The sequence below is a fragment of the Passer domesticus genome, chromosome 3 (assembly GCF_036417665.1).
Source record: "Passer domesticus isolate bPasDom1 chromosome 3, bPasDom1.hap1, whole genome shotgun sequence".
NCBI classification, from domain to species: Eukaryota; Metazoa; Chordata; class Aves; order Passeriformes; family Passeridae; genus Passer; species Passer domesticus.
This window is the reverse complement of record NC_087476.1, coordinates 55,045,008-55,333,365: the sequence shown is the minus strand read 5'-3', so window position 1 is coordinate 55,333,365 and position 288,358 is coordinate 55,045,008. Positions and strand designations below refer to the sequence as shown.

The following is a 288,358-nucleotide window of genomic DNA, read 5'->3' as shown; positions in this document are numbered from 1 at the left end:
ATGTCTGTGAAACAGTTTTTGCTCAGCCAGAGGCCCTGAAATCTGCAGCACACACATTTCTGCTATAGATAAGGCCAGGGACTTCTGTGGGAGACCACTAGCTTAATTCATTTGCACAGCTCAAAACCAGCAGTGGGGAAATGGTGAAAAAGACACTCCTCATTCCCATCCATTTCCCTCCTCCTCAGTTGTTGACTACTTTCTTTTCCCAGTGCCAAAAGGCCAAAACCTAGAGGCAGATCCAAGAACAGCACCAGATATATCTATCTACATGGCACACAATGTGATGGTTCTTCAAGCAAGGGCACCAGTCTTCCCCACTCTGCAGCCTATATTCCCGGCCCAAACAAACTGTGTTTTCATCCCTTGGCATCAGCTGAAATATCTCCTGTCCCTGTTTCTGACTGCAGCCACCATGAGCCTTCTCACATTCTACAGAACCTTTTCTGACTCTTGGATTGTATTTTTCTAGGTAAAAAAGAATTTCCTGGCATCATCTTGTTCAAGTACATTTAGGATTTTTGGGCTACTCTCATTGTAGCCAGGATGTCACTCACAGACATCTTACAGGCAAGGAGAGGGATGTGTGGAGTCACGTTAGCATGAGCTGCACTTTTGAGCTCCAATCAACTGAGGGTTCATTGGGTTATTTTTTGTCCTGCTCAGGAGATAAGACCCCAGGTATGACACAAGTAAATCTGTGTTGCTGGTTGTGTGAACAATGACCCCATAATCAGATCTTATGTATTGCTGGATAACCAAACAAATGCAGTGGTAAGAGAGAGAGGAGTCAAGACCAGAGGGATTTAACTGAAGTACAAGTTAATGTCTAAGCGTCTAATGAATTTTATTATCCTACAGTCCTCAAGATTTCCAGCATTTTCAGGTCTGATGCTCTTTGGTTGAGAATGCATTCAATTAGATGACAGTTCAAAATGGTGTGTTCTGGAGGCAGACATTTCCTTCCCCCAACAACGACACTATTTCATGTGGGCTGTGTTGCCCCGCTGCAGCACACAGCGTGGAGATCTGAGCTTCTTCTCCAGAGCTGTGTTTCCAAAAATAGTGGTGCTCACACAGAATGGAAGAAAGGAAACATGTATTTCTCAGCAGAAATCTAGGTGGTGAAGAGTAGGGTTGAAAATCTCTTACAACAGACTGCATGAGCCAAAGGAACATGTTCTGCATTAGTCTGTGCAGCTGTGAAAAAAACAAGCAGCCTGACCCTTCCCAGAAGCCCACAGAGACACCTGCAGGGACAGCTCAGATCCAGCCAGGCTGATGCTTGGACAAAAACCCAGCGACTGAAAATAATCTGATTGGGCAGGTGCACCAAAAGGAACTGAAAAGGGCCTCAGAGGTCAGAGGCAATAAGTGGAAATCTTATACGTTAATTCAAGTATGTTGACTTCTGCCACATTATTTCCAGATAAGTAGAAACCTGACTCATTTCCAAGATGTAAAATTCATTTGATAGAATAGCAAAGGGAGTTTTCAAAAAGCAGCTTGACTCTAAGTGCTCTGAGGACATTATTTAAAATGTAGTTAGCTGACGGTCTGAATGAACTCCTCTGTATATACAATGACATTTTTCTTCATTCAAATGTTACCTTTGGTAACCAGGATTTTTGCCTAGCCCTTTCAGATGGCATTTGTTCAAAACCATGAAATGAAACAATGATCACAGGGATTTCAGTTTAAATAATTTCACTGTGCAGGGAATAGTAGTAAAGCTGTAATTATTCACTGGGTGATGCTCAGCTTCTGAAATGAAGGGAAACCTCCAACTGAGAGTACAGACACTGCAGCAGAATTAGCAATGATGCATTGTGACCTCCATTTTCTGTAACTGTCACAGCTGCTATCACAATTAGGATCATTATTCCATCAGGAGGTAATGCTCCCAATATAGAAGGAAAGGAAATGTTTGTTTAATCATTCGGTGATGACTTGTTCAGAGGTCACAAGTTCTGTTGCAGCTTTGATGCTTCTGCTGCTGGGTGAAGATTGCTATTCAATCACCCCTGTCTGTTAATGGTTTGTGTGAAAGATCTGCATTCAAAATCTGTTCTACAATGGATTTTTGGATCCATATTTTGGGATTAAACACCTTACTTAGAAGGTTTGGCAGAAAGGAAAGCGAAGACCTGCTGAGGGGCATACTATGGAAGGTGCAAAAGACTTCCACCCATGTCAATAGACATTTAAAGGAGAAAATCCTTCCATTTTGTTAAGACTTTTGTTCTAAAAAACCAGCTTGAGTTTTACACTCGATGAAACACAAGAAGAAATCTGTACTTTAGATCAAGTATTCTACACTGAATAGTAACATCCAGCTCACCCATTATAAATTGTTTCATGAACAATAAAAGATAGATCCCAATGCTTCACTAGAAAACAGATTAATGTCAAGTCCCTGGGTAACTAAACTACCAGCTTCAGTTGTATACAATCTCATTTTGAAATGCATATTTCTATATATTTTTAAAAAAATTTTATTTTAAACTGGCCATGTCACAAGGGGAGGAGGCTGAAGCAAAGTATTTATTGTAGCTATCAATTGCAATCCTCTTAGTGGTAATAGAGGGTTATAGATGCTCTTACTATGTCTTTTCTCACCTAGCATACACTTTGGCCCACATGGATTTCTGTCTCTTCCTCAGAGGTATAATAGTGAAGGCGTTCCCTCATTTTCCAGACTTTGGCTCCAAAGGTGTAAATTTTCTTTACTCAGTAACCAATTTATTCACTTCACTGACTTGATTTTGGCAATCCCCTTTAAGAAGAGTGGCAACATTAGCAGTTAGGTGCCATATGTGTCTGTGTCTGCTTGGTCTTTGGATGCACATTTAACAAAATCTGCACTGGCAGTGCACAGTAAGAAGAACATCTTCTGTAAGGTTTTTTTCTGCTGTGATGAAGTTTCACTCTGTAACATAGTGAAGGGCAGCACTAACTCTTCAGAAATAGATGACCATTTCCTTTAGCTTCATGATCAATCTTTCAGTGCACCTGCTAGTGGAATGGATGGGAAGTAATATTGCAGAAGAAATTTCAACAGAGGCCTTCTGTGCCTGTAAATGAGGGCACACAGTATAGATACGAGTGAGAAATATTAACATATCAATTTCAGAGCTTTGCCATTCTCCTTTGATGTTTTGATGTTGATCTTTTGTCTCCTTGAGACAGTTTACTACTTGTCTTCTCTGCAGTGAGTGTAGTGAGCAAATTACTGCGTTTCTCTGAGCATGACTTGTGTCAGATCATTTCTGCTTCTTTTACTATCTAGGACAAACAACTTGCATGGCTTCCAACTTTCTTTGTAGCTTGTGCTTTCTAGACTGTTGGTAATTCCTGAATGTTGCTCTTTGGCTGCCATTCTTCCATTGATCAGTTGCTTCCCTGAAGTATCAAAACCTGGATTGGTTCTACAGTCAGGTCTCACCAGTACTGAGTAAAACAAAGGAATTATGTATTACTATAGGTAACAGATACTCCCTTTTCTACATTCTGGAATGAGATTCCTCTTTTTTTTTCCTTAGGATGATGATTATTTTTCAATTTGCTCTCAGGCTGTGATCAACTGTTTTCTACAGGCCACCTGCTAAACATTGTCCCCTACTCTGTACTTGGGCAATTGCTTTCTCGTGTACAATTTTTCATTTATTAAATTGCAGTTTGCTTTGTTTTTCTAGAAATGATTTTAAATTTGTAGAGTTCTTTTCTATTCTCCTTTTGTAGACCAGGGTGTTTCAGTTCTCCCTGTGCTGGGGTTGCTACCTCTATCCAATCACAGAGTCAGGATTTCACCCCAAGTTTCCTGTGAGGATGGAGAGCACATGAGCACCTTGCAGGTATCTGGAAGATACCTGCAGCTGAGTTTTTTGGGAAGAGGTCTGCTTAGCTTTCCAGAAGTGAAGAAAATTGGTGCAGATACCTACACAGAAAGCTCAGCTTTAACAGGACAAAGTTTATCACCCTCCTTTCCAATGCTGGGGAAACCAGAATACCACAAGTGTTTGTCCCTGTCCTCTGAGTGAAACCATCAAGGCCATGAGCCATTACGTTCTCTGAGGTGGAACTGAGCTACTTGCCAAGTACCAAATTGCAAGCTGGGTGTAATTTCTAGCCATAAATATCACCAGTAACAGCAGCAAGAGTTCAGTGTGGTTAAGGAAATGGTTAAATGCACAGGAAGAATGCAATACTCTTCCCGCATCACAGGTTACAAAGCATAGGTTACACATTCTTCTGCCTCCACATTTTATTACTGAAAACCACCAAACTGCCACATTAGATACTTGGAGAACTGCTGGTCTTAATGCAATTAATCGATTTTACAGAAGGTGTTAGAAGAGGTTTCTACATCTGTATCATGGCCTTCTGCAGACCATAGTCCATAAGAATACCTCAATTTCCTTCCAAGGAGTTCAGAAGCCTGACCTGATACTTCAGTCTTTCAAAAATAAAATTATATGTGCTAAGCTGGGGGCCAGCAACACCAGATGGTACAAGTGCCCAAAAGCACCTACAGCTGCAGGGGTTTGCCGTGTCCAGAGATCCTGCAGAGTGCCATGCTGCAGAGATTATGTCAGTCCAATACAGAGAAAAATGTAACACTGGAGCCATTGGCAGCAGTTTGTAGGTAAGGATTTTGTGTATCACTGCACTGAGTCCACACAAAGACTTTCCCTAACAGTCAGTGCATTGACAGTAGATTTGCTGTGTGTGAGAAACACAGGACATGAGCAGGGAGATCAGAGCCAATACTAATCACATGCCTCTGAATAAGGTTGCTGCTCTGTGAGAAGTCAATAATTTCTTGGAAGTATCTTCACTGTCACAGTCATATTTTCTGGAAAAATCCCTTCGCCTAGGATTCTTCTCCTGGGAAGATGAGAAGCCTCAGAGAAAAAGGAAAACAATGTTATCTGATTTGCTTCTTCTGTGTCTTGCTGCTTTGGAATGTGTTTGGACGTTGTTTACCAACAGTTGATTGTTTCATTGGTTTCATGTGAAGTGTTTTGACTCAATGGCCAATCAGGGTCAAGCTGAGTCAAGGTTCTGGAAAGAGTCATGAGTTTTGTTATTATATCCTCGCATTCTGTAAGTATCCTTTCTGTATTCTTTAGTATAGTTTAGTCTGGTATTCTTTAATATAATATAGTATCATAAAATAATAAATTCACCTTCTAAGAACATGGAGTCAGATTCATCATTCCTTCCTTTGTCTGGGAACCCCGCAAATACAATATTGCACTGCATTGAGTTCAACAGAAAGAATAGAAATGGTTCTCCATATTTTTCCCCCCTTTCAAAATGAGGTTTTCATATAATTTTGGTACCATTTTTAAAATATTGTGTAATTGCTAGACAAATTAAAATTTGAATACTTCATTGAAAACAAAACATAATCACTGATAACCTTATGGGATTTTTTAAATTAATGTTTTTTCTAAATTTGGATGGTTTGAAGTTTCTTTTGACATCTGGTCAGATTTGTGTTCTGATTTTGTGGCAATCTTTTTGAAATGGGAAATTAATTTACAATACATCATTGAACTGACCAGCTGATCAGGCTTTGTTCTTGATTTACCTATAAAGCTTAAACTGAGAGCTTCTGTACTTCTTACAAAATTGCATGAATTATATTTCTGAAAGGTAGAACGCTGATACAATCCTACTGTTCATTCCTGGTGTGTCTTTTATTTGCAAATCTAAGAAAAACATCTCTTTGGCAAGTCTTTAGTGTAGTTTAAAAATTGCTTCCAAGTGAAAGAAGAAAAATTATATTACCATGTCATGTATTGATTTCATTTGGATCATGGTGTGAGTGAATCAGGTGTCACAATGTAATTTTGCTAAAATGTTTAGTGAAGTACCAGAAGCTGAGGAAGTGTGCAGATGGGGCTTTTTATGTGATTATACTGTCTTTAGCAATAGTTGTGTTGTGGAGATTGGTACTTTCCACTGTGAAAGTAATACATACAGACCAGATTTTTTAAATACAATGGCTGCATCTCTGGTTTGAGACCTGTTATTCCTTTTTCCACAGTGGTAATACCGTGCTTCTTGAACTGAACAAAGTTTAGAAGTTAATCTTTAATAAGGTTATATCTTTCAAAAATTGAATCAAAATGATGAGATTATCCTGAATTTCCTCGAAAAGAAACAATTTTTTCAAAAGACATGGTGATGTGAACATGCAGTTTGTGCTGTGTACAGAACAGAACACTCAGAGTGTCTTCCCCTTTTTCTTTGTAGCTCTTCTTTTCCTCTTGAATCTATTTTAGGTTCTTCAGTGCACAGTTCCCACCCCGTGACAGCAAAGGAGTCTTTATGTGGTGTAGGCTAGAACAGACTGCAGTGTGGGAGGATGGTGGATTACTGTAGCTTCATATTACAAGCAAATTTAGCAAGTGCTTTAAAAAGCCAAACTATGAAATAACTTAAACTCATGACCAAAAAAAAGTCTAGAAATATAAATCAGAGGCTTATTTTATTCTAAGGGCATATTTAAGTAGAGAGCAAAGAAGTGATGATAGGTGGAAGAGCACACTACTACTAGGAAAGGTCAACCCAAATGAGTGATTTCTTGGCTGACTCACAATCCATTACATTAATAGTATTATTGATTAATCTTTAACTAAATCACCTTTTGGCCTTTTCTTATTTTAAAATATTTTAAAAGTTTAATGAGTTAGCTTAGCTAGAGATTAGCTCAGTTGGTTAGAGCATGGTGCTAATAACACCTAATAACACCTGGTTGTATCCCTGTATGGGCCGTTCACTTAAGAGTTGGACTTGATAATTCTTTTGGGTCCCTTCCAACACAGAATATTCTGTGATTTTGGTAAAAGACAGCAGAGGGAAGATAGGATTCAGACACTATGGCTACTGTAAATGTCAGAGTTTTAGGAATATCTTAAAGATTTGAGACAGATGTAATCCTTTATTCTCCCTGATCTAATCCAGCCAATTGTTAATACAGATTAAGTAACTTCCCCATACAGTCTCCAGCACCTGCTGGCTTGTCTGTGAATGAGCAACCTCTACTGAAAGTGTCCAGTTTTGTGACCCTCAATACAAGACAGGTGCTGGAGCAAGTCCAGAGAAGGGCAATGGGGCTGGTAAAAAGTCTTGAGGACAAGTCTGATGAGGAGTCTGAGAGGGAACTGGGGTTATTTAGCTTGGAGAAAAGGAGCCTCAGAGGAGATCTTATCATTCTGTACAGGCCTGAAAGAAGGTTGTAATCTGGTCGGTCTCCTCTCCCAGATGACAAGTGACAGGACAAGAGGAAAGGGTGTCAAATTGCACCAGGGGAGGCTTTGATTTGATATAAGGAAAGATGTCTTAATTGAAAGGATTGTCAGGCATTGGAAAAGGCTGCCCAGGAAGGTTGAGTCACCATCCCTGGTGGTATTTAAAAGAAGAATGGATGTAGTATTTGGAGACATGGTTTAGTGGTGGGCTTGGCAGTGCTGAGTTAATGGTTGACCTCAGTGGTCTTAGTGGTCTTTTCAAAGGATCCCATGAAAGAGTTAGAAAAGCAATAACTGCCTTTGTCATTCAGTAGATGGTGCTCTTCCCTTCTCCTGGAGTTATGGCTCACATTGCTGACGAATTAGGTGTCTCACTTCAGAAGTGATTTAGGTCTACAGTTCTTCTACCTTTTATGCCACTGCTGCTTGCTGTATGTTTGCCAATACTGTGCATGGGCCAAGTCAGATTTTATTCTGTTTACTTCATTTATTTTCTCACCTGACAAAGACAATTTGACAATATATGAGTCTGTGTCTACCAACATTTTGCTGTCAGTCCCCAGGAAAGAAACAATGTGTGCCTGGTGAATGGACTTGGTATCTCTCCAGAAGTGGACCTACTGGCTTTCCATTTGGATGAAGAATTGTTCTGAAATATCTCTCCTACTCAGGCACCAACACAGACTTTTCTCAGCTCTCTGGCTTTTCAGGACCTACATCTATGCTGGTGGACTCCAAAGAGTCCAAAGGGTGAGTGCACATGTACTGAGGCACCCAACATGATCAGCCTTATTTCTTACCTGTGTTGGAGAAAGAACTGGGCATGATCCAGTCTGTACCTGCCATGCTGCACTTTGGTTCATACCAGAAGAAAAAATAACAAGAGGTGTTCCTGCCACATCCTTGATTTGGATTTGGTAGAAATGCTGAAGGCATACAGAAGCATGCATCTTCTGCTTAAGCTGCAGGTAATCTGAGTGATGAGGTTTAAAAAGCTTGAGAGAAAATAAACATATACTGGAAACAGTTGGCACCATGAGGACAATCATGCAGGGGTGCAGGTTGCTCAGAGAGCATGGGCCAAAGACCTCCTGTGGTCCCCTTGCAGCCCAATTGTCCTGTGATACCACACTTCCCTGTTACATTACAGTTTGCTTTAAAAGCAGAAGCAATCCTAAAAGATTTAAAGTTGCTGTGGTTATTATTGACCTAAGGCAGGATTTTATTTCAGTCTGCTTTGAAGAGTCAGGAGATGCTCAGAGAAAAGTGTACATGGGTGATATGTTCATTTGCTTTCCTCTGGAGCAGGAAGAGCTTGGAGACTTGCATTTTGGCTGGGGATGAGCCCTACATGGGGAAGAGTGAACCTGGGTTACTTCCCTTGTTTGCAGGTTGGGCCTGGCTTCATTTACTTGGTTGTCCTACTCATAGATGTAAGGATCCACCAGTGAATTACATGAAGTTGTAACAGTCCTTTTGATGCACATCAAAAGGAGAAAGATTAGTCTGGGCTGATGCCCAATAACTAACTTCAGTAGTAGACCTTGGTTTTTCCTTCAAGAAGACATTGTATATTATGTAGCTGGAAGATCCTGTAATAGAAATTGAAAATAGCTGTAAATATATAAAATGCTAATGAGACACTTTAGCTGTGAGCAAATACATGCTGTTCATTAAAAAAAAAATGGCCTCAACATGTTATAAGGAAGGCATTCCTCATGATCAAATGACAAGTAAAGTTTATAAAGTATGAAGAATCAAGTCTGATTTTAAAAACCCCAAATATTTTCCCAAATATCTTCCTGCCAGTATAATATAGATTAATATAAACTCTGTTTTGGCAGAGTAAGGGGTACTGCTCCATGACATATGGTGATGTACCACCATAAAGAGAGACAGATGGTTTAATAAGTACTAACTATGTGTTTTAATGGTGTTGCAAGCAAATTACACTGGTGCTCATACTCATAAAAGTTAAATATATATAAAGTCAACTTTATTTAAAGTTACTAAGAAAGAATTTTTTTTTCCTTCCCACTGCATTTCCCATCTTGCTGCTGATTTCTGCCACAGAGTTTCTGCTAGCGGCACCTACTCCCAGCTGGACCTGCAGAAGTGTTCCTGACACACACCTGACTTCTGTTACAATCTCTTTGTGGTTTGCAGAACAGCCCAAAGCAGACCCCTCCAGTCTGCACATAAGGAAACAAGCCAGAAAAATCTATGACAATAATTCAGGAGTGATTGCATTGAAAAAGTAATGGTGGGATGAGATATTTGAACTCTTCTGTCTTTGAGGCACTGTACAACACTGCAATAGAGAAAAATAATGCTGAAGGAGGGATGCCTCCCTCACTACTACTGTTGAAACAGAAATTGTCCCATCTCAGTCTCTAAAAGCATATTTACAACACTTATCACTCCCTGAAGATGACAGACAGTGGATCTGCCTTTCTTGTAGCATAGCACACTCCTAGTGGAAAGGCCACCATTCAAGAAGAAGTGTAGAGCTAGTTTATATGAGGACTAAACCAGAAGATCCCATGGATGCTGAAGTTCAGACTCTCAGGCTAGATGCTGTCATCCTCTAAATGAGTAGGGATTCAGAGAATGCTTGGAGCAGCAAATACATTTTTTTCCAAGCTGGTTTGCTCATCCCTAGGAACATTTAATATAGTTCCTAGTCTAGCAAAAATAGTAAAAGTAGTCATCAAAATCAATATTCATTATATACTATTTCATACTGAGAACAAAATGCAGAATTGATTTTCAAGTGATTATTTAAAAGAATCAGCTTTTATTTTGATTTTCTCTTCGCCTCCTATTTGACATGTGGTCTACCATTCTTTGCTAGTTAGATTTAACTGAACATGATTTTTATAAGCTCTGACTAATCTCTGTAATATGGGAAAAAATTCCACTGTGAACAAGAGGAAAGCAGGCAGCACTAATTATCTCTAGCATAGAAGAACTCTATGTCAAAAAAATCCAACCCTTGAAATATATTTTCCTGTCAAAGCCTGGTTTATAATTATGCTCATCAGTCATGTAAATATTCCAAGTATGTGTCATATAATATGACACATATGAATGTATTGGTGTCATGTGGATGAAACATACAATCCCTTTTATTTTTTTTTAAATTAAGAGCCTTTCCAGAAGTGTATTTATGCTGTTGTGTTCTTGTTCCCTCTCCTGCCAAGCCAGCAGGTGGGGGAGGGCTGCCTGTGCACTGCAAGGTTCTGGTCCTTCTAGCAGGAAAACTCAAGCAACCAATAATTTTCCTGATCCTGAGCTTAACACACAGCAAGGCCTCGTGTCATCTGTGTTATCAAAAAGCCTTGACATTGAAATATTTTCCCTTGTTTTCTTTCCCTTCCCTTGTCTTCTCATGTAAATGTTCAAAAATCAGACACCATAAACCATCTCAGAAGACCGGTCATTTGAAATAACAATTTTCTCAATGTGTATATTCTGCCAGCTGGGTGCCCCCTCAGGCAGAGCCTTTGCTGAGGGCTGCACCAGGACCACCTCCATGGTCCCTGAAGGTCATTCAGCCACAGGCCTCTGGTTTCCATCTCCTATTTCCCTCTCTGCCCCAGACAGGGAGGGCTGATGTAGCTGAGGGATGTGAGAGTGGCTAGCAAGCTGTGCCATCACCAGGTGGGCAGGCGTGCACGTGTCCCGTGCACACTGAAGGGACTGATCACCTCAAGGCCTTGGCAACAGGAAGGCTCTTGGATATCTGGAAGTGCTCCCCCTTAGTTCTGCTCTGCTACCAGCACCTCCTCAGGCCCACCCTGGACAGCGCATACATAGGAAGCCTTCCCCTCTCCATGTAGAGAAGATCAACCAGCCAAGCTTCCACCACCATCGGAAAACACTTGGGCAGGTGAAGGGCACTGGTTCCTCTTTGAGAGATGAAGGAAAAGAGCAGGAGATGCTGCTTGGTGGCTTTTTAAAGGACACTTTGTTTTATGTTCTTTCTTTGCCAGCTCCCATACACAATGGCTGTCTAAATGCTCAGTGTTACAGCATCTGGTCAGTTTGAATAAAAGGGAGGGAGGGCTGATGCCACCACTTGCCTGATGCCACCAAGATTCTCCCAGCTGGTCTTGCAGCAGTAAGTCAGTGAGTGCATTTGGCAAAGGTGCCAAACAGGGAATACAGGTATGTGTAGCCCAAGTCATGTCTGTGCCAGAGGAAAGAGGGCAGAAGCAGCAGCATATTTTTGTCCTGAAACCTCCTGCTCCCAGAGCACTTCTTCCTGCATTGCGAGTGAACGTATTTTGCAGAAGAATAAAAAAGGGCAAATCTGGTTTTCCCACACATGCTTTCATGACATCGTTGAAAACTATCTGACAAACTTAGGGCAAGATTGCTTGAAATTACATGAGCTTCTGCAGATACTTCAGATTTCGCATAGATTTAGTAATAAGGTGATTAAAATTGTGCTCATATAAACAGACATAGTTTAGTCCTGGCTTTTCTGGTTTCTTACAATGAAGGAGCAGTCAATATGGAAGACACTGTGGGGACTTCCTTTTTAACAAAGGTGCATCAAGCTAGACTACCTTATTTCAATATTACTTGCTCTGTCCAGATTCATAAAATTTTATTACTGGGAAGGAATTTGTATCTCTGATGAAAGAAGAAGGCTTGGTATTATAGGCCTATATTTTTGTAAATCTATGAATTGCATCTTCTAACTTGCAGCTCCTTGCTTTTTGACTCCATAACCAGCTAAAGTGGTCCTGGTTAAAAAAAAAAACTGGAGATATCCATCTGCATTGCTCTCTGTTCAAGGCCTCAAACCCAAAGCAGGCTAATTTGTTGCCCTGACAATTTATTTCTGGCTTATGGCTTTTTTTGTCCTTCTTGCTAGGATAGTTACTCACCAGTATATATCTGTACTTCTTGCTCTACCTGCTGTCTGAAAAGGTATAATTTTCTGTCAAGGGCACCTTCTACACTGAGAGTAGAAGGGCTTAATATTTTTAATTTTAAACACTATTTAAAAATATGTTTTCAGCCCAAAGGCAGATGTCATAATACCAAGAGACTATTTGTTGATAATGGTCATCCACATGGACCATGTGACTGATGTCCTTCCTAATGTTTTAAGTGGCTAACACTAGAAGCTAAAACAACTTACTTAAAATGCATACAATTTCATTTCTCTAATTTAAGCAAACTCTAATCCAGTAATACATAGGGCTTCATGTATAGAACTCTTCTTCTATCACTCCTGGTTCTGAATATGCTATTTCCAGACTACTTGAAGTTGAAATCTTCTCCTGATAGTCAGGCTTTCAAGACAAAACAACATCATCATTAATGCTATTTTTAGCTGGATAAATTATTTACAAGGGACATACTCATAGATGCACTTCCTCTTCCCACCTAAATTCCTGACTTGTCAGTATTACATGAATCTGGCTGAACATTTTGTTTGAATTAAGAGATTGACATACCCATGCTGTGTATTTTTTCACACTTGTCTTTCACACAGTCTTTAAAGGGGCCTTCAATAATCCAGCCCTACTTTCTCTGAATTCCCTGGATATGTACAGAAGGAAACCCATTCTCTCATACTTAGACTAAACACTGTCAGTGTGGGTCAGGATCCTGGATTACTTCTTTTATTTATGTCAAACTTTCACTGAACTGAGACCAGTAGCTTGACTGGGAGGCAAAAGTGGGGAATATTCTGCTAGCAACACTCAAATCTCAGCCACTGACAAATCTGAATCCTGGAGTGAGTTGCCCAAAACATCCCAGTGCCCCAGAGAGGACACAGATGTGACCCTGCTGCTCCCTCAGCCACCCTCTGTGCAGGACCAGCATCCCTCACCAGGCTAAGTCCTTGATGCACCACAGTGAGTCAGGAGATGCTGTCAGGTGCTGCTTTGCCATCCTTGCCACACGTGGCACACTGATTTTACCATCACTCAGGCTACTCCAACCTTTAATTACTCCCAGAAATAGGAAGTGGAGGATATTTAGCATATTGGAATAGAGTTCTCTGAGTCTGGAGTGTGGAACACCTATAAAGAGCAGTGTCCCTTAGGAGCAATGAAGTGCCTTAGGTCTCTAGAAATGAAAGGAATTTATGTCTTTATTGATTATTGTCTTAAATTTTGTAATCAATAAACTGAGCAGAGACAGTTTGATCTTCCAGGCTTTTATTTCTAATTAGAACTAATGAATAGTCAAGAGAACAAGACAGAGGAGTTATTGACTGAGTCATATAACAGATCTCTAAATAAATAGGTTATTTGTTTCCCTCTGGGAAAGAAGTCAGTCATGGATGGTGTTACACTGACAGGTACAGGGATTGTTTTCTTATGTAATATTTAATCCTAAAAATGTTTCTTCAGGCACTGTCAGAGCAGAAGCTGAAATCTGTGTAATGTTGTATTCCCTTTGAATTCAGAGTTAGAAAACTTTGCAGCTGTCTGAGTTTACATTTGAAGCCTAGGAATGATAGGCTTTGGTCAAGAAGGATATATAACTTTTCCACAGAAAGGTACACTGTTTCAGAACATCCCAGAGAAGCTTTGTACTTGTGACTGGTTTGGATGATACAGAGACTGCTTTTGAATTCAGGTTCTTTCATTTGTGGTTAGGGTTTGAGTTGGTTTCTTTTTGATACCCTTTGGCTTATGCTCATCTTGCAGAATCCAGTCCCATATGTCCTACTGAGTTAAACTGCTGATCCCTCAGAAAGAGAAAATGGTATAAATAGCTGTCAAGAAGGCAGGATAGATAAGTGTACTGTCTGGAATCCCACAGATCCAGATGTCAGACCAATCCTGTGGCACTGATTCAAGGGAAAAAAATTCCCATTTATGTCAAAATGATTTTTTACTGTCAGGTCCAGTCTGAATGCATTTTCAAATCTATGACACATGCATAATGGTCAAAAAGGCACAAAATAAGCAAAACAATAGAGCCTACCCATCTTCAAAGACTGTGAAGTGATAATCAATGTTACACTTCTCACTCAGAGTAAATCCATGCAGGTTTTCATGCAAAGATGACTTTAACTCTGATCTCTCATGACAAATGCCTAAACCAGAAGGCATTTGTCATGAGAGCAGGAGTAACAGAGCAGGAGTAACAGAGAGACACAAGTGATGGAGTTCAAAGCCAAAGGAGTCCCCTGCTCATCATCTGTAGTTAGATTGCCGAACCCCCGGTACCCCCCAGGTGATGCAATGTATGTCATGATACAATCTTAAATTTCTGCCTCATTGCAGCAAAGATGATGGGCTGTGAGGCAAGAGAACCTCTTTAGTACGTGTTGGAGTGAGTTACATTTCACATTCTCAACCAGTGTTTGATTTGATCCTCAGTGTGCAATTCTGCATCAGAAAAGAAGGGAGTTCACTATGAATTGTTGATTATAGCAGCATGGGGGTTTAGGCACAAGTTCTGCTTGCATTTTCTAATGAGTACAACTACTAGTTAATGCCATAATTTAAGCGAAATACTGGAAACCTCAATGGATCACACAGCTTTTGCATAGCTAATCTAGAGTCCTTATTTCCTTGGCACAGACATATTACTCTTTTTTTTTTATGTGTGTGTTTTTTGGGGTTTTTTTAATGTGTGTTTGGTTCTTTTGGGTTTTTTGTTTGTTTTTGTTGTTGTTTTTGTTTGATTTTTTTTGTTTTGTTGTTGCTGTTGCTTTTGGGGGTTTTCTGTGAAAGTTTAATAGGTTTCTGTATGTTAATGATCTATGAAAAGATCTTTTTGATTTAGCTTCCTGCTACATTCATTCTCCATCTGCCTTCTTCTCTGCATCTGCTGCTTGTTAATCTTTAGCTTTGCTGTTGCTCTTGGTTCTGGTAAGGAGATTTTGGAAGGGCATCTCCTTATTGTTTCTACCACAGGTACACAAGGATAGAGGAAATACAAAGAAGCGGGGGAAAAAGGGGAAATAGTGAAATCCTCAGGCTGGAAGAGGAAACAGAAATAAAGTAAGAAGAGAAAAATGCTCATTGTCAGGTGGAGGAATCAATACAGTAGAGTATAACAGTGTAAGATACCATATGGTATTTTAAGATACTTGTGTCTATTTTAAGACATCTCACCCCCAAAGCATTGACAGAGCAGTCATTCCTTAGTACCTAAATGTCCCTCCTACTATTCAGCTACAGGCATTTAAAGCTGACAGTACATTTTCACTGCTTGTTATCATTAACCAAGACCTGAGTGCATTCATTACTCGTGGCTATGAGATACCAACATGATACAGCCATGAAAGGGGTTACTAAAGGTGGAGGGTGGTGTTGTCATGAGAATATACAGCTAGGAACCAGCCATCTATAACCACTACCTTGAATCTAGGTCAAAGCATCTGAGCATCCAAGCTGAGAAGTGCTGCTCTGAATTCCTGCACAGTAGTAAGGGATAAAACTCAAATTGCTGTTAAAGATGGTACTTGAATACTTTGAGATGGGCATTGCACAGTAGCAGCAGAACCTACACCCCAAGGCCCAGGAAGATCCTTGTGCAATTATACACCTTGGAGAAGGGCAAGAATATGCCAGGGTTGAGGGAAGTTAGGAAATGGACAGCAAATAGAGAGGTAAAGAACAGACTTAATGGGCTGTATCTCAGTACAATTGCTTTTTGGTGTTTCAGTCTAAAAATTTTGATTTTTTTTTTCAAAATATAATAAAGAAACTTCGGGACCAGTTATCTTTTTCTTTGTCTCCCCCCAAAAAATCTCCACTGAGAGAAAGAAAGAAAGAAAGAAAGAAAGAAAGAAAGAAAGAAAGAAAGAAAGAAAGAAAGAAAGCCCTGAGTTTACATTGCTGAAGCCATCCTTCTCCTCCAAAAAAGGAAAGCCTTTTTTGTCCTGCAAACACTTGCTATAAATTATTTGTGAAGAATGGTCACAGAAGTGTCTTCAGGACTAATCTCTCCCAACTTTGGCTGTAAATGTAGTCCCTCAGTGTAGCTACCTTTCTGTTCTGAAGCCTGCTGTCCTCACCTGAGGGACTGCAGAGCAACTGGAAGCAGTGGTGACAACGGCAGTGCCCATTTCGCAGACGTCACCCATAATTCCTTAAACAAAAATTTTGCTATGAGAAAGTCAATGCAACTTCCTCCTATCACACTTGTTAAAAACCCAGGACTTGCCCTTGCAGACCAGCAGTGGGTCACCTTTATGGATTCCGTGGTGCAGCGGGTACGGATGCCTGGCACAGGGAGTGCCCGGAGAGCGCCGCCCATGGCGTTCACCCACACGGCTGCACCGGCGCTGGGCTCGCTCTGTCCTTCCTTTCCTGGGTGGCACGGAGCCATGCCCTACCACAAAGCCTGCATTGTCGAAACATAAAGAACAAAACATGCATGCATTTACTCTGATCAGTGCTGGAACAAATGGCTTGTACTTATCAGATTGCAAGGTCCTTTCTGGGAACAGAAATTTGGAGTTTGCAGAAAGAAGAAGGAAAACCCCTCAAAGTAAAAGCAAGTCAGGCAACCCAAAATGCAGTGAGATATGTCCACCTCTGAGCCATGGTGTTTCATCAGTCGCTCATTTGTGTAACTAAGTATTACTGAGCTATTGTGAGACACATCCAGAAATCTGGACCAGAGGAAAGCAACTTTCTTATCATTAAATATTTACCTGAGATACTAATCTTTACTGTTTAAAAATATATTTCTCTCTGTTAGAAAAGCAGTTGTGAACTAAAAAAAATTGATACAAGACTAGTTCAATGTCCTCTACTGCACTACATATCCCTGAGAAATTGCCAAGGGACTGTTTGTGGGTAATTACTCCCCAGGAAGTTTCTTTCCCTCACAGCATTTCAGCATGTGTCATCAGCACATCATAATGTTGATGACACATACTTCAAAATGCATGTCAAATACATGTCAAACTGTGACAGAGATAAAAATTAAATATATGTAATCTGTGTAAATGGTTGTTCCTTATTTAAATGGCCTGATAGGGAATGACCAACACATGTATTAGTCCTGAACCTAACCAGACTTGAAACAAAGCATTAGGAAAAGGATCACCTGATGCAATTGCTGGTTCAGTGACCTTGCCAGTTTCCTTCAGTCTTGTATTATTTCCAAGTCTCTTCAAACAGCCTTTTGATTGTTACTAACCATCTTCTGCATCTCTAAATACAGCTATTATAAGGTATTTCCCTCCAAGTTTTAATAACACTGAGTTTGGTGCCAAAGGGCCCTCACAGAGAGAGATCAGTCAAATATGTTCCTTGTTGAGCTTCAGAAATAATCTGTTTATACCAGACCCTGTCCAAATAACATTTTGTTCTTCTGGGTGTATAGGTTATTTAGTGTAACAAGTTCCTTAAAGTAAGTACAGTCAAGGTTTCACAGCCTTCCTCTGTCTTTATGTTTAGTGTCCTTAAGGCTTGTCTCCTCGGGACTTCCTCCCTTCCTTCCTTCCTTCCTTCCTCCCTCCAGAAATGGCATTTTCTGAGTAATTCACCCAGCCCTAACCTTGACTTTTCTCTTTTCAGGTGCATCAAAAGATCTGAAATGCCTGCCTCTGGTTTAGCTGGGAGTGACAGGACATTTACTTTTCCTATTTCACCCTAAATAACACTCATATTTCTTAATACAAACAGGTCACTGCATTAGGAGTGCATATTTTGGCATTATTTTCAATGTTCAGAAAATAATCCTTTCAGAAAATACCTCTGGTTTTGCTCACCGTATGACAGAAGAAAGAAGTAAAATAAACTACCAGTTATTGTCTGTTCTTATTTCTATTCTATTTCTTATTAGTAGTTTTCTTTTTAAAAATTTTTTCTAGTGTAATTCACAACCTCCTTTCAGCACAGGAAAAATGCTGTGTTTGGATATTTAGGGCATAATCATGCTTTCCACTGAAATGTGTATGAAGAGTGTGAATTTTAATGACTGGGTTAGCTCCCAGAGGCAGCAATTCCTCTGGCTGTCGTGTCTGAAAGACACCTTAAATTTTTTGCCATCCTGGAAAAAAAAATAAATTTCTTTACTGGTTGTCCCACTATGCTGGTTTCATCCTCTTAGCTCCACAAATACAGTAAAGGAAAGTATTTAAACCTGACAGAAACTGGGTTTTTTATGATCTTCTCACTCCCAGCAGCTGGACAACTGGAAAATGAGATTTGTGAGCAGATAGCAATCCTGTCTAGCACAGTCTGAAAGCTTTACTATTGATTTTTTTAGGATTCTGGAAAATTAGTGTCTCAATCAGATAGCATAAGGTACAGAACTAAAAGCTGCTTTGTATGTATTTGCAGATATGTCTAAAAATAACAAAAAGTACAGATCTGATCAAATGCATTTCCATTATTCCCTTCTTTCTGCTCCATCTTTTTTCCTTAAGGTTCTTCTGTGTGTCACGCTGGTGAAGCAGCATCAGTGATTCAATAGTTTTTTATCATTTTGTGGAACACACAAAAGAAATGTCATTTTGCGTCCACAGCTTAATTCTTAATTGTTTTCCTCTAACTTGTGAAAGATATATTTCACATACTTATCAATCCTTCACAATAAAAAGGTGTAACTGGATAAAATAGGTGTTCCTATCTGAGCCTTTGCTTTCCTAATTTCCAGAGCAGGGCCAGGGCTGGAGGAAACATTTAAGGAGGACTCATAGCCCATGCATGCCACTTGTTTGATGACAGAGCCCCATGCAGTACTTGTGCTCCTCTTCTGCTTTTACCAGGACATGTACATGCCTGGAATATAGGAGAAATAGGAAAAAACTTATGACAACAGTGTGACCAAATACTGCCCAGTCCACAGGCTCCATATTGCAACAGATCCCAGCATACTGCAGCCTTTGCCAGAACCCCACTTTCCAGAAAAAAAGGAGGATGGAAATGAGATGGGAAGTCAATCAGGGAAGCCAGGGTGCTAGGAAGCTGCTAAAGAGCTGTGTCTTGGGTAGCTCCTCATATCTCCACACCCTTTCCATGGTCCCTTGACTGCATCCGTGTGGGACATGAGGGCTGTGGGACCCGGCCTGCGAACATTAAGATGAGATATCTGAGATATTTATCAATCAAAACATTGGGGGTGAATTGTGGAATGATTACCACTGGGACTGGTTGCATTCAATGTCTGAAATTTGGGAAGGAAATAGACATGTTTGAGCAGTTTGATGGGAGAGCCTGGAATGACAACAAGAGTTGCTACAGTCAGAATTAGTGAAAGAAATGTGACCCTAGTAGCACTGTCTTCCTTTGAGAATTAAGAAAATTAGGAAGGAAAATCTGGCCAATTAAAAGGACAGAGTAAGCATGGTGAAGAAAGGAAGAAAAAAATCATGAAAGACTCAATCGTAATAAAATTATTGAGAAAAACACTGAAAACCTTGGGCACAGTCTGTACAAGTTCTACAGAGCAATGATAAAGGGTAAAAAATAGGCTGTCAGTGCTGGTCAAGACAACATCAAGCCTGGTAATTTTGTCAACAGTGAAGATTCACAGCTCCAGAAAAAATTATATTTTCAGCTTTTGTTAACTGATACCCATTTATGTGTATTAAGGTCTCCCTTGACAAAAGCAGTTATTTCACTGTCTGTGAGCCAGCTGAGGTTAATGATCCCTTTACAGCTGGAGGTAGGAGAGAAAGTGCTGGAAGAAACTGAGGACACAGGAGGGCATGGTCCAAGCTGAGGCATGGGTTAAAGGGCAGATGTTGAATGAAAGGAGATTCAGCAGGTCTCGTATTCTAGACACTTTTCCCATTTTTCCCTGTGCTTTTCTGCTCATCGTGCCACTATTGCCCATGGCAACGTGGGTGTCTGGGGTGAGGAGTGTGTCTGGCTTCTTCAGCTGCAGTGACAAATTCTGCTGCCTACTAACCTGATTCATGTTTGAACCAGTAACCCAGAGCTGGGAGGCTGCCTAGCTCATTAAAAATTCCCTGAGCGAGTTTTCTGACCCAGTTCCAAAACAACAGAGAAAGCTTTTTAAGTTGGTTTTTGGAATTCATGTCATAAAAGATTCAGGCAACATATGGATTATTTATTCACGTAGGGGATTTTAAATTGCTGCTTTATTTAGAAAAAAATGCATCTTATTTTCAGCCCTGTCTTTGTTGTACAACTATTCAGGCAGCTTGTAAGGAGCAGGTAGAAGGGGAAAGGAAGAAACTGGGACAAGGTCTTAGGCATGACTACAAGGACCCAACAAATCCAATTCTACTGCCAAATCGTTTTAATGAAAGAGCTGAGTTTACTTTCTACATGCCTGTGAAGGGCTAAAGGGGACATTTGTTATCTCAGCTACTTTATTTGATTCTATCTATATAAAGGACCAACCCAATTCTCCATTTATTTTGGATTCATCAGAAAAAATAACCACACCCCTATCTATTTGTATAGCATGTCCTTCATTTCAGTGTCAGAGCCGCAGGAGACATTGCCAGGGACTGGTCCATTGAAGACACACATACCAGCTTCAGCTCTACTCCACACTCTGTTAAATGAAAATGGATACAGGCTCCCAGCTTCACCAAAACTATTGTGCTTGGCTTCAGGCTCTAGCTAGGAGCCCCCTCCCTTCTGCAATTGTGTTGTATTTCAAATCCTTTTTGAGGAAAACAAAGGTAAAAATAGAAGAGCAACTTTGTTGTTTTTGCAGACAGCTCTCAGGCAGGCAACAGCCTCTATCCATGACCTTCAGGTAGAGAAAGTTTGTTTTTTCAGGAAATCTCAGCACAACTTGAACTCTTCAGTAGAGTTAAGGTCATTTTTCTAGAATCAGATTAAGAAACAGAAGGACAATAAGCTGTAGTTTCTATCCCTTCCAGCGCTGGTTAATGAGGAACTAAAGTGGGACAAAAAGGAACAGAGTGTAGAGATACACACAGGATTTTTATACCCCCACAAAAATGCTGTGTTGGAAGCACAGAGAACAGGAGCTCAGGGAAGTAACAGTGATGGGCATGATGGATTGAATTTGGGTCCTGCACAGAGACCCCAGAAGTGATGCTGCCAGTGTGGGGCCCCCAGACATTCTCTCTGCAGCATCACAACCTCCCTGAATACTCTTCTCCTGCTTTCCTGATATCAGGCCTGAAGTTTGCTCCATTCCTTTCCCTCTGTATAGATCTTGTCTGACCTCAGAGATCAAAAAGTTTGGTTTCTAAAGTTTTCAGCCCAGGAAAAGCAAAGGACCTGTGCAGTGGACCCAAACAGCAGCTTCCCAGATGACAAAAAAGGCAGATGTCTCCACACACCACTCCAGTGAAGGTCACATTTTACCTTGGATAAACATCTATGGCTGCACTTGTGGAAAAAAATCCAAGGTAATCAGCTATATTATATATAAATAGATATAGATTAGATATAGCTATACATATACATATACATATACATATACATACACATATACATATATTGGCTATATCTTATATATATTGGCTATGTCTTGCCAATCTTCCCTGGAAAGACGAACAAAAGAGTCCATCAATTATAAGTTCAATAGCCTGAAATGAATCCAGGTAAAATGCTTTATAACTGATTCAAGAGTCAACTAATAAATTTTTTTTTAAAAAGTGGTATATTTAATGCTGAACAAAGTGCAATTATGAAAAAGTAGCTTGTTATCTGTTGATAATATTGCGAGATTGATTGCAAAATCCAACTGCGGTTGTTGTAACAGAGCCTGCAGGGTGTATGATGTGCCACAGCATGGCATTTTGATTAAGAGGCAGAGTGGATTAAAAATTTGCTTGTAGATCTCAAAATGTAATGGAGACTTTTGTTTTCATGGTTTCATATCTAGTGTTTCCCACAGAGATAAATATTGAACATTATGCCATTTAAAACTCTTCAGAAACAACCTGGAGAAATGCAGTCATCTGCAAATGTTAAAAGAAAATGTTAAAAGAAACAAAAGGAACGCTAATAAATTTTGAAGGAAAAGGTCTCTAACTTGTATGAACCTGTCAGTAAATAAGATACAAGTATATAATACACATTTGAGTGATTTGGCATATGAAAATATGTCTCTACAAAGACTGCAAGCTGAGCTCTGGGGAGGGCTGTAGTGGAGGCTGGAGGTCCTGGCACATCACCTGCTGAACATGAGCTTCAGAATGATGATGGAAAAGCCACTTGCTCTTGTCTTTCCTATATCCTGATTATAGCAGTACAAAGCAAAAGGAACGGAGAGGTTTGTGTTGTACCCACAGGAAGGCTGCTGAAATTTTTTTCTCATCTAATGCCTACCAATTCAAGGAAGATGTTGATGAAACTGGAGAAGATTCAGGAAGGGACTACAGAAATTACTGAGGGACTGAAAACATGTCTCTTGAGAAGGAAAACAAGGGATCTAACTTATTTAGTTTACTCAGATGTATGTTGGCCAGGGAGCAGTTTGCTTTTGAAATGCAGGGAAGAGAGATATGATCATTAGTCTTCACACTGAAAAACAAATACAAAAGAAGGAAAATCAAGCTAGCCAAATACAGAGTATTTTTCACATGCTTTCCTAGGGATGGCAAAGTCTATGCATCTTTCAGTTCCACTCAGGCATGTTTAAAATATCTTTAATGTGTTTGTCCAGTTATGACCAGCGTTACTGGGGTGAGGCAGTGGGAAAGTAGAAATCTCAAAGACATGACAAGCCCATAAGTGTCCTGACACCCAGCAATGGGGCAGAGCACTGTGCTGAATCGTGTCCTTACTCAGAGGAGGGCAGCTGTGATTTTGTGTCATGGTGTCTGGCACAGACACCAGCTGATCAGTGCTCACACACACACACACTGTTCTATTTGCCAGTTTGTGATGCATTTGGTTCATAATAGATTTTTCTAAAAGCTTGAGTGTAGCAAGGACAGAATCAGAGCAATCCTGTGGTCTGTCTATTATAGAAGATCAAAGTAGATATCTGTGGTAGCCTTTCTGGCTTCACTGTCTCTGAATCTCTGACCATTTGACTCATAAAAACTAACACAGTGCCAGCACTAGAGACTAGGTGATACAAGGGAAAGAGCAAAATGTTGAAGATCCAGGACGTAAAGAGGTTTGAAACCCTTGTACTGCAGCACTGTCAGCCAAATCTGCAAGCAAATGTGATTCTCAGCCCCCAGGCAGTGAGCCCAGGTGAACAGGTGCTTTAGTGACACCAGTCTTTGAGCTGCCTTATTTTGCACTAACTTAGGTGTAACTGCAGGACCTGCAGTCACACCTTTCAGTGTCAAAGGGGCATGTCCTACCAGAGTCTCATGCAGTAAGCAGGTGATTCTCTCTAATGCACTTCATTTATCCTGAATATTTCTCCTGGAAAGCAGCCTGCCCAGGAGGAAGGAAGCACCCTGGGTGCTGGGGCTGTGGGGTGAGTTGGTGAGGAACTGAGCCTCTGGGTACTCCACAGTCAGACTCCTTCAACAGAGGCTAAGTGTCAGTTTGCACAACCTCCTTCACCAGGAAACAGCATCCAGCACTCAGAACACAGTGAGATGTAATCTAAGACTGTCAGTGACAGATTTATTCCATTTCCTTTTCAGACAAGCACTCAGCAAATAGAATTGAGGGTGCTGGGACTGCTGTAGGTGCCGTGACAGACTGGCTTTACTTGAGTACACAGGTGTGACTTTGGTGCTCAGGCTGATTCTAGCCATCCAAAGCCTGGCTTTGGAGCAATATGTTACCTCATGTATTTTCCGTATATGAAATGAGGAAATTGTAGTTTTGAGTGGGCCTGCTGTACCTGATCTCCCAGCTTGAGCCATTCAAGGGAATTCAAAACTGTCATCTGGAGCCATAGACAATGATGGAAAAAAACTGGACAGTGCAGGTATTGCTACTTCTGAATTTGTGGTGGCACCTACACTTCTGCATTTTGCAACCCATTCTTGCAGGGCTCCATGAAGAAAAGCCATGTACACCCCAGCTGCCCAGTCGCAGCTCTGAAAATTCAGTCCTGGAGAGGCTGGTTCAGGATGAGCCAGTGCAGAAAGGTGTCAACTCAGGCTTAGGCTAAGACATGAAATGTCCATTTTTGCACAGCGTAGCTGATAAAGTAGCTCTTATTGCCAAGTCCTGAGCAAAAAACAGCTGAGCCCTGAAGAGTGGCAGGGTACTTTTGTATGACCTATTTTCCTGAATATATTTTTTCCTATAATGTACACAAATGAATAGGAATTAGGAACATTGCAACAAGTTGTCTCTTGCACTTGAAACACAGGAAGTTCACAGGGCCCTGGTGGCTAGGACAGTTTCTCCAAGTCTCTGGAGAAACCAACTCAGCCCCACTAGCACAGGCATCTGCAGGCTGCTGGGACCTTTGGGATGAACTTGGGGTGCAGCCCAAATTCTCCCTCTTGGTGCAAAGCCTTTGCTGTTCTGTTGTTTGTGGACACCCCAGAGCCACAGTACAACCAAGCCTTGTTTCAAAAACTCATCAGCCTGCAAAGTGGGACCCAGCAGATAGCTTACAGAAGATTTGTGGGTACTTCTGCAGCAGTTTCTTCTCTCAGGCTAGCCCTCTGCAGACACAAAACTGAAGGTGTTGCTCACTCTTCCTGAAAAAACTGCAGCTCAAGAGGTTTCATACCAGCCTAGTAAGCATAAGATAAAAAAGAGTTCAGTTTTTGTGCATGGAGAAGAGGATGCTCACAATGCTTGTTGAGGGAAGAAAGAAAAAAGCTCTGCAGGAGACACCTCTAAACACTAGAAATCTTTTAATAGCAGTATGTCTTCCTGAATTAACCCAGTCAATCAATAGTGTTACAGAGTTAAACATCACACTAACTTCCTTCATATCTCCCTTCTTATGGTCCTAACCTTTATTCTTCCATCTATACTTCCTGCCTCCTGTGTTTCTTTCTGAGCCTGTTCTGCCTTCCCTGACCAATGCCAACATGTTCTCCATCAGTAAATACCAGCTGCTCTTTAGCAGTCAGTGACGAATTGAAGGGGGCGTGGGGGTGGGGAGTGGAACCTGAAGCTAGATTTTCTGAGCTGGTTAAAAGACACTAAATCTGACCCTAGGCTGACACTCCAGGGCTCCCTGATCAAGGCTGTTGGCCAAGGAAAATTCCTGTGTGGAAGGGGAAAAGCGATGGCTTTGCCAGTTGCTCACAGCTGGGCTGGCATCAGGCTCTCTGTGAATTGCACAGAGCAGAGAAGGGAAGATTTGCTTAGAAAGCAGTCATGCTTCCCCATGGACTGCCCAAAGGACACATCTCTTTCAGCTCTGAGAAGTGTGTTAGTGAGGGATAGGACCAGACCTCTCTGACCTCCACCCAAATTTGCATCTTATTAACAATGTGGACTTATTACATTTCATTAGCTTGAGCTTGAGAAATAGCTGTAATTGGCCTCAGAAAGGCTTTGGAGAAGAGGCTTTGATTGGATTTGAGCTGTACAGCATAAAGGAGTTGCTTTTCACTTTGGCAGCATGGACAACACTGGTAGGTATTCCACTCAACAAGTTCTGCCAGCATTTAAGGATTCAGATACTCAATGGGGATTTATTATTTAGTCAAAAGCAGAGACAAAATTAGCAGGGATAAAACAGAATTTACAACAGCTATGTGCAAAGCTCTATCAAACAGGCTTTTTGCTCAGAGCTTAACCTACAAATATGCCATGTAGTCCTGCTTTTCATTGCAGAACAAGTGTGTGATGTCTTTATAGTGGCAAGATCTAGCATAAGAATAAAGTCTTTTTTGCATTTTTTTCAGTCATACTGATACAAACATACAGAGATGTCTGTAACTGTGCTTAAAGTGAAGAGCTACAAAAAGTGCCATGTATATATTTTTTCGAGTCTCCCAGAAGCTGAGAGTCAGTCACCACTGATTACGCATAGAAAGTCCCAGATAACCTTGTCAAAATTTAATTTCACTGTGTGAAAATTGTGCAGAAGTTCAGGTAGTATTCAGAAATACAATATTTGACATGTTTAAAAATTGCTGGTAAATGCAAAGGGGTTTCCCAGCCAGCATTCATTAGTATAAAATATGGTTATGTTTTCTCCTGCTATTACAGTAACGTTTTGCTTTTCTATTTTCATTTCTTCTAGTTGAGCAGAACACCAGTGTCAGCAAAACCAGTCTTCTCTTCCTATCCCAAGAGCTTACAATGAGCGTGGCCCCTGAGACCTGGAATATGGGTACACGAGAGTGACAGTCCCCACGGGCTCCCCTGTCCCTGTGGGTGCTGCTCACCCCAACTCCCAGGGCCACAGCAACTCCCAGGCTGCCCTGGCACCTCCCATAGTAAAGAGAGATGTGCAAAATCATGTCATGACAAAAATGGGATGGCACTCACTTAGAGGATGTCTTCATCCACACGATGGAAAGCTGTGCAAGGAAAAAGACTGGCTCTGCCAGCTTCCCGAATGAGGCAGGCCGGGAGGCAGCCCCCAGCTCGGCTGCTCTGGAGCTGGTTTAGGAGGCTGTGTGGTGGTTACCCTGGGCTGTAGCCAAAGGCACTCAGAAGCAGTCAACCTTGCAAGCTGCTTGGATCATTTTCTCCTTTTTTGCTTTTCCTTGGTGCTAAGTACCATCCCTAAATAGCTTAATGAGGCTGAGTCCGAAAACTCTGCTGTGCATTTAGTTGAAAATGTGCCAGCTTGATAAACCAATGGTATTTTAATTGAATAAGTTATTTGGACATCAAGGCATGTGGATAAATAAATTCACTACCAAGCAAGAATTTAGAAAATATGCATAAAATAATTTATGCTCAGAGTGTTCATGTGTATTTCTCCTACCTTCTGCATAGAGATATGCATATATTGCAGTTAATTTCTTATATATTTTGATATTTGTTCACATGCATATACATTTGGGATAAAACAGAAGAGTGCAAATCGTTTTTGAGTATGCATTTACTGTAGGTATTCTACAACACTTTTTCCATCAAAAATATGGTTATATCACATGCTCACTACAGGAAAAGCATGAGCATTTGCCTGCATTTCTCTGTGCTTGGATAACCTTACCAGTGGTATCATTCTTGAAGGTATGTATACAATTTCTTAAGATTGTGTTTTATCATGGAAAAATAGAAACGGAACATTTCTTGTATTTATTCTTTTGAACAATGATAGTAAAATTCAGAAACTGGTAAAGATGCTATTTAATTACTTATTGATAACTGAGATGTTAAAAATACAGCATCATCACAGTAAAAGAAATAGTAGTGGTAAAAAATAATGATAACAACAGCAAAAATAATAATTTTAACAAATAATGCAGGGAGTCTTGGGGATCCCCTGCAGTGTGATGGAGGGTGCTGTATCTCACTGCCAGGGACAACATACCCTGTCATATGGCTGCTCTGCAAAGAGAAGGGAGACAGTGACAGTCTGGTTTGCCAGAACTTCCTCCTGTGACTTCAGAGGAAAAAATAAATTCATCTTCTACATTTTCTGGTTAATCTCAGTGAGTTTTGGAAAAGCCACGAGTTTCATACTCTACATAGTCCATGTTCATACCATTACTTCAGGAGTGTAAACGTGACTCTGCCTTGGCACCTCCTTTGGCTGTAAGAGATCCAGGATTTTACTCCTTATTTTTAATTTTCCTCATCTTGAGACTTTGAATCAAAGAATAGAATGGCACTTATTTTTTACAATTTCAATGTTTCATTAATGGTGGTTTCTTCTCTTACTACATTCAGGACAACTGGCTGCCTGTGATAGCTCAGACACCTTTCACAACATGCGATAGAAAACAACCCAGAACAAGCTGTGCTTTGACAGGGGAGCAGGGGACTGCACTCCCATTGCTCGGCCCAAGGCTCTGCTCTGCCATCCCTGAAAGCCGATTTAAGAGTGGGCTAGTGTGGTTTCATCTTTCCTCAGTCACCTTTCAGCCTGCCACTGGCCCCAGGCTGTTGTGGTGTCCCTCCAACTGGTACCAGTGTTCACAGGGCCGTGCAATGAGCTGGATCCCACGGTTTATCAGCCTCAAAGCTGAGCTTGACTTTTGTAACTGCCAGTGACAGGTTAATTTCCAGCAGCTGACTGCACAAAGGAAGGGCTGGGTCAAGGGAGGAATTAAAGAGAGTAGGGAGAAGCTAGTGAGGTCTACAGGACAGCCAGTTTAGTCAAAAATAGCGTATGTGTCGATTTTAAGAGACCAAGAGAAAATAACACCCTTTCAGAGCATGGCTTGCAATTGGTAGTATTGTTAAAGGGCATTTCCCCCTCTCTGTTAAGTTTGCACTTCCAAAATATGCTATTAAATAAACAACTAAATGTACCATAAAATCATTGACTCAGTTTTTCTGCACTTTACTGTTCTTTGATTCTCAAATAAAGCACAAAAGAGAAGACAGGGAGGGAATTAAGGACAAGAAAGAGAAGATAAGGGAATTTAAAAATGGATCTTTGACCTGAAAAGCAGTGACGAGAACAGAATTTTCTCTTTAGTTTATGGAAATTACAGTCTGCTGCCTAGATAGAGATAACTCTGCAATGCAACTTCATTCTTGCTGAGCTTTTTTTTCCTTTAATCCTGCTGACTAGAAACAGTCTATTTCTGTACTGTAAGCATCTTCAACTGAAAAGCTTTAATTTAATTTTTCTAGACAGGAATCATCTTGAGATTCATATGTGTGACTACTGCTTTCTGGCTCCATAGAGAGAGTAAAATTTATAAATCAGGTACTGCAGTTTGTCTGCATTTCATCTGCTGGGAAAGGGAGAATGAGAAAGATTCCTTGTGGAGATTCATCTAATAACAAAATTATAAATGAGATGCTTGCATGGCAGCAGCAGTTGTCAGATGAAAAATGCAATGTGGAGTACAAAAATGCATAGCTAGCTCATGAACTAGTCATAGCTGGCTTAATTTCACTGAAGTTGCTGGAATTGTGCTTGTATTTTCTTCCTGCTGAAGAGCAGAAAAGTAAAGAGTGTGCATCAAAAACAGAGTAAGATGTATTTTGCAGACTTAGATATTGTGCTGACGTGCCTGGAAGAGAAAAAAGAGAAGGCTGTAGACAGTTTTTCTTAATTGTAGGGAACTACTGACACAGACTGACACAGCACAGACAAATGATTTAATCCCTGCAACATCTCTATAGGAAAAGACACAGAAATTGCTAACAATGGTGAAAGGGCTGGCAAGACAAAATGCTGCAACCTGCAAGAAGCACTTCATTATGCAGCCCTATGGCCATGGTTATCTGCACAATAAAAAGCCAAGCTGGTTGTTTTTGCACTGTCTCTGTGCATTTGCAAGGGCTCTGACCATGGCTCATGGGTCCCAGCAGGGCTTTCCCTGCTGCAACTCCAGTGGCTGCAGTCAGTGTAAATCCATCCACCACAAAAAAGCCTTTCTTCCCCCTATGATACATTTGTCAATTTTTAATCTCCAGTGTTAGCTATAATTTTTCTCAAATGTCTTTTTACTTTTCACATGTGTTTTTTGTTGTTGTCTTCCTGCTGTTTCTGTCATAAAGGCAGAAAGTCCCTTGGCTCTCTGCAGCTCTTGGTGCAGAGCTTTCAGAAGGTGTAAATCATGGAACCAGTAGCCCAGTGCAATGCCAGTTATGGGTATCATGGATTTGTCAGCAGCAGGTCACATACCTATTCCTCTAATGTTTGTTGTAAAATAATAGATGCTGGCCATGCCATCACATTTTATGTTTAGGTGTCAGAGCTGTTTATATGACAGAGTAGAGCAGCCAGCCAGTAGCTCCCACCTGTGGCTGTATCAAAAAGTAGGGAAGCAACACGGGGAAGCCAAAGGGGACAGAAAATTATGTCCTCTCTTTAAGTCTTTTGTAAATTTCCACATGAAATAGAACGGAGGCCGTTTGACAAGAAGCAGAGTGGTATCTGTAGCCAGACCAGCAAGCTGGGACCCAGATAAAAACATGGGTTTCTGTCTCAAGTAAGCTGTGCATGGCTGAAGTTAAGTAAGAAGCAGGATTTTAGGCCCTCTCTCCCCTAGCATTTGTTCATGGGAAATTAGACCAGTGATGCCAAAACAATTTTGCTTGGGCAGTAAAAGAATATTTACCCAATATCCCCCCAATATTTATTTATTTATGTATAAATAAATGTAGGACTGTACTAATGTCACAACATAAGAAATAAAATTAGGATGAGGTAAAGGTAAATTTTAAAATTTATTTTAAAATTTAATTAATTAATGCACAAAAATTATTTTCTTTCTGCCCCCTCATGGCTTGTATTGTGCAGACTTGATGTGTGTACACCCTGCTTTGGAGAGCACCAGTTTAGACGGCCCCCACACTCCTTGTGCCATGAAACTCTCCTGGAAAGCAATGGATGAACAGGAGGCCATGGGTGTTTGCCCTGCTTTTGGCCACCTTCTCCTTCTTTCCCACTTGCGTGAGAGCAGAGCTGTCATCACCTTTAGAAATTCTATGCCTTGGGCACCTCTGTTAACTGCTCTAATGTTGCTCATATCAGATTGATACAATCACTTGAGCAGCAGGTGCAGAGCTGTAATTACACCCATGTCATGTTCAGCCTGCACAGCACACAGATGTGTTGTTTTTCTGCTCAATACACACATCTGTCCAAATTATTCTAAAGCACTGGAGTCAGTGCAAAGTATCAAAGTATACTTTTTTGAATTTTTGTACAACTAGTGTTCAGGCACTAAACTCTGCCAGACCTCTTCATCATTCACTTTATCCTGTAGAAGAAGCAGACCCCACCTCTCTTCTGGAAATATTTTTCACATTCTACTCTAAGCCTAATGCCACCACTGGTCACAGCTCCACCACAATGTGCAGACACCTTCCACAAAAACAAGCAACAAAAAAGCCTGGGCTAACACATTCATGCACCTGCCCCAGCCTCCTCAGACCTGAGGAAAATTGGTCTGAGCATCTTCCTAAGTTCAGGAAGCAAGTCCTGTCCTTCACAAGGGACAAGGCTTTTGACTGTCATCAACGCTGGCTTTCTTCTTACATCACTTTGCAGCCTTCTGCTGTTCTCCTGTCTGCCAACCCTAACCAAACAGAACCTCAGTGACAGCCTGGGCAGAACTTGCATCAGCATTCTCCCTTTTCTTTGATTTTAGTGCTATTGTTTTGTATAGGTTCCATGGGAAATCAAATTATGGATATTCCCTCTGCAAATGCTAAAGGTTCTTGGCTGTGCTCTGTGCCAGGGCTGTCCCTCACCCACTCAGCTCTGCAGGAGGCAGCCCTCACCATGGTTTCAGGATCCAGTGGGTGAGAAGCGTCTGGTTATCTTCAGGAGCAAGGGCTTTTAATTTCTTTCTCAGGAGATTTTGAGCCAAATTGTGGTTTCTGTGAGGGTTATAAAAAATTCTTGCAAAGCCCAGATGTTTTTCATGCATTTAGTAGGGTTTGACCATCACCAGGACTGTGGCTAATGGTGATAACTGAGGGGTTTTGTTGCCTGCATCATTGACTTGGCTCGTGAGCTGTCATTCAGATGAGGGCTAGGGGTTTATTTGAAGTTTGAATCAAGCAAACTAAACCTTTCAAACGCCCCAGTGGAGATACCACTGTGCAGGAGGCCAAGCTAGGAAGAGGGCTGGGATGACTTGTGCCAAAAGCCTTTTCTCACCCTTTTGCAGTCTGAGTGCTGTGATGGACCTCAGGGATGCTTCTGTAACGTGATCACAAATTTAGGGTTGAACCCCATGAGGAAAGAAGACTAAAGGCCTCACCAAATATCCACACCTGCAATCCTCATAGCTGCTGATATCCTCTAAAATTCAATAACAAACTGAGGCTGTTTGCTCTGGTCTGTAGCAGCTGAGAGGTTATGAAAGTGGCTGCCTTCAATTACAGCCCATCTTTTCTCTCTTTTCTCATGTGTAATTCTCTGCCTGGATGGATTTAAGGGCAGGGTGCTGGGAAATCAATAGCCTCAGGAATGAAAGTCATTGTTGGCATTTATATAAACTGCAGCCTAGAGAAGGAAAGGAGCTGGAAGCATTAGTCAAGGCTTTGTTCTTTTCCTTTCTTGCACTTCCTCAGTGTGTTACTCAGGCCAGGTTAGGATTTCTTCTAACTGGAAGTTCAGAAGCCTGCATGCATGTCAAGGCAGATTAGTCCTGGGTGGGGCTGGCCAGGGGAAGATTCCCCATTCTACTTGTGGGAGTCAGAATCCTTTGTCGGCTGGAGCAAGAACTAGTTCCCTCCTTATTTATTCCAGGCTAGTGTTGGAATTATTTACAATTTTCCCTGGAGTCAGGCAAACCTGGAAACATTGCAAAACAACTAAGTTCTCTCTACGACCTCTTTAAAGCAACTTTTGGACTGAGGCAAAGCTAATGGCTGTGTTGCTCAGCCTATTAGAAATTAACAAGGCAAAGCAACACTGCTGCTGTTGATGCTAAGGTTCAGAAAATATGCCTTGAAACGATTTTCCAGGAAAGGTTTAATTTTTCCTTCTTGAGAAGTATTTATGACAGGAGTTAAATTTGTAAAAAGAAAATGTTTGTATTTGGCAGAGCTATATTCATTCAGCATCTTAGAAAAGTAGTTTCAGTAGAAGATACTCAGGTAACACTCCAGTTTGTCTGACTACTTTCCTAAGCAGTCAGCTTAATTTCTTGGTCATAATGGTAAAATGATAAACATTGTCATTATTACATAAAGAACAGGCAAGATTCAGTCTCTTTGGATTTTAAAGTAGCCATAAGAGAGTAACATCCCTTATGTTTAACAGCTTTTATGGATACCTCTGTTTTAATGGCTGTATCATTAAAGAGGACATGTTTTAGGTGAAAATATCAAAGTCTGAAATTCTAAGAGAATGTCCTGTTTATCCTCTGTTTATAACATTTTTCTGGCATATGTTAATAATTCAAGGTGAAAAAATAATTATGGTTAAAATTCTACTACTTCCTGCATAAAAGCAGTTTATTGACCTTTCTAAAGCCTTTATTTCCATGTTTTTATTAGCTTACCCATGTGTTCTGTTGGAAGTTAAGGTTCAGAAATTCCTGATGCAAAGCATAACTTCTTGTTTGTATGACCTGAATTGCCCTGAGTCCACTGAAAACTCAAGAGGGAGGAAACAGAAATAACAAACTAATGGTGTAACATTTCTCAGGTGCACAGAATACACCTGGACCGGCAGGCAGTACAGGTAGTACACAGTAGAGTCTGTTTTGCTATCAATTATGTTTTGGAACTATTTCCACTAGGCAGAGGCCTGTCATCAGAAAACAAGGATGAACACTGACTGTGAATACTGTCAAGAGACGTGTTCTCAATGGTACTTTACATCCAGAAATGCACAAATAATTCATGTGCTTCAGTTCTTACCGTGCTACCTGCACATAAAAGTGGGGAAATGGAGGAATCAGAGGCATTGCCTCAAGTCCCCTGCTCTGAATTCCAGTTTCTGCTCACCCCTCCAGGAGTCAAAAAGGCAAATGGAGAAGACAGCCTGTAGGCACACAAACATTGCCCTGGTTTTGACAGCTGCCACGTGCTGCCAGACACTCAGCCTGATGCGTTTTCAACCATCTGACATGCGTGACACAATGCCAGTGCTGCAGTCCTGCTCCTCTAGTTACAGCACTAGTCCCTAGAGCTTTTAAAGTAATGGGGTTTTGGTTTATTTTTGTGACAACACATGCAGACAGAAGTACCAGAAATGTCAGTGGTTTTTCTGGTTACTTTTAGGGGTTTCCTTTCTCTTCTTCGCTCTTGCTTATGCCTTAAAAACAGAACAGTTTAAGGGCTAGCTGTATGGAATTGGAGCCTAAGTAAAATATATTGGGTTTTTTTCTAGAAAACTTCTACTTCCAAATTATCATGCAGCTTTGTATTTGAATCTAGCTGCAGTAAACAAGAACTTACTGTAAAGCAATCAATATTCTACACAAACGGGGCCTGGAGGAAGAAAAGGGCCTGATGAGTCATTAACATCCACGGTGCCAGCAGAATTTATACTGTCTGATGATCCATCTTCTGCAGTCTGCTCTCAGTTGTTGTATTTCTCATCCTGCCTTCCATTTCCCATGTTATTGAAGCCTTTCTTGGAAGAGGTCCAGCTCTCCTCCAGGAACTCAGCTTTGTGGTAGCAGATACACCAACACAGTCTTCAGGGTGTTGTGGACTCATTCTGAATGTAATGAAACTTCTTCCGCTGTTGCATTTATAACAAATACTGAGGGATTTTGGTTAACAAGGACCCTGCTGGCCACAAGCTTGTCACACCTGGAGAATAAATAAAAGCATTGTGGTCCCCTCAGCCTATAGGTACAGCTAGTTGCTGTCATCAATTCAACATGTCCCATTACAAAAACAAAAAATCACACACAGTGCCCCAGAGAATTCAGTTTCATTTGTAAACCTGGGGATTAGCCCACTGTAAATGCAGCAGACACAGCAGTCAAGCTAAATGTTGCAAGACAATTCTGTACCATTACTGCATTAATTCACCCAGCTCATCAGTATTTTAATAATCAGATCCAGGTGGCTTTTCAGAGCCATGGGATTGTTAAAGCTCAGTGGGATTCCTTATATCTATTGCCACTCTATTCATGAAGCAAATATTTTGCAGCAACAATAGATTTATTTCCTACAGCTGTCAAATGTTGAGAGCAATATATATTAATGATTCTGAGGAGGATCTATTGCTCCTATCTGGAGTGCAAAGGGTATCTCAGGACTGCAGCCAGCAGTTCAGCAGGGCTGAGAAGCAGATTCTGACACTAAGAAATTAAAAACTAACTCATGTTTCCCATGGCCTGGATAAAAGCAGCCATAGCTCACTGTGGGACTCGCTTCACGTTGCATGTGCCTGCTGAAGTGGCTCAGGCTAGCCCAGGGACACGAGGAGGAAAGGCACAGGGACAGGTCTGTGTGCTCAGCTGCTCCTGGGTGCTGCCCAGCGCCTCAGCTCTGCTGAGTCTGATGGTGTGTAGGTGCCATCAGGCTGAGGAGGAGGACAGAGAACATGGAACATGCTCTGGATGCCAGCATCATACAGCAGCTTGTCCAAGCCCTGCAGTACAGGACCACAGGGGAAAGGTAAGACACACTAATTTAATGCTGCACATGGAAATAGGCAGGGGGCAGCTGTGGGCAAATGATGATTGACAACACAAAATTTTGCCTAGTCCTCTTTAGATTCAAATCATCAATTAACCTACTGATGAGAAGCGCTGTGGAGTCCTCATCCTTGAAGATATTCACAAATAGACTACAGAAGGCTCTGGACAATATGATCTAAGTCACGCTGCCCCAGGGACTCCTTCCATCTTAAATTATTTTATAACCCAATAGCTCAGGAAAATAGTAGCTAGCAGGAAAAGCTACTCAAAACATTCGTAAGGAGACATTGTTATGGTCTCTATGGTAATAAATACTGATGTGAACCCTGAAAGGTGACAGTGCTCCTACTTCCAGAAAGGAGATTTCAATTACCAGCACCATAAAAACAACAGCTTCTCAGTGCAGCATTTTAATAAGATATATGCCATACAGTATCTTTGACTGAGAGAATAAGCTTTTCTTCACATTGATCTGTGTAGATGTTTCATGGCTCTTCACTGATATGCAGTACTGGGAACTACTACAATAGATTAAGTAAATGTAAATTAGTATTTTAGCAAGACAATAGCAAATGAGTGGTCCTAGCATTTGAATTTGCTGGAAAACTCTTTTCTTAGAGAGAAAGCAAAAGCTGTATGGAGTCTAATTAATCAATAGGTGTGAGCTGACTAAGCTTTTTCACTTGTTTTGACAAAAAAGTCATGTTTTCCTGCTGTGCTGCTAGGGACAGTTCACAGCTTGGCTACAGTCTAGTAGCATCAAACTCCAGGGGATTTCTGAAGTGCTTTTTTGTTAAGTGTCAAAGGTTGTATTATAAACCTTAAATCTTCCATTTGCTCCCACCTCTCCTCTTTTAGTATATGCTTGTACCTTTAGCCTTGGGGTCCTTATAGAGCTGAAATTTTTTTATTGGCTTGGCACAGAGGAAAATCAATGTGAGTCGATCACCTGGTCATGGGCTAAGCTGGCAAGCTGCACTGTTGGACACAATGAATTTGGGCACTGACATGTAGGGACAGGCCCTGGGTAGCAAAGACCTAGAACAGGGCCTATTGCTGCTTCTGAAACTCAGATAAGCTATTATCAAGTATCTTTGTATATAAGAGAAATATTTTTTCCACCGAGGACATTTGCACATCTCCTTTGGCAGTACGTCTCTTTGGTGATTTCTCATGTCAAGAAGAGAAATTCATTCCATCTCTCTGTTGTTTTAAAACAACAAGAAAACCCCCCACACTTCTTCTCCTGGTTTGGTTCCTGGTATTAAAGTATTCCGTTTGAAAAAAGTTTAATATCCAGAAATCTCATATCTTTCTTTATTGATTTTTTTTTCTTCTGCCCTGGAATACATCAAATGATTGGAGTTTCTTTAGAAGTGGAGAAGCTGAAAATGTTTTATTTTATTTCAGCCTTCTGGCATAAAGGATGCCTCCTACCCTCCAAAATTCTAGCCTCAAAATTGCTATCATAGTAATTTGTCTTAGGCTTTAAAATGCAAAGCAAAATCAGTTAGAGCTGTACTCAAAATCTTCCTCTGATCCTCAGCATCACAGAGCTTCCAAGCAGAGAGGGCTGTAGTGTGAGAGGACACAGGGGAACAGTGACACTGTGGCCCTTGCATGTAAAGGGAGTGAGAAGCCAAAAGGCAGCAGTGACAGCTCAGTTTCCAGAAACACTGATGGGAAGCCGTGGCAGCCAGGAAGCATCCTGGCTCAAGCATCCAAGCACTGTAGGAGTGCATTATAGTTATAGTATAGAACTATTCATACTGTTCCAGCTGTAGCTTTGAATGCCATGCTTGTTTCTTCCTGCTTTCGTATGCCATGTGGAAGGGCCTCAGACTAATTTTTCATTGAAAGATCTGTGGCAGCAGCAGCTTCTCAAACTCCCAAAAACCAAGGCAGAGAAAGGCAGAGGGGAAATGGAGGAATAAGTGGTGCATTATCATCACAGTAAAAATAGCTAAAAAAACCAAACAAACGAACAAAAAAAAAAAAACAACAGCAAAATCAAAAGTTGCTTTAAAAAATATTTGGTCAGATTTAAAAAACCAAATTAATGGGAGCTGAAATCGTGCTTGTAATTTTGCCTCTCTCTAGGCCCTCCAAGCATCAGAGAAACCGCCACAGTGCTTGTGCCAGTGTTGCAAATCCCTGTTTCTAGAGCAAGGCAGGATAGAGCACTGTGTCTATGCTCTGACACATTCCTGCACTCTCACTTTATGTCACTTTATACCACTTTAGAAAATCCGTCGTTGGAAATTAACTTCTGTCTGTTTCACACCTAGGCACAACGTGCCACAAAAACACAGTTTAGAAATATCTGAGACCAGCTCTAAGTCACGTCCTCGTATGGAATGGGTTTAAATGAAAAAGAAATACTTCTCTCTTCCTTTTCCACTGCTCTTTTTGGTGGTATGAGAAGACGAATTAAAATATCAAGCTTATTTTAGATTTGTATTTATGTTATAAAATCTTGCCAGTTTCTTAACAATGAAAGGTTTGCTGTTTTCAGTCAAAATGCTGATATAAAAAAGGAGGAAGTAGGAATATACAGAGGCAAAACTTCACTCCACAGAAAACTGGAGACTTTCAATCAGGAACATTTCAAAGAGTGATATGACTGATATGACTCTTAGGCATGTTGATAAGACAAGGTTTGTAGGCAGACTTGACCTTTTTACTGAATGAAGTAGGTTAGCTGGAAAAGAAACGAGGTTTTGGACACATAGACCATCTTCTCTGAAGAACATGGAGATTTGAGGATTATTTAATTTGTTGATATCTATTATTTTAGGAGACTTCTGTTGGACAAGACTTCAAACAGCCTTGTCTACTTAAGACACCTCAGCTTGAACATTCAGAAACTCAGTTGAAAAACTGGGTTGTGGAAGATGTAAAATAGCCACAGTCAAATGGATTAGCGATCTAAATAGTTAAGCTAAATTGCATCTTCTTTGATTTCACGGTCCTTATGAATTTCTGATGGAGCTTGGCAAATATATCCGAGGGCACGGTTTGGGTTTTGAAGTGTAAATTGGCCCCTCCCTATCCTAGTTTAAAGCTCTAGTGTATCAATTTGCAAAACCTAAGAGTGATTTTTTTACAACTGCCGTTGTAATATTTCCACAAATTGAATCCACAGTGGCTGTGTCACTGCCACTACTACTAGCCAGTTAAACACTCAGCCTCTCCAGCACCGGCCTGGAGAATTCATCCCTGCCTGGAGAATTCATCCCCGCCAGTGTCCCGCTGGAGGTAACTCTGACTCCTTTGAAGTTCGGCAAAAAACTTTTCAGAAATTCACCCTGGATTTCAGTGGAATCTGTGAAAGGTGAGATCAAAAACGTCTAGAGAGATCCCTTGTGCCAAAGGGACTAATACAGAGTGTTGCTTTTGTAATTGTCACTTAATTAGACATGTAATGATTTCATGCCTGGAGAATTTGAAGGAATTTGAACATAGCAAATACACATGCAAGCACACACCTTCTTTGCTCTCTTCTGCTAAACTGCTTGTTCTGACAGTATTTTTGAACAGCTGAAGGATTAATAATCATTGATCTAGATTATTGGAAGATAGGCACATATCTTTCAATATGATAATATAGGCACACATCTAGCAAAGCACATATTCAGCAGCCAGTTCTGCATCTCCTTGGAGCAGCAGGACTTGTAATGCAGGGGGACAAAAGGCATTTGGGAGACTGAAGGGAATTCAGAGTATCATATGGAGCATAGGAGCTCTTTGATGTCCTTGGATAAAAGCATGAAATACTTTCTGACACATACAGCATAGGTCAAGGTGGGGTTACTCTTGTTTCTCAAAAAGATGTCTTGTTACATTTTGATCTTGTAAAAACAACCTTTTAAATTCACAGGTTTTTCAGAATACAAACTGTCACTCGTGCTTTCCTTATTGTGTTCTTCAGACTGAAACAGTCTTGTCTTGCTTTTTCCTTCCTGAATGAAACCCACAATAACCTACTATGAATATGTTCATAATAACTAGGGGGAAAAAAAATCACAAAAACATGCTCATGACCTCCTGATCAACTTTCCATGGAAGCTAGCAGGAAAAGGGTGAGAGCTACAGGCACATAGATGCCTTCCTTGCTCCAGGAGTTAGAAAGTAAGGTTGGGTTAGAAAACACTGAAAGCCTCACAGGCAGCATCTCTGCTGAGGCTGGTGTCAGCACACAGCAAGTCCCTGAGGCTGGAGCAGAGTAAGGGAGAAGCCAGTCTGGCTGGCTGCTTTTGTCTCCTTGCAACCTAATTGCACGGAAATGTTTTGGGAACACACAGCTGCCGTTGCACATGGCGCTGGCCCATATCTGAAAGCAGACAGAAATGCCTGTTTAACCAACCCCGGGATTTCTGCGTGGCTGCAGGAAGATGTTCTTTTTCTAACAAAGGCAGACAAGCCCCTGGCAGTTTATCAATCCACAGCAGCCATCTGTTTCAATAAGGACCATTCGGACTCAAGGACAGGTGGGACCCTAAATCTGCATGGCAAAGATAATATTTCCTCTCTGCCTCCTAAGACAAAGAGCTGCCAAGTGACACATCTGCTGTCAGCAGCTTTTTAATGAGAAGCACTGATTGCTGGAAGTGTTTGGGAGCCCAGTTAACATGTGGCCTCTTCTGTCCCCAAACCAGCAGCTTTCCTCACCAGCAGCACTGCTCTACCTGCTGCCTTCTCCATTTGGCTGTGCTGACCCCACCCCAGAAACACTCTCACTCCATCAGCACTGTGCTGCCTGAAGTGCCAGGCACCGAGCAGCTCCATGGCACCCTGCAGCCCCTCCATGGACATGCTGCACCCATCCACCCCTGTGCCCTCATCAGGGAGGCACACCTGGCCCTTGGCACCCCTTGCTCAGTGGTTCATCCTTTCAGGGAGATGTTACTGAGCTCACATCACTTCATTTGGGTCTGTTTGTACTTCGCTTGTTTTTTGAATTATCCCCATCATCTTCCCACCAAGGCACTTTGGCAACAGTGCCTTTTTCCCATAGCTCATATGGGTAAAAGTGGTGAAGAAAACCAGCTGGGATTGTGCTGGTGAAAAAGTGGCCCTGGCTTTCTCCAGCCTGCTAAACCCACTGTGATTCAGGAGAGACAGAGCAGTAGCTGGCTGCATGCAAATTTAATTGTGAGGCTTTTAAATGGATTTAAATGGGTTTAGCTATTCCAAAGCAGCTTTCATATGTGTCTCTGAGCTGCAGAGTTCTTAGACCTCCATGGAGAATTTGGCTTCTCACAAACTAGCTTTGTGGGTTTGTTTATGCAAGGATCTAGGCATTTGGGGTGTTAGAGAAGATTTAAAATGTTATTAGCTGCAAAGCAAAAGGACCTGGTTGTCCGCCCAGGGCAGAGGCAATAGCTGATCCATCTGATAAGAATGGTTCATTCAAAATTAGATCTGTCACACTTCAGGCTTACCACAAAAAGTTCTTTCCCTGATCACATCACAAATTCAAAGTTATCCTATGCTCTGGGAAAAAGAATATGCATAGAAACTAAGAAACATAGAAACCTCCTTTTACATGGAGGCAGAGAACAATTAGATCACAGCCTATCTCAAAATATTAAACCAGTTCAGAGCCTGAAAATTTTCTGTAATGCAAGACCCGCAGGGAAAATGCCCTTCCTGAATTGCAGCCACCACTTAAGATGTGCACCATGCTGTTCAGTCCCTAAAGATTGCAGCTTCACACTGGCTGCTCCATTTTCTCCCCGGGATAACATCTCACTGGATTTATCTGAGAGGATCAGGTTATCTGTGTATAACTGCAATAGCTTTTTCATACCAGGCTTGCTACTTACAGCCACATGGAGCCTGGTGGCTGTGCTGACCTTTGCTACATTCATTACTGCCCACGACTGAGGCAGGACCTGTAATTGTGCCTGATGCCTAACAAACATAAACACATCGTTACTCTTACAAGGAAGGACCATATCCGTTTAAAAAGTGCTGTGCCAGGAAAATAGTTGGAACAAGGCTAATGAGCTATTCAGCTGTGATCAGGGAGAAGTGTAAGGATGTGGGGGAGTTTATTGATCTCAGCCTGGCAGAGCTCAAACTAATGCCTCTCTCACCTGGTATCAGCAGCAATAAGAGCAGGTTCAACGCTTGAAACAGCAATCACAAAGTCAAAATAACAGAGCATTAAACACCAGGCATTTTCCACCTCTGTTATTCTTCCTACAATAAAACCTGGCTTTGCATGAGGGAGGCTGCATGAGAAGTGAAAGCAGTGTGGACAGAAACGGTGATGCCAAGAGATGCACTTTGCACTGCATTTACAGCTGAGCAAATTAGTCAAAATTCCTGTGTTGCTTCAGTTTATCAGGAGACCCAAATCATCAGTTCACCAGTGCTACCTGCTCTCCTCACACCACACCTGCACTCACAGCAGAATATGTTTCTACAGCACCAACCCCAAGGCTCTGAGAACAGCAAGAGGAAAAGGCTCAGGAGAAAACCTCTCCAATGGGAAGTGCTGAATCCAGGTGGCTTAGCCTGCCTCAGCCCACAATGGTTGAAGAACTGAATCTATTTTGAAATTTTTTGTCTTTGGAATAATTTTGATCTAAAAAAACCTGCTTGGAGCCACATCTTCCCAATATTTTTTTTCTGGAGGAGAACAATACATCCTGTTAGGAGGCCTTTTCATCTTCTATCTAGAATTCTAAGCATTTGTGGAGTTTACCTCAGGTTTCAGAAACATGCAGTTTTTCTCTGAATGTTGAACAAACTGTAGCACACAATTGCCTACAAATTGCCATGAGATGGATGTTGATTACAGTAAATAAGAAGTGAAAAGATTATACAGAAGGAACTTGAAAGCAACTAAAATGAAGCTCATTTATGTTTTCTCAGCCTGCCTTCAGTTGCTTTGTTGAGTATACACTACATTTTATACCCTGATTGAAATTCAAATTACTTTCTGTGTGGGAAGATCTATTGAGAACTAAGGATACCCTTGATCTGCAGATTTGGGGATCTTGTATTTAAAATGTGGTATTTAGCCAAAGGCAGGTTGTCCAGCCAAGCAGCCTGACCTGAGCAAACAAAGGGAAAGTACTTCATTGAAGGGACACCTTCACTACAGGGTTTGGGCAGAGTGAGACCCTTGCTCCCACCCCATCTGTCCCTTCACAAAAATCTCTGTTAGCTCTGCTGGAATAGACTAGGCAGGCACTGCAGCAAGGGAGTCTGAGGAAAAGGCACAAGAAATTAGCCCCATGTTCAGCATACGTACCTCAGCAGGGGTCCTGTCTGCAATTAGCCCTTTTATAGCACTGCCACTTCAGCACAGCAGGGCTTGCCCATGAACCAAGAGCCATTTTGACATTTTTTTCTCAGCTGCTTGCTGTGAGACTGCAGTGACATGGTAAGAAGGAAAGAAAGGTCTGGTGTCACTGGTAAGAACAATGAGATGCATCTTCAAATGAGAATGTAATTTTATGTTTCCAAAGGAGAGCAAGCAAGACATAAAAAAAAAAACCCAAAAAAAACCCCAAAAAAACCCCAACAAAACAGTGGCTCCCACCACCTGATCCCACTTCAGCAGTGAGGGATGTTTGGAGTAAGTGGATGCTTTTTAATATTTTCAGTGCCATATGTGAAAGAAGAGAAAGCCCAGTAGCGATTTGTTCCGTATCACACTCCCAGTTAGCAGCGGGGAAAAAGTAAAGTTCTCCCTGGCTTCTGGAGAAGAGTCTGGAGCACAAGTCTGATGAAGAGATTCTAAGGGAGTTGGGGTTGTTTGAACTGGAGATAAGGTGGCTGAGGAGAGACCTTATCACTCTCTACAACTACCTGAAAGGAGGTTGTATCCAGGTGGGTGGTCCGCCTCTTTTCCCAAGAAACAGGCAACAGTATGAGACGAAATGGCCTCAGTCTCTGCTGGAGGGGTGTGGATTGGCTTTTACAAAAATATCACCACCTAAAGGGTTGCCAAGCACTGGGACAGGCTGTCCAGGGAAGGGTTGAGTCCCAGTCTTGGAGGTATTTAAAAGATGTCTAGTTGTGGCACCTGGGGACATGGTTTAGTGTTGGACTTGGCAGTGCTGGGTTAACAGTCAGACTTGATAATCTTAAAGGTCTTTTCCAACCTAAAGAATTCTACAATTCTATTTTTTTTCATAGCTTGTTGGCAGTATTCTCCATCTGATACAGACCAAAAAAACCCAAAACAACCAACACCAACATTTTTCACAGGTAGTTGTCTAATTGTCTTCCTGTCTCTAGAAAACTCTTCCAGCTAAACCTACACAGCAGACGCAGAAGCAACACCATGATTAGAGAGAGGTGGTGAGCGACTCAATCTGCTTAATTCAGTATTTTTCACTTGCTGAAAAAATATTTTTTCTGCTTTCACTCTTTGATTTTAAATGGTTGATGCAATAAATGAGCAGTAATTAGACTCTGTAGGTTTGCATTCTTCCACAGTCCCTAATTAGCCATGCAGAACACTGCATGACCAGCCTGGTCCCCAAGTGCTGTGGGAGGCCACTCTTTGGGGGCACACTGCATCCTTACCACATGGGCTGCCGTGCCTTCCCTCCAGGAAGAGGGCACACCACAGAGGCTGCCTCTCCAGGGCCTGAACAGGGCTTTCTTCTTGTCAGAATTTACAGTTGTGTCCCTTGTCCATGTTGAGGAGATGGAGCTTTCCAGCTATGGCAGCTGCCCCTGGGGCCCTGTTCTCTTTCTACCTCCTCGTCCTTCTCATTCACAGCTGTCTCCAGCCACCTTGGTGGTGAGCAAAAATAATGAAAATGTGGGAAAATGTAAAACTGTAGCAGACAGTTGAGCAAAAGGCCTCTGAGAGCTGTAGATGTGACTTGACAATTGCTAATTCTCTGTACTGAAAACTCAAATTTAAAGTGAAGGGTTTAAAACTGCTTTTGGTTATGATTTTCAGGTTGGCTTGAGCCATATTTTTTTCTTTTTTGGGTCATGATAAAGGCAAGAGTAATCTTGTGAATATGAGTAATCCTGATTCAGACTCCAGTAGAAATAAACCAGTTAACAAAGCTGGAGATGCCTGATTAGAGATATTCCTGCTCTTTTTCTGAAAGTGAATAGATCTTCATGTATATGAATTAGGATTTTGGGGGGGGTTCTGAGTTTTTTGTTTTAGGGGGTGGTTTGTTTGGTTTAGGGTTTTTTTGTTTGTGTTTTTTTTTTTTTTTTGGTTTTGGTTTGGAGGTTTTTTGGTTTTGTTTTTTTTCCTTTTTTGGGGGGGGTTGGGGGGTTTGTTTGGGTTTTTTGGTGTTTTTTTTGTTTGTTTGGGTTTTTTTGTGTGGTTTTTTTGGTTTTTTTTTTGTTTTTGTTTTTTTGTTTGTTTGTTTGGTTTGGTTTAGTTTGGGTTTTTTTGATCATTTTCCTATGGTGCCCTGGAAACCTGCAGCTTGTGAAGAAATGACCTTTATCCCATAAGTAAGAAGATCCATTTTCTGTCTCAGTCGCAGTTGTGATTCCTTCCCTGCTACTCCCGTTGTCAGTGTCCTCTTCCAGCATACCTGGATGTTCCAAACTCCTGCCCAGGACATGCCCTTCTCTCTTGGGCACTTCTGCTGTTAAAGGGCAGCAAAGGTTGCACTACCCAGCATTAATGGTACTGCAAGTGCTGGGCAGCTGCTGCTGGTCCCCAGCACAGCCAGTGCTAGAGAAACAGCAATGCTGCAGCTCGGGCTTCCCTCGTGCCACCAGGGGCCATGTGGGAGGATGAAGAGATGCAGTGACACAAGGGGCTCGTGCAGCTGAGACCCCCAGGGCTGCAGTGTGCAGGGGAACAGGGGTAACACAAGCAGACAGGTCTGTCCTGGGAAACACAACCTCAGGTTCATGTTCCAGCAGCGCCTTGGCAGAGTGCACTGAGGAAAGGCGGCAGAAATATTTGATATAAAAAAAGCAGGCTGGTTCTGAGCACAGGGAGAATGAGCAAACACAGAGGAAGCTTTGAAAAGAAGGACAATATGATGGATAGGAGCACTCTTTGAGTGATAAATGTGACCACCCTTGTAGCCAAGATGTCACAAGTAGTGATGATTTCAACCCAGATGGACAGAGCTGTGCAGCAGTGCTTTCTTGTGCTGCATCAATGAACTGGCAAGGCATCAGCTGGAGTCAGTCTTGGATAGCAAGGCCAGACCACCCCTGGCTACAGCAGCCACCCTCTCATAAAAGGTCTCTTTCCACAATTTTTGCTTAGGCAATCAGCCTGTAATGTTAATAATTATGCCATCTGAGTATTGCTTTGTGAATTTAACAGTTTTCAGGCATTAGAAAGAAAGATCCACCCATTCTGCAGGGTCTTTGAGAAAACTAGCATGCTTTGGAAGAGGTATGTATTTCATGTAAATAAATGGCATATTCAGAACTTAAGAGTCCCACACACCATTTGGTTTTGCAAAATCATAACCAATATACACAACAAAATATTCCTGATATATGAATATGGGTGACTGATGGGAAAGCTTTAAGATCTCATAACCCCCAGGTCAGAGCACAGATCTGCATTTTAACTGTGAGTCTTCAGAAAGTAGTATTTGGAAATGTCCTCCAGTTTTTGGAAACCTTAATTGGTAACAAATGACAGGACAAGAGGAAATGGCCTCAAGTTGTGCAGGGAAGGTTTAGATTGGACATTAGGCAAAATTTCTTCACTAAAAGGGAGGTCAGGCATTGGAAAGAATGCCCAGGGAAGTGGTTGAGTCACCATTCCTGGAGATATTTAAAAGACATTTAGATGTGGCACTTGGGGACATGATTCAGTGGTGGACTTGGCAGTGCTGGGTTAATGCTTGGATTAGATAATTTTAGAGCTCCTTTCCAAACTTAGCAATTCTATGATTCTGTGATCTCACCCACAATTATTCAGATAAGGATTTCTTCATATATTATTTTTGTGCTTGTACTGTTATCCTGTAGGCAGACAGTTTGTGCTAATTGGGAATGGGGCTGCAGCCCAGCCTCATCCTCAATGGGCTACAGCTGTGAAAAGCAGGCGAGAAGCATTGAAAGCAATGAGCCATGGAGTGGTGAGGTGCACTGACCAAATCACCAAAGGGAACAGAAAGCACTCAGGTGTAACGCATGAATGTGAGGGGTGTAAAAGGTTGGGATAAATGACAAGAAAGAGCAGATTCTTGTGGCCTTCTGAAGTGGCATAGTGTTACTCTCTATGGGCAGATGTGTGAAGCCTTCAGATGAGTTATGGTGTTGCTCTGTATGGGTTGAAGCTTTTTGAAATTGTATGTGTCATGGCTGCGATGCTATCCTACACCATTGCTCTTGTTACTGCTTTGAGGAAGTACAGATGAGTCTCTTTCAGTCTGAAGATTTAATTTTTTGTTCTGCAAAGTATTGGGTGAGAAGACCAAATGGTCTTCATGTTTAAGTCTCAAAAGCCCAGTGCATATTCTGGTTATGGTATGACTGCATCTTTGCAACACATTCCTGGAGCGTCCAGGGAAAAGTTATTTCCTAGCTGGGAGAGTGACATGGCATTGGGACTGACTTAACTGGGGGTAACAAGCCCATGGTGATGGACAATGCCCCCAAAATTTTCAACAGCAAACGCAAATGAATTTTTTTACTTGGGTGGACAAAAGATTTGCCACCCAGACCTGGGGTCTTGGCCCCGTATCACTGCTTCCTTTACATCACAGCCAGTTGTGTACTCTTCCTAGGAAAAAGAGGGATGTTCCTTGGCTCCCAAGCTGAGACATTCCAGCACACTCAGCTGCCACAGCCTCCAAAGTGGTTTTCTTTACAATAGGAGCCACTGAATTAGTAACAGCAGGAATCCTGTCAGAGCAAACTCTTTTAATTGATATTTTGTGGCACCGTAATGATGGCAGTAAGGCAGAAATAATCTGACCTATCCTTGACTAATTCAATCATATGGAGCCTTTAGAAAACTGACCCAACTGATCTAATCATGCTGTGGGAGTAGACTAATGAACCATCAGAGGTTTCTGCATCTTTTTTTCCCACACTCCCAGTTTCTAACAGGGATGCTGGATCTGGCTTTTTGCTCCTGTTCATGGCACCCCCTCTTCACTTACCAGGACAGCAGGCATCTCTGCTCTGCCTGCTGGATACATGGGACTCTGGCATGTCTCTTCTCCAGCCTTTGAACCTTACACATTTTTCAGAGGCACAAAAACTCTTTACCTGGAAGAATAGACAGCATGGTTGGAGATGTCCAACAGCAGAATTTCTCTGAGGAAGTTCCAAGCATTTTCTCTGCCCTTGGTGTCAGCTGCTCACAAAAAGACTTGGGAGCACTCCTGGCAAAATGCATTTTCCTTTCACATTCAGGATAGGAACATGTTAGTGAATATTTACAAAAATATGACTGCTGTGTCTTTCGATTGTGTTTTACTAATAACAACTGAAAAAGCTTCCCTTCCTGAATACACACTGAATGATAGCTGCATGTGCTACTCAGCTATACAATTACGTGATCATTGGGCAAGCCTCGCATAGATTTTCTAATATGTAAAACAGACTGGAGAAACAAACCCAAAGGAATACATTTACACAGTGTCCCAGTAACTTAACTGTGCCTGCAATATTTTTCTTCAAATGCCTGAAGCAATGGTTTGGTGTAACTGAGATGTGCATGTTCAAAGATCTGTTTCTCCTTTGAAGCTGTGAGGAAATTTGTCTTCAAAATGTTATCAATTGAATTGTAAAAGCCTGATTGACTTTTACTGCCAATAGGATCTCTTCATTTTATAAGTCCTCACATTGAGTCCAATGTCTTATTATCAAATAAATAGGCTGAATTAATGAATTATGAAATAACACATTCTGGTGTAGATCTCTGCATTAAAGCAAAAACCCCCTCAACATCAGTTTAGAGCAGAGACTGAAATAAAACTGAGACAGTATACTGAGGGTTTGTGTTAATGGATGAACATATATCTTATTTAACGTTCATGTTCTAGGTTGGTAGGACACAAGCCATCTCTGTGACTGAACAAATGAGGCATAAGATGAAATTTGTTTACATGCTGCCTCATGTTCAGTTAAGCTGAAGTCCTCAGAGCGGTCTGTGTCTGCAAGCACACACCTCCCTGAGTGCTCTGGTGGGCGGTATCCATTAGCTATACATAATCTTACTATTTTTAAAGTACCTTTTGCTTTAAAAGAAAATGGATGATAAATAGCAGTAGCACTTCTGCTTAGTCTACCATGCACTGGCTGTGTTGCTCAAAGTGACACAAATTCCACAGATGTCATGCAATAAGATGAGTGATCTTAAAAGTTCTGGCTGTTGTTGATGTTTCCACCTCATACCAAAAACCAGAGGGACTTAACTAACAAAAGTGGATGCAGATACCTGTGAATCCCATTGACAACTAATCAGCTGTTTCATTTCTGTGACTAATTTAAAAATCCTGCATGTTTAGTCCATGTTTTGTTCTGTATTTGGAAATATTTCAAGCTGTCTGTATCCTATTAGGATGTCACTATTTCCTTAGGAACTAAGGAAGGATAAGGAAGTTATGAAAATTCAGGGCAGTAGATATAATCCACATCCCAAAAGAGTTTGTTGAGAAGGCGTTTCTGTATTAAGAGAGCAGAAGTTTCAGATGCTGTGGAACAGTGATAATATAGTGCCAATAGTTTTAAAAATAATATCATTGTGAATAATGCAATGCGATATATATAGCGCAGCCTGCCACAAATCCTAGAAAAGTAATAATTAAAAATAAAAATGGAGAATCACTTCTGATGGGATTTGTTCAGTTCATTTCAGTTACCAGGCGATAACTGTGGTACTAATAGAGGCATGATTGCAGCATGAATGTATCTTTCCAAGTGGAAAATAAAAGATATAAAGAGGTTCCTTAAGCTATCAGAGAAAAAAAAAAAGGAAAAAAAGCCTTCCTGGAATGCAAATCTAGAGAAATCCAATCAGCAATTAGGATCATATTCTTACCACCAAGAGCACTTAGCGGGACAAGCTGCTTACAGAAATGAAGAAATCTCTTGTTTTCCAGAGAAAGCTGAATGCATTTGTAGGAAAACAGAGCAGGAACCCACAGTGCATGCTGGCCATGCAAAATGAGTGTGACTGCATGGGGCAGGGAGACAGGGCCAGGGACAGCAGTCCTGTCACACCACACTGCTGGGCATGAGCAAGACCCCTCCATTCTCTGGAGAGAGGAAAATCACTGCTCCCTAAAATCTGATCTGCTGCCTTTCAGCATAGGTACTTCAGTCCAGGTGGTGGCTTAAATGTAAAAGCTTTGAGATGTCTGACAGGTGCTATTTTGGTGATCTGCCTACTTCAGATAAGCAATTTCCCTTTTTTTCAGTGGCTGTGCACCCAAAGGCAGGACATGGACGTCTTGGTGCTCCTGTCACCTACAACTGCCCACATGCCAGAGTCATATACCCCTGCTGTCCATGCAAAACTGGACTGGTTTTGTCTGGGTGATCCTTCCAGCATGTCAGTGGGGCAGGACTGAATGCACTGAATATTCTGGGTTCATTTTCTTTTGGTTATGATCCATTTTCTCTAATTGTCCAGGGGTTTAATTTAATGCAGTGAATCTGAAACCTGGGCAATGCCTACAATTCTCTGGTGTTCTCTCCAGCACATAACTTGCTGGCTTTGATCTCTTGCAGCAGGTTTTATATCTGCTACAATTTGTTGGGAATGGCTTCTCTAAGTGTCCTTTTTATCCATCCATTTCCGTGTGTGCAAGCTGGTCTGCCTCAGTTCAGCACTCCTGCAAAGTCAGTGCTTGCATGCAGTAACTGCAGCATTGTGTTGTTACTGTTGTTTCAGCCTGTTTGAAAACACTTTGTTTCCAACCTGCCTTTTAGCTCTGGCTCTTCAAAATGTGATGATTTGGATTCTTTGCTTGTTTAGTTCTGGTTTTGTCATCCCACTTCCAACAGGCAGCCATGTGCACTGGATAGAAGTGGGAAAGCACAACTTGTACAATCTGTAGCCCCTGAGTGTCTGATGGCACCTTACCCCAGAGTCCAGGGGTTCATCCCATGCCAAATGAGCTGTGGTGATTTTTTTCTGCTCAATTTGCTCCTTCTCAAACCAACCATGAGACACTAAACCCTAGCCATGATCAGCACCAGGTATATGGCAACCCAGGAGCCATGTTGCCTTGGCCAACCCTCATCCAAAGGGGATTTGAGCACTTGTTTTGTAGAGTAAAGTGAGGACAAAACAAAGCCAAGGAGCCCTGAGCAGCTCAGCCCTGGGCAGGGGAGCTAAAGGAAAGGGTTTGTTCTGCAGAATCCTGAACTCTCAAAACAGTAAGGATCACACTGTTTTTTTTTTCTCAGAACATAATTAAAACTTCCTCATTTGCGCAGCTAGAGTGGAGAGAGAGTTATATTTGTTTAAAGATTAGAAATGCAGAGGACTGTGTGGCTGTACCCTGCCTTTTTCCTGCCATCTCTGGATGCCTTCAAGTATATGTAGGAGCAACCCCCAGGGCACCAGGGACCACCAAGTACTTGGTTTCTTGGGCACTACTGGAATGTCATTTTAAATGATAGATGGCACAAAGGGGTTCTGCAGAGAAGTGGTGAGTCTGCAACATGGGGCAAGGCTGGAGGGCCCTCAGCCAGCTCAGGAATTGCTGTGGCTCATGAGACACTCAACTTCCCTGAAGGAAGATGAAGAACTTGTCCCAAGACCAGCTCAGTGACTTTGTTCCTACAGGCAAGGGTTTTGCACCATATTAAACAATTTCTGGCCAAGTCTGGATTGAAATGGAGTGTCCCAGCCAGGGGGGAGGGTCTCCTGCCTCCAGGAAGACTACTGCCCTCCCAACATGGTGGTCAAAACCACAGTGTGTGAGCAGGGAAAGGAGATGTCCATCAGAGCTGGGTCCAGAATAAGGAGACACCCCAAGCACCCCAGGATGTTCTCCTGTGTCACTGGGGCAAAGCTGAACCAAAAGGGGCAGGTGCTGGGGTCTCTTCCCTGAGGCTTTCACTGTTTCTAACCTTGCTCTGGTAACTCTTCTTCCTTTTCCCCACTAAGTGCTCAGGCCTCATCACTGTCCGAGATGGAGCAGGACGTTGTAGCTGTGTGCCACAGAGTTTGTCCCAGGCAGTGGCTTTGCCACTGATGGCAGCAGGGAGTGGGTTTTTTATGTGGCAGGAGGGAGCTTGGGATCCCTGCATGTGCTCACAGGTGGACAAAGCACAGCTCTGCCTGAACCACAACAGGGAGTAGGGCTGAGGAAAAAGAAGAAGTCTATGGAAACAAACTTCATGGACAAATGTGAAGTTCTGGGAAGCGGTGGGCAACAGCCAGAAACAAAAAAAAAAACAAAACAAAAACAAAAACAAACAAACAAACAAAAAAAACCCCCCAAAAAAACAACAAAAAAAACCCAAAAAAAACCAACAACAAAAACAAAACAAAACAAAACAAAACAAAAAAAAAAAAAAACAAAAAAAAAACCCCCAAAAAAATTGACAGTTTCCAGATTGATATTTACCCTCAGGGATATATTACATGACACTTGGGATTTCTATGCTGGATCACGGGACTTTGGCATGAGGATTTCCCTGCTGGAGACTGAGTCAGAAATTCAGCTGACATTTTCCAGTAGCATCAAGAAAGGCCTTTGCAATGGAGAACTTCACTATCAGAGCTTTTTCATGTCTGTCCTATTACTTTTCAGATTACAAGAAAGTTTATAGCAATTTAATTTTCAATATCTGGTCTTTCATACCATAAATCAATGCCCATGCTTATTCCTGTTTTTACTGACACATCACAATGGCTGAGTCATTCTGGCAGAAGGATTCAGCACTGATGAAGTGGCATGCTGCCACTTCCAATGACTTTAGTCCTGTTCTGTGTAGGCTGGGGAACATGAAAACACACAGACCTGGAAATTTGGTGTAGTTTTTCCTGACAAGCAAAGTCAGCTGTCTTCTGCCCCTGAAGTTTAATGTGCCTCTCAAATTATAATAGGTTGTGAGACCTCACAGCTGGTCACTGCTCCAGTAACTCACCTAAAGACCCTTGAATGCAAGCATGAACAATTTAAAAATAACACATTTAAAAGACATGGCATAAATTTGTTAGGATTTACTAAAAAAAAAAAAGGTGAAAAGAGTTTTTAATTTTTTCCTCTGTACTAGTGAGCATTTAAACAACACGTTCTCCTAGACCTATAGATCTCCAAGCTGTTTCAAAAGTTCAAAACCCCATAAAACAAAACAAAATTAATGTCATAAAAATATTGAAGTGAATGAGATTTTTAATTTGAAAACTGAAAACAGAAAGTCCTACTCTCTGATGGCCACAAAATGGGAGCAAAACACAAAACACAAGGTAGAGGTTCCCCCCATGGCAATCCCAGCTGCCTCTGAAGGATGTGAACCAGAGGATCCCTTTTCCCACGGGTCAGCAAATGTCCTAGGACAGAAGGCACCAGCTGGAGCAATGGCAGTGCTGTGACTTTACAGCATGAAAGAAAGTTTGTTTTAAATTAATTTATCAGTCATTTTGTGTAATACCCTGATTGGAACAAGGGAGGTCGGGGTTTTCCCATGGCTGCTCTCTCACCTGACTCCAGTGAGGTCACCTGGCAATTGCAGATTCTTCTGTGAGACCTCAGAGGTCCCAGTGTCCCAGCTAATGACACCCACGGTGTGTGAGGGTGCCCTGCTCCCCAGCATATGCTGGACAGCAGCCTTAGGGGGCATGCTGCAGTATTTGTCAGGAATGCCTTCATCTAAGCGAGGAAAGCCTCCCACTTCTCAGCCCAGTACTCAGTGTAATAGATGCTGGGAGGGAGGAGAAGTGATTGACTAAGTATTCAGAGTAGAACTTCCAAGGCCAGATAAAGTTGCTTCAAAGTTTGCTTTAAATAAAATATTAAATTAAAATGCTGCTTTAAGAACAACCAGGTAATATTAGTATCAAATTCCATCAAAATGCCAAAAAACACTAAGGGGCTTTTGTCAAACAGCAAATAGCAACAGGAAATGTCCCTGGCTGTGCACAGCAGGGAGGAAGAGGAACTGATCAATAGGGGACTAATGAGAGTACCAAACAATTGGATTGCCTCTGGCAGCTGTAGATGAGTATACAGAAAAACTCAATTTACAAGGTCAGAAGAGGACTCATGGAGCCTGCAAAGAAGTGGCATCAGATCATGCTTAAGAGATTAAGAATATTTTAGCTGAACAAATCTGCCCAGATGGAAAAACTTACAGAGATTGCAATGTTTGTTTCTTGGTATTTTCAGCATTTTTCTGAGGGAAGAAAAATGCTTTATTTTCCAAGAAAAGAAAGGTATGAGCACCTTCTCTTTAAAGGAAGGTTTCTGCTTCCGATTTTATTTTCAAAATAATGACTAATGCCAAACAAATATTATGGGATTTTTAGGACTTGCTAATTTTTTCTTTTTCATGCTTTGTTCCCTGTTTTGCAGGTGCTGCTACAACTGAAACTGCTGCATGGTTGAGTTAAACTGTTCCCAAAGTAGTTTCAGCCCAAATGGAAGCTGGAAATCCAAGTAATCATAAGGAAAACTTTGTTCTAACCCAAGCACAAGGTTAAGGTGCTTTTTCAGTTGTGTATCTAAACACCTACTGTTATCTCTAAGTGGATTTGCCAGGATTACTTACCACTGGCAGTTGAGATAACTGGAGGCATGAGACTGTTGCATTTGCTCTGAATTTACTTTAAATATTAAAATGACAGATTCTGTGAACTGAAGTTCAACCATCTGTACTCTTTCAAATGAATTTTGTGCTGTGGACTGTGTCTAAATATACAAGAAATTTTTTGTCTGGGTACATCTGTTTTTCATAGTGGAAAACATGATCCTAAAAGTAAATTTTCAGACAGGTTTGTCCTGATGTAGAATAAACTCAAGTCAATAAAACTACATTGGTATATCCCTAAGATCTCCCCCAGTGCTGAGTTTTACATTTGAAAATGAAGACTGAAGTTGCATTCTTGAATCTGTTACTCTTGCCACATCCCTTAGAAGGCTGATGGGACCTTGAATCTTTCAAGTCTGCTTTCCATAGTGCTAAAATCACAGGCAGCATTGCCAGTACACTTAGCAGGTTTGGGCTTAAGCCATGGGTTGAACAGGGCTCTGTTTCCATCACCAGCAGAAGGGAAAGTGTTGTAACAGACTCCTTGCAAGGACAAAATAACCTGCACATTAAAGAAATGGAACCTCTGAAGAGAAAATCAATCTGGTATTTGATGCTTTATATTTAGTCTATTTTATAAAATATCATTAGTGTAACTGAGTTTTAGAGATCACTGCAACTAAGATATGAAGTTTACAGATATGAAGAATGAAAAAATTTCCTGCTTGAAAACTGCAACATAAGTCCAGATGGTGCAAAATGGCTTTAGCATTACAGGAAATTGAAAGCATCTTTCTTTTTGAAGGCCAGAAACAAAGTTTCTTGCATAAAATATTATTACCTTCAGCATGCAAGGTTTTTGTTTTTGTTAAATTATTTCTCTCTCAGAACCTTATTTCCTACCCCTCAAATTGATCAAATCTAAATACAGTAAAAAGTAAAGAACTGTTGTAATACTTGGAAGTTCTCCCATCACCTCCTTTCTACGATGAATGGCTGTCTGGGTTTGTGCCGTAATTTCACCTGCATGAGCCTTGGCAGAAGTATGAAAGGAGAGAGCCAGGCAATGTTACCTCCACTGGGATCTCTATTTTCTCCCCTGAGGGGGAAGAGAAGAAGGACCCTTTTTCTATTTGGTTGCGAGGCTTTGTATGGTCCAAGTTTCTTCTGGTAACTGTTGAATTGAGAAGTAGGCAGTGTCACATGAACTCAACTCTTTGAGCTTCTTCTATAGGAAAATTAGCTTATCCATGCCAGTTTTATTACACTTGTATTGATAAAGGATCTAGAACAGTTTTCGCAGTACATTTTGGCAGAGGGATCACTAAAATCTTCCAGCTGAAAGGGCACTCTACAGTCCACTAAGGTCACTGGCAGCAGGTGCTTGGGCTCTTACTCCTTCCTGCCATGACATTATAACTAGCATGGCAAATCCAAAAGTCCTGGAATTGAAAGCAACAGATACAAATGGAAGGTGCTGCTCATCTGCAGGTGGATGAGGTGCTAAGTCTGCACTGCTTTTCCTCTGAAATGAAGCAATGCAGCACAACAGACATGGTGAAGTCGGGCTACCAGAACATGAGTAATTTCTGCATGACTCAGTTCTGGGATGGTTTGAAATGACCACACTGTACCCACTGCTTAAAATTAGTTCAGATCTCAAGGACTTGAAAGTGGTAAATGTGGCATCAATATTTAATGAAACCCCAGGGGAAATTTTGAGAATTACAAGGAGATAAATGTGCCTTATACACTGAGCAGATTAATGGGAAAACATCAGAAAATAGATAAATATGTCATATATGGAATGAATCAAGACGGCTTTTAGAGTAAAAGCTGTTGGAGCTATTTGAAGATACTAACAAACAGACAATTAAGGATGAGCTAGTCATCAAATCATTTTAACAATGTCTCTTCTCAAAGTGCATTAAAGAAATTAAGCAATTATGATTATAAAATTAGTAGATTAATAGGAAATGTAGAATTCCATAGATGTTTCTAAGTGATCATGAAAATAATGTGAAGACTTAGGAGACACTTTTCGTTGATAATATTGAATTGATCACAGTAGTCAAAGCTATGTCTACCAAGACCTGTAAAAATATTTTGTGAGAATATCAATAAATAATGCAATGGCTGAATAAATTCAATACTGATAAATACAAATCAATGCAAAACCTACCTTAATTGCACATTCACAATAATGGTCTGTCAATGAGCTATTGCTGCCCAGGAGAAAGATCTTGCAATCATTGTGAGTATTTCTCTGAAAATTTCAATTAGTTCAGGGCAATAATCAAAAAGCTAAACTGAATGTTATGAATTATTAGGAAAGAAATAGGAAATATAAGAGAAAACATCATCATGCCAGACTATATACAACTCTGGAATAATAACAATGTCTTCAGTTCTAGTCACATCAGTCCAGAAGGTCTGTCCTAAGGCACAAGACGTGTAATAATGGCCAGCAAGGATAAAAATACAGAAATATAAAATGATTCCCATATGAGAAGAAAACATGCTCTCAAATAGAAGAGAAATAGCAAGTGGGTTTTCTGTGTTAGTGAGGAGTTCTAAATTCAGCTAAGGTGCAAGGGATGAGAATAATTCCCTGTGCCAGGGGTGGGAAGGATACTGCTGAAGCATGAAAATTCCCTTGGGCTTTAAAAGAGCAATCTGCACACATTATCACCTTCAGTAGGCTCTTGTGAATTTACCAAGCCTACGATTGTATTTTTGTTGGTAATCTGATCTCAGCTTCATAACAATGCTTTTCCTGTATATGATCAAACAAATAGTACAGCAATTTTCCAAAGCCCAAGGAGTAAGGATAGCAAAGGTCATATGTTTTGTAAACTGGCCAAATGAAACATTTATAAAATTTCATATTTTAAAAGACAGAAAGAGCTTTACAGTTGGGGTTTCATAAAGTTGCTGTGGTTTTGGTATCAACCCACAGTGGATTTCCTGTCATCCATTCATCTCCCAAGACTTGTAAAGATTTTCCACCAACAAGCTCTTTCTGCAGTAAATTCCACAGGTTGATGATCTACTGTATACTAAACCCTTCTTCTGTTTGTGCCCTGCCAGCTTCTTCTAATGTCCCTTACTGTAGCACAATATTTTGATAGCATCCATGCTGTTGTAGCACCAAGGAATAACACAGACCCAGCTTGCTGGCGTGTCTTCAAGAACCATAATTTAATAGAAGATAAACAGGAAAGGAGCATAACAGAAAAGCAATATTAATGATACATTCTCTCCACATAACAACTTTGGTGCACTGGGAAGAACCAGACTTTCTCCTAGCTCTGGCAATGTTACTTCACCCCCAATCCCCAAAGTGGAAAAACAAAAGTGTAATTTCAATTGTAATTATTATTTGGGCAACGTTTTGTCCTGATCTAATAGCACACTAAAAAGGTTTTCCTTCAAAATAAGTATTTATTTTCTGCAATCACAATCTATCATGCATTATCTAGTTGGTCCAATGTATTGCATTTGACTCTCTGGTCTAGCTGAAATACATTGGCCCTGGGAGGGTGTAAATTACCCAGATTGCCTGCCTGTGAAGAGGGAATCTTGCCCAAGGCACCACATCTATGGCAGGCACAGCCACATGGCTATTCTTCCTTTGGAGGCCATGGTGCCTCAGCTGGAGGCAAATCATCTCTAGGGTGGGATTTGCAATGTCCTGTCTGAAAAACAGAGCTGCCCACCAACCTGTTTCTGGGAGCATCTCCCTGAGCTTGGCAGCCAAACATTTGGGGTTTGGCACAGCAATACCAGGACAGCTGTCAGTTTGAGTATCAGAGAGCTTGGCTCTTTGAGGAAGGCTTGCTACAGGGTGCTAAGAACCACGGTGTAGTATGAGCCTGGCCATTTCTGTGCACACTGTGGGTACAGATTCATGGCCAAGCAGGGCATAAGAGCAGCCCAAGCCACTCCACATTTTGCAGCCCAGCTCTGCTTCTGTGAGAGCTGGGACTATACCAAATAGTACTCAAGTCTTGCTGTGAAATAGGACTGAGTTTTTCTTTTGCTCATTAATTCACTTACAACTTCAACTGTCTTTTATTATCATCTGATGTCTCTTCTCTGCTCTTTGGAAATAATTTTCATTTTTGCTAATCAGGCTAGTAATCATAGCCTCCAGTTCCAGATGCAGCTTCCCACTCACAAAGTCCCTTAAGGGTTGATTGCTGGAAACTGGGAGGATGTGCCAGGGAAAGAAACACTCAGCTGCAGCAGCCACTGCTCCTACAAGCGGGAACATGGCTCTTTGTGCTATCTCAGTTCTTACAGTCACATGAGTAAAGCAGAGGTTTTGGTTTAAAGTAATATGTTAATGCATGTAAACTACAGCTATGTGTACCACCTGTTAAGACAGGAAACAGGTTTTCTATTCTCATTTGGCTCTGGAACCACAGAATATTCTGAGGTGGAGGGGGCCCATAAGGGAAACAGTCAAAACCAGACAGAAAATGTTGAGTTTCTCTAATGGATTTTTTTTGTCATAAAAAACAAACTTGGCTGAATATTCTTGCATATTTTTTTGCATGATTTTTGATCCCATAAAAAGCAACATTGTGACTTGTGGAATGAATTTGTAAGTATGCTTGCAGGTTTCTTTTGCCATTATTTAACAGTGTTTATCCCACAGGCTCAGAATAAGGTTTCTAAAGTTATTCAGTATTTGCCTCAGTATACTTTCATTTCTGTTAAAGCAAATGTGACACCCTGGTTATATGTTTCCCACAGACTGCTGGGGAAATTTACCTCACTTGGGTAGCAAGGGCATTTTCCATTTTTAAACACAGTCTAAAGTAGTCTGATTAAAAACAGGGCTATTTTAGACATCATGCCAGCAGCCCACTCTATAAACAACTGCCTAATAAATATTTACTGGTTCAGTTTTGGGATTCTACTTCTTTCTCTGTCCTTTCAATGGAGAAATCTGGGTGATGAAAGACCCTCATGAGGATTACTTTAATTTGAAATCAGATTCTCTAGATCTGGTGTCTCCTAGCCCAGTTTTGCTCAGCTCCTGGGTGTGCTGCCACTCTGACCCTCTTTTTCTCTCCAATAAAGTGCTTGATGGTGTTCACATGAATGAGCAAAATTCTTCTCGTCATGTAACTTACATGACATAGCCTTCTGCAGCAACAGCAGAACGAAGTGCATGCAAGTGCTTTGTGCATAACCTGGTGTGTCTGCTTGTACAATTGATAAAACTTTGAGATAGAGGCTAAATTAATTCTAATTTCTTTTGAAAGCTTCTTAATATATTTGTGTGATTTCCAGGCTAAGTGTTGAAAGAATTATGAAGTTTCTTTAATATCAGGGGAGTTTAACACAGGTGCTGCAACATGTTCACACCAGACTGTGCTAGGTCTATGTTGGGCTTGTGTTGATTTTTAAACTGGTCTTTAACACAAACCTCCAAATCTAAATAACATGGTTAGTGAAGGATGAATTTCACAAACAGCTGAACTGAGCATTCCCATTTGGCATAGCCCCCACCAGAGAAGCACTGCAGAATGGCTTCCAAGTAAACCAGAGGAAGGAGAAGACTACGTGCAATATGAAAATTTTATCTGTGTGTTCAGTGCCCATTGCCACAGGATTCCATTTGATTTTGTCCATAGGCTTCCTGTGCCACTGTGACTAATCCTCTGGGGCCAGCTGTGGCTAAAGCAAGCCTCTCTTTGGATTTCTCCAGAGTGAGGGAAGCAGACCGTGTGAAGAAAATGTCCAATATTTTGGCAGAGCCAAGTGCTCTGAGATTACATTCAAGGATAATGATTAACAAATGTTAGCTAACACTTCTCTGAAACCTCCTTAATCTAATTCTTGCAAGGACCAGTTTGAGTCTGGAATACAAATAATACCATTAATCCACTAATGCATAAGATAATGTAGTATTTGGATGGAAATGTCTGCTGGTGTGGAGAACAGCCCACATGACAGATGTGGATGTGGTGAGGCTGCTGGGCACATTGTGGCTTCCTCAGCTTGGAAACAAGGTCTCATGTTGCCAGCTGCCCTGTGCAGCTCTGATGGAGGCTGGATGAAGGATGAGATGGGGTGGCAGGAGGTCAGCAATGCAGGAATCACTGGCTCACACAGCGGGTGAACCAGCACTGCTGGAGGGGAGGGCAGGTGGCAGCTCAGCACCATGGAGACTTTGGTACCAGGAGACTATGGAGACTGACCCCCCTCCTCATAACTCATGGCTGCCCAACCAGCAGAGAGATTTTGGGATGGGGAGCATGTTAAAGCTTAGCTTAGTAGTTTGTAAAACCCCATTTTTTAACGTGTTAGGTAATAAACAGTCACTTTATGCTTTTGACTTGTGTATGTCCAGTTTGTGGAGTCTCTTTATGCCTGGTTAAAGATGCCCAAGCAAAGTGAGCTGAAAGAGAGGCCATAACACATTTTGAGCTAGAACCTGGTCATGTTCACTTTCCCAGCCCAGGTTTTCATGTGCTGGTGGTATAGGTTGCTGCCCCAGTTTGGCAGAGCACATTGCTCTACCGTGAGATCAGGCTCCCCATACACAGTCTTTTAGCCTCTATTCATGACCCTGATGACTTCACTGACTACAGAGAAGATCCCTTCCCTCTGATCCCATGGCCTCCAGCCTCTGTTGTTCCATCACACCCGCTAGTGTAAATTATGAATGTATACAAATTATTAATTCATGTGGACGATCCAGAAACACTACAGCAGTAAAAAACCCAGAGACTTAGTAAGCAATTATGAAGGACCATCACTGCAGTTATGAGAGATGAAAAGTGGTCTTCCAAGAGTCTGAGGTTACAGGATGGCAACAAGACAAAACAAGACAAATTGATCTGTGGCTTCTCTGTACTCATCTTTTCTGTAACTAAATCCATCACCAAATCCTGTGATGTTCCATAATATGTTTTGTCCATGTTATTTTCAAAGTAGTACACCCTTATATACTGAAAGTACAAAAACTGTCTAGTATATAACTAAGAAAGTTAATTTCCAGTCTCTCAAAAATGCATTACTTCATTTCCTTTATTGTGATCTTAAGGTACAAATTAAGTGTGTGTTCTCTGTCTTTTGGTGCCTTTCCTGTATCTCTAGAAAAAGTATTACCATGTCTACATGGAAAATTGTAGAACAAATATGTAACAGGCAGGTCACTGGCAATGTTATCTCGATGAGCAATGAATCTATTTTTCTAGGTTTTCTACATCTACCACTAAAAGCAGTTTCAGTCATGTTTCCTTGATTAAGATTTGCTTTAAGTGCAATGGAACTATATAGATTAGACTTGTTCCTGCACTTGAAGTTTTACTGGGATGGATGGATGGATGGATGGATGGATGGATGGATGGATGGATGGATAGATGAAATTAAGAATATCTGGACTTACTAAAAAATTAATCTCTTTTTTCCTTTTTGCACCTTCATTTTTGAAACACCTTCCTTACCTTTGCAGAATTATTAATTTAGGATGCTGCTTTTGCCATTCTCCACATATTCCCTTTGTTCGCAATCATTCTACAAACAATAGGATCCATCCCAGTCCAGTGATACATCCAATTTTAGAGCACAATATTAAAGAAGGTTTTAATTTATCAAATTATCATATTTACTTGATGATTCTGCCTGGTTTTGCTGTGGACCCTTTTTGTTAATTAACTTAAATAAATTTTCTGAGGTCTGTATTCCAGTTTCCTGTACTTAGCAAGAACGAGGTGTGATATTGCGGCCATCACCTCGAGCCATTTGCAAATATTCAGTCATCCATTTGTTTCTGGAGGAGGGCAGTTGGTTACCCACTCTGTTCTGCTGGCTGGCAGCAGGAATGCCTCAGAACTTAAGATCATTTGCAATTCATTTCCTGTACCTCTCTGCACATTTAAGGATTTGACTACTTATTCCACTTTGACAGAAGTTGGATAAATTAAGTGGTGTTTTAGCTTCATAAAAATTGTTTCAAGTCATGGTCATGTAATAGTTTAATTTGTGAAAACCTTTTGAAATTTTGATTCTTCTTTAAGTTTTCACATAGTAACAAGGGGTAACTTCTGAAAGTGATGAAAGTTCAGAGGACCTACACAGTGATAAATGGAGCTTCAAATGCACACTTTGTTGTTTTGCTTCTTCCTCCTCCTGTAGAGATCATCTCCCTGAGCTCTGCCTTGACTTTACCTTGACTTAGCCTCTATCCTGCAATATTTCTTGTAGCCCTTCACTTCAGCACTCTGCTAGTGACCACATGCTCATTCAGCCCTCTTCCTTGGATGTATCTGGTTGAAAAATGTGACTGGGAAATGGGACATTTGCCTGTACAGTACATCAGAGTGACAAATACAAGTGTTCATTATTTGACTGACCAGATACAGAGAACGCTATTGTTTTGCTTCATTGCATCCTCTATTCTTTTAACATTTGGACTTACTAGTTTTTTTTCACACTGGCAGCCACCTTTGAATTTTATCATTAGTTGCTGGTATTAGTTCTTTGTTTTGTTTCTCTGTCTTGTTTTTCTGAGTTATGACCAAAGTTAAATTGTATCAGCATGTTTTCTTCTTATCTTCTGAATGTTTCAGTACCTGAAGTTCTCTATATGGCTAAGAAAAGGAAAAAATAATTAAAGTAAAATGCATTCTGGAAATGCAATGTTTTCTCTGAGTTTCAGTTCAAATTGCAGTTTTGTTAAAAAAATCCCACCAGGATCTCTCAAGTCAATCTCGACCTCTAATCATCTCTGCCTTTCTTATATGAAAGTAAACCAACTTTTATTTCAGATAAGTTTCTACTGAAATCCCCATGTGTAATTTTTTAATTATCTCCTCTTAACTACCATAATTCTGCATTTTAGATTGGTTTAATCCTTAATCACCAAGAGCAAAAAGGGGCTTTATTTTCCAGCAATGAGGAGAGTTCCTTGAAGAAACAGTTCCACATCCCAGTCTTTGCTAATGCATTTTTCATCCAAGAGTCACTAAACAAAGAACATAAACAGCAGTGGGACCAGAGACCACAAACCAGCAGTCAAACTCCAGTCTCTAGCTGCAGAATTATTTGCTTATCAATGCCAGAGTGCCCTTTTTGCTATGCCAGGAATGGCAGGCATATCACTTTTTGTTTTCCCTTGTACTGTTCTAATTATTGCTCCACTATGAGTGTGTTTTATTCCTCAGCCCAGCCGTCTCTTGGGACTGATTTTCATTCAGTACAAATGTTCTCATTATAAAGGCTTAACATGAGGAGAATATAAATGAGAAGATGAGTGCATGCTAAGAAGTAGCTTATACAGAAACTATTGATCAAAGGAACAGCAGAGTAAAACACATGTCAGCATTAACGTGCTCCTATGTCCATGATTCAAACAGTTTCCAGTCCCATAAGAATAGTGGGACTCCTTGCCTCTGAAACCAGGCCAGGAAAAACTTTGTTTAATTGACAAAAAGAAGTGCAAAGCATTTCTATGGAAGATTATGGTACAGCACTAAAGAGCTCCTTGAAAGCATGTGCACCTTCATCAGTCTCAGAGATTACCCCGTCACTATGTGAACACTTACAGAAGAATCGAAATTCCAAAAGGTTTTCACAAATTAAATTATTACATGGCCATGACTTGACACAATTTTCATGAAGCTAAAACACCACTTAGTTTATCCAAATGCTCACTAATCACACAGTTGACCCATGTTATTTCTGGGAGCTGCTTTTGTCCAGTGGTTTTGGGCTGGATCAGACAGTAGTCACTGCCAGATGAAGACTTCAGTGAACAGTCATGTAAGCCCTCCTTCAACCTCTGGCCTGCTGAGCAAGACAGAGGTGTCTCTGCAAAGACATCAATCTCTTTGGGATTTCAGAAACAAGTTCTCCCCTCCTCCAAAGGGATGGAAACAGCTGAAAGCCACAGTGAGCAGTTCAGCCCCTCATTTTTTCAGGCCATTCTTTCATACCACTAACAGCTGAACAGAGGCAGAGGGTGTTCACTGATAAAATATCGTTTTGAAAAAGATCGTGCAAAACCAAGTCTGAGGCTAAAAGTAGAGTGAAGCAACCCTCAGGTGTTTGGCTACCAGGCTCCACCTGAGGCAAACAGATTTCTTCCTGCCTTCTACTGCAGCAAGCTCTGCAGGTAGTATTTAATCTGCAGTGAAAAAGTTTCAGTTTACACTTCATTCCACAAGCATATTCTTGGACATAACTGGAAAAAAATTAACTGTGTGTTTTTATTAAATTTCAACTTAAAAGTTCCATTGAGGGCAGCAGCCCTGCTCTTCTAATTTTCCTGCTTGCTGACTACATAAATGTGTAGGATATCTCTTAAGACTTTTAAAAAGTCACAATTCTAACAAGAATATGTGAGTCATGTCTAGACTGACATAAAAATGAAACAGTATCATTCTTGTCACCAGAATGAAGCATGGCTTACACTCTGATCCATAACACACTCACATGGTCTTTAGGCTAAAATAGCACACACAGAAGTGTGCACAGTTATAATCAGAAACTTCTACAAATATGTAATATGAAGCCTCTTCAATCCTAATTTACACACTGTATAACTTTGCCAAGAAGTAGTATTTTACCAAACAATTCAGTAGGACCATCAATAGACATACGGCATTATCCAGCGTGGGTCCCAATACCTGTATATGTGGACACAGCATTCAAATAATGATCTTAAGTTCCAATCCATTTCAGCTTTAGGTCACCTTCAATCAACTCAGAACCACCATTTAGCTTCGTTCTCACAAAGGCCTTGATGCACATTCAGCTGGTGCATTACCCCTCAGCTACCAGACTGAGCATCCCTATGCCACGTGCACCTGTGTTTGGAGACATGGGTTTCCACAGCAGTCTCCCTTCCTTCATCAGAGAATTGGTGTCTGTTAGTCAGGACTTACATGGATTTACTGTCTCTCTGGTTACTCTGCTGACTCTTAAACAGCTCTCATGCAAAACCCAACAGTGTAGGGAATTTATGGCATGGGTTGCTCAGATATCCAATGCATGCCTTCCACAATTTTTTTGGTCTATGCCTGGACCAAGCCTAGATGTCAAGAAGTTTCTCAATAAGTCATGTTCCAGCTAGATTAGTCCTGGAAGCTGTGCTACCACTTGTAAATCTGTCACAGACAGCTCTACAATCAGCAGTGTAGAAATACTCTTTGAGTTTGAGCAAACTGGAAGGTAGAACTGAAAACAAAACATGGACAAACTTGCATCATCTGCTTTGAAATGCCAACGCTTTCCTAGAATAACCTGTGCATCACTACCTTTAGACATTCCTCAGAAGAAGAGCTTATTTAAGAAACAGAATTGTTGTCTGAAAATGATTTGTAAATGTGAGAAAAGCAACATATTTGTTCTGGTGGGTGCATCTCTGAGCTTCACACCTACCTATATCAGGTTCAGTCCTTATGTATCTGCATTCTTTGGTGCTCATCTCACAGCTCCATACAAAAGATTTATCCTTCAATTTGGCAGCCAGGCTTCACTGCCAGTGGAAAAAAAAATCTTTGAGAAAGCAAGAAGAGTTGTCATATGAAAGTGAATCCAGATGCAAGAGGTTTTCCCCCCTATTGTTTTAAATTTTGAGCAAATTAACAGTCCTTCTTGTCAAAACCAGAGGTAAAGGCTATTTTAAGACAATGTGAATGGTTCAGAAACAAAAGCCTCGTTGATTTTCCTGTCTCAAAACATCTGAAAATTAAAGATGGGTTTGGATTGCTTAAACACAGGTATCCAGAGTCTTTTTAGAGGCTCTGGGGTGTCCCCTATCCCACAGTTCCTGATCCAGTAGAATGTCCCCTTTGTGGTTTGTGCCACATCTGGCAGCCACACTCCAGTACATATCAGATGATGCATTTGCTCAGGCCCTCAACTCTCCCAAACATTTTTCAGAGCTGCTATGCTTGATGCCATCCATAGGAACAGAATGAGCAGGCTCTCAAATAATGAGGTCACCTATCAAAGTGCCTGGACATAAATTCAGTGATTAATTTCCACAGTTTTACTTGAAATATGAGAACAATGGCTGTTACAAGCTTAACGATATAAAAAGGCCCTTAATCATGGAAACGGCTTGTATAGAGGAATGGGAGATGACAATCTATGATTCAGATATAATAGAATAAATTGTTTTCCTGTTTCCACAGCTGAGTGTCTGATTTTGTGTTCTTATATGCGAGCTGGATTCAAATTGCTTGATAGCCTATAAAAAGCTACCTTCCAATGATCTCCAGGGATTATTTGAGATTCAATTTTTTTTTTAAATCTATCATTCTAGAGCATTTTGAGACTACTTCTTCAACTCACACTTCAAGAGTGGACCTCTAGGAGGTTGTAACCAGCATTTATTTCTAAATCTGCCCTGCCCAGAACATAGATTAATCCCAAGAGTTTCAAAGATTTTTCCTTGAAAACAGTAATGACTTGGGCCTAGTTTATCTGCATGATTTCAGCAGCCAAGCTCCAGAGCAGTATGTTGGCACAACACCCTGCAGTCAACTTAATGATGTGATTCACTGGAGCACTATTTCTCTCCTGTAACCCTGGTACTTCAATGCACTTATTATTCAAGTCCATTTGAAAATAGGTGAAAATGTACACGGAGTGCAAAGGAAAAATATTTTATTGTGAACATGGCATGTAAAAGATGCATTTCAGAATATACTGTTATATATCAAATGAGGAAAAAAAAGCTCTGACGTGACATAAATGAGCAGTGTTTCAGACAAATGAAGAACATGCACACAGCTGTTCTAACAGCACAATTCTGATACCAATCACAACATATTATATAGCTTTTATGACAATTTTTATAAAAACTGCAAATATTGGACCTACTCCTGCACTGTTGTCCATCATCCAAATTTTCAGTGAATCTTGCAGGTGTGTGGAGGGAACAATGAGAGCAAACTGACACCCCACCTCAGGCAGTAGAAGGTAGAGATGGAGGAACATCAAAAACAAAAGACAAAACCACTGTTCTACAAAAGTAAAAAGGCAAATATTATCCCAAGGAATATTATTATTTGCACGAGAAATCTTAATTGCAGCATCCTGACTCCATGAAAGCCAATGAGAGTATGCCATTGAGATCAGTGGAGCCTGAATTTCATACTGAAATTTAAAACATTCTTGCTTTAGTGTAAACATCAGCAGCAACTAAATGTCAGCATCTTTACAAATATTCAAGTGCTGTTTAAAAAAACAATAAAAAACATATAATGCTAACCCAAAATGCCAGTACATATACAAAAGGCAGATAATTAAAAGAGGAATTTTTTCCCCAAATATACATTTTGAAGTATTTAAAACCACCAATTTTTTAGTACATCATTGTTAGGGAAGGAGTATATGAGAAAAAAACGGAATTATTTACAATGATAAAGGAAGGGCACAGTGTTTGCTCAGATCTATTTGAAACCAGTATTTTTCTGCTTTGGAGTCATGACATATACCTGCACACCCAAACAGGTTTCAATGCAGTGTTGAGAAGTGGCTACACTTCATTATTATGAAATATAATCCTTCTGTGCAAGTATTTCAGCATGATTCCTCATGAGCCATTTATACCCATTCACATTTTCAGTTAAAAAAACCCAAACAAACCAACCGGAAAAAATTCTTGCCACAATATTTTGTCTTTAAACAACCTGATGAGATTTTCCACAATGGTAATTTACAGTCATGCATTTGGAGACTCAGAGTCAATACAACTTTTCCATTTACTGTTGGAGTTGTGCCTGTCTTCAAAGAGTTCTTTGCTAATTTTTGTGCGGATCTCAGGACTCGTTAACAGCTCCTTTATCTGATTCAGTCTGGATAACAGGGCCTGTGTTTCTCTGCGTAAAGCTTCCTTTACTAAGTCTGCTTCATGGCTCTTTCCTAGAGGAAAACAACAATATAATACATTTTATAACAACTAATGTGATTTAGAATCATTAATGTTCAGAGATAAAGAGATCATATCTGGTTTAGACAGTAGTAAGTGCTCAGTGTGTCGCCCATACTGATTTTTTATAAAAAGGTATTTCATCAAAAAATATAATTTACATCAACAAATGCTACCAAAATGTAAAGAACAGTACAGCATCACATTTAAGGGAAACTCCTGCCTTATTACATACTGTGTAATAGTATCTGCGATGAGTATCTGCAGTGGTAATTTTTAGCTTGGTATTGACTGCTGTTGACTAGGAAACAGCACGTGCTCTCACACGGAGCAAGCAGCCCTGCAGCGCTGCCAAACCCTCGGGCACAGGGCATCGCTTCCACTTATGGCAAGGCTTCATCCACAGTCATCCACAACAATCCAATGACAAATGCAAAATGTTCAGTTTCTCCTCAAAAGCAAGAAAGGGATTCTTGGTATCAAGAGCAAGTGAAGACTGGAGCCGCCTGCTTCACCACTCTTGTCTTTTTTCCACCGTCCATCCCTCCCAGCATTCAGCAGATTTTCAGCAGTGTACGCACATATTAAACCAGTAGACAGTGTCCTTCAATTCAGAACAAACTTTTGATATGAGACTCACAAAGCAGAGTGCCTGACACCCAGCACCACTTTGCAAAATTCAGCAGGGAGCGGAACATGTTTTTGTAGTTGTTCTTGGTGGGATATTTGCTCCCAGGCTTTTTGCACAGTGCTCACTTGCTGTTATCATTGTCGTTCTCATTCTTGCTGCCGCTCGCTGCTTCCTCAGTTTTTGCAGGGCTCCCATCAGTCTGCCTGCTTTTGTTTTGTGTTTCTTCTAAATACTGCTGCACAGCCTTTAGCACTGCATTCTCCACCAGCCTTTTGCTGAGGCTCACCAGCTCTGCATCATCTGGCTCTGCTGCTTGCTTTTCACCTATGCATCACAACAGACAAGAGAAGGAATTCATTGCCATGCAAAGACAGTAGCTGTGATTGTATCAGAAGCTTCTGACTTGAGCTGGATTCTAAGGTATTAACCTCTTCCTGATTGTAAAAAGTATTTTTTCCCCACCCTCAAGCTCCAAACCAAAAGTGTTCCATAAAGATGTGTACAGCGTATTAGATCAAAGATATTTCACTGCTCATGTTTTTATAACACTCCAGCAATAGCCACTGCCTAACGTTATAAACCCTCATTCAGTGTAGAAGAGTAGGTGTGCAAATTTAATTTTTTTCTGGCCAACGATCACCAGTGACATCTGAGCAAAGATCACAGAATCACAGAATATTCTGAGTTGGAAGGGGCCAATAAGGATCATCAAATCTAACTCTTAAGTAAATGGCCATTAAGGGAATCAAACTCACAACCTTGGTATTATCAGCCCCATGCTCTGACCAACTGAGCCAATCTCAGGGTCAAATATAGCTTGAGGCATATTTACACTTTAGCAGCATTCCTAAATTTACGTGCACCACTTTGTGATTCTGCTTCATAAATTTAAATCTATTTATTCATTACTTGTAATTCAGGAGTTTCTTATAGGAAAAATTGCTAAAACACTCAAAGCACAGGTTACAAATATTTTTTCTTAACAAAGCATAAAGCTAACAAAAAACATATAGTCCCTCCCTGCCTCTCTTCTGTCTTTTATCTTAAAGCTCTAACATCAAAGGATTGCAAGTTCCAGCAGTACACTCTTAAATATCTGCTGATAAAAACGAGAAGCTGAAATTTCCATTTTGCTAAAACTTCACATGAATAACATATACGACAAACCAACTGTATGCATTGTGAGGATTCTCATACATCATTACATGTAATTTGAAATGGTATTTTTCCATGAAACATTTTCCTAATAAACTATAAACCCTACTGCAAAATCCTCCTTTCACAAAGAATTTGTTGCAGGAAAAGCAAATTTTATTGTCTAATTCTCATTGGTCATGCCATTTGCTATTTCACAGCCCCCTGCACTAGGTAAATAACTGTTTCCCTCCATCTGTATTTAAAGGTCATACATTTCATGTCCTCTTCAGGCATTTGCATTCTGTGACCAGTAATAAGAGGCTGCTTAGTCACACGCATCTGGTGAAAGAGATATTATTGTATGCTCTCAGTACAAAGCTTTGTACTGTTCAATTACCTAAATTTGTCATTTTTCATACATGTAAATTTATTAAAGTTTTCCAGCACATTTAGATAACAGTTATGACAGACTGTTATTAGTCTTCCTAGTGTACTGCACAACCTGGGAGTGATTTCACTGATAAAGCATAATTCATATGGGGATTCAAGGAGGAGAGAGAGAAGCAAACAAAACTCTTCATATTCAGAGGCAGTGCTTCTATTAGCTGTTAATCTGATCATTCTGCTCTGGAATAGTAGCTCTTCCAGTTCTGTTGGAACAGGAAGCATTGTTAGTATGGGCAAGGAAGAACTGTACTCTGCCCCTGAAGAATCATCAGACTACATCTTGGTAAAGATTTCTTTACATTTTGGAGAAAGTGTAGATAAATATTCTAAAGATATTAAAAAGAATATCTGGGGGGATAGTTCTGGTTAAAACCAAACATAAGAATACATCATAAGCAAGTATTATAAGAATGTAAATATAAGAATGCATTGAAAACAGAATTATCATTTCCAAGGAGAAACCTTTCAGGCTACCATGCAACGGAGGCAGAGGAACTATTCCCAAAACCAAACAGCTACATACTCCACATTCTCTGACTCACTGCTTACCATATCACTATCTCTAAATCCTGGGTCTAAGTTTATCCCTTAACTTACAGGAAGGAGGGACTTAATTCAGGCTCTTTTCTCTCAGGGCACCCAAGGTATTTATGAGCAGCATCTCCTCACAGCTTTTCTGAATTGATCCCACATACTCCTTTGAATGAAGCCTTTTGATTACTGATTTCCTTTGCTTCTAGTAAAGATGCTCAAAAATGTGTTGATTGCCCTGTTCTACTTAGTCACTAGAAAAAGTAATTAAAATACTTAAAGATTATTTAAAATAAAACTGGTTTCCAGTTGCAGAGTTTCTTGCTTTTCAGAATTGCTTGTGGGTCATGGAAATCATTACTCACACAGTTCTAATGATCTATCCATGCAACTCAGGAAAAAAGTCAATGGGAAATATGGTGCTTGGCCACTCTCACACTTGACCCTGTAGTGCTTAATATGCAGAATATGACTAATCAGTCACAGAGGCCTCCTGATACCACACAACAGTACTGATTATATTTACTCACAGTGTAATTTTAGTTGTAGTACATCATGCATTAGGGTCTGAAAAAGGCCAGAGCTCTTCTCCCATGAATACTTTCTGCAGAACAGTTCTCATTTACAGATATATGAATAAAATCCATATAGCTACTATTGTGTTTATTATTTCAAAATAAGCAGGTAGCTCACTTATAAGTACTTTGTCATGAAAAACATCAGATTTTTATAAAACTGTACTTTTATAAGTACAGTTTATATAGCTACAGAAGAATGGGTTTGTGGTTTTTTGTTTGTTTATTTTTAATATTTTGAGATATTCAAGGCTCATCAAAAGTCTGGAGTGAAGACTGTAGCACCTCCTAAGAGAGCTCTGCACTCCCACTGGAAAGGGATCTGACTGACATGTGAATGCAAATGCATGCACATCCTTGCATGAAGATTGTGCTTGGATTTATCCGTGCAGCCACCTTGGTGGACAGGCACACAGACCTATATGATTCCCTGATGCTCTGTTTCTATTCTCATACTCCCAAAATAGCAGTTGTGGGAGTGTCTGCAATGCCATGGTTGGCTGGCAAGGTCACTGGGTGCCATTGTATCGCTCCTATTCATGACTTGATAAAATGAAACAGGACATGTAATAGAAATGAGTGTTGAGCATCAATATCTACTTGACAATTTAACACACATCTGTCCTGTTTACATCTCTCCTCCCATGCTGCAGCTGCTGCTCACCTGCTTCTTTGATGAATACAATTCCTTTGCAGCAGGCAAATGCTTCTTTGAGTGCACTGTCTAACATTATTGGAATTATTGAAATATCTGTGGAAGTCACTGCAGATATTAATGTTTTAAACTCAAGAGGGAGGTTTAAAAATTCACACTTGCTCTGTTTATAATCTCTGTTCTGAAAAGGGAACAGATATACCACAGCACTGTATCTGCATCAATATTGTGACACTACTTTATTTCTCTGCCTGTGAATAAAAAAAAATCCACTGTCTTCTCCTCAACGTTGTTCAGAATAAAAATGAAAAAGCCTTTCATTTTGTTTATCCCAGAATTCTCTTCTATAATTTTCAAAATATGAAAACCAATTCATACTCTGTGAATGCACCTCAATACATTCATGCTGAGCAGCATTTTTTATTACTAAAACTGAAGCATACCAGTTGTCCTGAAATGACCATAATTTTTTACAAACGGAACTATCAGCTCCACAGAATTATTCAAAAGAGGCTTTATGATCCTACATCCTACTGCTAGCAGTTATGGGCATGAACCAGATGCCTGCTACCACAGCCAAGTTTGGATTCAATTTCACTGCTGTATCTTTCTACTGGACTAGGTTTAGTCTCCAAGTCTACACCCCCCTACGCATTACAAGATTGTGAGCTGAATTTTGAAATACTGTATTGGAACAAATTAGATATCATGGTCCTGGTACAGCATTTTCACAGCCCTGACGCAGCCTGTTTAGAGTGCATGTAGGTATCTCAGATTTGGAGAGAGGTAGGACAGTTTGAATCCCTCTACTGTTCACATGATTAGCCCATGGATTGTGATGTTTTTGGTAAAAGATTTAATTGAAGGAAGCAACAGGGGATCCCTTTTATAGGAAAAGCCAGTTTTACATCCTTTCACCAGCTATGCTCCAAGACAATGTTCTTCAATCCTTCCCTTGTGGCCTCAACACACTGGGCTTTGTTCTTCCTTCCAAGAACCTTTCTTGGCAACAAAACAATGATAACATGGAGAATATCATAAAAGAGACCCTTAGTATTTTGAAAAGATGACTCAGACCTGCTGAGAAATTTGGTGGCAGAGGTTCTGCTCTGGGACCTAGGGAGGGCTGTGGTAACAGACATGCCTGTATCTACCTTTTTGGTTATTCTAATAATAATTTCTAATACAGTGCTTACAAACTCTATGAACACAAATATGAGAACGTGCCCATAACTAATCAGCACAGTAATTAGAGACAGGAAAGTCACAACTCTGAACATTTCCTTGTTAATTAAGAAGGACTTGCATGAAAAGTCTCTTAAGTGGTCACTTCAGAAATTGACACAAATAAGGCACTGGGAGGAAGGTGAAATTATAATCTCATTATGACATGAGGGTGATGACATTTCTGTTGCTGGATGTTCCCACCAGATGTGGGATATCTAACACACTTTAGGTTTACATATAATGCTCTGTAAATACAGGACTTTCTTACAAGGCAATACCAATCTGTCCTTTATGCTGAGCACATGGTTTCTAGTTTGTTGGAAAGGTTTTTTTTAATTTAAGTTGGCACACCATGGAATAAACCTGATAAAGTAGGAATTTCTACTAAAGAGGAAATTAAGGGTGTTGCAGCTATTCAGAGAAAGTGGTGCTCTTGCCAAATTAATTAATGATAACGGGAGTATCTGCAGGACCCTTTGAGCTGCAGACTTGGCAAACATGGCAAAAGTTTGTTTGGTTTCACACAAACCCCTGTGAAGCTCTGATATAAATTTTCTGACCACCTCCAAATGAAGAAAAAGAATGTGATCTGCTAAACCTACTCATCCCTCGGCAAACACTAAGGGATGTGATGTCACAGGCAAGAGTCTCCAGAACAAGCAAAATTTAAAAAGTTATTTAAGACTCTAGTCCTGGCATACAGGGAGTCCTGTTAAGTATCTTGGGTTTATTTTTCTATTAAAAGGGACAAGTTGACAGAGAAATTCCCCAGCTCCTTTAAGGCAGTTTAATGTTTAAATTGAACTAATTTATAAGAAGTCTAGTGCAGGAAAGAAAGATAGCAAAGTGGCCAAAGGAAACAAGATGGCTTTAAAAGCTGTGAGTTTTACTTGGTTTTTCACACCAACACTCTGTAGACAAAACAGGTCAAGTTACAAAAGTGGTTTTACATAGCCACTGTAAACATCCACTGTGCAAGATGGCAATGGGAGAACCAAAGGGTTGAGGCAGATTATGATAGCAAACATCCAGCAACATTATTCACTCCCCTTCAGCATCCACAGTGCTACCTGGTGCCAGCAGCTCTTGGGAACGGGGAATAGGGCAGCTTGGGTCAGAAGGCTGAGCAAGGAGAGCAGAAGAGTTGCTCTGCCCTCTAGGATGGTGCCAAGGGGGAAGCCTCCTGCTGTTTTCAGAGCCTAAGAGTGAGAGAGAAATCAGTCTTCCCAGTTTTCCCAGGGAAAAGCTGAATTCTGGAACAGGACAGACACATCAGTGCCTTGTGTTCAGTGGTCCTCCAGAAATAATACTGAGAATGTAACACACTATGGGTGACATGTAGGCTGCATCCCATCAACCTCTGTCACCAGTGACCACAGACACAGCTGGATGGTCCTGAAGGCAGGAAGACCTAGACCCTGCTAGGCCACCAAGCTGAGAGAGGTGTAGACCCAAAAACACAGCTGCTAATGAAAAGGGTATATACAAAGATTTTAATTGCCACAGTCCAAATATTTTGGAAAAACCTTAAAGTCCCTGCTTATGGACCTGTTAGCCATGAAAATCAAACGTTTACTCACCAGCATGCCAAGGCAAGTCTTTTAATAAACATTCACTTCTTGTTACTGTTTCCTTATCCTTCCCATAGTTTATGGGAACTTCAGTGTCATGTCTTTAGGATTCATTTGTTACTATACAGCTTCCAAAGTTTTTTTTTTTGACTTTTCCACGCTGCTGTCAAGTATACTAAAAAAAGCAATCTTTTTTGGACTAAGACAGATTGTTAAACAAGTGTTAATAAGTGAATCTTAATAAGCTGAACCTGCATTGTTGTTCCTCCTGAGCTCAGAAAAAGGCTCCATACAAACTCATGTTATCACAGTCTCTCACACAGTACATCTCATTCCCTGGGAAAAGCAGTTATTAATGTACTTGTAAGTTATGGGCAGAAAAGTCAAATTTTAATCAACATCCCTTTTCATTTAATTATTTAAGTTGCAGAAGCATGAGTTGTCAAACACAGCTGCATGAACTGCAAAAGGAAGATGAAATCTTGCAAAAAAATTGATATAATTGCAATTCACGAGTATGTCCAACAGTGTCCATAAAATACCATAATAATTTTATTTAATAATTTAAATACTGTATCATTATAATGAAAAAAATTGTTATCTGCAAGGTGCTTTTAACATCTCTGTAACTATACTTAATTCGATTCTGAATCTAATGGAAGAAGGTTAGAGTTCCCTCTCTCAGTATGAGCACCTTAGATAAGTTTGAACTGGTAGCAAAACTGCATCCAAAGGCAGTCAAAACAGATGGGTCTAATCCTTTTCCTCCAGAATCTTCCTCTGGAAGGAACTGAACCCACTTCATAAGCTTCTTATGCAAACCATGAAGTTGTGTGGTTTTGAACATATGAGCAGGATTGTTGCTGTTTTGCCTTTCATGGATCAAGTCTATAGAATCTGACCAAATTTGCTAACGGCTTTGGGAAAACTAACAAGACACCCTTAAATCAATTTGAATTGCATTTAAAAACACGCCCTAACATTAAGTACTTATCATGACCTTTCCTATCTGAATGCCCTTTATCAATCATAGATTTTGCCTTAAATAATGTATTTAGTTTTGTTCCTTCTTCCCTTCCTTTTGTTTGCCGCCTAACTTCCACTTTAAATGGAAGAGCTGGAATTTGTTATCAGTTTTTAAACTGATATGGTGAGATGTAGCTGTATAAATGTTCACTGCTCTACCATACAAAAGTTTGTAAACATGAAGCTGACTTTTGATGCTTGGAGAGTACTATTACATAGAAGTTTAGGCCTCTCTTTAAATGCTCTGTCCTTGAACCCATAAAACCACTGTTTGGGATCTTCTTCAGGACAAGCTCTTCCTCAACTTTTATTGGTCTCTAAAAGCCCAAATATACCCACTTGCAAGAACACTGAATCACAGAATTATTTGGTTTGGAAGGGACCTTAAAACTCGTCTAGTCCTACCCCTACTATGATGGGCAGGGACACTTTTCACTAGACCAGGTTGCTCAGAGCCCTATCCAACTCGGCATTGAACACTTCCAGTGACTGGGCATCCACAACTTCTCTGGACTCACCACCCTCTTTCAGTTTAAGGCCATTGTCCTTTCAACACATGACCTTGAAAAAAGTTCCTCTTGATTTCTAAACAAAAATATTCCAAAGACAAGATAAGCAACAAATCCAGGCATGTGCTTAGTCATAATAAATTGCTCTGTGTCATGGGATTTTTGATGACTTCAGACATGAAATCAGAATAGCTGTAGATAAAGAGTTAAGAATGCTCAAGGTATGACTACAGCTCACTTAATCTAATTCACAGAAATTTAAAAATTGTTGCTAGAGAATGACAGAACAAAATCTCTGCATGAAAAAAATCCTGAAACATTACCATGCCATAGAACTAAATTTAATGCAATCAATCCTTCACATGAGAAAACAGACTTTATCATCTAGGGCAAAGAAAAATTGAAAGAATATGAGAGAACAGTACTATTTTTTTCCCATCCTATGTTCTTTGTGAATAGAGCAAATAACCTCATTTACTGAACAAGCATCTAATAATCAAAATTAACATTATTCTTGGTCTGCTTCACCATTAAAAATCAAGAATAACTGACCACTGGACCTTACTTCCATATCCTTCCGATGTTAAATATCAAACAGTTATAAAAGCATTTTCTTTCTGTAACAACATAAAACTCCTTAAAAACTCCACTTCCGTATCTAATATGATACCTCTTTAATGAGAGCAAATCCCTACAGCTCTAACACTGCATTCTAGGAAAATAACTCCCCCTCCCTTTCTTCCCCCATATTTCTACTTCCTCAAACTCAGTGAGTCAAACACTGTTCTAGCAATATTTCAGTGAAATCAATCCAGAAAAATATGTCTGCTATGCAAAAAACCTGAATTAATCATCACATTTTTTACCAATTTACTCTGTACCATAATGGATTGCTCATTATCATGCCTTAAAACTGATGGGTCTCATGCCTTTACATTCCTTTTTCCATTCGCAAATTTTCTCTCTATCTACATAGTATACAGAGTTCCACACCTTCCTCTTTAGCATCCCAATAATTCTAAATCTGTCCCATAACATCAGTAGAAAACTGCTTTTTTATACCAGCTGGTCTTTTGGACCTTTACTATCTATCAGGCTAAACAGTTCTAATTTGGAGTTTCATATATTTTCTTCGTCCTCTTATTTTAAAGCAGTATTGTTCTCAGCCTCTCCTCAATTCAAGAGTAAAAGAATAAAGGGTGGATATTCATGCCATAACCAGTTTTTGCATTTCTTTTCACTCTATTCAGACTCAGCTGTGTGGTGAAGGCCGGTACTTTAGTTTGCTTTGCCTTTATGATTTCCATACAGAAAAGTTCTCCCATTTCTGTATCTGGCTAGTGGGGCCAAGAAAAGTTTGCTAAGGACGAGGAGAAGGAAAGAAATGGACAATGGTTCTCCTCAAGAGCAGATTATGTCATTCAGGATTTGAGATTCCCTGAGACAGGAAAGCACATACAACAGTTGCTCAGCACAGTGCAACATGGTTTGAACTCCAAGAATGCGGGAGTAGCTATGCACTGAGGGAAACTGTGTGGGGCATCAGAAGCAGTAACCTAGAGCTTTTGAGAACTGGCCTGTGCAGAACTGCTGCATAGCCTGGGTGCAGCACCACTGGCATCCACACATTCTGCTGCTGATGGAGAAGATTAAACTTGGACAGATTTTAACACATATCTTCTTTTTCTTTAAAGTCTAATCCTGTACTACTTTCTTTAAAGGTTATGGTTAAAAAAAGGCAAAAGGAATAACATAGATCTTTCAAAGTAAAATGATGCACTTCTTTTGGAATGGACTTATTATTATTATTCACTTGTGCTGAAGCAAGCATTACAGGCAGTGACTCCAAGATCCAGGCTGTATTACACATGGCCCTTCTTCCAAATGCTTCCGATCAATTGTAGCAGAGAACACACATGCTATGTATGAATAAGGGCACACAGGTGGGGGTCAACATAACATCTATGTCATTAAAGGATTATCATCAGAGGATTAACTGTGCTTCAAAACACAAAAACACTACAGCAAATTTCATTTTAAGAGAAAGGTAAACCCCAGCTTTAGAAGGGGGTTCAATCCCTAGAACTCACCTCATCACAGGTTACAGTTTGTAGAACTGCAAGAGTAAACTCATAATTTTGTGCTGGAAAACCTCACACATTGGATTAATGAGGTGTATGTGAAAAGCAAACGAGGATGTGAGTGAGAAAGAAAGGAAAACCTTTCTGACTGCATTAGGCTATACTAGATGATAATGGATTTTTAAGACAGAAAAAAATGTACATTTGCTGACTGTACTCAGCCATAATAAGTGATACAGAAAACATGGCTGTCCTAATATGTTTTTGCTCAATACTTTTGCTTTGTAGTAAAATGAAAGATTGAATAAAATGTCATTTAAAAATTATTGCTAGGATGTGAAACAGAATAACACAATAATAGACCATAGGGTAAGACAATTTGCCTCTTAGCAAAGGATACAATCCTTCTAGTGAGTGAAAAGAATTATCCATGCCTGAGGATTTTAACTCACAGGAAGCTTAGCAAGTGCCCAGATCAAATTCACCTGAGATTGGCAGATAGTCAAAAGGATTAAGCAATCAGCAGAAAAGATAAATTTAATGGTGTATTCTGAGACTTGGGGATTAGGATCCGAGGGAATACCTAGTAAGAAGTTAATTTTCCCTACACCAATTTAGGACAGAAATTCAGTCAGGGTCAAGAGCCTAACAAAAGTCTGGCTGTGTATGCTTCCATCAGAACTACAAGTCTTAAAGTACTGACTATTGTACAAGTTTGGCAGTGCCAAATTGGTCATTGGTACAGTGTATTTCTAGCTACTTAAACAGTTCTAATTCTAATTCTAAGGCTCAAGGATAGCCTGCACCCAGTTAATTTTTAAGACTATTTCCAACCTCATGCTCCACAGAATTATAGAATGGTTAGGGTTGGAAGAGACCTTAAAGATCATCTAGTTCTAAGCCTTCTGCCATAGGCAGGGACATCATGCTAACTTACATAGTATATACAACCATATACCTCAAATTCTTCTAAATCCCAGTCTCTTCCGTCCATTCTCCAGCTTCTCGACACTTATGGAAACAGGACCACTCAAGTTTAAGGAATGGCAAAATGATTTGGCATAAAACATTATTAAGCCATCAGCAATCAGCTGCTGAACAAGGCATCAGCCTTGTTACGATACTTTTCAAGTTATCTTATTTTCCACTTTGCCTATAATAATTTCACAAATAAGAACAGACCAATGTCATCTAAAGGACAACCCCTCACTTGACCAAGGACCTGTTGTTTGTCTTGCCTACTTTGTTTGTCTGTCTTAATCTCAAAATCTTGGTCACAACATTACAAAATGTAGACTCTCTGCAGCCCAGCATCTGTCACTGACAGGAAGCTTTCCCTGAAATATACACAAAATGTTCTCTCTTGTTCTTATTTTGCATGATGCAATAGAAGTAATCCCATGCTATGCTAACAGTTGCTTAATCATGTTAACCAGTTCTTCCTCCTGCCTTCTGCCTTTGTAGCTTTTTGTTTTTCCAAAACTAGCTAGCTCCTGCTCTCAGAGCTCCCCAAGATATAGCTCCACAGCTCCTCAGGCATTTTCTGAAGCACAGCCTGGGCTTCTACTTCATGTTTCAAGCATTATATTCTTCTGGAAACACAGTACTTCCTCCAAACATCTATTTCCTCTGCACTATGAGCTTCTTGAGCTTCTAGGACAAAAGTTACTCTCATCTTCCCAGGGCAGATTTAGCTAGCACTGCCTACATGCCAGTTCTGCTAAAAGTTATAGGTCTGGTGGCACACAACCTTGCTGGAGGGGAAAAGAGGTAGATTTTGGGGATTGTCTTCTCCTTCCCAGAAGTGAACCTTTCCACAGATGAAATCTGTTTTCACCCCTTTTGAAAGAGGACCAAGTACAGCTCCCTGATCATTCCAGATCAGTACAGAAAGGTCAAAATTGAGAGTCTGATTATTAGTCCATATTCAAGTTTCTAGAGACCTTTAATGAAACAAAATAACTCATTTTCTCTTTCTTAATTATATGGCAACTTTAATGGAGGCTGTGCAGACCAATTTTGTAATTTTTTTTTAAAAAATCCATTTTTTAATGGTTTCTGGAATTGAGGTTAGAACTTGCCTGCCTGCTTCCAGGAATACCACTCTCCATTAACAAATAAAGCCTTCAATTACCTAGCATTAAGCATCACAAATCACACAGTACAAAGGGGAAAAAGTGCATTTAAAATATCAGCATAGGAAGAAGCAGACAACTACCACATTTTGGTTGCGTAACAAACACTTTCCCACTCTCAAGTGCGGCTATTCTATTTCTGCAATACATGTTTTATCCATATGCTACAATTTCTACATTGTGAGTGGCTCCACTCTAAGCTCACAGGGATTAGGTTACAATTGGACTTGTCATATAGCAAGACAGGAGTTTCTAAATTGAAGGGGTAGCTGTTCACATATACTAACAGAGAATGGTATTTCATCTTTAGCATGTCACACTTTCTATTCGGCCATAATATGGATTTGCTTATGGATCACTTTTGAACAGAGCAGGAAAATTCAGCTTGGGTTCTCTGTTGACATTAGACAAACACAATACCACGAAAAGCGTCTCTGAAACCTGGTGTTTCATGCAGAGGCACCTGCCTGTGTTTACACAGGTGAGCTCTAAAATGCCAGTACTTGTTGGCTCTAAGACCAATTAGCACAGAGTAACTCAGGTCCATCCCATCCAGCTCTGCAGGCCTCTGAAATGCTGTGGCTGTATCCAAACTGCCTGCTGGGCTGTGCCTGTAGGTAGCAAAGCTGGGAAGTACATTGAGCCAAATTCTGCATTTGTGGAACAGTTACTTCTGTGGATTTCTCCTGGCAGAGGTTTTGAATCGTAACTCCAAAGCAGCCCAGCACAAATGAAAACAGAAGTATGAACTAAGAACAGTTTCAGAGAGTAATGCAGTAGTAGCTAGAGTAACATGTATGCCAGAGGACAGGATTTGGCTCCTGACTCCAGTAAAGCTGTGGGAACAACAGAATTTCCATTTCCTCTTTTACTACAATGAAATCTGACTGCTGTAGTTCTGATTTAACCTGCAGAAGTAAGGAAATGGAAAAGCAAAATTCATAAATCTAAACATTTAGACCTTCCAGTGCTTTTTACTTTTCAGGGCAGGCCTTACAGCACTTCAGAAAACCGTGCAGCTCCTTCTGCTGTTTGGTGTGTAAAGAGTGGCACAATTTGTACAGTGAATAGGGAGAGGCACTGTGCCAGAGTACACACAAATCTCAGCAAACTGAGACAGGAGCATGCAATAACAAATGAGAGAAATAGTGCTTCCATAATACAGAATAAGGTATTTGGATATTGTTCACTGGGAATACAGGGCAGCTTTTAATATTATTTGATAGCAATGACCTGTAATTTACCCTCTGAAAATCAATAAAAACATAATGCTGTAGCCTTTGTTTATTCAAATGTATCTAGAGTAAAGCAAACAGAGCTCCTCTGAGAGGAGTCTTCCAGTCTTCCTTTTGCTGTGGCAATGGAGTTTCTAAGATAATCTTTAAATCATTTTAACAGCTTAGAAGACTGAATATCTCATATCTAGGTGTATATGGGGTGGACACCAAACATATTTTCCACTAATGAGCAGTAATGTTTAACCTGCATACTTATAGAAGTATGAGAAATCCATTACACTTTCTCAAGTGGAACATCTGCATACAGGACCATCAGAGAAATTATGCTCTTCGATTCACCCACGACACGTTTATAGATGTTTACTTTTTCCTCTTGGCCTTTATTTTTCCTTTTAAACTCAAAAAGAATATGGGATAGCAGCAGACACATTGCTTGGAAAAACTAGTGTAAATGCAGATTTAAAAGTGATCTAATTTTCTTTTCAGGCTCACTCTTTCTTAAAGAAGTCATGTTGGAAATCTCCTGCAAGAGCCAAGACCCAAAAGAGCAGACTACTAGTCTGATTTTTAATGCCCAGGGCTGCACAAACAGCATTTTACCCAGGCTCCTTCCTTTGCTACGTATATACTTAGAAAGAGGATTCCAGATGGAGTTGGCAATTTGTTGGCTTGCCATCTGAACCAATCTTTCTGATATTATTTATAGAAAGTCTGCTTTTAAATGGGCTGGCTGATACTCTCATCCATCTCGCTGCAGCTCTGGACTCCAGGGGCTGCCAGTGGAGTGTCACAGCCACGACACTTGGCAGGCCAGGTCCTTGGTTGGTATAAATCAGCACTATTCCTGCCTACTGCTGCTAAGGGTTTCACTTGACATTTTCAGTACTGCTTGATTCATGCCCCAGTTAATGTTTCACTTTCATGGTTTTACTTGCATGTTTAGCAAAAAGCCTTAAACACTCTTAGCTTGTTTCTAATTGAATATTCCAACTGAAGCATCCGTTTAGACAGCTTTCAAGCATTGCAGTACCAAATGGTGTATTATTATTGAAATTATTTTAAATTAAGATAAAAATTATTAAAATTAACAATTCTGTTACAGGACATCAGAAATTTTTCTGAGGTTTTACCACTACCAGAAAAATTACCTGCGTAGTTATTTTTATTATGCAGAAAAAATTTTCTGGGCAAAAGCAACATGTATTCTTATTTGTTATAGTGCAAATTGACAGACAATAGTTACCTGTCAGCTATTACCCATGTATAAAAGATGAAAAGTAATTAATCATTACAGTATATTTAAAAAGAGTTATTAATTTCTATTCAAGCTTTTTGTCTAACTTCATGCTGGAGATTTACAAAACAAACTAACTGCATTTGAAAGATTTAGCCCCATGAGAAATTGCATTCACTACTCTTTGGTCTGTTTGGCTTTTTGAACCAAGAAGCAGCACAATTTGGAATTTTAAATGCAACTTTCAGCTGTAATCTGCCACTGCAGCTGGTGGCCCACAGTAATGCTCAGGGCTATTTGATTGTGATTGCAGCAGAATTTGCTCATATTCCAGATCATCATAAAGCTTCTTTCTTCTGACTGCTAATGGAGTGTTTGGGTATATTTTTGTGCCTTCCCCACCCCCGCCCCCATACAGGGCAATGAAATTACCTATGGTGGATGGAATTTTAACTGATATCTATATAACCTAAGGAATACAGGACTCAGTTCTGCATCTATTGAATCCTTCTGTCTCCCCAAACTTTTGTCAATCAATTTAAACTGATGTAGCATCAGTGTGCTCAGTAAGAAGTTTAAGAAAATACTACTATTCCTTTGGAATCTGCTGGTTTTATTCATGTGTTTTTTTTGAATGAAATACTTTCCAGAAACAATGCACAAAATGTCTGGCTAATATCATGGTTAGAAACTTCTCCACATAAGCAACTTTCCAGTGCATTACTTCTCTACATAGATTGTCTGACCTTGTAGCCAAGGGTACTAAAATATTATTTGGCCATAAATTTTAAAATAGAGAGCAAAATAAAGAAAACAAATCACATAATTAATTGCATCAATGTGCAGTAAAATAAACATTTTAAGGAAGGCCTTTTGCTTGACAGAGGATTATTTTTTCTTTCCTTTACAGTACCATACATGCAACAGCAGCAATACTGCATGGTATTCATCATCACCTCTTAATGTGTTTTATTTCCACTCAGAAAACTGCATAACCATAGTATAACTAATAAGGCAACCACAACACCCTCAAGCAGCAGCCTCTGTCAGCCTGACAAGCGTGATGACTAGTTCCAGCAGTGATGACCTTTGTAGGGACTCACTGGGATCAGAGGCTAGCTTCCCATATCAGCAAAGAAGCCTTCAGCTGTAAACAAAACAGTTTTAATGCTGTCTCTCATCTTCACTCAATGAAAAGTCCCATAACAGAGTTATCCACTGCAGTACTAATAGGACTAAACAGTGATTACCTAAAAAATCCACAGATGGCTCATACAATGCCCTTCACAGCAGAAAAACCTGCATCAGTTTTTAAATTTTCTTTTATGTCTCTTAATATTTTCTGACCGGCATTAAGTAACAATCCTTTCTCTGTCAATAAACTCATTTCTGAATTATAGCTTTGCAGATCAGAAGAGGATGGGAAAGCACACAAATATGAAGATAACCTTCCTGTGAAATACAAGCATGATAAATATTACAGGACCTTGGAAGTTGGCCAACCAATAAGAAGTACAGGACTTTATCCTGCAGAGCAGCAGCCATACGAGGCAATACAACTGGGAGGGGTGGCAGCAGGGAGATACAGAGTCCATACACCTCTCAGAGCTTTGCCCTTCCAACTGTTTTTGCTGCAGTTTCTGAAAAGCACTCAGCTACAGCCAGGCAGGTCTTCCTTGTTTTCTCCATCTGAGTCCAGGTTAGGTAGAGACACACCATTTCACTATCCTGAGACTACTACACTTAGCAGGAAGGCTGACCTATCTGACATCTACATGATTTAATGTTTGATCCACACGTACCAATGGATCAATCTGCACAGAGGCAGAGCTTATTACTTTAAACAGTAAAAACCCTTTCATTACACCAAGGGAGCAGTATACTCTAAGAAAGATGTAATAATCAGCTTTTCTGGTCAATGTTTCCTCTTTCCACTCTGCTAGTCCTTTCCACATGCATCAGAAGCTTCAAATCCTTGCCACTTCAGCATGGTCTGCTGGCAGTAGGGAGCACCTCCATGTCTGCACATGTTCACAAGGTATCAAAGCTGCTCAGCACTTTGCAAAACTGAGCCTGTGTATTTCTCTTGTGTATTACTCTTCACTAGATCCAGTCACACAATGGAAGAAGCGACTGTGGCTATGTGACCCTTACCATCAGCTGCTCCAGGGCTTGTGAGAGTTCCTCAATTCACTTAAAACAAAATTACCCAGGTTAGTCAGCTAATGATGGAGAAGCACTTAACCTCATTGGGTTTTTTTTGACTTTATTAAAGGAGTGCTCACAAAACCTGCTCTGCTATGGATCAGTCTATGCAGCACAGATCACCAGTGCATAGCTGGTGCACACAAGCAGGGATGGCAGCAGCAATGATTCCATGGGATCTGCAACTTCTTCTGTCAGCACTTTTTAATTTAGAAGAGGATAGGGTTTTATGGTCATCAAGCCATTACTGTTTTGCTTATTTTTGTTTCTATCACCATCTATCTGTAAGAAGCCAGGTTAACCAGGATTGCACGTGATCACATATTTCTTGCCAGAGCTCACTATGAAAGATGGCAGCTTGTAGCAACCTCCCACAAACGACAGGCAGGGTTATAAAAAGCATGGCCAGTTTTCACCTTGGTAGTCTTATCCAAAGATTACACAACTCCCCCATCAGGGTAAGGAGGACTGAGATTATAGTGAGGATGAAAGCAAAAACCAGCTACCTTATGTATATCCTCCTCTGCCAGTCATTAAACTGATATAAAAGATACTCCCTCCCAATATGCCTGGGACCTAATACAGTTCCAGAGGTATTGACAGTAAAGTAATAGTAGCATGTGAGTGGAAGACAGAGCACTTGGCCTCAATGTATAAAAATAATACAATTTCAGTAACATAGAAGGAATCAATGTAAATACTTCTGCACAATATGCTGTGTCACCTGATAGCCAAAAAGGTACTTATTTTTTCCACCTATGCAGAGTGATGTTTTGGTAATTAAGCTGAAGGTAAGATAGCCCTTGAACACTTAAGCTAACAGACAGTCTACATACAACACACAGTGGCAAAGTGCCCACGAAAACATCCTAGATGGAAGCTGAAAGAAGACCTTAACCAGACATTTTCTCCCACTGGCATCAGTGGAAGACAGGAAACAGTGTATTGTAATGAGAATGGCTGCACAGTTACCTGGGCAGTTCTCATCTTGCTACACAGTCACAATTCACTGGAGACTGGTTCTCTGCTGACACACTTTTTATGAAAACTGATCACTAAAGTTCATTAAAGTTCCAACTCCATCAACATGGAGCCAATTTTAGTGACCTCATCTCCATTTCAAAGTCTCTCATCAGGGTCTTCTGAACTCAAGTTGTTTTTTTTTTTTCCTTCTCATCTCTTACTGGGATCAAGAGAAGTGTTGGTACCTGTTCCATCTAGCTAATCCTGCTCTTCTGTTTTCTGCAGCTGAAATGAAATGAAATCTCTTCCTATCTTCTCATGAGTTATTCTTCAAGTACTTTAATACAAACAGGTTTAGTTAAGACTTTTCCTGAAATTTCTCAGCGTAGTGTAGTTATGGATCACTGTGGCCAACTGTACTCCAAATAAGGCCTTCAGCCCCACATACATCCTCATTTCATACCTAAGTGTATGTTATATAAGGATTAGATTGTTAGGAGAATTTACAATGTTCAGTATTTTAGAACAGCTACAAATTAACAGTTACAACACTTTTTGCTTATGAACCCCAGAACTCCTTGACTTTGCTCATGTTTCCTTTGAGGAAAAGAAGCAGTTCTGTCACATCCCTAAATAAATTATGTAATAAACACTTCTTTACATAAACACTTCTGCTTTTTCCCGCCATCAGTAACATAACCTAATCACAAGGCAATCACATTTCACTTGATCCATCTCCAGGATTTCAAGTTCCAATTTATTTTACACAAAACATCCTGTCAGGAAGGTGGAAGGGAGCCCAACTTTTGCAGTGTGATAGATTATAGAGCAAGACAGTCTGCTGCATACTTCTGAAATAGTAAAACATAGCATATTTGGAAAAAATACAATTCTATGTTTCAAAATTCCTTATACCCTATTAAAAACTGGTATAAAAATTATATTAAATTTAATTTCTTTCCACAGACCATATATGCTGGTGGGATTTAAATTTGGGCTTATATATGTTCATATCAAACAAAAAGGGAGAAATAAAAATTAAATTCCACTTTTCAGTTAAAGTCAAATCCCACCTAAAATTACTATAAATCAGACACAGAAGAAAATTCAGCAATATGTGTTCATATAATGTGGGACTATTTTCAGAATGTGGTTATTAATTTAAAAAAATCCAACCAATAACCCCAAATATGTTGAGATATTTTAATTTCAAGAAGGATTGCCTAAGACATATGGAAACATCCAACACAATTTTTAAAACTTCCCAATTTCACAGTCACCAGTATTTTTATCCTCTTTACTTCAAGATGTCGATATTCTTCATTCTTGAGGCCACAAAAAGGCATCCACTTCTGATGGATTTCTTAAATATCATTACTCTGATATGAGAGCCTGTCCTTCTATCATCCACCCCCTTGATATCTCTTTGCAGTGAAAGCGAACTTAACACCTTATTTTCTCTCCTAGATTAAAAAATCTCTCTTTATCTTCACTCGTGTGAAGATAAGTGTTCTCTTAGCAATCTAGCTGCATTACTGAGAAATTATATTTGACAACCAATGTCAGGCCCAAGAATGGACACACATGTAAGATACTGATGATTCTACTGACATTTATGGCAGTCTTCAGGCCCTGGTTGAGCTTATTGCCTTGGTCATCACACCTAATGTTGGTTGCAGGAGGATGAAGGCTTGTGAAACTTTCAACTTTGACATTGAATACTTAGTTTTGGTTTAGACTGTTAAATTTTCTTTCTTTTCTTCCCACAGAGAATGGAAACAATGTTAGCAATCTAATAACAGGCATTGTGAAGTTCTATGAGAGAAGAAGACAAACAACATCTAGTTGTTATTCAAAATGTCATTTCGAGGAATGCACCTTTCCTTCAAATTGTTTGTTTTTTTCACCCACATCATGCACCTCTTTGTGTGTATCTTGTGTGAATGTATGTGTAGGAGTGAAGAAACAACATCACACAGGGAGATTGGCAGGACAGAATATAAGCACTGCAGAATGAGTATAAATAGGACTCACCAACCTCAGCTGATGAGTGTGTTTTCACATTTCAGGAAGAAGAAGGGAAAAGAATAGTGTCATTATAGTACCACAGCAGGTATCACTTTGAGCAAGTAAGAGTTAAAACCTCACAAAACAGAAGTGAGAAGGACACAACTGCAGGAGAGGGAGCAATCAGTATTGGACAACCTGGCAAATGTACAAGGCCTGCTTAACAACAGAGATTGACTTACTATTTGTGGTAAGCAAACCTGTCCTGTCTCTCATGACAGAAAGCCAGACAATGCACCTTTTGTACTACAGCTACGTAAATGTAAACCAAATCAAAACTTACACCAAACTGCAAATTTGACCAAGTCATTGATTTGCAAATGTAACTTTCAGTATTTTCAAAATCAATTTAAGACTTCAATAAAGTAGTTGGATTCTGTTCATTGAACTTTGATACAGCTGAGTAATTTTTGGTCAGGTCCAAAGGTCTGGACTGCATATTGCTGGCCTGGCTGTGTGTTAGAACTTGCCAGCTTGCTTGGTTCCTCTGTACAGGCTACACAGCCCCAGACCCTGTGTTTATTTACTCATTTCCACAACTATTTACCCACTCTATGTTCAATATGCACTATGAGTATTAACATATAAGAAAAAAATCATAGAATAGTTTGGGTTGGAAGGGGCCTTAAAGATCATCTAGTTCCTGCCATGGGCAGGGAGACCTTTAATTAGACCAGGTTGTTCTAAGCACCATCCAAACTGACCTTGAACATTTCCAGGGAAGGAGCATCCACAGTTACTCTGGGCAACAAGTGCCAATGCCCCATCACTGTCACAATAAAGAATTTCTTCTTAATATGTGATCTAAACCTATGCTGTTTCAGATGAAGCCATTCCCTCTAGTTCTGGCACTACATGCCCTTGTAAAAGAATTCTCTCCATCTTTCTTGCAGGCCCCTTCAGATACCGGAATGCCACAATAAGTTCACACCAAAAGTATCTCTTCCCCAGGCTGAACCCCAGTTCTCTCATCCTTTCCTCATAGGACAGGTTCCATCCCTCTCATCATCTTGGAGGCCTCCTCTGCACTCATTCCAGCAGGTCTGTGTCCTTCCTGTGCTGGGACCCCAGAGCTGGATGCAGCACTGCAGGTGGGGTCTCTCCAGAGCAGAGAGACAGAATCCCTCACCCTGCTGGCCACGCTGCTTTGGATGCAGCCCAGGATACAACTGGATGTCTGGGCTGTGAGTGCACATGGCTGGGTCATGTCCAGCCTCTCACCCACCAGTATCCCTAAGTCCTTCTCAGCAGGGCTGCTGTCATTCTGTTTATAATAGCTATTAAACAACAAATTGCTAAATCTCATTAAATTATAACATGCAAAAGTTCTCACACTGCTATCCTGTGCCCTTTTGAGATCACATTTTTTAGAGTGCAAATAAGTTTCATATTCTATTTTAATTTTATGAACAACCTTATTTCACATCAGTAATTGTATAATATGGGAATTTTGTACACATACAATATTTAACAGCCTTTTAAAACAATTTATGGCCAGTACAAAGTCTCCATTCCTTGGTTTCCCATCAAAAAGCACATGGGCTACCACATATACAGCTATAATGACGTATAACAAAGCTTATTTTGTAAAGTGTTTTCTTTTATGTCAGATTAAAAAGTGTCATGCTGTGAAGTTAAAACAAACTTTAGACCAGAAATGAACTTACAATCAGATGATTGCAAAAAGCAGTTAAAAATCATTTGAGACCATTTCCAAAATGAAAAAGCACTTATTGAGCATTGACATATGCAAATCAATACAAGGTCTAACTACAGGATTATCATGCAGGCAATTCCTTCCTGAGCTCAGAAATATAAAGAATTAACTGTTAGACTAAACACTAATCTTTATTTGAAATATATACTTTTTGAAAAGCTCCTCTTTGAACATAGCGAGCCAAGTTTTCAAACTCCAACCAACTTCACTGGAACTTCACATGCTGAATTAAGTGTTCCTATCCTTGTAGAAAGCTTTCTCAGCCTTACAGTGGTTACATGACCATTCACTAACACAAAAGAAAGAACAGGTTGTGAAGGTCCTACCTGTCTAAGTTTTAACAGTTTCTACTCACGCTTTATTTGTGTCTATCCCACAGTCAGTGGTGAGAAGAGATACTTTTTTCCTTTCCTTCATTGCAGAATAACTTAGATCAACCTAGATCTGGGAGATGATTTCTACCAAGTGTAGCAGAAAAACTGTTTACTAAGATAATATTCAGTAAATGAAATTGTATTGGTAGGCATGGGTAATAAGATTCTTTACAAAAAACATGTTTAAGCCATAAAGCCTCTTGCTAGAAGATAGTACAGACATTAAAAATTTCTGTGGATTCAAGAGGAGACTGGAAAAAATAATTAAAGACTCACGATTATCAAGGATGCCACCCTGCTTCACAAAGTCCACAAACCTTGAACTGCTGCAGCATTAGAACTTAGTCTTGAGGAAACACCTTTACACATCTGCCCTTTTTAAATGGCTTTAACATATGTTAGGCATGTGTTAGGAAGACAGATCCTAAATCTGGTCCAGACAACCACTCTTATGATCTTACCATAACCATAAAACTTGGCTAAATATTTTCCATGGCTATACCTAAATTTGAAGAGAATAGAAAGAGATATGAAATACCTAACTGTGTGTGGATACAAGATGTAAGCAAGTGGCTGTTAAAACTTAATAACACAATTCAGCTTCCACTTGTCAGCACTTTGGTGTATTTCAGTCATAAGCATCTATTAATTTCTAAGGTAAAATAGGTTAATTTTTTTAAACAATGTAGATTGAGTTGAAGCTAAATTCAATTCACACTTGCTGTGAAATAGATCTAAACTCAAATTTTAAAAAGCACACTATGAAAGCACTGAGCTTTCACCTCACTCAACACAAAGATGCAACAGTACCAGACAATAAATTATAACACTTTTTGAAATTATGCTTTACATAAAATGAAAAAAATTCCTTACTGCATAAGGAACAAACCTTCAGCTATTCAATAACTGGCTAAGTTCACTTGAGACACTTCAGCTAAAATACAACTTATAGGAAAACCATATTGAAGTTCATACATTTTCATTTTCACTGCAACTGAAATGAGCTGCTGTTTACTGCACGTGCTTGCACCTTTTTAATGTACTTTTGTTTCTTGTGTACTACAGCCACATGATTGTGATTTGCACCTGAACGTTTCCTAACCAGGATAATTTAGTAATAAAAAGCCTGGATTAATTTCTAAACACAATCAGTTTAGAGGTCACCATGATAATATGATAAGAAGAGGAAAATCAGATGTGAGACACATTCCCTTCTGCTTGTTCCTCGTGGCCAGCTCCAAGCTGCCTCTCTGGCTGGGGCCATGCTAGATGCACAGCAGTGCTTCCTCCCAGCGCACAGAGGGAGAAACAGATGTGGCAGAAGACAGGGAGGGAGGCCAGATGAAAGGAAAGCAATTTCCCTTCTCTCCCTTTTCTTCAGTCAGTGCTGAATGAAGGGAAAAACCAATCACGTTCACCATGCTCGTCCTATACTTCCTGTCTCTCTCTTTTTAAGATCGCTCAGTCGTGTTATTCCCCCATGAACACTGATAAAACAGTGCCACATCTACTTTTTTCTCCTCATTTCAGACATCACCTTCTTACCTCATCCATAACCAGATCTCCTTGCTTCAGATTTCCCTCATCCTATAAATATCAATTTCTTCCTTTCCACATTCTCAAGGGGTTATGCCACACCTTTCAGTTGCTACATGCCAAAAGCAGACATCTTTCAAACACCTTTGTGACTTTGCACATACATAATGACATCTCCTGAATTATTTTTTGATTACACATAGTTTGAGGTAATGCTGTGCTAAACGTTATATTCAGTGCATGTTCTAGTCACTCACAAGAGCACATACAAAGAAAGCTGGTGCATGACAGGTGATGTCAGAAGAAAAGTTAAAAATCAGTGAAGTGTTGGGAATTAGAGAAGCAGGATGCAGAATATAGTGCTTTTCTCTTTCTCTTGCTTTCTGTCAACAGAACAATTAAAAAAACTCAATTGTATTTGTTGTCTATCTTCACCAATTCATATATTAGAAGTGAGATGTGCTACTTACTTTCTCTTCATATAAAGACATTCTGTACTGGCTAGATGAAAAAATAGTTCCAAAATATAAAATGTTCCTAGTCATCTCTCCAGTGCAAAATTTGTAACATTTACCCTCACACCATGACCTGGGAAGGAAAAATATTTTAAAATAACTGCCAACTCATCTTCTTGAGGCTGTTTTCTAGATTCTTGCACTATTGGTAGACACATTTATTGTTTAATTGATGATATAAACTCCCACTTTATTTATGCCTAGACAGCTTCCTGAGAAACAAGAATGGAATATAAACCAGATTAGAAAACTGGATTTTCTAGCTTACAGCTAATGAATTATGTGAATTTAGTTAAAACTGATTTCAGACACGATGTGACAGAAATTTGGCTGCATCTTCTGGAAGAAAGGTTGAAAGTATTTCACTGAGCAAGAAGTCAAGAGTAAATATTTTATTGTGTAACCAAATTTAGGACAAACATCATTTTCAGCACAGAATTTAACAGAAACAACATTCCAGTCAAATTAGCTAGCTTGACTCAGTACACTAAAGGATAAAGAGATCAGAATTGGCCCCTCTGATTCAACTTATATTTACTCAACTGAAAGCAAAACCAGACACTACCAGATCCGTACATAAAGTGTGACTGTTCCTTCACTTGGTCATCTTAAAACTGCACATCCAACCAACACCCAAACAGAAATCCTTTGTCATCTGTCAACACTGACATCAACAAAATCTCCATTCATTCTATCTGTTGCTAATGAGCTTTAACATCAACATGCACATGCTTACAACATCAAAATCTTCTCATCCCTCGCTCTAAACTGCACTTGCCAAAAAGGAAAATCAAAATACTCACTTCGGCTACATTTGCTTGCAGAAAAGGACTGACAGAATGCTCATGAACAAAATTAGACCTTATCACTTATCTCTATTAGAAAGAAATCTTCATCTACTTGCCGAAAATATTGCTTCATTTTTCTCCAGCCCTTCTCTAAAAAGCAATCAGTTAATTTTCCAGAAGGAAAAACCCGGCAGGAATGCTCCCGCAGCTCCCTCCCCGCGGCGGCAGCAGCCAGCGCCGCGCACTTACTGATCTTCTCCTCCCCTCTGGAGAAGGGAAAGCAGCAGAGCTGGCCCATGGCACCGGCCGCCTCAGCCTCTCCCTCGTCCTTTCTGCTTGCACCTTAAGCAAAACCTGCAAGTCGGGCGGCGCTCCGTGCAAAAACTGCTTATTCCGCCCGGGAAGCGAGCGGGAGACGGAGACCGAGCGGCGGCGCCGCCCCGCCCCGCCCCCGGCACGGCACCGCCAGCCCCCGCCCCAGCCCTGATCCCAGCCCCAGCCCCAGCCCCAGCCCCAATCCCAACCCAAACCCCAGTGCCAGCCCCAACCCGCGGGGCTGGGGATCACTGGCATGCTGCACCTGTCTCCCTGACATCCCATCTGCTTAAAGACAGATCTTCCCTTTCCCGTCCTGACGTTACGGGAGGGATGGGCGCTAGAAAATGCAGGCAGCCGTCTGGCCGGCTTAAATACGGCACCGGCCGGTGGGGCTGAGTGCCCCCGCCACCACTGCTCCCCTTCGCCCACAGCCGAGTGCTGGGAAACGGGAGAAAACATAGTTAAGGACATATTATGTCTACAGGTATTAGTATTTATAGTTAATATATGGGCTGTCTTTCTTTCCCCCCCCCCATAAAGAAACATGAAGTTACAAGATTAAGGAAGGAAGAAAGGTCTCAAGCAGGAGAGGCACAGCAGCCCCAGCCTGAGATGCTGAGAAACAAACGGGGATCGTGGCTCTGGGTGTGGTGGGGATTTGTCCCCGACTTCAGAAGGAATAGAGCCGACCACCTTCACTCCATTCCTCCTTTCTCAACACGGTGTGTACTGCAAGTGTGGGTGATGAAAGTCACCCGGTGGATGTATTTGATAAAAAATAAAAAAGAATCAAAGGCAGTCCTACAAGGATTAGTACTAGTCCAAACATTACTCAACACAGTCATTATTAACTTGAAAGTAAATAAATGATAAAACACCTAAGAGTGAAAGTTTGGCACACACTGTGAGAAAGGATAGTAAATGAGCATAGCCTGTACAGCTTTGGCAAACTGAGTCTATTCTGCCAAACAGTCAGTCAGTAAATGTCAGTCAGTAAAAACAAATGAAAAGACACATTTTGTTTAAGTATTCTTCCACTCACCAGAACCAAAACCACCCAGCTTTCTACTTATTTTGTCCTGCAGTTCCTTTAATTTAAAGGAATTAAACATTATTGGAGTGATCATGCTATTGGCTATCACAGCATCTTTGCAGCGTAAGTCTATGTGAATATCCCAGCTTTTGCTGCAATTAGCTGTCAGCACAAGCTGTTCTGTTAAACAAGGAATGTACATGACATGTGGCTGAGAAGCAGCTCTCTGGTGTCCAATAAACTTGTACTGAAGCATGACCCATGGTCAGCCATTCATAATGACAAAACTCCCTGATGATGCCCTGTGGCTCTTAAGCTCATACTACAACTTTTGCTTCATTGTGGGAATTAATAAAATACCTCCCTCTTCTATCTGGATATGTATTTCTGCCAACATGTAGATATGTAATGTTTCAAGATTTCTACATCTGATTAGTTTACCAGAAATTTGCCAACAACTTTTAAAGTTAATGCTGTAATGGGCAGATAACACTCATGCATACACATAAGCAAAACATGATCCACAGATCTTCCATCCTTTGGCTAATAATGAAGGAATGCAGGCGTACATAGAAATTATGGGATTACAGACTAGAAAGTCTGCATGCTGTCCTGAAATAGAGCTCCATTTTCTTCCCTGTAGCTGGTACAGTGCTGTGTTTTGGATTTAGGATGAGAACAATGTTGATTAGGATGAAAACAACTAAAACACACCGATGTTTCAGTTGTTGCTGAGCAGTGTTCACTCTAAAGTCAAGGACTTTTCAATTTCCTATGCTCTGCCAGCAAGCAGGTGAGGTGTACAAGAAGCTGGGAGGGAGCGCAGCCAGGACAGCTGACCTGAACTGGCCAAAGAGATATTGCAAACTGTAGAATGTTGTGCCCTGTATCTGAAGCAGGAGTTGGCTGGGAGGCACCATTAGCTGCTTGGGGACAGGCTGACAACCCTTTTGTCAGTGGGTTTTATTATTCTCCTTTTGTATTATTATTATTTATTGTTATCATCATCATCAACAACGACTTTATTTCCATTATTAAACTGTTCCTATCTCAACCCACAGCTTTTAATTTTTTTTCTGCTGCTTGTCCCCATCCCACTACAGGTGGAGGTGGACAGGGAGTGAGTGAGCAGCTGTGTGGTACTTAGTTGCTGGCTGGAGTTAAACCACAACATCATTTCCTGTCCAGGAGATCCAGGAAAACCACAGTGTTTCATTGAGAGATCATCCATGTGCACTTGAAAAACCAGCCTTTCATGACTGCAGTCAATTTGCTTTTGAAAGTAGTTTTTTCTACATTCAGAAAGTAAAAATAAATAGGAAGAAACCAAATCCACAATTACTTTCCATTTAAAGACCTAATCTTGCATCTAGTATCTCCTTTGGTAATACCTGCAGTCACTGACACTTGAGAACCATTACAGACAGCCTGTGACAGCAGTGGTTCTTAACATTTGATATTAATATGAAGGATGTTAAAGCATGCAAGTGTCTCCTCATCACATTGATGAAAGAAAACATAAGGCTCAGATTACTTTTTTATTATTCTTGTTTATATTACAAAGACTAATACTTACATACAAGCAAAGAATCCAGGTACCACACAGGTGAAGGTATGAATTCTGCTACTATTAATCTGAACTTTTTAAGTGCTCTAGTTCATATTACATGCTTTCCATAAAGCTAATAAGTTAACCAGTGGCAGAAGTTCTTCACAAAAATGTCTAATACTTCACATTTAAACTGCTATTTGATTCAAGAAATTATGTTTGTTTTCCCAAAAGTAAGAATCACAGACAGGAAAATCCTATGAATATTTCTTATTTTTTATAGAGATAAGTCAGCTTATCTCAGAAGAACAAGTATAGTAATTTAGCATATTTGTGAAGCATGGTTTTTCATAAAATTAGAATTGTCTTTAAGCTACATAATATTAAAAAACTAAATGTATAAGACTGGTAGGTGGTAATTTTTATTCTTTTCCATTACTACTCTGTTATTAACAATAATTAGATCATCTACTGTTTAAAGAATTATTATTTTCCAGTAGCAGAAATAAAAAACCAGGACAGGATACAGGTTTTTAAAGTAACTATAACAATTTTTACATTCTATATTCAATGAAAATCCTTTGAGCTGTGTAGTTACCTCACTTGAAGAGATGCAGTCAGCCTAACCCAGAGCAAAAAGAAAAGAACATGACCCATATTCTACAGCATAAATGAATTAAACATGAATACTAGAGGGCATAAGTGAAGAGAGTCATCTAAGCATGGAGAAAGTATTTCTAAGAGTGAGCAGTATCTTCTATTCAGTTCAGGATCAAAACAAGAAGTCAGACAACATTTTAGACAAACCCCCCAAATATTCTCAACCAAAAAAAAAAACTTTAAAAAGAGAAAAAAAACCCCCAAACAATTAAAAATGTTCAAGTAATAAAACAAACATTAACATATATTTTTCAGTTTTATGTAAGCATAATCTCCTTATGTATACACATATCACATCTAATATAGTTCCTAAATGAATACAGAGCTCCTGGTGCTCTCATCTTTCCACAGGTATGTTTAATCAAGAAGTATTAAAAAGCACAAAGTCCTCTTGTACTTAAACCTAAGAATCCTTCTGTAAAACACGCAATAATCAGATTCTTACTGATCACTTTCTAAGCAGTCCTGGCTATCCATGGATGTCAGGATGACAATAATCTATTAAGAAATTCTGGAATTGTCACAATCAGTGATAGACCACTTTCATCCATGTATAAGCCATATTTCAGCCAAAACTAACAAAATACAAAAGCACAAATGTGGGTACAAAGAAGAAACAGAGGATTCAAGGAGGGCCCTGGCCTTTTCACTGGCCCCATCATTCTACATGCATTCGAACTTCCAGGATGAGGGTAGGGAGCATCAAGTCCATTAAAATCTCCAGAGCTGGATAGGGTCCATCTTAAATATTTTAAATATGATATTCAATAACAAAAGTGTGTGTGATCACATTTTCAGTGCTTTGCTAGCTCAAGGCCTGCCATTTGTTCTGTTTGGACATCTCTTGAAATTTTGGTGAGCTATACAAAGTACATTTGTGACAGAGTTACAGCAGAGTAGCAAAGCTTTCAGCTGTATCAGGCATGTACGACTGGATATAGAATTATAATAACTCTAGTCACATGAGGCCTAAACAGCCAAAGCATTATAAAAATGAATAGGCCCCAAAAGATACTGGTATATATTTTGTTGGGAGGCAGAGAAACGGAAGGACACCTTGGGATTGAAATAGAGGGGTAAAATTTTGCCAGGTAAGGAATGGCAAAGTACCATCCTTAATCAAGAATGGCTGTTCAGATTAGCCAAAACAAAGTGGTTGAAACAAAACCAGCAAACAGAACTATCAGCCTCCCCAAGTAGAAATTATGGTTTTGACTCTTGGAAAGTCTCTCTCCTTACAGCAGATAAAGACTAAGAGAAACTAAAACATATTTGTTTTAAGCAGAGGCAATTTCAGCCTTCTTAATGCTCCTGAATACTGTTCAGCTGATCAGAAGGAACCTAGCTTTTTTTAGAGGATGCTTGTGGTGCAAATTATGTAAAAAGTGGGTGAGGAGGAAAAGCTGATCTGCATTTCAATTTAAAAGTATTTCTGCACTCAGAACCTAAGCTGTTCCCAAGCCTATGTATAAAAACACACATACACACACACAGAGAGCACAGTATACAGAAGACAATATATCACTGTAAGTTCTGTTTTGGGAGCACCTACCAAATCAGAATTACAATCCCCATTTAGAAGATAAAACAAGGATAAATAAATGATCATAAATGATCTGTTGGACTTGTCAATATGGAAACATTTTCCTACTGTGTTTGACAGTGCAGACTATGCTCTCCTTTCTGATACTTGGTTTGTAATGTCTTGTATAATTTTAACAATTTTTCAATTGTGTTTTTCTGAAAACACTTCAAATTCTATTTTTCTGGAGAAAGAGCTTAAATGACAAGCCTAAATTAAATTTAATGTATTTTATTTTCTTTCCATAGCTTAAGACTATTCCTAGAAATATGCATTATACAAAAAAAAAAAAAAGAAGAAGATAATGAGTTGGCATTTACATTATAAAACAGGAGTGCTATGTTTTAGCTATGCTTTTTAAAACCACATTAAAATCCTCCAGGGAACTCTCACCATTAATATGTGTTTTACAACACTGCCTTCTAGAGAGAGAATCTTGCTCCTACTCACTGCAAATCACTATTCCTGTGAGTTCCATTTCTGGAACACACTGTACCTTCCAGGAAAGGCTGGGATGCCAGCCACCAATGAGCCTGCCTTCTATTTTAAGTGCAACCTGAGGGCAAGGCTCAAGACCAAATCTGCAAACTGTACAAGCTGTTACCCTCAGGAATGCATTCAGAGCCATGTTCACAATAAACCATACAGAACTTCTGGGTGCACACCACAAACGTGTCATGGCCCCCTAATGACAGAGTGGATGTGACCACCTATGGTGTATACGTCCCAAGGTAGCCCACCTATTCCTGAAGAGATTTGGCCTCTCTGAGAGGATGTGTGTGAGAGGGACTTTCATACTGGCTTGCCAGTACAAGAATGCGTCCCCTTTGACATACAAAGACTTGTAGATAAGTCCCATGACAATGACAATGTAAAAAAATCAGGGCAAGGTCCTTCTCACCCTTCAGGGTCTTGCCAAGGCTCAGTGTACAAGCCTAAGCCTCGGAGACCTCCTAAGCATTCATTTCATTCAATATTCAGGTAGTTCCTGCTGTTTCTGTGGAACAGAAAGATTAAAGAATATATGCAAACATGAAGCCCAGAAACTGAAGGATACATTAGTTATTGTGAGTTAAAATCCTGACTCTCTTATCCTAATACAAATTATTAAATGCCATGTGTGCAAAAAACTGTAATAAAAGTCAAGGGAAAATTTTTGGTACTTACATCTTTTTTTCCTTCTGAAATAAGTAAACTGAGCAGCTGAGATAATAAGGCTTGAAAAGAGTTCTGTTCCTAGCATGTGGTCTCTCAATTCCACAAAGTGGTCAGTAGCTACAGACAGCTATTTTTGCCCAATGATGGTTTACTGAGAGTCAATTTGATTGTGAGGGCACCAAAGTTTTAAGGAGAATATAAATGTCCTTTCACTTTCAAATTATTTGCTATAGTAAAATAATGATATGTGGTTTTTCTATGTGTATAAAAATTAAACAAGATAAGATGTGGAAGTGGCAAGGGTCTAATGACTGTATTCTGACATCTACATTGCTAAATCTTAATTTCCAACAAATTACCACTATGCAGTTTGTCTTGTTTTAAGAGGACTTTCATATTTTTTCCAAATGCTGTTTTGAATATTTTATTTTCCTGATTACATGTAGTGTTTCTAAATTATTATTTTGAAGAGCTGGGAAACCCTGCTGCCAAGAAACCCTGCTGCCAAGAAAAAAAGTTAGAGATCTACTTTTGTACATCCTTCCCTTGCTCTCCATTCAAACATGACCAATTTTTACATTTATGCACACAGCACAGTGAGATATTTTTTGCAACGAGCATATATTTTTGATCACATTATGTTAGCATTTTCTTTCCGAAATGCAGTGTGTTGTGCATAGACTAGAAGAACAATTCTTGTTAAAAAACCTTAAATGAGTTCTCCTCTAAGAACAAGCAAATTGAATAAACTTTTTTTCAAAAGGAAAAAAAAATTACAATTAATTGTGACTATTAATATTCTTTCCCATCAAAGACTGTCATGAAAGTCACTGAAGTGCACTGACACTGTACCACAGTTCTCTGTATCCAATCTGCTACTGCCATTGATCCTAGTCAGTATTTTATTGCTGATGTATTGCTCTTCATTACCAAGCTTTTCTGAAATTAGTCTCAGGTTTGGAATACTTAAATACATAAATAACTCTCACTGAACGTGCCCAAAATTTAGCTGGTATAAAGTTACACTGGGAGGTCCTTATTGCAGTCCCCTTATCCCTCCTGTTGCAACACTCCTCAGTATTGCAGCTTTTCCCTGATCTCCTACATCTGGTACTCCAGTGCCCATTTGTTAATTTTCTGAGAAATTACAAAGTTCCTTTTCCCCTGCTTGTTAAAACTTCTGGCAAGAATGCAAGTCAAGACAGAATTAATATTTAAGGTGGTCCTTTCTGTAAAAGTTTTCATTTATTTTAGAAGTACTTGATGGTACAACTGCAGAAAGCTCCTTAAATATGTATTTCTACAGTCTCAAGAAAAATTAAATATTGAATAGACAGATGCTCCATGCTATTTGAAATTCTGGAAATCAGTAGTAAAAGGGTTTTTTTCCCCCTGACTTTCTAGTGAAAATAAATAGCCTATATTTTAGGTAATTCTTCAGCCTTTTGCCATATTATTCCTGAATGCCAGTGAAAATGAGGTATTTGGTACTGTGCAAAAAAGTACTTAGAATTCAAGAACAGAAATGTAGGGACCAATACTGGTTACTGTGTGTTACAACTATGTTTTTCAGGCTGTATCAAAAGCTTTTAATGATTGATTGGGGGAAAAAAATAAAGTAGCATAAAGTGACTAAAGGAATCCATGTACAACTTGCATTTAAAAACCACAATTAATAAGGGAGGTTTTGATGTCATCAGCTAGATTGCACCTTAATATGGTTCACTGAAATCTGTTAATGTACTGCTATTTGCATTAGTAAACTATATGTGGAATACAGCTTAACCAATCTCTTTGGTCAGATCATAAAGAAAAAAAATATTCTGAAAGAAAAGGATTAATGATTTCCTTTGAAATCACACATTTCACCTCAAAACCTTTCAGAAAATGAATTTCTAGATTTGAATAAATTCTTAAATACAGCTTTTTCTGCCACAGCCAGCAGTCCTTCAAAAAGACCAGCCACAGTGGAAAGAAGGTCTGTAAAAGGAGAAAGGAAGAAGAAGGATGCTCTGACCAGTGATAATGTTCAGTCCTAATCAATCTTCAATTTTAAGAGATTGACTGGCATGTACACACAAAATCAGCAATGAGTCAGGCTAAAGTCAATGCCTAGAGAATTCTAGTTTCCTCCATGACAATGAGATGAGAAAGCAGCTTAGTCTGCCAAGGAGTTAATTCTCCCCCAGTGCTTGTGTTTTGGCCACTGGCAGCAGGCAAAATATGCCCATCCCACTCTTGCACCACACATCTGTGAGATTCCTCAGGAATATCATCTTTTTGGGCTATCTAAACCCATTCACCTCAGCAAAGGGCTCTCTACCTTGAGTTTCACATAGAAACCAAGTATGGATCCTTCAGGCCACCCTCTTGGTTGAACTGTTTTATCTGATTAATGTGCAGCACCATAGCTTTCATCTGACGTGCACAATGCTACTTAGAAGCAGTACATGCCAGGTGAAGCTCAAATCTATGTTCAGCTAAAACTAACAAAGAAAGAACAGTCTTTTGCAGACAATAAGTGCACTAAACTGATACACTCTCTTCTGAGTATACCAGTTAAAATAAAACTTATTTCAGGAAAACTTTGCTCTCACTCCTTCCTAAAAAGATAAAGATTAGAAATCGGAAAATATTTCAGGATCTGGCTCACATATTCTTGAATATTGTGAACATTTAGTCCAGCAATCATTTACTGACTAATTTTAAAAAGCTGTTTCTTTCCTTTTGCATTTTTCTTATCACTGTTTAAATTTACACTATGAAAGCAAAGGGGAAAATACCGTGGAATTTGAAATGTTCATCTCAAAAACAGGTGCAAAAAATGCATTCATTATTAATATATCTTTGCAGTAAGTGTAGTGAATAATCTGCATTTATCACTTCCAGTTGACCCCTTAGCATATGGTCTACCAACACATCACAAACACACCAACAGTTTGAAAGCTGGGTAACTGCTGGTGTAATTTTAACTAAAAGGCATTACACTGCCATGACTGCCTATGTGTGAATCTACCAGATTTATCATCACAAAGAGAAGTGCCAGATACACTCTGCTAAAGGATCAGGACAGGCAGTAACACTGACTCATTTCTTATGCTATTCTGCTCCAAGATTTTCTTAAGACCAAAGCAGAAAACTCATTCTAAGTGGAAAGAAAAGGAGAACTGGGAATGCCAGCCAGCTTTTGCTTTCTCAGATGACTGTGAACTCATTTTGGTTACTCATACACAGATTCTTGTTATTCCTTTCATACATTCTTCTCTAAACCCCCTAAGTAACAAAAAAATCAAGTCCTGTACTAAAGTTAACAGACACTTAATAGAACCCAGCCATTCTTTTGCTACAGATGAACTGCCTAATTTTGATTTAAACAAATAGTTCTGCCAGTTTTTCACTGTCCTCTAATTACAGATGAGATAAAATATTGGAGTTCACTAAAATAATGTAGATGCAATTAGAGGACTTACCCAAGAGACTCAGACATTAACAGAATATGCTTACAGATTTAAAATTAAAATATATGCATTTTTAAATAAATTGATACATTTCTTTGTAGGTCACATAAGATTACTGACATCAATTCATCTGCATGTTATGCATACTTGGAAGAAGTAAAACGTGAAGTAAGAACAAGTGAAGCAAAGATTATGCATTGTGATTTTCTATCCCATCTCTATAAAAAGATATAAAAGTGATATCTACGTAATATAAGATTTGGAACACTGAAAGTGCATAATCTCAAAGTCCTAGAAAACTATGGAGTCCAAAGTGATCGAACCGCCAGGAGCGATTTACTGGAAGGGTCTCAAAAATAAGCCAGTTAGGACTACAGCTTAAAGACCTTCTTGTATCTTCATCTAGAAATATATTTATTGCTTTCCAATCTCAGTATTTAAGATTTATAAATTTGAAGGAAGTGTGTTCTGGAATTTTAGTTTCATTTATGAACACCTATTACCTATTTGTATAAAAACTGTGCCATTTTGAGAAAAATATTTTTATTCTTAAAAAGGAATTGAAGAATTGGGAGACTGAGATACTTATATTAACAGAGTAAAATGTAATTAACTGAGTGGGCATTCCTGCATATTTCTAGACTCCAAGGACACAGTGGTATTTATAAAGGTCATAAAAAAGGCAATGTGATTCTGCATTTGCTCTGTGAACAAGAGGATACAATATCAAGTAAGTGAAATAACAAATTCTTTCTTTTTACCTCAATGTACTGAAAAGTATTTCTTTATAAAATTTACTCATGTAAGCAGGTATTAGATGAAGTAAACCGTTTAGATGAAGTAAAACAGTTTCTTTTGTTTGTTTTCATTCTGATTATTTCCGTAAAATTTCTGTGTACCATACAACTCCTTGACAAGGGAGAGAGACATTGTTTTCATTCTTAGCAATGATAAATATTTTTGTAGAGAGGAGAAATTACTGGTAATACTGCCAGTATCTGTTCTGATTTTAAAATTGCTATTTTATACTAACTGATAAAATAGGATTTTTCTACATATTTTGATTATGATGTTAACATTAATTTTTTAAGTGCTAAGGAACCTTTTACATGAGAATTCAAAAGCTAGCATAGCTTGAAAAATAAGTTCACATACAAAAGATAACAACATGAAACAGTCAAAAAAGATGCTCCTTTAAATGGACATTCACATATGAGATTCTCGGAACTGTCTCCAAAGAAAAGGAACATTTCAATGAAACCCGTACTAACAATAGTACATGTTTCATCTACTGTGCAACTGGAAGGAAGCAGCTTGGATATATGTCAAGGTACCATACAAATCCCATAGACAAAGGCTATCCAAACCCTCATGTATACTTTTCTGCTGTGCTTTTTTCAACCTCCTCCATGTGAACGAACATCACCCACTGCTGTGGTGGAATTGATTACAAGGATTGCAGCAAGAAAAGAGCTGCTTAAAAGCAGTGCTTTGCATCACCTTACTGTAAACATGCATGCGTGTGCACTATATGCAAACACATACACAGGGACACCAATATGCATCTATGTATGTATGAATCCTATATATTGATAATTTGTTTTGAATGAAAACCAAAAAAAGAAAAGCACCAAACTGAGCGTTTAGTCAGCAGTGATGCATCTGCATCCAGAAACTGAATAAACCCTACATATTCTCCTGATGTCCAGTAGCAGAAATAGTCATGTTCAGAACTGGCTCAGTTTGAACAGCCTGGGCTTAGGATCCAGAAATTGGACACTCCCTTTTCTAAATCAGTCACAAGATTAAGAGTTCAGTGAGCATTTTAGCATTGTGCTTGTGACCTCTGTAAGACTAGACACTCCAGGAAATAATCACTGGATTACAGAGTCTGATTTGGGGCAGTGGTGGGGCTCATTCTTTGACTCGGTGATGTCTGAATTCTCTGCTGCTCTGGTCAAACTCCTTGAAGATCACTGGTGCATCATTAAGCTTCCATGCCAAGCTGCCATTTGTGGCTTTGCTACTCTTTGGGGGCTTGAATTTCCCCAAGATAAGAGAAGAAAATGTCCCAATGTCCAGTCTCATTTGCAAGCAAACTATGTATGTAAAAAGTATTTCCTCTTTAAAATAAAATGTGAAACCTGATTTAAGTACCAATGTGTCATAAGCAGAGGTTTTGGATCCCAGTCGGGTGGGATGCCTAACTCAAAAATCAAAGTAAGACAAAGAGGTGTCGATGCCTGGCTTGTTCAATGCAGCATTCAGTTCAGCCTTTATTGACTCTACTCTGAGATACTGGACTCCATACAAGTGGAAATGGAGGAATCTCATTCTGGGGCCAAATTCCTACAAAATATATTAATCTAAAACCTTTTTTGACATCTAAATTTTATTTATACACAAGGACATGTAACAATCCCCTCCACTAATATGAAACAGAAGGACTTTTCAACATAATACACCCATGAAATGCGCTTTTTTGCCAGTAGATAACATACATTCAGTACGTGTTGTATTTCACAGTGTAAGAGACTGTGGGCCAGCACTTTGGACCACAATTTGTTTGGGAAAACAGCCCTTAAAAGAGAGTCTGAAGATCTATAGATTTCTTATTGTATTTGCCCTACTAGTACAAAATTATTAATATAACTGCACAAATTTGGACAAATGTAAATTTACATTGAAAAAATGTATATATGTGACAAAACACAAACTTATACATTCTTCCACTACGTTAAATAAACCATAACCCATAAAGACAAAAATATTCAAATAAAAATTCAACAGTCAGAATAGTTACTGCTACAGAAGAGAAACTTATCAGGTATATGCAGCTGACTAATTCCATATATTTGCTCAGCACAACTCATTTAGACAAGATCCCTCCTCTAAACAAAGGGATGCTAAACAGTTCAAATATATCCAAACAATCAAAAAAAATTTGTACTCAGCTATTGCATTCTACTTTATAATTCTCACCTTTAAAATCTACTAGCACAAACCAATATTCTCCCAAAATAATTTTCTTTTCCTTAGAATCTCATTAGGTTAGCCTCACCACCACTGGCCTTGTAGTAGTTAAGTTCCAAACAGATAAGTGAAGAAAAGGACTGAAAGTAAGTGGAGAGTTTTAAACTGAACATACAGAAAGAACAGTAAGAAATAATTAAATATTTAAACCTTAGTCCTTGCTCCTCATAAGCACCTGAATTAACACAACATTGTTCAAGCTGGTCATATAAGCCAATAAAAGGCAATATGACAGAGAGAAGAAGTAAAAATACAGATTACTCTTTATCTGGGAAATATTTGCAAGACAACTGGAACAAGGAAATAGTGTAACCAAAATCTGGATTGTGGATGATATGTTATTTGAGACATTGTATACATCAAGAAAGGAAACTACAATGCATAGAAAGCTGAATTTATCAATAATGAAGATCATAAAGAATGCAACATAATAATCTGAAAGAATACATCCCATGCAAAATAATGATTGCTTTTACTTGCTTTCATGTGAAAATAGCATTTCTAATATTAAAGACACACTAACAAATCTGCCTTTCTTCCAGATGCGATGTAACAACCTAGTCAAGTGGTTGAAAATTTTAACATCCAATATGCTTTGAGTCCAATATGATGGGAATGGGGAAGGAAAACTATAGAGCTTGCCTGCATTTGAAAGATAAGACAGATTAGCACTGCCTGGGAATTTTAAAGTACTAAGACCTGTTTCTGAATAATTCCATATGTGAACACTCTTATTTTGGAATAAGAGAGTGCTTTGTTCCTGTTCAGCTTGACCCACTTTCCAAAAGCATTTAATTAGGAGCATTTATATGTGTAAAAAAGGCTTTTGTTTGCTCTCTTGATTAAAACAATAAAGTTCAGTATCTAAGGTTTCTGATTCAAAACATCTTAAATATTGAGAAAAAAAAAAGCTATGGCAGCCTAGGTATTAAAATTCATTTGTGGCATTTTCACTGCTTCTCTAAATAAATTATTTAAAAGGCAAAAGGTTTTTCAAACAGTCTTCAGTCAGCAATTACTTTCTGGTGTAATCTCTAGGCTATGGATGGCTACTCAGAATTCTGTAAGTCAAACCTGCTCTTTACAAAACATGAAGTAACAGCAGAGGTTTTTAAAAGTATGGATCAACTGTAATGTCTTGGGACTTCAGAAAGTAAACGATTTACCTAAAGTAAAACAATGCAGTCTAGAGAGGATACTCTTGCTGCACCAACAGCTGATCCAAATCCAGGTGAATAGAAATCTGTGCTGCCAACTGAAACTGTCAAGCTCAGCACTCTGGCCACCACAGATGCCAGGATATTTGCCCAGAATGCAAGCAGTGTGAACCCACACTGTCTCAGAAAACAAACAGTACGCATGTTTAGAAAGTTAAAATATTGGAAGCCTACCTTCAGATGTCTGTAAGTATGTCTGGTAAGTATGAGTATATTTGCATATTCAATCTATGCCTGGGTACCACAGCTTTGGCCATGTAAACCTCCTGAGCTGCTGATGCTGGTACAGAAATTAGTACATATCTAAAGATTATAGCATCAGCCTAGTGGTGCACACACACTTGAGAAGCAAGTTTAGCTGCATTTAGCATTGTCATATCCACGTGATCCCAAGTTCTCCCTGTCACTTCCACAGCACAAGAGAGCAAGGTACACCAAACTCTGGAGTAATACCACATAGCTTGTGCCATGGGTGGTTAGCACATTCAATTCTGCAATGGAACAGGTAAGGAATTGCCACTAGCATGAAAAGCAGTGGAAAAACCCCACATCCTCTGGTACGTGTGGGGCAGGGGCATTAATGCAATGCTGGACTGTCCCTGGCTGTATGGCTGACAAAAAAGGGTCCACAGACTCAGATATACTTCACTAAGAAATGAAAACTCTTCATGTATGTAACAAAGAAACAAGTTTGTGAATTGCATGTTGTGCCCTCCCAGAAAGGTCTTCACTGCTTGAGTGACATCTTCAACCTTTTGTACCCAACATAAATGCCTAACTGTCCTATAAACAGAGAGGAGGTTCAGGTCTCTTAGCTGTCATCAAATATTAATGCAGATCTTAAATATCTTACTTCACTGAAAAAACAGAAGATCACATACTATATATTCAGCAGGCACTGTGACAACACTCTTTGTTGTGTTTAAGGACAGATTAAAACCAAGTAACTTGGCAGGCTACTGTTAAAATAATGATGTCATGTTTTAGCTTGTGGTTGATATAATCTTTCTCTTACATTCTACTGCTTCCATCAGAAACAGCACATTGTGGTTTTGCTGGAAACAAGAAATGACAATACAAGCCACATTAACAATGCATCTTTAAAATCTGTCACATTTTATCTTAAAATTATTTTCACTAAAAGAACCTACTTTTATACATACTAGGGGCCTCAAAAATATTTTATGCACAGTCAGAATAAGAAAACTATTGTTTCTATCCTAGAAACACCTGTTTCTATAAATTGCTGAGTACTGTCATGAAAGAGAAATGCAAGTTGTGGTATTACTCAAAACAAGCCCTTTTCCCCAACACCTGCATTTTTATGTCAGCATGTGTCATAATCCCTGAGATACAGACCTCTCCTGATCTGCAACCATATCTTATCTTAGAATACCTCATAAGGATTAGGTAGGAAGCCTACAGACTGTGGAACCGTGCTGCAAACTGGGTAAGAGTTCTACACTAACCAGAAACAACTAAAAAATTGTGACATTTGAACAATGGAAAACTGGTTGTCCTTTCATTTCAGGTCCTTCAAACTACTGAAAAAGTCTGCTCAGAAACTGCGGAAAGAGTGTAATTTGATTATGGTAAATCAAACACAGCTTTTATTTGATGTCAACACTCTACAAGTAATATGTATCAACAAAAACACCTCTCTAGCTAGCAAAATATTAAGAATACAAATTATCTTCTACTGATCCATTCAATGAAAGAATTTTATACATTTACTCATCCATTCAATAAAGAATATTACATATTTAGTTTACTCCGCACCACCTAAGTGGTCTGTTTACTTTTTTGCAATTAAGTTATATTGAAATCAATGCTTTATGCATTTTCAATGCATTTTTAATATATTAAATTTAGAAATAAATTAGTTGCTTGAACACCAAAGTCTTCTGAGGAAAATATCTTTAAAGCATAAATACTTAAGACACTAAAAACCTTCTGGATATTATTAGATTATTTTTTAATAGCACACTATGTTCTGTTGTGAAAAATCAATTCTGCCTTTTTCATATACTCAACTAAATTTTCAGCTATGAATCACAATCTTACTGACATCAAGTAAGACTTTGTGCTCGCCTGTTAGATTTACTTCATCAGTTTTATCCCATTGTTTGCACATATTTTTGAAAACCATTTTGGAAAAACTTATTTTGACTTGTTTTCAATTACTGATAACAGCTCTGGCATAAAAACACATCACTACTTCAAATACTCTTTTGCTGAAAAACAAAGGAAAATAGTCTTTTGAACAGAATTGCATTATGATATTTTAAAAAGAGTGTAGCACAAATGATCCCGTACAATACAGTAAGTCTCATTATCAAATACAAAAAATAAATCTCATTATCACAGAAAGTGATTAGAAGGTTTTTTGCTTGTTTTCAGTACTAGGAAGGAGATGAATGACTGAATTCTAAAAATCATGTTCCTGTCTTTGAAGCTCCCTGTCCCTGTCTCATGAAGAGTTTGCCATACATTTGCCAACATTAAAGCTCAAATATTAGAATTTGCCTCAGGACAATTAAATATTATTCTGAAATAAAAACTTAAATTTTCAAACCATATCAGTTACCTCTCTCTGAATTAACTTCTTCTCTTTATCCAGACACAGTAAGTATCCATACAGCTTTTAGGTCATAACTGGTATTACAAAACTAATATAAAGATGCTATCTCATTATGAAAAATGCAATACTAATGGTCAATAGCAGAAAATTACCAAATACAGAAGCAACTGCCCAGTGTAGCAATACAAGATGAGATACATTGCTAGAGCCTATCCATCAAGTTCTAATGCAGAAGTATTGAAAAGGAATCAACAGGGCACCACTCTGTTGTCATTAGGAAATCAAAAAAATATGTGATGTGTGTAAGAAACCCTTGGATTGCTACTTTGTAGTTAGTATCCATAAAGAATGTGGCTTCTTCTTAATAACCAATATGTGAATTTTTCTCTGCCATGTTTAAAAGAACCATTTTTATGAGTCAATATTCTACCACATGACTCAGCTGAGAAACAGTGCTTCAGGGAAAGACTTTACTGATCAGCATGTAATACCTGTGGCTTTTTATTTAGGCAAACACTTATTCAGCACACTGAATGCACAAAACTGCAGAAGTTCTGGATAAACTCAACACAGTGATTTAATTACTAATTCCTAATGTTAAGAAACAGCCCCTGGGAAACAACCCAAGACATTTTTATCCAGAAGCACTATGACTACCATGTAACTAATTTAGTGCCACAGATACATAAGAATCTCAAAAACAGTTACTCAAAACCTAATAGGGTGGAGAAAGTAGAAGCTAGGCTACAAATAGACTATCAAGAAAAGGAAATTAAAGAAACAAGCCTAAGGGTATTTTGAAATTACAAAGAGGAAAGAAGGGCTAATAACAGGTACAACACAAAATGTACCATTATTTTTCAAAAAGGGATTCACTGTCATGCAATTAAGAAGGAAGGTGAAAAGAAACCAACACATAACATGTGTAATCTTGCTGGATGTAGAATCTGGACAATTAAAGCAGCATTTACCTGCTTACCACTGCTGTTCCCAAAGGAAGAAAATGCTCAATTGCCATACAAATAAAATCAACGACACTGAGGTCAAACCACCAGTAAACAGAGAAGCAGGAGAGCATCTACAGGAGACAAATGGAAATCTTTCTTTCACTTAAGACAGTGCCGCTATAAAAAGCTTTCAGACAAACTGCCAAAACTTCATACTGCATACTGTATTTGAAATGTCTACATACTTGATGATGAAGGAGAAATGCTACTGCATTTTTTTGGTTGACACTGTAAGTGCATTTTTATCAAGAGCAGACTGAGGTATGTTGACAATCTATCCAACTATCAATTGGTTTCCAATTCCTTTATTTTCAGTCTTCTGTTTCTTCTCAGTATTATTCAGAGTTCAGAGTGACACTATCATATTTATTTTCTGTTTCAGGTACAGATGAGTCTTTCTTCTGTTCTTTCTTCTGTAATTCTTTCTTCCCTGTGGGTATTCCCAAATCTATGCTGACAAATTTGTTTTCCATCTGGAGGGCTATATGAAACTTATTATCAGAAGTATCTTAATCTTTGTTTGAGACATGGGTAAGGAGCAGCTGCTTGGCTAGCATTGTACAATGTAATGTGGAAGCATAAACTGCACCACAAAAGCCTAATCAGGTTTATTAAAGCATCAAAAATGTTACCTAAATTATTTAAATAGCCTAACACCATCAATTGGCAGAATGACTTTTTTTGAACATGTTCTGTGCACAATGTTATTGATCTCCCTCAGAAACTTAAAGATTGCAAATACAACACAACTTTTTGCTATTTTATTGAAAACTTGTATCTTTTAATATACACACATATGGAATTAGCAAGGAAGTTAATGAACAAATATTAATAACTGCTCAAGCAGTGTATCTTACACTCACAGCTTGGTTATCGTAGACGCTTTTTAGATCCTGCCTTAGACACTCCATTTAGGACTGGAAGAGTGAATTTCTGCAGGTGTGTCCCATGTCAGAGAGACTCAGAATGACCTTGGTGACAAGGTCAGACTGGACACCAAAGTTGTACACAGATCGACTGAAAAGCAAATTGATCCACTAGCGTTCTGCTGCTTAAAAAGGCATCTCTTTGAGATGCCTTTTACTTGAGCAGAAAGAAGCATATGATTATGCTTTTATGCAGATAAACCATATGTTTGTAGTCTGATATTTTGTTTTCCATATTGCTATACTATATTGCAAGGATTAAGGGTGAATGTAAGAGTACTTTAATTTCCAGGTTGGTCCACATTCCAGAAATATAAATTTTGGCTGTGCAGAAAGTAACAGTAATCTGCTGGGTTTTTTCCACCCAGCAACAGACTTCTTCAAGTTCCTCTACCTCAGAGACTGCACAGGGGAAGTCTGATGTATAAACTTCTTACAAGCCACTCAGAAGAAACATCACAGAAAACAGGTTGGCATGTGATAACTTTCTTTAATGTGTATAATCTCATTTTACATTTTAATACTACAAACCAATTTTCTTTGAAACAAGTCTACAAAAATCTTTATTAATGGATCCTGAAAATATTTAAGTGAGATACTTAATGCTAAAGGTATATTTGACATAAGATTTACATAACGTTCCTTCTGACAGTCAGAGGATCTACTGAACATCTTTACCACAATATCAAAAACTGGCCAATCATTCAGGTCAAGGAATATATATTGAAAAGCTCAACTCATTCCAGCATTCACTCATGTTCTTTGGGATTTGAGGTGGCATACAACAGCTACCATGAGGTGGGTAGTCCAAAGAAGGACACTGTTGCCTTGCTGTTTTGTTTGCTTTAAACAGCAAACTGAACTCTACTTTGAAGATGAAGCTTTAATATTACCTTCACTATCACACCAATGTTTAACTCCTGTACACATACCCTGTGGGGCTGGCACACAGATAGAGAAAGCTTCTGATGCAGATGCAGACTCTGGTGAAGTTAGTGGATGCTGCTCTGTAACGCCCTGTCCAAGCCTGATTACCCGCAGCGAGCACTGATGCAGTTCAGCAAGTATTGTACTTCTGCCTTTTATTCATATCAATCTCTTTTGGTTCCCCTATTTTTAAACACACTTTTAAATAAATGTGCAGCTGATATGTGTTGTGACACTTATTAGCCATGGAATCATAGAATACGCTGAGCTGGAAGGGACCCATCAGGATCAACAAGTCCAACTCCTGGCCTTGCACAGAACAGTGCAAGAGCCACACCATGTGCCTGAGAGCATTGTCCACATGCTTCTTGAACTCTGTCAGGCTGTGACCACTACTCTTGGGAACCTCTGGGTGAAGAACCTTTCCCTGCTATCCAACCTAAACCTCTCTCACTTCAGCTTTATGCTGTTTCCTCAGGTCCTGTCCCTGGTCACCACAGAGGAGAGACCAGTATCTGCCCCTCTAATTCCACTCACAAGGAAGTTGTAACTGCAGTGGGATCTCCCCTCAGTCTCTCTTCTCCAAGCTGAATAGACAAAGTGACCTGAGCTGCTCCTCACATGGCTGCCTCTCAAGGCCCTTCACCATCTTTGTTGCCCTCCTTTGGACACTCTAACACTTTAATGTCTTTTTTACATTGTGGCACCCAGAACTGCCCCCAGCACTTGAGGTGAGGCTGCCCCAGCACAGAGCAGAGCAGGACAATCCCCTCCCTTGCCCGGTTGGCCATGCTGTGCCTGATGCACCCCAGGATATGCTTGGCCTTCCTGGCTGCCAGGACATGGTAGTAAGCAAGTCTCCATTGTGAATGGACTTCTGACATAATTCTGATCCCCTTTCAGGTCTTTTCATCTTATTAAATGCAAAACACTCAACACTGACCAAACTCTAGGTAACAAGTAAATTCTGTTTCTGTAATTTCTGCGTACTTGAAGGAAAAGATAAGTGCCAGAGTGCATGTACATGTAAGAAGAACTAGACCTAGATACAGTGTTTTTTCTGTATTAAGTAGTTTTCAAACTTCACTCTTTTTGATTTATTAATAGAACTACATTAAACCCCCCATTTTAATGTCCTATCTACCTATAATTACTAAAAACCCTATTCAAATCACATTTTAAACACATCAGAAGGAATTTTTCAAAATTCATTAAAATACAATTTCTTCTTCTCTGAAATCAAAGTCATTTAAACTCCATTCCAATATAGTGTTTTCCTTCACTTATAGGCTTTAAATGAATATATATTAACATATACAAAACCAAGAAATTAAATGCACATATTACATCAAGATGCATCTAATCCAAATAGAACTGAAAAAAAATGGGGATAATAATAGTGCCCTTTCTTAATCTACTAACAGTGAAGAACATCCATTTTCTTTATTGCTAGAGAAAGTCAGATGTAGTGCTCATGTAAAAATAATCCAAAGAAGAGTTCTGTTTGGACTGTGAAAATGACACATAAATTCTTTACACATGGTCATACTGGAATTGAGTTAAAGCCAAACAAGCATCTGATTCTTGCTTTGAATACTGGTTGATTGATTGCTGTTGTAAACCATTTAATGGGACCCACATTCAAAACACTGCTGAAAGACTGTCTCATTTTAGCAATCTGAGATGTCAGTAATAAGACAAGTTCAAGAAGACAGATTTAAATAAATGTTTGGGAAAGACATATCTACCAAATATACTACTAAGCAGATTCTTTTTTTGTAATGAGTTATATACCAAATTCCTTAATCATATTCCAGAATAGTCTGAAGAATATTTGTAAATAGCAGAGCCTCAGTTTCATCCAAATCAAAAATTTTATACCATGTTAAATGATCCTGTAATTTCTCTTTCTCAGTAATTTGGATGCATATAAATAATATTTAAATGCACAAACATGTACGGAAGACATTATATATATATACTTATATGCACAAAGATAAACATAACTATGAGACATACATTACACAAGGTAATAAATATGATAAGACAGATATATAGATAAATAAATATGTATAAATGTATCTCATTTTGATTTTGACTGATCTGGATTTTGCAATAGTTTTGCCACATCCTATACTTTTTTCCTCCGTACTGCTTTTGATTTTTTTGGTAACAATTCAGCTAAGCTAAATAAAGGTGACCCTAAGCACAAACAAAACAGCAACTAGAATTTGTGAGGTGCCTGGCATATTTAAGTATTTAATTAAAAAGTCGTCAGAATAATCCTCACGACCAGTAAGCACTTCCAGCAGCAATGCTGCAGCACAAAGTAGTCACCACAAGGGAGAAACCAAATCGTCACCAAAACCCTACATGTAGTCCTCAAATCAGCACTAACCACTGTTAGTATTTCTGTTCAGACAAAGCAGGAAAACACAACTCTGATTTCTAGCATTGTAATAATCTAGCAAGGTGTCAGAACAATGTTTAAGGTCTAATGGTATTCTGAAGACTTATTATCAAATCTGTGGTACCACTTGCAATTCTCTCTGTACATGAATGTAGTCCAAGTATAGTCACATCTCTGCCATAGCAGAGACATTTCACTTAGCTTTAATCATCTGTAAGTACTGTGTCTAATCTGACTTAGTCACACAGCCTGTCTTTAAAGTCAAGAGAGAGATGAGCAGCTCTGTAGAGTGATACATCTCACTTATCTTAAACACTCATTTTAGGATGAGAAATGGAACGGGATTCTGGAGATAGATAATTGAACAAAAACTTTAGCTGTCAGTGAGAACCACTGCACAGAGTTCCTGCAGAGCCAAGGCTAAAGGAGAGGCTTCCGTCAGACTCCATGGATCTTATAAGAATTGCCTAACACACACTCCAGAAAAAATGGCTTTTTGCACCTATAACTCAGAGATGCAACTGACCAGAAGAGAATTATTATGTACTTACCAAAAACAATGGAGGACTCACAGTAGTAGTAACCATTTGGCTGCTTTTTTTTCAACATGGAGCAAAGATCAAAGCGGTGCAAGATCTCATCTCCAAAATAATTGTTTTTGAAATCTTCATACAGACTAGAGTCAATTTTCTTCACCTTTAAAAAGCAACATAAAATTAATTCTACTTGGAGACTGAATTTTTACATCTAATTCCCATAGTTTACATTTTAACCATAAGTACAGTAAGTATGGAAACTACTTGAAGAGGCAAAACAAATATAGAAATAATCATATGCCAAATCTTCTGTTTAGGGAAGCACTGTCTACTGCAGAAAATAACAATAAAATAAAGGTGGCATTAGTCCTCCTTTCTACCACTTCTTTTTCAGTCTTGTAGGAAACAAATAGACATACACAATGCTAGAACTGCTTCAACTTCCAGTGGTTTGCAACAGTGTTCATGGAACATATAACTGGCAATTATTCTTGCAGTCATCACTGGGCACGCTGCTGTTAGGAACAATCTCAAATGGTCATCAAGGTCAGTTTTCTGAGTCATTAAAATCAGCCCACAGGAAGAAATGGTTGTATTTTACCAGCACAAGACTTCTTTTATCTTAGTAAATTGAAAAACTTACCGGGATTTATAATATTGAAATTATTGTGCAGATTTGCATATATGAAAAGGAACATAATAAATACTCTATTAGGATATTTTCAGAAAACATCATTTCAGTACTTATTTTAAGAGTTTTGGGGTCCTCATTCCATTTCATTGTCAATAAAAATATATGATCTCTGCAGCAATTCAGTCTTTTCTCTTTCAGTCTACCTCCCAATAATGCTGTTTGCTATTTAAATATCATTATTCTATGCTAAGGAATACTAGGAGCCTCTAGCAGCTCCAACCCCTGCTGGTGTGTTCCCTACTGCCTGGCTGCTGGAGTCCAGTCCAGCGTACAGGAGCCTCAGTCTTTGACGGATGTACCTCCTGCTTTCACCTCCCAGAGACACATGCTCAAAGGACATGGACATGGCTGGCTACATGGATGCCACTGCCTTCACCAGCACCTGCACATGGGGCTCACAGGAGACACAAGGGCAGGTCGCTCCTGGCAGGGACAGAAGGTCAACCATGTAGGATATACATGCCTTTCTGTCTGTGTTCATGTTTGTGCATTCCTGAAGCACCGTCATGGCCCCTCTGTTCCCCCAGGACCCCTGCCCAGATTGTCGGCATCACTGAGCCCACAGGTCTCCCACTTGCTGGCTGGCCCAGCTTGAGTTTTGGCAGTGAACACCTGCACTCCCACACACACAGTTTGGGGGGCATACAGACATTTGCCCCTGGCAACCAGCTGGACAGGCGTGCCCACGAGCCTCATTTTAAACAGGACTGGCCCCTTTTGCAGCCTGGACTGTCCACTCCTCTTTTGCGTTCTTCCCCAGCCTCTCCCCCTGCACACACCCCATGCATTTGCACAATCAACCTGCCAACACCCTGGACTCTCAGCTTTACATCCCCAATGGCTGCAAAGTCCTGGTTTGCCTGTGGTTTCTTGGCAACTCATCAGTGTGAAAAGTAAAGGCTACATTAGAGAAGATCAAATGTCTTCTCATTTCCTTAATCTCTGAAATGATGACATCTAGTGGTGTATGCTTTTCATTTCAAGAAATGGAAATCTGGGAATCTAAATCTCCGTGGAAGTCTACATTTATTCCATTCCCACAGTAATTACTTAACATTTTATGTTCTATGGTTAGACTAGTCCTTATGTACTAAGGTTATTCTGACATTAAATCATCATTCCTTGCTTTTTGGCTGACAGTTCTAGGAAATACAGTTAGACATCAATTAGTAATAAAAAAAGATCTTTTCAGCCAGGAGAACACTTGCCAAAATGTGCAGCCTTGAGTTACTCTGGAATGAAATGCAGAAAAGATAAAAATCACAACTTCATGCTCCAATAAAAAAACAACATTTACAAGAGATTGGGATGTTGCTTGTCAAAGACAGGTTGGTAAGGTGTGAATCAAATGTTGAATACTAAGGAACTGAGTCGTGCTTGTGATGCACTACTGAAAGGTATTTGGAAAAGCAGCCATGGGAAAATGATGATATTTTTAGTAACTGGAACAATTTCTGGAGTGCTGCTTGCAGTGAGATGTGAAAGGATGAAGCAATGCAGGCACATGGGAAGGTCATGGCTCATTTCTTAACTGAAAGGGTCTGGAACAGTAGAGATGCAAGACAAAAGTTGTTACCACATGGGAATAGTACAGATGCTGATAATAAGATAAGCTGTAATGGGGGAGGGTGAGAAACAAGAGTATTTGAAGCATTTGGTGCTGGAAGGGGAGGAGGAAGACTGCCTCTCGAGGAAGCTCTGTAATGGATGATGCCTGTAAAGGACACGGCCGAGTAATGCAGGTCTGGAGAGGTACGGCACAAGGAGCTCTTGCAGGACCGCCAGAGCACCAGGAGAATGCCTTTGACATCCCTGCAATGTCTGGTTTTCCTGCCCGTGTCTCTGGGAAGGTGCAGCCAGCTATCCCAGCAGCTGAACCCCATGCAGTCCCCGTGGCTACTGCCACAGTCAGCCTTGGGAGCAGGGGCAGGAAGGCTCCAGTGGGGACAGCGCACTCCGGGCTCCATGTGCCAGACGCCACAACCAAGCACCCCTCTGGGGGCTCCCCCGGGCGGGGCAGCCGCGGCCCGAGGGCCGCTCCCGCCCGCCGCCACAGCGCCGCTGTGGGCGCGGCCCCGCGCAGAGGCGGCTCCGGGCCCCTGTCGGGCCCTCCCGACGGAGAGGAAGGGAAAGGGAACAGCACAACGCCTTTGGGCTGCAGGGAGGAGCAGCAGCTGCGTCGAGCTGCCTGTCTGTGGTGAGGAGGGTGAGTAGGGAGCAAAGAAGAGGGAGAGGATTGGAAGTGAGGTGCTGACAGGGATTGGTGTGTCCCATCCCTTATGAGCTTCTATATAAACTGGTGCTGTGTGATGCTGCAGCATAAATACGGGGCTGCGACCCTGAAATGATGGCCAGGCTATGGGGCTGCACTGCTGAGAGAAGCCATGGTCAGCCCAAGTGCATGTCACGAACCTCTGAGGGAGGATGATTTTGTGCATGGATATACATGTCTGTGCATGTTACTGCATTTATGGGTACTTGGGTCTACATAGACTTAAAAAAATAAAGGATACAAAGAAAAACTTTAATGCTGGTAGCTCTGTTACTCCTTCCTTGGAAGCCAACAGTGGCTGTAGTCACTGGCTGTGTCTTTTCACTTGAACATTTGTAGTCAATTCCTGGTAGCATCTTAGATTCTTCAGGGTTGGAAGAGTGACTTTCTGTTAACTTCTTGTTGTCAATTAAAGTTACTTCTCAGGACATTTTGGATGAGTTGTGAATAAAAAAAACCTCTTGCGAACAGATGAGTGCCACATCAGCCACGAGCTGTGCCTTGCCACCGGCGCCTGGGTCTGAGCAAGAGGAGCAAGAGAGCTCGGAGACACATATGTCTGTTCTGTGGTACGCAGGGCAGCTGGCAATTACTTACTATGATACAGAAGATTGCTCAGTGTACTTCATGCCTGACATACCTGACAATGAAGATCTCAAGCTACTGCAAAAAGTGATTGGGGAACTTAACCCTCAATGCATAGTGACCAGTGCAAAACAGGACGAGAATATTGCCAAATTCCTGACCAACCTAACAGCTACTGCTGGTGATAAAGACATAGGAAAACCAGAAATTGTCCTGTTTCCCAACATAGATTTTGGTCTAGAAGTCAGCAAGCAACGGATCCTGTCTAGGCAATTTCCATTTATCCCATCTCACATGACTGCCACAGAGAAAATTCTCTATTTGTCCTCAATCATCCCTTTCGAGAGTCCACTCATGCTACGAGCCTTAGGAGGCCTTCTTAAATTTCTAGACAGAAGAAGGGTTGGAGTTGAACTTGAAGACAGCAGTATAGCAGTTCCTATTTTGGCCTTTAAAAAATTTGTGCTATCAGATACTGTGAATATGGACCAAGACACTTACTGTGTTCTGCAGATATTTAAAAGTGATATCCATCCTTCTGTGTACAAGCTATCCAGTGGACTAAAAGAAGGATTTAGCTTATTTGGAATTTTAAACCGTTGCAGATGCAAATGGGGAGAAAAACTGCTGAGGTTGTGGCTCACACGACCTACCCGTAACGTGACAGAGCTGAACAAACGGCTGGATGTTATCAACTTCTTCCTGCTAGCTCAGAACCATGAAACAGTCCTCACTCTTCAAAACTGCCTCAAGAATATTAAAAATGTGCCTCTTATTTTAAAGAGAATGACTCTTTCCAACACAAAAGTTAGTGACTGGCACGCACTGTATAAGACAGCGTACAATGCAGTGTGCCTTAGAGATACGTGTCGTTCTTTGCCCAACACTATTGAACTTTTTCAGACTATTTCACGTGTCTTCACTGATGATCTGCACTACATTGCTAATCTGATCAGCAAAGTGGTAGACTTTGAAGGCAGCCTCTCCGAGAACCGCTTCACTGTTAGACCCAATGTAGATGCCACGATTGATGAGAAGAAACGAAAGCTGATGGGACTGTCAGACTTCCTTACAGAAGTGGCACAAAAAGAACTAGAGACTTTGGACAATCATATTCCCTTCTGTGCTGTAATCTACATTCCTTTGATTGGGTTCCTTCTCTCCATTCCACGGCTACCAAATATGGTGGATAAGACTGACTTTGAAATTGAAGGCTTGGACTTCATGTTCTTGTCAGATGATAAACTGCACTACAGAAGTGCCCGGACCAAGGAGCTAGACAGCCTGCTGGGTGACTTGCACTGTGAGATCAGAGACCAGGAAACACTCATCATGCACCAGCTGCAGACAAGGATCTTGGAGAAGTCTGAAGTACTTAACAGCGTGATCGAGTACACTGCGCACCTGGATGTGCTGCTAGCCTTGGCAGCGACGGCGCGGGAGAACGCCTACTGCCGCCCTCGCTTTACTCACCGCCTCGGCTTCCACATCAAGGACGGAAGGCATCCGCTCATGGAACTATGTGCAAAGACTTTCGTGGCCAATCCTGTGGACAGTGGTGAGGCTACCAGACGAATAAAGATCATCACAGGGCCCAACTCTTCTGGAAAGAGTGTTTACTTAAAGCAAGTAGGTCTTATAGTGTTCATGGCTCTAATCGGCAGTTATGTCCCTGCAGCAGAGGCAGAGATTGGAGTAATTGATGGGATTTACACAAGAATCCACAGTAGGGAATCAGTTTCTGTAGGGCTCTCCACATTCATGATTGATCTTAACCAGGTTGCCAAGGCTGTAAACAATGCCACAGAGAGGTCCCTGGTACTTATTGATGAGTTTGGTAAAGGCACCAACACACTGGATGGCCTGTCCCTTCTGGCTGCTGTCCTGAGGTACTGGATCAGACAAGGAACACAGTGTCCGCAGGTCTTTGTCTCCACTAATTTTCACAGTTTAATGCAGCTAGATCTCCTGCCTGACACACCTCTTCTGGAATACATGACCATGGAGACCCATCAGGATGGAGAGGAGTTGATATTTTTCTACCAGATCAAACAGGGCATGTCCACCATTAGTCATGCTGCCAATATTGCTGCATTAGCAGGAATGCCAGCCAAAATTATTGAAAGAGGAGTGGAAGTATCAGAACTGATTCGCAATGGAAAACCTATCAAATGTCTTGATTATCCTTCAAAATGTGATAGGATGGAAAAATGCAAGTCTGTTGTGGAAAAGTTTCTTTGCATAGACCTTGATGATCCCCAGGTGGACTTGGAAGAGTTCATGTCTAAAGAGGTGTTGCCTTCTGCAGCCTCAGTCCTGTAGCAAGGGTATGTGTAAATACATAGACTGCATCATATCTGCCATGGAAAGTCTGGTGCTTTAAAGAATGATCACTATGCCATGACACCTCACAGGACATTTAGCTTATAACAAACTATCTGTGGTTATGTCCTTCCTTCTTGTTTAAACCAAGTACTTACATATCCCTGCAATATGGTGTATTGATGAGTGTATGATGAGGAAGAATTTTAAGAACCTCTTCCAGCTGTTGGGTCACTCAGTTCATGTATTTTCTGTCCCTGTTGCTGGAACCTCAGATTAAAAAAATACACTGCAGAAAAATCACAACACATTTCTACTGCTCTTAGAAGGCTATTAAAGGAACGTGTTTATTGTTTCATATTGTGCCAAAGTGACGGTTCCAGCCATTTTAGAATCAGCATAAAAGATTCCAAATAAATATGTGGCTCAGACTCTTGTACCAACAATTAAGAATTGTCACGATAAAAAACACTGATAGAGAGGCTGGCATAAGTGGCAATGCAGAGGGATTTAATGGCTCTGTGGCTTTCTTATACCAGCTTTTCTGTCCAAATGCCAGAGATCCCAGGAGTTAGTTATAAAAGGAATTCTGGTGGTCAGATTTAGTTGGGACTGATAAATAAAAATACCTTAGCTTTACTGAGAACTGTTCTCTTCTTTAAGGTTCTGTATGATACAGTTGTATCATGCATACTATGTGTCTGCGCCACACTGGTATAAAGGCAAAATTACAAATCTAGGAATTTAAGAGAGAAATTCACATTTCCTATTCTATTCTCAATTATTAACATTTGAGGATTAATACCAGAAAGGGAAGATTCCCTTTCACTTCTCTCATCACAGTATTTTATGTATGCATATGCAAGAAAAATTCATTAACAAATTAATGATGCAAGAGCCATATCTAAACACTATCAAAGCAATAACCTTTCCTGCAGCCAAGCAAGTGCCTGAGATTCCTCATGTAAATAAGATAGAGGGGACATTAGATAACTTATTGTCTGCCAAAACTTGCTCTAACCACTTACATTATGGCAAACAAAAGACATACTACATCTCTCATCTATGTCATTTCAAGAAGCCAAAAATATTAATGTCACATAAACTGAGAGAAAATTTACATTTAAAAAAAATTAAATCCCTTCATAATTATGAGTATTGAACATGTTATCTGGTATATCTGGTTGAAGGTAGCAAAAAGATGAGTATCAGTATACATCAAAAAGATCTGAAATTGGAGAAACTGCTTTGGGTTTGTTCCAGTGTGGAATTTCCTCCTTGACGATAACGTAAACTATTATTATTACCAAATAAGTACCTTATGCTATTTCTGTATGAAACTGGAAAGTGACAGAAGTTTAACATAATTAACATTAAAAGATACAATGATAAATTACTGAATTGTGCATTTAATGCTATTTCCAGTGCAATCATAATAACACTGTCTGCATAATATCTGGTATCATTATGATGATACCATTGAAGTGAACGGCAACTGTGAATCAGGCCTTGAACAATACTCAGAAGTGTTGCAAATACAAATATTTTTGTCAATAGTATATTCTCTTTTACTAACTATACATGCAGCATTTTAAAGATACACCGTACAAAAGAATATAATATACAAAAGATACATGATTTATAATTTTAGCATTTTTTGTTGTCAACCACTGTCTAGGCTAGGGACATACTCTGCACTAATTAAGCAGATGCCATCAGAGCAATTTAGATGTCAGTCATATTCTACTTATGAAATTCATTTCACAGCATTTGCAGTTCTGACAGTAGTAGGTATCAAAGCACCTTCAAACATCATACAGCATTTATGAAGTGCCTCACCACACACCCTGAAATAAATAGGAATCTGGACAAATGGAAGACACAGGGCTTGTGTCTGACTGGGGTCAATTTAGGGGGTGAGTGAGGGAAGAAGGAACAGAAACATTTATCTTCAAATGCAAAACTCCAGTTGCTTCTTTTATTGTGCTTCATTAGGTTCTTTGCATAGAAGATAATGACACTAACCCAGGATTCTTCTCATTCAAATAATTCTGGAAATAGCTGAACATGAGCAAGTAAATTATATCCCTTTGTCTCCTTCCACAAGGACATCTATAGCACAGTACACCTCCTGGTTTTAGGGAAGTGTTCAGTGGCACATCTAATCTGAGAAATGTCCAACTAAGCATGAAGAACAAGTTGGTCCCACTTCTGAGTAGGTAAATAAGTCCTTTAATTTGAGAAGCTGAAAGGGGTACAGCAAACCAGATAGCTCTTTTCTAATCCACTTTATTTCACACTTCTATCCTTTATTAATATATGTTTCCAAGTTTTTTAGATTTACCATTGTTAGCTTAATGATGTGCCTTCAAAGTGAAGACCTGATTTCTTGAGATCTTTACTAGTTCTGAATTCTCAAACTATTTGCTTTGTAAATATAGTTTTTCACTTTGGAAAACTTAAAATCTCTACAGAATATATAAATTTCGAAATGACTGCAGCTATATTAAGGTTTAAAAAACAGATTTTTTTTTCCCCCCAAAATATAACTTTGGTGGAATTTAGATGTCATTGAGAGGAGGGTGACTTAACAGAATATTGTTTCAAATAAGGAGGCTTACATCTAAAAAATAAATTAATATAGTTATATAAAGCTATGGCTGAGAACTATACTCAACCACTTCAGTACTATATGCTCTTTTATATGCTTTCTCATGTAACCTTCATCCACGTCCCTTTTCTTGCTTTTCATATTGTTGTAAGATCTGAAAATGCAATTAGACATTGTACTAAAATGTACCGCCAAATAATTATTCCTTTTATGATACATATTTTATTTACTGTTTTCCATAAATGCATGAAACTATCTAACTTAACTGCAGGAACACAGTGAAAGAAAAAATTATAGTAAAGACTGATGCTTATGCCTCACACTGAATTGGCTGAGAAAAATAGACAGATTTTTAATACATAGAACCTTTCTATGCAGTAGATCATATGCATTATCCAGCATTATGGAGGGCTCAGGAAGATGATTTGGAATGACATTGACCTGGTTCTGTCAGCAGCAGTGAATATCAGAACACAGAAAGGATATATGCTGGCTAATATTTCATGGAAGGTAGATAAATGTAAATGAAACAACCAACCAGCTAAAAAACAGAAAAAATACAGAATAGCAAAAATCCCACCCTGATTATCTCAGATGTTTTAACCAGTTAGATCACTGAACAGCTGATATTCTAGAAGATCTGTGCATTTTTACAATTAGCATTTTAAAAACCCAACTGTCATTTCAAGCAAAAGCTTCTGTGAGTTTAAAAATTTAATATCTATCATATACCACCTGCATCCTGTGGCTGTCTTTATTTCTATTTTAGAACAAGTACACATACCCTCAAATTTTCTTGATGTATCTCAGATCTCACTACCTTCTTTCTACTGATTTAAAAATACTACTTAATTAAAGCATGCACCTTCAGCATTTTCAAATATATTTCTAATTAAGCTTTAAAATTTAATAATTAAACTTTAACCCACTATTAAGGAAAAAATCAACTTAAAATATTCATTTTATGTACTTTAATTCTTATTTAAAATATTTTTTCCAAAAATTATTTTCCTAGTTAATGTTAAAGAATCATATAAAACATTCTATAAAATGTCAGTAAAAAAATGTATAGACAATGTATTTAACCTTGTGTTAAATAATACAGTACTACAGTTAAATTAAATTACAGCATGAAATAAAAAGGTACACTAGTATTGCTTCTATATATTTTAATTACAGTTATGTCCTATTTTCATGTATTTGTGTATTTTGTCAAAAAAACCCAAATAAACAGGCAAGAATTAACTGCCTGCAAGACAGAATATAGAAGATATATTAAATTACATTATATACATTTATTAATGTAAGTTTTCCTCATTACTCTGAAATTCACCAAAGCATATTCAGTAGGGAACTAACTGCCTACTATGCATAATCCAAACAGAAATTCTGCTGTTTATGTGCTCATTTTCTCCTATACAGTAACAAAACTCAGCAAACAAACTGCCTGCATACAATCTACCCCCTAATGGGAGTTCTGCAATTCTGAACAAGTACTTTTATCTTTTGGTCTTGCCTAATTTCCCAGCAGAAAACAGACCATGATATTACTGCACTGAAAATATCAAGAGTGGTAAATTACAGTACAGAATTGCTTATACAGCAGACACATTAATTATTTCTTTAAAAACCAAGTATTAAAGTCTTACCTCTTCAGCTGGTTGCAAAGTAGCAAATATGATGCTACAGCATAAACAACACTGTCCATCTCCAAATTAAACTTTCTAGATTGCTGCTGAGCTGCGTGAAATGTGGGCTCACCTGCTTACGTAGCTCTGTTGATTTTGACAACTTCATGAAGGTCAGATGTGGTTTAAAAACTCTTTCTTCTCCTGCCATGATCCCCTTTTCTTGAAATATCTTTGTCATAGTCTCTGACAGGAGGAGAAAATTACATAAATACAAAGATATTACAAAATATAATGCTTAAAATGTGCTTTCAAATGTAATTTTAGTCATGGGTCCTTCACATGAAAGAAATAAGATGATGCGTACAAAAAGGCAGGAAGATTTCTACTTAATTTCAAAGGTACATATTATTTCTTCAGAGGTATATATTATTTCATGTGAAAATGGATATAATATTTCATGTGAAATATCTGCAGTTAGTATCAGTTAAATAATGGCAGTTAGAAAGCTTTTCATGCTGTCTGATTTTGCTATCAAAATAGAAACTCAACATCAGCAATGTTGAGGAGTCACTCTCAATAGAAGTGTGGGAAACTTCAGGAAAACTCTGAGTATGTAACAGAATTCTCAATTCAAAAACAGTATTATGTGGTGAATTCTATTATCTCTGTTTGTGTAATCTCCCACTCAGACCAAAGGAAATTTGGAAGTGAAAGCTCCAGGTTTGGGCACTGGATTTACAAGCCAGCATTAGAGAACATGTTAGGTGTGCTGATGATTCTTGCTTGGGTTTTAAGGCTTCACTGTTGCTTTCTGAGCTAATTGCCTACTTTTAATGTACTTTTTCCTACTTTTATCTGTTTACAGTTCAGGCCAAAATCACTCAACAATACTGACCTAGTTTACTATTTTTCAACTCATCTGCCCAATGTAATGTTTAATGTCTTGGAAATAAATTTCAGTGTAACTTCTGAATTATGTTCTATGGTTTTTTTAGATTAAATACTTTCAACATTAAAAATTTCTGTTTGAAAAAAGGTTTAGATGAAATTGTAAAAACCTGTGGTAAAATACTACTGGCAAGTAGTGTATTTCTATTGCTGAAAACCAGAAAAAATGCAAATCCTTAAGCTTTTTATTTCTTTACAAGTACAACTTCTAATTTTTCACTAGGCATAGGTCTAGCTCACTCATACAATCAAACTAAAATCAAAATAGGGGAAAAATTATCAATCCTATCACATAAATTTAATCAACCCTTAAAAAAAATGTACGTTCACTTAAATATATTATTTTTTGCTTCAACAGTCCTTTTTCTGACACCTGGAAGAAACAGTATCACATCAGGAAGCAAACAACACAAATACAGCTGACCTACTTGTATTATTTTAAATTTTGTCTGTGGGAGACATTTCTACATTTACACTGAATCCCCACTGAACTTTGTGGCTCCTGTATTCCCTTCTCTGTGCAGCACAATTTGGGATTGATGTTGATGTTCCAGCAAAGGGTAAATCTTATCAGACCCATGTTTACACTACCATGTGATGTTCTGACTCAGTCTTGTGCATAGCAGTCTTTTTTTTTCCCCCCTTTGAAAACTCCTTTTTATTTCTGCCATCACATCTTAGGCCATTCAGTCTTATCTGACACTCTGCAGTTAGGATCTGTGCTGATGAAGATTTGCACCTCTCCAGGTGTCCCCTCCTAACTCCAGGAAGAGCTTACTATCAGAGCAGAGGTTTGCCAATGTGCCTGTGATCACGGGACTGCAAACCCAGGGATGTCAGCAGGACAGACCAATCCCACCCAATCCTCACACAGTGCTGTGACTGGGACAGCTGGGCACCTGCACTTTCCCCTGCTGAACAGAACCACCAGCCTGCCTGTCTTCGTTTTGTGTAAAATAGCTTTGTTCGATACCTGTTCGATTTATCTTTCCAAAATCCTCTTTCATACCTGGCAATTCCAATCAAGAAAAAGCAATGAAAACCTGGGTCAGAAGAGAAAAGCACGCAGAGAGAGACTGCAGTTTTAAACTTAACAGTTTTACTTGTGTAGGTGTGTGTCTACACATGTTCTCAGGGGCATCAGATTTCTTGCACAGCTTTGTCATGACACAGACATACTAAACATCACAGGCTCAAGACATTGGGCTTGCTGGGACTACAGATAGCCCCAGTTTTGTAGAATTTAACATGTACAGAAAGTGTGATGTTACTGGTTAAGGCAGTTTATAATTAACACAATGCTTCCTTCTTCAAAAATAATGAAAACTAGAACAAAATCTAAGTGGAGGAGAAAAAAAGAAATAAAATGTTTTCCTGAGAGCACAGGAAGGTTACAAGATAATGTAATGCTATTAATATCCATGAAGCTCTTTGAAGAAGTGGCTACAAGAAGGGATTTAACAGAAACTGGAAAGGACAAGTGGATGCAGCGGGCAAGAGAAAGTTCTAGGCTTGTGAGACAGCATAAAAGTGGATTTGTCGACTGGCAAATACACAAAAGTTAAAGTTTATAATGGAGATTACCCAAACTGAAAGAAATTAGAGGCCAGTGATGAGAAAAATAGACAGACAGTGCCCAGGAGTCTTGACAAATGAGTAGTCTGCATCTTTCCTCCAGACATTATTACTACTTAGATTGAAAAATCAAACAAAATCTATGTTTTCCTTTATTAGCCTCAGGCTGACTGATGTTTGCAGCTTCAAAGTATACCCTAGAAATGTTGAAGTTATTTTTACAAGCTCAATGACTTCCTGGAACAAGTTTTTGGACAGCTTTCAGACTGCCTTTCATGCAGTTTGAATTACTCTGTAATATCATTTTGTGCCTCATTTTTATAATGTCAAAATTACTGAATGTCATCTGCCTTTTACACTGGATGCAGCTGAATCCATTAGACAACTCTTTCCCTCTAATTAGAATAGAAATGTGATATATGAAGCTTACTCAGAACCACTTTACATGGCAAAAGCTCAAAAATCCAACAGCTAGATCCATACAGAACAATTCATAGTAAAATTGCTTATTGAGCCATATTCTGTAATACAAATGGCCATCTTCTTTCCAAAGACTTCATTAGATATAGAAGCCTGCTACATATGTATGTTTATTTCCAGGCTATTAATTTCTGCTTGTCTCAAAACCATGTTCCTTCAATTAAAAGGTTTGTAATTTAGAAACAGTATTCTGTCTTTTTACTTTTTTTTTTTTTTGTTTTACTTTACACTTGGAAATGAAGAAAAGCTGAGCATGGATAACTTACCATTAGAACTACCATGTTAAGCTGTGCTAAAATCATTAAGTTCTTAGGGTTTTTTAAGAGATGGGCCAAAAGATAAGTGAGAGTCAAGCCAGTTTCCCAGTAGTTCCTGCATTGCTCCTTGGTTGTGTATTAGTTAGACTTTTCTACAGTGAGCTGTCACTGTCCCAGACCACTGCCATGTATCAGCAAGCTGTACTGTTATTTCAAGCACTCATCAGGACTATGCATGGGTTGTTCTGTTTTTCTCCATCACCACACACATATACATAAGAAAGATGAGCTCGTTCATGAAGTACAATCCATGGAGCAGCTAGGCCTAGCAAGCCCCACTTCCTGCACATGTCAGTACATAAGGTCAGCATTACATGACAGTGACAATGTGAAGGTAAAGTCCTAAACTGGAAAAGAAACATAAGTAGAACTTCCTAATAAAATTTTCTTCTTAGACTGGCTTCAAGCCATTCTAATACTTCCTACAAATTTGTTATGACCACAAAAAGAAGGGGGTGATAGTACCTTCTTTTAAATCACAGTAAGCATATTGCTTCATTTCAATGAGCTATTTATCAGAGCTATTGGAATTCAGTGCAAGGCAGCACAATATGAAAAAGAATGTAGATTAAAACTAAGAGCATTTGCTGTCCTCGTTTTCAGTATGATTTCAGAGAATCATATCATCATTTCAGAGAATCATTTCATCATTTCAGAGAATACTTCTAGCCCCACCTAACTAAACAACAGCAATTTGGACTGCCACCTTTTTGTTCACTTTATACAAATCTGTTGTTCTAATGGAAAATTACAATACCTTTGACTTTCTAATTTTTTCATCATGTGAAATGAGCTAAGAACAACTGACAAGAGGCAAAATTCATTTATCATAGCTTCAGCCATCTGTAACTAAAGTGAACTAAATTAACTGAATTAAACTATTTCCCAAGGCTGCCTGAAGGCAGGGCAATGCAATTCACCCTCAAATGGATGGTAAATGTGTGGATTCACGATTTTTAAAGAAGCTCATCCTTGATGAGCTTTAAACTATCATCCTTGTCAGAATAGACTGTTCCTCTCCAGCCCCATGCCTGCCATTGGTCCCATCTTTTCTGCCAACAGTTATGTAGCTATACAGTAAACTTCATGGGCAAGCTAAATAGACTAAAAATTATCTGGCAGAGGTAAAAATGTTAATTTTACCACAGCTGAATTCTCCATGTGGCTGCACAGAGGGGTCAGATTGCTTTGGTATGGTAGGCATGTACGTTTATGCTTAAGTGAAGCTGTAATGTATCTAGAGAACAAGATGGGCAGTATGATTCACTTTTCATTTCTCTCACTGTCTAGTGTGGACTACTAGGAAAAATCAATTCAAAAAGATTACACAAAATGTCATTTATACAAAACTAAAGTTAAAGAAAATTACTAAGGTAGTTGTACTGCATGTCAGCCTGACTGTTGTATTACAGTTCAGTCCTAACTGTATTAAAATATTTAATAATAATTTAATAAAATCAACATTTCTTAAAAACAAAGGACCAAAAGCAAATGAGATATAAATATGTCTAAACAGAAGAGTAACTTTTCTGTTTGTGAAATACAAGCTCCCTCTCATGGTCAGACCATAAAACACATCACTAATCCATAAATCAACTTCTGCAAGTCCTGTAGGTAAAAAAAAAACAGGATTCACTTATTCACTTTTATCAGCTTCAATAGCATTTACAATGAAGTTATCAAAATAAAAACCAAGCACTTCATTACTTTTTCCAAATTCACTTAGTATTTGTGCCGGTTTTAGCTGGATACTTTTCTTCATAGTACCTAGCACAGGGTTATTTTTTGGATTTATGCTGAACAGAGGTTTGATCATTCAGGGATGTCTTGGTTACTACTGAGCAGCACTTGCACAGAGCCAAGAACTTTCCTGTTTCTCAGCCCACCTCTCCAGCAAGCAGACTGGAGGTGCACAAGGAGCTGGGAGGGGACACAGCTAGGACAGCTGACCTCAACTGACCACAGAGGTATTCCATTCTGTATGTATCACCCTCAGCATATATAGTGATGGGGAATTAAAAATGAAGGAGGATGGCATTTGTCTTCCCAAGTCACTCTTATACATGCAGCCCTGCTCTCCTGGAGATGGCTGAATATGTGCCTATCCATGGGAAATGGTGAATGAATTCTTTGTTTTGCTCTGCTTGAGTGCATGGCTTTCACTTTCCCCATTACACTGTCTTTATGTCAACCCACAAGTTTTCTCACTTTTACTCTTCCAACTCTCTCCCCTCAATGGCCGGGGAAGAGTGAGTGAGTGAGTGAGTGAGTGAGTGAGTGAGTGAGTGAGTGAGTGAGTGAGTGGCAGTGCAGGACTGAACTGCCAGCTGGGTCTAAACCAAAGCAATCCTTCAAATGTTCTGTGGTGCAGCAAAGCAGAAGAAAGAAAGTTTTTTAAAATGTCCTGTATATTGTATGTAATAAATGTAATTGTATATGTCACTGTAAGCGCACAATTTCTAAAAACACTTTGACAAAGAGTTATCAAAATACTCCTCAAACCTCTGTCAGAACTACTTGGCACTATTTGGCACTATTCCTGGTAGATAATTAAATGATGCTAATGTCTTTTAATGGATTTTTGGGAAGTAACTAGGAAATCAGAACAAACAGAAGATTCACATTAGCTCTGCTTTTCCTGGACTTCCCTCTCTGGCAAACCTACATCTACACTGGTATTAGCAGACACGCAATGACCACATTCAGATGTTATCATCAAAAAATTTCTCTATATAATTTACAGAACTAAATGGTTTCCTAGCATTACAAGCAAATTTAACTTCATCTATTTTCTATTGACTATGTTATCAATACTTCTCTTTCATTGATGTACAACACAAAATAACAACATGAAATCAAAATTCACCTTAGAACATAGCAGAAGCCATACATAATCTTGAAGTAGCAAAACAGTGATTCCTTAATAAATTCAACTAATGTCTTTGTAAAAGGTCAAACCAGCTGCACTTCAGAAATGCAACTAATGAATTGCTAGAGAAAACACTGTATTAATGAAGACTTTTTCAATTTTTCCATCAGTACTGGACTGCAAAGAGATAGTGTGACAGCAGCAGTCCTTGCTACTCTGCAAAATGGGTTATTGCTCTATTAAAAAATGGTGTGACCTTACATTCCTCAGAACACAAAAGATAATTCATCAATACTGAAAAACTCTTTTAAAGAATCTTTCCAAGGAATAGTTGGAATTGCCGGGATAGTTTTAAAGGACACCAATGTATTACAGACAGTACTGTTCTTTGAGAATTTTAATTAAATATCTGTAAACAACATAGTTTAAGTATAGACTCATAGACAGATAAAAATGGGACCAAAACAAGGTAGCATGGAGTCTTTACATCCCAATTACAAATTTGCACTACTATTTTTACATATACTAAATAAAAAATTATTAGAGAACAGTACTGTCTGTCTGTAATTATTTCACATCATTTTGAAATATGCAAAGTAGGCTAGGAAATTAATTATGTAGCATTTACAGTTGTTAAAGGTAAATTAATATTAACTAAATTAGCACCAACTTATCTTTGTGCTCCACTCTTATTTAGGTTGAGAAGTCTTTACAACACTTAAACTAGATTGACAAGTTGTACCTGCTATTTCCTTAAGTAGTGTTGTATGATCATTTTCTGCCAAATTCACAAATCCAACTTGATTTCTGAAGTGATCAATTCCTTGAAAAGACAAATCCACTCTTTTTCCTTTCAGGAGATCATCTATAAAAACCTTGCTGTCTGAAAGAGCACCAACTGCTCTGTTGAGAGGAAAGAAATGTCAAATATATTTCTGCTGTTAATATTGCTATTAATCATTAATAAATGCAACAAATATTTTTAGTACCAATTTATTATCTACTGTAGTACTTTTGCACTACTTTCTATCAATACAGTTGTTATTGTTATTATTATTATTATTATTATTACTACCACCTTTTTATAAAGGTAAAGTGGTTCATACACTGTGCTGTAAAACCAAACAAATAATAAAGGGAGACTTAGCAGTGGGTGCAATTCCATAAAAGAGTTTATCTCAGTCCTTAAGGTAACTAAGATGAACTAAGATTTAACTAAGATTCTTCTTCAGTCAAAGTTACTACAGTGTTAATTAAATTATAAACAGATGTGACATTACATATATAATGATAAAATTATATGGAAATTACAATTAAGGTCATGAAGAACTGTTATTTAAAGAGGTGCTATCTCAATTTATTTTTACTTTCTGTACGAGCTAAGAGGCATGCACACAGTAACTGCAATAACAGGGTACAAACCTTTAAATAATAACTTTAATCAGCCACATCAACTGTATGTACAATTACATGAAATAATTGTTTTCACCCACATTAAAAGTGATTTAAATTCTAAACAAAAAACACATAAACATTTTAGTGTTTTCTAAAAGATTTCTCACATGTCACAGTTTTAATTACATTCAATTAACCAGAATTTAATATTTTCCGCAAATCGATGCAGACTTCATAAACACTAGATGGCAGTAATAGGTTAAAAATGCTCAAAAGAGGTATTTTTACTTTTTCCGTTCTAGCTGGATAAAAGCAATCATCAATTTCTACAGACTAAATTATTTTATTGAAGCTAGTACAATTCCAAGAATCTCTACACATTCCAACTGTGTTTAACAAGGTGGACTCTCGCTGTGAATTGTGCATTAACAGGAACTTAGGCCAAGTTAAAAAACACACGAAGGTTGATTACATGAAAAAATATCCTTCATTGATAGAGCCCTCCTGTGGTCTTTCTAAAGAGCTTTAATCTATAAGCTAGAAGTATTTTAGCTGCTTTTAAACACCAATGCCATTACTTGTTCCGTGGCAAAGATATTTTACTGTAAGTGTAGGCTCTGTCACTTACCTACCCTCTTATCACCGTAGACAAGCCTGTTCCTGTGTCTTCCTTATGTGCTGTACTTCAAGACCTTTCAAAAACACCATCTAATACTGGTTCTACCTGTCAGATTACTTCACATGTAAGCAGGCATAGATTTATTTACCAATATGAACCTAAAAATTGGTCCAAAACAAGTACAGATATTTCAAATACACTGAGTCAAATTAAGTTAAAGCTTGAAGAGGGCTTTTAAGTATTGATTCATTAATGTATCTAAAACCCATCTGTGGATTTTTTATGTGTGAGAACTAACCCACAGAAAGTCCATGGAAAGCTCTGTTCCTTAGCTGAACAGAGATTTATATTTCTGTACTGTAGGGTCTGCTGCAGAACTCACTGACCAGCCCAAGCCTACCCAGGGAGTTCCATGAAAGGTCAATCCACACAGTGCAGTGTGCTTTCAGTTTAGCACTGTGGCATCGAAGATTTAGTTCTACTTTTTCTTTTATTTACAATCTCACAAACACTAAAATATGTAGAAAAATAGCTGTTGTCTCACTCTAGATATCTTACCTTTTGTATTCTATCAGCCACTTCATAACATCTAACAACTGCTTTGTAAGAATAATGCACAAGGACAAACATTTCCACTGAAGTCAATAGCTAAAAACACAACAGTGGTATTTTCTTGTTTTTCCATACCAAATAGTATGCCAACTAATAATTACACTCATTGCAACTAATTTAGAGATACACAAAAAGTTTACAAGCACTTTAATATAAAGTCAAAAAGGAAATTAAAAAAAATAAACAGCATATTCTAAGTGAACAAAAGCTAGAATTATAGAAGCAGTGCATGTTTTCTTCCTATATTGTTGTAATGTAAATATTGAAGCACTTAAAATTCACCAAGTTTCTTTTCAGAAATTTCTGAGTTTTAATTTTGATCACTTGTTAGAAAAAGCAATCTCACAAAAAAAGCCAAACTCAGTTCCATCATTTCTGTTATTTGTAATGCAAAGGTGAGATTCACAGAGTCTTTGACAGAAAACTAGCAAGAAAAACTTGACACTATAATCTCATAATTAGGCATTTACTGTGGAGGCAGGCATCCTGATTTCTAGCACCTGATCCCATGACTATGGATACAGTTAGCATAGAGTAGAACTTCTTGGCTTGCAGGGAGTGCTGTCATGACTCTTGATTGCTTTCTTTCTAGTTTCAAAATCTCACATTCTTGATTTCATACAGTCCTATAAAAAGAGATGTGTAGTGTATTCATGAAGGCTAGACGACAGTCAATCAGTTAGGAAACTCACATGGGAATTGCAGGTCTGGATTCCCTTAGAAAGAGCGGCCTAGAATACAGATCTTCCATTTTCAGGGTGAAAGCTGTATGTACTAAAATACCATACAAAGGGCTTTGTGTTGAATTGAATGTTATGTTTAGCACATTCTTATCACGCATTTGACTTCAAATAGCATTCAACACATTTCATTTCTGTATAGACAGAGGCACTATTGTGCAAACACAGTTGAAAAACTGTAGATATCTAAGTAACTCAATGGATCCAAACCTAAGGATCTGTGAACTCTCAGATGCCCAGTTGACTAGCTGCACTTTGTTTGAGAAATTACTCTTCCCCTACATTACACACAGGTTCTTTTGCCAGCCTGGATCTTGGTTTCTTTCCATTAACCTGGTATCAAAAATCAGTGAAGCAAGAAAAAGGCAAATTCAGCATTTTACTCTTTCAAATCTCCAAAAAGATTAAACAAAAAAATATCAGTTATGGATTTTTTTAAAAAAATCTCATTTAAAAGAACATGCAATCTAGAATACCTGAGGACAGCTGAGCTAGAAACCTATAGAAGGCATCTGGCCAGGAAAGGGGTGAATCTCTGAGGAAGCTGCTGCTGACTAGAGGACAGTTCTGAGTGCCTGGACTGTAGAGTTCTGCTGGGAGAGGCAGAGAAGAACTCTGTAAGTCAGTGCTTTGGTGGCATTCAGACAGTGAAAGCTGAGAAGGGGCTCACAGAGTAGCAGAATATCCTGAATTTGAGAATATTTGTTTTGGCATACAGTTTTAGACTCTTAAAAAATACTCATGAAGAGGCACATGTGCTTTGAGGTACAATCCCATGCTCGTTTTTTTTAAAAAGTTTGCTTGAAACCCTTTAAAAAAAATCTCACATAAACAGCTGGAGGTTGTTCTCACCAATTTTCAGGTGCTATCACAGTTTACTCATTACCAGGCACATGGAGAGGGGAGGGAATCTACCAGATCTAGTATCCTTTGCTTGCCTTTTTATTCCCTGTTCGTGGCTGTTGCTCTCCCCTTAGATCAGACTGTTGATGCTGACAAATTTGCATCTTCACAGTAGAAGACAGGCAGGACTATAGAGAGCTCAAGGATATTGCATTTAAAGAAAACAAGTGTGTAAAAACAAGGCAATTGATTTAGATATACTGATCATTCATTATTTTTAGGTGTGTCAAATGCTTTCAGCTAAAATACTTCCACTTATTAGAAGCATGTCCTTCACTCCCAAATGGTTCCTACATTCTGCCTTGGATTCTCACTTTCTTATAAGCAATCTGCACTTCAACAGATTTTTAATTCCCCTGTCTCTCCTATATGAAAACATTATTTTAAAAGAATTACTTCAGCAAACATGAAATCTGTGTGTGCAACTTCAGCACACAGTAGGAAAAATGCAATGGAAAACCACATATTTTGTTCAGAGCTTATGACATATAAGTTATGAAAATGGTTAATATTAAGACTAGCATTTTAAAAGCAACATGACTTAAATATTCTATAACCCTAGTATATTAGGGCTGTGTATGGCACAAAAAAGTGTCAGTTAACCCTGCTAGTCTCTTTATGAATGCATAATACTAGTATATACTAAATTAAGCACAAATACTAGTATACACTTAATTTACACTAAATACCTACATGCTAATTTCTTCTTCACTGGATAAATGCATCACTAACATGGTGACATGCAATGAGCCAGAGCGAACCATTGCTTTGGAAAGCCTTTGATCCTTTTGTATTATTGCATCTTGGAGAGCCTGAATACTGCCGGTAATCTGGGAAGAAAGACACAGAAACAACAGTTAGCCACTACAACAATTACTGTATCCCATCATGCAAGTGAACAAGAAAGCACACAAACTAAAAACAAACGTTTATGTAAAGACCATTCTAGCAGAAGAAAGTTTTATCCTCTGACAAAGCTGTGCTAATTGACCCGAGTGAACCCAAATAGAGTGGGTACAAATAGAGTGATTAATAAATCACTGGACACTCCCCATCACATCTTAATAGGAGTTTCCTTCCATAAGTATTATAAACTCCTGAAACAGGTTAAGATCATCCAGTTTTACACTGCCAGTAATACCAACAAAAAGCTTCTTCAAGGAATCGCTCTACCTACTCTGCTAAATGTCTATCTTCCTATGCACAGGTAAGTGACTGAAGAAAACCTGATCTTTGCAGGACTGGGCACATACAAAACCAGAATATTCAGTAAATAATTTGTAGAGATACCTAATTTGCAATTCTAATTACATTGCCAAATAGACAGATATAATGTATATACCCCCTTCAAATGTATTTAGACAACTTTCCTTGTAGGAGGTATAGAGTTCTAACTTCATCAGTCCTTCTCTTTAAAAACATTGGAATTACATTTTTTAAATTTAAAATTATTTATATGGTTATACATGCTCTATAAATTCTATCCAAAATGTTTACTGTGCTTGACATTATGCTTGTTGTATCATAGCAATTTAAAATCAAAACACCAAAAACCTGCAAGAATTCTTGAGTATATCAGTGAAAACTAGATCAAGTCAAATAAACCTGACCATCTGACAAAACTAATTACTTCTTAAAGCCCAGTGAACAAAGACATTACAGACAAATTATCTTTGGTGTATAAAATCTAGAAGAAGCATGTTGAAAACTCCAATCTCACTTTTTTGTTGGTTATTTATTTGAAATTGAGTCATGAACACTTCACAAATGTACTGTACAGACTTTACTTTTATAAGATAAGCACAAATAGCTCTTAGGTATAAAAAAAGCATTTATATATTTTGGTAGCTCTGTTAATCATAAGGAGCATATAAATTTCCTGGGGAAAAAAACAACCCCTCAATCTAATGGGAGTGTTCAGTATTTTTGACTGAATTTCTTAAGATGAGGTTTGCCATGCAAAAATCTTACCCAATAAGCCATAGATTTTCAGTAGTGTCATATAAATATAACTTAATTATAACCCAAAGGAACTGATGCTAGCAAGGGTAGGGAGAAAGACAGAAGGTAAAAGCCACTTGCCAGAAAAGGGGATATGACATTTACAAAAGCACAAGTGTCTTAAGTAGTGTAGGACACATGAAGAAAATTCCACCATCATTTTATCATAAATCATGCTGCAATAAGACCATCTTCCTTCATATGTCAGAACTGATATTATCCTGGATAAATAATCATTTCATTGTCTCAGATACAGGAGGAATTTAATCCATATTTAAGCAAAGAACTGGTAAATGTGATCCCTGCTAATTACAATGTATTGACTGAATAATTATTTAAGTCTATAAGCTAAAGCAAAAAAAAAAAAAAAGAAACAAAACTCAAAAATGAAACATGTCATACTAGTTACAATTTTATTCCATTTTCAATTATTGCTTTTACATTTAACTTGCACCTGTGAGCTAGCAAAGGAAAAAATATAAATGTAAGTGTACAAGCCCTTCAGAGAACAGAAGATAGATGTGGAACTGTATTTTCACAGCAGTAAAAAGCATTCTAGCTCTGAAAGAGATCAATACTACTCACCATTTAGTTTAGCAGCCAATACCCCACATCCCCAAACCCCTATAGCTCTCTTCACTAGTGCTTCCACAAAAGCATGTTCTTTCAAGGCTCACTCTTTTATGCAAGCACCAATGACACAAAAACTGTAGGAAATTAATACCTCTGAGATGTCAATTTTTCTGTCCAAAATTGGACAACAGGTTGAAAACCCAAAAAACCCCAATGGACAGGCTCATAGCTGTATAAACTATTAAGAAACCAAGCTAAAAACCTAACAAATAATATGGCTTTGGAACAAGGGTAAGTCCAAAGACAGCCAGTTCCAGAGAAAAGTTATTGCTGAATCCATCAAGAAAGTATGAAAAATCCTGCCCTTTGGATACAGGTAAAATAAAAAGGCTGAGCACATCCTCTCTCTCTGGCTAAATAACAATGCTCTACACAATCAACATTATTTGGAAAGGAAAAAATAAGTTTTCAAGTAAGTTTTTCTGAATTTCAGAAACTTGTTTTTCAGATGTTTTCCCTGCAGCAAAGTGTAACAGAACAGCTGTTAAACAGGTGTGCCATCACAATGCATATCACAATTTCAGATTTGTTCTGTTGTCTCCAATAAATCTAAGGTGCAATTAACATTTGAGTGTACTATTCTAATGAAGCAAACTAGGACTCTTCCAATGCTATATAACAAGCTTTGAGCCACTGCATAAATGAAAACTTTAAATTGCTACTTAACCTGTTACTTTCATTACCTTACAAAGTATTGTTTTACATTTTAACTGTTACCATGCTATTTTGTAAGTTTTCACTTGCGAGGTCCTAACTTAAACCAAAACATTTTTGAAGGCACATCACACTTAACAATTCCTCCCTCTGATTTTTAAAAAAAAAGTTAAAAAAGGCCTCAACTACTGATTTCAAGATCTCCTCTCACATTACTTGAAGTACATTATTGTGAGGAGTAATAGAATAACACTGTTTTGCTTATTACAAGCAAAGAAAATGTAAAGCTTTGACAGATCAATAGCAATTATAGTCAAGACTGAGGAACCCTGAAAAATTAATCTACCAAGTGATAACACATCATGTAAGTCATAACTTAAAAAAAACCAAACCGAACAAATGGAAAAAGATACAATGATCATAATCTATTTAACTATTTTTACACAAGTAATAATGCAAAGTTCAATATAAATCCAAAATTAATGGAACAACATTTTCCGTTCTAAAGATTCAAAACAATTTAAATGAAAACAAGGAAACTGTTCATTTTCCAAGAGGAACAGATGATCAAATGTTTCAGAATATCCTTTATTACAAAATTTCCTCTGTGTAAAGCTTAAATTACTACATAAAATACAAATAAATAACACTTATGCTTAAAATACTTCACTGGAATAAAATAAGCTCTTCAAAAAATAAAGGTCTCTCATTACCAGCTGAAACTACCAGCAATTACCAGATTCACTCTGGCTATCAAGAAACCAGGTGTCTAAATTTTGGCTAATATTGCCTATAAAAATTCCAATGTGTATTTTCTACTTTCAGAACAACTCTACCTCTAAGGCAAGTATAAACAAAACTTTCTAGCAAAGTCCTGGAGTTCTCATATGCTCTGAGCTTAAATTTAGAGTTGTTTCATTAACTCTGTAAATGATATGACTAAATAATGACGTCTAAAAAACCAAGCATACTTGACCTTCCCAACTAACCCTTGGGCATAGTAACAATCATCAGCAGGAATTCTCAATGACCAGATTACATAACTTGTAAATTATTTTTGCACTTGTTAAATCATGGAATCTGTTAAACAGATCTGGAAGAAAAGATATTTTAAAAGAAAATGTCACAAAAGATATCCTACATTATTTGTAACAGGCTATCCTGATCTTCTAAAACCAGCCTTTACTATATCTTCTTCACATATTATGTTTTGAAGAATCAAAGACTGCAGTGTCATTTTCAAACCTATTTTATTCTCATTTCATATTTTCCTAATCTTCTTTCACTTTTTCAGAGAACTGATAATACAGATATAAGATGAGTTAAAATTCATCTGAGATAGTTTCTGATATTAAAAAATCCCATTAACTAAATTTGCAAATGGTGTTAAACTGCAGGCTTCAACTTTTTAAACATAACACATCTACTTTCCTCATTTCAGACACAAAAGATATCAAAGATATACCAGAGACAATCTACAGCATGTAAGAAATAATTTTCATTTACTGCAAGGAAATACAGTGTCTTAAAGACAATGTCTTAAAGAGCTCTTTGCATTTCCGGAATTCATGTGAACAACATCCCACTAAAACAACAGTTGTTTGAATTTTAAATAAGATTAATCATTTTACTGGAAAATGCTAAACTACAAACTGCCAAGTTAAAACAGTAAGAGATCCAAATAAATTTTTATCTGTAAAGAAATCTAAAAATATTGCTAGAATTTTTCACATTAAATTAAACATTAATGTCTCTCTTCCTTATTCTATGTGAACAACAAAACAGGCAATACTGAACACTGCAGAGGGAAAATTTCAGCCAGCTTCAGTGAAAACCATAAGACTGACAAATTGAATAAAAATGTAAGTATTTTTCCTACAGTCTTTTTTAGAAAAGCAATTTTATTCACAAAAAATGTTGCATAACATAGCATTACTCATTGAATAGACTGGTAATATTTCTTTAAAACTAGCTGAAAAAAAATTGTTTTGCACAACATCAAACACTGTTCTTAGAAACACATGCAGCTGTTGAAATATTTCTGGTTATACCAAATTAGTATAATAGAGAATATCACCTTTGGATTAGTAATTGGAAGAGAAATGAAATAATTTGGCTGATACTGTTTGTTCTTTTTCTTCTTTCTCTCAATGCCTTCTTCCATTTCCTTTCCAGTAGTCCGCTTTCTTTTCTTCTTAATAGTTAGTTCAGAAGTTGCATGTACTGAAGAGGAAAAAAAAAGTCACTTTCAGCACACAGACATTTAAACAAAGACATTCTTAATATCACACCAACAGGAGCTGGACTTGAATCAACTGACTGGAGCATCTCTTCCCACTGAGCCCATGCTCTGAGCTGTCTGACTGGGATCCAACTCTGACTGGAATTAATGCAGCCATAAAGTGAAGAACCACACCTGAACTAACAGCCTACACCTCTGAGCCAGGTTTTTAAGCTGCTAAGACAGACAGACAGACACATGGCTTCCAAACCAGTGAGCCTCCCTTAGCCAATGTATGCAGCAGGACAACAAGCCTGCAAATTGTTCATACTTGAACATGGACATGACTGTAGAGCAGAAAGGCCAATATTAAACTCCAAAAATCCCATGCATTCTGCATTTTGAAATATAAAATGCAGTAATACATAGGATTATTAAAGCTAAAAGTTGTACTAGACTAAGACTTACCCACCAATAGCACATGAACCAAACCCAGCCCAGACGAAAATACCATCCCAGCCAGATCTGCTCTCTGCCTCTTCCTTTCTCAGAGACACCTGATATAGTGAAAGAAATGTGTGTGCCCTCAGTTCTTCCTTTACACTTAACTGTGTTTCTCTCAGCTCATTTCCTTGAGCCTTTATAGACCCTTTCCCACCACATGGCCTGATACACACCCACAAGCTGACCATGCTGCAAACATCCTCTGGTCCAGTTAGAAGTGCACTTCCAGCCTCATGCTGGGAATACACATATTGAAGGACAGCTCACAAAACCCATCACCTGAGAAGCTCCCATACAGCAATGTGAATTGACATATGTCTTTATTCTGAGACTCACTGCTCCACAGGATAACAAAAGTGAAAACTCTTAATATGCTCAAGTACTGAAGGACTGAATAGTAGTAAGAGAGGCTCTGGACTGCAACCTGTTTTCAGGGAGACTGTTCTGTGTGCCCGGCCCATGTATCCTTGCCAACAGGTAGTACCAAGAGCTAAGTACATGATGTGTCTATGCTTTCATATTTCTTCTGTTTAATGCACTTACTAGCACATTCATCTTCAATATCTGTGTCCACAAATGGCATTTCTGTCATTAGAGAATCTACTGAATCCGCAGCACATGGCTCTTCACTCTGCTGTGTTTTTTCCTTATTCTCTTTAAAGATTTTCTTCTCCTGTATATTTTCCAGCCCATCTGTAATATATTTAAAATAACACACTGGGTCTTAGTTTTTTGTATAAACAGCTAAGAGATATTATACATAAACAACATACCAAATAAACATTTCATTAATTATCAGCAAATAAATACTGACATATAACCCTGCAAGGATCCTGTTCTTCTTCTTTGTCAACAGATCAGTAGAAATACTGTAACATTTTATGTGGAATAGCAAAAAATAGAGTTCTGCTTTCTATATTTTAATAACCCAGGGTCTTGTTTGGTTCCAAGTAAATGAAATTACTGAAAAAAAAAAAAACAACCTTATAATTGAGCATAAAAAATAATACCCTTCAGACATCACATAATGTTCATTTTAGACAACAATAATGGCATATGAAAATCAGTGCAGACAAACATTGGCAAATTAATTCCACTGTAAAAACACTGAAAATGAGGCATGAAGAAGCAAGAAGGGAATCCTATCATTCCACATAAAACAAAGGGTTCTCAGCTGACTCTATTACTCAGGAATGAGATGATCACTCTATTCCTGCATCTCCCACTCAGTGTAGTATGTTTTAGACAGCAATGATCTGAGTTTCTCATTCTAAAAACTGACTTTCAGTATTTAAGCTAAAGAAGGAAGTCAATGTAAATGAAAACACATCTTGCATGTACAAAGATATACCTGAAGCTCTACCTCAGAGTAATATCACAATCACAGAATATTTTGAGTTAGACAGGACAGAATGTCCACTAACAAGTTTTTGAAAAAGTGTTTGTCCCCAAGAGTACCACCTGAGCATGAGTCATTTCCTTATGTCTACTTCACGCTTCTGCATCAGTAAACTCTAATATTGGCATATTAAGTAATACCTTAAAAAAAAAAAGCAAAATCTTCTCTCTCATCAAACAATGGGCATATAATCAGGCACCCAGCAATACTCTTTTGGGACAACTCCACAATGGGATTACTGTAGTGGAAGGAGCTGTGTGTTAGAATTGCAGTTTATCCCAGGACAGCTCATTACTACAGACAACACACTTTCAAAGCTCCTCTCATGACCAGTGCGGATGACCCAAATTTGGCCTAAGAGGAAAATTCAGCAGCAAAAGTGTACACTATGCTCTTAAGGCATGCAAGGCTACACATGTAGAAAATCGATATTACAGACCCAGTGTGGGTGATTATCACCCTGTGGAATGTTTCTTACACGTATCACTTTATGCTAGGGAAGATACATAAAAGAACAACCTGATTAAATGCTAATTCACTCCAGGCTAAAGCGGGAAGCATAAATCACTCTGTGGTTGTAGTCTGACACCTAACTTTATCCCCTCAGGCTATTCAAAGGAAACAAAGTATTTACATTTGTTACTTGTTCCCTCTGCAGAGACTAAAGAACTATTAACAGAGCACAATCAAATATGTTTTATTGCTCCTTATTTTTGTGGTCTGTCCTTTATAAGGTAGCTGTATCATGTTTTTTTTTTTTTTCCCTGCTGGAACAGATGACAAATGCTGGTGAAGATCAGCAGCCACTTAAATACAAATAAAGGAATAATGGATACACCTACTCATGTATGAAATTCAGGCAAATATAATAAAGCATGCAATTAAGAAAAAAGAGCTTATCCTATAACAGCTCAATGGTCAAGGAGTTCCTAAGGAAGCTGGTTTTGTACTCTAGGTTTCAGATTATCAATGTTATGTCAAGAAGTTTAAAAGATCTTGTTTTCAAGTTTTATTAGTGACTAGAATGCAACTCTTGAAGTTTGTTGCTGATTTCTTTAATTAGTATTTTCAAAACAGTGAGGGAGGTTTTTTTTTGTAGAAGCACAACTTGTAGAATTTAGACAGTGCCTGCCCAGTTCAGTTTACTGCAGGTGCATTCTTAATTACTTTATCTGTGCCTTTACTATTGTGAACAGGCAGCATTTTGCCAAGTTGCACAAGTATGTTGCTTTTTGATCAGACAGAACAAAGTAAACCTGTAATCTGCAATATACACCCCTCAGAGTTATGTGAGTCCTTGTTCTGTAGCTGATGCTACCTTAACCCCTTTTGCTCTCAGCTGATGATTCTGCACTGCTGGATTTTGAGGTTTTCTGCCCCAGCCTGACCTACTTGTTTGTCAGTTTAATGGACCTCTGTGTTGTCCTTCCCTTTGAGATCTCTTTGGATCCAGGGTTGTTTTTTGTATGCTCATGGATACCAGAAAAAAAATCTGGTTTGTGTGATCTTTAATCTAAATGTTAAGTAATAATTTTATTACTGCTTTTTTCTTAATACAAGTATTTGTGATCCACCTGGGTGACTTCATTAGTCCAGAAGACCTTCCAGATAAACCTTCTCCACTGTTGTCTGGCTGACCCTCAAGATCCGGGGCCTCCCACCTATTCTGTAAGGGCACCTGGGGAGGCAAGGGATGCCAGGAGTGGATTCCTCTACCGCTCTGAGGAGGGACCTTCTTCCATTCCCCCCCATCTGCCTGATGGCAAGAAGCTTGGGGCTTCTTGACTCTGGCTGAGCTTTCACCCGCTGCTTTCTATTCATATTTTTAATAACAAATGAATCCTTTAGAGACAGTTTAACTGAGAGCTGCTGTAGAAGTAGATGGTCTTAATGTCAATGCATTTTGAACCTCCAGTGCTGGCACTACAGTTACCATAGCTAAGGAGCTAATAATAGTAATAGTAATAATAATAATAAATAATAATAATAATAATAATAATTCCTTGTGGAAAAAATGGTAGGGTTAGTATTCAGCCAGGTCATATACACAGGGAACTAAACAGAAAAGGAGTAGTAGTAAACTTAGGGAAAAGAAAGGTAAATTTAGTGTTCAGCCAGGTCGGATGCATACACTGTCGGCAAGGACTAAGGACTGAGCGGGGCAGGCAGGGAAGCGCCAGAGCCCTATCAACAAGAGCCAAACTTCATAATGAATAACTTAATTAAGTTGAAAAGTTTTCCCCTACGCCCCAGCACCCGCCCGCAGCCCAGGGCAGGCGGGAGCAGGGTCTCTCCAGCGCCCGCCCTCCGCGCCCGCGCCGCTGCCCGGCCGCCTCTCACCGTGCTCCGGGGCCGCGCTCCGGGCAGCGCCCCCGGCCCGGGCCGCTCCCTCCGCCGGCCGCAGCGCCATGGGCACGGCCCGCCGGGCGAGCAGGGCTCGGGCCGCCGCCGAGCACAGCGCGGGGAGAAGCCGCCGCAGCAGCGGCCGCATGCCCGGCCGCGGCGAGCAGCGCTGCCCGCCGAGAAGCCGCGGGGCTGGAGCGGGTCTGGCGGAGCCTCTGCGCCCCTCGGGGAAGCAGCGAGGGAACGGGGCCGTGCGGCCGCGGAACTACAGCTCCCAGCACGCTCCGCGGCGGGCATGGGGCGGCCGCCCGGCGCCGCCCCTCAGCCGCTCCGGCGTGCGCTCCGCGGCGGCGGCGGGGCCGCCCCTCACGGCGGGGCCGCTCTCCACGGCGGAGCGCGGGGCCCGCGATCGGGGATCCTCGGTTCGAGCGCGGCTTTCACTCGGTATCTCAACGAGAAGTATCTGCCCTAGCGCTCGCCCCCGCCGGGGGGCTGCAGCCAGCGGGATTTGGCGTCCGTCAAAATAACCGTGTGTAGCTTAGGGCGGCCAAGCGCTAATTAACAGGAATTTAGCGGCGGAGAATAGACAGTCTTGCTCTGGATGTGCTCTGCTGTCCGCTGTCCTGGGCACTCTGACCGCTGGCACTAATGTACAGCTGTACAGCTCTGCCTGAACAGTCTCGTGTTGGGAATGGCCTCAAGGGTGATAAATTACATAAAGAATTGAAATTTTGAGTTTACCTGAAGTTACTGAATAGACCTTAAAAACTGACTGGAAAAGAAAGATAAAAGGATGTAAAGGTATGCACACAGGATTATAAGAGTGGCTGGAGCCGGTGGAGAAAAAGATAAAAAGGGCTGTATATGGGAGAGGCCGCTTGTGTCAGGGAAGGAAGGGGAGACGGTCTTTTCCTGCTTGAATAAAGACTTGGAGTCTCTTGGAAGCCAAGTCCTGTCAGGGCGTTTGGTGGGAGAAGCCAAGCTAAATGCCACCTGGTGCTTTTGCCGATTGGCTTATCCATGTAAACCAGATCTGAGGGAGCAGCTGGTATGTATGCGTGTAAAGATTCCTGCTTCCATTTGTAAATACAGTGGGGATGGTGTCACGACTCATCAGTAGAGGGGTGATGTTAGTTGTAAATTCTCATCAGGCTGAACTCTTGTGTTTTTAACTTTGGCAACCAGCCTGCTGTTGAGCCTCGAGTTGTTGGCTAACAAGCCCCTGAATTCTTCCAATACATTTCCACAAATGTGGTGGCTAGCAAGTCCTTAATTTTATACCATACACTTCATTACATTCTCAATTTGCAAAACAAACTCAAAGGTGCTGGCCCGGAAGCCACAACACACTTCCACAAGCTCCCTACACTCACAACAAAGTTCAGTATGGGAGGTAGAATATGCCTGGCCCTGTTTTGCCCAGGCAAAGCAAGGGGGGAGAGAAATAAAGAAAGGAAAGGGAGAGAGAGTACAGAGAATATCACCAGTCCTCAGATACTGCATTGGTCCTGCTGTGTTGGAGGGTCTGGAGCTGGGATCATGAGAAAGAAAGTGAAAGAGAGGGAAAAGAGTGCGAGAGGGTCTGACCTGCTTTCTTTTATAGACAACCTGGTGCAAGCTTACAAAAACCAGATCTTTTGCCCTGTTTTGTTGATGTGTGCACAGCCAGCCCTTGGAGCCCTCCCACAGCAGGTGAGTGGGGACAGGGACACCGAGCACAAGTGTCAAGGTGAAGCAGGAAGTTGGGTCAGAACAGTTCTGCCCCACCTCTGCATCTTTAGATCACACAGTTCCCATTGGAACACTCACAATGTTTGAGACAAAAAAATGCTTATGTCTGGTTCTCCATAGATGACAAAAGCAAGTAAATAAAATAGGATGGTTGGAAGAAACAGCATGCCTGCTGGAGGTTAGAAGCTGGTTGAAAGAAGAGTGAAAAATGAGACCAGTTCCTATATTTGGCTCCTCATTTTACCATTATTTTGATCCATTTTGTGTTTGCTATTCATGTAGAATTTTTATTTGATTTGTATAGTTCCATAGAGGCCAAAGGTTGGATGTGATGCAGAAGTGCAAGTTCTGTGGAATCCAAGAGAGGCTTTGGGATGAGGCTGCTGGCAGTTTTTATTTGCATTTCATTTGAATATCAGCTATCATTAGGAGACTAAATGAATAAGTGGTCAAGTCTTCCTAGCCCATTTCCATTGTCAAGTACAGTGCTTCCATAAAACTTTGATTCTAGAGAGTTATAGATCAAATACTGGAAGAAAATATTTTTGGAATTGTCTTTTTATAAAAATTAATTTAAAAAGCAATTTGGATCTGAAACTACTCCAAATCAATTCATTAAGTTTTTTTTTTTCAGAAATCTTCAGTGAGAAAACTTCAGGAAAAACCACTTCTGTTTGTAAAATTGAGAGGGGAGTCCAATGCAACGTTTAAATTAAGATGACATTTAATAGTGCTCTGAACAAATGAAAATGCAGTACATTTTTATGGACTTAAAATTGTCTGTAACCAGCACCCACTAGCCTAGCATTACAATTATGCCTGTAGATGTATTCTTAGGTCATGCGACTTGCCTGAACATAGTGCCTCCAGGATGAGAGGAATTGAGAAATTAAAAGTACCTCAGCTAGAGCTGGTAGCAGTTCCCATGAATTGTCCCTACAAGTCACAGAAGTGGTGTTGGAGGGAAGCATTCGATTGAGGACTCGAAAGATGAAGTAACAAGTTGTGATTTTTCTGCCTGCCTAAATATTGCACAAGTTTCACAGAGGTCACTGACCTGGTGCCTGGCAGAAACTGCTTTTCATTACTGCTTAGGTTTGGGCTAAAGCCAGCACTTTATCAATTTTCTGTGGCCTTGCCTTTATTAAAGAAAGTTTCTGATTAACCTCTCAGCAGTACAGTTGTCCCTTTAAAGGAAAAAAATCACATTATGACAGCTGCGTGGTGCTGGCAGAAAGAGGAAGCAGGGTCAGCTCTGTGGTTTTATTTGCTTACACAACTGCACTGCCAATGCCTGTTAGCCTCTCACCTACCTTTCTTTCTCTTAATCCACCCACTAATTTCAGGCAAGTTTGCAGAGTGTTAGAAGATTCAGAGGTATGACATTCCCACACCTTTCGTGAAAGTGGGTGGTTTGGGAAAAAAGAAAGATCCATTTTGTTCCCAAATGAGTGAAAGAAGAAACAGTGCTGTGTGTCTGTTTTTCCTAGAGTGGCTGTCCATGAGTATTGGCCAGCTCATTACACTGGAGGTCAGGGCACATATTATCAATACATATTATGTCTTATCTTAGTCAAGCAAGAGATATGGGGGAGCTATGAGCTATGAGTATTTGGGACATGACTCAGTGAGGGAAGTTAGGTAGCAAAAAGGCAGGAACGGGATGTGTTGCAGGGAGCCTAGAGGAGACATTGGGATATTGTGTAGGACATGGGAGGGAGTTGAAGGTATTGTAATGAGAGGGCATGGAAGCTGTAGGGGAAGCTTGGGTTGTTGTGATAAGAAGGGAGGACATAACTGGTACAAAACAAGTCTTCATTATTGTTACTGCTTTGCAGCATCTTGTTTTCTGACAAGCGAAGAAGAATAACAGACCATGACCTGATTGTAATAATAGATTTGCCAGAGAAACAAAGAAAACTTTGAGCTGCAGTACTACAGAGGATGAAAAATGAGAGGTAAAGAAGTGCCTAGGATAAGGTAATCTAATGGAAAGGTCGAAAAGCAAGTAGTCTGGAGTCTCTACAATAACTGGTATAAAAGGAAGAAGTGCATGAAGATGCTACAGATGTAGTTAATAAATAGAAACTGCATTTGAATGACATCTGACATGAAAAAATAATATAAATTGGTATTTTCATGATCTGTTGATCACAGGCAGTTCATTTACATTTCAGGAGGAGGGAACAGAACAGCAGAAGGCAGCTGAAAAATTAACTGCTTACCAAGGGCCGCTTCTCTTTCCCCCGGCTAGCTGATGACAAGGTGGCGGGGGGTGGCAGATTCCCCCTGGAGCTCCATTGAATCCCAGCTGTCAGCTGTTTCGGCTCATTATAAAACACAGGGAAGCACACGGGTCCCAGGGTAACTTTATTTGATGGTAAACTTCCCCTTTTCCTCTCCCGGGACCCTGATCAAGGGGCAAACAAAGACTTATATGTGTGGGCAGGTCTCAGGGGAAGGTACAATCTTCAACAAATCAGGAGAATTGGGAGTAAAAACCCAGGTGGGGATCACAATGCATGAACCAATGAAATTCCAAGGGAGGAAAACAGTTTCAGTAAACTGCTAAAGTTTGGAGAAATAGAAACTAGCTGACGAAATAACTGGGAAAAGGCGGAGACAAAATAAAACAGCATAAAGAAAACTACCAAATTGCAAATCAAACCGTAAACCTACTAATAAAACAAAAAGCATGATACAGCAACCAAGAGCAGCAGCTCTTCATTTGCTAACCTCTGGATAGCAGCTTGTTGTGAGGGATGTGGGCTAAAGATAAACAAATGCTGTTAATGCCAATGTAATATTTCAGAGGAACTTCCAGGTTCCTGCAGGATTTTTGAGGAATGACATCTGTTGGGTGGAGAAAGGATTCACCTAACAAAGTGGGTCAATAATATCTTTGCCAAGTGGCTTGCCACCCTCATAAGGATGACTTTAAACTAGGTTGTTGAAAGATGGAGAAGCAGTCCCATCAGACCTAAGCTGGAAGAGAACTGGAAGAGCCAAGAGCTGTTGTGCAGACAGAGAGGTAGTGGTAGATAATCGGAAAGCAAGTGCAGGATAGCATGATGGCAGAGATTGCCTGGCATTTAGGGGGACCCTAATAGGCTTGAAAAGTGGAACAGCAGATGCTTGCTGTGTAAAATTAAACAAAGACAATTGTAAAACCTTGCATCTAGCACCTGATCTGTTTTGGGAAAAATGGCTGGATGCACATCTGCCCTAACTTAATGGTCTGTGACATATTTAACCACCTTGGAGTCTTCAATAAGTGTTATTGTTAGGTGTAATCTCTAGTTTGAACTCCTACAATATTTGCTCCCTGAACATAGCATTTATTAAAGGTGCTTAATCTTCCTTTCACTTTTCAACACAGAAAATCCACCAGAAATTATGTAAATCCTTATTCTGCATGAGAGTTACATCATCCTTTTCTAGTCAACAAAATTAGTCTTTCCTATGTTGCTCCACCATCAGGTTGAAAGAAGATATTAATTTCTTTAGTTTTGTCTCAGAACCACAAATTCCATCACTATGGTATACATCACTTTTCCAAAATGTAAGGTAATTAGAATACAAAAAATATAATGGAATATCTCTAGTAGTTCATATTTTGTAATGTGAGTAGATAGGTTTCCTTTTGCTAAATATTTATATACACACAAAAAAATCTATAAAATAGAAAATAAGTCTCAGTGATTTTGATTACCACAATCTTGTTTTTCACAAATATAATGTGGATTTAAGCAAAAAGTTGCCTGTCCTGGAGATCATTAAGTATGCCAGTCTCCAGGGTAAAGACAACATTCAGTTTGATAGGAAACCTTCACACACCTGCATTATGAGGGACTGTACACTGAAATAAAAGCAGATTTCACTTTACTAAACCCACTTCACTTTTTAGCTCTAGAGTTAGAGTTAAACCTAAAGTTAGGTTTGATCTGGAACATCCAGTCTCCTGGAGCTGTTCTTTTTTCCTGACTGAAAAAGAGGTTTGAAAAAAACATGTCCAGGAGAAAAGTGGATGGAAAGTGTTTAAGTAAGAGAAGGCACTGCCTGCAATTAAAAAGTTTAAGTGAATATGGTCAACCAGATGTGGAAGTCATGCAGCTCAGACACTAACATTCCTTGAGCAAAAGACACTTTACTGGGAGTCTTAAGAAAATAAAGAATGCAGTTTTGAATCCAGAATTCATATTATTCCAGATGTGGGTGGGGGAAATACGTATTTACTTACTAAAGTGAAAAATCTTGATTCTACGCTGCCAGTCTGTTCTGTTTCTTGCTTCCCTCTCTGCTCTTGTTCTTCTGTGTGTCTCTCCCTTCAGCCACAAGCTTATTTTTTAGCTCTGGCTTCCTATCACCTCAAGCTTCAGGTATTGCACAAACACACTGTATTTGTGACCACTATGCAGGCTTTGTGTGTGGCCTTGTATCTATTTCCTTCTCTTACCCATGGATTTTCTGTCAAGTTAGGATGTCTGTGAAATAAAAGCAGTGTCTTTCCTGCTGTTTGCACAGCCCATTGTCCAATTAAGAAAAAACAAATCTATGTTCCTTATTGCCAGAACATATTAGAATTCTTCCTGAAGTTCAGCTCATCATTCTCTCTTCATGCATTTCTGGTGTGTACCTGCTGCTTTTCCTAAGAGGAGCGCAGACATTAGTTCACAAGCACTGCCAGAGCTTCTGACAGTTGTTCATTTAGCCAAAGGTGTGAATGTACATGCTTTGGGTCTCTTCACCAGTCAATAAAGACAGAGGCTTTTGTGAACTGTAATTTGTGCAATAAGTAAGTAGCTGTTCTAGAGATGCTTGACTCCTTCCATGAACAACCAGGATTGTGTCTTGCTTAGACACAACTTCTAACCTGCATGTTAGAAGGCTGATGTTGGGTGAAATGGATCAACGTTGGCTGTTGATCCATTTGTGATAACACATTTTGTTATCACCTGGTTTAGAATTAGGAAATTAACTTCATGTTTTTTAATACTTGCTCTGGCAAAGCCTTTTGAAGCCCAGACAATTAACAGCTGCTCTCTAACTGGAAACAGTTGAGTCAAAACAGCCTTTCTTGATTGTTACACTAACCCTCATCACAATGGAAGAAGCTGCTATGGCTGTGGCTAATGCTGCAAAGCTCGAGAGCTTAGAAAACTTCACGCAGTGTAGGTTTTGTGATCCTGCCAAGTTAGAGCATACCTAGGAAGAAATAATTAAGCGGTGTTGTTTTATGTTTCACATGAATTTTGAAATTGGTTTACTCCTGGTATTGCTGGGTGTAACCATGGAAAAAATCCCACCCACTTCTCATATCAGCAGTCTCTTAAGATGTCTGTTTATGTTTAACCTAAAATCTCAAACAAAAAACCAGTGATGCTCAAAATACCTTTCTTACGAGATATTTAGGGAAACAGTAACTTATTGTTTGAAGAAGAAAAGCGTCCCTGACCTTAACAGAAATGAAAGATCCGAATTCTAACATTGGTTTAGCTACACTCACACTTGGAGCAATGTGATGTGGCACCCAGTTTCTGTCACTGAAATCTCTTAGAGGTTATTGAATCCATCTGTATGTATGGATCTGAGGCTATTTGCCACCTCTTTTCTGATGATGGAGTTTCCTGATCCTCTTCTTGAGGCTCAAGGTTTTAATTTATAAAATCTAAAGGATGAACCAGTTCAAAGCTCCCTTATTTACAATCATGATTTTAACCTAGATCAAAGACATTAACTCATGTCCACATTCTAGTATGAAAAAGCATGGGAAAAATTAAAGAAATTTATGCAATTAAAGAAACACACATTCTGACTAATGGGGAAAGAGACACGTTTTAATTCTCCAGATTAGCACACTGCTATGACTGTAATAGATTATATCATACAGTTCTTATTCAGTACTCCAGACTTCTGTTGAGCCACTTTCAATTCACATTCATACTCTGGCACTAGATGAACTGCAATAACTGAAAGGGAGGAAAACATTTGCATTTCCTGTAGTACATCTAACTTTCAGTCCAGGCTAGAACAATGTTTTAAAAAGCCCTATTGAAAGAACCATATTTAGGTCCTTTTGTCAGTCATTCAATTTGTCTCCATAAGCCAACATGTGACTATTATCACTATTAACTTGTACCCTTGCAGGAAAGAAAAGAAATGGTGTTATTTGGTGTTATTTTTATTTACTTTCTATATGGTTTTCATTTTAAGAGAGAGCTGGACTTGATTATATGTAAGGGAATCAATCTACAGCTTAAAAGTCATGAAAACTTACACATGCTTTGAAACACTGAAAGGAAGGAGCTCAGGCACACATTAAACTGTACTCTATCAAAAACTCTATTTTTGGTGGGCATCCAGAGAATCAATGAATTTTTTTGACACATGACTCATACTCAGTTCAAAATATTCAGTGTGATATATACTTGCATTGTGTTTTGGCCAAATGCTGTAACTCCCCATGTAGCTTAGCATGACGGGGGTGACAGAGCTGCTCTCTTTCTTTCTAATTTGCACTGATTCCTAAAAGCATCAAGTTTTTGAGCAAGTATATAAGCATCAAAATTGAAAATAAGGCAAATTGAAAATAATAGACAAATAATACTATGGGACATGTAGGTGTCTTTCTGCTGTGTCTTGGCAAAATGGTATCTACAATCCTAAGAACGACCTTCCTCACAGCACAGCTCTTGAAGACAGGTAAGGTGCATAGAGACTTTCAAAAAGGGTGAAATCATACCCAGAAAAAGTTGTTTTATGCTTTTGCAACAGTTGAGAAGGCAATAATAGGATCCCTCACTTAAGGTACATTCAGTGAAAGAACTAATGCTTTCCTGAAGTGATGTAGTATAGCAAGGATCTGTTCCCTGAACTGGCGAGGAGAAGGACCTGCAGAAAAACAAGGCAGAAGAAAGCAAACTGAATTGCTGAAGGATATGTTGAGCTGCACTTGTGTCAAATCTATGTGTGGGCCTACAGCAGGCTTTTCCAATTACATACTGTATTTGCAGGACTCCAGAGACTCATGGGCAGTACCACTAATGACAGTTGACTTATCATATCCATGTAATTAGAATGATAATTAGGGAGATTTTAGAGAAGGGAGTGTGAATAGGTATAGCTCACTGAATTCTCACGGGATCTGGCAACCTAAGGGGCCATTGTGCCTTTTAAAATAATTCTGTATGTACTTGCTTTTGTAAATGTTATGTCTTACCCATTCATCTCCAGCCTCAGTCAATATTCTGTGTACATTTGCTGTCTAAGTTCTTCTGAAATTGCATGTTCTACAGTCCATTGTCTGCCTTACAGCTGAATCTCTTTTCACTCAAGTTTCAAGTGACCCAAGGCCTATAATTGTTCTTTGTGGTTAGTTGACATCTTTCAAATCAGGGTCAAACTTCTGCCATTGAAACCTTGTCTCACTTGATTTTTATGATAACATTGACTCATTATTACCCCATGTTTCTGCATTGCCTTTGGGGGATTTGTTTTATTCCTTGACCCCTTTGTGTATACCTTTAATTTCTTACCATCTTCCATCTAATGAACAAGTTACCATCTTTATCAAATTCACTTTCAGGTTTTTCTGTCCTTCATATTTTTCAAATTAAGATCTCAGCCTGACTTTGACCATCTGCTTGTGGATGTCTGCCTTTCAGCCTATCTGCAACATCATTAAACACGGTTTGTCCTTGTCCTTGCTCTCCATATTCCTTCAGTCACCAGGAGGCACAGCTCCTGCCAGTCAGTTAATTCTTATCACATAAGCTTTATGTTTGTCTCAAACCTCTCAAAGCTCTTCTCTCAATCTTTCATGTGTTAGGCAGAAGTTAACTTTTTACCTGAGATAGAGTCTTGTCAATATAAACTGTAATGCTTACTATTGAAATTCTTGTCCAGATCGTCACCTTATGTCTCAAGTACTGGAACTGTTTTCTTTTCCTTTGGCCTTGAAAAGTGCAATATAATTCCCCTGTACAGTAATTTATAATGTCTTTGGAAAGGTAATTTTTTCTACAATTTCAACTTTTGCAATGTAACCTATCTTAAATTCCTCTTCAGCTTCTGTATTTTAGCACACAATTTAGATGTCTTGACTTTTATTTATGTTTAATGCCTGCCTTAATTATCTTGTGCTTAATATTGAGAAGATTGATTTCTTTCTCTGAAAGGTTTGTAATTTAAACAGGAGCTATTACTTGTGCCTGCATAGCTCAAGAGAAGCAGAGCCCAGGTCTTAACTGGCCTTGGGTACTGGGACCTGGATGGCCATGCTTCCTGTGGCTGTACATCTGGATGAATATACTGGGCTTCTTAGCCAAGCAAACAGCCCAAAGAGAATACTGAACTAATTAATTTGTTCTGCTCCCAGTGTGAATTTAAGTCGTTCAGAAGCAGCTCAGATATCTGTGGACAATGCTGTGTTAGTACTGTGCAGACGTGGAATCTATGTCTTTTTCCTGCACTCCTTCTTCTGTTTGGAAAAATATCACTTTTAGCACCACCAAAACTACTTTGTTTTCTCCTTTAAACTGTTGTTTACTATGATATTGCCAGAAAAAAAAATCCCAAACAACAACAGCAATAATCCTTACAACTGCTGAACTAATAATGCACTAAGACAATCTTCTAAGCCGTTTAATGCTTGTCATATGGCTCCCTGGTGTATACGCCAGTCTATCTATCTCAAATGGAGATTCTCTGCTTTACAGCTAAGGAAATGGCCACCACAAAAATCTGTCTAATGAAAACTGGACAAGGTAACTTCCTGTTTGTGTGATAAGTATCAAGCCTTGACAAAAGAGCTGGTATCCTTCGTAAACCTTCATTTTAAAATCTCATTTTAAACTACTAGTAGTTTCAGAAAAAACACATAAGAATTCCAGTAAATCATATGTTATAAAAGACATGTCTCCTTGTAAATACCTATTCCTGAATATTTTAAAGTATTATTACTTGAAAAGTTTACTGTCCCCCAGGTATATTTATAAAGATTTCTAAGTGATTCAGTGCATCCAACACTGTTAAAAATGGTCCAGTTTAATTGCAGGAGATGACATCTATGTTGGTAGAAATCCAGGATGTAAAGCCTTAATAAAAGCTGTACTGGAAGGAATAGTCTAGAGAATTATAAAGTGGTTTATATTTTATTTTAATCTGCTTTTTTGAAAGTGGCATTTTTATATTCTTTCTCTAATTTACACCGTAAAAAAGGGAATGTGTATATTGCCTCTCTACAATGAGGACAATGGAACATTTAATAAATCCTTTGCAGACAAAAGGGGGTATATGCTTACTGTGATTATGCTGTATAGAGATTTTACAGTTACTACAAGATCACTAGCACACTGGAAGGAGACAGTAGCTTTTGGAATACCAAGGCAATTTCTGCCAAAAATACTGCCCTCTTAGGATCAGAAAAAAAACGCTGTTGCTATTGTGTTCCTGCTTTCACCCATAGACTGTACATGCCTTGCATGAGTTAAAGTTGAGAATAAATACATTTAACTGAGTTAGCTTATTACAATGTCTTGACTACATTGATACTTCTGGGTGTAAACTGAAAATAAAGTATCTAAGTTGTTTGGAAAGTGCATATTTCCATATCAAAAACTATCTTGTGCTAGTTTTCATAGGCCTTGTTATGGAGTGTTCACTGTGTGGGTTGCTCTATGCTCCTTACTTGGGGGAAAGGAATCTTTGCCAGGACTAGGAGTTCATGAAAAGGTCCTGTATATTACAAACCAGACATGGAAGGTTATTAGGAACTGGCTGAACCCTGCAGAGAGGCTGACAATTCTTCTCTCTCCTTATATATTCTACCAGCACCTGATTATTTTTAGGTATGTGAAACTTGTGTCTTTAGTACTGCCCAACTGTGTGTCCCTGTCTGCCTTGTTAGTGCCAATTTTATGGAAAATGTGTGACAGTCTGTACTAATTGACACTTGCTTTTTAAAAAAAATTGTACCAGAAAATTTTAAATCCTCTCTTAAAATATTTGCCTAAACTATGCATGCAAATGTAGGCACAGTAGAATTGAAATTTATTTGTATCCTAAATAATTTTTCAAAAGATTTGGACAGTTAAGTATGGAGCAATTTTAATTTTAGCTTTTGGTCCTTTAATAATTCTTTTTCCATAGTTATGATTGGAATTTATAATGGCAGGGGAGATTCAACTGACAGATAACGTTTCACAGATTTTTCAGCTCTCCTAGAACAGAGTTGCAACTATTGGAGTTTATTCAGTGCCACAATGTTGAATTCATGGGATATTTTACTTCTGATGTCAGTAGGGCCTGGATTATTGCCCTGGTGCTGTGGCTGCCCAGGATGGAATTCTATCCACCCTGCAGTAAAAGACAAACTTGCTGTATCTTCAGTCAGAACAGAATTTCACACTTCAGGAATAACTCAAAATTATTCCACTTTGGTAGCAGATCTGCTTTAAGACTCACCTCCCAGCTCCTTTCCCCATGCTATAGGAGTGCACATTTGCCCCTGCACTACTGAAGCAGAAGAAATGAGAATAAGAACATTGAAAAAAATTGGATTAACAATACCTTAAAAAAATTAATTCTGTGGGGTTTTTAATGTGTGTCATTTTAACCGTCCACTTTATCCTAGAGTCCAGAGACAGCTGTGTCCACACAACTTTTTTGTGGATGCAAAGTACAATGCAGATTTTATCAAACTGGGAGCAGTAAACAGAGTTCATCAACTTGACTTGAGCTGGCTTTGCTGCCAAAAGCAGTGCTACACAGTTCCACAGCCTTCATGTGTATAATAATTAGCTTGTACACAAAGGGAAAAGGTGCTGTGCTCTTTTCATGATACATGGAGAAGAAAGAGAAGTGAAATTTTGGACAAGATGGTGTTTTTTTGGTTTTCTTACTTACTACACTCCTTGGATATCATGAAGAACATAATCTAAGGTCAGAGAACTGTGGTCAAAAGTACTGAGAATATCAAATATAAGCCTACATATTAGAAGTGACTTGATAGCCTGGTTTCCTTCGGCGCATATGACTTCTGTCAGCCATTGCCCTTTAACATTTGAAGTCAGTGACCAATTTCAGCCATATGTGCAAGAGGATAGTCATCTTAAAGACAATGAATGCTTTACAAGCTTTGTAAAAAACCCCTACAGTTAGCAAGAAGAGAAAGGAAAATTATTCTTTAGCAGAGGGAAAGGTTCTGAGTTCTGCTACTGTGCTTCCCCCACTTAGATGCAGTTCATCCTGTCTTTTGTCTGAGGCAGGTGCCACAGAGGAGGACCTGAGGTCACTGCAGTGGGGAAGGAGATTTCAGGACCAAAAGACATAAATCTTTACCAACCAGACTCTAATAGTTCTGCTGCTCAGCCAAACATGTTGTTTCCTCATAAGCAGCTACAGCACTTTTGGGACATGAGTAGAAAGCCCACTAGCTCAGGATTCTCTGGCAAGGCAAAGAAGCTGATTTTCATTGTGAGATAAAAATAAAACTGTTTAAAAATAAGTAAAGAAATAACTTCCTAAACAGCTTGAAGGAAACAGGAGAAAAGACCTCCCTTTTTTTCTTCTTTCCTCTTTGCCGGATACAGGGCTTACAATCCCCCGGAGCACAACACCTACAAAAGAGTGGAATTTGATAACTCATTTTTAATTACTGCCTTTATCCGCACTTCTATAAAACAAACAAATTAAAAAGCCTAAAGCTGGGCTTGCACAGGGAAAACCTAGGTGTTCATAGGACTAAATTCACCACACTTCTCTCTGCACTGTTTCTCTTTTCTTCATTCTGACTTTTGAATCTGCCCTGATGCCCTCATCTGACACAGCAACTACATCAGGGAGAGAGAAAACAGGATAGGCTTTCACTTTTGTCTGGCAGCACAAGCTTGCATTCTGTGCTTTGGAGGTTTTCAGAGGCTCTTTATTCCATGTAATGTTCCTGGAGTGGAGAAGCGTATCTTTTGTTCTTCCTTATAAAGGGATATTTTTATACACAAAGATATACAGTACACTGAATTACAAGAGTTTTTATGTATTGGATTGTGAGGCTTTAGCACAGAAATTTCTGATGAATCTTTAATTCTGCCTTACCCAAAGCATTTAACTTCAAAACCTTTAAAGCACACATGAATCAAAGCCTCAGAAACATATCAACTAATTGTAGTGACATCAAAACCAAAATGAGACTTAAACAGGTTCCACTCCTAGCATGCTAAACATGTAGCCTGCCTATATGTGCTGAGTTGCATTATCTCAGTACACATATGTATGGCTTTATATACTTGCAAGTAATTAAAATGAGGGAAGACAGACGTACGTCTTCCCTGCAAAGAGAAACAATTCTTTTATGTTTAAGCATATCTCTTGTTGTTTTAAATGTAGCTTCCACATTTTTGCTATGACATTGTGTACATCCAAAGTGACGAAGCCTGTATAGGTCTTCTGATTTCTTTAATATCGTTTCCATATTAGATAGCCAGATGGTGGAGAGCGATAATACTCTGTACTAATCACTTAGGAAGTCTACAGAGTGGTGCTTTGAGATTTAGACCCACAGCCACTGCCATCACTCCTTTGATGGAAAGCCGCAGATACTATTCCAACCAATTGAATGTTTTCAAATATATCAACACTGAACAAATTATCTAAACAGGAAAAAGACTGACAAATACCATTCAGTGCTAATGAAGAGAGGGTTTTGTCCAAAGGAAATAATTGTGTTCACAAGGATCAGAGATCAACATGGCATTATGCAATAGTATTTATACATATCTAAAAAAGTATTTTTGTGTTTTTTATGGCCATCACAAATAGAAGAGACTTACATTCCTGACTTACTTCCCCCCCCAAAAAGAAAAAAGCCTAGGAGCAGAAATCATTATCTCAATGAGTTCCTCAGTGTTTGATTTTTAATTCCACACTGAATTTAATTCCACACTGAATCTGTTCTGTCAATTGTAGGGTTTTGTAATTCCAACAGATCGATCAGCAGAAACCTTTTTCCTACAGTAATATTCATTTATGTACAGGAATACCTTTTTGCTTATGTTTCTACCTTGAATATACTTGGTTTCTTTTCTGAATGATGCATTGTTAGTCTGTGGGCGCATTTTACAAGAATGAAATGTCAGATGTGCCCATTCCTAATGTCACAGACTTTTTTATATGCCTGCTTAGATTTCTACGTTATAAAGGAAAAATATTTCTCTGTGAAATTTACTTCTATTGTTAAGCATTTCATTAAAAACCCACACTGCAGGCTCTACTCCAGACTGGCAACCAGAGGCTCTGGAAAAAGAGACTAAGGCAGCACTGATCAGCACTCAAATATGATAAGCAAGCAGACTAAACATGTAAACAAGTCCTGTGCTGAGTGCTTTGTTTTGGTAGCACCAATTGTCATTTCAGTACAGGAACAAACAACCCACTTCAGGCTATCTGGTTTATTAATTGTAGAACACTTGAAATGGTAAAAAGAAAACACAAAATAATGTTAAACTAAAAGGTTTGTAAGATACTTCTCAGAACTGGGCTGATCTAGTCACAATTTTCAAACTGCAGCAATGTTTTACTCCAGCCCTAGGGTAAAATAAGCATCTTCATCATCCTGATATTTGTACAACACTGTACTAACGTTGCAAAAAATGGTGGACTTTATAGAAATTCCCTCTCACCTATCCAGCATTATTTTTTAGTGCACTGAACAAATATTTACTCAGCATTTCTGAAAATCAGACTCTTTAATACCTGAGAAAAACAAAGATGTCATTATCTAAAAAAAACATTTATGTTTCTCAGTGTGTATTTTTTCTCTTATTATGCTTAGTAAAAGAATGTATTAATGTTTTGGATAACACTATTAAATTGCTAACTTTAATTAGATTTTTCTCTCCTATCCTAAATCCCCATCTCTGTATTATAGTATGTATCACTGTAGAATCATTAGTTACATTACCATGCAATGTGGCATTTTGCAATGCTGCCCAATAAGCCTGAAGCCAGAAGGCTTGATTTTAACCTTGAATGACTTCATGGAGTTATTCTTCATATACACTAATACATTAAAAATCAAACATTGGATCATAAATTATATAAAAACCAGCACTCAACACATACTACTGTTACAGCATGCAGTTGTGAAATGTACATGGGAAATAAACAAAGCATTAAGGAATGTCTTTAAAATGAGGATGGAGCAGCACACAGAGAGGAAGAACATGTAAACAAGTGGTGGAAAAGAGCAGATGTGTGCTGTTTAGACACACAGGCAACTTGCCTGAGGGAAGTTTGGATTATTGAGCTAACATAGCAAAGATACATAGTCTGTTCACATTTAAATCATAAGAGGGTTTGTGCATGTTGTGTGAAGAGTGTTCCCACTACTTCTCTAAAGTAGGTGGTTTCTTAGCACATAAAGCAAATTTGCAGTTCAGTTTACCTAGAAATTTCCTCAGAAATGCTGATAAATGCTGCATCTAGTATAAAATTCAACAGAGATGCAAATTACAGAAGCCTCTCCAAGATTGCTGCCTAGAGTACCTAGAAAAGGAATCTATTCTTTAGAAAAAGCAGCAATTTGTTCATGGTGAAATTAGTGTTAGAACTAAAGACTATAGCAATAGTCAGTTGTTTGTAGCCATAAAAATTAGTTTTCCATGCGACTCAGGCTTGCACATCTTACCAGTGTCAGAATCTCCCCTATGCCTGTTCTTGCCATATTTCATAACTTTGCTGAAGCTTTAGCAGAGTAGGGACAGAATACAGTCTCTTGCAGCAGTCAGACGGGAAAAGGAAGAGAAGGAGGAGATTGCAGAGGAGAGAGGTGATGTCAAGTGAGGTGTAAGTTTTAAAAGGAAAAGGGGTGCCCCAACTGGGCCCTGAAGGAATGGACAGATATGACTTGCCCAGAAAATCCAGGTATAGTATTTTCTCTTCTTAAAGAAGGGCAGCTTAGGGAATTTGTAGTGTGTTTTTGAGCTGCAGAGATGCAGAGCTGTTTGTGTGCCTGTCCACGTGCTGTAAGCAACTTCTAGGAAGGCATTTGGTTACTCTTTCTCCCAGCATGGTTCCCCCCCTGTCCTTCCCACCCTATTACTCCTTGCTGGATCTTGCACTTTTCACTCCACTGCTTGGCTCTGCAGTTCTCTCTGAGCAAGAGAAAACACTTCAGTGCTGCCAATCCTTCTGCAGGGCCTGTGGGTACATTTATGCATTGATGATGGCAACTGTGTGTGGGAGCTATGCGCAGAGAGACTGTGGACTGATGGAGTGGAAGGGGGAGGAGAGGGCCTGCCATGGTCTTAGGTGACAGACACCTGGCACAGGAAGACCAAAAGTTGTTTGAAAAGCCTAGCAAAGAACTCTTCCAATTTTCCTGATCTTGCTGCAGTAACTCATCTGCTGGCTCGCCACAGAAAAGTGAAGGAAAAGAGACAATATAATGGTGATGTGTAGCGAAAAGAGCAAACAAATGGTGAGATTAAAGGAACTCAGTGCATCCTTTAAATTGCTTCTCCTTTTGAATTAGTCACAATTACTTTTGAACTGAGCCATGCTTGGCAGAAGACTACTAGTAAACCTTAAAAAACAGGGTGATTGAAGCCTTCAGGAGCAGGGAGTCTAAGGCTGTCAGGCTTCCTGCAGGATAGAGGCTTACAGATTTTATTTGAGAGAGGAAGAATAAGTAACACTGCTAGGCTGGAAGCCAAGCCACTAGAAAAGAGTTGTGGAGTAAAGGGGAATCCAGGCAAAGTCCCTGAACACCACTGCCTCCTGACAGATTTGTGAGAGGCTGCTGTTGTGCAAAGGAACGGCTGAATGTGTCGAGTGATACTCAACCTCCCTTTCCAAGAATGTGAAAAGCTGTCTATAAAGTATACATGCAGTATGTTGTATAAAACTCTCCTGTGAAGTAAGCACAACACTATTTATATCTATATTTTTATACTGGTACTAAACAAGGTTGACAGCACATGAGATTACAGACCCATGCTTGTCATGGGTTAAACTGCACAGGGTTTGTAAACAGTGCGTAAATATGCTATATGATACAGCAGCACGTCACTAATCCACGGTAATGCAGGGAAGCCCCGGTGCAGATTAGTGGGGTTTGTGGATTACGGGCTGAGAGGGCATTTGAGGGGAAGTCAGCCATGTCTCAGGGCAAACTCCCTGCTCCACTCAGCAGCCCAGTGGAACTCTTGTGGCTGGAAGGAGCTGCCAGGGGCACGTCCGCTCTGCTCGGCTCCAAAGACATTAAGAGCAATGCTGATGCTGTTATTGCTTCTTTTTCAAATGTTGTAGTAGGCCTGCTCCAAACAGGGAATTGCACTCCTAGTCTCCCTTGAATCACTTTAAACACTTAGCACACACCTGCTGTGTAGACATTTCAAATCAAATTAAAGTGAAAATTATGTGTTGGATATGGATTTTGTAAGGAATTCTAACCTGCTCTGTGCACAGCTTGGATGGACAGATGTTATTCTGTATGTACAGTGCAAAAGTTAGTTTCTGAGAGTTTCTAGGCTAAACAGTAGTGATGTCAACAAATACATTGTTTCTGATTTTATATATATTATGGCTGTTCCACTCACCCAAAAGAAAATATCACTCCCTAATTCACAATAATTTAGAATTGCATACAGTAAAATACTTTTCCTTATTAACAATACAACTAGTATACACATACACTTTTAACTGTTATAGATGCTTTTACTCATATAAAACTGAAATACTGCTAAATGTCATATGGATAATAGCCAAAGTTACTGTCATGATAAAATATCAGTAAAGGAAACATGCTGATTAAAGATTTTATATTTAATAAAGCAATCATGCAGTATCAAAAAAATAGAAATTGGATATTTGGGCCCAATATTGATATTCATTGTAATTTCTTCCTTTCAAGAAACAAAATGAATAATCCATATTTAAAAAAGAATAGCATGAAGTGTTTGGCTGTGTGTCAGGCAAATTTTATATTATCTGAAAATCAGGGTGCTGATTATTTTTTATATAGGACACCACAGATGTCTTGGCAATGTCATGGCTAAATGTGGTATACTTTTGTCATGCTAAAAAGTTACCTGAGGCAAAGACTTGAGATAGAAGATTTTAAGGAGATCAGCTCTTTGTGAAGCACATTTTCCCCTCAGCAGTCTATAGGCACAGACAATGAGTTTGTCCATTTTAAGTTTATTGACCTTTGTGAATACAGTATTTGAAACTGCTAACAGACTTCTTTGAAAATCAATGCTAGTTGTGAAGCTGTTTGTTATCTATCCAATGTTTTTTCTTGAGTGTGATTAATGAAAAAGAAAATTACATCAGTGAAATTGAAAAGTCAGATTAATTAAAAAGGAAGCATTCATTCCATTCTCCCTTGGAAAAGCAAAATTGAGAAGAGATGGATATTTTATCTGGATCCACATATCTGAACTACATATATAATAATGTAGTTCACCACAGACCAATTAAACTTCTAATAGTTAATCCAGAGAAAAGATTGTGTGGAATTCTATACCTATATTGTAGTAGAAAAAGAAAATCAAACTAACTTGCTTCTTTAACTTATTTTGGCCTAAGCTTGCAAAAGTAAAGCACTTGATTCACACTGTTGGCCATATTACAGTGTAAAACATACAGGATAAAATAGAAGCCCCCTGTGCTGTCAAGAGAGGTTGATTTATAGTGATAGGGTGAAGCCAGGATTTGACCTTGCTTTCTTTTGTCACCATTAAGAGTCTTACATGGAATACTGAGAATTAGAAACATCAACATAAGTACCAGTTTTTCTGTAAAACATGTTTTTCTGACACATTTTCTGACAGCAGCACATAAGGCCTTTTCTCAAGCAGTTTGCTGTAAAGGCAAAGCCTTTGCTGTTTTGCTGTTTCTCACAAGCTTGCTGTTAGGCTAAAGCCTAACTGGCTGCATGTGAAATTTCTTGAGGGCAAAACTAGTTTCCAGTTCTGCAAACAGACATAAATATGAACTAGGTACCAAACTGTCTGCAGGACAATCAATATAAATGTTAACACCCAGTACAGGGTAACTTGTCTGTAGCCAGGTTCCCCGAATCAACTGCGTTTGTAACATAGATGGGGCCCCACAAGCTATTCAAAGAAACCATTGCAAAAGCTGCTTGTCATTTAATGATTGCATTAGCACCATTATCTACTATCTAATCGATGCTGTGATTGACAACTTTGCAAATCAAATTAGCTTTCAGTCTGCCTATGAATATAGCATGGCTAGGAATGGAAAATTGTGTGGGCATCAATTTGTGGAAAATGAGCAACCTTCAAAGGTATGAAACAGAAAATCACTGATATTGAAGATTAGTTGCAACAACTATACACCAAGATATACTAAAATCACTCCTGTGATTTTATTCACATCTTGCATCGCATCACTCCAATGTTGCTCACATACAGTGAGGGGAAGTTCCCACCCAATGACATCATAGTTTGTCTTTGGCTACAACCAGCTACATATTTTTAAAGAGGTCCTGTTTGTTCCATAACTGAACTCTTCACCTTTTGATTATATGTTTTGATGGGGGGGGGGGGGTTAAAAGGAAAAAGCCTGCTAGTAAATTTACTTGAACTTGGCATTCACAGTCTCAGACTTGGGTGGGCTGCATTCCCTCCTCCGGTTACACCCTACCTGAAATCCTTGTATGTTAAATCACTTGACTAGTTCAGCCTTAATGGTTGGGTCATACCCTGGGAAGCAAGTTCAGAGATACTGGAAATGTGTGCTTACAAAAACACACATAATTGTAGAAAAATATGTGGCCAAACTAAGAGAGAAACACTGAGACTGTGGAAAAACAAACAAACAAACCCACAGTTATTTGGAAGAAAAAAATTATCTCTTAGTTGTGATGAAGTGTGACAAAAACACAAATTATTGCTACCCTTCCAGAGACACATTTTTTTGAAGAGAAACACCTCCCCACTCCCTCCCTCCCTTCCTCCCAATCAGGAAACTTTAAACTATTTTTACATATTAACACAAATGTTAATATTCCTATCTTTTTCTGTTGCTACAAATGCATTCCCTATTAAAAATACGTACGAGAAAAAGGTATTTCTGTAAACATCTGGATCTTCATGTCAGTGGAGCGAGCTATTGATAAGCATGAACTATTGGAGAAGTTTTATGTCACAATCAACTGAAGTGGATTTATTATTACATTTATAGACACACAACTTTTGTGTTTTCCCTAGCAGCAATCTCAAAGATGGAATCAGCAGGCAATTTTCTAATGGTCTGTAGATAATTGATAGGATGCATAGTGCTGCTTTCTTGCTTCCACATATTTGGAGGAGTAGCCAGGAAAAGTCAGGAATCTTATTTAAGCACTTGGAATGGGACAGATATAAGTATCTTAACTGCCTCTTGTATGAGCTGTCCTCACAGAGAAAGTGAAGGCCAGAACCACAGCTGGAACATTTAGGAACAGTTAGCTGGAACTAAATATTTTCTTAACATTACTTTTCCATTGGAGCAGTTTCTGTGGTTGGCCCTGTTTGTTCCACAAATCAAACCAGAGGTGATCCATGGCACCAGTACACTGGCCTGGGAAAGACTGCTTTAGAACATCCTCAGCACATATCCTAAAGAATAGAAGCAGAGTGGATGGTGGATGTGGATGTTTTTTATTTTGAAAAAGTTATAGTTTTGGAAAACAGGTAAATGGTTGGTTATGGTATCAAGCCTGTGGGTTTCCCCCTTTTCTAGAATTGTGAGAAGAAATGGCTAAGTACCATTTCTACTGGGGATTTTTGGTGTGGGTTTTTTTGGGGGCAGGGAGTGTTGCTGATTTGATTTTGTAATTATGTTGTGAATTCCTATGTTTTTGCTATTGGAAAGTTTCAAAATTAGCAATAGTCAGGGAGTGGTAGAAACTTAGAATTTTTGGAAAGTAAAAAAATATTCTGTTCGAAACTCTTGCAGAAAATTGACTTTACTCCTTTACAAGTATTCTGATCTATATCCTGATTTGTCTTTATTGAAGTACTGGTGCCAAGGCTCCCACTCAGTTGTGAGGTTAGCGTGGAACTCATCTAATTAACTAATGTCCTCTTTTCTCGTGTGGTCTGTCACGCTGTGATACGCACTTTCCAAAGTTGTCTTAGTGAATGGTTTGGCTTCCTACCACAGGACAGCGTAATACAAAAACTTATTTAAATAATCCTGGTGAATCTGTTCCTACAAGGTGTTTAGTGATTAATACTTAGTTCCAATCATCCCCAGTTTCTTCAATCTTTGCTAAGTGGCAAGGTTTCCCACATCTTGATCTCAGGATCTTAAGATGGATGATTCTAGGAATATGTACAATGGACACTGTAATGGTGATGTAAATATCCATTTTACCATTGAGGACAATGGGACCAGGGTGGGACCTTAACCTATTTGGCACAGCTGTCATGAGACTCCAATAAAAATAAAAAACATCCCTCCCGGCTTACATTTTCACAATTCTATTTATAAGCCCCATGTAAATGCCTTTCAAATGTGATAGTTATCTACAGCTTTTTTCAGCTAAGTAAGATCCCTCTCTCACAAAACTTGATGATGACACAAGCTCTCTCCAGCTGGAGTCCAGAAGCTTTCAACACTGCTTAGTATATTAGAATCAGAAATATTTTAGACGTGTTAACTAAGATTGTATACAAATTGAGACGATACACCTCCTTTGCTTCACTGAAGATGCCTCTGGAGTGTCTTTTGGTTGGTTTGGTGCAGCTATGAAATAAGTAACTTATTTTCTTTCTTAATGGCTTTCATCCTGTACTTTATTACCACACAATCATGTTTCAACTACATTTCTTTAGGCATAACTGATTTTGAGCCCGACTTGGCCTGCGAGGTTGGATCTTTCCATCTGTTGTGGATGTTTGCTCTACAAACAAAATCTAGGTCTTCAGCAACACTTGCCACTTACCCTTGCCAATATTTGTTATCCGCTTCACTACCCAGCCGGTAGTGATGCCAAGCAGCAACATCAAGGGAACACAGGCTTTTCACATCAGCAGTCACTTTGAACTGCTAGTTGTTTTTTGCTGTTCAGTGGAATTTATGTTGTGGCTTTGATTTTGACACTTAACAATACTACAGAATCAAACAAATGGGCAATCTAAAGGCAAAAGAAAAGTATAACCTATGGGTATACATTTCATGATGAACGTGGCATATTTCCTATGTGATTCTCTCCTCCCTTTCCCCTTTTCCCCCAGCCTCCCCCCCACACCCCTTCACTCTAGCTGAATGAAAAGTTTAAATTCACTGTGTTTATCTTACATCACATACTGCTCATATTCAGGACTATTTGTTATTTTATGGTTTTCCTTTAACACTCCATACTCCACAATTTCTATTGCTATAAAAGGTGCAAAGGCCCTTAAGGTGTCCCTTTTCTTCAGACATAAAAACAGGCTTCTTTTCTTTAATGGGATGGTCCAACAATGCACATCTACAGAGACATGTCCTAACTTGAGGACAGCCCTTAAGTCAGTATAGCACTAACCAAGAAGAATCTTAGCAATTCAGAAGATGCAGTCGTAGGAATGACTCCTTTAACCAGTAGTGTCTGCAAGATCAGAATCTTACTAATTCCAAACCCCCACAATTACATTTATCAGCTTATAATTACCATACAAGAGGTGTCAGAGTGGGATTGCTGCATTTGTCCTCCCTGTCAGCACCAGAGCTGGGGTGTGAGAAGACTCATGCCTTCACACTGCAGCAATACAACTTGTCTCTTGTTTTGGGCTGTATCTTATGTGTCAAATCTGGGGTGAGAGAGAATCCAATGCACTGTTCTACTGCCAGAAGCACAATGCAGAATCACACATTAAAAAAGTACCCAGTTGGAAGGGACGTTCCTTGACCAGCAATCAAATATAGTGGCAGCATCCACTCCTGGGATGCCAAAGGGTACCTTTCACATCATTCATGTGCATAAATTGTGTAACTTTGAGCTCCAGACACTGCATACAAATGACATTACGGGCATATGAAGTCTCCTGTGCCAAGAGGTTGAAAATATTGTCCATGATAAGTGTCTTCATCAGTTATACATTTTTTATCACACTAAAATCACAGGTAAAATTATCTTCTTCTCCTACTGTGCATTTTTATGCTGTAGCATACTTTATTCCAAAATGAATACATTATGGAAGATATTTTCAGCCATTAATTGAATGCCTTGGAACCTTGCTGAATGCCAGTGGACTTGCCTGCAAACTAACCTCTGGGAAAAAATACATTTCCTTTCCAGAAAGCAGCCTCCTAGAAGCTTGTTCCCATCTATAAGAAACATTTATGGAAGGAGAGACAATTTTCAGGACCAGCTTCCAGACCACTCAGGAATCTATTTATCTTAGGAACCACTCAGGAATCTACTTAGAAACCACAATGATGTTGCTGAGTAACTAAAGTTAGTCACTAAATATAACTAACTAAGTGTAACTAAAGCAGTTATATTATTTTACCAGGAATAGATTAGGCAGTTTTCTTGTGTTTACTTCAGCCATTTCTGGAATCTTTTTCTTATTCATTTTTCCTTCAAAATCTGTGAAAAGGAGACATCTTTACATACAAGACAGCAGTGTAAGTATTTTTCCTAATGTCTTATTTTCTGTTAACATCACACAGTTTATAATTAGAAATGGACATTTTCCCTTATTTTCTTTTGTAACAGACACTGCTCATGGTTGTGCCAACAGATTAATGTGGAGACTACAGAATGAACATTATAAAAGTGTCATTTAGGTAAAGCTAAGAAGCAAAGTGGCTCAAGAGTTGTGCAAACAGCCATTTTGACTACAGATTTATAATCCATAGGCAGCAGCTCCTACGCTGCAGCCTTTCTATGTCTTGAACAGTGTGTAGGTTGTATCAGCACTTTAAAGAAATTTTGCATATTGAGTGCAACAACAGATTGGTAACAGTTCTTATCACTGTGGTATAAAACTTAGATATAAACTCAGAGAAGTGGAAAGGGGATTGAGAAAAATATCAGAAACTACATTAATGGCTTTTCTCTAGTGCTAGTACAGCAGAGTACATATCCCAAAAATGTTGCATGTTCCACTTGAATATGAGGAAAAAGTTCTTTACTGTGAGGGTGGTTGTGGACTCTCCTTCAATAGATACTCAAGAAATATCCTGTGCAATGTGCTCTAGGATGCCCTGCTTGACCAGGGAAGTTGGATCAGCCACCAATTCTTCACCAATTCTGTGAAAATCAGAGGACTAAGAAAATCACCACCTGACATGCTGCATAGAGAATGACACAGACTTTATCTGGATACCCAGATGTTCCATTACTCTGCTTAAGAAATTCTCTACATCCTTCTCCTCTTTAGGACATGTTTGTCCCGCAATAAAAATTCAGGAAAAGCACATACCACAACATGTATCACATTTTATGTTGTTTAAAGAAATGTATATTTTTAATTTAATGAAACTGCCAGGCTATTTAGTCTTCCAAAACTGTAGATCAGAGAAGCAAAGTTTGTCAGAAGGCAGCAGACTTCTCCAGAAACAAATGGTCTAAAGCCAGTGTGAGAAGAAATAGGAGTGTAAATAAAGCTCTGGGAGGTACCTTTAACTGGGATTCTGAGCAGAAGTCCAAGTCTTGCTGAGGAAAGAGGAAAAAAGAAGCAGTTCCTTTGAAGTCTTCCTAAATTTTCTAATCTAGGGAAAGTTCATTGCCAGCATTTCCACCAGTTTTAGCAACATTGGAAACCTTAATGAAGACAAGATTTTTGCAGGGCCAGTTTGTTTTAGTAATGGTATTTGCTCAGGCCAATGGTATTATAAGATTGGCAGCCACACAAGTACTGGCAATGAGAGACAGCAGCTGGGATGGTGCAAACTTAGGAAGCCTCTGAAAGCAGCAGAGACCAAGTTTCTCCTGTTGCACCCATAAGTCTTTTACAGTAGTAGTTACTGGTTTTAGGCATGCATGGGAATCTGAGAGAAACTGGCACATATTCTCTTATCATTCTTCATGCTTAGTGATATTACAGCATCTGAGGAACGAACCAGAAAATATTTGAGTTTTAGAGTCTGTTCTGCATATAGAAAGCATCTAGAGGTAAAACCATAACCCAGTAGTGCTGTGGTAATTGTAGCATCTGCTGTATCAAATTAAAAAATGCAGTGACTAGTTTTCATGAAAAAGAAAAATGATACTCCATCTCCTTTTGAAAGACTCAAAAGGCTTTTTTAATGCTGTTTTTGAATGCGGAGCAAGAGATACTAAAAATAATTCATCAGATTTATTTAAATTATGCAGTGTATTACATAAAACATGAAGATTACAACATCAAGCAATATAGCTGGAACAAATTAAAACTGCTTGTGCATATGCATTATAATTCCTTCTTTAATTACTGGTCCCTAACCTCTTTCAGTGGATGCAGAATGAACATGTGGAATTAAGCACAGATACCTAATGGTGCCTGCTCTCTATTCATTGCCAACTCATTGCTTCTCTCTGCTTACATTAATTTCCTTTAAGAGCTCTCCTATGAGCTGCATGGTTGCTTTTACTTCTGAAGCACTAAGATTAAAGAAAAAATATTAATCCATGTCAAATAGGACTTGATTTCTTGATGCTGCACATTATGAAATATGTAGATTATTTAGTGTATTGCCTGTTGACTTAATTTTCACTAGTGGGCTACCCTAAATGAAACCCCAGCATCTTAAGATTGGCATTGTGAAAACACATCCCTCAACCTCTTCACAAAAAATCAGACTAAAGCTATGTGTAACATGGCATCACACAGAGATTTTTGAGAAAGAAAATTTGGTGTCTTACAATTTTTTTCAGAATTCTGTAAAGAGCAGTCAGCAATCTCAGTCATGATCCTGTTCCCTGCCTGATAATTTTCCTAGAAATTACACAGGGATTGCATATAAAATGCCTCATTTTACTACACGGCTCTGCTCCAAAGTAGAAAAATCTGTTCTGTGTACTACAGAAGGCACAGCCTGGTACACGTGAAGGCTAGGCAAGAAATTTGTAGTTAACTTTAGGTTATAATGCACAAAAGGCATGAACTGGTACAGACAACATATATTATGTGGTGGATTTTGCAAAATCGGTATGACTGCACACAATGTAAACAATTTTCTGTTTCCATAGCACTCCCAGGGCCTGCAGCCTGTGCAGAACAGCGGTTGCCATGAGTTTTTCATATCCAGGCCTTTTAGCAGTCAGAATCCACACACATCCAAACACCTCAGGCAAGTGAAAGTCAAGCGCCATCAGAAAATGCAGGTTGTAAGGAGGCCTCTCACTTAACCTCCAGCTCAACAGCAAGGCCAGCTGCGTGGTCAGCCCAGGTTGCTCAGGACTGCATCTGCTTGGGAGTGGAAATCCCAGAGGAACCCACTCCCTCGGCCCAGCTGGCCGCAGCATGAGGAACTTTTTCCTTACACCCTGCCTGATGCTCTCATTTCACCTCACTCCCCTTGTCCCTCAGCAGGACACCGAATCCCTGGCTGCCTCTTCTGGACCCGGTCCCCACCAGTGTCCCGTCCGCAGGCCGCGGCAGTCCCGACCCTCCACTTCCCGGCACGGGAGGGTCGCTCCGGCGCCGCCACCGCGGGCATCCATCCCGCCGGGCTCCCGCCGCCGTGTCCGCGCCAACCGCGTGCGGGGCCCGGCTGGAGGCGGCACCTGCCGAGGGCTGCGGAGAGCCGGGAGGGGTCACCGCCTCCCCTCCGCGCAGCCCGCGGTGCCGCAGGAGCTCATTCCACTTGGAGACACCGCGGGACAGCGGCACCACACCGCACCCGCACGGCCGGCACCCTGCCTGGACTCGCCCAGGGCCATGGCTCGCCAGCGGCGCTGCCGGACCGTGTCTCTCCGGTGCGACGCCCGCGCTGCGACACGGCTCCCGGAGCCTGTCCCGGCCCCCCGCTAGAACGGCAGCCCCGACGGGCAGCGGCCGCCGAAAGCGGCCCAGGAAGAGCGGGCGGGGGCGAGGCGCTGCCCGCGGAGATTGACGACTGCGCCAACCAATGGCGACGCGGAGAGCACGGGGGCGTGGCCAGGGCGGCCCGGCCGGGCAGGGACGGGGGCGGGGCGCGGGGGCGGGCGGGGCGCGGATTGGCCGGGGGGCGGGGCCGGCGGGGTTTTCTCCCGGGCTGGGCTGACGGCCGCGGCCGGGAACTTCGGGAGCGTGCGGCGCCAGCGGCCCTTCCAGCGGCAGGTACCAGCGGGAGCGGTCCCGGGGGAGCGGTCCCGGGGGAGCGCGACTTGCGCCGGCAGTGGGCAGCGGGGGATGGCGGCGAGGAGGGGGTCGGGCAGCCGTGGCGCTGCGCTGGCGGTGCGCTGGGGGCCGCTTTGCCGCGTATCCGTCGCCGTTTTCACTGGTCCGCTGCGCTTGCCGCGGGATGCGGAGGCTGCGGGCGGGGCCGGCCCGGCGGATCGGGTAGAGCTGCCCCCTCCCTTCTTCCTTCCCTCCTTCTGTGCCGGCCCCGGGCGGCGGGGCGGGCGGAGGGGGGCCGTGGGCGCCGCGGCCGGCAGGGGGCGGCAGCGGCCCCGAGGACGCGCGTCCGGGGGCGGCGGGGGCGCGCGGCTCCAGCCGCAGCCCCTCCGCCCCGGGCGGGCAGCGCAGCGGCCGGCGGGGCTGGCTCCTCCCTGCCTCCCTCCCTGCTTTTCCCGCAGCCTTGGGCGCTGCTCCCGGCGAGGCGAGCCGTGCGGGGCCGCTCCTCGCCGCTCGGTTCCAAGCCTCCCTCGCCGGGCTGCCGGCGCGGGCGGTGCCTCCGGCCGCGGCTCGGGGCACGCCGGCCGGCGCTGCGCGGGCTCCCGCGGGTGCTGCCGTGCCCGCATCTACCGCGCTCTTGGCTCGTCTGCCTCTGGTCTGGGGCCAGATGAAAGGGCACCCCCTTTCCCCGAAAAAATCTGTCCCGATGGCTGTTGGTGCCTTTCCCGCACCCGTCGCGTGAATGCTGTGTGAAGAGAAGCGTTTGGTTTCCTAATTTCCTTCCTCCCGGAGCACCACTCCTCTCCTCCTGATAACTTCATCTATTTGCATCTTGGGCTGTTCCTTTCTTTCGTCTGTAAGTTAGCAACTGCAGAAAAATGAGGTAAATAGGCCCCCGCACTGAGGCTGTTTGCCAAGAATCAGATAGGGGGTGAAATCGAGGAAGACTTCGCATCGCTAATTTCTCTTCTCTTCAGGATTAGGGTAAAATTATATGTAGAATCCTCTTATATGGTTTGTACCTACTGTTTTAAAATAAGGCTCCCTTTCAAGATGTGATGACATAGCCTCTGAGCATTATACACTGAGATTTAAAAAAAAATAATTATTTATAGGTTTAGGTCTAAAGTTCCTTTCCTATTATTGTTCTCTTGTAAGGCTTTGATTACAGTAGTCTGAAGTCTGAATACACTCAAAAGCGCTATTAACGCTGTGGTAACATTTTTTTAGTGTGCAGCATTCTTCCACAGGTAAAGATCCCACTGAGTTGAACTTAATCCCTTTTGATGTTAATAGTGTTGTCCACACATGTGTATGGCTGGAAGAATTGCTGATTGCTGTGAAGGGAGCTGTTTTGTGGGTTTGTCAGCTTAATGATTATGATTTCCACCTTCCAAAAAAATCGCTGCCAGACAGCAAGTAATAGCCAGCTAAAGTAAACTTAAGGTGCTTTGGTACCAGTAATAACTGGCAAGTAGTTATTTGGTGTGTTTTTTACTTCTTGTAAAAAGAAGTAAAGACCAGATTAAATTAAAATTATATACTCTATATTTGTTTCAAAGAACATGTATTCATTTTCTTAGCTTTATGGCCTTCTTTTCTGTCAGCTGTCATGGGCGCTTCCAGAGCGTTAGTGCAATGCAACAAGCATGGTTCTACAGAACTTCGCCTTCAGCAAATTTTCATCAACTTGTGTGTATCCAGTCCTGCAGAGGTTGAAATGAGAAATGCTTCTTTGAGACACTATCTAAAAGAAAAGCTGTGTCCTTAAGCATCATGAACAGCAGAAAAACTGAGTCCCTAAGCTACAGCGCCAACCGGTTACAGAACAGAAGCAGTTTCGTGGCACCGTGGGTTATGCAGCAGTGGCCCTGGAAGGGCATTCAGCAGAAGCACTCTGCTTCAGCTGCTGCTCTCCTCCCTTACAAGTTTCCATTTCTGCTGGCCATGCTGCTTTCTGTCTGCTGTTGACCTCTTGGTGGGAAGTTGAGCTGCTTTCTTTTGCCTAAGTTGCAACATTCTGCTGAGTTTCATTACCTTTGGGCTTAGAAAATGACCTTCCCTTCAGTGTTTTCTGAGGTTATTGATCTCAAAAATTTCTATCTCAAAAATTTCTATCACCAGTTTGTACCTGTGGCACATGAACTTGCATTGTAAAAATATAATTTAAATGGTCTAGACAAGATTTCAAAATATTTGCACATTTGGTGATAGTGGAGAAGAGAGGGAGTTCAAACTTCTGAACATCCGGGGCTGTGTGGAATAAACTTCCAGACTTTATTCATGTGGAAATAGACCTTTTGTTTCACTTCTACTTGGATAATTTTCCAGTAACTGCAGTCAATTAATGAGTTTTTTTAGATTCAAGGGCCAACACAGGTAACATTCTGAAGCTAGTTTGGCTTCCTGGTGTCTTACTGGGGATCCAGTGACAGCACTGAAGAGCTCTCATTTAGAGAAGCTAACCTGAAGAATAACACTCTTGCTTCTAGTAGCCAGTATGATCTGAATCAGTTTGTGAGTGTGGGTATAGACAGAACATTCATTTTTCATGGGAGCAGCTCCCAAGTCATGCCATTAAGGATGAAGAATGTGGATCATAGGTGGAGAATGGAAAAGTGTTCTGGGAAGTACAGACATGTAAAGAAGGTATTGTGGGCTGTGATAAATAACTTGGAGATATGTCCTCTTGAAGCTTATGTTCAAAAAATCAAACTAAGTTTATAAGAAATGTTTAAAATATATGACAAAGTAAAAAAAATAATTGTTATTGGTGGTTGTGGGGTTCCTTTTTGAACTGGCGTTTCCTTTTGGCATTAATCTGGGAAGCATGTTTTAGTACAAAAGATTAATCTATTTTTAGGATTAAAAAGATGGGGAACAAAATAAAATGATGGTGAATATACCTGTTACATGGATGACAGCTATGAAAGTATTCACTGGCAGAAAAAGGATCTAAATGATTTATATTTTTAATAGTTGTGTTTGTAATGTGTAGCTCTATTCTAATTTTTGAAAGAGGAAGTGTTCTACATCTTAGTTTACTGTGTGTAAATTTCAGTAGGTTAAAAGTCGTTTTACTGAAGATTGTAGTGTGTAACATATTTGCCACTGGCTATTTCTAAAGCAAGGTTGAATGCTTTCTTGGGGAGGATGTACTAAGTCAAACTGTGATTTCATTCTGGAATTGGTCTTAAGTAGGGGGGAGTGAGAAGAGGGAAGGTGGGCTGTCTTCCTCATTGCAAGCAAAATTAACCCAAGAAAACCAGTGTTGGAAAACTGTTCATTGTGTCCTCACACAATGACACAAAGAGGATGGGAGCAAGAAAAGGGGATGTGGAAGCATCCGATTGTTGTAGTCTGGGCTATACAATAAGTCAAAGTGCATTGTAAGGAGTTATTTCTGGCCTTCTGTTTTGAAAGCATACTACTTTAAGTGTGTTAGACTTTAAAATAAACTGCCACAATTCTACTTTAAGAGACAAAAATCAAAGTGCAAATTAAATGATTGGGTGTAGGGTTTCTTTCTCTTCCTCTTTATCAGGGTGTTCACATTTTCAAAATGTTTATCATTTCAGCACTGCTCAATTTCACTTATCTGGTTTTCTAATTTATTTGGTGGGTTAATTTTTTTGGTATAATGTGACTGAATTATTCCCTTATAGGCAAGCAAGATATTGTGCTGTTATCCAGTTGTCATAGTTGATTTCACTCTACAAATCTTCAAGATTCCTACTGGAGTGAAAGGTAAGTTGTGGTTTATTTTTTTAGATCAGAAGATTCATTGCATGAATTTACTAAATAGGTAACCTTTTGTGTTCTGTTTCAACTTCTCATTTACTTTAGCTATTGATGTGATAAATTTACATGGCTTGAGTTGTCAGTTTTGTGATATTATATAGAAAAGTTCTACTTAAGAACTTTGTGGTGTGCACTCTTCTGTGAAGGTAATTTTACTGGTAACTTATTTTCTCCATAGACTTCACCTTGTCTTTGAGAGCTTTGTAAAGGTTTACAGCCTAAGTGAAGGCCGTATCAGCAGAATATTGATTAATTACTATTGGGTAATCCAAAAATAACTGTTCTGTTTGGCTAGTGAAAACAGGAAAGTATGTTCCATGTATAGTGTGAGATTATAGACTTGCATGTACTGCAGGTGGGACAGCTCAGCAAGAATGCAGGTTTATTTTTTTTAGAGACTTAGGGGGAAAAAGGTTTTTTTGCTGTAGTCCGATGTCTTAGAGGCACTACACAAACACTGCATTACAACAACTCTGAGTTGGTGTTGTAAAAGAGCATGTTGGATGCCAACCCTTTGCTGTGCACATCACAGCTGCCTTTGATGGCATAATGTTTCATGACTGCACTAAAGTATGGGGTGCTTTCAAGGCCTGACCTCAGTGAAGTTGGCCTCTTGAGTAAGGAATAATTGTCTCTGCAGATTCTCAGAAGCAGGTAGTAGTATTTTGCTTATGTGTTTCTTTGATTGGATTTTCTTTCTAAAGGAGATAAAGTACTACTGCAGTTCATCTCTGTAGTACTTTTATTAATAGTAGCATGGCTCATCAGAGTTCTTGTGAAGAATTGCAGGGACAGCCTCTCTTAAAACTGGTGACTTGTCAGTGTCTAGGGGGTTAACTGGGTGTTTTACTTGATATTGTATCTACCATGGGGCTCATATTTGTCAGTGTCTTGGTTTCTCCTCCCTGTATTCTTTCTGAAGGGTGTGATAAAGCCTATCTTTTATCTTACCTTGCTGTTACTAAGCCATGCAGCTTGTGTGCTCTGTAATGTCATTGTTAGAAGATCTTGCCATTGAGTAGTAAAATAGGGTTAGCTAAGGGCAGTTTAAAGAGAACTGTGGATTGCCAGGCCTGTAGGCTTGAATCTTCCTTTTTACTTCTAACATTGTCTATGTGGTTTTCTGTTTGCTAAGCAGTAGCTCTGGAAAACTGTTTCATAGGAAAAGATGCTCAGTAACCAGAAAATAAAAATAGACTCAAAACCCCCACAGACTCTCTGAAAGATCAGTTTCATCTTAAATTACTTGCACTGATGACAAAGCAGAGTTTAACCAAATATTTATTGTTGAAATTACTCTCTAAATAGTAATGTTGTACAGCTAAATGTAACACCAGATTTTACTGTAATTTGCTGCTATCCCTTTACTGTGGGTAGAGAAGTATAGACTATAACTGTGGTATTCTTTATAGTGGTCTGGATAAGAATTTGACTACAACATTTCAAGAACACAGAATGTTATTAAGAGTATGAAAAGCTTCAGTATGTATTTAAAATGCATGATGTGCTCTCCTACCGCACTGGAAAATTGGAACAGCTTTTTCTAATTTGAAGTACTCAGTTATCCTGTATATGGGATTTAAAATATATAATCTTAATTCAAGTTTTTGAATTCATACTAGGCAGACCTTTGAATTCTACTGATTCAGCATGTATCCTCCTACTTCTGAAAATCAAACCAAAATTAAAATCTGGTGATAAAAATGTGCTTGGGTTTCACATTTGTTGAAACACTTTTATTGCTTCCAGTCAATCACAAAAGCAGAGATTCATCAATTAAAGAATGTCAGAATATACAAAGTCTGTCCTGCAAACTTCTTTGAACATTTCAGTTTTGGATCTGAAACTTTCAATTTCTAAACACAGTGTCTTGTACTTTGTAGCTATTATTTGTAAACAATCTATTTGCTGTTTCCTCAGCTGAAAGAAGCTGTTTTATCCCATTTGGCTTCTCCTTTTGAAGTTGTACTTAAAAGCTGTGTTTAACTAATACTGTAACTGCTGCTGTTTCATCATCAAGCAGTTAAAGAAGTATGCCCTGCATGTCATTGATCTTCTCATAGAGGACTGAATCCTTTTTTCTTGTATGGCTTTTTTGGTACTTTTCCTGGTAGGGCATTTCATTATTTGATCATGAGTCTGAGATAAACTCAGTGTCTCGGAGGGAAGGAGGTGGAGGGAGAGTGGACAGAGTGGGGAACCCACAACCAGAACCAGAGAAGGCTGTAGCATTAATTTTTAAGTCCGTATATTGTCTTACGGCTGCCCTTTCCCCTCTGTAGACAACATTTGTCAACGATTATCATATATTATGGTTAGAGGCAGCTGCTTGAAACAAGGCAGGGATTGCTACATAGCAGTGTTACTTCTCTCTCTTTACAAATCCCAATTGTAAGTGATTTTAGTATTAAACCTGTTTTGGACCTCTAATTATCTCATTAGTTAACTTAAGCTGTTGGGTATTTGGCCTCACACGCTTTCCTAGTGTGCTTTCTTGACTCTGTGTGTGCTTGAGAATATATTACAGAGAGAAATTAATGCTTAATGAAATATATGCACTTACAGTTGTGTTTTTTCGTTCCCCACCACTCCCTGCTACCCTTGTATTTGCTCATACCAAGACCATTGTATTTCCAAGCATGTTGAATTTTTTTTTCATTCTGAAGTGTAAGACATGTTTCTGAAGACTGAAATTTCATTGTCTCCAGATTTTTTACTGTGTTGAATTGGTAAGGTGAAACATGTAGCAGATTAAAACATAGGTTTTTGTCACTTCGGGATTTAGTCCCAGAGACATTTCAGAAAGTAAGGATGCTATTTAAGTATCATGGCATAACTGCAGAATAATAACTTAGTGTTGAGGCTGAATAGTTGAGTGTTTTTTGGGGAAAAGTTTACCCTGTTACCAGCACATTATTCTTGTACTGCAGAAGAAATTAAGCTGTGTAAAAGTGAAGCTAGGAATACTGCAGCCCTATGTTGTAGGTGAGAAAATTCTTGGAGGAAAGGTGCCTTTTCCATAGAAATGCTCAGTTGCAGGAGTTCTAGGTTTGAAAACCTAACCCAGAGTAAAAATGAAATTGTGCTACAGACTTGGGGAGAGTAGCAGGGTGATGTGGTCAATCCAGTTTAAAAAAACCCACATATAACATTGCTGTCCCCTTCATATTCCCTCTTATGCCCACTGGTTTTAGCAAATTTAGTAAAAGGTAAATGACTTCACATTCTGCTTTCATCCTTAGACCATCCAAAGATCAGTACTATCCAAAGACCATTACAAAATCGAAACAATTATTTGCAGTCTTGACTAGAGACTGGGTATTAAATGTGAGACAGTTACCACTGAAGGAGGAGTTTGTACAATTTTAGCCCTGTTATGAAAAGATGATTAGAAGCTGCTTTAGTTCTTATTTTTCCTGTGTTCTGGCTTTTGTTCCTTTTGTTTCAAAAAGCATAATGAAGCTCTATAAAAACACTCACACATTAGCACATATTTTGCCTGAGCTGATTTGTTTGAAACATCTAAGAAATCCAATTCTGTATCTTGAGAAATCATAAGATTTGATATACTGGGCTAGGATTTAAGAGTTTTATTTACTGCTTGCAATTGGATTTTTAAAGGCTAGTGTGAGAAAGGAAAAATATGTTCCCAGTATATTGGGAGCAAGTTTGCTTCAACCATTTTTTCGCCTTGATAAAAGTGCAGCTTCTTTGCATTTTTCAGATCTTCTGCTCAGTTTCCCTGATTATTGATTTAAAAAACCCCAACATTTTCTTCAGTTGTATTCCAAGGCAACACCTAGTATGAAACTGGTTGGCTTACCATAAAATTACTCAGTGGTGGTACATTGTGCCTTGGATAAAGGGCAAAGCATGTGCTGTATGTAGCACGTTAACACTTTGGAATGGGACCAGATGCAAACAGTGTTTATTGGGTGAACTGTTTAGTCACTGTCATGAGCCCTGATTTTCTGTCTTAAAACATCTTGTCTCCATAAACTGTTGAATGCTGTGGGAAGATTAATTTGCCTGGTGGAGTCACTTGCAAAAAAGGAGAGGGAAAAAGGCTAGTGTGTTGTGGTCCACGTGTTAAGCCTATTGAAGTCAAAATCAACCTGCTTCATTCTTTTACTGCTGAATGAACATTGCTTGCTAGTAAAGGATACTCATTTAGAAAAAAGTCTGTGTATCCTTCCTGTTCAATAGCTCACAAGGGTCTTCTTGTTTTACTTATACTTAAACCAAGTCAGATTTTCTTTAATGATTTTGATTAAATGTTTTAAGACTTGAAGTAGTTATGCAACAGATTTTTCTGCAAGTGTTATTTTTAAAATTCTGAGTGGGTTTTCATGTTTTATTATTCTCAAGGTTAACAAGTATGTGTCTTGCTAGAAGACTCAGTATGTAACCAGTTAAACTAACAGCTCAAGACACTAAAAGTGATTTTATGTTCTGTGACTATTTTTAGATCTTTGGTTATATCAAGAAGGTGAAAGCATAAGTGCTTATTTCAGGAAAAGTGTGTTTTTTCTCTGCTAGTTCATTTTGGGTGTTTGGTGGTATATTTTTTTGGATTTTTTTTTGTTGTTTTTGTTTACACCTGCCTGTCTAATACTTTGTTTCAGGTAACTCAGGAAATATGTTTGTATGTGTGCCCTGGTAAACTGATCATGAAGGTAGCAACTCAAATTAAAGGAGAATGAAGTTAATATTATCAGAGATCTTATTTAATGTAACTATATTAATTGATTAATTAAAATTAATTAAAAGTGGTTTCTGTAGCTTGTCAAATCTTGCTTGTTCTTTTGTCATACTCCAGTTTTTCAGTAAAAAAAATGGAATAAAAATGATCCCTCTGTTTTTGAGAAACAAAGTTGGTTTGTGTGGTTTTTTTTATGGGAATGGAATTTTTAATTTCTTTTAGAGAAGAGCAGCTTCTGCTGACTGGTTTCAGGTTATGCCTCCCACCAATTTGTTGTAACCAGTCACTTAGCTCCAGTTATTGGCACTACATGTGGTTGTGGGCAGACTCTGGTATAGCTGTGAGGCATCCTAAAGAAGGTTTAAGGAGGAAATTCCCCAATTTAGTGTTCCCATTAGAAAACTCCAAACCATGTGCTGCTCACTTACTTCCCCCTGCCCCTTTTCCCCTTTGGTTGGATAGAGAGGGGAATTAGAAGTACAAAAGGTAGAGGTTGTGGGTTTGAGGTAAGAGCAATTTACTGGAAATGGCAATGAAATAAGAAAAGGAGCAGTAAGAGCAAGAATATTAATAACAGAGTGTACGAGGGAGGTGAATTCACATGTGAGTGCTCCCCACGCAGGGCCTGGTGAATGCCTGACTGCACTACCACCCTCCACGATGCAGAAGGGACTCCTTCCCCTGTCCCCAGAAAATGATGTGAGGTGATATAGAATAATCTTTGACTCCTGGCCAGGCCCCCTCTTGGCTACTGCAAAAAATTAACCCTGTCCTTGCTTGAACTGAACCATTATCCTCTCCTTAGTCTATATCATTCATATAGTGCACAAATCCTACACCTACTAGCTATATATGTACATATATATACATATAAGCATAGGTATGATTTCAATAGTCAATGGCTGTCCCTCCAAGATGTCCAGTGAGTTGTGTCCATGACTTTGGGCTGTACATCCTAGATGTTTTCCAGGGCAGGAGTGCTGCCAGGTGGTTGTAAGCTACATCAGGAGCCTCATGTATCTGGAGCAGACCATATTCATTGCCCATGGTAGTTATGGGAGTGTTATAAAAGTCAACATTACAGGGTGTTCTCATCCAAAAATCAAACCCCTTTGAGGTACACATTGTGTTTCCCCATCCCTCTGCATTACCCAGCAGCTGCTGGAGCAAAAACAGTCACACAGGCAGGTTTGCCTTTGCTTTAGGCAGGACCAGTCTGAACTGATATTCCTCAAATGCACCACGGAGACTTCATCCCCTTCTACGGTAGGTGGGAATTTTGATTGTGCAGGACCAGTTTGATTGCTGCAGCCTCTGGAGTTAACTAAAACAGGCAGCTTTTGCTAAGTGTGATTCCGGTGTTTGAAGGCCCCATTGCCCACTGCTTTTAGTGTGGTTTCCAAGAGTCCATTGTTCTGTTTAATTTTCCCAGAGGCTGGCACATGATTGGGAATAGGGTACACCCACTCAGTCCTGTGCTCTCTGGCCCAGGTGTCTGTGAGAGTAGCTCCGAAATGAGTCCTGTTGTCCAGCTCAGTTCTCAGGGGTGCCATGTTGCCACAGGACAAGGCCCAAGATGGTGTTTTGGGCAGTAGCATCAGGCACAGGGTATTAATCCAGTCCTTCAGGGGTTGTTTCCACCATTGTAAGCATGTAGTGCTTGCCTTGGTGGATTTTCAGCAGTGTGATGCTGTGATATGCAGGGCCTCCCCATATTTCTATTTCAGCCATAGTCACCACAGCATAGAGGCCTTTCCTGCTTGGCCTGCTTGATCACAGCCCATGTTTCACAGTTATGGATAACTTGGGACATAGTGTCCATGGTTAAGTCCACCCCTCAGTCACAAGCCCACCTGTGTGTTGCATTGTTTCCCTGATGATGTAAGGCATGATGGGCCCACCAAGCCAGAAATTACTCACTTTTATGTTGCCAGTCCATATCCACCTGAGACACTTCAATCTTGGCAGTTTCATCTGCCTGTCCATTGTTGCAGTGCTGTTTGGTAGCCCAGCTCTTGGGTATGTGGCCAACTTCTTCGCTTAGGCAGTGATGTCTTGCCACATTTCAGCAGCCCAGATGGGTTTCCCTCTCTGCTGCCAGTTGACCTTTTTCCATCATTTGCTGCCATCCATGAGTCAGTGTAGAGATAGAGCACTGGCTATTTCTTTCAGCATTATCTAAAGCCTGCTGGGTGGCTTTCAGGTCTGCTCTCTGGCTTGATCCACCTTGTCCCTCAATAGCTTCTACCAGCTCATTGTGTAGGATTTCATTTGGCAGCTTTCCATTTTCAGAGTGTGTGGCAGGAACTGTCAGTAAAGAGTGTATTGCTTTTCATTTTGTTGTGGTTGATTATATGATAGGGCCTCTTCAACATGTGGTACCTTCTCCTTTGATGATGGTAGTCTGAAATTTTTACCTTCATGCCAGTTCTTGCTGACTTCCAAGATTCCTCAGTGATTGGGGTTTCCTATTTGGGCTTGCTGTGTCATCAACACAACCTGCCTACTCCATGTGGTGTAAGTGACATGATGTGGGACTGGGAATTTCCCTTTGAACATCCAGCCCAGTATTGGCAGCTGGGGTGCCAGAAGCAGATGTGATTCAGTGCCAACCCCTTCTGAGAAGCTCAAGCTCCTTCATACGCTGCTGGTATACCAGCAGTTGACGTGTAACAGGCCTGGGATCCTTTGCATCCCTGACTGCAGAAATCACAGGCTTGTCTTTGAGTCTCCCTGGGTGTCTTTTGCCAGAAACTTCAGAAAGAATCTTTTTTCTGGCTGCAGTGTAAAGCACATTTTCCACATCTTGTCCTTTTCTGACTGACCTAAAGGCTACTGCATGAACAATCTCCTGTTTAATTTGTTCAAAAGGTTCTTGTTGTTCAGGACCCCACTTGGAATCATTCTTTTTCTGAGTCACTTAATTGAGGGGATTTACGATCTGACTGTAATCTGGAATATGCATCCTCCAAAAACCCACAGTGCCTAGGAAAGCTTGTGTTTCCTTCTTGCTGCTTGGTGGGGACATGGCTATTGCTTTGTTGACCACATCCACTGGAATCTGACAATGTCCATCTTGCTGTTTTACCCTTAAAAACTACTTTGTCAGATGCTTCAGGTATCATATTATTTTAGGTAAAGTTCAAGTACCTAACAGATACTTGAAAAGCTGTATGGAAATTTTCTTACTGAGGTTTTTGGGTGTTGCCAAGGCTCTCTTTCATGACAGAACAGTTAGCTTGGTTTTAATCCAGAAACAAAGTTGGAAAGTTTTTGCAGTGTATGTGTCTTTAATAAAACTAAAGAGAAACAAAATCATAGAATAGCAAATTTGTCATCTGTCAAAGCAAAGCTTCATGAATTTTAAATATTCTTATTAGAACAGCAAGATTCTGCTATAATGGGAATTCCACCTGTACCATTTTCCTAGTTGTTTGCTATTACTAGGGTATTAGCACTTTTTTATAAAAAACAGTTCTGCTGTTAGATTTTTTGCAAGCCTAAAGTTACAATTATTTCAATTTTTCAGTAACATAAAGTAAAATTACAGAATTTTTTCTTTAACATATGTTTGCAGAGCATTATTAGTCTGAAATCATATGTAAATTGTGATAGCATAGAGGGAAAATGTACCACTGCGTAGGAGTGAATTGGAACTGGGGATACTTGGGATGTTTCTGACTATGATTCATTATTTCTTTGTCTGGTTTGGAGAGCTTTGAGTGTGGCTTTTGTACCTTTGATCATGTCTATCTTATATGTGCAAACATTTGAACAGCAAATTCAGTCACTAACTAGACAGTAATTCTTTTTTCTTCAGTACTAATTTTGAGCTAATTGAAGTAGTGATGTCAGTGGGCAGCTCTGTGTCCATGGATCATGCTTTTGAACTATTTGCTCCTATTGTGGAACTATTAAAAAGAAGAATGCACTTAGGAGGCTGAGTATCTCTAGTCTGTATGGGGGTTGTGTTAGACGACAGAAGTTGGGTTTTCGTTTTCATCGGATGTACTGTTGCATGGTTTTTACACTCTAAATGTCTGGTTCACTGTATTTTCTCCCCTTCATCCTTTCAGCTCCAAACAAGCCCTTTGTAACCTCTTCTCCCCACTTGATTTTTTTCTGTTCTTTTTTGCTTTCCCCTTGAATTAAAGTAAACACTGCTGTTGTTTACAAAGTTCTGTGCTGCTGAAGAATTGAAGATGGCTTTTGCTCTGCTAGTCATCGCTAAAGAAACATTTGTAGTGAGTTGAGAGTGGTCTGATGGTTACATGCTGTGAAGTTATGCAAAACATTTTGTCTCTGATGTGAGCAATAAAATGTTACTTGATCCACAGCTGTATTTTTAAAATGCAACACTATTTTAGTATGGAAGTCTTCTTGTTGCTTTATGTGGAAGTGATCACATTCAGGGCTTTAGCTGGAAATGAACAGTCACCTCAGAATTCTTTCATTAAAAATAGGCAACATAACTATTGCTACAATGAGATAATGTAAGACAGGCCTTACATCAACATGATTGTAACATAAAGACTTATGTGAAATCAAGCTAAGTCTAACGTGCTCCCATATTCAGCCAGCGCTTCTGACCTTTGCTTCTGAAAACGGCTGTTGCTTCTTTCACCCCCCCTGGACTAAAGGAGATGCCTGGTAGGCTATTAAGGTGTATCTTTCTTTGCATGAAAAACTTCCAGTTTTCTGACCTGTCTTTGTACTTGAAAAGTCTGCCATAGCCTACACTTACTTATCAATAGTATGCATCAATTCACATGACAGAACTGTCTTTGCTGATACCCTGAAGGCTGGTCATTCTGCAAAGGACTTGAATAGTCTGCAGGAATTTTACGAGTAATTCAGTGCTTTTCAGCCAGGAGAGTGTACTACTGTATTCAGATTTAAAGTTTTTTCCACTGATTTGTTTGTAGTTATTGTTTGGAATTATTTTTACGCTTTGTTGTATTGCTGCTCTTCTTCAAAACACACTTGCAAATTTTAGCATGGAAATTTTGAAGAACTGAACAGAAAGATCAAATTCTTCAGACTCTTAGCTTGCTGTTACACAGGGAGAAGTGGTAACAGGGGAAAAGTCACTGCATGTAGTGCATAGTTACAGGGATCCTGGGCTTTGACTTCTACTAACTTTCCATTTCTGATTGCTAAAGAGGGCTTAACTCTTGTGGTGAGAACTATGAGAAAAGGAGGAATCTAAAGTAGTCTTTTTTTTCCTCTTGGGTCACCTATGTTTTTTGTTCTGCAGCCTTTTGTACCCTGGTAGGATAAGTTGTATTTATTTGGCCTAATGGGTTAATGCCTGTAGTCTTTTTCTCTCAGAGCTGGTGGGGCTTTGTGGCTGTTTTTTGAGCTTCCTAGTGCAAGTGGTGATACTTAAAGGTCTGACTCAGAGCTAGTTACTGAATAGCATCAAGTAGAGAAAGTGAGAAGTAATCAGACTTGCAGTCTGAAGTAGAGCAGCATTGCTGCAGGTTTCTGCTCGCAAAACATTTGAGGCAGTGTAGCAATGTGTGATCAGTAAAATATTGATTTGTTTCCTGCAAATAATTTTTATTTCCTCTTAATATTGTGACATTTTGACTTAAACATTTAACTTGGTCTGTAAAGCTAAAATATTTCTAAAGCATCTTCACTGATTGTTGTTGATGTTGACTTAATACTCCTGTTTTTCTTAGACGTTATTTAATTAGAGGAATTAATCTATTCTGATTATGATACTGTCATTGCCTACAGTAATACCATGTTTTTAAACTGACCTCTCAGTTAAATAAGTTCTTGCATCAAAATGGTTAGTTATAGTGATTTTCTAGAGTCATTACTAGCAGTTCACACAAGGCAGGATGCTGAAATAAAGCAGTAGATAGGCATCTGGAAAATAACTTTTTGAGAGGAATTGAATGTGAAGAAAATCATTATTCTTTTATGCTCAAAATGTAGAGATGGATGCATTAAGAGATTTCTGAATGATTTATAATTATTTTCTTTTTGGTGGTCTGCATTATCTCTGTTTGCTCTGTAGCTTACATGAGCTCAGGAGACCAGAGTGTTGTTAAGTGTGAGGTGTCTCCTGACCTTTCAGAAGAGTTTGAGATACCATTGAGAATTCTAAATCAGATCTGGCAAATTCCCGTAATAAGATGTCAAAGACCCTTGGCTTTTTTCTGTTCCCCACAGAGTCTGAAAAATACCATAACTTGATTTATATTTTTATTTTCTACCAAGTTAAGAAAATTAAGCAGCCTAAGTTCTACAAAGCTGGCAACCAAACTTGTCTGATGTATTTTGTGTTAGATACTTCTAGCATAGCTTACTGAACTTGGTATGTTCTTCAAAAGAATATATATGGAATTTGGTGTAGTCAGTTCCCTGGATGACACCAAAGTGCTTTATATATTGTTTACATCTGAAGGTATTTTTGTCTAAGCCATCACTGCATTTTAAAACTGTCTATTAGTGTGCAGATTGGAAGTAGATAGATTACCCAGCTGTAAGTAAAGGTTATCATTTGATTTAGGGCATGATATTTCTGTTTCCATGCACAACTGATGTGTTCTTTGCTTCGAGGCCTAAGAGGTGACTATGCCAGTAAATGCCACAAATTCTCTGTCTCTGTGACAGGACTATAAAGATGTAGTCCTGTAACTACAGGATGTTATGAGTTATTTGTAATCTGAGGAATTGTTGCTGCCACAATTTCAGGGTGACTCTCTGAAGTTTTGTGTTAGGGTACAGTCATAACCAGTGTAAGCAGACTCGTTTGAATACTTGCAAAACCAGCATGAATATTTGACCAAAACTGTCAAACTAGCAGTTCACGAGACAGAGCTTGATTTTTTCAATCTACATCATCTTCTTTGCATTATTAGTTCATACACCTGCAACAGGCACAGCTTTGCAGCTCTATCTCTGCTTTTATGGTCAGCTAACTATTGACATGTTTGAGTTGCAGATTCTTTGGGTTAAAAGCACAAAATAGTTTGCTTTCTGAACATGTAATGGTGGTGGATGGGGAGGAGATGGAAGAAACCCAGAATGCAAATTCATAAGTCCTGCAAGAGGAATAAACTGGATTTAGAGATCCCACCTATCTAATATCCACTGAAATTATCTTACATTGCTAGATTTTCTTCTGCTAACTTATTTCAAAAGATTTTTAATAATGACAATACTGTGGTAAAAGCAAAAGATGATCAGTAGAATTTTTAGGTAACAATAATTTTTCATGTGTTTGAAATATTGTTCCACTTATGTTCTTTCTCATTTTTCCTCTTTTCATGCTCTTATGCTCCACTATACAATATGCAGTAATAGTTAGAAGTAGTAATATGGGAATAATGTCTTTAAATTGAAAGAGGACAGGCATAGCTCAGATGTTAGGAAGAACTTTTTACTGTGAGTATGATGAGGCACTGAAACTGGTGGCTGTTGCCCAAGGATGTTATGCATGCCCCATCCCTAGAAGTGTTCAGGGTCAGGTTGGAGGAGGCCCTGAGTGGCCTGGTCTAGTGGGAGGTATCCCTGCCCATGGCAGGGGTTTGAAACTAGCTTTTAGGTCCCTTCCAACCCAAATAATTCTGTGAATACTGGAATACTAGCCTTTCAAAGCTAGTGGTAACAAATATGTTATTGACCTTATGTCATGTATGATATGAGATGTAATCATCCTCAGCATTCATTTCAGGTTTACCTGAAACCATCAGATTTTTCCATATTTAAAACTGAGTTGCAGTGGAAGAACTTAGGAAGCACGATCTTCCATGACTTTTTCATGCTCTTCTTTATAACAAAATATCAGCTTTTTTCCCTGTCACTTATAAATGTTTGTTCTGTCAGTATCTCTTTTCTTTGTTTTCTTATATTATTCCCTGAGTATTCTTGATGCAGAACCATCCAAATGATCACTAGATAAGTATTTATTTTGTGTGGCTGGTAGGTGCTGACAGTAAAGTTAGTAAGGCAAAGAAAATAGGTTTACTTATGGGTTTATACTAGACACTCTTCACTAATTGGGATTTCTTTCCTACCAAACTGGCTTTACATGTCCTGTATAAATTAAGTATTATTGAGACCTCTGGACCATTGCTAAATTTAGTTCAAATTGACCATTGAACTTAAACATTACTAAAGAAGAATAACAAACAGATGAACAGGCAGTATGCTTGCATAGATCTTATTTCTGTAGGAAACTAGGCCAACAACTGTAATGTTTCAAACAGCATTCTTGTTGGAGTTAAATAAAATCTTTTCCAACCTGTTCCTAACATGTGGTGATGGTTGATATTTCTTTTTCTCAGTTTGATTAAGTTAATAGTTTTCTGAAAATCTTTAGCCCTTTTGCCTGCTTTTTTACTTTAAAGAATGCTTAATACTTCTGGTAAAAGCGAATGTTTGTAGACTGCCTTTTGCTGTCAGGCAAAGTTTTGCTGCTATATAAGCTCTGTTGTTCATTGGATCTTACAGTTGTTCAGGTTGGAAAAGACCTTTCAGATTATTAAATCCAACTGTTAGGTTAACACTGCCAAATGCACCACTAAACCATGTCCCCAAGCACCACATCTCCAAGTCTTTTAAATACTTCCAGAGATGGTGACAACCACGTCCCTGGACAGCCTGTTTCAGTGCCTGGCCATCCTTTGAGCGAAGATATTATCCCTTCTATCCAATCGAAACCTCCCCTGGTGCAACCTGTTTTATTTGTTGTTACTTGGGAGGCAGGCACTCATCTTGCTTGCAACCTCTGTTCCAAAAACCATGTCAACTGTTTTCCTATATTCTCTCTAAATTTTTATGTTCATGCTGCTGAATATAATTTAGAAACTGAAGTCTCTGACAGCTTGTTATGAGTGAAAGGTCTTATTTCCTCCTTTTTTGCAAATAGGAAAAGATGTTAACTAGCAGAAGGATATTGCAAGTTAGGGAAAATACAGTTGTGATTGTTACCTTAGTAACACTTAAGTAATTTGCTGGGTATCTTTCAGTACTTGGAAACTCAACTGTATTAGACCTAAATGACAACTTGTTTCTTCTTTGAAATCCTTATTACGAAAGTAAGAATTTTCATAAGTGTATTAAGATTATTTTTGACACAGTTTTTTAATGTTGTATCAGTATTATCAGTATCTCCTCATATTGTTTTTGCAACAGATCTATTGAATGTATTGTTAGCTACCTTTAGTTTTTTATTAATGAGGAGTCTTTTGAAATTCTAGCCTTGCTTTATCTAGTATTTTACAAGTATCATTCATAGCAGTATACTAAATAAATTACTGAACTTTGCCATGCTACAGTAATGAAGTAAGCTTGAGAGTCTCAGCCCTGTACTGTTGTCTGTTATTTGATTCCCTGATCCACAAATTTGCTTTTCCACTACTTTGGACTTCTTAAGCAACAGAAGCTGTCTCTTAACTTACATATATATATATATATATATATATATATATATATATATATATATATATCTCCATGTTTCTAATTAAACTTTCTCACTGAAAAGTTTGTAGCAAACTTCCCTACTCCTCATTTTAAGCAAGGGCATGCCATGATTCAAGTGTAAACCCCCTAATCCTTCACAGGTGTTCCCTTGCTGTTTCTGCCCAGAAGAGAAGCTACTAGTACAGCAGGCTGTGGAGTGAGCCCAGCAACAACTGAGACCACGTCCACCAACAAATCCAGCCCTCCAACGTGCTTTGAAGTGTCTCATGAGTGACATGAGGCAGAGACTCTCTTAGATTCCAAAACTTGTCCTGGTGATTGTCATCTGAGTTATTAAGAAAACACAGAATATGCTCAGTGAAATGAACCTGAGTATTCCAGTCAGAGAATTAACTGAGCTTCTTTTAAATGTGAAATGCGTGTTGTTTCTTCTTCTCTGGCCTTAAGCATGTGGGAAAGAAGATCATTTCTAAGCAAAGGGAAAAGGAAATTGTCTCATATTTATTAAATCCTTTTCCTATCAGGAAGTATGCATCAGGATTATATGCTTGGCAAGCAAGAGTACATATTTTGGCACATTTTTCTCTTTGTAACTTTAACAGCCTGCCAGCATTGCAGGCAGCACTAGCAGCAGTCTGTCCCAGACAGTTTTGATTATAAATCCCAGTCTCTGCAGCAGGGCAGAGAGCTCTATGGGGATGGGTACTGTTTGGTCTCCTTGGCTCCTTTTCCTACCCAAGTGCACTGGGAAAAGAGGGGGTAGGGGATAGATGGAGAAGGCAAGATGATGGTCGTGCTTCTGGTAACTCCCTCTGCATCCTAGTTAAGTATCCTGTGAGTAAATATCCTGTGTAAATTTGAGGAGAGTCCAGGCTTGTTGTGATGGAGCCGATGGTCTGCAATCTAATTGTATCTGGAAGATCTCCAATAAACCATTGTTTGAGTGCAACAACCCCCAGAATTACAAATGGCATTGCCCACACAGGCATTCCAGAAATTGTGGACACAGTCTTTTCTTGGTTATCAAATGAAAAGTTAAAGGGTAAATATCTTTTAAAGTTCTGTTGGGACCAAACATAATGTTGTGAACTTTAATCCTCCGTCAGTGCTCAGATCTGTATTGCTAATTTTGCCATTTGAGGTGGCAGTGTCTTCTCCATTTACACAAGAAGGAAGAAAAAAATAGCTGAGCATCATTATGCTTGCTCATAGTGAAGATTTTCTGTGAGAGTGATGGCCATGCTGCTGAAATAACTTACATTTTTAAAATAAATAAAATAAATAAATAAAATGGAATTACGAAGGGAGGCAATTGAGGAAGAGTAGATGTCCTTGTATGGGAAAGATTCTGAGGAAAAGGGTGAATGTCCAACTATCTTCTTGTTTTCAAGAATAATTTAGTACCTTTAGTGCTTGTTTCTTTCAGAAACTCAAAGTGATTACATAAGCATGCTTAATAAGGTAGCTAAAGTGTTACATTAATACAGTTTGAGTATTATGTTGACTTCTTGTTCTTCTAAGTCATTTGAGTAGAATGCAGTTCTGAAATTTTATGGGAACGTTCCATCTACAAATCTATTTTATCATCATTCTGTGGAATGAACATGGAGAGCAGCAAATAATGGAATTTCATATGTTTTTCCAACTTATGCCTTCAAGCAACTTTTATTGCATTTAAAACTTGTTTTAAAATGAGTAAAGCTTACATATTAAAATCTAGGATATTCCCTTTAATATTGAAATTAATGTTTTTAGTGGAAGAGAAATGTATAAGGAATATTTTTACTAATTTTTTTGATTGTGAACTGATTTTATGAAGCAATTAAATTACATATTTGGGTTTTGGTTAAGATGGGTTTTTTTCTGGAAATATTTTTTTTAAAGCCAGCCAGTTTCTTCTAACACTTAAGGAGATTTAAAGTTAGTATTTTAACAAAAAATGGAAGCTTATCTACTGACATTCTTTTTAACTTCATGTAAGCTATCTACATTGGGGTCTGTTTTTATGGCATGTAAATTTCCTGTCTACCTATTTGGTTGAGTAAAATGCCTGACACAAATTGTTGGTGCTCTTAGCTTAGTTTTATTATATCTGTTGGTCTGTGGTTTGATCTCGGGTGTAACTTTTTTAAGTCTGGAATAAGGAAAGCTGAAGTTACCAAGAGTGAAAACTTTGGTTACCATGCATATAGAAGCTACTCTTTGTAATGCAAAGGAATTGGTTTAACAAAACAAATTATTTCTTTTTCCTCAAGGGCAAACTGAAGTGCTGCCAATAAAAGGACTTTTGAAATAACTGCAGTCTTCCACAGTTTCCTTGTGTCTGCCACATGTGAAGTGTTTTGTATCTTTTTAGAATCAAGGTATTGAAGGAGACTTTGTCATGAAGATAAAGAAGGGGTTTTTTTTTAGTCTAGCATGGAATCTGAAATTGAGTTAATAACATCGCAAACATGTCAAAGCTGTTTCCTGAAGATATTTTACAAGACCAGATTTCTCTGTACAGAGATTCGAGAAGTGGATTCCCAAAGGCAGTACCGCAACTTGTCAAGATTGGTCTTTACCTCTAGGTATCTATCTTGAGTCAAGGATCTTGAATCTCATTTCTCAGGACTTGGTATTTCACTAGAGAGTGTAACCTTAGGCAAGGAAAGAAAATTACTTAAATTGTTACTATTTGCCTTAATTGTATCATATAGATCATTCAAGGAGTTGATGTTAATTAGCAGAAAAGTGTTATTGTGATTTCTCAGACTAAGTCTCTACTGTGTGTATAGCATGAAAACAAACAGAAAGATTTGATTGATTACTTGTTATAATTCCTTTGGCAGCAGTTCTTCATTTAGGAAGCTTCTGCCACTGTACCCAGTTCTGTATTCTGTCTTTTCCTTACCACATTAACAGACTGCTGCTTCAACTTTCTTCACACATCCTACAGAAAGATTGTCTATTGTTGATTTCCATTTGCTTTTTAGGTGGCTTCTCCTTAAACAACATATTTGAAATAGTTCATTTTGGATATCATCTGGGGAGTCACATATTAAACCAAAATTGTAATGGGCAGTTGTAGCCTTACTAGGTGGTACCTAGTAGACGAAGAGGGAACATCCTTCTTCCAGGTAGGGAATTGCTGTTCATTCCGTTTGTTAAAAATTAGCTTGGTTAGGAATGGGCACACTTGATGTGCACTGCAATGAAAAATTTAGTGAAAGAACATGGTAGACGATTTTTTTTTTGGGGGGGGCTGGGCACCAAATGGGGTTAGATTTAACCGGATGGATACCATAGTTTAAAAAATGGTGCTATCCTTTCTACCAATTCAATCATGCACTTGTTTGGTATTCCTGAATGAAGGTAACAATACTTACCATTATAATAATGCACAGAAATAACTCCCTGAAATTATTACTGAAAATACTTTATGCCTATGACATAATTCTGGCTAAGCTGCAAAGCTCTTAATGACTGACAGATTGCAGAGTACAATTTTTAAACATTTTAAGAATGAGCCTATGGCTGAGAAGTACTGGCAAGTTGTAGATACTGCAGATATCAAGAAGAGTGTTGAAGGGAAATGCAGATGTTATTACAATTGTTTTTATAATATATATGTATGCCCTGAGTCTCTGTAAAATGCAGGTAGCTGATGGCAACAGTTCAGTTAAGTATAGCTGTAAGCAGAGGGACAGCTGTAAAGGGATGAAGAATTTATAGTATAGCTTTGTAGAGTAATTGCAAGCTTAATGCAAAAGAATGTTTCCTGAGGCACTTCAAGAGGTTCAAGTGAAATAATTCACAGTGAATTTTGCAGTAGCTGGAAACAAACTAACTTCTTGTTTTGTTTCAGTAGTAGTAGTAGCAGCCTGCTTTCCTTCTATACCCACCCTCACCCCTTCAAATAATGAAGTTTCACTGAAATGCTTCGTTTAAACCCCTGTGACGGCTCATAGGAATGATTATACAAAAGTGTGCCAAACAGCTGGGGTTTTATAACCAAAAGTTAATGTTGAGGGCAAAGTCATAGTTTTAATGTTTTTGGAAGGAGGAGGTATAAACAAAATTTGCCTTTGTTATATGCTTTGCTTAGCAGCTTTTGTCACTGAATTATCTCTAGGTGGGGTTGATAAGGGCAGCAAAACTTAAGTCTAAAACTAAAGGATAAGATTCTCTGGGTGGAGGCTCTGTTTTGTCTGCTTTGGCACAAAGGCTGCAGGAATGGGTGAGGGTGCTAATGTTGAGTGTGGTCTGCAGCCCACTTTGCCTCTGCATCCTGTCCTGTCCCTGGATTTATGATGGTGAGGGTGGGTAAGACAACTGCGTGTTGTTGCAATAGCTCTCTGTTGCGAAAGGCAGAAGCAAGCTAGAGCAAAGACTAATTCCTGTGGTATCCTTAGCTCTGTTTCTTTTCTGGTTGAAGGTAGTGTGGTTCCTGGGAAGCTGTCAGAGGTTGGTAATTTGGATAGAGAGAAGTCAGGAGCACAGTAACAACAGTGAGGGTGGGGTTGTCACTAAACTATAGAAGAAAGGATGGAAGTTGGAGCTGGTACTGATGCTGCAGCAAAAATGAATTTAACTGGAAAAAGCTAGTTTTCTTAGTACTCCTTAATTTGTGCTGCCTTGTTCCCAAACTTTCCAATGAATGGTGTTACTCAGTCATGTGACTGGTGCCTCTTAACAGAATAGACTAAAACTAAATATCAGCTATGCTTAAAAGTATCTTTGTGATTTGCTTTTGAAAATGCATTCATAATAAGTGATATCATGCATCTCTCTGATAGCTTTTCTTAAAATAAGCTTCCTTTTTATTCTTTGGCTTATCAGGATGGTAGAATAAAGGGTTGAAGGAACCTTGAAAAGCTTTAGTGTTTCAATAATGTGTACAAAACTTAAAGCTATGGTAATTTGAGAAATGTGGTGCTTGACCTATGATACTGCTCTAGTTTGCTGTTAGAATTGGAGGAACTAGCCAAACCAGTAAATCCACTGTGTAGAAAACAGTATTCCGGAAAAAACCTTCAACAATCCTTTATAAATCAAATGTTTTACCTACTGTGAAAGTCTTCAGTTTCTCAAAAAAGGGTCAGTGCAGAGTAACCAGTCTTATACTGGAATAAAGATGCTTGTGTCGTGGCAATAGGAAACCTTTTACTACTAAAGGTTTCACTTCTCAAATTTGCTTCTTTCTAATATTTCTGGAGTTATGAAATATTCACCTTCTGTTTTCTACTTACAGTACAACCATTTGAAAGAGTTTATCATTAATATTTATTGTACCTGACTTATTACTTGGATGCCAGTCTCGGACTTGCCCTGACAATGAGTTCTGAGATGATTAAATGTATCTCCTATAACTTCTAATGCATGTAGTGCCATAGAAGGATATTTCTCAGTTTCTGCAATACACTATGCTTCAAATTGGAACGGATTATATATTTATATTATATTTCAAAGTCAGCCACAGGTTAGAGATATTGACAAGTCAGTCATTTCAAAGAAATGTGCTGTGTGTCCTTGGATGAAACAAGTTTTCCTTGAAAATCTTATTTCTGTGGAATAACTCTCATTGTTGTGTGTAGTCAGATGCAAACCATTGTATTATGTCAGTCCAGAGAAATTTTGGAAAGGAGATTAGGAGAATCTCTCTTGAGTACAGATTCAATCACTTCATTTTTTTTCCTCATAGCGAGTATTCTTTCAATTTTATTGAAATTTTCAGAAATAGCCATAATTTTAAATGGACATTGAAATGGTTTAACAGTCAGTAGGAAACTAAATAGTTGTTCATAGTTGTTTAGTGCCATCCTAAAGCAGCACTGCTGTTAAAGTGTCAGTAAACTTCATTGTCCCATGATTTCCCACTAAGATTTTTGTTTGCTGGGAATCCAGGAGTTGCAGACTCTTTCTAGAGAGGGAAGCATTGGCAGTAATTAATGAGTGGGACTGCTGAGTACAGTGTCCACATGTATTCATTGTTACCTCAGGATGATCCTGTGATGTCCCTTTGGCTAGTGGTGATTTAGGTGACCCTGTCTGCCATTGTGATAGCCTGATATTGATAATTAATTTGGAAGGGGACCCTCTTCTAGGCTGCCAGAAGATGCATTTACTGTAGCTGTGGGCTGTCTGGGACCACACTGTTGCTCAAGGGTAAAAGTTAGCTTCTGTAAGTCTTATTTATGCTTAGGTCCATAGAGAATATTTGAAAAACATATTACAGTTCAGACTTAATTCTGAAACTGAATTCTATGAAAGTGACAGCTGGAAGTTTCTGGGAGTTTATAAATAGCCTGTATTAAGTATCTGTATAAGGGTATATGTGAGGGACATTGCCATCCTTGCTTTCTGATAGGAAACAGCTTGTAGTTGGGGAGGTAGCAGGGGCACAAAGTTAAACAGTTAACAAACCAATGATCAAACCACCTTTTTTTTGAAGAGAAGGCTGATAGCCTAATTTTGTGGATGAGATTGCTGGAGTGGACTTTTGTCTCGCTTTGTTTTGTTTAGAATTTACATCTATTAATTGACAAGTGGCAGAATTACATTTTCAGTGGCTGAGTCCCAAATGTGAACATTGCTGAGTTAGAGGTTCTAACCATTGCAGGCTTGGTGTATTTGCTTATTTTGCTACACTGGTGTGTCTGACTTAATTGGGTCATAAATTCCAGCTTTTGTTCTCAGCCTATTTTTTTTTGAAAGCTCATCAGACTTTAATACTGATTGCTGTATGAAAAATTGCTTCTCACCGAGTACTCTGGAAAATTCAACAATGGTAACCTTTGGAGCTTGAAAAGGTTTTGAAAGGTATCGGCTTGGGTTAGTTACTTCATTATTTTTGGGTAGTTGTAGTGCTGCTCTTGTTTTGCTTTACTGTTTTGACACCTACAAGTTGAATGGTATAGTGATTTGTAGCTTAGTGGGAAAGTAACCATAAGTTTTGCAATACTAATATTTTTGTGCTTATAAAGAAATAGCTCAAAATTTTAAATTTTCATTTATCTGGAAAAAGTCATATTTCATGATACAAAATATTTCTAGAGGCTAAATTAAATTTAAAAAATTAACTAAATTTTAAATTAAATTAAATGGGGAAACAGGCATGATGCTCTTCATACTAGTTTTTATGTTTATATTTACTTTCTTAGACAACTCAGATATACTGTGGGTTTCTTATGGAAGTCACTAATTTCCATTGTAAAAGCAGTTGCATTCAAATCACATTTGCTTCTGGCAGCCAAAAATTCACTTAAAGACAAGGAATACTTTAGTAACTGCCTAATACATTGGCTCTGTTAATTAACTGGAGTGCCTTGTATTACATGATTGAGTGTCCGTGTGGAGAATTAAATATACTGTGACTCATAAGCAAATTTTGCTGTAATAAGAAAAAAATTACCTATTATTTGTCTAGAAATCTTTACTGTCAGAGTTAAAGAAGTACCTCATCTCTGTATGTTGTGAGAATTGCAATGCTGGCTCGGTCAGGTGAATTGCAAAACAGAACGGAATGCAAATCAGAGCATTCCAAATTGTCAGCATATGCAGTACTTCCACAGTTTTTCTCTAGATAAATGTGTGAGGCTTTGGCAGGCTGCACAGTGATGTCTGCCATGTCTCCCACATAGGTTGCCCTGTAGCATCCTACTGCTGCCAAAAGGATAGGTGGGTGAGGCTTCTGTACCTTGCCAAGGAACTTAATGCCTGATTGCTTGAAGCAAGGCTTCTTTAGTTGGGTCTCTTTTTAAACTTAGTTGTAGATCATTTCTAGGTTTATCTGCATATCCTGACTGAAAATGTTTGCACTGGAAATCTGGGCTTTTTTAACCACTACATATTTAATTATGTCCTGCTTTTAAAATTAAAGAGATGAGAAAACTGTAAGGCTGGATATTGTGCAAGTGTTCTGCACATGGCACAAAAAAAGGCAGGATTCAATGAGTTTCTCTGATTAAAAAAAAATAAATTACTCAGTTTCAGCAATACCAGTTGAAATTCTTAAAAGCCTTTAGCATTTATGATATCTGAAAGATTTTCTGACCAATCTTTATTATAACAGAAATTTAAATGATGCCACATGTAGGAGGGTATTTCCTGAGGAATCCTTGGCTGGATGGCAGATTAGACTATAGTATACAGAATTACAGAATGGCTGGGGTTGAAAGGGACCCCTGGTGATCGCATAGTCCTACCCCCCTGCTAAAGCAAGTTCACCTGCAGCAGGTTGTACAGGATCATGGACAGACAGCTTTTGAATATCTCCAGATCAGGAGGCTTCACAACCTTTCTGGGTAGCCTGTTCCAGTGCTCTGTCATCCTCACAGTAAAGAAGTTTTTCCTCATACTCGGATGGAACTTCCTGTGTTTGAGTTTGTCTCTTGTATCACTGGGAGCCACTGAAGAGTCTGGCCCCATCTCCTTGACACCTGTCCTCAAGATATTTGTGCGCATTGGTAAGAGCACTTCGGTTGTCTCTAGGCCAAACAGTCACAGCTCTGAAGGAAATGCTTCTGTCCCTTGATCACCTTCATAGCCCTCACTTTAACTCTCTCCAGTAGTTCCTTGTCTTTTTTGGACTGGGAAACTCAGAACTGGACACAGAACTCCAGGTGCAGCCTCATTAAGGATGAGTGAGGGGGAGGATCACCTCCCTCCACCTGCTGGCAGTGCTCTTTCTAATGCATCCCAGGGTATCATTGGTCTTGTTGGCCACAAGGGCACACTGCTGGTCCATGGACAGCTTGCTGTCCACCAGGATCCTCAGGTCCTTGTCTGCAGACCTGCTGCAGGTCAACTACTAACTTTTACTGGTGCACAGGGTTATTCCTTGCTGGGTTTTGTTGAACTTTATTGGGCTCCCCTCTGCCCAGCTCTCAAACCTGTCCAGGTCTTGCTGAGTGGCACACATACATTTGTGTGCGAGCGTTTAAAAAAACGTGTATGCTCAGGTCTAACTCCTCCATCTTGTTTAACTGCTAATGCTTAGTGACAATTCTTGGATTAGCAATGTCTGGGTCTCTTAGAGCTCATGGATGTTACTGGCATGACTTCATTAACCTGGAACTGTGAGCAGGACTTGTTAAATGCATGCAGGTATATTGGTGTGACTGCTATTTGGCAATTCCCAATTGTCCTACGGCCCAGTAGCTCCCAAGCCTTTTAGCATTCCTTCTATAGTTCCTGCACTTTCGATGGCAGCTGTGCTTTCGGTCTTTCAGCACAAAGAGCTGCTTCTGTCAGATATCCTGTGAGCTACTATGATGGGTTTAAAATGACATTTCTTCCGTAAGCACCTGATTTTTTTGAGATATTATTAGGGTAATTTAATATTAAAATTTAAAGTTTTAATTAGCCTGCTGTGTGAGCATGTTTTGAGGTAAATACTAGCACTATTACTTGAACACTTTCTTTTGTTTCTCCTATGAGACTAGGATGATGAAAGACTGAGGCTTCTAGATTTAGCCTATGGATAATCAGAGGAAAGCAATTTGTTTGTTCACAAGCTTTCCTGCAGGTCTGTAATGGATCTCTCGTGGCTGATGCATGTGACTATGTTGCTCATAAATTGACCATGCTTGAGTGCACTGATGATAAAATGAATGAGTGGATTATTTTTCTCAATAGGCTGTTATGACTGACAGTGATTAAATTATGAGAGAGTGCAGAACACATTCCTTGAGTGGCTAAAAAGAGTTGTCTCTTCAAAGCAGCAGAGAAAGGACATTGGGTTTCTGTGTTCCTATTCTGAAAAACTAAAGTGGTGCATAAAGGAGATGCTGAGTGCTGTGATAGCAATGTAAGTTGACAAAGTCATACTTTCAGTTTTGGTAAGTGTTAGGAGGTTTGAATTGTTAGATACTAAAACTCGGAATAGGTCTCCTGGGACATCAAGAATTGAAAATAAACACTGATTTCAAGACCTTGCAAGTACCATTTGGCTTGTTAATCCTGTTGCCTTTTAGAGAAACTGGTCCCCAAATTTCATTTGCTTGTTGTATGAAAAAAACCCAAACTATTTAACTTGTGTTTAATATAGTTAATCCAGAAATTTATAACATTCATTTTTAGATGAGATTTTCCCAATTAAATTGTTGACAATTGCTTTCCACTGTAGTGCTACTATATAGCTCAGATTTCCTCATCCAGTGGTAGGGGAACTCTGAAAGCTGTTGTAGCTTTTGCATTACAACAAACAAATGAGCATAAGATGTGTGTGCTTGCAACCTGCTTTCCTTACTCTTACATAATATCAATTTTATTCATAAGTAATGAGATACAGAATATTTGGTAAGTCAAGCGTATTTAGAGACTTCAGTAAGAATTGCTATTAATCACCTTAAACTTCTTGAGCTCTTTTGATTTGTGCTGCCCAGCATCTTGCCTTTCTTATGATCCTGAGAAGTGGGGGCTGTGTGGCACTCCAGCAAAGTGCTTGGAGCAGAGAGGCTGCCAGCCTTGTGTAGGGCTGTGCTGGAGTCAGTATCGTACAGTGCTGAGGAGTCATGAATGGAGGAAGGGATTACAGCAAGGAGAGGAACACTCACATAGCTCTTCTTGTCTAAAATGTTTAATGTTTAATGATAGATCTGGTGGTTTAAAAATCTAGATTGATATTAATGTTTGGAAAAATTCAAATTGTACTGCACATTGCCAGTAAAGACGGATTAATCTGGGTGGTCCCTCTGCACTGTGCAGAGCATTAAGCCAGCTAGATTGTTGATTCATTTAGCTGTAGCTATTTCATCTGCAAAAAAACACCAAAAATTTTAACAGATAGTGAGAAGTCAAGAAAATAAAAGCTTAAAGTGTTAAAAGCTTAAAGTAAGCTAGTGTTCAGTCTTAAATTCATCAAATAGTTATACAGCTCCAATACAAAGGGAGTAATTTGTTTGAAGTATTTTGGCAAGGTGGAACTACCATATACTGTTGTGGACAAAGCTGTTCATTTTGGTTTTATGCTATTCAGCTGCAGAGTTTGTATGAAAAGTTTCCCTAGGGGGCTCCTGATCCTGGAGTAGCAAAATACATTGGATATTCATGTGGCACTTGCATGAAGGGCCCTAACTGGGAAATCAGTTTACAGTTCTTTTGAAACTCAATCCTGTTTATTGAGACACTTTAAGAATAGAAAGTTTGGTTTTATAGTAGTTTAGTAATTATTTTTTCTTTAATATTTCATTCACCAAGAGTACATACATGATTTCAAACATGAGAAGAAATCCATGTGTTTAGGGAAAAAATTATGGTGCTGTTCAATTTATTAAACTTACCTAAGGTGTGAATGGAATAATGAATCTTAGAGTCATGTTTTCTTAAATTTTGGGTTAGAGCAATATGGAGATTTGGTAATATATCCTCTGGGGATCAGAACTTGCTGTATCTTTTTTGGCACTGGTGATATCTAGGTTAAAGCTAGGGAGGGTGTGTTATTTGTATAGTAGACATGCTTCTTAGTCATACTGGAAATAAATCTGTTGGCTCACTAAGACCACCTTTGAGTCAAGATTTCAGTCAAAATACTCTTACTTCTGCCTAGAATTACATTCTTTGCCTGCTTGCTGATTATATATTTTTAGTTTCACAAAGGTAAGGAATGGAGTTTAATAAGGGAAATTAAATTTGACAGACTTTGTTTCCAACAACTTTGTTTACACTCTTTTTTGTATGTTTTCAGAACATGTTTATCGTATGGTCAGAAATGGGACTGCAGCTACTCGTAATGTAGTTAAGTATGAGGTACCAAAAATGCTGCAGCTTTGGGGTTCCAGCCCCAAAATATACTGGGTATGTGCCAAACCAATACACTGAGTATTACAATTATTCCTTTTTAGCTGCTGTTAGTTGCTGAAGTAGTTTGGGTGGATACAGGCACATACTTGCTGGTTTGAGGTACTGGAGAAAAGCAGCTATGAGAACATACATTTTCTAGAGATTTATGATTTTAAAAAGGGAAATGTTGGATAAGAAGTCCATGTTTTTCAGCAGTACCATATTTTGTGATACGGTTAGATAAGCAGAAGTATGTCAAGTACTGATTCTCTTTAGTAGTTACCAATCTAACAACAAGTTTATGTGCTGATGGAAGTGACAAGAATAGCACTGTGAATTGTGATAGAGCATCTTCTGTCTTAAGGTGTATGTAATTTTGTTTGGGAATTAAATGCTACCTGTTAAGAATTGATGTAAATATAGATATTTTGGACACCAAACTTAAATTCAAAAGAGGGATACTTCAAACATCAGTTGGATACATTTGTACTATTAAAGTAACCCATAGCAAGCTTTTACCATACCTGGAAGAACTTATGATACATCTTCTTTCTCTTCGAAATATAGTAACAGGCTATTAGCACCATGGCAGAGCTGTAAAGGATCACTGGAATTTTCTGATAGGTGTACAAAAGATTAGGGAGTGGGACTGGGGAAAAGACCTTGCTGCTTTGTGTACTGTAGGTGACCTTATGACCATGTGTGTGATTGAGTATCACGACAGCAATGCCAAATGTACGATTACATTACTGCTGAAAAAAATTTCCATTTTAAAAACTAGCAAACAAAAAGAAATAGAGGCTTTTTGAGAAAAATCCTGAAAATACCTATGTGCAGGCATATGCACATAGTTTGACAGAACAGTAAGTACTGCCAACCAATTGAAATCAGAGGATGTATTCTATAAGATATTTTTTTCATCAAATCAGTACAACCTGCATGTTTAGAAATCCTCAGAAATAATACCCTTCTGCAGACTGTGCTGACCTTTTGACATTAAAGGTTTTTCACCCCCTTATTGATGGACTTGGTCAATGATTATGGGCTACAGGGCAACTGATATAAGAGTAGGATATGAAACACAGTGGGATACCTGTTCTAGTTGTTTAAGCAATACAACTTCTCTATTTCAGTACGTGATCAGTTCTAGCTCTGTTTCGAATGTACCTAAAAGCTAGTATTTAACCTTGAGGGCTTTTGTTGCTTTGCCATATACAGAACTTAGGATTCCTTGTTACTCTTTTTAGGAGAAAAAAACCCCTGTCTTTATTTATGAAAGATTAAACTGAATACTTTATAAGGGCTTCACTGATGTCTCAAATAAAAACTTGAAACTCTTTAGAAAGTGGCTTTATGGAGTATTGCAGTTACTTCATTAATGAACTTGAAGATTTTAACATTTCCAAACTAGTTGTCAGATCCATTTCACCATCTGTAATTGAAGCAGCCTAAAAGAATTTGTAAAACACAGGAATACAAATTTCTATACAAAACAGCCTATTTTTGTTCTCTAAAAGTCTTTTATAAATGTTAGCTTTTTAAAATGAACTTAGTTTCTAAGTGTTAAAAACTTCTCTTGGATCATTCTCAAAGTGCTCAGAGCTAGAAGAAAAACTTGCTGTAACAGAGCTTGTTAAAATTTGTTTGCATTCCTTTTATTCGTGCTGTGTTTCCTGAAGGGATTAAACACTAAGTAGAAGAAATATTGCACAGCTTCCAAGAAACTTCAGTATTCTTTCTTTTTCAGCAGGACCATAATGCTAAGAATTAATGAAAAGACAAATGGCAATTTTCCCTCTTACAGTTTTTCTTTTGATAATTGATTTTTGTTCCCGCTGGGTTTATTTTCATTTACTCAAGGATGTATTTATTTTCATATACCACAGGATTACTACGGATTAGTTAGAGCCAATTCTCAAAGTAGTGTCCTGGTCAAAATTGAGAAGAAGAAGACTATGATGTTCCTACCGCCTCTGTAAGAGGTTTGCAAGCAGTAAAACCCGCTCCAAGTTAAGTAATGAAGAATATATATTTTTGCTAAAACTTTATATTTATTCTTTGAACTGGAAAATTTACTCCTCAAATAAACACAGTCCTCCTTTAGAGCGAAGATGAGGGCTATTCTTTGTCTGCCAGGCAGATTGCAGCTCTCCGTGTATCTTAACGTGTACTGAGATTAATGTAGGCTGTGCAGCACAGCATGGGCTTAAACCCTGGCTCAGATTGAGCAGTCACAAAATGGATTGGTGACTTAGGCTATTCATCCCAGCCATGACAGTTTAAAGGAGGTCGCTGACAACGTCAACAGAGCATGCAATCCTTTTCTTCTACACAGGCTCTGCCTTGTGGTTTTTGTCAGGCAGAATCAGAGCTATTTAGGTCTGCCACTTTCATCTCTGTTACTCAGGGGCTGTTCTGGAAGAGATTCCATATGAAAGGAAGTTTGGTGTTCATTTTTGATACCTGTAATCCCTTCGGTTAGGGAACATGAAGGCTTTCGTACGCTATGGATCAAGAACATAATCAATCCATGCTTTTCAAAACCTGATACTTGGAAGATGTGAGCAGAAAAAACTGGCGATTTATAACATTCTCAGATGTTATTATCACTTTGTTTAAAGAGTATTTCTGTCACTTCCCCATTTATTTGGGATGTTGAAAATGCTCACAGGAACATATTTTGTGTTGCTCAGAAGAAGAAAAACTGAATCTCTTCAGCTTCAAAGGATATCTCTGTGATATTTTTGCTGAACTGGTTTCCAGTTGCTTCGGACAGAAAGAAAATCCCAATACTAGATTGTAGTATAGTTCTTATTAAAAAATTAGTTGCAGAAAGCATTCTTTATTTCTGAAGCTGTTTCATTCATGTTATGTATTTACCTGTGGCTTAATTTGTCATTACTTGAATGGCTTTTAAGTACTACATTTGAAATTTTTTTTTTCTTTTGATCAGTTGGCAAATAAGGAGATTCACATAATTTTGTGAACAGCTTACTTTACTTTTCTTCTGTGGATAAGATTTGAAAGAAAAATCCAGCTTGCATATGAAATTGTTTATATTATTTTTGTTCAGGTGAGGCACTAAACTGTCTGGATGTAAGCCAGGCTCTTGACAGAGTTTGGCACCCTGGCTTTCTAGCAATGGTGATGGAATTAAGAGTGGAAGACATAGTACTTAATTGATAATCAGGAAGATTCTAAAAAAAGCAAGTAAGATTAAGTGAGGTACTAGAAGGTACTAGAGGGGAAGGAGAAGAAAAGAGGATGAAAGAGATGCTTATACATGAAACTAATATGAAGTAAGAAGGGTTTCAGCATGTTACAAATGGTGAAGCCCACATATCATATCTGAAAAAAGCCTTGTTTCTATGTCTTGGAAATTTTAGAGGATCTGTTTCCCCTTAGAGGATTATGGAACTATGTGCTCCAACACAATTCTTTCTTTACTGTTTTACTTTAATGTCTCCTGATCTTATTAATATAAATATATTTAAAAGGCTTAAATATTCATTTTAGTGTTGAGTAACACAAGTTGGTAATACATTTTTAGAATAAGAATTACATGAGTAACCTCAAATTTTTTTAAATTTCAATTTCTCATTTTATGTGAAGTATTGCACAAGATTTTGTATATTTCACATAATCTTTGTGGGACAAAAAATATTTTTTTTCTTTAAAAATTTGAAACTCTTATTTGGAAGTCACACCAAATATGCTGTGTTACTTATCTGTATATCTTACAAGAAATGCCTTCAGTTTCATTCTCTGTTTCCCTTTTCCAGTAAGTTTAATATTTTAAATTTTTATTTCAAGTGTTTCAGTGTATTCTGTAGACATGTGCAGTGTAAAATTCATTCTCCTTTGTTAAAGAAGACAATGAAACACTGTTTAATTGGCATGAGAAATGCTGCAGTTACTCTGTGCGGAAAGAAGACTGCATATTCATTTTGCTCCAAGTATTGAATTGTTTCTGTGCAAATGTGGTCATGGTGATTAATGAAGTTGCCAGGAATCATGTGATGACAGCAGTGCTCCTCACAGGAGGAATCTGCCAACACAGAATTCTTCACCTGATGAGCATTGGTTCATTTTGTACATAAATATGGTGAAATTTAATTCCATTGAATTGGAATGTATAGTTAATATTGTCTGTTTCCTCCAGACTTGAACTGGACTTCAGATTTTCAGTGATGTCATACAGCATGAATTAGCTTGGAATATTCAGCATGAAAATGTTGTATCTCTTGATGTCCACAAACTTTTAGCTTGTGTGATAGTTTTCAGTAGAAATTAAGCTGGGAATAGTTATTGTTTATAATTTTAAAAGTAAAAAAGCTCATTTCATAACTTTTTGTAGTTTTCATAACTCCCATGTAAACCGTTCTGACACTCTGTACATATAATGCAATTTTTGGGCATGTTTAGATGACCTCATGATGTAAACAGGTCAAAAAGACTTGTCTCCACTTTTTCTCTTCTGTGTGAAGGTAGGAAGATTGCTTTTGCCTAAAGAAAATTAAGCTTCCACTGTGGACTAATACCCCTATATTTTAGGAGAGAAGTGACCTCTGAGTTTCAGCTGAAAATAAGTGAAAGGCTATGATTTTGTCTCCTTAAATGGAACAATTAGAAGTACTTGATGTCAGTGTTTGAGAACAGAGGCCTCGAGAACTATGTTAGTTTTGATTTTACTACTGTCCCAGTGAGCATGCCTCGTGTATCACTTTCTCTTCTACTGCTCAAGTTTGTCTCGCTCTAATTTTTTTTTTTTTTTTTTTTTGCTAAAATCAGAAAGGTTTCTTTAGATGGGTCAGTTTTATAACTGCTGCAAAGCACTTAGCTCATCTTCAGATTGATATTTTACACAGATGTTTGGTCTTGGAGGTCTTCAATAGAAAGTAAACGAGATATAATTCATGATCTGTTTTAAACTAGAGCAAAGCTTACTCTGTAGGAACTGGTGAGCCAAAGATGAGCCAAAGTTGAATTGTCAAGGTAGCGTGCCTCTAATCTTGATGTTGAATGGAACTTAAGGGCGTGTAGATAAGCCTGAAAAACACAAGTGAACTAATCAGGATTCTGTCATTTTATGGATTTGGAGATACAGTCATGCAGTTTTTCCAGGAAGTACAGCTTTTCATTTAGTTCATTAGGCAACCTAATGCAAGCATTTCCTGCTAAAAATAAATACATGAAATAATTACAAGAGCAAAGGAAGGAGTATTCTTATTTAAATCTTGCAACAGAGGAGCAAGTCTTAAGACTTGTCACAAAATTGATGTAAAAAAGTGAAGAAGCTAGTCTGGAAGAGCCTTAAAAGTGAGGTGTATATAGATGCTGGATCCCCTACAGCCTAGCACTTGAAGGAGCAGGACCACAGCTTGGAGATCCTGTGGGCTGACCAGTAGCATCTGTGATATAACATAGCCTGTACTGGAATTCTGGTGTCTTCCCACCCTGCCCTCTCTCTGGCCTCACTGCAGCTTTTTGGCTATTAGACAAATTGTGACCTTCTTTCCTGTTTTGTCTTCAGCGTCTGTTTCCTGTTTTTTCCTTCCCTTCCTCACCCCATTTTTTTTTTTTTTTTACTCCTGACTTTCTGTCCAGTGGTGTCTACTTTATTTCATTGCTAGCTTGCTTTTCCCAAGGTCTGTCTTCAAGAGAGCAAGAAATAGCATCAGTCCTTCCCTTTTAGACAGTTTTTGTATCCACTTTTTTTAGTGAATTTATTAAATGTTAATTTGCATGGTATTCATATTGTCTTCCAAAACTCAAGTCTGTCACATGTATGTATTTGTCCCAGCCAGATAGACACATTTTCTAAGTCCTAGAAGTTTTCACACAGTTTTGTTGAGGTTCTTATGTTTTGGCAGAATTCTGAGAGTAGCATGCCTCAGACTTCAAACCAGAGCTCCAGTTCTTCATCTCTGAGATCTCACTTTGAGAAATAATCAAGTACTCCTGATTTGTGAAAGAACATGATGTCATTTTATAGAGTCACAGGACTGTGACTCTTGTCTTTTCGGTCAACGCATGCTGTCTCTTGCTTCCACACACAGGAGTATGGTCTTGCAGAAAACCCCAGTTATTAACCAGTATACCATGGTAAAAAAAAATAAAATTAATTAATTAAATTTTGTCTGTACACTTCATCAATTTTAATTTTCTCATTGCTTCATATTTCAAAGTACTTCAGATTTTAAAAATCTAGATAAGACATGGGAAATCTATGTCTGTGAGCTCAAATATGATTTTGGATTTAACATTAAATGCTTAAGAATCATACCCATAGAGAACAGCTGGGTAAATATGCTTTCAAGCATTTCTTCAGTCAGCGCGTTAAATGATGAGCTCAAAAGGAAGCAAGAAACCCCGCAGCCAATGCACACTGGGAGTGTCACTCCAAGTCTTTTCAGGGCAGAGTTCATGGTATTGCACTGTATGTGTTTGTGATAATAAAATTGTAAATCATAAATTACTGTCATCTTGAAGCTGTGTTTGCTTGGGACTGCTTCAAAGCTTTGAAACTTTTCTGCACGTACAGAATGAGAACTGGAAGTACAGCCTATGAAGGCAGAATAAAGCCTCTACTTGGCCTGGAAGCTTACTGTGACAACACATCATCCTCATTTGTATGTGGTCATTGAAAGACTTTTCTGCAATGGGTGAGGCTGCTTTGGTAAACTGCAGTTTGTGATGTATATTCTTATATTCATTTGGGAGTGTAATTAAATTTGCGGTTTGGCAGGACAACATTCTTTTTTCCTTGTCTGCAGGACAGTTCTAATTACTCCTCTCCACCTTGTTCTTGGGGTTCACAAATGAATTATTCCTTTAAATCCTTATTATCTACTGTCATTCCCTAACTCTCCAAAGAAAACTTTGTTTAAATAGTTACTCCCTTGGGACTTTCATGCATATCCTGTTATCTGTTTTATATTACAATCTTTCATGCTAGGAATGTCCTTCCAAAAAGCACAAAACAGCTAAAGCACTTAGATGACTAATAAACATGTTAAGTGCTGAAGTCTAGGCACAAAACCAGCATTATTAGCATTGCTTTTTGCCTTTTTTCTCCATTAAACTTGTTTCTGACCTCTAGATTCAGAAATGAACTGGGCTCCTTTCACTTTGTCTCGCCCAGAGATGTTGCAGTGGTTGCAGTGTTGTTAGTTGGGAAGCCACTGCCATGAAAAGTAGGAAACTTTTAGAAAGTTGCTCATGTTTTCACTCTTTTAATCAAATATCAGCATTCAGAAGAGCCCATGGGAGTGATGAAGTTTTGGCTGCCAGTTTTATTTGCTCAGCGAAGAGGCATCTCCACTGCTTTTTGTTGCTTGGGATTGGCAGAGCTAGCTCCCACAGGAGCAATAGATGCATACTTTGTAGAAGAGCACTGTTATCTCTAGTTTCAGTACTTCTTATATATTCAGTAAGCATAAGTACGTAGGAAATAGTTTGCAGTGTTGTGCTTTACATATATAATTTAATGTGCATTATAATTATTTTGAGTAGGTGGGAAACAGCAAATTGGTTCTGTTTTTTCAAGGGACTACTTCTGTTCCAGTAGCACATGAAAGACCCAATTAGCTTGTGCTAGCTGCAAACATAAAAACTAAAATAGCAAAACATGACCTGTCAGGTGGCTAACCTCTGAGGTTTGGAGAATGTGAGAGAACAGTCAGGGAATACTGGATAGCTTTTATTTATTGAAGCAGGAGGAGAGAATTATCCTGGCTTTAACTATTGTACTTCTAATTTGTGGTAGTTGTTTTTTGTTTGGTTTGGGTTTCTTTTTTGTAAATGATGTTATACAGTGAATAACCTGGGTGTGCTTACTTGCATGTGCATTAAGCTCTCCACAGGTTCTTCAAGAGATGATTCATATACTGGTAACAACCTACCCAGAAAAGACACAGCTGCAACTTTCCAGCAGAAGTGCAGAAATACTTAAACGTATACCTTGAGACATTGCACTTACTTGGAATTTGGACTAAGCTTGTTTAAGATTAATTGCCAGGGATGTCATTTAATCAAGTATTTAAAACTGAATTTATTATTGGTGGAAAGTGTGGCAGAGTCAATTTCTGTATTGTGACTTGAATCCTGATTCAGGAAAATAGACACTAAAAAATAATTGTGGCAGGAGATGATTTTCCTGTCATTTGCATAAAAAGCTTTATAATTTCATTGTCACTTTTTCAACTGTTTCCCTCAGGAATGTCAAACATCTACCAGTATTGTTCAAGTGGCTTGCCCAAGAGAACTGTGCCCTCTGTGGTGCTTATATTTGGCAATAGCAAAAATGAAATGCCCTTTAAAGTGAAAATATAGAACTGATGTTGCTGCCAATGAAGTCACTTTTTGTGGTTATGTTTAGACCCTAAAGCTTTGTAAACATTTGTTCATTCAACTCTAGTCTTACACATGCCAGAGCAAACTGTCTTAATACATTTGTCTATGGTTCCAAAGTTGGATAAGCTGAAATAAAAAGCTAGCAGGCATTTTGAATGTGATCTCAGTAGCATCCACATCTGTATGACATTCAGCCTCAATGTGCTTGTGAAAAAAAGTAAATGGTTGCATCTGCTTATGAAAGTTAATTTTAAATGTGTGTGTACTGGTCCCTCTCTCTACTGGAAGCACAGACTAGTTGCTTTTCTTTTTTCCCTGACGTTGAATCCTGGTATTGCAGAGGTTTCTCTTTTTGCATGCTGTTGTGCACTTCCTGAACATGTGAGAGGGTAATAATTCTCTATATGACTTCCACTGAAGAGGAAATGGATACTTGTCAAAACAATGATGTGCATCTGGAATTCCACCATTCAGGAACTTTATTACACTGGTGCCTTCCAGTTTGCAGTATAAAAAATTCTCAGGTACTAGTACATTATTTTTCACCAAGTTAGCGAGTGTTTTGATTAACTATGTTATTGTAATTGCCTTGTAAGCATACTGCATGCAAGAGTGAACATAATGTTGTCAGTATAAAAAGAACCTGGTTTTAATCTTGCCAATACATTATAAATAGAAAGAATACTAGTTGGAAATGGAATTTTTTACTGTGGCATCTAAAAATCAATCACCTCCAAATCAACCAAATGGGGTTGTCATTGTCCGCCCCCACCCCCCCACAGCTTCTTTATTAAGAATTGAAAAATGTAAATGTTTGCCTTCAGTGAAATTTTGTGACTGTCAAAGAACCAGCCATTTGGCAAGGTGGGATAGGGTGGAAGGATAGGAATGGAGATTGGAGGGACAGCATTGCTTGGAACAAATGAATACTCACTGCTGGTTTTAATCTCTAAAATTGTGGTTATCATCAGGGTTTAATGTGAGCAGCCAAAACCCACTGTGAACTTGCAGAGTTGATTTTAAAAACAAGGCAGAGTTTTTTCTCAAAATCTGTGTTGATCTTAGTTTGTTGGACAGATAACAGGAAAACAGAGCTGTCTCTTGACCCATGTTCATTTTCTGTCTGCTGGAATGAATTTGGAACTAAATCCCGTTTTTCCACTCGAGCATGTACTTCTCTAGCAGTGTCAGGGCCTGGGTGGGGTCACTTGTTCAATACAGCTTTTCAGAATGACTGTTGGATTCTCATCAGATTACAACATTCTTTTCAGTGCTGGGGAAGAGCACAAAGCTATCTTCAAAAGATTATATTTGTGCATAGGTACTCTGGCAAAGACAAATTTCTTGATTTAAATAAATTTGCTGTTTGAGACTTATTCTTTGCCTTGATATAGTAGTGTATTTGTGGATTGAAAATACAGAAGGAAGAGATTTCTGTTATCTCTGGGAATGGCAGAGATAGCACAAAGAGAGTTGAGGGTTGTATACTTACTTAAATGTGATCTGAGTTTCCAATGTGGGCATTGCAACTTGGCTAAGTGTAGTATTTATGTTCTGATTTTCTTGAAGACCTTGGGTTTGAGTTTTACATGTTCTATAGGTGCTGTTACAAACATGATGCAGTTTTCACTGAATTTCATTTGGTTTGGAAAACAGCACTTTCCAACATTATTTTCTTGGTTTTATTAGACATTTTTAGGCTGCTGCATGGTGTCAGGAGATAAATTTTAACAAAAATAGCTTTTAAAGAATCCTCACTGGTTTTCATGTCTTGCAGTATATCTTTCCTTTCTGGAGTTTTCCTTCAACTGACTTATCCATTAAAACTAAACCTTTAAAGTTGTATATGGATTTCATTAACCAAGTTATGAACCAGGCAAAATGGAGATGGCCTGTGGCGGATGTTCTATGAAAAGTTGAGGCACTTGGGTGATAAATAATAGGTACGTGTTGTGCTGCTTTAACAGGAAAAAGGATTTTGAGAAACAGTAATGTTCCAGGATGTAATTTGAGTTTACAGAGAGTAGAGGTGACTTCCCCAGAGTTGCTTTACAGAAATTTGTCAACATAATAGTTTTATTGTGAAAATATTCTATTGAAACTACAGATACTCACTTTGCAGTTTTAGACAGAAGTAGTTTTTTCTGTCACATTCAATTTTTTGTCTATATCCTTGATTTTTTTCTTCATCTTCACAGCAATCTACAGAATTACACTAGTATTTGTCTTTCATTGTTGTTGCAGAGCTACTTTATAAATTCTCTGTATCCTAGGTAGGAACTTGCCAGTGTTTTTATGATGTGTTTTCTGTGTTCTGTGCATTGCAAGGAATGGTTATGCAACTACAATAATTTTATCACAGTATAAAAATGAGTTCTAGAAACTTTACTATTTAAATCAGGACAAGAATGTGCTTGGGAGGGAAATACTACATGTTTGGAAGTCATTAAGTGTATAATGGCATGGGTATAACATGAAGGATAATAAAATACCTGTTACTTTGAATAGTGACTTCGTTATCTAGATAAGAGGATGCTTATGAGTGTAGCTTCTATTAGCTTAGGGACTGTTAGGCACTGTGACATGCCTATAATTCCATGGAAACTATATTTGATAGGCATAGGATTCTTTGGGAGGAAACCACTGTGTGCCATTTCTACTCTGGGAGATAAGCATAGACGTTATGTGAATATGTGAATGTATTCAGACACACACGTGTTCATGTACACGTGAAACTAATTTGTATTGTTATGGAGTCATGATTCACTGTCTGGCTCTGAAGTTATATTTATTAAAATATGTTATGCTAATTCTTCTATGAAAACATTCCATCACTTGTCATAATCTGGGAATTACACTTGAAATTGCAGTATTGTTGCTGTTTAAAGTTTGGCCTTTGAAATGTGCTACTGACTTTCCCAACTATTATGGCACCATCTGCTGACCAATACACAGACTGGCAATGTCAGTTTGCTCACCTGGTTACCTCCTTGAGAATGAGCTCCCAGTTTAGGAGAAAGCCAAAGCAGAATCATGAGGAGAAAGGGTAATTTTTTTATGGGCTTACATTTAGGAAAAACTTTCATTAGGAGATATTATTACAAAGGCACAGTCTGTATCAATACAGATTTGGTTGTCTACTCACTTGAAGTATTGCTTAAGCTTCCTCCATTAACTGTGAAGCTTTATAAGAAGGAATTTGGGGGTTTTTTTTGGCTATATATGGCACAGGATTGTTCTTGGTAGTCTGTTTTTCAATGTGTTACCTTCTGAGCCTGCAGTGAAGAGCCATGACAGCAAGAGATCTGTCCAGGGCCCAGCTCTGGCGGTCTTGTCACAGCCTGGGAAGCCAATGGACTGTGACAGGCTTCTGCCCTGTGGCTACTGCAGGGACTCACAAAGAAGCCGAGTCTGCAGTCTGTCTCTTCAGGCTCTGCAGTTAACCTTGATTTTTGTGCACAGTGATCATCAGGAAAGGAGCAGGCTGGAGCAGTGCTTGTCACGTTCAGTGTGTGTAAATACCTAGGTTTGGGTGCAATTACTAGATATCATCATTGATTAATAATTTTAAAATAGGTGGTTGGATTTTATATATATAAAACATGTACCCATTTCCTCTGCTTTTTCTGTTGTAACTTTTTTATCATACTCACTAGATTGCTGAACTTGATCTTTGATTTCTGTATGATCTATTTTGTTTTAGGAATGTGCTTAAAAATGAATGTTATCCAAATTACCAGATTCAGGTTTTGTAGGTATAAACACTTCTGTGTATTTATACAGTTAGAGAAGGATGCAAGTTCCTGTGGGAGAACTGGGGTGGTTTTGGGTTGATATTTGACAGCAGGATAGTATTTAGTTGAGAACTGTATGATGTGAATGTTGCAAATTGATCTAAGCTAACTTTAGAGATGTTTTCTCTTTCTTAAGGATCTCAAAATTGAAAACTTCATTCTTTGGTAGAATTCATTCTTTGGTGTTCAGAGCATTCCATGTCTTTTCAATTGTAGTAATACATTTAAATAATGACTAAAAGGAGAAATTTTATTTACTTTTTGCTTTGTCTGCTAATAGAATGTGTGCAGTTTATATTGGCACCTTCAGCAAAACAATGCTACACAGAATCATGGTATACCACGAGTTTTGTTGTTTATATACCAATGATAAAATACAAGTTTCAAAATTAGCAGAAATCTAAAATAAAGTTAATTAGTTACTACTTTCAGCCAAATTTGAAATATAAATTATTGTACTCTACAGAAAAGAACTGATTTATGTTTTTGAAAAAATGTAGTTGTAGTACCAAGTTTCTCAGATATTACCTACTGTATAAACCAGATTCTTCTACATTCTAAAATATGAGTAACTGTTCTGGCTGGGATTTTACTTCTTTATAGCTTTTATATCAACAAATCTTACATGTTGAAAGCAGCAAGCATGAATGATGTGTCCCAACCAACTGTGAAATGCAGATCAGGCTACTGCTGAGCTTCAGATCAATAATATGACAAGAAATAAACAACTTTATTTGGGAACATTTTTTGCTTTGTTTTAGGCAGTTGAAATATACATGACCTTGTTTCAGGTTTTCATGTATATTTTTTCAGATATTAGAAATTTTCTTTGATATATTTTTGGATTTTTTTGTTTGTAGCCCTTGTGAGATAAATATTTGGAATATTTATGAAAGTAGAGATTTAAAAAATAAATTATTAATACTATGGTGATCCAGAAAATTACCTGACTTGCACAGACACACATTGGCTTTTAGTGCAGTGAGCTGTAATTTATTTCTGTAGAAGTAGGTTGATTTTTTTTTCCCTTTTGTTTCTATGACGATTTCTCTGTGAATGCTAGTAGACTGATGGAGATAAAACTATCAAAGCCATTTTTATTTCTTGAGTTTGCTAGGAATTTCAGTAACAAACTGAAAAAGGAAGAAACAAGTTTAGGGCTGCATTTTCTACTTTTACGTACTCAGAAAATGAGTAAAATAAGATCCAGAAATGTATGGAAAAAGGACCTGGATTTGTTTGTCTGTGCTGATAAATAAGAAATACTGTAACAGAAGCAGTGAATTAAAGCAGCATCATCAAAGAAAACTTTATTTTATTGCAGTTGGTTTCAATGTTGTCTGTGACCTTTGAGCTACCCTACTTTTTTCTTTCCTTCTCTTTTCCCCCTTTTTTTTTATTTTTAAACTTCATTATATATTTGATATATCTTCTGTTTCTAGTTTATCTAGGGTGCCAGGAATCCTTTTGGTCAGAAAACTACATTTCAAGAATTTATGCTAGAAACTGGAAGAAAGGTATCAACCAGCTGACAATCTGTACACCTGAAAGGAAAGAGTGTCAGGAAAGAATGTAACATCCTTTTCTGCTTTCAGCTGTGAACTTGGGCCAGCACTAAGTTTCTTCTCAGTGCAATAAAAAGAGAGAGAAAGGGAAGAATGGAGAGGAGTGAGAATATCTGTTGTCTTAGTTGCTTCCTGGTCAGCGCCCTTGCTTGGGGAAGTTGGTAGAGTTATAAATGGGGCAGATCATCTGCTTCCTGTAAAAGTGGGATTGGTTTTAACAAACTCACTTTTTCTTCAGAAAGTGCAAAGTGTTTTGCAGTACTTTTTGCCATCCCACTCCCACCTTCATCCTTGCAGTTTAGGTAGTCATTCAGTTGGCATGAGCCAAGTTTTTGGGAGGATTACAAAAGATACAGCTGTTACCACTTGTGGTTTAATGTGCGTGGGCTTAATGTCAATTGCAAAATCTACTAAGATTATTCTTTTCTCCATTCAGACGTCGGCAATTCTTTATTTGAGCATCACTGTAAGGTTCCCTCTCCGTTAGTCTACTCTTGCTGCAAGATTGTTACTCTCCTTTCTCAATTCCAATGAAACACGGATTTAATGTTACCTTGCAATACAAGAAAGGTGAAATAAGGAGGACCCCATCCTGCTGCACTTGTTTCAGAGCTTACAAAAGATTATAGGGGCAAAAATATTTAGTGAGCTCATACTTCATAGTAAGAATAAATGAGAATTTACTTGAAGACAGGATAGCAAGAAAACATGCAGTTGAAGTTGAGAATTCTAGATTTGCAATCTGATTAGATTTATTTCTTCCCTATATCACTTGTGAGACAAATGCTGTCCGGCACACTGTTGGCTGTTACACCAGAGCTGTGTGAGATCAGGTAAGGTCTTCCCTATCAGGGCAGGAGGGAATCAGGAAAAAGCCACTTTCAGAAAACCCGGTTTCCTCCCTATCTCTGTTTTTTCCATGAACTACAAAACTGGAGGATCTAACAGAGCACTGAGATAGGGAATGTGAGACCCAGTTTTGTGTTTCTCAAGGGATAGCTAGTTCTTGTCCTAACATGCAGCTCTGGAAAAAAGAAATGTATCAAGCTAATGTGGTAGAGAAGGGTAGGTGTTTTGGGAAGATTATAACTTACACTCTTGGTCAGTGCCCTTGTGTGGTTAACTCATCCACCTCTTCACTGTTAATTCAGACACTACTGGGAGTATAAAGAAATATACAGGCTCAGCAGAGAGGTGTGCTTCCTTTTGTAGGGTTCTCCTGTCTATTCCTCTTCTCTCCCTCTCCCCTCCCCAAAAAGCACTGTAGTTACAAGCTTGTAGGAAATTGAGCTCATGAAAGAAATCCTTCCTGCTGTGGGCATCAAATAAAGGCATTAAGTGATCATGGACAGACCTTTTCAGATGGGCTGTAACAAGTTTCCCTTGCTTCTGCAGTATAAAGCCAAGTTCTCCTTATAACTTTGATTATGAAAACCTGGATACTTGGAGATGCAAAACCTTCCTTGTTTTCCATTGAGCAAGTTTGTACCACCCACTGCTATTCTGTCTAAATTTAATCAGTTAAGATGTGTGACTTGATATCCTCAGTTTCTTTTATTGTTAGAACAATATCATGGGGATGTGTTTACAGGGTGACTGATTTTGCTTAGTTCTATGGCATTTTCTGGAGATGTCTCCTTTTTGGCTGTATAATCAAATTGCGATATTATTTTTGAGACTGGTATGTAATGATTTTTTAATTAGCTTGCTCATGTATTTCATGCATTTCTGCATATTTTGAAAAGTAAAACAAAAAGTGCAGGAAATATAGTGGCTTCTCTATAACTTCTTTGAAGATTTGTATATCAAGTATTATAAAAATGTTTTAGCTACTTTCTGAGAAAAAATTGGTTCTTTCTTAGAGATATATGAAAAAAAATCACCACCATCTCTGTTACTTATGAAACCTCCCTTATGAATTCATTAAGCAGTGTGGATTGCTATTCTCTGATCAGCAGAAGTTTCAATTTTTCTCAGGGAAAGTTGAGTTTGGTTGTCTAGATATTGTTCATTTTTCATTTTAATAATAAAGTTTTACATTGTTATGTTAATAAGGTACCTATCATTTGGAATGAACAGGAGCATTTCTGTGTGAGATGCAAGGGTGATTGAAAAATGTAATTTGATCTGTAGCAGCCTGAGAACTAGCATACTAATATATGGATTTAAATAGCAAATTCTTTAATTTCAGTGGTCAAATAGAAAACTGCCTTTCAGAGGCCTGTTACCTCTAAAATAAATAGTGCTTATAATGTGTAATAGTCTATCACAAGCTTTAATAGTAGTATTGAAACTTGAAGGGTTTTATAAAAAATTGTAGAAATGGCTACATAACTGTAATATTTAAGCTTGAAATGTATTCAGAAGTCTCTAGTGTAGCATAAAGGTACTAACTTTTAATTTAATTCCCAATTGGGGAATGCTTTAATTTTAGATAGTGAAGTGTTAAGTGATGAACAAAAAACCCCCACACACCATTGTAGCTGCTTTGGTCTCAAGATGCTTAATGTGAATTTGCCTTTAGATAGTTCAAGGCTCCTATGTCTAGGCTTCTTAGTAAGAGAACTGTGAAAATGGTGTTTCCTTTGGCTCAGTATTGCTCATCTCTTTGGCCAGAATGGCTTCTCTTGTATGTTTAGGTCTCTATTAGCTTCCTTTTTTCTTTCTTTCACATTAGGGATTGGTTTAGCTTAACTATTTCTGATTGCCTGTGTATGTGCTTTGGAAACCTGGAGGCAAAGTGTTGCTGCTGCCCTGTGATCGAAACTAGTTCTCAGTCGGCTTCAAATGCAGTTTGAAGTGCTGTGCAGATTAATTGCATCAAGTCTGAGCTAAATAACCTTTACTCTTTTTGGGCATGAGTGGGACCAGTGGAGTTCAGCAAGAGTTCTGAACCTAAGAGCCTCCTGCCTCTAATGGCATCCAGTGAAGTCAATCATAACAGAGAGGGTTCCCATGTTATAAAGATATAAATGTGATTGTAACTAACTGCTAAACTTTAGGCCAGAAAAACAGACCATCAATTTTAAATTGTTTTCAGAAGAATAATGAATTCTAACCATTATAAACTTTTGTCTGGCTCTTGTATGCTTATTTTTGTTGGCTCACTTCAATAAATTGGAAAAAAGTAGTTATATTACACTTCTGAAGCAATGTAGCACAGTACAGTGCCACACAAATAACAACATTTGTTTATTCTAGTTAATTTTTTTCAATAAATACCGATAATGTTAAGTTGAAAGGTTATTATTGCATATCCTGTTGTTACAATACTGTGATTTATCTTTAAATTCACTGAAGGAAAAGTAAGCAGAAGTGATGAGAGTATAAGAGTTATATATGATTTTATGTTGATTATTATGAACTTCTTATTAAGAACCCAATCTTACCTTAATTAAAAACGTATGCTCCCCAGCATTATTAGTAATTTCAACAGTATCACTGACTTAATAATTTCCCAGTTTTTTATACTCACTATCATGCTCACCTTCCTTTTGTCCTATTCTTTGGTAATCTTGCTCTTTCACTTCCAATAATTTATTTTAAGTTCATAAGTGTCACCAGATAGTAGGGGCGTTGTACCTACCAGTTTTAGAGAAGGTGGTTGCTATTCTGAAAATTCATTTTCTGGGTCTGCTAAGGAGCTCAGTAGAAAGAGAACTGAAGTTACATCTGAAATAATCTTGGCTAATACCATTAGGAGAACCTTATAATAAAAGTTGCCTTTGAGTGAGCACACTTGAAATTTTATTAAGGAGAAGGAAACCATAGATCTTATCTGCAGAGCACTAAGTTTTAGCTTACTGGTCTTACTTGTGAACTCGAAATTCGGAAAGAAGTATTTCTTTAACCCTAATCAATTTAATAATCTACAAGAGTTTATGAATTACTACAAATTACTGCAAATAATTAGTCAGTAAAAGTAGTGATGCTACATACGAAAACTATCTTTATTGTTGTTTCTTTTAGTGTCAGTTGTGATAATGACAACTGAAGTTGGGTCAGAGACTGAAGTAAAGAAGGATTCTGAGCAGCTGGGACAAGACAAAGCCAAGGACAAGCCTGAGGAAGCATCAGAGACTCCAGGAGATCAAAAGTCCAGGGAAACATCCTCTGGAGAGGCTCAAGATTCTTCTGTCCCAGCACCAACTAGCCAAAGTAGTCCAAGTAGCCAGAAGAAGGAAAAATCTTCACCTGAAAGCAAGGGTATTTCTCGTTTCCTTCCCCCTTGGCTTAAGAAACAAAAGTCATACACCTTGGCAGAGCCCAGAGATGAGCCCAAGAAGAGGGCCACGGGGGAAGAGCAAGTAATTGAAGAAAGTGAAAGCCAGGCACTAGAGGGGGTGGCTCAGCCAAGAAAGAGCTTGGAAGAAGCAACTGAAAACCGGCAGAATGCTAAAGCAGATGACAAAGAAAAACACTCCGTTAGCAGTGCTGAAATACAGGTATGTGTGGGAAGGCTCGTAGGTACTTTGGTGTAATTTTAATGAAATCTGATTAATGAATTATGTAATTCATGTAAAGCTTTGTTAGGATCATATTAGGGAAAAAAAATGACAGCTATTCCAGTTGCTAGGTTCCAGTCCTGCTTTTTGTGAAGTTGCATGTCAGCTCTTCACGTTCATATTCTAGGGTGGCGAAGGCACACAGAGAATGCTTTGTATGAGGAGGGGCTGGGACAGTTGACACTGGTCACTGAGGAAGAGAAGGAGGAAGGGGAATCTTACAAGTATGTATTAATACCTGAAAGGAAGGAATGCAGAGTAGCCAGACCCTTCTCAGTGGTATGCAGTTAGCTGACAAAAGGCAAGGGACCCAAATTAAACCCATGAAATTACATCTCAAAACACAAGAAAATGTTTTTTACTCTGATGCTGATAGGATCTTTCCTTGGCAAGGAACGTGGCCAGGTGGTGGTAGTGCAGATGATAGGCCTCCTGGGGTGGTAAAAGGGCTGAGTCAGACATTGAAACAGATCAACCAGAGATATTGTGGAGTGTTTCCCTATTAAAATATCCAAAACCCAACTGGATATGGTCCTGGGCAAATTGCCCTCTGTGGCCCTAGGGGCATTGGACTAGATCTCAAGAGATCCATTCCTTCCTCAACCATTCTATAATTTTGTATGACTTGACTTTCATAAACACTGGGGTTTAGTTTAGTATAATTCCTGGAGGTTCTTAATAAATTTGTTTCTCTTTTGAAGAAAGCCAATAACTCATATTTATAAAAACCAAACCTCATTTCAAGGAAAGGGAAAAAAAGGCACCTTTTCTGGTTTGAGAGCAAGAATATCTGGTCCCTAAATTAAGACCCTAATGCTTATGCTGGTTATTGTGATTCCAGTATGTGCATAACTTTAATGAATGGTTACTGTCTTATTTATTAGTATCTTATAAAAGGAATGAACAAGTTTAAAATATCCTCCTTTCTGAGTTTGTTTAACTGTATTTTATATAGCCTTCCAAAGAAGATGGTAAAGAAACAGAAGTAGAGGAAGTTGCAGGGAAAAAGGAAGAAAAACAAGAAGAAAAAAGGGAGACAAAAGAAGTGCAGACAGCTGAAATTAAAATAGATAACATTCCTCAGAAGTCTCCAAAGAAAATCAAAACTGTGCAGTGTAAGGTGATGCTTCTGGATGGCACGGAATACAGCTGTGACCTAGAGGTAAGGCATCAAGTTGTTACATAAAGAGCTTTTTCTGTAGGGAAAAGAAAACTTGCTTTCATTGTACTGAGTGTTTAACATTATCACTAGGACTAAGTTAATGTTCCAGTTTAAAATTCCATCTTTAAAACTGTATCACTTTATTCTTAAAAATTCCCTCTGCAGTACACTAGCTGCTATTTCACAGCTCAAACTTGATTATTTTTCTAAAACATTAAGGTTTTCCTGAAGGTAGTGGGACATGTGCTAATAAAGTTTTCTTGAGTTCCTTAATTTTTTTAAAGTTATCTCAGCTGGAGATAAATTTAAACTTTTTAAACTTTAAAGTTTAAAATAAATTTTCTTCAGAAAGAAAAACTCCATTACAGCTATAAAAGACATATTTATGTTCAAAGTTCTGTTCTAATTCCACATTTTCACAAAAATTGACTGCAGGGTAGTAACCCTGGAGTAGTTGCTGGTTTGGGATTTTTTTTCCACATAAATCAGGATGTTTAAATCTGAATAGCATCTCTGTTTTAATTAAAGGCTATGTAAGTTTTATCTTCCTGGGCTTTTTCCCCATCCTAAAATGAGACTTAAATGAAGTGGTGGCATACCACAGGTCTAATATGCTATTTTGTATTTATAACTGCAGTATTTTAAGTCTGTCATGATCCAGTTAAGTCATTTGCCAAGAAATAAGTTTTCTCATTATTTGCAGCAAGAGTTTCCTGTAAGAACAATAGTAAAAGTAATTTAAGAGGGGAAAAAAGTAATGAAGAAATAATTTGTTTTATATGTTCATTTGAATTATTTATAGGACATGAGCAGTGCTGACTGCAATTTTCTGGATGAATTCGTGTTCTTAAATACATGTAGAGTTTTTTATGCTCTACTGCCATATCAAAATACTTAAAGTCTCAGAAAGCTTTATCAACTGATAACTGAAATTTCAGTTTGTGCTTTCTGCAAAAGATCCTAGTAGATTTCTGATACTCTTTTTTAGTCTTGGTTCAATATTTAGTGTTTGGGTAAATGTTGGTTTATTTCTGCTTTTACAAAGTTACTGAAATGATACAAGAGTTACCAAAAAGCAAAGAAACAAAATTTTTGCAGTCAAAGTCCAGTTGGTTGACTTTCAAGTAAATTAGGTTTTAGTTTTGGGCAATTGTCATGATTTTCACATTCCTGATGCCTCTTCCAGTTTACTATGGATTGTAGACCAGCTTATCTGTATTTAAAATATATATACTTGCTAATGGCAAAGTAAAACTGAAAAACACCTTGCTTTCATTACTGTTATTTGGTGGCTTTTGGTAAAACCCCGTCTTTTTCTAATAGTCATTCTAAACCTTCATGGTAATCAGTAATAAAATCTGAGCTAATACACTATTGGGGATTTTTCTGTTTGACTTGCAATCCTATTCCTTTTTTCTTTTAGAACTGCATCAATTTGTATTCACATAAACTAAAAGGAGTGTGAAAGAAGACGAAATATGAAAATCAAACTTCATTAATTTAGTCTCTGTTAAATTTTGCCAGTTGTTCATTCCTACTGTATGTGTCTTTATATAAGGCAATAGCTGGGAACAGGCATAAGAAGAAGGAAAGCCATGATGCAGTAGCTTCAGTGTCAGCACACAGATCAAGGCTGATCAGGATTTGCAGCAGTAACTAAATACGGAGCATTTTGTGGCCAATTAGTAGATAAAATATTATACAATTAATTAGTCACAGTGATGAATCATAATATGAGAACTTAATACTTGAGTTCAGCTATTTTATACCTTAGATTCACTAAAATCTAAATAGAAAATCTTGAATTAATAGTAATGCTTTTTTCTTAAAAAATAAATGTTGATGCATAATTCTTAGAACATAAACTCTTTCAGTCAGAAAAACTTTATTCTTCCAGCTTGTGCATGTTCTAATCAGTAAATGGTTAATGGCAAAAGCTTGAAGATGTGATTTGAAAACGAATGGAAAAAGGGAGGGTTATGGTTACGTGTGAAAACATTTGAGATGGAGAGACAAGTCCCATGGGACTTTATGGAATACACCCACCAGTACTCAGTGAGCTGGCTGATGTTCCTTCAAGGCCAAACTTAACCATATTGGAAATGTCTCAGCAGTTAGGGGATCTTCCTGGGATTTTCTTTTTTGGGGGAGGGGAAGCAAATGTCATTCCTATTTTTGAGAAACGCTTTTTTTAATGCCATCTTATGTTCTTAAAATTCATAGTTTTTTTGTATGGCCCTTTTAGCCAGTATGGTTAGATCTCACTTACTTTTGCTTGTAGGAAAAAGCAGTTGCATGAAATCTCACCTGTTTGTAATGGTTGTACAAGTACCTGTTTTACCCTGGGGTTTTTTAGTGGGATTTTTATTTTTTTGGATTAGCTTTTTGGTTTTTTGTTGTTGTTGTTTTGTTTTGTTTTGTTTTGTTTTTTTAAAGATGAATCCCTAAGTAATTGAGATCTCTTAGGCTTGTTCTGCACTTGTACAATTGCAAGCCTGCACTTTAAGACTTCATACTGTCTGGAAGGGCAGATGAGTTCAGGTATAATATCCCTAGCATTTCCTATTAACAGATTCTAAAATAGCAGCTTTTCTGTTACTGCTCATTGAATTCCATGATATATGCCAGTTGTTTAGTCTGACACCTCTTTCTTCATTTCCTTCTGTTTTCCCTTCTTTTAAAAAGCAGCATCTAGATTGAGATGCTAGATGAAGAATCCTGACAGTTTTTTTTACTTTATTTCCATTCTGTTTTCTGTCCAACCTGTTCATAATTTTTCCTGAGAGAACAGAATATCCACTGATAATAGTCTGTGTGCTTAGGAAGAAATGACATTTCAGTAGACCAGAAACTGCTCTCTAAACTCCTGTCCTCGTGATGGTTAGATTTCTATCCTGCTTATATTCCCTATTGCTTTGTGAGCTTAATTTAGTTTTAGACATATTTGTGGTTATGTTTCTTCAGCTCCAGTGATTTAAAACATTTCAACATACTTAATTTTTCATAACATGATTTTGAATAGGGAAAGAAGGAAACCTTGTTTCATATAATGTCTTGTACAAAACCCAGGTTTTGCACATACACAACCACCCCCTTCCCCACTTTCCATTCCCCTCCAACACTAAAGCTGATTTTGTTTCTTATTTTGCAAAGTAATATTTAGTACATATTAAATTGGAAGAATTTCTCAAAGATGACTGAAATAGGTTTTTTTTCAAGCTTAAAAATTGATATTTAAGTTCAGGAAAATATTGGTGAGCTTTTACAGAATATGTGAAACAGTTGTATTAGAAAAGAGGAGGCTACAGTTTTTGCTTAAGGTTGGTGTTTAATGACAGTTCATCTGGAATTAGCTTTTTTAAAAATGTATCATCTCTGAGACTTAGACTAGGCAGTAAAAGTTCTGTAGAGATTTTTCTGAACCAAGCTCTCCATGCTCCACTAAACATTTCTAGAAATTTAATGTTTACCAAGTGACAAGTGGATATCCTAACTTGCTGTGAATTGAGTTCAGCTATATTCTGAAACATTTCAGTTCCATAGTATGAATCTGAGACAGGCAGAGGGATTAGTTTAAGTGAGTTGGTGAAGTCCTGTAATTGTAATGTGGCTGAAGCAAATTGGTGTCTGTTGACATACTTGTTTTCTGTCCTGGCTACCACAGATTGGGTTTTGTAATAATAATCTTTATATTCTGAAGGATCTTCTTGTCTTGGTATGGCAAGATCCCCGTAAGCAAGAGGTTAATGCTGTGTTATTGTCAGCTGAAAAAGACATGGGGGTTTTTTTGTGGGTTTTTTGTTTGTTTTTTTTTTTTTTTTTTTGTTTTTGTTTTTTGGTACTCCCATCTTCAGATGGGAGTTTTTCAAGCAAATATATGTAAGAAATTGAATATATATGTACTATTTAAGAAAAAAATTACAAACCAGCAAAAATTGCAATCCAGTTTAGTGTTTAATTACAGCACTAAAAATTTGCATGTATGTGCATTTTGTTCCAACTTGAACTAGATCAGTTTATTTTGAATGAATTAGGTACATGCGCAAACTTAACATCTATTATAAAATTATCTATTATATAAAATTATATATCTATTATATAAATATATTATATATATTTTATATATATTATATAACATTATCTATTATTAATAAAAAGGGATTTATTACAATTTAAAGTCTAGTTAATATGAAATTGCTTTAACTTCTGCCTAATGAGACAATTTCTTGGAATCTATACTGAGTTAAAGCACCTTTTGGAAAGAAGAAGTATATGTGACATACAAGTTGCATTGAGAAATGTATCAGAGTGAACAAAAGCCGGTTTCTGAGACAAAATATTCCGAAAGTGAATTCCTGTGGTGAATGGTACAGAATAGAAACGGGTGGGAGGTGCTCAGTTGGGAAGAATATAGCTTTAAAATGTTGAGATAGTATACTTATATATGAAATTGCGGGGAAAAAAAATCACTCCTGGAGAATTAGCATGTTTTTAATGGGATATTAAAACATCTTTTCAAATGACTGTAATTTGATGCTGTTCTTCCATAGTTCAGAATTTGTTATTAAATATTGCTGTAGGAGTACAGGTACATTTGAACCTTTCTTTGTTTCTTTGCCACTTGGGTTTTACGTATTGGTAATTTTAGTTCTCTTTTGCAGCCACCTAGTATTATTTGACAGTGGAGTTTTTTCTTCTGGCTTGTTTTTGCATGTCTTTCCCATTGCCCCAGGCATGCCTCACATGGTTGATCTTTAGATTTCAGTATAAAGAAAATCTCAGATGTTTGTCTTTTTTGATGTTACTTTGTAAATTGATTTATCATCTCTGAATGTCATCTATTCTTTTCCCTGAGAACTCTTTATTTTGCCTTAGTAGATCTTCTGAGTGATATGAACTTGACAGTTTGAACTTAAAGTGAATAATTCTTTATCTGTGGAACTGTTTGAACAGATATTCCAGTTTCTTTTGTGATTATTTCTTTTTATTTCTCACCTGTCTTTGTACTTTCATTACTTTTGAATATGCAAATTTGAAGGACCTGGTTTGTAATCTTTCTGGAGTATAGCTTCTCCAAATATCCTTGTGTGAATGCCAGTGTAGCTGCAACACGTGAGGTACTCCACTGTTGCCTAGAGAAGTCCACGACTTGAGAGCTAAACCTTGTGCTAGGTGAAACCTGTTCATCAGTTCTTTGTAATTTGAAATTCTCACTGTAGTGTTTTGCGGTTTTTCATCTTTCCCAGAAATGAACTGCATTCAGCTCACCAATGCAGAGATGCTGATTTTAATCTTTCACGGTTGATAAAATGTGGTCTGTAAATAATTACTCTGCATCTTGGCTACTTGCTCTGGGGAACTAAAATTTGAGTGGGAGTAGTATTATGAACATTTATACCAGTCACTCTTCAAACTTGCTTTATATTGTTATTTTGGAACCTGTAAAGTTTTATAAGGCAGAAAAATATCCTCCATTACAATGTTATATTAAATTCCTTTAACTTTAGTATTTTACTTCCTGAAGTCCATAGGTTCCATATTAATATAATTGATTGATTTTTCTGTGCTCTGTTGCTTTAAAAGAATCTTCTGAAATAAATCACAAAATAATATTGCAGGCAAGTACTTTACTAAACAACAGGAGTTACATGTACACAATATGTGCATTCATAGAGCATGAGCAATTAATTTAATTATTTTAAGCTTAAAACTATTGTAACTCTTAAAGATAACACCTATTTAGCCTAAGAATCTTCAGAGTAATATGTGACTACCTGGAGAGATGGAAAGAGGAAGAAGCTATTGTTGAATAGTTCAGGAGGAGCATGACTTAAAACAGCTTTCACAGGCTGTGAATTATTAAAAAACTTGCAGTTTCCTTTCATTACTTTAAAGAGAGTTAAAGGAATAACAGCCTGTAAGTTTATGACACACAGTTCTCAAGGTACTGAGGATGAAAGTTAATGAGTGGTATTTGCCAAAGACTGTGACTGAACATTTGTGCTTGCTTGAAATGACAGAACGATATTAAAGGATAAAATGACCTTGGTTCATGATTCAGTATTTCAATATTTGAGATGTAATGGCAGTTGAGTTTTAATAGCTTGAATGTGCAGACTATTGGAATATTTTAAGACTTAATTTTTAGGAGCAATTTAAATTTTTTAACACAGTGCAAATGATGTAATTTTGACCTACTAATTTCCTAATAATTGATCTCTGTGGGAGGTATAAATTACTAATATGTTACTGTGAACTACTTGTATCTCTTGCTTTTGTGGAGGAAATAAACTTGCTTTTTTCTTCTCATTTTGTGCTTTTCTAGAGAGTTGTGAAGAAATTCTGTCACTGAATTTGGGATCTGCAGTAAGGATTAATTTAGATTTTCTGTTTGAAATATAAACTGTGTTTTAATAGAGAATAACAGTTCAAAGAAACAAAAAGAAGTGCTAAGTGCATAATGATTGCTAGTTAGAAGCAAACGAAGATCTTATTTGGTTTGTTTACTGCATTCAGTCAGTGGTCTAATTAAATATTTATGACAAAAGGCATTTAAAGGATGCCAGCACTGACCGTATTTTATGCACGTATGAACAAGTGAAATATATCAGAGTTGACACAGACTCTATGGTTACTTACAGTTTGCTAATACAAAGTAAAAATATGCTTGCTCAATGTACAATTAAGATCAGTCTTTAACCCTGAATTAAGAAAACTCTGAATGAAGCTGATAAGGAACAGATGTTTAATTATAGCTGAGTTTTGATTTGCAAATCTTTTTCTGACTGCTCAGATGTCTAGTCTAGGTTTATTCAAGTACTAAGTGGTCTGTTTAAAGTATGACATCTTTTATTTAGAAAAAGGAAAATAGGGATGATGTTAAATTTGACACATTCTTAAAATATTTGTCTAGATTCAACAGACACCACTGAAAGTAATGTTTATAAGTGAAGTCACCTCAGTCCCTGGGGATTTTTTGCCTTGTTCTGCACCATTGAGCACGGCTCCTTGCCAAGGGCTCCTTTGGGCCATTCTGCTTGTGTTCTCTCCTGCTGCTTTTGTGCCTCCAAGGCACCACTCATGCCCTTCCTCTCTGCCTTTCTTTGCCACTCCAAGTGTGTAGCAGGAGTGAACTCCTGTATCCCCTTGTTTTGGTTTTCCCCAGGGTTCTTGTTTGTACAAGGTACTCTGGTTTGCTGCAGCATCAGGAGCTGGCACTTTTCAGCTCTCCCTGCATGAAATATAAGTGCAGGCCAGACATGAGAGCACTTTTCATGCATCACTGGCCAAGAAGCACAGCAAAGCAATTTTTTGCGGCCAAAAAACTTGCTTGTCATCGATATGCATCATAATTTTGAAAACAACCCAGGCTGTTGCACATCGCCTCCTCTTTTGTGTGTGACCAGTACCAATCCTTATTCTTCAAGTCTTAGGCAACAGGGAGTGCCTGGTTCATATTCCAGCTTCTCCTTTCTGTGGTCTTGCCTTTGGTAGGCTGCAAAGGATGTTTTGGTTTTTTAAACAAAACTGAGGAATGCTTTAGCCTGGGCCTGGCTACAGAATTGCAATGTGTTAATGCCTCTGAGCACTGGGTCTTAAACCGATTCAGAAAAATAAAATGAAATTGAATCTTTTTTCCTCCTGTAAATATGTGACTTTGAAAATGTTTTTGGAGCTGAAAAAATCCTGGCATTTCAGGCAAATACCAGTCTCATAGTTACTCAGCTTCTGGGTACTGCTCCTGTGCTTGCCTGTAGACTCTTGTGGTTAGCCACTTTGGAGATGGACCCTCGCTCTGATGGGGAACTGTTGTTCTCAGATGTAATAAAATGATTTATTACATTTCTCTAAGGAAAATGGCTCAATAATTTCTGAAAATGAGTATAAGAAGAAATAAAATCTCTGGGGAAATAATAGGTATTGAACAATTCAAAAAGTCACTCCGTTTGGAAGCATGTCCTGCATTTGGCGAAGAGTTTGATATCTGAAGAGATATGTGGAATTCTGTCATTCTGTGGAAACTCAGATTAACTGAATAAATACAGGAAACTTAAAAACTGTACTTGTTTTTGTTTGCTTCCCCCCCCACAAAAAAAAAAATATTCTTCAAATGGTTTAATTAGCTTGAGATAATCCACACCTCTCATACCCTCAGACAGTAAATGTCTCCTTCCCAGATAGAGACATTCAATGCCTAGGCTGGGACATAATTGCCCATTCATTCCTTTCTTGCTAGTGCAGGGCTGGGAAGAAGTGTTGAGATTTCCCCCTGCCTGTACTGCTACAGAAATGAGAAGGAATAGGATAGATTGTTTCAGGTGGAAAGGACCTCCAGTGGTCATCGAGTTCAGCTGCCTGATGACCAACCCTTTAAGGGTAAGGAAGCACCCATGCCACAAGGGCTGACCTAAAGGTCTTGTCCAAATGACTTTTAAACACTGAAATGCTTGGGGCATCAGCCACCTCCTAGGAAGCTATTACACTGGTTGATCACCCTTGTGGTAAAGAAATGCTTCCTAATGTCACATCTAAACCTTCCCTGGGGCAGCTTTGACCTGTTTTCACATGTCCTATTACTGATCACAGGGAGAAGAGCTCAGCATCTGCTTCTTTACCTTCTTCAGGAAGCTGTAGGGAGCAATGAGGCCACCCCTCAGCCTCCTTTTTTCTAACATAGACAAGCCCAAAGTCCTAAGGCAGTCCTCATAGGACATTCCTTCCAGCCCTTTCCCCAGCTTTGTTATTGCCTTCTGGACATATTCAGGGACCTTCACATCCTTCTTAATTTGTGGGCCCCAGAACTGCTCACAGTACTCGAGGTGTGGCTGTACCAAAGCTGAGTGCAGCAGGATAATCACCTCTTTTATCTGAATGGTTGAACACAGGGTTTGATGCATCCCAGGATGGGATTTGCCCTCCTGGCTGCCTGGGCTCTCCCTGCTGGCTCACATTGAGCTGCTGCTGACCAGCACTCCTAGATCCATTTCTGCAGGGCTGGTCTCCAGCCACTCCTCTCCCCGTTTATACTTGTGCCCAGCATTTCTGTCCCAGGTACAGAATCTGGCATTTGCTAAACTTTAGGCCACTGACTGCCCTGTGCTCTGATCTATCCCCATTGTACTGTAGGGTTTCTCATCCCTTAAGGGAGTGAGTAGTACCTTCCACTTGAGTATCACCAGCAAACTTGCTAATGGTACATTCAACTCCTGCATCCCTATCATAGATAAATGTATTGAACAGAACTGGTAGCTGTGAATGTTTATATTGCATCAGTAGTTGGCAGCTCTTATAAAGCCAAACAGATCCATGATATCCTAATTCCCAGTTGCTTAGAAATTTCCATTGTGTATGTCAGCTGCAATTGCTTTGCTCTGGTTTGCTCTTTTTTTGAGAAGGATGTAAAGGACAGGAAAATGCTACCTCTAGTTTTATGAGGTGGTTGTATTATGAGGTGGCATCTGCAGAGTCTAAATACAGGCTTGAAATTGGTACTAGAATAACCTTGGTTACATGTGTTCTTTTTATGTTCTCACTTAAAAGCAAGCATAACTTGGCAGCAATACAGAATACTGCTGATATGAGTACTCTTGTGTTTTAAACTGCTGGCTCTGTGAGCATCTCCTCCCTTGTCAGCCTCTTGGTTGAATGTGCTCCTCTTCTTGTGGAAGCAAGGATGGATTTTCACTGGTATTTCTGCATCATAATTTGGAACATGAATATTTGTTGTGCTATAAACGCATAAACATATATATGGATGTGTAAATGTATACTTATGCATAGGTATAATAAGAATATTGATTTTAATTTACACATTGGTTGTGACTATCAGTTGACACCTCAAACACCTGGTAGAAAAGGAAATGAAATCTTTTTTTGAAACATAACAAACTGTGCAAACCATGATGCTGCCTTCTTAAAAGTGCCCTGCTCTATTAAAATATTTCTAGTTTCTGAACTGACTGGATCGCAATAGTTAACTTCATGTTTAAAGACATTCTACTAGGAACATGAATTTTTCCAGAAAAGTTATGTTATCATGTAATTTAAACTGTGTAGTAATGCCTGTCCCCAAATGGCTTACAAAGAAATTGCACTTGAAAAGTTTGGTTTTGCAAATTAAATATTCTTTTAGATTTTTAAAACTATATCACTATATCGTTCTCTGTCTATACACACACAGACACACACATATATATATATATATATAATAACAGAGTCTTTCAATTCTGCAAGTAGGATCTTATAATGAAGACCATTACTCTACTGAGAGGCTTCTTATGCTTTTGAATCCATAACAGAGCTCTATAAATACTGGTTGCTGATGGTATAATGTCTTTTCATTTTGCTGCTGTCTAGAATGTAGACTCACAAACTTGGGCTTTGTGACATGGTAGTGTTTTTCATTATGTGGAAGAACATGCACTGACAAAAAGATGTTAAAAGATACAGTGGGCACTGCTTAGTGTATCCAAGCTCTTTGTTTATTATGACTTCCTAATAAGAAGCTGTTTAATATATTTTCAGTTATACTTGCAATATATTTCCTGTAGATTTGCCTGCTTTATGTTTCTAGATGTCAAAGACTTGATATTAACTGTGGATTTTAGTATATAAACTTTCTAAAAAAGCATCTGATTCCAGAGGTGGGCTTGATATGACAGTACATATTATTTTGCACTAATCTATAGATTTCCTTTACTGAAATGTGTATAACTCAAACTTGCATTTGCAAGATATGATCACTGACCTGCATGTCAACTTTGGAAAAAAATTGGTATCTATTACATGCATCTAAGATTCTTTGAACTCTCTCTTGCTTATATTTTTTCTGCTTTCAATTTACTGCTTCTCTATATTGGTGATTTTTCTTATTAAGCTGAAGGTGAAGCTGTCAAGAAAATTAAGTGGTTACTTCAGATGCCTAGAGGAAGTAGTCATCTTTCTTGAGGAGTAAAGTTTTTTGAAAGTACGAAACAGACTGAAAATTCCCTGCTTCCCATTTCAGAAGTCACTCTGACTTCTACTTTCTTGATTTAGCCTTGCTACTTGGGCTACTAAATGTGGTTGTTTTAGAATTTTGCTTCTGTGAAAGCTTTCTGATCTTCCTGAGTAGAATGGCTGCTGGACAATGCAATTTTGAATAAATCTCTGGATTCTTGGGGAATAAATCAACAATGCCTTCACTCTTTGCTCAGTGCATACCTTCTTTCTCCCCTCTCCCTCTGGCCTTTGCCGAGCTGCGGGAGTGCTGGAATGGGGCCCGGGGAGTGCTCCACCACTGTCTGCAGGGACAATGGCCACAGTGTCACCCAGGCCTACACAGGGGCTGCCGATGGCGTTTCTGTGGAATGGCAGTGGTGTGTGGCATCTGCTGAAATCTGTAGGATAAGCAAATGCAAAAATTCCTATAAGCTGGCAGGCCTTTGAAAAGGCCATGTTGTGGCCTCTATGGTAAATGCCACAAATAGCAGAGCTGTGTTGAAGGAGTTGGTTCAAACTGGAGGCTGCATGCCAGTCATGGTCAGATTTGAACTGTGGAAAGAACTTCTCATCTTCCCACCCCTGAGCATGTGGTGTGAGCCATCTGCTCTAAATCTTTGTCTCCTGTCAGCAGGAGACAAAGACTTTCCTTAAAACCAGGCACACAGAAGTAGAGCCTGTTTTCATTACTGGCACTACAGACATAGGAATGTTTACATTCCCAGTTTCAGGTACAAGAATCACAGAATGATAGAGTGGTCTGGGTTGGCAGGTTCCTTAAAGAACTTCTAGTTTTTAAACCCCCTGCTTAGGCTAGGACACCTTTCACCTGGCCAGATTGCTCAGAGCCCCATCAAAACTGGCCTTGAACATTTCCACAGCTGGGACATCCACAGCTTCACTGAGCAACCTGTTCCAGTGCCTCACCACCTTCACAGTAAAAGATTTCTTTCTAATACCTAATCTGCACCTACTCTCTTTAAAGCCTTTATCTCTTGTCCTGGCACTACATACCCTTTCCTTCCCTTCTCTCTTAAGCCCCCTTTAGATACTGGAAGGCTTCTGGAAAGGTCACAAGAAGAACAGATCAGACTTCGGTACTGACTGCCATTTGCTTCAGCTCTAGTAATACTGAGCTCACCAAGTGAGCTTGAAAGTGGCCATTTTAAAATGCTTTTTAAGAATATGATAAAATGATGATCAGTCTTCAATTACTATATTTATAAAGCAGCAGACTGTGATATGTAAAGTAACCTCAAATAAAACCATCAGTTTTTTTTCTTTTGTTACCGACTTCCAAAATAATATTTTTTTGAAAAATAAATTTCTTGAAGATTTATTATTATTTATCTAATGAAATTTTGGGTACTGAGATTCCAGAAATACATGGATAGAAAGCAGCCATCTTATTTTCTGCCCCTCGAAACAAACCACTGCAGGATACAGACAACTATACATGTTGCATTATGTTCAGCTTCTGCTTCCTTGCTGCTTCTGCTGATCTGAGCATCAGCTCTTAGTGGTCTGCTTGTTCTTTTTGTCTTTTGAAGGTAACACAGTTTATTTTTCAGTACAGTCATATAATGGGATTAATCAGCCACTGAGATGTATACCAAAACTATAAAAATGCTAAAGTTAACATTGTAGAAACCATATTAATTTTTAGAAGATAATAGAGAAAAAGTTGTCTCACATAAAGAAGCCTTCTGCTATTTAAAAAAAAATCCAGAAAAAACAAGACTAGAGACACATAATAGTGCAGAATATTTCAATTTTTCAGGTACTGAATTTTCCTTGTGTACTTATGTTGTTTTTGTTTTGGGTTTTTTTCTGGTGTATTGAATAAAACATTGAAATTTCTCTTTTTTTTTCAAGGATATGTATAGATTTGAAATATGGTGAACAGCCGGTGTAAGAAGGCTTGTAGTTTTATAATCTGCTGTATGTATGTTTTAAATTTTCCTGAATAATATCTTTGAATAACAGCACCTGTTGTTAAGGACCATACTGATTTACTTATCTTAATTTTCTCTTTTTTTCTTTTTTTTGCTTCTTTTCCTACCCTCCCACCCCTCAGAAAAGAGCAAGAGGACAAGTGCTGTTTGATAAAGTATGTGAACACCTCAATTTACTGGAAAAGGACTATTTTGGGCTGTTGTTTTATGAGAATTCAGAGCAGAAGGTAAGCCTCTATGAGGGTTTTGTTTGTTTTTCATCACTGCCACTCACTTCAATAGTTCAGTGAGGTATATTCTATTAAATGTTTACCATTTCAAACACTTCAGTAAATTTTGCAGCCTTTTCCCATAGATGTGTAAGAATGCTTTGTTTATGAGCATGAAAGGAGTCTAGCCCATAAGTCTGTTACAACTAAGCCTTTGACTTCCTTTATTATTAATTTTAAGTTTAAAGAAAATCTTTAGCCTTTGTAAAGAGGCTGAAGCTGGTCCATCACTGGTATTGGATGCCAATTTTACAAATGAATGGCATTTGAGATGACTGCATTTGAAAGGATTTCTTAAATACCATTTGGCAACTTCCATCTTCTTTTGCACTTGCTTTTTTGTTGGGTGGTTGAGCGTATCTAGATTGCTCAGCTGAAGAAAATCTTAAATCAGTCAGTGGCAAGTGCTCCATTAAGTACCAAAACCCAATTTATCTTTTTAACATCTTAACATTTACAATTTTGGGCTGGACTGCCTGTTGCTTTCTCCATGAACTAAAGATTTATGTGTTGTTATGTGTTTTCATCTTTTTCTTCAGAAAAAAATCAGATGAATAATTGCAACGTGAAACTGGGAAAATTGCATTTATTTTAATCTGTATTTGTAGTAAAAGCATCATTACATCATACTGCATCTAAAAGTTATTGCTTTTTTTTCTATCATCTTCCTTTTAACACTATTAAAAAAAAATTAGTGTAATTTCATTATCTGAATAAATCTGAATTTTTGACAACTTCCATTCTGATAAAGCTCTTTACTAGAGTTAGTTGCTTTGGTGCAAAGCTTTCTGTGTAGTATTGAACAAAATACTCAATTCCTCTATATTAAAAATCCCCATATACAGAATGAGCTTGTTATATAATTACTTAGATACTTAATTTTTGTTCTTGATTTCTAAACCATTTCCAGACATAAGAACTTTGATGTCATGATGAAGAACATCTCTGTTGATCTTCTAATTAATATAATAATCTTATTTGTTATTTTCACTTGTTGCTTTATTTGTGCTTCTCACTATTGAAAAACTGTACTGTATATACACAACAAAATAACATCAAACAGCACTCTGATCTCTGGCAAGAGAGAAAAGGTCTAATACTAGACCTGGGATCCTTGGCCTGTACCAGAAAATAGCCCACTGAGTAGATTCTGGGAGGTAAAATAGGGAGCTTCGGGTTTTTGGAAGTTGAGCAATGAAGTCTGGATTGGTGTACGGTTATGTCGGTTTTTTTTGGGTTTTTTTCCCTCCTCTTTTTTTTTTTTTCTTTCCTCTCGTTAGACTAAGACTTTCTTGGTATTCTTCAGTCATTGGAATAGAGAAACTGAGGTCCACTCTTTAGAAAGACTCCATCTGTTTTATCTGGTTTTTCATATGTCTTTTTCCTTGGAGATTCTAAAAACTTGACTGGATATGAACCTGGGCAATGACCTAATTCAAAACTGGCTCTTGAATCACACTTGGACCAGTTATGTCCAGAGGACTCTTTAAGTGTGAATGAGTCCTTGAATTCCTTATCTATTGACTGTGACGGTGGTACTCTAGCAACACTCATAAATATTTACATAAATGAAGAGGCATTTACATAAATTGAGAAATATCTGATAATGGGGTCCTTATTCAGAAGTAGAATAGATCACTTCTCACCTGAGTTATGGACAGCACCAGGTTTGTATTTAAAAACTTCTGGAGAAATCTGGTTCTTTTTGTTATGAAGACTAAACAACCTGAGTTGCTGGATTTTGCCTTCTTCATACCAATGCATTCCTAGTCTTATTTGGAGAAACTTAAAAAACCTCTTTCCTAGCAAATTTATGTTTCACATCTCCTACTTTCTCAGAACTTTTGCTGGGTTTAGGGCCCTCTTTTTTGTTCACCTCTGTATTGAGTTACTTTTTAATCTTGGTACCAGATCTTTTTTTTCCCAGTTATTACTGTTGCCTTTTTAGATTAAAATGCCACAAATCCCTGCCCTCCGGGCCAGTCAGTACTAAACACTGAATGATGTGTTTTTCCCTTTCTTGTGCACTCATCACAGCCACTCATTTATGAGCCAGCTGTTGAATGCGACGGCAGCTGTGGCGCGTGGCAACTGAATGCCAGGCGCTCTGTTGAATTAGAGCTGCTCCCCAATGCACCATCGGGGTACCATTGGAGGAGGAGTCCCATTAACTCTTCTCCATGGGCGTTCTGTGCAGCTGGGAGAGAGGTGATGGCTTCCAATCAGTCTGATTTTTGTTAGCTTTAATACACATTTTAAAACTACTTAGGACAAATTAGTAATTAATGATTTCTTTCATTTTTTGCAAATGTTAAATTTATTAGCCTGAAGTTTAGTTAGAGATTTTGTTGCATTGCACCCTCAGAAGTTCATGAATGCTCCATTCACACTGTAATTGGTCTGTAGAAGTGTTAGAAAGCTCCTGCTCTTATGTTTTGGGTGCCAGCTGGAAATGCTGCTTTTCTGGATTTGTACAAAATACTTTTGTACTGGTAGAGAACATTTTGTTCTTCGACAATACATTACTTTGTCTCATCTATAACCTTACCATTCACAAATTAAACAAATAGATTTCTGCCTACTGGAGCAAAGTAGTATGTATACGCTTTGTCTTTTGTTTTAAAAGACAGACCTGTCTATTCTGCATTAAGAGCTCTAATTTAGGGTAGATTCTTTTGTGGTGTTTTTATCCATGACAAACGCACAGATGCAAAAAAAAACCCCACCCCTGTAATTGTGCCTATAAATGGAATATAAGCATCTGATTTTATTTGGCAGAGCAGTAATGAAAGTTGGTGGCTAAGTCTGCTTCCAATAAGCTTATTTCAGGCATGGAAAAATCAGAAAATGAACTGTGTAACTTGTGTAAAGAAGGGATTATTCTTATCATCTTGCAGCATAGTTTGTATTGTATGTTCTTTTCTCCTGCTTTGTAGTGATAAAAGATGAAGCACTGAAAGTATTATGTACTCAGAAATCCTATTTTTCTGTTGTAGTTTATTTACTTGATGCTGTGTCTAAAATGTAAGGATTTAAGATGCTTCTAGTTATTGTAGTTGCAAGAATATGGCTGTGGGTAATTTCAGAATGGAATCCTTGCCAGAACGGAAAACCTCGGATGATAGCTCTAGCTGAAGTGAGTCTCAGTTAAAATTATTTGAAGACTTACATTGTCTTCCAGGGCCTTGTCATGTCAAGGTTCTTCTAACAGAAAGCAATTTTTCTGACTTAAACAGTATAAATGGTATCCAGGATTTTGGAGAAGTGCTTTCTAACTCTTCCTTTGTAAAAATGTTATGGACTTTGCCTTCTCTGGAAAAATTGTCATAGCTATGGAAAAGTAGAGATCACAGATAAAGCAAGAAATGTGAAATTATTGTCTTTTTTTAAAACATTACAATTGTAATAAATTATAAAAATGGGGTTTTGATTTTAATTTGTAAATAATATTAATCTAATATACACATGGTGCACTGGAGATGAAATCTACTTGGACCAAGCTCATTTACAACAGGCAACTTGGTGTGTTGGTCCATATTCATAGGAGACACGTTCTCTGTCAGCAGGGGTAATCTATGTTAAAGATTTGCACTGCTGCAGAAACGTAGTTCCACATCCTCCTAATTCACACAGATCTGTGAAACTAGACTAGCATTTTTGCCTTCTTGAAGGAAGATGGACTTTGGGTGCAAAAGCCCCCAATAGAGACTGAGGGATGTGGTATTGGGAAACATTGTTACATCTGGAATTTGTTTGCTACCACAGACTGAAAAAGGCGGGTCACATTATACCCAGGATGCTCTACTTTGCTAAGTTGGGTGAGAAACATTGGTAGAAATAAGTCTTTGGCGACATTTGTGCTGGCACTGAGGTATTCCCTCAGACGTCAAAACTGCACGTACCTGCAGTGGCCTGTGAAAAAGCAGATGGCCTCACAAGGCAGTATCCAACTCTTCCCTGCATTTCACATCTGTCTGAAATGTTGCAAGACCTGCTATCAGGCTGGCTTTATGCATGTTTCTTCCATGAATGTGCTTGTGTGTGTGTGTGACCACGAGAAGAAAAGGTTCAAACTCAATGAACAAAAGTCTCAATAATTATAGTTAAAAGCTTTATGTTCCTAGTCTCTTAACCTGTTTTTTTTTTTAACATGTATAGGTAAAACTAGTGAAGAGGATTGTCTGAGTTACCAACGAATATATGTTACAGATTCCTTAGTTTCACTTCCAAAAGTTAATTTTTGGATGATCTGCCACAAAACAGTCTCTTTGCACGCATCAGTAGTAACTGAAATGTAAAAGCTAATTAATATGTTGCACAGATTATACCAAAGTATTTTTGGTATTGAGGATTTTAAATGCTGGCTGTGGTTTGCTTGTTCTTTTTTTTTTTCAGAACTGGCTAGATCCTTCGAAGGAAATTAAGAGACAAATTCGAAGTAAGTACTTCTATATTCAGATGTTATGCTCCTTTTTTTTTCTCACAGAAATATTCTTCATAAATTTAGTGGCCTGGATGTCAGTTGCTTATAGCTTTAAAATAATTTCTATCTGATAGTGATGTATTCACCTTAAAACAGGAAGCAAATCTTCTATTTCCATGTCCTGTCCAAGTAGGGGGGTTAGCATTATGCTGTAGAACTTAATGATTACACTTTATTACATGTTGTTATTATTATATTACTATATTATTATGATTAATCGTTATATTATATTAGAAACTAATCAAATATATTAATGCCCAAAAAAATCCCTTGTTTTGTGAGTAATAGCCAATATTTTTGCATCCTGAAACTGTAGATTTTTTTCAACTTTGTGCTGATGGTTGGTTGTTGGATGGAGAATGCGATCACGCAAAGATGGTCACGATTGTTGTCATAGAACTTTCTTACTTTAAAGAATCACCAGAAGAATCTACAAGAAGAGAATTAATGTGTTTTACAGAAAATGAAGATTCTTCACTACTGATCAGTCCACCATTGACTTTTTTGATAAAGTCCATCATTTTCAGAATGGAGATGGAATAGAGAGCATAATCTTGGAACGTCTCACTACAGTACTTTTCAGACTGAATCTGCTTGAAATGCCTTTTTACTTGCTATACTTAGTACATGATGAGTAATTTTTTTTACTCTGTTTGCATCAAGCTCTGTCAGAGCTCTTCACTAGCTAGGGAGTGTATGGAGAGTAAATCTAGGTGATACTCTGCTTGAGTCTGCATATCACAAAATAAGTGGCCATTAAAACATGCTAGACAGCCCCTGCCCTTACTGAAGTTATTGTCGTTGCCTTACTCATTTGTGGCCAAACTAGGGTTTTTGTTGTTTTGTTTTTAATGGAAACCTTTTGGTAGTACCTGATAGAAAAGTGGGGAGAAGAGGCTGATGATAATAGTTACAAGGCTAGACTTAGAACATGAGAATTTAAGCTAGGAAACTGACCGTACTTGTAATTAAGAACAGCAGTGTGTTATTTATAATGATAAATAGATGGTTTCTTTACTGCTGGTAACTCCACATTTTAAGGCAATACTCGTTTTTTCCAGAAGTCATAGTGGTGTCAATTCCTTTTTCTTCACATCTTTGCCCATTGATTAAATCCATTAATAGGAAGGTGTGGTTTATATTCTCATTATAGAAATGGAAGTTACAGAAACATCCTTGGAAGCTGTTTTTTTGATCCGACATGCTCTTGTGTAAGCAAACTAGACCTATTAAAACAGTGAATGTACTAATATGCAAGTAGCACCCACACTTTTAATTGAGGAAAAGTTACTGGTAGTGGAACTTCTGCAGGTCTTCAGTGAAAATCTATTAGTTGTCCAAATATGCAGGCTAAAGGCTGTTTGGTTTGGTTTTAATAAATGAAAAAAAGATGGAGGATGTTGATACTTTTTGTATCAACTTTGCTGATTCAAATGTTGATATCTTTTTTGTATTCTGTAGCACTTTGCATGCTATCTAGCCTACCAGTTAGTGTCACAAATTTGAAGTGTAAGAACCGACCTGAAGATTTTTTGGATGCACTAGACAAAGTTCTTTTTAATACTGTATCATATGCACTACAGAAATATATGTTAAGGGGGTTTGATTTTCCATACAGCATGTAGACCTACATTTTATACTGGAGAGCAAGTTATTGTATAAGGAATCATGATGGGATGTTTTTTTCTTCTCTGGTCTGTAGTATTTCGAAGTTTATAGGCATAATAAAATAAACAGTGAAGTAAGAACATGATTTAAAGGATTTTAAAATGGTGCTTGCTTACACCTATGTGCAAGTAATTAGTATAGTGTTAGCTGTGTTCCTCAGCATTAGTCTATTAAAGTTTCCAGAAACTGGAATCTTACTGCAGGCACATTTAATCCTCCAGCTACATAAGTATCAAGTAATGAAACTTTTTTCTTTTCAGGCTTAATTCTAAATATATTTGTCTTTAATCAAGAATGGAAATCCTGTGTACAAAAATACTCATTAAATTTAAGATACCTGTAAAACTTATTAGTCCATTTGAAAGTTGAAAATGACCATTGATCAAATGAACTTTTCAATCTGAGATTAGCTCAGTTGGATAGAGCCTAGTGCTAAAAAAAAACAAGCCAAGGTTGTGGGTTCAATCCCCTCCATGGGCCATTCACTTAAGAGTTGGGCTTTCTGATCTTTGTGGTTCCCTTCCAACTCTGAATATTTGGTGACTTCTTTTTCTCTTGTATGGCACAAACTGAAGCACTAACATGCTAGATAAGTGTATTTGGACAAATACATTGATCTGAACACATAAAGGTGACACTTTCAGAAATGTAGTTCAACACACAGTTTGCAGCATAATATTTACAATAATCTCTGTCTCTCTTAAATGTGAGCAACACCAATACTCTGCACATTGGGGATGTATGTGCCACCTGTGACTGGGAAAGATGAAATAAGAATCCTGTAGTCTCCCCCAAGTCATGTTCTGCAGGCTGTCTCTTGCTGTGACACAGTCCTCAGCCCCTCTGTGAGATCTCTTACTTGTAGAGGTTGGCCTTTGGCTGGGCAATTATGTTGGATCTCAGCAATTACTGATGTTACTTCAGCTAATGAACATGATCCACAAATTACTGTCTCTGTTCTCAGGGCTACAAAGGTGACAAAAATCTTGTTTGCTTTCAGCCAGCCTGATCTCTTCAGGAAAGTGAATTCTTGACTTTTTTTAACTCATGTACTTGGCTATCCACTGGCATGTGTTAAAACCTCTAATTACTTCTTTCAGGGACAGGTAGGTAATTACATTTCTGTCACTATCTTTTTGAAAATTGGTACATCTCAAGTGGATTCAGGCTTTTTCAAAGCTGAGAAACACAGCTAGAATATTATGATGGTACAGGCAACAGCAAATTACCTTGAAATAGTCAAATCTTAGATTACACAGAGGGTGTGTTGGGTCACCCTTACATGAAATGCAATTTGAGAATTTATCTGTTTAAACCAAAGGGAATATTATGTCAATTTAATGTTTTTCTAACCTGCAGCATGGTTAGTATTTTTACTGCAAAAAATACTCCCACATCACATATTTTGTGTTCTGTATGTTGTAAAAAATGGAGAGAGTTCAGATGTTCTGAGGACAGAATAGGCTGGAGAACTAAGAGAAGTTTTAATTAATTAGGAAAGAGCTTGCGTTTTAGGTGCACAGCTCTGGCTGTCTGATTTTAATGCTTATAAATTTATGGGTATGCTGAGGCATCAAAATATGGTGGTCACTTCATGCAGGTTCACTTTATTTTATATTCTTCTATTTTATATATATTTAGCTAGATATCTGTAAGAGTTGTAGCTACCTTTCATCTAAGCTGATTACACTAGAGTGTAGATTGTTATTATTGAAGAGAATTAAGTACCTGTGCCAAGAGAAGGGTTTCCTTGCAAAAGCTGACATACAAGAGATCATGAGTAAAAGCCAGAGAAAGCCTTTACTGGGAAAAAAAAAACCCTCACTGATTTTTCCCAGTTTAAATGGGATGAATTATGGTAATTGTATGCTGCTAGCTGGTTGGTTATATTGCATTCTTTGCTCTAAGAATGGGCCTAAAGTTGCCACAGCAGCATTTTTGATGTAACAAGCTGGCTAGAAAAATTGTTGACATTTCTGTAGCCCATACAACTGAAAATCAAAACAGAAAGCCTTATCAGGGACAGAATGCTAAATACAATTTTAAATCAGCTTTGGGGTTGTTTTTTTTTGTTTTGACTACCAACTCTATGAAGAGCCAGCAATAATGTGCATTATTATGTGAGGACAACTATGATTATATGCCTCATTTGTGCAGCTATAAAAAGTCTGCTTTAATGTGAAGTAGAAATGTAGTAGAATTGTAATAAACTTGCTACTCTGTATTTAGGGGATAAATGTGTTTTCACTAATCAGGTAAAATACATGGTCACCAGCTGTCCAGACGAAATCAACCTCAATATTTTTTTCAATAAATTAGCAATTTAATCAATGTAAGTAGAGATATGATTGGTTTTTTTACAAAGCCTGCTCACTCAGAGGATTTTTGCACTTTTTTATAGAGAATATAGATTTTTCAGGTTTTTTTTTTTCTTTAAACCACACCTAAGTCTCCTGGCTGCAGTGCTTTCTGAAAGTTAGCCATAGAAATGCTGACCAGAAAGAGCAATAGTAAAACAGGAATTCATATGTGACTAGTTTAACTGCAATTTTAGACCAGGAAAAATTTGAAGACTGGTTTAGTACCAGTGTGGAAGGACACATTCTTCATCCATTTCTCCAGCTCTGTTAACATGACAGCTCTCCTTGAATGCTTTTTGCGTAGATATTTTGGCCCTACTGCTCATACTCATCACTTTGGTTTACCCAGTATCAGTGTCTTTCCTTTAAATTACACTGATTCCCTGGGAGATGATGGAAGTAGGTTTGTCTAATCCATCTTTAACTGTGTTTGTTATGCTGTATGTGTTCATTATTGTTAGACTTTATTTCCAAGATATTTTTGTCTTAATTCTCTTTTGCACTGCTTCACAGTAGGCAATGTAATGATAAATGAGACCTCATTTAAGGGTCCTGCCTTATTTTGTACACAAAATTGTACAAAATCTTGATAACTGGGAATGTTAAGATACACTAAAACCCAGAGCTCTCAAAGAGAAATAGTGGCTTAACAATCAGGTGTAGAATGAGGTTCACACTTAAATAAAAATTGAAGTGCTTCAGTGAATAGCCATGTCTGAAAAACCAAAATAATTTTTGAAATGTTGGAAACATTAGAAATTTGACACACCTCTTTACCTTAAATATATATGGAATTTCAGAACAGTTTTTTTTAAGAAAGTAACCTTAAATAATGTCAGCACTTTTTTCTCGCATTGTGTTGAAAGTGGGATTTCAGTCTTTTTGTGTGGCTGTAGAAAGACACATTTTTCAAAGCATTATTTATTTGTGTAATGCAGAGTTCTAAAATAATTTACTGTCCAAAATACTAACATTCTGAAAATGTATTTTAATTATTGATGTGCGATTTAGCTTTCAAATCTTAAAAATTTTTTTTAAAACAGAGCTATGACTAAAGGCAACATTTTATGCTTTTTCAAATTATTAATCTACTTTTAGTCATGTTTTGCTTAAAAATGCATGTATTATTAACAAGTGTAACATATAAGAATTGAAATATCACTGTTATTGTAGTTGTTTAATGTGGTGTTTACCAGAAAAATATTTTAAAGTAGGAATGGCTAATATTTTTGTCTTCCACACATTCTCAATGAACAATTTATTATATTTCTGTTACATACAACAACAAAGAGCTCATTTTGATATCTCATGTTGACAGTTACTGTACAGTCTCTCAAACTCAGTTGAGACAGGAGGAGACTGTTAGCTTTGGAGGAGTTGGAAATAAACATAAATTTGATGCAAGTGCCTTTGAACACATAATATTTTAGAAGTGTTAATATATTATGGTCATTTTCAAGTTAAAAATGTCTTCTGATATTTGTGTAACTTACTGTAAAACATGATTTAAAAATAATTTTAACATGCCAATCTTCCATTATATTTGTGGGGCTCTACTTGCTAATAAAAATAATCTATGGTTCCTAGTAATGTACAGTAAAAAACAGGAAAAAACTTCCTTCGTGATTTCAGCAATTAGGATTTATTCTTCTTTCTAACATTTTTCAATAAAGTTTTTTCGTTGTTTACTTGGACTTAATTGAGATTAACAATCAGATATTTCCCATGTTTAGGTCTACCCTGGATATTCACCTTTAATGTGAAGTTTTATCCCCCTGATCCGTCACAGTTGACTGAAGACATCACTAGGTATGCACAGGTCCTAATTTTAAACTTTAAATTACTGTTAGTCTAATTTAAAAGCCACATAGAATTTCTTCTTCAGTTTCTGGGTACTGTACACTATAGATATTCTTACATACATCAACTACTTTTTGGAACAAGTTTCAAAAGTTAAAATGAAAACTTCTTGAAAAAAACTGAGCAAGAAGAATTTAATGTTAAGTGCGGATATGATTTGGGCAGCAGGTAAGGTGTGAGTGATAGTATATGAAGGAAGCTGGTGGTTTATTGCCAGACTGCTGCTTTATTATGAAACAAATGAGGGCATGTGGGTCTTGAGCAAAGCTCAAGGGATCCAAGATACTTCAGTAATAATCCAGACTAGGTGGATGAAAATGTGGATTTACACATGTGCTTTAAATAAAGCCATAAAACATAATAGAACCTGAAAATAATTGTCTTCCAAACTTAGATAGAAAATACTTGGAGTGCAGTGTATACTAAGCATTTAAAAATAGCATTGCAAGGCTGATAACTGAGGATAGAGTGCAGGGAACTGATTCATTTTTCTCACAAGTTACAGGAATCCTAAATACTTTGGTTTGGAGTTAGCTGACTCTGCTGAGGCAGGATATATGTTACTACTGCATGTTGCATTGGATCAGTCTTCTGCACACAATAAGATAGCTATGCAAGTGTGCAGCTAAGGGGATTTGTAGCATCATCAAAGCCATTTACTACAAAGTGCATTTACAAGAAGTTGTATGTATTTTCTTTAAAAATTTTCAGTGAGTTGGTTTTTCAATTGCATGTTCAACTCAAAAACATTTTTTGGTTATATCTTCAATCTAAGTTTCACTAGTAAGAATTTATTTCACTTACATTTTTAAAAAAATCTCTGCTAAGGTGAGCATGTTTGCTGATGTTTAACTTGGTAAATTTGGTGGAAGGCTGTATACAGTACCTGAAAGACTGAATTCTACTACAAACATGGTTTAAGAAATGTAATTATGGTTTCAGTGCTAGACTGGATTTCTCTTGTGCATTACATGGCATGATTAGCATGTGAACTGCAAGGGATATAAAAGTTGGAATTTCAAAGCCAAAGGGAAAATGTCAAAGAAATGCACAGCTTATATTTTTAAACCATAGATACCTACAGGCTACAATGCGAACTAAATGAGTTCCTAAGTCATCTTTTGTTTAAAACTAGATAGCTTTTTATTCATTTGTATTGGAAATCAGAATTCTTCCTGCTTTTCACATTTTTAATGAAAGTTATATTGACCCTTAAAAATCAAGTGAAATTTACTGTGTGGTAATAATGCTCAAATAATATAATGTCATTATTAATGCATTTGCTTACTTTAAAACATACTTACCCAGTTACATGCATCTTGATGAATTCTGCCATATTTCTCATTATCTGTCATAGGTAACCCTTTCTTTGTTCTTCTTTCTGTTTGGTTGTTTTTTTCTCCTTTGTCCTGCAGGTATTTCTTGTGCCTACAGCTTCGCCAGGATATTGTATCTGGCCGACTGCCATGTTCTTTTGTGACTCACGCCCTCCTTGGTTCATATACCCTGCAGGCTGAGCTGGGTGATCATGACCCAGAGGAGCACAGCAGTGATTATATCAGTGAATTCCAGTTTGCACCCAATCAGACTCAAGAAATGGAAGAGAAAGTGGCTGAGCTACACAAAACACACAGGTATGTCAGATTCAGTGGGATTAAAAGAAGTCATCATGCTTTGTCACATTTATGTCAATTCTCCCTTAGGAGTATGTGTAAATCTGCTGAGGTAAACTTACTGTTACTTTGGAAATAATTTCTTATGTAACTAAAAGCTCTTAGTTTGGTGTGTTTAGAAAGTTGAGTTTGAAAATAGTAGTTGCACTAAGGTCTTGTTAGAGAACTTTTGGAAAAAAGTTATTTTATATGAATTAGTTTAAGCAGCATGCATCTGTTTGAATGAGTGAAGGTGGAAATCTGTATTCAAGTAAAATAATACGCTGTGAAAGAACAATTTTCATGTAAAGCAAAAGTGCTCTTGATACCTTATAAACTGAGGTTTTTCTATCAGTCTGAATTCCAGGATTCCACTCAGTTTTGACACTCGTTTTTTTGCCAATAAACTCAAAGCTTGTTCAATGGTTTTAGGGGCTTGACTCCAGCACAGGCGGATTCCCAGTTCCTAGAAAATGCTAAGAGACTCTCCATGTATGGAGTGGATTTACATCATGCCAAGGTATTGGGGATTGGGTTTGTTTGGTTCTGTTTTAGGAGAGACATGCTAAGTACTAAAGAAAATACTATCTATATATAGATTATTTTTTAAAAGGCCATATGCTTAATTTTTAGCTGTAGGCCTTTATCTCTTGGTTATGATAATTACTCAGTTTACAACTCTAACATCAGTAGAATTTATATATAAGTTTATTTAGTGCATAGACATGTGCAACTTGGAAATAACATTTCACTCCTACGAGCAAATAAAAACATTTAAAATGTCATATTTTCTATGCCAAGGAGATGCGGGGCCAATAAAGTAAAGCCTAAAAGAATATGTAGTTGTTTTCATAGTACCATGAGAGTTAAAAACAATATGGGGGGGAGGATTTTGGTGCTTTTTCCACTTTCTGGGGTAGGTCAAATCAAATTTTAATTTCAAATGGGAATTTTTTTTTTTTTTTTTGTTAAAACCTCAGAAGACAAACTAATAACCTCCCACTCCCTGTCATAAATCCAGACTCTCAAATCATTAGGAAATTTAAAGTATTATAAGCATATCTGTCTTGCATTTAAAAAAGAAAATCAAGACTTTTAAATATTGGAGAAACATGGTTAAATTTTGTTTGTTAATTTTGCCAGTGAAGCAACTGCATAATGACTGTATTGGCATTTGATGTAGTTGATCAGTTGTTGGGGAGGACATGAGATTCCGCTGTCTTGTGTAGTGTATCAGTAAGTGATTAGTTTTGTAGCCTGTAAAACTTGCATCAAATGCTGTCAGTGAAAGAGAATGCTCAGAAACCTGTCCATTACCTCCTCTATCTTTGCTGGAATAGTACATGACCGTAAAAGATCACCTTGATCACCAGCTTGTTCAGACTGCCACTGACTGCTTTAAGTGGGACAGGCCTGGTTTTCATTTTTCTTTTTTTAATATTTGTTGAAATTATTGCTAGCACACACACTGGCCATACCTTTCCTGCTTGTAAGTTGTTAACTTAGTCCCTATTACCAGAATATTGAAGAATTTCCCAGAACTGTGGCATATGAATGCCAAAACCATTACTTGGAGTCCAAAGTCTTTCCTATAAAATGAATATACTTGGCTATTTCTGATTTAAGAATCTCATTGTTAGAGTCAGGTTTGAATATGAAACATGCCCCAGTTACAACATTCCCTCAAGGTATGTCAGCAATAATTACTTGTTTGGAATCTTTCTGAAGTGATTTTTATTGAAATTGTCTCACACCTGGTAGGATTCTGAAGGTGTGGATATCATGCTGGGTGTCTGTGCTAATGGCCTGCTGATTTACAAAGACAGACTCCGGATCAACCGCTTCGCTTGGCCAAAAATTCTGAAGATTTCCTACAAGCGAAGTAATTTCTACATCAAAGTCAGGCCAGCAGAAGTAAGTAGCACCTTTCAGTCTTGTTTCTTTTGTGAGATCATTTCTGTCCAGCAATAAGAAAACATCCTCATTTTTTCCACAGCTGTCCTTATATGCTTATGATATATTCAAACAGAACTTATGAATGTTTTTTCTGTTCAGATTCCAATGAGTCTATTAAACACCTGTCTTGATTAGTAAAGGCAAACCAAGAAGATCTATTTTATTTAAGTATAATTATTTTAAAAGGCTGGAAATTCTGATATTTTTCAAAAAAAATTTTTAAAAATCTTATGAAATCTTATGGCAGGAATATTACAGCTTGATACAGTAATGTAACTATCTGAACTCTACCTCTTAATTAATAGCCAGCTTAAGCAAATGGATTAATTTATTTGTGGATTCTTTCCAGCTGGAACAGTTTGAGAGCACTATTGGGTTCAAACTGCCAAACCATCGTGCTGCTAAAAGGTTATGGAAGGTTTGTGTGGAGCACCATACATTCTTCAGGTAAATGATAATTCTCTCCTTCCCCCACTTTGCAAGGTATACTCCTGTGTTTCTTTTAAAGGATGGAAGAAAGTAAAGATTTCTCCCTTCTTTGCCCCTTACAGTATCACCTCTTAGATAGAAGATACCCTGACAATAATTGACCCCAAATTACTAATTCCTAAAGTCTCAAGTACAATTAACTGCTTTATCAAAACTTTGAGAGAGCTAAGAGGATGGAACTAAACAAGTGGTCACGGAGCACTGGAGGTGTGCAAGAACTGTTAGGCCTCAGTCCTGTGCCATGTGCTCTGGAATTACCCTGCTTGAGCAGGGAGGTTGGTCCAGATGACCCACAGTGGTCCCTTCCAACCTGATACATTCTGTGATTTGTGGTAAGATTTCCTGAAAGGCTGACTTTTCAGAATGACCATCTAAAAAGCCCTTATACATCATCACAGAAGCTCTTAGAGCTTTACAGTAATCTTCATTCAATTAATTTCAACATTCTGCTGAGTGTAAATGCTTCTAGCTGAATTTTTCATTATTTATGAACTAGGTTGAGTTCACAGTCATTCTTCAAAAAAGCTTTAAACAGACTATTTGTTTATGTAATAATCTATAACATCCTCTGCATTTTTTTCTCCAACTGAGGAACACAGAATTCTGAATTGGTCATTGAAACTATCATCTATTTCTAAATGAGCACCTTAACAAGTGGCCAAGAGTTGTTCCTCTACTTCCTTCACTGAAAAGGATTTTGACATAGTTTGATTGTTATAACACACATTCCATGAGGGTGCCCCCTGCAGCCTAGGAGTCACAGATTTAGGTCGAATCTCCTATGAATTGGATAGGGATTGAATCTGAGTTTTTTCTTCAAGGTACCTAGGGTGTGTAATGGTAAGCTTTCTCCTTCAGTAGCCTGTTTTTAAAAAAAAACCAGTTGTGTTTTAAAGTAGATGCAATCCTGTTGCTGAGAATACTTGCTAGACAGAACTTCAGAGAACTTGGGGACCAGGAGGCCTAAGCAGATGATTACTGGAACTCTCTCACTGGATGGTTTTCAGTATTCAGATTTGCACTGATTGTAGCATGTTCTTGAATGCAAAGGCAGAACTTATGCTGAAATTGCTAAATCTCAGCATAAATCAGTCTCCAAACGCTTAATTTAGAAGCCCTTATTTTTAAATCCTGATCAGAGATTTTTTTTTCCATGTTGATAGAATTCATTCATTAACACAATCCAGCATTCTATTCTTTTTGAAAATTTGAAGTCTGCTTTGGCTGGTGGTGTCTATTACCACAAATAGCATGCAGTTCTGTCCACAGTGAAAAGTTTATTAATATTCTTCAAATAACTCATGCAGTGATTTTCTTTGCTGGTAAGATGTATTTCCTAGTTTTATAGTAATAAAATAGACCTGAATAAGGAAAAAGCAAATCTTACGAAAGTCAAAAATCCTAAACTGACAACTACCATTTGCAAGTCTGAAAGCTTTCAGGAGCATTAATAGCTATGAAATAACCTTACTATAGAAATACTGACATAATAAAAATAATTGGATTTTATTCCAATCAGAAGTGGCTTTACCTTACCAGGAATGACATTATAACAAGAATTATGTAACAAATACTTGAACCATTCTGTAAACCTATATACTCCACTGATGTCATCAGGGAGAAAATCCTCAGAACCTCTCATCCTGATTTAAAAACAGTAAAATAAAGCCAGCTCTATCTCCCTTCAAAGATAAACAGCAGAAAGCAATTGCTACAGTTCAAGAGACTGTAGCTCATCCAGAGCATGTGTAAAGCTTGTGTATGATGCCACAGTAAATTGTATACAGTTTAGATGCATATTTTTAGCTTCCAAATCTCTTAGCATGCCCTATATAACATGGTAAGATTCCTTGTGTTGTCTTACGTAATGTTTCAGTTCATCTCAAATAACCACATTAAGATCTGTTTTCTTATGATGTATAGGAAATTCACTAGTAAATGAAGTTATTTATAAAAATTGTAATGAACTGTATTGAAAATGACTACCAAAGGGCATTGTATTCACTTGTTATCAGCTCAAACTTAGAGGATTCCAGTAGCATTTTCAAAGAGCAGCAATCTACATAAAAAATGCAATCAAACCATGTATCTGCATAAAAAATTTGAGGTAAGCTTAGTTGGCAGCTCTGGATCTTAACCAGTGTCTGCAGAAATGTGCTTTTATTTCTGCTCTATGATATTTTATTTGATATTTTCATGATTTTTTCAGTGTCTCCTCAGAATGTCGTAAAGTGGTAAAAGCACAGTTTTCAGTTATTTATGTAATTAAACGTGTAATACAAAAATCCATTCAAATGCCCTTAATCAGGAAGTAATTAGTTCTCTTGTTTTTTCCACATTAAGAGATTAAAAGTTTATCTCAGCAGGGTGGAAGATAAAAATGGCAGTTAATACTGTAACCTTGCCAATAATGGAAAATCAAGAACTGAAGGAACCTTGGAAAAACCCTTTTAGCCTTCTTTGTCTTAGTACATAATGCACTTCCTTTTGGAAATATTGGGGAGAAGGACTGTCTTGAATTCCTTTTCTTTATAAATATTGAAACAAATTAAGATTTAGTGTCCTAGTAAACATCCCCTCTTACGGAAAAAGGGGGAAGGTGTTTTTAAGATTTAGGTTTACTTCTCATTTCCTACTCTGATTTGACTGATAAAAAATTAAATTAATTTATTCCCAAGTCTAGTCTGTTTTGCTCGTGAAGGCAATTGGTGAATGATGTCTCCCTGTCCTTATCTCACCCATAAGCTGCTTGTTACATTTATCTCTCTTTTGTCCAGCTGGGAAAGGAGAGTGTCTTTGGGGGGCCCTGTTAATCAGCCAGGGTCAGCTCACTGTTCTGTTTGCTAGGTATCTGAAAATTCTTCAGTTTTGCTGAAACACATTTAGAATGATTGTTGTAGTCTTCAGGACCTAGTACTGGATACTGCCTTAACATATATTGGATTGGATTCCGCTGACGCAAATATTTCTGTGCAAGTGCTCAGAAGAGGAGAACAAAGTCAGCAAGTTTGAACTCTTGCGTGCCCATCTGTGCCATTCTCAGTACAAATGGCATGTGAATTGCTGGTTCTGCTTCAAAGAAGTTGATGTTCAGTGAGCTGCTCATTCTTTGCAAATTCTCAAATCAAGAAGCTTTGTCTGCAATAATCTCATAGTTTTATACTGAGAGGAAGTAGGCCATGATGGGTGAACGTGTATTTGCAGCATTACATTGATCCAGGAAACAACTTCAAACACCTTTCCAGAGAAGTGGGGACTGGGAAGAGTTCTTGCAGTGATGACTGTTTGCCTTATCAGCAAGGATGGCAGTGGACCCTCAGTGTTGCAGCTGATGGTCAGATTTCAGAAACAAAGTACAAGCAATAGGGTTAGATGAGTATAAACTTGAAGTCCTCATACTGAAGGAAATTCAGGGATGTAGAAAGTACCTGTCTTCAAACTCATGTGATGGCGGTACAGAATCACAGAACCAACCTGGTTGGAAAAGACCTTGGAGATCATCAAGTCAAACCTGTGACCTAACATCACCTTATCAACTAAACCACTAAGTGCCACATCCAGTATTTCTTTAAACACCTCCAGGGACAGTGACACCACCAGCTCCCTGGGTACCCCATTCTGAACTTTCTGACAAGGACTCCAACACTTACGGTACAAACACACACAGCCAGCATTAACAGTACATGTAACCCTCTTTCTCACCCTTTTCACAATATAGTTCTTCACCCCACTCCTTATATCCAGCAAACATCAACCTATATAATTTTACTAATGGCATTGCAAAGAAACTAGAGTCTGAATGTAAACTGCTAAACTTGTTGCTGTTGGGTAACAACTCTCCAGTCTCCTCAATCTCTTTTCACTTGATACTCCCTTTTATACAGCTTTGAGATACTATTTCCTAATGTTAAGGAAGAGCAGCTGCTGTATTGGTACCTCGGAATATAGGAAAGGCAGTGGTAGTGGAATGTATAGCTTTTACTATAAGTAGAATTCTAAGGAGAGATCTGAGAGGTATTCTACATGACCTATAATAGCTTCAGCTTTCTACAAAAAATTAAAATTTAACCAAGATAGCACCAAAATAATGGAGTCCCAGATGCTTAGTCATACTGTGGAAGAATGTGATGGTTATCAGCATCACTTCAACTGCAAACAATAAATAACATGCATTGTTTGAAAGGTCTTTGAAGAGCTTACTTCAGCTTGTGCTCTTAGAGAGCACAAGCTGAAGTACAATAAGTAGGTTCAAATTGCCTCATTAAATACTTAAAATAAAGCCTTTAAAACTGACTTTCCTCATATTTCCCTTTCAGACTTCTATCACCAGAACAGCCTCCAAAAGCGAAGTTTCTGACCTTGGGTTCCAAGTTCCGCTACAGCGGCCGTACGCAGGCACAGACACGACAGGCCAGCAACCTCATAGACAGACCAGCTCCGTACTTCGAACGCACCTCCAGCAAACGTGTTTCCAGAAGCCTTGATGGAGGTACAAAATTCCAGTTATTTTTTCAGTGTTGTGATTACATTATGTGTTGTCACTCTGACCTGACCAACATTCGGAAATGCTAACATTAAGGATGGCCGGAAGGTCATTTGGCAGATTTATGAATTTCAATTTCTAAAGCCACTTTAGGTACTTGTCAGTGTAATGTTTAGGTGACCTAAACATTAAGTTCAGTCACTGCCTAAATGGCATGGCACTGCTGTGGATATATGGAGTTCATTATATTGGGTATGTAGCATCTGTACACACTACCCATACCTTTTTGAAGGCATAGGCACACACTACAAGCTCTTAATAAAATTGTTGGGTCTGTGGCATCTTTTGAAATGTGGGCTGGCCTGAGCTTCTCTAAACAGAAGAGGCTGAGCGACTTGTTTCTTAGAGTTTTCCATCATTTTGTTCAGTATATTGCTATCCTAGTATATTTATTCAGTACTTCAGTGTTTAGTTAAACATTTTTTTTTAAACATTTATTTTTACGTTCACTTTGAATAGCTAAAGGGTTTTTTTGTCATTACTGGTATTTGGTCTTTTTTAGCAGAAATACCTTCTGGTTTCCTTTACTGGAAACAGGCATCCTTTCCGAAGGCAGGTACAGCAGCACTGTGTGTGAGAGACGTAAAAGCATATGTCTTACTCAAAATCACTTGTGCAATAATGTGTAATAAAAAAAACTTCAGCAAAATAACATGAAGCTTAACTTAGATTTAGGCATCCACAACCTTACTGGAATAAAAGTGAACCATGACAGTGAGTTTAGATACAACTGAGCTGTCAACTTTATCTTTTTTTCTTAAAAAATCTTTTACTTAGAAAAGTTTTACTTCTGCAAATATTCATTCTCTGTACTACAACAAATGACTAAACTGTGACACTTGCTTGGGAAACCTACCAAGTCTTACATTCTAAGAACTGAAGTAAAAATATGAGGCAAAAGTCCTTGCACCAGTATAACATATGATGACTTCTTATGTCAACCCAAAAACCCATCACCACATCAGTGTTACTGAGCCTGGTTTGTTCCCCTTCTTCTTCTGGCTAGAAACAATTTGAATGCTTCACAACTCTCAACTGGTTTATAATGAAGCCTCTCTGGCATCCCTTGTGTATAATCTACAGAATACAGGCACACAGGCATGTGTATTCAGGCCCTAACTTTCACTCTTACAGAAGCATCAGGGTCAAAATTTTGAGCATGATAAAACATTGTTCTGAAAGCAGCTTTGCACAAAAGGATCTGGAGACTCCTGTGGAACATGTTGAACACAAGTCAACATGAGAATGCCAACGGTATCCTGGGCTATATTAGCAAAAGCGTAGCCGGCACATCAGAAGAAATTTTTGTTCCTCTCTATTCAGTACTTTCTGAGACTGTGCCTGAAATACTGTGTTCATCTTTGGGCTCCACAGTACTAGATGGCAGTGACATACTGCAAAGAGCCCAATAAGAAGCAGCAAGCTGACCAGAGGCCTGGGGGCCTGTGCTATATCAGAAGAAGCTGAGGGAGCTGTGGTCCTTCAGCTTTAAAAGGAGAAGGCTGCAATGAGGTATTGCTGTCCACAGCTGCTGACAGGGGACCTATAGAAAAAACAGAGCCATGTGTTTCTCAGAGGCACCTGGTGATAAGGCAGTGGGGTGTGCCTGCAAGTTGAGACACAGCAGATTTCAGTTACAAGTAACAAATTTTTGCTTATTTAAAAAGACTGTGGAGGTACATAAAACTCAACTGGACAAGCCCTTGAGCAGCTTAGTCTACTTTGACCTTCTCTGAGCAGGGGTTTGGACTAGCTGACTTCTGGATGTCCCTTCCAACCTAAGTTACTCTGAAACTGACTTGTGGAACCTGAGTGGTGTATAGCCAAGAAATGCTCTATTTGCCACCCATGAAGGGATCAGAAGATTAAGTTACAGAACTTACAGAGGCTCCCCAAAAGCCCTACATCCCAAATACCACATTTCCCATTAGCTTGGCTTGGCTTCTTAGCATCTTAAGGGAGTCTCTGGTGTGAAGCTTACGCTTTTTAAAAGAGGATTCCCCTCAAAGGTACTCAAGAAACATCTTCCTCTCAACTTTCTGCACCTCAGCTTTGTAAAGCCAAGGCATGTGGAGGTATTACAGAATATTACTAAATGAATTAAGTTTGTATCAAAGTATTATTTATTAAAACTCCTTCATTTAATGAATTCTCTTCTATTTCATTACTATTATTTTGATCAAGCCAGTCATCATGATTTTAAAAAAGAGCCATCCTGCTCATGAGTCCTGGTAGGCCAAGTCAAATAAGAGGAAGATAATTTAAGTCCTTTCACTCTCTTGTGCTTTGACTGTATTCAAGTATACTTCCTTAGTATTTACCCCTCCATTTTTCACAAGCATATTGGGAGGAAAGTTCTTACTTCCACTGAGCTGTTTGGGCTGTTTTGCTAAGATTACAGTGAAAAATACTGTGACAGTTATATGCATAGCTATTTCTAGATTGCATTGAAGTAGTCCTCTCAAATAGTGAATTTCCACAAAATACTCATATTTCTCTCTTTTTTTTAATGGTGATTTATACACTTAAAAGAGCAATACCTTCAATTTCTCTTCCAAGACTAATCAAGAAGTTGATAAATACTTGTCTGATACCATGAGGGTCTTTTCCATACATAATAAATGCAAGTTTTATGATGGAGTGATTTTGTAAAGCCAAGAAGCTGAAAAATACTGTATCACCCACAGTGTATCAATACTAGCCTGTATTGATCATTGCTGATATAATCATAAAGTGTTTTTCCTAAGAAGATGTAAAACCAAAATGTTTGAGCTTATCCAAATTAGCCAAAATTATTTTGTTCTATAATAGCTCCCATGGGTATTTCAGACCAAAGTCTTGTGAGAGACTTCTCTGCTACTGGAGGGCAGGCTGCTGGAGATAAAATCATTGATCTTGAAGCTGCTGGTCAGGCCAACTTAAAAGGCAGAGAAGAAGATGAAAGTCCACTCAAAACTCCACAACTAGAATTGACTCAGGATGGAAAGGTATGTCTGACTTTCACACGAAAATTATTTATTCATGTGAATGTGTGCATCCATGTGAGGTTATTTAGTGTCTATCAGTTGTGAGTATCATATAGAACACTCTATTAAAATATTAAAGGAAAATTGTCAAGTGCTTTCTGTGTGTTTAACTTAGTGTAAGCATATGTAAGCAAAAGACAATACAAACTTCTAAATGGCACTGACCTAGAGTTTCTTTTATTGCTGGAAATCTAATTTAAATGTTCAATAAGCTTGCATGAGTTCTTGAAAAAATGTTTCAAAGGGTAAATCATGTTTTATTCACTTCCTTAGTTTGTTTAGACTTGAATAAAAATGTTAATATACCATGGTTGTGTACACTTTGCAAAGTTGGGTATATTATGATTCAGTTTAATTACCATAGGTAACAATTTTGTTTTAGTAGCCATTGCTGAACTATTGCATCCTTTAAAAACTTGTATGTTGACTAAGGTATAGATTTCTGTGAAAGGTTAAGTACTGTGATCTGTTCCTGTTGCAAATGTTTGCTTGTCTTGTTTGTTTGAGCTACTGGGGGAATAGGTAAAAAAAAATAATATTCAGTATGATTTGATGTCAAAGTTCCCTCCCAAAGTGCCAGGTAAAATCTGCTGCTCTTTCTCTCTTGGAGATCATTTCTATTTCAGCAATTCTCTGGAACTTAGTTTAATATTTAAAGAGTAATTTTGTCCTTAAACATTTTTGCAAGTTAGCTACCCATTTTATTCTTGGTGAGACTGCTGAGTTTCTCTGTGCAGTTCATGTGTTCCCACTGCATTCAAGTGTAGGAAGAGAACAAGTACCACAGCTGCATTTTTTTGTTTGCTGGCAACTTGAAATAATTTTGAAATAGATGACAAAAAAGGCACACACTGTTTCTTTATGGGAGAAAAGTGGTAAAATAAATAATGATGTTTTGCCTTTGGGCTTGGTAAAATGATGATTCTCCCTTGTTTTCAAAGTGGTGTAACTTTAAATATTTTAACCAAAACAGTGCTGGAGGGGAAGGCAGTATTTCAGAAGGTTGTTCCAGGAAGCTGTTCAGTACAGTTTCGTTACACATGCTTATTCTGTGAACAGCTTTTCCTCTTTCCCCTAATGCAGATGCTTCTTTTCCTTTCTGGTTCTCTTTAAGTCTTAGAGAAAACAGTTATAAACCCAAGAAGTGCCAGCTTGTCTTTCGTACACTGCACTGTCCTCTGACCTTTCTGCCAAAGCTCTGAATGTCTGTCTGCTTCCATCTGTTTTAATTGACTACTACAGTTCAAAAGTGCACAGTTCTTTACAGCCTGAGAACAAAACATTTGTAATGGGTTCCTTTCATAATCCACAGAAGTAAACAAGTTGGCTGCTTGTAAAACACAGTGGGATTTTTATTTTTATTTCTATTGCGTTAGTAAAGCTATCCCTTCTTCTTAGTAAATGTTTTCACTAACTAATAATTTCTCTTTTTTCCCCTCTTCATGTGCCTTCAAACTTGCATTTTTGTTGTGCTTTCATTTTCCACTGTGCACAGAATTTTTTTCTTCAGCTCACTCATGTACACCCGTCATCACTGCCCATCCATTCTGTGTCATCCCATCTCACAAACTTGTCACTTGTCCCCGAGATCGACATGCTTTCAGATATTTCAGAAGAAGATCCCTTTGAAGAGCCCTTCCTTACCATTCCAGACATTTCAGAGTGCAATTCCATGGAACAAACATCAGATCATAATAGAACCAGAACAGCTTCACCAATTAATACCTTTGATACCTCTATGAGACCCCTAGCTAGTCGAGGCTCCCCTGCTGTTGAGGGAAGAATCCTTGCAAATGACTACAAAAGCACCGAGTTGTGCGTCTCATTCAGCTTCTTCAGATGCCTTTCTTTTAGTTTCCGTTCGCTGCTTGATGAGGATGGCTATATTACTTTACCTAGCCTTCCTGATGTTTGCATTTCTTTCCTCCCACCTGGCCTTCAGCACTATATTCCTATTACCTCTCCTTCCTTCATCCCCTCTTTTCTCCTTGTCTTTGTCCTGCTTCTGTCTGCTTTCCAGTCTATTCCTTTTTCACTCACATTTTCCCTTCCTCTCGCTCTGTCCCTCTGCTACCTGGAGCCTAAGGTGACTTCCTTTAGTAGCTCTAATGGCAATGACCTGAATGACAAAGCAGAGGAAGAGGAGGTGTGTAATTTTGCTGCTTAAATGTTGACACTTGCACATTGCATTTATGCTTGTTCTCAAGAGGCTTGCTCAGTTTTGCACACTTCCTGGTTTAGAGGTGTGTCTGTGTACATGCCTGTAAATACATATATAAATACACAAATGCACATGTGTATATCTGTATCTTTTTAGCATTTCTCATTTGTGAAAAATTGCCATTGTGGGGTTTTTAGTCAATAGATAGTTTGTGGTTTTTCTGCCTGATTTCCTACAGCATGCATAATCTCATGAAATTCCACGGATACTGACCTGCAGGTGGACTTGCATTGTAATTCAAAACGTTAAAGAGCACATAAAACTGAATACTGAAAGTGTGCTATGTAACAATAGAGATGTTATTTGATACTATTTGCAAGTTCTATTTGCACTGTCAATTGCTTTTAAAATGCCTGTCTCCCGCATGCATTGACTGGAATGCACATCTCTGAAGTTCTGTTTAGATCTGAAAAATGAAGTTCCTAAAAGCTGAATTCAGAAAACCACAGATACTTTAAAATCAGTGTTTTGATTTCAGATGTTTCGGCTCTACAAGGATGTGTGCAAAGCTGAGTCTGTCCGAGGCACTTTTTCTTTTTTACATGCTTTGATTAATCTCTAGCAGCAGTTGAGACGATTTCATTCATTAGCTGGGATTGCAGGTTATGTCAGACTGTATCACTGAAATCTGAGCATTCTTTGGAATACACTGCTAAAATGTACAGAAGCCTCAGTCACACCAGCATGTTGCTCTGATCATCTGGAGTGGCTGACAAACTGCCTCCTTTCCTTATGTCTGCTGCACATGTTACAGCAATACCACTAGAAAAAGGTCTTCTATTTTGATCCTGAAAGAAAATATTAAACCAATTATTACAGAATCAAAATGGAGGAGGATCTGTTTAATGTTTCATTTAACAAAGTCTTCTAAACCGATGTACATATTAAGGACTTGCTAAATTTCACACAATGCCATTATAATACCTGACTAAGTATAAAATTATGAAAAACATATGACTTTAAGATTTTCTCCATTTTTCCATAGCCTAATCCAATCAATAATTTTTAGTATAGTTACAGAAGATGCAACCTCAGATAAGTCAGAAAATAATAAAAATGTTACACGTACCACATCATTCACACAGAATCCAAAATGCAACAGTATGAGCAGTAAATCCATCTTCAAATTTATGGATTTGCACAGTGTTGACTTGTAAATGCATCTTTTCCTAAGATTACCAGTTGATATTTGTGCTTTTGGAAAGATAACTGGGAAGTGGTTCACTTTTTAAAGAATGCTGTTCCTTAAGGCATTCAGAATAATTGGAGATGAGATATGAAGATTAGCTACAGAAAATTATCAACACAATGAATTGCAGTTTAAGAACAAATATATTCACTTAAAAAGGGGTATATGTGTGTGTGTGCAAATAATTCATCCCAAGACAACAATGTTCCTAAAATTTAAGACAGTTTGTAAATACAGTGTTTAAGTATTTGACTTGAACCCTAAACTTTTTTCCCAAAAGAACTCCTGGGTTAGATACCATTTTCCCATCAATTTGTTAGAGAATTTGAGTCACCTACCATAGAAATTATGCATATCATTTTTGTTTGTTACTCATTCTTAAATTTTCACCTGGGAAACAATAAAAAGTACAGCAAGAAAGGGACACAGTGTGAAACGTCCATTTTTCATGCCACTTATGCCAAAAATTACTTCAGCCATTCTACAACAATGTAGGTGCAAGAAGACCCAAGTCGCTTAATTTCAACATCTGGGGCCGAAAAAGTAAAGGTCTGTAAAATCCAGCACGCTTTGCAGCATTTACAAAGAGATGAAGGCTCTGTGTTAGTCTGTAAGCCAATGTTAACACTTCCCTTTCTTGATAATTTGTCATGCGCTCGCACAGGTGGAATGCGAAGAGGAGGAAGCACAGCAGAAGGTGCTTGGTTGTTCTTTTACAATTGAACCCGGCTGTGGCTGCCTGCCTTGTTAGCACCCTAAATTTGCTGTGGGTTTTGTCTGAATAGTGCCTTTTCACCTCACCATTTCATTTCCTTTATTTAACTGTCTGATTGTAAGGGTCCTTTTTTATTTGCTTGCTGCTGGTCCATTTTATGTTCTTTATGTTTTGTTTCGTTTTTGTTTTCTTTTTGTTTCTGTGGCTCAATTTCACAGATCAGTTCCTTGAGAGTAGACGGGGAAAATATTTATGTCAGACATAGCAATTTAATGTTGGAGGTTTGTATGTAATACAAAAAGTACTCTCCATTCTCACGGGCTGCCAGGCTGCATGGGATGGGAGGTCACCTGCAGGCTGTTGCGGTCACACTGCATGAAGCGCATGGGGAAAACTGGCTTGGAAATGTTGCATGTTACCATTCTAGTATCTGAGTTTAAGCAAAAACCAAACAAATGCAAAATACCCACAACCAACCCTCAGCTTGAACACTGAATGTAAATTAGTGTATTTTTGCTAAATGTTTTCAAGGTGGCAACTGGGAATAATAGCCCTATTTAGATACAGCAGACACATGGGTGCAATTCATAATTCTAAATAGATTTTTTTGTACATTGCACCTCAATGTTTGCATCTTCTGTTGAGTAGAGTTTCCAGCTTTTGCCAGTTTAATCAACCTTCCTCAAATACATTAGCTGAATAAATAGAGTTCATAAGGGACAAGCAGTAGAAGTATAGAAAACTAATTCTGGTTCTGAGACTGGTTTTAGGAATATTGAAAAATTATGCAAGGATCAGATATTCAAGGGAATGTTTGGATATCTTTGGAAATATTTTCTGGGTTTTCTTCCTTTTCAAATGGAAGTAAATTTTGCTTCTTGAATGTTGGTTTTTATTGCAGATGAGCAATAGCAAAGAGCTTTGAATGGTATGTTCATGTGTAGTGCATTGTCACTGAAGTAGAGATTTTTATTATAAGAATTTTTGTATGGATTGCTGATCTCAATTATTTTATCAGTCACTGTAGTTATTATTAGTATCATTTAAGTTGTGGTCAATAACCTAAGCTAACTGAAGATATTAAAAAATCTTACTGCTGTCTTTATTTCATTCATCCAGATGGGGCTATAAATAATTCCCTTTGTCACAAAAACAGTTTTTTAAAAAATCATTGGTTTTGTTCAGTAATAAGGAGATGTGTGGATCGCAGTAACCCAACTAATGTTTTATGGCTTTTTGCAGCTTTTTGATCACTATTGAAACTTTGCTTGTGTATAACTTACTGAAGCACTGAAAGTATGCATTGCATAACTGTGCTTTGATCAAGTCCAAGAAATGTGCCTTGTGTCAAGCCAAGACAGGTCTTAAAATAATGACAGGATTGTTACAAGCTTCAGTGGTATAACAGAATGCCTTTGGCATAAGATTTTACTTCACTCCGAAAATACAAACTTTAGGGGGACATATTTAATATCTCATTTGTTAGTCCAGGATGAAAAGTAGTCCTATGACAATACAAACCTACAGAGTTGCCAGAAGGGAAGAGGTTCAAATGTTCAAAATGCATGCAGGTTTATCCACAAGGTTAGGAAATAGATGTGCAGCACCATACCCTTACTGGCGCTCAACATGCAAGTGAAAAGAAATTAGAAACTGAGGAGTTTGGGGTGTGGGTTTTTTATGACTCAATGTGAAGAATCTTTGCATTGCTATCACTGACAATAAAAATCCTAACCTAAATGGTAGATTTCAGAATATTCTGGTAAAAAGTGTTTAAAATCCTTGTAAAAAATCAAGATTCTATACCTACATAATTACTTCTGATTACATTATTTTGACAAAACTTCCTTAATGATCATGTCTGCATTGATAATATTTCACTTCAATCTTCAGTCTTTTAGTTCTTTGCTAAAAATGGATCCCAGGCTTAAACTTGAATATAACTATAGAATACTACTGAAAAAATATTCTTATGTTAAAGTGAGCATAAGCAACATGGGCTTGAGACTGGAATGCTGGAAGGAGGACAAATTGTGAAAGCAAGGTGAAATCTGCTTCCCTCACCAAATCCCAGCCATTGTATTTAGAAGACAATTCATAAGAAAGCTAAGCATATATATTTTTGTCTGGTTACTAGAGCAGTTACATTTTGGCATAGCTCCTGAACTTTACTTCTGCCCTGTAGCTGGTAAAAAGTGAAAGAATACCTTGCAGTTATTTGATCCAAGGTGCTGCAGTTTGGCTTCAATGGTCATGATAAAATCCAGTTCCCACTGTGGTGTCCCCTTTGGCACTGATCTGTGGAGGTGCAATTTCGAACATTTTCTTGGTACTGGCATGCACAAAAACTATTCCTACTTGTCTGTCTACTGTCAGGTTCTGAAAAGTGAAATTGGCAGGTAACAGGTTTTAAGTCTTTAAATCTGATTCTTCCAGTAAGTTTAAGCGTGCATGAGAGGCATGATGATGTTGTCTCTCTGAAGCTAAGCAGGTGTTAGCTGCTTGGATATTTGGCCTTGTAGTATTGTGTTCACAGATGTAAGTATTTTTCATGAAGCTTGTAATAGCAAAAAAGGTGCATTTTTATACTCCTTGGGTTAAACTATTCTTTCTTACAGCTACCTTCAGTTAAGTTAGCTGCACAGTATCCTGAAATATTTGCACCCGGTTTTACAACTTTTAGGCAAAAACAAACAGCTCCTGGAAATTACTGCTTCAAAGAACTAGCAGTGTCATGTTTTTGATGAAAGTAGCTCTTTGCTAAAACCATGTACAGCATTATTTTCCTTTGCTTTAAAATATGGAAGAAACAGTGCATGATGAAGACCTTCACTACAAAAACAAAACCAGAAAATCTTTGATCCCTTATAGTCTTAAGCATTTTTATTTTGAGGCACTACAAAGAAGGTCACCAATTTAGATACAAGGCACTTTTCTTGGCTTGGCTGCTTCTATTTCTTTTTTTTTTTTCCAGTTAAGTTTGCTTTTGTTGTCGTGTTTTGTCCTACTTTGTTTTATGTTGCGGGTTGCTAGGACCTGGATAAGACCCAGGACGACTTACTGAAACACCAGGCTAGCATTAGTGAGCTCAAGCGCAATTTCATGGAATCCACACCCGAACCACGCCCAAATGAGTGGGAAAAGCGGCGTATCACACCTCTGTCCCTACAGACACAAGGGGTATGTCACTGCACACACCTGTCTGCATGCCTTCCCATACAACCCTCTGTGTCGTACAGCAAATGCAGTTTGTCCTTCAGGTTAACACTTTATTTGTCTGATGTATTTGTTTATACTAAGTATACATTAACTTTTTTACCATTACTATTGAACATAACTTTAATGAGTGGGTGGAATTTTATTCTTCTCCATGAACAACTGAATTAGAAGAAAATAGAAGTGATGGCAGCATTTTCCAGTATGTTATGGATATTTTCAATTTCGTGCTGATTTACACAGATTGATAGAAATAATTTTTCAGTGACAGTAGAACTTTTCCTTCCTTTTCTGTATCTTTATCTCTTCATAGACAGCTTGTGCATAAATACACACACAGTCTGTGTTTTGTTTCAGAAGGACTTTATGTGATCAGTTAATTTACAGTGTTGACTTCAGGACACATTTAATGCAGTTGTTAAAATTTACCTGTCTTAGTCTTTAAAAGTCTGTAAAATGAATTTATCTACTTCTCTCTACCTCTCCTTTCTCTCTGAACCTTGAAACAGCAGTATGGAATGCAGTTTTCTACAAATATCACCCACAATGCCTGTAGCAAGAAACCTACCCAAATTTCTCAAGTTGTGAAACTTTTAGTTCTATTGGGTTATTAACTATTTCTTTCATACAGTAGATGAGTACACTGGTCTTTCAAAGAAATCAGTTTGTTGTGTTTTTGTACTTGTCTATCACCATGGTTCCCACCTTTTCTTCCTTAAATGTATTGTTGTCCTATCCCCTTAAATTCTCCAGCTTTCTTTTAGTCCACAGAAAAGTGAGCTTTCAATTAAGCAGGCCTGATGCTACAAAATTATTTTTGATAATAGGACATTATTTCAGTAAGATCTGTAAGCGATCTGAACTGTGAGTATGTTCATACAGAGAACACAGCAACTAACTATGCATCACTTCTTTATTTTGTTAATTTGTGGTTACTGACAAGAAATTCCTCAAATTTCTGAGTAGTACCTTAATATTTCTACCTACAGTGGTATATGCCCAGGTACACATGTTCGTCATATTTTCAAACGTTCATGACACAGTGATTCATTTAGTAACTATAAATATATTTTTGGTTGAAACAGACATTTAGATAAAAGTGTAAGTTAATTTTTATTATGTGGTTGTGTGTATTTTCTGTGTTGATTTCTTTCTCTTGAAGTTGAGACCCCCTGCAAGTTACTTTATATCCGGTGGTTCAGTTTGGTTTTTTTTTTTTTGCTCATCTAATATGTTCTGTCACTTCCAGATGATTTGGTTTTATGTTTATGTATAGTGTATGTCTGTCTCATTGCTTGTTGATTTACACTGGCTTTATAAAATGAAAACCAAATAGAAAAAAGGAGACCACATTTTCCAAGTGAAAACACTGCCTGGGAAGGAGAAACAATGGAGTGCAATGCCGTGGATTGCTGGAGCAAAACCAGAGGAAACTGATAAGGTGGCTGCCCTGAAACCTGCTGCTTTTTCGCTGTATCTGCTGTGGGCTAGCTTGGTGGCTTGAGCACTTCTTTCTTTTTCTTTTTTTTTTTTTTTTTCCCTTGAAGGAAAAAACTTTTTAAAGTCAATACTGAAAGGAGAATGTTGAGTTGTAAACCAGGATTTCTGTATGTATATGTGTATAGATACACATATATATGAATGCCAGCAATGTTTTACTTAAACATCAAACTAACCTTGAAGTTCTGAATGGCCACTGAAAAGAAACCCAGCATTTCCTTACTGTTCAATACTGGAAAATTACTGTATTTGATGTGCCTAGGATGATGGCAAAACATGTATTTTCATTCTATACAGAAGTAATTGCTTGCAGTTATTTGACACTTCACACAAGAACTTTTGCTTTGTATGTTCACTATGTAATGATTATTCAAATCAGTAATGCTGTGTAAGCAGCTTCATTTCAAAAGCAACCTGTTCTGAAAACGTCTGCACTCCTGTACCTCTCTTTTCATTAAGGAAAAGAGGGAGGTGTTGTCCCTGGTAACATATATGCAATGAAAAGCACTCTAACCAGTGGGACTAGTAGCAGTGTGATAGTGATGAGGAGTAGCAATTGTGATGTTGCTTTTTTACATCACTTTTGGTCTATTAGGTTAATGTGAAGCTGGCAGTGCTATTTTACTAACGTGTATAAATACGACATTTGGGGAACTGTGTTTCCATCCTGAATTATTTGTTGACGGATGCCTGTTAATCCTTGCCTGTCCTTCAGGATAAATGAGAATATAGCAGGGATACCACTGCTAATATTCTTTTTCTTCTTTTGCTTCAGCAAAAATGCTTACAAGTAATTTTCTGTGTCCTAGAAATGTTATTTTGGGTACATCTCATACACTATACTTCTAGATCCACCATACTCCTGCAAGTGCACAGCATCTGTGACTTAATTAAATGAAAACCAACACATTGATATATATTGCAAATAGGAGAAATATTTCTATTTTATGGATACTCACAATATTTTTTTTCTTTAATCCATCCCCCACAGCTTGTAAAGTGTATTTCATGTTAGAGTGTATGACTGTTTACCAGAAGAATTTGCCAAGAATTTAAACACAGGCTGATACAAAATTGATTAATTCTATCTATACATTTAATCCTTTTTACTAAATGATCCAGGGAACAGGGGTTACATTATCAAACAAATTGTGTGACTGGGGTTTTCATTTTAAAAGACTGGAAGACCCAGAAAGTTGAAGGTGGGAAAATGCTAAAAGATGGGGTGATATGTGCCTGTCTTTAATTATATACATATAAGGGGGAGCAGGGATAGAAAGAGATGCACACTGTCAGACCACCTACCACATAAAGATTTTGGTCTTCCCCTGCAGTGTTTTTGGGGTTTGTTTTTGTTTTTTTACTGCTTTGAGAGAGAAGAAGACAAGGTAGCAGAGTACAATGAAAAGAGGATCATGAACATTTTTGCTTTTTGATGTAATCTGTTAATAGATGAATGTTTTTTTGGGTGGAGTTATCTAGGGAAAGAAAGTAGGAGTAAGAAACATATTCCCCCATTAGATATTCAATGTTGCATGAAGGCAGATTTAAACACTTGCATTCCTATTAACTCTTCTTAGCCACCATTGAAATAAACTTTGAATTTTAGCGTAGGAAAAGAAAAAACCGAGTTAGGGGGTCTTTTTCTTTTCCCTTCTCTGTTCTTCTGCATGCCATACGCGTTGTAGTGTCCGTGCAGTAGCATGGTGTCACCTCTGTCAGTTCACACTCTCCATCACCAGGGCTGCACTTGTGTGCCTGGCACCTCGGCTTTCCTCTGGCGCCTGCTTCTGGCATGATTCCCTGTAGTGCCCTCCGGAAAGGCTGAAATGTATCTCATGAAATGTTGTCAACATGTGTGTTATGTCCGTGTTATGTATTTGTACGTTGTTGGCTTTTTATTTTAACCACTTTCACTTCTTACCAGAGCTTGTGGGATGAAATCTGGAGTAAAGAATTGTAGCCTTTTCAGAGTCATGCACCCACGTGAACTTTCAAAGTCTGCTTAACCATACAGATTTATAGCCCTACAGAAAATAGACCAGATTATGAACATATGCTTTAAAGCAGTGTTTCATGTATGTTTGAAAAATACAAGTTTTCCCACTGAAACGGGAAAGGCTTTTTGAAAACAGATTTTTGATCAACATTGATTTGCTTAGGATATTTAAATATTTAAATATATATATATATAATTTATTATAAAGAAGTAAGAAATATTTTAACATTTCAGCGCTGTGGGTATGTATTCTAAGCAAGTATGTCTGACAGCCCTAGAGCTCTGATCCTGCTGGGCTTTAGACGGTATCAGAAATGGATTTTAAAAGGGGAAAAAATCCCAGTAGTAAACACGGACTTAGCAGCTAAGTAAACTGTGCTGTTTGGGAGGTCCGTGTGAATGTCGATGCGTGAATGTCGATGTGTAAATGTCGATGTGTTCCGTTCGCACGGTGTGTTGTCCCCCTGTCCGCGCCCCCTGCTCCTGCCGAGCCGCTGCCTTTTTCACGTCTCTCTCTTGCCCATCCTCTCCCACTGTAGGTGGCTGCCGCTCCGTCCGCCGCTGTCTAATTCTTTCCTTTCGCTTCTCTGACCCGTCTAGAGCCTGGAAGAGGAGATAACCTCCATTTTGTTTAGTAAGGAGCGCTTCGGCGCCGGCACCAGCGGGCCCTTCGCCGCCGCCAGCCCGGGCCCAGCAGAGGGCGCTGCGGGGGAGCAGACGGGCGCCGCCGCGCCGGGGCCGCAGGTGCTGCTCGGGCGCGGGCCGGGGCCCGCCGGGGACGGGATCCCACAGGGACACGGACAGGGACAGGGACAGGGACAGGTCCGGGCTGCTCCCGTACGTCCCGGCCTGCCTCAGAGCGGCGTGCCTGCTCAGAGCGTAACTCTGCATCTGCAGCACGCCAGAAGCAGGGAGGAATCAGTGCGTGGCTAGGCTAACGCTCCGTAGGTGCTGCGCAAGGTAAACAGCAATAAAAGCTAGGATTAAGTCACAGATGGTGTGTTGATTTTTGTATTCTTTTCATTTGGGCTCTTAATTTTGCTGCAGACTCTTCACTAAATGTATGTTCGATTAAAAAAAACCTGACACCTTAATACATCATTTACTGCAGGCTTTCAGATAGCTGTCATTACTTTGTTTTGGAACAAATACTAGTAAAGCTGCTTTAATAGCATCCTTTGGCTCCAAACTGCATTCCTATAGGACCTTCTTTTGTAATCATATATTGCTATTCTGACAACACACTACCCTAAGCAGTCTTCCTCTCATTGTCTATTAAGTTCCATAAAATAACAGACCAAAGACAAAAAACTAATAAAACCCTGCAATAATGCCTTTTTACTGTTTTTTTAAATTATGGCAAACTGTTAGTAGAGCATCTTTTTTCTGTTTATTTTTGTTTAATATTATTTATTCTTAATTCTTGATTTCACTGAGATAAATAACTGCCTCGGTAGCATTACTGGATAGTACATTCATGCTTTTCATTTTCAGGCTTTCATAATTCAATTCTTACATCAATAATAAATTCTATAATTCTTACCTACTTTTGATTTAATTTTTAGATGAAGTGTAAGGCAACTAGCATCTTGCAGTGAATATGTAGCATCTCTCTAGTATCTTGCATATACATTCTTAAAAGCTTGCTTGGAGGATGTTGCACTGTTGAAAAGGATTATGATTGATTTTTGTCCTCTGATTGCTTTTTGTTTCACAGAGACATGCTTCCAGAGCAGAAGGGCCTTGTACTGGAGTCAGCGATGCTGATAAGGTTCTGCAGATTTTTTCCATGACTAAATTTGGCTTTAACTCTTCCGATCCATCTTCATTCTTTCCTTCCTTCTTTTTTCAGTTAACCATCACAATCATCTTTTGTCTTCCACATGACATGAACCAGCTATCAGCTAATGTTATTTTCATCATTTTAATTTATTCATATACTCTTCTTTTGTTTATCCTCATCCATGTTTTTTGTGCAGAGTTCACATGAGACTCTGGACATAGTGGAGGAGAAGAAGCAGGCAGAGTTTGGGATAGAAGAAACACTAGTCGTAGACGAAACCAACAAAGGGAAAATGCAAGTTGCCACTGATGCTGGGGAGACATGTAAGGTGGAGCATGTGTCAAAAAAGGACTCTTCATCATTGCCATCAGATAGTAGCAGCAGCAGCAGTAGTAGTGAGAGTGAGGATGAAGAAGTGGGAGAATACCATCCACATCATAGGGCAATTGAGGAAGTCATCAGGGAAGAACAGGAAGAAGAGGAAGACATGAAAAGGAAAGAACATGAAGAAAGCACGCAGCATGTGGAAGCCATACCAGAAGGCAGTAAAATAAATGTACCAGTTGAGCACACACAAGTTACAGCTGAAGATTTGGTCCAGGAAAATACAATTACTGTAGCTACAGAAGAGAAGAATTTGTCAGAGCAAATTAAGCAAGATGTAGGTGAAGAAAAAGAGGAGGAACAGCTGAAACTCAATGGAGATGTGTCTCATGTTGACATTGATGTTGCACCACAATTAATTTGTTGTTCTGAGGTAAATGGTAGAACAGTATGACAACTAGATTAAGCAGAGCTATTTCTTGGGGTGAAAATATACCTGCCTTTCTTCTTCTCCTATTCCTCCACGTCTTCTGGCATCCAACAAGATTCAGATCATTTGGAAGGGGAAACCATTGATGAGCAGTGAAATTCTGTCTCCCTCAGTTATGGTTTCTGACTTTTTGCTAGAACTGAGTGAAAATCACCAGTAAAGGCAAACCTTCCGAAGACTGAGATCTCTTTTTTTTTTTTTTAACTCCTCCGTATTTTATATGCACATACATAATGTGTATTTACTATTTGCATGTTTCCAGTGTTTTAAGTCTTGTCTTGTCTGTCAACTGTTTTTGACAAGTCCATGACATGTAATTGTGATTGGAAAACTATTGCAAATTGAAATCAGAAGGCACCTATCAGAAATTTTTGTTCCTTTTTCCCCGTACTCACTTACTACTTTTCTTGCTTTTTTCCCTCCTTCAATAAAGCATTATGGATTTGTAGGTCAGAATATGTATGGCTAGAAATTGCAGAGGTGAGAGCACTGCACTGTTAAGTGGTGAGGCCTGTATCACTATGTTTCTGTGAAGTCTTCTAGTGCAGTAGGTACTTAGGGAGCATGCATGAGTTCCTGTCACAACCAGTTGTTTTAAGCCACACAAGGCTGAAGAGTTCATTACTGGGCAAGTGATAAAGAAGCAGAAAGGGAAAAAATGAAAGGCAGGCATGTATGTCTTAGTAAATTTGTCATGATCTTCTGCTGAGTTTTTCACCAGTTTAGTGAGTTTTTGTAGTTCTCTACCTGCTTGTTCTTGTAATGGTGGCAAATTTTTTTTCTTCACTTTTTTAATTGAAACCACTCATATTCTTTCTTTTGTTGTCTTTTGCATACACAGCTGTTCTGATTAATGATGTGAAAGAATTAGTTTATTAGACTTTTAAAATTTGCAAGTTCCCACACTTCCTAAAAGCATAGATAGTTTAGAGAAAGGGGAAGAAGTTCTGCTGTGTGTGCAAGCGTGAAAAGGAATTTGGGGCTTTTTTCTGGGATTTTACCCTATGTGTATTCAAAATCAATATAAGACAGAAGCTAAGAAAATATATAAGAAATTTTCTTATTAGATAAGGAAATATCAAAAGGCTTTAGTTCTTAAATCAAATGAAAATCTGCTCCAATAAGATAAGTAATGAGTTCACTAGCTTACAGACCCCAGGTTAATTGCTTTATTTGTGATATTGCAGAGAACACCACTAGTTTACTCTGAATTGTTGAAGTAGCTTTTTAGAATGTTTGCCAAAAGAAGCCATTGATTTAGAGATAAATTTAGACTGCTTAAAAACCAGTTTGCAAAAGCTTTTCTTTTCCAGAAGTATAATACATATTAGAAAGTTAAATGTTTATGGAATTTTTAGTCCTGATTTGCAGACTGACAAGTGATAGGTGTTTTCCCAGATTAGTTCTAATACAAAGTTTATCTGTCTGATCTAGCTGTCAATTTCTTTATGCAAATGAAGATTTTTCTTTTTTTCATAGTCATGCTTTTACACATTTTCAGTACACATGTTGCAGCTTTGTTTTAGCAATTGCTCTTTGGTATGTACTGTTACCTGAAACACTGAACTTTGACAATATTATTAGGAGATTAAATTTTCCTACAATGTTATGGATATCCTAGAGGGCTGATGTATTAATCTTCATTTTATTTTGCTTATTTATTGCATGCTTTTTGTATGGGAAGTCAGTCAAATCCTTATCTTAATGTTATGCTTTTCTTGAGCTTTTGGTTGTGTTTTCTTGGGCCATTTTACAAAACTTCTTCTGTCTTTTGAATTGATTGTTTATTTCTTGCATCACAGCCTCCAGTAGTGAAAACAGAGATGGTAACCATTTCAGATGCCACGCAGAGAACTGAAATCTCCACTAAAGAAATTCCAATTGTTCAAACAGAAACTAAAACTATCACATATGAATCTTCACAGGTACGGTGGCGGGTTTGTTTGCAATCTTGTTTTTATTACAGTTATGTGGATCAACATAGATAATGTCCAAAAATGCTTTTCAAAAGCATATACCTTTTTCCTAGCAGATAAGATTATACTTTGGCTATGAATTAGGTAAGTGAAGTGTTACAAAACCATATTACTTAAGTTTTAATTTTCTTTTGTTATATAAAGACTTAGTTTCTGACTGCAAAAGTATAACTCGCTTTAATCCAGTTTTGAAACTTGATTAAAATATCTCATTTCTCCTGAAAGGAACCTATAACTGTGAGCATGAATTCTCCACAGGAATGGACCATAATAATAGCCTTACCTGACTCTGTAAACGTGCCTGGCTTCTATTTAGATTTCAGTTCTAGCTGAATTAAAGAATGTGTTTGGCAAGAAAACTAGGCTTTTCTCCTGTGAAAACAAAGTTTTTTAAATGCCAATATACAATAATACCTTTATTTTCTTATAGCTTGATGGCAATGCTGTTGGTGATACTGGTGTGCTGGTGAGTGCACAGACAATTACATCAGAGTCTATTTCTACTACCACAACTACACACATCACAAAGGTAAATTATATTTCATGTCTTTCTTAATTAAAAAAGACACCAGACCCTCAAAACACAATTTTACATGAAGTTTCTTTTACATCTGCTAATTTATTGAGGAAAACTAACTTGAAATGGAAGGGATTCATTCCAGGCATGTGTGAGAATTAAATCTTTCTGTGCAGATTTTGAAGACAGAAGTCCTAATAAATAAGCAGGAATATCTGGGAATAGGACATGGGAGGGGGGAAAAATATGACAAGTGGTTTTTTAGTAGTTCATATAGGCCTTATTTCAGTATTTCACAAATGAGTATGTAACTAAATTTTTACAGGTTCAGTCCTGTCCTCACCCACTGATATCCTACAGAATCTTTGCTAGTGTGACTAACTTGTCTGAGGTCCACGGGAGACCTGTTAATGAAACCATGATGAACTGAAACAATGTTTCCCAGACTTTCATCCTCTTGCTTCTAGGTTTAGGGTATATTTAAAAACAGATCATTCTGTTACACAGCTTGGCAAGCGTGTTTGGATGCTGAATTATTTCCTCTGCATTCCATGCTTGAAAAGGAAAGGAAAACTCAGTGTGAACAGGACATCACATCTGTTTCATGGAAAACATGAAATGTGTGATGTTTCATGCCAGAGCATGTTAAAACTACCAAAGCATGATGATGATTGTTGTTATAGCTAATTTATGTAAATATTTCTCAGATTTTCGGCATGTCTAAACAACACAGTTTTCAACTCCTCTTTGAACTCCTAGCATCTTTTTCTAAGAAAATTATAGAAAGCATTGTTTAGGGTAAAGAAAAATGAAAGAGGGAAACAAAGTGTGAATTCAGGATTTTTTACAACGTGACAGAATTGAGTAATAATTCACTGCTCACTGGATATATTTTCTAAAGATTGAAATATGCTGAACATTGAAAGTCATATGCACAAAATGATAGTGGAAGAATAATGTTGGAAAGTGAGTCACATGAAATAAAGTAAGCTCAGAATTAAAAATATATATGTTAAAAATGTTATAAAGACTAGTCAACAGATCCTTTTCAGACTCCTGCTCCTTTTTGGAATCATTAAGGCACCATCATTTTAGGAAAAAAATCTTTATTCAGTTAACTGAATCACAGTTTTGACTGGAAGTGTACATTTTCTTGTCAAGGCCAGATGTCAAATAGTGTTGCTTCTTGGAAGCAATTAAAGAAAATGGTTTCAGTCTTGTCTTCTGCTGAAAAATTACTGGAATTACCATGATGCCGCAGAACCTTGTGTTTTTTGAATTGATGATAAACAGTTAGTAACAAGATTATTTGAATTTTCTAAGCTGACTTTTTATTTTACATTGCAAACTGTTCATTACTGATAAAGGGACCTTCCAAAATAGTTTTAATATTCTAATGGTTTTCCTAATGGAGTCATCTTGGCTCTTCCCTGGTCAGTGTATTTAAGTAGTAGTTTATTCTTTTCTCATACTCAGACTGATTTAAAAGGGAAATAATGTTATTTTCTGAGAATTTTTTATAAGCTGAGGTGTTTTAATCATTAGAATAAGAAGTGAAGAAAAAAAGCACAAAACTGTTCAGCAGTGTGAAATATGTTGAAAATATCTGATAAAGTTCCTTGAATGACAGAACTGAAAATCAGATTATCTTTGTATTTAGCGGAGATTATGATAAGACTTTGGAGAGGCCCATGATAGATGGGTTGAAATAAAAGACTCTTGGAATTTCCATGTTGCCAGATTTATATGGCAGAAAAAACTGAAATTACAGTTTACCAAAGATGGGCTCTAGCAACAGGGGTAATTCTCTATTGCTTGATTTTTATCAAGTTTAACAATTGCTAGAAGGTGACCAACTGCATAGCTGAAAAAGGAGAGGATGATTTAGCACTGAACACATTTACTACTGATGCAACTCAGATGCAGAAATCTATTTGCTTCAGTGCAGCAGAAGGCTGTGCTTTGTGGAAATATGGAATAACTACAGGGATGTTATTCTGTTTTTTTTTTTAATTTTTCTGACATCTGTAGATGGTAAAAGGTGGAGTATCAGAAACAAGAATTGAGAAGCGCATTGTCATTACTGGAGATGCAGATATTGACCATGATGAGGTGAGTATACAAACTTAACACTTAAAATGTGGGGTTTGTACTCTGGTGAGATCTAGATGATGTTTCAGAAATCTGAAGTAAGAAAAAGGTAGAAAAATTGAATAAAACAATATAGAAAGAACCTGAGACTATTTATTGTGGCATAGTTATTAAGCAGTTGTGTTTTGCTGTTAAGAAGCCTTTTGAATATATGTGAAAGAAAAACAGCATTTGTAAATTTGCATCATAGATCATGTGAATGGGTTTTTGCTATTTTTAGAGGGATTACTCTTTTTGGAAGACACCCAGTTTATTTAGTGCAGCTTTTGTACTGGGAGGAAAAACATTACTGAAATAATCTTATTTTGATACACTGATCTGGATAGATGGGAGTCTCTACTGCATTGTTTCAACAACATCTGAGTGCAGTGCTCATTTTGATTGAAAGCTTTGAAATACATTAGAACATTAACTGCTTGAATTTAAAAATTAGGTTTTGGCCAATATTTGTAGAATTATGTTTAAAAAAAGTAATTGTTGATCTGCTGTAATTGTATGTACCTTTTATCTCCATCAGTACTAAAGTAGTATTTTGCAATATCTTAGTAACTAAGGTTAAGATCACTTCTATGTGCCAAATTACTAAGGCTGAATTTGAACACTACACAGAAGAATAATTGAGAAAGGTCAATTATCTAGTCTTTGTAGTGATGATTACACAGGTGTTTTTTTCATCTAAGAAACTAGAGTAACAAAGGCAATCAACAGTCATTGGTGAATACAAATGGAAAAACCTACCTTGCAGTGAGTACATTTCTAATTTTGTGAAGGTTTCACAAATCAGCATTATAGGGTTCAGTTTAACTTATGAATTGTAATATATCAAGAGTTTTCGAGGCATTTATTTTCACGTTTTGATTTGTGTCCAGGAAGTGTCTTTTGGCAAGTTGAATCTCTTCTTGAAATTCATAATTAAATGACAGGGCTGCTTAGCATTAGGCATGGATGGATGTTGTTTGCCTTGACACACATTCAGTGCACTTCAAATGTCTGGAAAGGTCACAAAATAGCTTTAGTATACCAGACAATTTTCAAAGCCCTTCTTTAATTTGGGATAAGTGAATAATGAAGTAAAAAGTGAAATTATAAAAAAGGAAATACAAAATACAATTTTAATCACTGTTTAAAACAGCAGTGAGCAGCTTTTAAAAGTTTTAAGAAAGATCTATCACATTTTCTTAAGTGAATGTGGAGCTTCTTAAATGCCCAAACTAAATGCTGCATGTTTTTTATTTTGTCTATTAGCTCCCTATATCATTAATACAGTTTTCAACAGGAAAACAATATTTCAGTGTGAATTTTCAGAATAGGAATGTTTTTATTACTTGCTTAGCGTCTTAGGGTTTTTTCATTGTTTATGGGTTTATGGTTTGATTGCTAACAAACATCAAATGTCAGTATTGTACCAATGCACATCATGTGTCCTGTACATATTCCCTTAATAGGATTTCGAATTCAGTGTCACATAATAGGGTGCTGGTGTTTTCAATCTCTCTTCAGAGTTAGTTATATCTTCTCTCAATACCTGTAGCTAGCTCAGGAAATAGTCACTTTTCTAAATTATGATAAACCTTTTTGTTGCATTATATTTTTATTGCTCCTTCTAGTATTTTGTGGGGGGAAGATGTTTAGTTGCATTTAGTTGCTTCTGAATTCCTTCCCATGTCTTCTGTTTGTTTTTTTTTCTTGTGTTAAGTTCCAGCAGTAATACAGCTCACTGAAATAAGATGTGTACTAAGATGTGGGCAAGAAAGAGAAGGCTCCAGGTGCTATTTCACCTGTGATGATTCAGAGTGTGCTCTTATATGGTTTACTATGATGTAGAATAAAATATTACATTTCAGTTGTAAGGGACTTTTGATGGTCATCTGATCCAACTGGCTATATTGGTACATCTCTTAAATAATAAAATTTCTTAAAATGGGGAGGGATTATAAGCAAATGAATGATACTTGCATTTACACTTCCCTGAATTAAGCTAGAGAAATTTCTCTTAAACTAGTACACGGAGAAAAATGGGATTCTTGTGCTGAGAAATTTATTATGATCTTAATCCAGGGTTTCAGTACCACACGTAGTATACGTTCCAAAGTATCTTTCTGTTTTGTTCAGGAAACTGAAGGGCTCTCTTGTTTTTCTGTACTATCTTAAACTCTTCTTAAGGCGTATTTGTTAGATCCTTCACAAAAGTTCACAAAGTTCTGGGATCTAGAAATACTTTTTGTTTTTTTTAACTAAGATGAGCTAGAAAGTTATCTTAAAACTTTATGGTTACTTGTTACTTCCTGGAAATCTTGGTAAATTTTTAACATAGTGGTGGGGGGGGGGGGGGGGATGGGGGGGTGGGGATGGTTGATTGGGGTGTTTCGGTTTTTTTCTTTCGTTTGGGTTTTGTGTTTTGGGAATTGGTTTGGTTCATTTTTTTATCTTTGATCTCAAGTTCAGGAATTTACGGTTCTAAAAAATTATAACCAAATTCTCCAAAGACACTCTCCCATTCTCTGGCCCCACATGAATGCCTTCTTGGTTTTGTTAAGTTCCATATTTCAAATATGTTTGCAGGCCCTGGCACAGGCAATCAAAGAAGCCAAAGAACAGCACCCTGACATGTCTGTGACGAGAGTGGTGGTGCACAAAGAAACTGAACTTGCTGAGGAAGATGAAGACTAAAATCAAAAATGCCCTCAAGCAAATACTTCAGGTAAGCTTATGGAGGTAATTAACACAGGAAAACATGGCATCAGTTTGCTGTTGCATTCATGTTTTTTCAGCTGAAAAATATGGACGCCTTTAAGATAGGGATTCTGAGACGGTTGAGTTGAAACAGATGCTAATGGAAAACTATTAGTATAGGAATTTTTATCTTAGGTCTAATCTGACATTAATTTCAGTTGCAAATGTTCCTATATACGTCTCCCAGTTTTGTCACAGTACTCACACAGCGTTTTCTACAATGTCTGATCAAGTTGTTATAGTTTATATTGAGGTGGGTTTGGGCTATTTCTGCAAAATATGAGGGATGTGTCACACTTCTCTGTTTACCTGCACAATTATAGTTCTTGCCTAACATCTTGTTTGTTTAGTGGGAAGACTGTGTAGTTTTCAGTAGTGAAAGGACACACTTGACGTTTCAGTTTAGTCAGCTAATCCTTAATCCTAAACACACTGAAATTTTTAGCCTTTTATCATTTTCCGAGTCAATAAGGTACATGTATTGGAAGCTCAAGTTTTAAAGCCCTTTATCAGTTGAAAAAGCTGCTTGGAGTCATGTTAATTTATTAGGCTCTCCTTCCTAGGTTGAGGAAAAAAAAAGGAAAAAAACACAGTATGGTTCTCCTTCATGTATTCAATAGAAGGAGCAGGATGAACACTCAATAAATCTGCCCTTGCACTCATTATAGAGTAATGTCTTAAAGCTCTGTAACTATTTGGGGGTGTAAAGCTTGAGATTTCCTGTGCTTGTCATGCTCTTGGTATGAAACTCAAACTTCAGGTTTTTTCAAAACTGATGGTTTTGTTAATGGTAGCTTCAGATCCAAGAAGAAGGTTTTGTTAATGGATAAATGGGTATATCAGTGGGAGAGGTTTATAAAGAAATGTAAAAACCAGTGGTTTAAATCTTCATTAGGAGACCTCTGATTTTTTACTGACCAGCCTCTGTACCTAGCTAGAAGAGCAGCAGTGTTACTGGAACATCTCAAGAAGGAAAATTGTTTTAGTACAACTTCGAGCTTTTAATATGCACTTTGATCAATGTTGATGTAGGTTCAAACAAGGTAAAAGAAATACATTTTATATGTTTTAAAGAAATGGGAGTAGTCATGATTCTTATTTCCCTGGTTCAGTATTTTATACAACGGTGGTTGTGGCCCATGGACGGGAGACTTCTATGTCCTGTGGAGGCAAGCATTCCCCTAGTATGGAACAAAATTCTTTACCCAAGGAAACTAGCCATTATACATTTCAGCCTGTGGCTTTAGCAGACTTGAGCACAGCCCTGAAGGGCCAGAATATATGAAAAATGAGATACTGACTTGATTCCAAATTTGGTGTAAGTTACTAGAGGGGAGGGTGTTTTCCACATAAGCCTGATAATCTGTCGTGTTAAAAAGATCAATTTTATTGGTGTGCCTGAATTTCCTAAAAGCTGAAGATTTAACTGTTGAGTACCACTTCTGGGATCCAGAAGAGAAAAAATTCAAGTATCAGTTGAGAGTCTATGAAGTGCATCTATTGAATGCTGTTCCATGGACCATGACTGTTATCAAGGAATTGGATTCTTCCTGAGCTAGTCTGATCACAGATGTATATTTTCAGCTGAAAGACATAGACTAAAGCTTTAGTTTATTTAATCTACCTATAAGTGTCTCTTAACAACTGTGTAGTAGTGAGGGTACCTGTGTGTGGCTGAGGAAGGGGAGGACTAATATTCATTGCCAGAAGTTGACATGGATATGGTCAGTTAAGAGACTGCCTGTGGTGGGGTGTTGGGGCAAGACTTTTTCACATCTGCTGGCAGAGTTGTTGGGTCTCATCACTGTACACATAACCCTCCTGAGAGTTTGTCCTGAACTCCTGCTGTGTGCAGTACTGCATAGAGCAGCAATGTTGAGTGCCATGGAGAATACGAGCATGAGAGTAGGATGGCCTGCCCTCTGTCTGCAGACAGGAAGTTTATCCATCTTTGTCAAGGTGGTTCCAATTCCCTTCCTGACCTTGTACAGATTGTGCTAGAACTGCGGTGTTTATTTGGTCGTGTGTTCAGACAATATTTTCTGGCTGGTTTTTCTCTGAGCTTTTCAGCATGTAAATTTGCATAATTTTTCAGGATGTAAAACACAGTAGAACTGAGTTTGGGCTGCCTCCAGAAAATTTCTTCAGATTTGGTCAGATTATTCTGTGTTTGAAAAAGAAATTAATATTTTTGTTGTGTATAAATGTACAAACCAGGAGAAAACATGAATCACATTTGGAAGTGCTAGATGAGCACTCACCTGGATATTCATGTTGTAGCATTAATACTGTTAAAAATTATTTTCACATTAGATAATGCTGGAAACCAAAAATAACACTAGAGGTGGGTTTGCTTATGAGGGACAGTTGGGGAAAAGCACCAAAAATAAGAAACACTGCACAAATGTCTGGTTTTTCATTGTACCTGTATTTCAGCATTCGGTTGGGTTTGTTTCATGGCTTCGTTGCTTAGCCATTTTCACTGAAAATGAATATAACATTTATGCACCAGTTTTGGTTTAAAAGCACAGGGGAAGACAGGGAACTGTACTGAACTGTGAGATAGGGGGGTGTTGATGAGTGTCCACATCACATAAATGTTCTAGAAGGCTTGGAAAAATGCACATCAGTTTTGTGAGAGCTGTTTGCAGTAAGGAGAATGCCTGTGCTTTGGGTGGTTTCACTGGTCCATTGGTACACAGCAACATTCAACATGCACTCTCAAACCACACCTTGCATATTTTCAGCACTTCCATCATAGGAACTAAGGTATAAAGATACACTAAGACAGCAGAACAGATGGTTTGGATTTGCAGGGTTTTACTATTCTATGTGCTACCATCACATTTTGAATTCATTATTAATCAGTGTGAATTTAAAGGTCTTGGAAGCAGGGATTGCCTCTTCTCTTATATGTGTGTAGAATGTGTCAGGTTCTTCATGCTACCTTAATCCTGAATCAGTGTTCAACACGATATATCCCGTAGAAGTAATGACATCTTTTCAGAGGCAACTGGTGTATGGGAGGAAAAAAAAAAATTTGGCAGGTTTGCACTACGTTTCTACATTGGTGACCAGCTGCAAAGTTGATTCTATTCCTTCATCAAAAATTAACTACTTTGTAAAAATTTTATTCAGGGAAAAAAACATTCAAAGAATTCCTTCCATTGTCTGAGGGTTTTTTGGGGGTTTTTTTTGCATTTTAGAGAAACATACACATTGTGGAATGCTTATTTGCAAAGGATTGGAGTGTGTCAGTTGTTCATGTCTGAGTTTGTCAGTTGCTTTACAGGTTCCTGGTCTTCAATGCTTGTAGGAGAATAAAGGAGGACATTTCTCCATGCTACTTTTGTGTCAGACCTGGAGACTTGTTTGGCTGATGATGCCTTTCAGTTAAAATTTAAGGAAAAAATTTAGTCATCTAGACAAAAGAAAGCCACCTGAAGTGCCTTGAGTATCTGTCAAGAGCCTTTTCTCTCCTGTGCTAAGGCAATGGAGTCATGCAATGAATTTTGCATACTTGTTTCTGAGGAGATGAAAGCTTTGATGACTACAGCAGTATTCTTGGTGTAGACTTGTTTTCTCTAATGAAGGATTCTGATTCTGAAGGATTACTGAATTGAACAAATACCTTCCTTTTTTATTTATGTGCTAGGTTGTGGATTAAAATTTTCAGTAAACTGTGCAAGGGCCTGCAATTAAAATAACATGAGAATTTTGGAAGGGAAAAAATGCTGTAAAGTGAGTACTTTGAAAAAGTGTGGTACTGTATGCCTAATGACTGAAGGGAGTTTTAGGCAATGCAACATTTTTTAAAATGAAATAACCTTCCTTTGTAAAAAAACCTAAAGAACCTTGCATAGAGAAAGTTACTTTCTGACTCTGATGTGACACTGACATAGTATCTGTTACAAATGATTATGTAACCTTCCATATATATTTTTTTTTCTTCCAGAAATAAAAATGTCACTGACCACGAAGAACTGTAGTCATTCCAAGTCATCATGACTCCACTGAATCCACCAGGACTAGCAACAATGACCAGATGTTCACAACTTAAATGCCAATACCAAACTCCATTTTAACATTTTTGGTCTATATTCCCTTACAGTCTTTCTTGTTTATTTTTATAACCACTTCTTAACAATCTTAGAGTTTTGGGTTTTCTTAAATGAAGTTCTAGAGGGTATTATCTTCTTTTGCACAAATACTTGTATTTTTGAAACTGATTCTTAATTATATGAAAGTGAACAAAAAAAGTCTGGAAATCATTGTTCACTGGAGCAGGTGGTAATTGTGCAGGAAGGAGGGTCTTTACTAATTTAGATATAGTTTTTTTCAGATATTTCATGTGAAATCTCTTACTGGAGTAATTTACAGAATTTTTTTCAGATTATTCAGGTAAATATATGATATCACATAATGAAGTTTTTTATAAAAATAAAACATTTGCTAAAATTTGAAAAAATATATTTCTTTGGATAAATTTTATACTGGTATCTCTGTAACTCTTTCTTTTCCAAGGTTCTCCTCTCTGCGGAGCAGAGATGGTGTGGCAGTCTGTAGAGGAGAAGGAGTTGCAGACAGATTTCTTCTGACTGAGCACTGTGTTCTTTTTGCACTTTGGTGCCAATGCTCAACTTTTTGCAGACTTTTTGCTGTCTGCAGCATTCCAGATAAGGAAAGAAGGAAGAAGAAAATATCTTTCTCTTTTTCCAACAAGAGATGATCTAGGCAGCTTAAAACCGTAGTGCTTTTTTTTCTTACTGTGTCCCAATTTCAGTACTTCCATTATTTGGATACATGTGTAGAATGCTCGCTTGCTATTAAACCTCACTGTGTCTCCATGTTAGAACTGACATTTCTGTTACAGAGAAGGTATATATTTCACATGCTTCCTCTAATGGTTAATGCAGGTTTTTAGGCTACTGAATAAAAGATGTAAAATGAACTCCACTCATAAAGTAGTACGAGAGTTACCATCAGTTGAGACTGCCATGGGAAAAACCTGTTAATTATATTGGGGTTTATTTTTAATTTGTTCTTGCTGGGGGGTTGTTTGTTTGGGGTTTTTTTTTTGCTGTTGACGCTGTGTATAGTTAAAATGCCAAATTAGATTTATAGTAGCTTAAAGTTGTATTAAGTGATATTTTGCTTTCTGTAATTCTGTTATAAAATAAAGTTGTTTATTCTCTGTACGACTTTTGGCACTCAGACCTAAGCTTGGAGGATATTTGAATTGAGCAGATTACTTCTGAGAACTGCAATTCTAGCGGTCATAGAACCTTAAAAAAAAGGAATTAGTGCAAGTGGTCTGCAGGGCTGCCAGAAGAGTGGCACAATTGCCTGGTACTTAAGTACCAGTGTTTTTTAAACATCTTCCAATAAACTCCTGATTTCTGTAGTTAAAAGAAGAAATCTTCAGCTGCCAGAACAGAGGAGATTTGAACATCACACTGGAAGTTGAAATGCCCCTCAGTCCTCAAGTGGTTCTGCTGAGTTCATTGAGATAGGACCTACTGTGGTTTTCAGATAACAAAACAAATCATAAAACTTCTCACTACATTCTCCTTCACTTCTGAGCAGTGTATTTTTGGTGCTATTCTCAGTTTAGACGGCTGCCATCTGTCAGTACACTTGTGTAACAGAAGTTCTCGTTGGCTTTGGCTCTGCATGGTTTGGATAACATATGACAACAGTAACAGAAATGTTAATTTCTATATGTATGTAGTTGTTCTCAACTGCATCCACATTACCTGGAGAATTAGCAGGTAACAGTCTTACCTGCTTTCCTTCAAAACCAGAGGTATTCTGCTTTTCAAAAAGGGGAAGAAAACCCCATCCAGCTTTATAACACTGCCACAACACTGCGTGAGTAGGGAGGTTGTCAAAGTGGCAAGTTTGGGATATGTAAATGTAGGTCAAAATGGACACACACACATTTAGAAGAATGTCTCAGTGGATTTTTCTTACAAAAGTGTATAGAAAAAGCTATATAAAAATCTTTAATGTATTTTTTATATGGTGTAGTATTAATTGTAAATCTCGTTTGGTGGGTAGACAGCATGGTGTTTGAATTCATTGATTTTGGATTGGTCTGATTAGTTAGACAGTAGATCAATATTGGTTTAATTGCACTTGTATTTAATCCTTAAAACTGCAAATATGGTATTCTTGAAACAATATTATTTTCATTGAGATATGTCTTTCTTCAAATACTAATAGAACCTTTTGTCAATGAAAAATTAATAGTATTTTCAGGTCAGCATAGCTTGTGCATAGCTACCACTTGTGTTGATTAAATATGTACTAATTAAACAGCCATTGTTGTGCAGAAAAACCTAAGCCCTAAGTGTGATCAGTCGTAAAAATAGGTTGATTTTAATTACTCAAATCATCTGGAATATTGTGCAATTCTGAAGTCTCATTGTTACCTTTTTATATATAATATATCAGCAAAAACTGTAACATGCAAAAAAAAAAAGAAATTGTTCTCAAGGCACTTCACAAAACAGCTTTATAATACATGGGCAATTTCAAATACAATTACAGTAATTAATTCTGCTTAAATACTTAGAACAGTGAGTCATATGGGTCTTACAAAAAACACTTAATACATCTTCCTTTTTAGTAATGATAACCTCAGGGTTCATAATGAACGTTGGACTTGTTCTACAGATTATTTCCCAGATAAAGCTTTTGTAAATGGCAGGTATGCAGCTCTAATGAAAAACTTTAAACAAAAGATTTATTGCTCAAAGCAATGAGGAACTATAGTACCAAGTGTTTCTTGAAGTGTTCTTCTATTTGACAGTCTAGCTGAATAGCAACTTTTAATTGGGCCACAGAAGACATCAAACAGATGGAATAAAATACTGACTACACCTCTGGAAGATTTGAAACTTTTGATTTTCAGGCTGCTCAGTTGTTTGGGGCTTTCATACTGCACTTGGAAAAAAGATAGAGCAGTAATATTAATACAAATTACAAGCATTGGAAATGCTGTGATAATTCATGTAGTGTTAAAATATTCTGTTTGGTTTGAGGCAAATCCTACCAGAGTTTTTGGAGGTAAGTCTATATGAATGTCTCTGCTGGGCCAGGCAAAGTGACTAACTCTCCCAGATCTCTGAGGCTACTGGTGTTTGCCTTGGGGTGTGTGTAACTGTGATTACTACATTAGAAAGTAGTGCTTTCCCAAATATTCTTCCAGCCTTGAGTGATTTTCAAATACTTGCTGGTGTATCAGTCTTTATTAGTATTTCTCTGCCTCTGGATTTTTAGCTAATTGCTTTTTAAAAATTCCTGGCAGGTATTTTAACCCTTCTGTGTGTCTTTTGAACCTGCCCCTGCTCTAGCATCCTTGGACAGCATCACTGCAGACTTCGGGATAGACACCTGTCAATCTTTCTCTTCAGTCATTTCCCAGCCAAAAGTGCTTTCTCAGTTCCTTATCACTTTACCATCTCTCTCAGTACCTTTCCAACTTAAATGTTGAGACTTGAAATTCTGTTCTGGGAAGCAAAGGGGAAGCAGTCCCAGGCAGGAAGGTTTTAAATGTGCTTACTGGTTGTAGATGGAGTACAGTGTAACTTCACATTGCTAGAGACAGGAAGAGAGAGGACTCTTCATTGACAGCAGTAATTGAAGACGTGTGTAGAATGTTCACTTGCAATTACTCTCCATATATATTTAGCTAGTGCTTGTACAATTTATCTAGACAAAGGTTTTGTTCTATGGTGTTATTTAAATTTGTATTGTCCCTTTTTGAAGGAGTTGTATGGGGTATTATGGTGTATTTCATGCTGGTAGCATGAAAGCTTATTTCTTGACACTGTTCAGTAATGGAACTGAAAACGAGAAGGAAAAATTAGAATTTTCATTGCATGTTACTACGTCGTGAGTGTCAGATCCTCCTACATGTTAGCAGTTACAGCTCAATAAGCAGTTCTGTCAAAGGCACAGAGTGTATGTATATAGTATTATTTTTGGTATCCATTACCACTATTTTACAATGAAGTGCTGTTTAAGAGTTGTTACCACTTGACATTTCAAATTTCCCCATTCTCAGACACACTGTGGAATTAACAAAACCAATTTTCATTCTGTATTTTTTACATGTGGTCCTGGCCAATCTTTTCTTGGGCAGTGAGAGAGTGAGTGTTTGGAATTCTGTATGTTAGAATTCCTTTAGCATCTGATCAATATCCCAGATCACTGCTTTAAGAAAGTAGCATCCTTCTTAAATGTAGAAAGTAAATTCTTTGCAGCAGCTGTCTCAACTTCCTTGCAAAATATTGTGTTTCCATTTCCAAAAAATTGCCTCTTTACCTGTGCAATGTATTCTGTGTTATTTGTACAGATGTAAGCCAGTGTGATGAATTATGTCTTTTTTAGTTTGGGTAGTATTAAAGTGGGGGAGAGGGTGTAAGGGTACTTGCTGTTTAAATTCTTTTTTTCTCCACAGACTTTGATAAATTACAGTGTTTTTTTAAACCTGCGGTCATGGCCCTATTAGTATTTCTATAAAATGATTCCAAGGAGTTCTTAAAAGTCTGTGAGAACTGAAACTGTGCAAACCACACAATCTCAGGAAAGGCATTATCCACTCTCGCAGGATGAGTAATGACAAACAGCTTTAATGAAAGGTAAATGCAGACTGCAATCATTAGCAGACAGAGACAGTAAACACTGAGGACAGTAATGACAGTCACTTCTCATTCCTTGCCAGTTTGGGTTTAAACTTGAGAGTCAGAATCAGAGAAGCTAACAGCCAGTAGTACTTGCAAACAATTTGAGTTGCGTTGTTGTGGGCCATCTGCCACAGGCAATCTGGGATGCACTAAAAACTGTACAGCTACAGCTGCAGGGGAGCAGGGAGGAAGATTTTTTAAAAAAATGTATGTCAATTGACACACAAAAAAGATAACTCCATGCTTCTGCAGTTTTTTATTTGCAAAAGTCATCAATTTCTCCTTAAAGTAGCGTAAGAGCTGTTTTACAAAATACTGAGTAAATCTTTCCATGGTTTCAAAATTTTGGTCAACAGAGAGAAATCCTTTTGTTTCCTGCTACTGTTACATTTTGCTTCCAAACTCTGTGGAAAGGATACTTTACAAAGCCCACAATCTTTCCTGAAGTGTACAAGCTAATAAATGTCAGTTCCCCTTCAAAACCCTTTTCAATTTTCCCAGATGTCAGTGCTTGATATCAACTTGTTACTTATGCATGTGGATTTCATAAGGCTGCCTGCCTTGGCTGTGCCAGCTGAGCTCTCTCAGGAGCTCATTATGTCCTTTCTCCTTGGTAGGCCAGGGAGGGGCTGGTGAGCAGGACCCTCCCCCCAAATCCCGGGTCACACAAGGGAACCAACGTAGGAGGCCACTTGCAAGAGCTCTGGATGGCAGCAGCTGTTTCATTAGGACAGCTCAGCACTGGCTTCCGCTCTCCAGTTTGTTTTCATGTGTGGTATTTATTTACAGCTGGTTCTTGTTAAACGTGCAGGCCTGAGTACTGGGTTTAAGCTTGCTTCCTGAGACGTGAAGCTCCCTTAAATGTCCTCGA

General features: G+C 38.4%; 4 protein-coding genes and 2 long non-coding RNA genes across 33 annotated transcripts in view; 4 read left to right on the top strand and 2 right to left on the bottom strand.

Moving 5' to 3' along the window:
- Positions 1-66,508: 66,508 nt before the first annotated feature.
- AKAP7 (A-kinase anchoring protein 7) lies at positions 66,509-145,943 on the bottom strand. Of its 3 annotated transcripts, none has more exons than XM_064413192.1 (8): positions 145,675-145,943; positions 142,479-142,628; positions 141,288-141,433; positions 136,616-136,752; positions 132,396-132,556; positions 125,595-125,707; positions 115,365-115,509; positions 66,509-67,785 (listed from the first exon to the last, which is right to left on the bottom strand). In XM_064413192.1, exons 1-8 carry the CDS (start codon positions 145,823-145,825, stop codon positions 67,586-67,588), a joined length of 1,203 nt encoding a protein of 400 aa, XP_064269262.1. In that variant the 5' UTR covers positions 145,826-145,943; the 3' UTR covers positions 66,509-67,585. The 3 variants fall into 3 exon arrangements, with proteins under 3 accessions (XP_064269262.1, XP_064269261.1, XP_064269263.1); XM_064413191.1 differs by having other exon boundaries at positions 66,509-68,747; positions 145,675-145,941; XM_064413193.1 differs by lacking the exons at positions 142,479-142,628; positions 145,675-145,943 and adding an exon at positions 141,900-142,026 and having other exon boundaries at positions 66,509-68,747.
- Positions 118,137-128,652, top strand: MSH5 (mutS homolog 5). The gene is made up of 2 exons (XM_064413190.1): positions 118,137-118,249; positions 118,731-128,652. Exon 2 carries the CDS (start codon positions 118,787-118,789, stop codon positions 121,220-121,222), a length of 2,436 nt encoding a protein of 811 aa, XP_064269260.1. The 5' UTR covers positions 118,137-118,249; positions 118,731-118,786; the 3' UTR covers positions 121,223-128,652.
- On the top strand, positions 136,969-142,023 carry LOC135296627 (uncharacterized). The gene is made up of 3 exons (XR_010358670.1): positions 136,969-137,129; positions 140,996-141,072; positions 141,508-142,023. It is a non-coding gene; the product is annotated as an uncharacterized LOC135296627 (long non-coding RNA).
- Positions 145,944-146,223: 280 nt separating the features above from the next.
- Positions 146,224-278,762, top strand: EPB41L2 (erythrocyte membrane protein band 4.1 like 2). Of its 25 annotated transcripts, none has more exons than XM_064413166.1 (25): positions 146,224-146,478; positions 147,281-147,369; positions 177,314-177,395; positions 221,042-221,517; positions 222,533-222,739; positions 235,797-235,901; positions 240,339-240,381; positions 246,188-246,263; positions 247,730-247,948; positions 248,399-248,486; positions 249,728-249,880; positions 250,272-250,369; positions 254,728-254,900; positions 257,784-257,941; positions 259,476-260,126; positions 262,055-262,087; positions 265,139-265,285; positions 266,658-266,762; positions 269,421-269,564; positions 270,538-270,591; positions 270,800-271,360; positions 273,220-273,342; positions 273,824-273,922; positions 275,942-276,022; positions 278,624-278,762. In XM_064413166.1, the coding sequence occupies exons 2-25, from the start codon at positions 147,331-147,333 to the stop codon at positions 278,729-278,731; spliced, it is 4,023 nt and encodes a 1,340-aa protein (XP_064269236.1). In that variant the 5' UTR covers positions 146,224-146,478; positions 147,281-147,330; the 3' UTR covers positions 278,732-278,762. The 25 variants fall into 25 exon arrangements, with proteins under 25 accessions (XP_064269236.1, XP_064269235.1, XP_064269237.1 ...); XM_064413165.1 differs by having other exon boundaries at positions 146,225-146,478; positions 257,766-257,941; XM_064413167.1 differs by lacking the exon at positions 266,658-266,762 and having other exon boundaries at positions 146,227-146,478; positions 257,766-257,941.
- Positions 183,696-193,861, top strand: LOC135296626 (uncharacterized). Its single transcript, XR_010358669.1, has 3 exons — positions 183,696-183,759; positions 186,728-186,801; positions 191,736-193,861. It is a non-coding gene; the product is annotated as an uncharacterized LOC135296626 (long non-coding RNA).
- Positions 278,763-287,413: 8,651 nt separating the features above from the next.
- Positions 287,414-288,358, bottom strand: part of SMLR1 (small leucine rich protein 1) — a 6,543-nt gene continuing 5,598 nt past the window's right edge. Inside the window, exon 2 of one of the 2 annotated variants that reach the window (XM_064413194.1) lies at positions 287,414-288,358. This exon is cut by the window's right edge and continues 110 nt beyond it. In XM_064413194.1, coding sequence (XP_064269264.1) covers positions 288,314-288,358 — 45 coding nt within the window. In that variant the 3' untranslated portion in view covers positions 287,414-288,313. The other variant, XM_064413195.1, reaches the window with a different exon arrangement.

Bases quoted from the DNA above. Each gene is read 5' to 3' on its own strand.
- MSH5 (XM_064413190.1), top strand. From the start codon at position 118,787: ATGAGTGCCACATCAGCCACGAGCTGTGCCTTGCCACCGGCGCCTGGG.
- AKAP7 (XM_064413191.1), bottom strand. From the start codon at position 145,825: ATGCGGCCGCTGCTGCGGCGGCTTCTCCCCGCGCTGTGCTCGGCGGCG. The intron at 132,557-136,615 runs GTAGGTATTTAG...TCCTCTCAACAG, and splicing joins AGTGAAGAAGAAATTAGCAT to AGCAGTTGGTGCTCTTTCAG. The intron at 68,748-115,364 runs GTAAGTACATAA...TGTGATGCATAG, and splicing joins TGAGTCCTCCATTGTTTTTG to GTGAAAAGCAAGCAGCAGAG.
- EPB41L2 (XM_064413165.1), top strand. From the start codon at position 147,331: ATGTGTGCACAGCCAGCCCTTGGAGCCCTCCCACAGCAG. The intron at 257,942-259,475 runs GTATGTCTGACT...CACTGTGCACAG, and splicing joins AATTGACTCAGGATGGAAAG to AATTTTTTTCTTCAGCTCAC. The intron at 265,286-266,657 runs GTATGTCACTGC...AAAACCAAATAG, and splicing joins TGTCCCTACAGACACAAGGG to AAAAAAGGAGACCACATTTT.